General features: G+C 37.2%; 12 protein-coding genes across 16 annotated transcripts; 5 read left to right on the top strand and 7 right to left on the bottom strand.

The window, feature by feature from the left end:
- The first annotated feature begins 10616 nt into the window (after positions 1–10616).
- LOC135470584 (dehydrogenase/reductase SDR family member 7-like) lies at positions 10617–17513 on the top strand. The gene is made up of 9 exons (XM_064749610.1): positions 10617–10708; positions 11134–11272; positions 11747–11896; positions 13015–13121; positions 13768–13960; positions 14315–14361; positions 14941–15060; positions 15429–15595; positions 16313–17513. Exons 1-9 carry the CDS (start codon positions 10706–10708, stop codon positions 16365–16367), a joined length of 981 nt encoding a protein of 326 aa, XP_064605680.1. The 5' UTR covers positions 10617–10705; the 3' UTR covers positions 16368–17513.
- Positions 17514–18993: 1480 nt separating this feature from the next.
- On the bottom strand, positions 18994–27097 carry LOC135471243 (dehydrogenase/reductase SDR family member 7-like). Of its 2 annotated transcripts, none has more exons than XM_064750375.1 (8): positions 26947–27097; positions 24663–24966; positions 23423–23572; positions 22839–22945; positions 21240–21479; positions 20838–20957; positions 19895–20061; positions 18994–19600 (listed from the first exon to the last, which is right to left on the bottom strand). In XM_064750375.1, the coding sequence occupies exons 2-8, from the start codon at positions 24793–24795 to the stop codon at positions 19546–19548; spliced, it is 972 nt and encodes a 323-aa protein (XP_064606445.1). In that variant the 5' UTR covers positions 24796–24966; positions 26947–27097; the 3' UTR covers positions 18994–19545. The 2 variants fall into 2 exon arrangements, with proteins under 2 accessions (XP_064606445.1, XP_064606446.1); XM_064750376.1 differs by lacking the exon at positions 26947–27097 and adding an exon at positions 26701–26923.
- Positions 27098–36247: 9150 nt separating this feature from the next.
- On the bottom strand, positions 36248–72607 carry LOC135471349 (dual specificity testis-specific protein kinase 2-like). Of its 2 annotated transcripts, none has more exons than XM_064750555.1 (11): positions 72499–72607; positions 70755–71338; positions 62541–62662; positions 50881–50929; positions 44869–45018; positions 44435–44520; positions 43867–43951; positions 43614–43697; positions 43066–43152; positions 41851–41968; positions 36248–41412 (listed from the first exon to the last, which is right to left on the bottom strand). In XM_064750555.1, the coding sequence occupies exons 2-11, from the start codon at positions 71298–71300 to the stop codon at positions 40478–40480; spliced, it is 2262 nt and encodes a 753-aa protein (XP_064606625.1). In that variant the 5' UTR covers positions 71301–71338; positions 72499–72607; the 3' UTR covers positions 36248–40477. The 2 variants fall into 2 exon arrangements, with proteins under 2 accessions (XP_064606625.1, XP_064606624.1); XM_064750554.1 differs by having other exon boundaries at positions 70755–71341; positions 72499–72602.
- A 494-nt stretch (positions 72608–73101) lies between these two features.
- LOC135471348 (uncharacterized) lies at positions 73102–91639 on the top strand. Of its 2 annotated transcripts, XM_064750552.1 has the most exons (19): positions 73102–73325; positions 74886–74952; positions 75216–75437; positions 77073–77323; positions 78012–78197; positions 79804–79933; positions 81191–81268; positions 81597–81736; positions 82436–82474; positions 82975–83808; positions 84183–84236; positions 84803–84898; positions 85479–85571; positions 86068–86163; positions 87593–87682; positions 88029–88139; positions 89073–89132; positions 90143–90232; positions 91452–91639. In XM_064750552.1, exons 1-19 carry the CDS (start codon positions 73116–73118, stop codon positions 91629–91631), a joined length of 3027 nt encoding a protein of 1008 aa, XP_064606622.1. In that variant the 5' UTR covers positions 73102–73115; the 3' UTR covers positions 91632–91639. The 2 variants fall into 2 exon arrangements, with proteins under 2 accessions (XP_064606622.1, XP_064606623.1); XM_064750553.1 differs by lacking the exon at positions 90143–90232.
- A 2700-nt stretch (positions 91640–94339) lies between these two features.
- LOC135471350 (uncharacterized) lies at positions 94340–106703 on the bottom strand. Its single transcript, XM_064750556.1, has 14 exons — positions 105386–106703; positions 104785–104936; positions 104175–104321; positions 103284–103417; positions 102792–102925; positions 101183–101289; positions 100651–100818; positions 99407–99481; positions 97534–97658; positions 97139–97240; positions 96776–96853; positions 96080–96137; positions 95424–95591; positions 94340–95002 (listed from the first exon to the last, which is right to left on the bottom strand). Exons 6-14 carry the CDS (start codon positions 101252–101254, stop codon positions 94340–94342), a joined length of 1509 nt encoding a protein of 502 aa, XP_064606626.1. The 5' UTR covers positions 101255–101289; positions 102792–102925; positions 103284–103417; positions 104175–104321; positions 104785–104936; positions 105386–106703.
- Positions 106704–109402: 2699 nt separating this feature from the next.
- LOC135469833 (VWFA and cache domain-containing protein 1-like) lies at positions 109403–144270 on the bottom strand. The gene is made up of 29 exons (XM_064748442.1): positions 143698–144270; positions 132656–132718; positions 131642–131790; positions 130414–130520; positions 130069–130210; positions 128240–128384; positions 127880–128015; positions 127308–127391; positions 126802–126939; positions 124933–125033; positions 124586–124718; positions 123339–123488; positions 122955–123078; positions 122371–122470; positions 122114–122192; positions 121682–121777; positions 121045–121187; positions 120772–120869; positions 120245–120328; positions 117759–117869; positions 117440–117562; positions 117088–117187; positions 116753–116851; positions 116251–116403; positions 115722–115837; positions 115243–115359; positions 114576–114721; positions 114105–114335; positions 109403–113919 (listed from the first exon to the last, which is right to left on the bottom strand). The coding sequence occupies exons 1-29, from the start codon at positions 144064–144066 to the stop codon at positions 113501–113503; spliced, it is 4056 nt and encodes a 1351-aa protein (XP_064604512.1). The 5' UTR covers positions 144067–144270; the 3' UTR covers positions 109403–113500.
- A 9136-nt stretch (positions 144271–153406) lies between these two features.
- Positions 153407–161346, top strand: LOC135471550 (dynein light chain Tctex-type 5-B-like). Its single transcript, XM_064750821.1, has 2 exons — positions 153407–153773; positions 159397–161346. Exon 2 carries the CDS (start codon positions 159475–159477, stop codon positions 160069–160071), a length of 597 nt encoding a protein of 198 aa, XP_064606891.1. The 5' UTR covers positions 153407–153773; positions 159397–159474; the 3' UTR covers positions 160072–161346.
- A 4697-nt stretch (positions 161347–166043) lies between these two features.
- Positions 166044–176945, bottom strand: LOC135469827 (thioredoxin domain-containing protein 12-like). Its single transcript, XM_064748437.1, has 7 exons — positions 176788–176945; positions 175143–175203; positions 174800–174852; positions 172835–172908; positions 172312–172381; positions 171928–172011; positions 166044–167700 (listed from the first exon to the last, which is right to left on the bottom strand). Exons 1-7 carry the CDS (start codon positions 176864–176866, stop codon positions 167630–167632), a joined length of 492 nt encoding a protein of 163 aa, XP_064604507.1. The 5' UTR covers positions 176867–176945; the 3' UTR covers positions 166044–167629.
- A 710-nt stretch (positions 176946–177655) lies between these two features.
- On the top strand, positions 177656–199069 carry LOC135469826 (exosome RNA helicase MTR4-like). The gene is given in 27 exon segments (XM_064748436.1): positions 177656–177801; positions 178926–179033; positions 179486–179552; positions 180233–180408; positions 181915–182089; positions 185426–185516; positions 186025–186149; positions 187036–187134; positions 187477–187582; positions 187888–188022; positions 188274–188353; positions 188852–188962; positions 189221–189322; positions 189953–190078; positions 190527–190677; positions 190957–191129; positions 191680–191751; positions 192038–192163; positions 192854–192964; positions 193628–193720; positions 194888–194983; positions 195823–195903; positions 195905–195987; positions 196278–196440; positions 196939–197101; positions 197932–198036; positions 198582–199069. Coding segments are annotated over 27 exon segments (3111 nt in total). The 5' UTR covers positions 177656–177661; the 3' UTR covers positions 198635–199069.
- Positions 199070–202921: 3852 nt separating this feature from the next.
- On the bottom strand, positions 202922–248212 carry LOC135469809 (multifunctional protein CAD-like). Of its 2 annotated transcripts, XM_064748415.1 has the most exons (45): positions 247912–248212; positions 244728–244997; positions 244320–244378; positions 243710–243793; positions 242428–242569; positions 240914–241085; positions 240338–240523; positions 239823–239924; positions 238955–239111; positions 238202–238333; positions 237610–237843; positions 236994–237215; positions 236362–236550; positions 235813–236046; positions 235176–235313; positions 234202–234369; positions 233571–233653; positions 232551–232797; positions 231962–232060; positions 231367–231468; positions 230919–231041; positions 230332–230514; positions 227837–228055; positions 227122–227289; positions 226735–226917; positions 225159–225263; positions 224433–224675; positions 223247–223328; positions 222772–222938; positions 222337–222501; positions 221608–221739; positions 219974–220175; positions 219217–219332; positions 218862–219077; positions 218141–218366; positions 217737–217787; positions 211590–211765; positions 210976–211053; positions 209912–210053; positions 209614–209684; positions 209179–209304; positions 208022–208177; positions 207326–207427; positions 206721–206815; positions 202922–204706 (listed from the first exon to the last, which is right to left on the bottom strand). In XM_064748415.1, the coding sequence occupies exons 1-45, from the start codon at positions 248003–248005 to the stop codon at positions 204604–204606; spliced, it is 6744 nt and encodes a 2247-aa protein (XP_064604485.1). In that variant the 5' UTR covers positions 248006–248212; the 3' UTR covers positions 202922–204603. The 2 variants fall into 2 exon arrangements, with proteins under 2 accessions (XP_064604485.1, XP_064604486.1); XM_064748416.1 differs by lacking the exon at positions 217737–217787.
- Positions 248213–248597: 385 nt separating this feature from the next.
- On the top strand, positions 248598–267025 carry LOC135471461 (uncharacterized). The gene is made up of 12 exons (XM_064750708.1): positions 248598–248636; positions 255457–255564; positions 255997–256083; positions 258830–259000; positions 259656–260426; positions 260663–260852; positions 261732–261835; positions 263250–263453; positions 264425–264577; positions 264887–264976; positions 265693–265768; positions 266743–267025. The coding sequence occupies exons 2-12, from the start codon at positions 255474–255476 to the stop codon at positions 266981–266983; spliced, it is 2178 nt and encodes a 725-aa protein (XP_064606778.1). The 5' UTR covers positions 248598–248636; positions 255457–255473; the 3' UTR covers positions 266984–267025.
- A 3798-nt stretch (positions 267026–270823) lies between these two features.
- LOC135470857 (putative defense protein 3) lies at positions 270824–277303 on the bottom strand. Its single transcript, XM_064749904.1, has 6 exons — positions 277188–277303; positions 275278–275490; positions 274807–274958; positions 272485–272576; positions 271150–271294; positions 270824–270838 (listed from the first exon to the last, which is right to left on the bottom strand). The coding sequence occupies exons 2-6, from the start codon at positions 275480–275482 to the stop codon at positions 270824–270826; spliced, it is 609 nt and encodes a 202-aa protein (XP_064605974.1). The 5' UTR covers positions 275483–275490; positions 277188–277303.
- Between the last annotated feature and the right edge of the window lie 11055 nt (positions 277304–288358).

The following is a 288358-nucleotide window of genomic DNA, read 5'->3' as shown; positions in this document are numbered from 1 at the left end:
GAGGCATAGTCCACCACGTCGTCCTTGCTGCTTGGTGTCTGTTGTGTGTAATGAGTGAACCTACCTCAGATGGCCTATATATTATAGGGTAGAGTACAATATATATATATATATATATATATATATATATATATATATATATATATATATATATATATATATAGTATAGTAGAGTAGAGTCTCCAGTGTGCATGTATGTTTGGGTGTGGTGTCGATCCAGCCATCCCTACCACAACCAACATGTAGCCAGACAGGAAAATCCCGCCGACAGGCTCTGCGGTTCATAACACCGACCCTCTGCCTGCAGCAGTGAGCCTTCCTGGGCGAACAGTGTTGCAAAGACACGCTGAGCGATCCTACCCGCCAGCCGGCCCGCAGTCAGGCCAACAATGTTGTCAGCTGTGCTTTGTTTTTACACGTGGTTTTTGTTTTGACACGTGGTTTTTGTTTTGATCGGCTGAGCCTTGTATACATTGTATACATTGTTGCCAGCCAGCCAGCTGGTGCGTCCATACATAATACATAGGAGCTATCGGGATAGATACCAACCCTAGCATGACACACTGACACACTGACCCAGTCCATATAAAAAAAGAAAACACAAAAACCGGGGTTGATTCCATAGTAAGGTAACAGTATTATTATTATTTAGAGCAATGTACAGGTATGTAACACGGAGCGTTGATAGACCTCTGTGTGGTTGGGAGGGAGTCGCACTTCGTACATTAACGTGGGACGAACAATCTCTACGTAATACGCTTGAATAGGTCGGGAATCCTCGACATGCTGACAGACGTCTTCAGTGTACGCTCGCAGCACCTGCAGTCGGCTCTCGTTCACCCTACCATCCGCAAACATACTACGAAAAAAAAACATATAGGTAAAAACAAAAGAAAACGAGAATGAAAAGGGAAAAGCAAAAAAAGCTGGGTAAGGGTGGTGCGGTTAAAAAAAACACACTCACTCGGTCATCGTCTGGGTAGCCTGGTTGGGCTGGTTGGCTTTTGGTTGTTAGGTCGGATTGTAGGCTGCTCGTCAGGTGCGGAGAGGCTGTTGGCTGCCATCAAATACTCCACGTACATCTGGGCGAATGCCGGGTTCGACTTGTTGATCGGCGTCTCATTTAAAAACTGCCGCAGTTGGTCTTTCACACTCTTCTCCACAGCCCACGGAAGGGAGGCTGCCTTACGGGCCTGGCGCATGAACTTGACCAACACAGTTCCCTCTTTCAGGTAACGCATACGGGCCTCGTCCACGATACTCAGGGCCACGAGATGGATCACTCGTGGTGTTGGTGGATTGTTGACCGTACACATCGCGCTGTAACTTGAGGAGGTGGGGTTGGAGAGCTACATCGTAAGCTAGCCACAGCAAGGTTGTTAGCGCCGTCTCAAGCTCAGGGTTTAACGGCTCAGCCTTTTCCACCTTTTCCACCTTTTCCACTGGGATGTCGGGGATGCTGCGGGTTGCAGTAGCAGCGGTAGTCGCATCATCAGCAGTCTCCTCATCAGCAGCCGTCACAGCAGCACTCACAGCAGCGGTTAAAGCAGCACTCATAGCAGCATTCACCTCACCTCCAGTCTCTCCAGTCTTCCCCTCCTCCGTCTCCATCATCTCCATCTCCATCCCCGGCTTTTGGGGGTCTTGGGGCTCTTGGATGTCGTCGTTATCACCAGCCTCGATCACCACCAGCACCAAGGCGTCGATGTCGGCGATGGCCTGGACTAGTTTTTGCCAGTAACTCCAGTACTTGAGCGTGATACCCTCTCTCGTCAGGTAGAGTCGACCGTTCGGCTGGTAGGCTCGCCATTTGTTCACATGAACATACAGGACACCCTCCGAGTTTGTCAGCGTGGACAGAAAGTACCCGTTGGATAGTGGCTCCCGCACAGGTAAACCCGCCTCAGGTAGATCAGCAGCCAGGGTCATGAGCCGAGTCCACCCCACCCCGTCAAGCTTGACGCGTTTGGGTGGAGCGTTCGGGTCTGTAGGTGATTGGCAAATCTCAATCGTCTCGTCTCTACACACCCCCACCCACAGCCAGGAGGCAAGCTGTAATTTGGCAAGAACCTCGCTGGGTAAGGGCAGGCACACCTTCCTCTTCTTCTCGGGAGGCTGTTGTTGTTGTTCGGCTAAGGTGGATAGACGGGCAGGTACAGACGCTGAGCGTTTCATCCTGATGGCAGCATGCAGGGGGTTCACGGTTGTGAAGCGTTTCATCTCGGCAGGTAGGTAGGCAGGTAGGTACAGGTACAGGTAGGTAGTGTAGCAGTCTCTTCTCTTCTCTTCTCTTCTCTCGGCAGGTCAGTAGGTCGGGTCGTCAGCAGGCTGGCAGGCAGGCAGGCAGGCCGGCAGAGCGTCAGGTGAGTCTGAGGCTGCTGGTCTTTTTTTTTTGTTTACTGGTTTTAGGGCCACTTTCCTGGCGGATATCGTGGCCCATCAAATCAGTGTTTTATTTATTTTTTTTTTTTAACACATGAATATTTTGGTTACATAACAGAGGTGCGTTGGTATACTATTTACATATGTACATGAGTCAATTAGTGGGATTAAGCTCTTTGTGGTAGCATGTTATAGCTTATTCTATAGGTTCAAATGCTGTCATGGTCATTTAACAGAAAGGGGATAAATAGTAAGCTATTTACAGAGATTAACGTTATCTTTACATTAGAAATACATAGATCTACATTAAAGAATTACAATAAGCTGCCTATACAGAAATTTACACAGAGAGAAAACAACAGTAGTGCCTTTATTTATTGGTTAACAGTTTTGTTCTCTTGCTTCCTCCTCTGTGGCGTGAAGTTAAGGAGCTCCCGCCACTTATACCGGACGCCGTCCAGGAAAAACCAGCGTACTGGAAACCTGTGCCTGTAACAGGTGCGACAAGTATAAATGAGGAGCAAGGATGTCAGGCCTCATCCACTTAGTTAAAGCAAGAGATAGATGGTCCCATGGGTCTTCTTATTGTTTTCCCTGTCTTCTTCTTTAATTGATTTCCTTCTCTATTTCCGGCTGCCGGTAGTCGTCTTCACCGGCTTTTATCCTATCCACGCCGGACTCAACCACACGCTGATTGGTTCGTTTTTTCTTACGTAACCCCCTTCTCGCACGCCGATTGGTCCGTTTTGCGGGCCATCCATTGGGCCGTTTTGGGGCAAATCGGGCTCACCCATTGGTCCGTTTTGGCGCCATTGAGCTCTTTTCGAGCTGTCCCACTCCACTTTACAAGCCGACGTTTTGCTTCTTTTTTCCCCCTATACCCCTATACTATACGGTTATACTGTTATACTGTACTCTAGTCTACTACACGCTAGTATACACACATACACCCCGCGGCGTGGAAAAAACCCACCAAGCTCGCCATGGAAGTGGTGACGTCACACCTGCAAGCCCTCCGGGCTGGCAGGTGTGACGTCACCACCAACCTGCCCAGCCTGGGCATCAACACCCTCCAGAAAAAACGGGAGCCTCAAACCTCCATAAAAAATGACGCCTCAGTGCGACACCAAACGTACATTCTCAACTACTCACCTCAAAAAACCTCCTACTCAAAACGACACCAAACGTACATTCTGAACTACTACCAAGAATGTTATATCTTTGTAGACATTTTTGTCTGACTGTATGTTAGGAAAGTTAATGATTTGGAAGAAATTTTGTAGACTGGTTAGCCTTGTGCGTTGGTGACCGGTTCTGAATCCGAAGCCAGGAATTCGTTAAATTGTTCACCACCAATACACTATTAATGATTTACTTTTTACTAGTACCAATCAGAGTATTATTCCTTTGCTAGAACTCATAATACAGTTTTCTACTTGGCAGAGGTATGCACTCTTAATTGACTTGTCTTCTATTTTTTATTTGATTTTTGTTTAACGTCATAACGAAATTTTATTACTAATACGATTACGATTAGTTTTATTCCTCGAGAACATGGGTATACCCGGAGTAAACCATAACCCTTAAACCATAAACCAAGTTACTTGTCAGCTTTCCCACAGGTTGGGTACAGATTTGTATATTTTAGTTAAACGTTCAAAAGTGGAATGTGGTTTGGTACATTGCATCATAATTTTCAGAAGAAAGCTTGGTTTGAATCTCTGTTGCTCTTTATACAAACTTTATATATTTACAGCATCTTTTTTTTCTTTTTTTCATGTATTTTTTGTCTTTTAGATCAAGTGCTGAATATAAAATGCATAAGACTCCCTCTAAAATATGCCAACAGACTTATCACCATGTCTCGGAGGGCCATGGAGGTCTTTCCAGCCTTGGAATCCAAACCCAAAGATGGAACGTGGAAATATGCTGTCTCTGTACCTTACATTGCCCCTGGCGCAAAGGAAAACGTAAGTAGAGCACTGGATAAAGGATTGATCTCCAGCGCAACATCCTCTGTTAAAGATATGGAAGCGGCTCTCAGGGACTTCTTCCAAGTACCCACGGCGAAAGCCTGCAACACTGGTTAACCTTCTGCTGTCATCGGCCTCGGACTTAGTAACCTCGGTCCCGGAGACGAGGTGCTCGCTCCTAGTCTTACAATGGTAGCTGTGGCCAATGCTGTCATCACTGTCGGAGCTACGCCTATTTTCGTGGACTGTGCACCTGAAAAACTGAACCCAGGAATCGAGGAATACGAGAAGAGAACTGAATTTACCAAATCCCTAGTTGTGACGTACGCATACGGCAAGACTATAGACGGTAAAGCTTTCCGCATTTACTGTGACACCAATGGACTTGCGATCATCGAGGACATTTCTGAGGCGTTCGGGACTATTTGTGGTGGTCAGCTTGTGGGGACATTCGGGGATTTTGGCTGTGGCAGTCTATATGCTAACAAGATAATAACTGCCAGGGATGGCCGATTCGTCATCCACCAAGAACTCCAAGCACAAATACAGACACAAGTTTGATTTTGTCAAACACCATCAATTTGTCCATTTTGGCCATTCTGGTAATTTCAAGATGTCTGGTCTAGCAGCAGCCCTGGTGACGCCTGCTATTCCTCGCACACCGGAAGTACTTAATCATAGGTCGTTCATTGCACAGCAGTGTTACAGGAAGTTCTTGGCCGATGTCACATTGCTCTTATGGAAAGGTCTGAATTCGGTTTAAAAATGGTGTGGAGTGCGCAAGTAAGGGCCTGAAATATAGCATTCGTGCCACCATAGCGCAGAAGTACAACATCGATTCGCGAGACTACTTTTCCCCCATCCATTTATAACCGTTTACCAATTCCAGGCAAAGAACCAGAATATTTACCGAACGCCGAAAGCCTGGGTTAATGTGGTTTTTACCTACCAACCCATTACTTTCTGACAGAAGACGACATGCTGTACATAGCTAACGCGGTCAAATGTGGCTTTAACGCATTCAAGTCGATGGAACTGTAAAACTGTCCCTTTAAGGCGTTTTTATGTGCATGTCATTACCGTAATTCTAATAACCAAAATATCAAAATACGTTGAGATCTGCGTTATCAAGCGAATTCAGGTGAAGATAAAAAAAATTCATTTTAGGACAATGCACATGATGCAAATGGGGCTAATTACACTCTATCTCAACCTTTGTCTCTATTTATACTTGGTACACATGCATGCATTCTCTGTGTCTAACGTTTGTACAACATTATTCTGACGGACACCTGAAATATTTTTATTGACGAATGCTGATTACAGGTCGGCTGGAGGACATTAGTAATGAGGCTAAGCCAAAAGAAGCCCACGTGCATCGCACGGGTTCCCAAGGTCGAGCGTTGATAGGACACAGACCACCATTACAACTTCCGTTTCAGTGTGTTTTAGGGTATAAAGTCTTTTCTTTTCTTTTCTTTTTTTTTTGCTGCCAGCCTGCCGTTTTTGGTGCACGAGTGCATGCATGTCTAGGCTTTGGGCAGATATGAGTTTCAGTGATGAAAGTTTGAAATTCTGGGCGAGAGGGCACAAGGAGACAGGTGGTGATGAGGCTGTGAGTGACGTTCCATTGGCGTTGCTGGGCACCCCTCCCAGCTGCCGGCATAGAAAGGTCCACATTTTGACGGTCAACCTATGTCAAGATTTTTATGGCTTCTTTCTCACAGGCTGAGCCAAGTATGCACCAAAGCCTACTGGCCACGCAATGTTTGGGGCTAAGCTGCAGCGCTAACGTTAACATTGTCGCTTATGGAAAATTAATGGGGGTCTGTGGCCGTCTAGTTGTGGTAGGGATGAAGAGCAAGCGTAGGGAGCAGCACATGCGCTGTAAGGAGCATGATCTAGTATTACATAGTTGTCTATATAGGATATAGTTCTAAAAATAATGTCTATAAATATATTTAATATAGATATATCTTACTCCGTCTAACTTTTGAAAGACCAGTAATATATGTTATTTAACTAGTATTTTACACTAGAATGTGTGTGCATCAAATGTTTTGTTTTATCTGGTCTTACTGGCCTGTATTGGTAACCGTATGTGGTGCTCTACTTGTATGTAAATATTTTAGTTTAGGCATAGGCCTATACATACCTGTATCTAAATATCGCCGTAACCGTTGAAATGGTGAAATGTTATATTCTAATTTATATTGAATATTTTGAATAAGAATATGTGATTTCCATCTAGATCATTCATATATAGCACTGGTTATTCACAAATAAACAGAATTAGGCCAAAAGCCGTAGTTAAGACAAATACAATCTAAGCCTAAGGAAGATGTATGTAGGCCTATCAGTGGGCCCAATCAGCGTCATTAGTAAGGCTTTTGTTACAACTTCTTCAGTAGGCCTGGTTTGTGATTATCTTGTTTTTTAGGCAAGACTCAGTTCCGTAAAAATCAAGCTATTCTATTAATTTTTCATGTTCATCGTGCCTTTCTCAAATAAACCTGTACCCTTAAACATTATTTATCTTTTCTTTCAGTTTGTATGATATTAAATAAAGTTATGTTTCACATGTATAGCCTGTATATCTGTGCCCACTTCACAAAATTTCGTAACTCACCTTTTAATAGCTTTCATTTCCATATGATGGCATAACCAAGACATTTACGAAAAAATTTCAAAATGTGTGACTTCGCAAGTTTTGTGAAAGCGGCGCTTGTAGTAGGATGTAAGCGTTAGTCTGCGCACAAAAAGAACGCTTGCTCGCGATAAAAATGAGCGCGATAAAGCAAGCACGTGAAATGAAAGCGCTTGCTTGTCGTTGAGGTGGACATATGGACAGATTGCAAATCGCGCTTGCGACTGGTAGAATTTTGTCATTTGGCACCATGGCGGATTCAAGTGAAGACGAACTATTGTTGCTAGACAGTGTTTTGCCGAAAATTATCCTAGGAAAACGCAAAAGAATGGGCGTTCATGAGATAGGTAAAAGGAGGGGAATGGAAGATGAATATCATCACTTGTTTCCTCTGCTTAAAAGGAGCCCTTCTCGTGTCCAGTCATACTTGAGAATGAGCCAAGAGACATTCAAGTATATCTTAGAAAAAAATGAACCAAAAATAACAAAGAACTGGTGCAACTGGCACCAACAACCATTTCTGCCAGAGGAGCGTCTAGTTATTACGCTCAGGTGAGTCACCCCTAGTTGAAACGTATGTGTATATACAGTTATATATATAAGTATGAAGTAATAACTGTAAATATATATTCATGCACACACAATGAACTAAGACTGTGTAAACGTGTATCATAAAGTTTATTGATCTCCATTATGAACTACAACAGGTAAATCTCTTGTTTGTTTTAAACTTATGGTGAGGACATTTTAGGAGAGAAGAGTAGGATTAAAAAGGTTGTTACTCACAAAAGACAATAAACAAACAGAAAAAACAGCCAACAAACTCAGAAACCATCTTAGTTATGATTATATAAAATCAACAACATAGATGTTTAAAAAAGATCACTGTTCGTAAAGAATAAGAATGATTTTCCACTTGCGAGAGAAAAAAAAATCCTTTACGCCTAACTGGCATATTAAGTATCTTGTGTAAAATACAATTTGAGTACAACAAAATTAAGGATCATTTGATGACTCTTTGTCTTCAGCACTCTAAATGAATGTAGGTTACCTGGTGTAGAAATGATAACACCTGAAAAAATAAACCAACATAAAGATTACAACATATTAACAAAAACGCTGCTTAATATCTTTTGTTCAGGCGTTGACAGATGTCTTAACGATCATAATGAAAACAATTAGTACTGGAAATGATGAGAGTCTGGCTGAGTGGTGTAGGAATCAATGCTATTAGGTGTTGAACCTGTGCTATAGCTTTGGTAAGACAATGCGGGCGATGTGCTATCTCGCAATTGTACATCCAGATCTTGAGGTTGGCTTGTGTACGGTTGTGAACGTTGTTGTACTGTTGGTGGGTATACAAACTCTTGCAGAACTGACTATTCGATTGCGAACGCAGAGTTTCAGGTGCTCAGGGACCATTTTCATGTATGTGTATAATGATTTGAGGAATTGGAAGTCAGCATCATTTGTTTGCTCGGCATTTTCTCTTTTTTGACTTCAGTTCCCTGTAACTGTCCGAGCTGTCTCGACTGCGTTTTTTTGTCGGGTCCTGCTCTTGTGTGTACGTTTACTCGACGGAGGCCCCGGAGAAAACTCCTGGAACGGCCCAGGCTCTGGTGCTTCAAAGGCTGTAGGATTGTCAAATGTGTCCGGTCCTTGACTTTCCACATTGCTTCCCTGGGTGTCTACTTCTGTTGCAGACTCATCCGCAATCCCCAGGCTTGGTTGATTACCTTCAAAGTTATCCAGATCTAGGGAATCGAATGAAGTTCTCGGCGCAACAATATCTTTCAAAAAGAGAAGCTGATTGAAAAACTGCCACTTTGATTGTGGGCGATTGCTTGCAGCGTCTCCTGACCTTGGCACAGACCTTTTATTGTATTCTATCGCAAAGTAGTCTCGCAGGGACTTCCATTTGTTCTTCAGTGCAGTTTCTGAAAACAAAAAAATTAACAGCCCATTATTATTTATGATATAGTGCTTGCATACAATATTATTGTCAATGATGAAAGTTCTTGCAACCGGTTCATCTTTTCAGACCCTTGCCCTCAACTTCCGGGTGGGTGCCTCCACTGTAGCACACGCTGTGTCTGAAACTGTTACTGCTATATGGGATGAGCTGAAACCAGTGCATATGCCCTCTCCAACCAGGGAAACATTGCTATCGGCTTCTGATGACTTTTACAATCTTTGGAATTTCCCAAACTACTTAGGAGCGATAGACGGAAAGCATGTTCGAATCCGTTGTCCCAGCAAATCAGGATCCATGTTTTATGACTACAAAAGATATTTCTCAATAGTGTTGCAGGCTGTTGTTGATGCTCATTACAAATTTCTGACAATCAACGTTTGCGGACATGGGAAACAAAACGATGGAGGTACTTTTCAAGCCTCGGGCCTTTATCGTGCTCTTGTACAAGAAAAACTGCATATACCAGAGGCTACAGCCCTGCCAAACTCCAATGTCGTGGCCCCATTTGTGTTCATTGCTGACGAGGCATACCCACTAATGACTCATGTTCTGAAACCCTACAGTGGAACAAATCTCCCTCTTGATGAAGACTGCTTCAACAAGAGATTGTCAAGATGTAGAAAAACCGTGGAATGTGCGTTTGGAATTTTGGTAGCAAAATGGCGTTTGCTAAACAAAGAAATTGAGACAGACGTCTGCTTGCCGATCGCATTGTAAAATGTGTTTGTGTCCTGCATAACACTATAATAGACAAAGAAGGCATGGTGCAAAACCTCACCGAAGTTTCGGTTGAAAACCAAGGCATAGTTTGGGACCGTGTTGGGAGGCCATGTAATGATTCAAAAACTGTTAGGGATTTTTTAAAGCATATTTCAGTAGATATCCTCTGCAATATATTCAATAGCCTATCAACAAGAAAATGTAACCTTCAAAGAACAATCTGGGCCAAAGTCCATTAAAAGCTTTTGTAAACTGACCAGACGCTGCTCTTGTAAATATAAAAGTAGATCTGTCTTCGATTTTCTTTTATTAGTAAATTACAATAAGCTTATAGTAGAAAAAAGGGAGAGGAGAGAGAGAGAGGGAGATAGAGAGAGGGGGGGACTTGTACTACAGAATAGAAGGCAATGGAGCACAAATAAATGAAAGCAGCCATGAATAAATACATACAATAAAGTTATTCTTACCATCATGTTTCAGCTCTTCGATAATTTTTTTCCAAGCACGATTCACAACGTTTCGGTTTGCGTGGTCTTTCCTTCTTTTGTCCCAAATTGCAGGTTTTCAAAACACGGCTGATATCAAAGACTCCACATCCATTTTGGTCGGACTGTCAGAGGAGAAAACACACACTGCACTTGCCAGATCGTGACTAGACAACACACATGGGGGGCACCAAAAACACGCTTGCTCGCGATAAAGCATTAACTTTTGATTCTTTACGCATTCCAAGCGTCGCTTGACATCGCAGGCGCGATAAAGCGAGCGTGCTTTTTGTGCGGCACAAGCAAATTCTGAACAACATTACAAGTGCTTGCTTTACCGCGCTCGCTTTTATCGCGAGCAAGCGTTCTTTTTGTGCGCAGACTTACACGTGTACCCTTTTGGATAAAGGGGGATAACTCTCTCCTTCCAACTTTGGAAAGTTTTTGTGGTCACATTTGAAGTGAGGGCCGGATTAACTCGGTGAACGTCCCACACCTGGCCAATTTTTGGCATCATATCAAAATGGTAGGACTTTCATTTTAGCTGTGGACAAAGAAAATGGGCTCACTACCTCTCAAATATTATAATACTGACTTCATCATTCATGTCAACCGCATTGTCACGCAACAACAACAACGCAGCGTCAGTTGCATTGCGGAGAACTTCACTACAGTAGTATTACTTTGTACCCGTACGTACTGTTTACAAGCTTCACTCCAGTAGACAAAGCACGCTCTCTGACCTACATGTAGTTTAGCCAACTGTATTACATTTTTACTGTATCGGTGTTGGTTAAATGTATAAAAACTGCATAAAAACACGAGTTGTACGATCACAGACTAGGGGCATGTCATAACGGTTTGTCATTATCCAAGTAAACAGGGACGAAATAACAAGATTGTAACAAATATGAGCCTGTTAGTATTATTTTATTGCTTCTTTCCTTGCAGGAAAACCTTGATAGCTCATGTGTCCTATGCACATTGCTAGTCATTGTTATTTTGTACATCAGTGTACAAATATTTAGACTACTAGTTGCAGATTGTGACCTTAGTCTTCAGTGGGCTACAAGACTTGGACGGGGAATTGGTGAGCATATTATTGTTTGTGTATATATATATTTCATAATCAGGATAATGTGATATCCTGATTATGAAATTTCAAAGCTAATTTAATTACACAGTGTTTGCAGATAATTTTAGGCAGATCATAGTAATTCACTTCAAATCGCCTCATCTATTACAGTTGAATCTTACTGTTTACTGTATTCAATGGGGACAGAACTTGTACATGTATACATACTTATTTTGAAATTGCTTAAACTACATGAAGTGAATTATGTCCAATTATGACGTAATGAGTCCTGAAGATGGCATATGTACTATATATCTGTCTTTTACAATGTTTAATTGTGAAAGTATTACCAGAAATAAAATTCTATTCACATATGCCATAATAAGTTTTGAATAATCTTTTACATGCATGTATATATGTATATATATACAAATAGATGGATAGATAGATAGATAAAAGATAGTAAACATGTTCATATGTACTGTACAGGTCGCCTGCGTGGTAAGGTTGTGTGGATCACAGGAGCCTCCAGTGGAATTGGAGAGCATCTGTCTTATGAATTGGCTGCAGCTGGATGCAGGCTTGTACTCTCTGCTAGGCGCAAAGATGAACTGGAGAGAGTGAAAAAACAGTGCCAAGGTATAAAAGGCCTATCATTCAGGTCCACAAAACTTTGTTGTAACTTTCCTCATAAATTAATAATGTCTAGCAATGCCATTTATAAAAAAGATACACGAAATCTGAGATTTGGGGATTGTGTTTTTAATATACAAGTATTATTAATATATATGTACAAGTAGATTATCACCAAACAATATGAATTTCCTTGTAACTATAAAGAGTTTAAAAATAGACATGTATGTTTTTTAACCTAAATAAACCATGACAGATATTGTGTTGAGAGAGGGTTTCAGTACTGGTGTTCAGGTATGAAAGGTTACTTTTTTTTTCCCACAGTGTGCCTAACGTTGCTTTTTAGGTGCACATGTAACATTTTTAGGCACACCAGAAATTTTTGGTGCGCAATCCAGTGTGTTTTATGGGGTTATATTACTGTTATTAGATGACCATGCAGTCAGCTCAGATTAGCAAGCAGATGACCATGAACCAGATCACATTAGCACATAGATGACCTTGCAGCCAGCTCAGATTAGAGTACAGATGACCATACAGTCAGCTCAGATCAGCACACAAATGATCATGCACTCAGCTCAGATTAACACCCAGATGAGCATGCAGCCTGCTCAGTTTAGCATACAGATCACCTTGGAGTCGGCTCAGATTAGCAGACAGATGACCATGCACTCAGCTCACATTAACACACAGATGACCCTGCAGCCAGCTCACATTAGCACATAGAATATATAGCAGCCAGAAAAATAGCATTACATTTTTAAGAATATTTTCTCCATCTGGCAGGCACTTGTAATATCTATTTTAATTAATTTGATATTTTAGTTAACACATTTACAGTTACATAGTATACATATTTATCTTGACACATTTAGTAAAATTTATGGTTCTGTATGTATATTTAATTAGAGAAATTATGGTTTTAATTTTCTTCTGATCAGTACATGTAGTTTTTATTATGTACAATATAAATCTTCACATATATTCCTATTTCAGTTTTTGCTCACTACCTCTCAAATATTATAATACTGCTACAGGTAAAGCTCATCTTACACAGCCTGTCTTTCTGAACACATCTGTGAAATATGTCTTGAGTGTAGGACATCAAAATTTTCTATTTACAGTCAGTGGTCCATTGAAACCAGAAGATATTCTTGTTTTGCCTTTGGATGTTCTGAAGTACAACACTCATAGCGATGCAACTGAAACGGTGTTAAAATACTTTGGTCAGGTGTGTCATGTTTGTTGTGATTGTATATCAAATGTGATGACAATACAGCATTTTGTGTAGATTTGTAATTCTAGAACAGTGACATTTACTGTATTGTAAGTAATATCACTGCATTATTTCTTTTTTTTTTTTGTTTTGCCTAATTCTGCTTAAGAAATGGTTTTCCTACTATTTAATCATCTACATGAACAGTTAGAATAAAGCCCTAACTAAGGTAAGCTGGCAAGAGGCTTTATTTCACCAGTTTTGTGTGACCCAATTGCCAGTTATCACACTGTCATTGCTGGTCTGGTTTTACTCTATGTCCTATAAGTCCTCTATAGCATTAAAGCCTTACTGGAAACTTTATTCTTCTAGTTTGTACCAGAAACATCTGTTGTCAATGAAATTAATGTTACAGGAATATTATGTATTCTCTTTGTTTAGCCACATATAGGTGCGTATGGAATAATATGTAGATAATGGAACATTTTCAATATTTTTAGTAAGCATGAGAAGGCTGAATTCAAATTCAGTGCTGTATATGTACAGTTGCATCATTCACACATTGGATATGTCGTGGTATTTAAGAATAGTTTCGTTTGATAATACATGTAAAATCACATTGTTTTTAAATTGCTAAATACGACATGTCCTGTTTATACAGATTGATGTCCTTGTGAACAATGCTGGCAGAACGCAGCGAGCAGTTTGGGAAGAAACAGATTTGGAGGTTGATCGGGATATGTTAGATCTGAATGTTCTTGGGGTTCTTTCTCTTACTAAGGCTGTCCTCCCTCACATGATTAATACCAGTGGAGGCCATGTGGTGGTCATGAGTAGTGTGGCAGGAAAAGTGGGTGTGTATATGTGAAACACATATAATAACAATAATAGTACTGTATTCCGATTTGCAGTAAGAGTGCAGAAGTCTGCATAAAGTTTTTATCACAAATAGTAATTTTTTTCCATATGTTTGGCTGAATGGCAATTTTAAAATATTATGCTATGATTCCCAACGTTGTATTTCTTAAAGAACTATATTATTACATTATTGACATGAAAAGGAACCCTGTCTTAGGCAGTGATAAATTATTTCAGATATCACATCAGATCGAAATCTTTCATGTCAAATCATATTTAACACTTGAATAGTTTTAAGATAAATGTAGATGTAATACACACACCAAAGTGAATGAATTTTTCTTTGACAGGTGTGCCTATGTCTGGATCATACTGTGGTGCAAAGTTTGCTCTTCATGTGAGATTGTTTTTGTCACAAATTCTGCTCAAACATATCTCTGATAGCTGTCTGTATTATCCATTAAAAATATGTATGTGATAGACATAAATATTTGTTTATGCGATTCCTTGCCCAATCATTTAATTACTAATCAAGGATTACTTTATGGTCTTTTTAGTTATATTTCTTTTAAAGTTGTACAAGGTGATTACTTGAATGTTCTGTATCTTACTTATATATATAAAACTGATTGGTACTGTTGCTTAAAACCAGGGTATCCTTATTTCATTGAGCTTGAGATATCCCATACAGTTTGTATACATTTTCATCTTGTCTTTCATATAATACTCCACCAGTAAAATGTGCAATGGTGGCCATTTTTTTCTGGGTTATATGATTATAATACATGTATTATATTTCGGTGTTGAAGGTAACAAACTAACTAAGAAATTAAAATGTTTGGATTATTTACATGTACCTCTACTTGACATGCTTTATTTTGTATAGCTAATTAAGTGCACAGTCAGATACAGTACTTCAAATTCTCTTAATATTATGCAATTAAGTGAGTATAATTACTGCCCACAATTTGCACAGGGCTGGTTTGACTCATTGCGGAGTGAAGGCTATGAAAAGAACATCAAAGTGACGCTTTTGTGTCCGGGACCCGTATTTTCGGGAATCCTCAAGGCTGCTATGACTAGTAAACATGGTGAGGTTAGTAATTAAAGGCACGTGGCATTTGTTTTTCATGTGTGTGTGTGTTTATATTTTATTTTATATATAGGTTTTTAACCAACGTCAATGGTCTTAAATGCGAAGAAAACACTAGTATGAAATAGAGGTGAGACTAAGCGTAAACAACCCTGGGTGTTGCGCGTTGTCCAAATGTCAAAGTAAATACCAGACATTGATATAAATATGCCCTGTATGGTGTTCTATGGACAGTGTCCGGTAGTCTTTCATCAGACATATTTAATTTAAATGTTTTCTTTGTGATCATAAACGTGTTCATGATTTGCCCCTTTTTTAAACCAGAAGTGATATCAATAGCATATTTCAGTTATACTGAATTTTTCTTTCAGAACTATGGGATAGACATGAAGTCAGATGAGAAGAGAATGTCAACACGACGTTGTGCATATCTGTCAGCGGTAGCAATTGCTAATGAGCTGGATGAAGTTTGGATTGCACTCCATCCCGTGCTTGGATTGACTTACTTGCACCAGTACATGCCAGCAATTTCTAAATGGTACAGTCTACCTTTGTGGAAATCTCGCCTAAAATTACAACCTGATGTGGCCATATATACGTAATCGTTATAATAAGGTCAATGTCACATTTTTGGATTCTTGGATTTCAAATTTGGAACCCTAATAAATGCCAGGCCAAGACAACTCTGTCACCCTGGGAACTTTTTTGGCCGTAAACTCTGAAGCGTATTTGATTTTAAAATGTTGACCCAATATTAATACATTTTGAACAGCGAGACTCTCAAGTCGAATGAGGCATTATTCCCACTGACTGGCCCTTTGATCAGTATCATCACACCCTTGGATCAAGCGTCGGCTGACTACATTGTTAAACATTATGAAATAAATAAATACTTGGCATCAAAGTTGCCGCAGTTCAAACGTAGAGCTTGAACATGAATGAAATGTCACCGCAACACTTTCGCAAGTTCTGAGCGGAAGTCTGTGAAACTTGTTAGTTGTCATGGGGACAATATGTCAATGTGCATTTTTTTCATGGTTTAATAGGCTTATATAAAATTGCCCTAGCCCCAGAGAGCTTTTGATTTAAGGAGAGGGACTGAATGGATATGTGAACTTCAAAATTATAATGTTGGTGTGTATGGTTCATGATAATTTGTTATTTAAGGTCAGAGGTATAGCGTGAGGTCATAAAAGTACCGTCTTACACAAGGTTAACATCTACCTCAAACTTGAAATTTATCCTTTTTTTTCAGGCTGATGAAGGGATTTGGCATGAAAAAAATTAAAGAACTGAGAGAGGGCCGATGATTTGCTCAAGCCAAGTGGCCTGTCGTCAAATAAAGCCTTGTATCATCGAAGTTTTATTTCTACCATATTATCAGTTAGCAAGTATTAAATGGAGAAGTCATTTATTTAACTACGTGTTAGGGCCAGGGTTTTACTAATCAAAAACTAATAAAAAATTGAGTGTTTGTATAGACAATATTTTACAGACCTACTTTCTCAGGTTAAACTTTATACATTCCATGCATACTTATATTCCCATAACAATTCATCCAGAGTCAAAAAAGATGGATTCATGAACAGATACGAGATAGGCTATGCAGTGGTTGGACTGATGGCACATCCCCTAGGCCAAATAATACTTTGGTCAGCATGACTGACCATTACCGATGTATCTAGTGTCATAAGCTCTTGTGAACAAAATGCCTTCATGACCGAGGGGTTAAATTTCGATGAGAAAGCCTGCTTCAGTTCTCTCACCAATGCCATTGCTTCATGCTAGTCGAATGTGGAAGGGCCTGACAGCAAACTGCAGATAGTCGTGGGTTTCGCACGAACATCATAATGTTGGCCGCCGTCGTATATGGGAAATATTCTTGAGTACGGCGTAAAACACCAGTCAAATATGTAATTGCTATTTTTTTCTGTTGTCCAATTCTAAGTAAAGATTTTTAATAACTTTAAGTTTATAATATGTATGTCAGTATTGTTGAAGTATTATACATGTTCATTGCTTATGTGTGTCTTTTACATGATGATATGATAACGTTCTTGTGTAAGGTACACTAAATGCAATCGGTGGCTGCAACAAATCTCTTGAACGATGTATGAATAAAAGTATATTCTAAAAATGTACATTCAAGGGTCATTAATAAAGGATATTACATTGTAACTGTTTTCATAGTTTATGTGGATATGGCATATGTGTGTTATTATTTCCAAATTGATACAGATGGTTATATCGCCTTATATTGCATAAGTTCATTTTTATCGTATGGCAATGGTAAATGTGTTCAGCGGATATGTACCGTTTAATGTCCCATGAAATCGTGTTAAATGTATTTGTTACAAAGGTAGATAAATATTTAAGTACATAATCACAATTTACTTTACTAATAAATGTTGATATGGAAATTTGAGACAAAAAATTAAAATTAAGCCACCTGCTTCCATAACAGTTCCATGTGTTGTGGTTTTATCTGTTTAGCAATGTGAACGAACGGTAGGCCAAGATCGCATGGCCGTGATAATGGATAGAGATGCCTGTCTTTTAATTGTTGGTTCGATCCCTTCTCGAACAGGAATTTTCCAGATTCCTCTTCCTCCTCTGTTTTTGGAACATACCGGTTGACGCGGCTCATATGGTGATTTTGGATGAAGGTCTTTGGAGATCACTTCCCTTCTACCAATATAGCGAACAACGACAGCTCGGGACACGGGTGAAAATCGGTGCGTCATAAGGCGGAACGTTGCTCCATCCACGAAATTGACTGCCGTCATATACAACTTCCCAAAGTATTCTTTAGTAACGGCGTTAACCAACAATGAGCTTAATCAATTTAATTCCCAAAAAAGCGAAGGTCACCTTTTACATACAGTTTATACACAGAACAGAAAAGCGGATCTCAAGAAAACAAGTCCATCATTAGTGACAGTTGTGACCAGTATGCATAGCTTCCGGCTCTGACATTGGTAGTCATACTGGTGACATTTTCACGCCTCTTTGGAGGACAGACCCTACATTATGTTACCATCACTTAACACTAAATTCCTGCATAAACAGCTCTCAAGTGTGAGCTTGCAAGTTCTTTCTCGTCAGTGTTAAGATCTTATTTCAAAGTGTAGGTATAGATTGAGTTTATTATACTTTCATGTAGTCCATGGAGGTAGAATACATTCATTCTACCTCGATGCATAATCAATGTTCGTAATGTTGGCTATATCATAAATCGGTGATAATGAATGGTTACACTGTTTATCTTAATAGCTCAAGTTGTTTGTATAATTTGTCCGTTTATATACATAAGAGGTTAAATAAAACTGACACGTTTTGTATTTCCTCGATCGGCGCTCAACATCTGGGGATAGGCTATGTAGTTATTGGCTTGATGGATTAGAAGGTGGTCTTAAATGCAAGATAACGTAAATCACGGAACCACGCCGCTAGGGCATAGCATGCTATATACGTCCATTTTATATCCACTTAGTTGCTAATAATTTACTTCAAATTTTACAAGCACCTTCCTAAATAAATAGTCGGATACGACCCGCGAAGCTAGTGATTCGGGTTCTCATTTGTTTGGCTGTTATGACAGTAGGATTACAACCGTTGCTTAAGTGCAATATTCTTGAGCATGCCTTTCATACGGCTCATGAGATCTCTATCAAAATACTTAATCAACTAACAGACATAGGTCTCTTTAGTGGCAAAATAAAACAATCTTTAACATTCATCAAAATGCCGTCATATCGGCCAAAACATCGTTTGGAGTAAACCACCAATAAGGTTCATCCCAGGTGTGTATTTTGTTTCAAAGGGCTACTTTTAATTAGCGATAAACATTTATGCCTATTTATCATCGAAATCACAAACTCTCATTGCATATGTATTGATAATAACCCACACATACATATTTTCATTTTTCTTCTACCAAATTTTTAATTTGGCTACTTTTAGAGGTACATATGTACATCAACGTTTGTCTCTGATAGTTCCGTTCATCACACTGTGTGTAATTTGTTCATATCACAAATTAAGCTAATTTGTAATATGAATTAGCTTATTACTATATAGTTGAACTGCCTTAGACTCTATGTGCCATGTACATGTTCAAATAAAATAAAGAAAGAACTATTATGTCAATAGACCACTTTCTCTTTGTTGGCATGCAGGCCTTAGCAACGGGGAATCATTCACCTTTAACTGTTCTAAGTGTTCCAGTCAGACAATTAAGATATCACACCTCAGGAAAAAATCATATCAGCCCTTCCGTCTTGTAATTACACTACATCCGGGATGAGCATGCGCTATAGAGTCATAAAAGAAAGCAATGGCGTGCAAGCCGCTTTTTTCTGACTATGTAAGTAAGAGTTAAGTGCGTACATCTGTAAACATGGAGGGGTCACATGCAACTGCCATGGGAACCGGTCTGTCCAGGTATATGGTATGGCAGAGTTCAACAAGTCATTCTACTCAGTTTTGTCATTTTCCATGACGAATGTCTTCTATTACCCTCATCCCAATGCGGACAGCTAATCTGGAAAAAAATATACATATTTTCTCATGCTTTATACATGTAAATGTCAAAACATCAAAAGATAGCAGAAAAGACAAACAAGAATACGACCAAATTTATGCTGATGCATAAGCATTTTAGTTTCTGTTAAACTATTAGCTATACACAGGACTTAATTTAAATAAGGATTTAAATCCAAATATTTAAGGAATACTTATAAAAAAATGTTCTTTAATACAGTGAGATTATTGAAAGAGAGTCACGCAAGGTTACAAATACTGTCGTCTACGGTGTGAATAGTTACAGTGTATCTACCTCCGAGCCAGGGTGGGCATATATTGAGCCATGTAGGTGAAAAGTAACACAGGATGGATTGATATCCACACTTCGTCCAGCTGATTGGCAATCGCCACAGCCATCAGCAGTGCACAGCGAGACGTTGACATGCGCCTTTCATTGGGCTTCATCTTTACACCATATTCCTGCAATGAAGTACCATAAATATGTATGTAAATATGCTCTGCTATACAATACAATACCAAATAATTCCACTTTTCTCATCTTTACATTTTTTTAATAGAAATCTGTATATAGTTATTGCTGCAGTTTACTGTTAATACTATACACTATTCCAAAAATTAGACTCAGGACGCAGCATATATGTTGGATATGAAAACAGAACAGACACTACTGCTTTTGCCGAGATTACCCTTCATTTTGTTTTCGGCCATTTTGTTTTGGTCATCTTTTATTGATTTCCCAAACATACGTCAGCAGTTTCTGTGGAGAATTACGACATGTGCTTTTTAATCTCGTATTTGAATTGCATAATTCTGAAGTCTAATCATCAAGTCAAATCATAAAAAAAATCGACGACCTATTATTTTTTCTATCGTTCATTTCAGTCGCTCTACAGCACGCTAAAATGAAATCTGCTACAAGTTTTACAATATGGGTCAAAAAGAAATCCAAATGCATATGCATGTTTTTATGGACTGATTCTCACACAATAAAACGAGTGTTCAAGATGGGAACTAGTCCCACAAAACCACGATTGCAAAAATGTAACCAAAATATACACATGAACATAGATTAGTTCTCTGTCTCAGGCTTAAGCCTACCTCTGTTCTCCCGTGCCCACGTGCTGAAACCTATTAATCAATCAAATAACGTACGTCATCTGTATGCTGTACCAGATTCACAGTCCGAGGAATGGGCAGCATTTCTCCAGTGATTTTCTGGTTTATTTATACATTACCTCTCCCGGCTTCTCAGTCATAGCTTTTTGCCGTATGGAAGAAAACACGTGACCAGGGCAAACCATTGTGATTTTTATGTTCATTGCATGTCCTTCAATCCGTAGAGTTTCAAAGAGGCCCTAAACAGAAAAGAAGTGCTGGAACAAAGACATTGTGATGAAGCATAGCCCATACGCCCGGGCCTGAATAACCTATACTTATTACTTTCATGAATGACCGATTAATTACCTCGCAACATCAAATATACATCTCATACTGTATTGTGCTAACTTTATTTGTACACAATTTCCAGTATTTGTGATATAGCGCACATAATGTAATCACATACATATTCATTTTGACCCAACAACCATCTTTTATCTCTCAAAATTATTGAGACTTATGCACCTAAGCAGACTCACGTGAAGGGCATGTTTTGATCCACTGTAAGAACCGGACAACGGCGTTCCCAATTTTCCGGCCATACTGCTAACGACCACAATCTGTCCTCCTTTCGACGTTATCATATGGGGAAGAACGGCCCGGGTTAGAGAGAGAACGCCTAACACATTCACCTCCAGCATCTCCCTGTCAACTAACAGTGAGATGTCTTGCCAGTGTGCACGCTGAGATCTTCCTGCGTTATTCACTAAAATATTAATCTGGAAAGAAAGGCCTTCAATTATTGATCTGAAACACATCGACAATATCTGATCTCACTTACACTGTGAACTGCATACTCAATTTATCACCATGACGTAACTGCAGGTGTTAGATCAGGAGATACATGTAACTCTTAATTCTCTTTGTCCAACGTACAATGGCAGTTCTTGAAAAATGGACTTGTATCACTCCACTGCCTGATATGCACAAGGACATTTAAACGCAATTAAATGTTGCAGAATAAATTCAAGGCGTGAATGTCTAAGATATAAAAAAAAAAATATTTAAAATATGTTCCGAGACGCCCAAATGCTTACAAAAATACATATCTTCTTGGCATTTGCTCACGGATTAAATAAGACTTGCAAAGAAACTTTTATCCAACCCCAAAGTCGGCAGTTTTATGTCAATTTCATAGAGCGTCCCTCTAAATTATCCGGCTCATAGTTATAGGTAGAACTCTTGCTTGAAATAGATATAATGCATATATAGACACATCTAAAACAGGGTGCTATATGACCGAAACACTATTTCCGACAGACTGGAGGGCACTGATGGAGCAAACATAAAGGTGTTCCGATGGAACGGAGGGCAATGACTGAGCCGACATAAAGGTGTTCCGAAGGTGGAGCAGACTTGAGCGTGTTCTGAGGGAACGGAGGGCACTAATGGAAAATTATGGCTGTGATGGAGCAGATATAAAGGTGTTCCGAGGAAAGTAGGGCTCTGATGCAGCAGATACAAAGGCGTTCCGAGGAAAACGCAAGGCTCTGATGGAACAGATATAAAGGTGTTCCGAGGGAAAGAAGGACTGTGATGGAGCAGATATAAAGGTGTTTGGAGGAAAACGCAATGTTATGATGGAGCAGATATAAAGGTGTTCGGAGAAAAACGCAAGGCTCTGATAGAGCAGATATAGAGGTGTTCGGAGGAAAACGCAAGGCTCTGATGGAGCAGATATAAAGGTGTTCCGAGGAAATCGTAAGGCTCTGATGGAGCAGATATAAAGGTGTTCCGAGGAAAACGTAAGGTTCTGATGGAGCAGATATAAAGGTGTTCCGAGGGAAAGAAGGGCTCTGAAGCACGAGATATAAAGGTGTTCCGAGGAAAACGCAAGGCTCTGAAGGAGCAGATATAAAGGTGTTAGGAGGAAATCGTAAGGCTCTGATGGAGCAGATATAAAGGTGTTCCGAGGGAAACATAGGACTCTGATGGAGCAGATATAAAGGTGTTCCGACAGAATGCAGGACTCCGATGGAACACATGCATGAATTAATGGCTGAACCGACAAACAAGATCCCTGAATTGATATGCTAAGGTTTAAAAGGCAAATGGGCCATAATGTTATTTAGGGCTACCTGTTTAAAATGATCAATCACAGTGCGCACGTGCTCTTTATGTGTGTCAAATTTCACAACATCAAGAGGTAAAACCAGAATGTCAGCGTCGGCAACTCGTCCACTCACTAAAAGAAGAAGTGTAGCACATTTTATAACAATAACTAATGTATTATTAACCCATTATTGTTACACATTTCCAAAACAAATCATTATCTCATTGTACAGAGGAACAAAACATGATGGAGGGATTTGTAGAATTGTCCCTTGAAATTCTTTAGCTCAAGAATGTTGATCAGTTAGTCCAAGAGTGTATCTTATTTATTCTCGATCGTTTACATGTATCATCTTACAAATTCGTACACAACCACAGTTTCATTCTTTTCAGTTTCTGTTTACTTATAAAATCGGTGTCAGTTATTTATATTATAGACTATTTGTTTCATATTCTCAGGATTACACAGCTTTTAAAACATAACTATAGATGAGAAATCACTGAATACAGGCAATGTTAACATGGATACAGCAGAGAGATATGACTATATAGTTAAATTGTAAATCTTTACTATTGTTCACGAAGATGTCTTAAATCATTATACACCTACATTGACACTGTTTTTTCACTCTCTCCAGTTCATCTTTGCGCCTGGCAGAGAGTACAAGCCTGCATCCAGCCGCAGCCAATTCATAAGACAGATGCTCTCCGATCCCACTGGAGGCTCCTGTGATCCACACAACCTTTCCACGCAGATGACCTAATAGAGTCAAAGTTATTGAAAACAGAGTATTTTAACAACCATTTATATTGTTCTAACTAGTGTTTACTTCAGATTTACAGTGTACATCAACTGAATCAAGGGTTACAGTCGGAATAGTGTATTTAATAACAATCTTCGATTCTCAGTTACGAAGGTCCACGCTTTATGCCCTAAGGCTGAAGCCGAAACTCTCTGTCGCGTGAGAGTCCAGTAAAGAACTGGGACACGTCATGACGTTACTGTACAGGTATAACTGGGCCTATCTGCGGATCAATACTATAACAGCTACAGAAAGCCATTAAAGTCCATGCAGAAATAACGTTCAGAGCACAAGCCTATCAATGAAAGTTTGATGGAAGCAATATAACATTTTTGAAATTCGTATCAACGGATTATTCATTATTAATAAGTTCATACACTGAATGGATTAAGTTGTAGAGGCTATTATAGCAGCATCCTTGCAAGTTTTCACAGATGAAGTCAAATACATGCAACACACACCAAAGTGCCCACATAAAAGTAAGTGTTATGTATTTTTCTACTGACTGGCTACATTTGATTTTGCACCGCATGGTAACGTTCGTTACCACTCAAACTGAAAGGTAATTGTGGATTCATGACGCAGACAGAGCACAAACTTTAACTCTGCTAACAACAAAATAGGTCCTAGTTCAAGGAGGCTGTAAATAAAGAGGTGGTCTACGTGAGCTGCAATCAATGTAGAACGCTATCCAAAGTCCATCTGTATAATACTGTACCTCAAAGTTTAATAGATACTAAATGGGCCATGGGACAACTATATATGAGCTAAGTACAACATATAAGATTTATCAGACTTTCATACATAGTTATCCAGCCCTGCGTTGATTTATTTATCTATTTATTTGACTGACGTTTAACGCTGTGCTCAAGAATATTTCAACTATACGCCAGTATTATAGTAGGAGGAAACTGGGCAGAGCTCGGGGGTAACCAACGACCATCCGCAGGTTGCTGGCAGACCTTCCCACGTACGGGCAAGTGCGTTGAAGAGTAGTGCCTCTTTATCGCTCAACCAAGAAAACTGACATCAAATAACACCACTTACTGGTTGGAACCCCGAAATGATGAGCCCACTGCAATGTTAAGTCACTGTCGGCGAAATATAGGCGGGTCAATTGACATATCACGAAAACAAAAAAAGCTAGCAGAAGGACGTGAAGCACCGAGAGCCAATCCATCGTTAGGTCTTAGATGGTATGTTCCACGCAGAGATAATGCTGCCCAGGCCAGACTTACAATCCTCGGCTCTCACCCTCTGCTTCTTGGATTAAATCAGTGCACTGACATCGCTCGTGTCAAGGCCATTTCTGTCATTCACAAACTCAGGCCATCGATCGCCAGCAGAGCCCCTGAAATCATACATATGCACCGCACAAGTATAAACAGGAGTGTCGCTGCGCTTGATCTTCTTGCGGTGAACAGACATAACTTTTGGTTTAATTTACATGCAGCTGGCGCTTGCTAAATTTACTTTTATAGATGCTTTTCTACAGACTTGTGGGCATGCAGTACAAGGGATCTCATTAACATCAAAAAACATAAATACACTATATAAGCTTATAAAGATTCAAATATCACACAAATATTAATTCAAAATATACTAGTTTTGTGAATCAGTGAAAAGAATTACACTCACAGTTATCCACACTGGGTGGTTTATATATAATAGCTTAATCCCAGCATCAATGAGCATGGCAATATCTGAGTTTGTCACAGCGTATGATACCAACTTAGTATATGAGCGCAATCGAATCTTGCTATAAACACTGCATTTATCCTTTACCTTGTGGATCTCATTTATTTCAAACAGCTGCTCTATGACCGGGGAATACGCACTATAGCAATCATAATCCTCAATAGACAGATCACTGAAAGAACCAACTTCACCATTTCCCAAAAGTTCAATTATAGATGAAGGGTGGACAAGCTTCACATCTATAGTTAGCCATGTCGGTAAACATATGATGCAGCTACCAGATTTGACATTAGTGAATCTCAGATAAAACGTCGTTGGTTTGCTTTGACTTCCCTTTAAGATTGTATTAAGCCATGCCGTTTCTCAGTTTCTTATTCTGAAACTGCATGAATGTTCTTCTAAAAACACGATTTGGAAAATCTGGCATCGCCACCGATGTTCGAGTTGTAGGATAGCAAAATTTCCCGACAATACGATAGTTTTTCCAATGAAAGGATATAACTTCATATAACATAACTTAATATAACAAATGGGATTAAAATAATACATTGTACGAGGTTGTCAAAGAGGCTTATCTACGTGTTAACACTGTTATACAATTTCATGCAATGCATATAATTTTATCCTAGGGCCCAGTCATCAGGATGAACTAAGGATGGCCACGGAGGTTCGTGGGCCGTTCCTGGGCCGTTCAAAACATTAATCATATTTTACGAGGAACACAGTATACCAGTTCAGTTTTACTGATCAAGTAAGGGATATGGCTACAGAAGTCCTGAATCGACCGTAGTAGGTCAGTAGCATATCAAGGAAACATGCCGGAATCAGGATATGTGTCAACAATGTCCTCGCGGTATTGAACACGGTGGTCAGGTGTGGACAAGGTTTGTGCTGGACGACACTGGTGATGAACCTAGGACCGTCCGGGGACATCCCTGATCATCCGTAGTGCTACAGTACAATCACCGCGACAACACTGTTGTCATCCTCTTTCAAAAACATCCCCGGTGCCCTGACCCGTAGTGCCACTCGTTACAATACGGATTCTCTACGTATACGGCACTAAATAGTTCCAAGGATCATCAAAGAATTGCAGACGTTTGAACAGCTCATACCTTTCAAGCGACATAAGGACAATCCCGGTTCACTGTAGTTTGTCAAGGCCTTGGATCGGTTTCATGAAGCTTGCTTAGTGTTAAGTTGCCCTTAACTAAGTGCACTTTATATCTCTATGATATACGTTGCCGTGGTAGTTAAGGGATTTTTCTTCACAACGATGAGAAGGCTTCCCCGATAAGCAGTTGAAGTTGTTATATAATAGGTTTAAAATATGAAACAGGCCAGGCTAAAACAAATTATTACTTAGTAATAAAGCCGTAAATGTTACCTCTGGATCAACAGGCAAACGGTACAAAACGATGAACTATCATGGTGAATGTAGCCTACAACTGCCTTGGTAAAAAAAATTTTCTTCACTTTTTAAGTGATTGCGGTAACAAACATAATAGTTTGTAGTGGTTTAGGACATTCTAAATCCAGAGCAAACATGCACAAATAATTTTGTTTCATGTAAGAATATGTTAATTAGAATGGGAAATCCCCCAGGAGGACTTAAAATTTTCTTTTCACTCACTTTTGTCCTCCAACCACTCCAGTTGCACACCTCATTACTGCACCACCGTGGGATGATTTCAAATATAGCTGCGATTGGTTCCTACATCTTTAAATGAGCTATATTTAAATAGCTCATTTAGAGAGTACTGAACGATTCAGAACTGTGCGGTTCCTATATACTGTGTACACCTGTTGTATTGTGTGGTATGAGAACCGAAGAGTCAATAGCTGCGCAGCACATGTCAGTCAATAATCTTGTGGTACAATCTTAGTGCTATTGAGCCATATACCGTAGGCCCCAGGTGCAGCTGTCGTACAGTCTCCACGCAGTACCGTGTAGCTGATGTGTTTTCCATTGCCATAAATCAGTAACGTATTTACGATACATTTTTCGATAATCATGGGGGAAGTATTTTGTAGTTACACGAATTATATTCAAATTGCTCGAAACTATATAAGGTACCGTTAATAACGTAATCGTGATACAATTTCTCGTAATTATTTGTAATGTATCTCATAATCACGAGAAACTATATAGTAATTACGTGGATTATTTTTGCACAATGTTTTATGACATTAACTGGCTTCCTTAGGTTGCGCTATCATAAAAGTAGGTTCCGTTACACTTGACAGTGCTAGTCAGTCAAAGGGAGATAACCACCCACGGCATCCATATTACTATCTTCTGCGGTAGGCTTATATGTTATCCCTCATTTTGTGCTGAAATGTAAGTAACTTGAAATCAGTGAAGAGCATTGCTGAATCTCTGTTATATTATTAAACCATGTTAATCTCAATCTTACTCAGTACCGGTAAAAGAACTACAAGGTTGCCGCAAGCGTTGTAGGCTACAGTTTTACACTCTTAGCACTTACCGCTTTTACGTGCCTGACGGTCCAAGGGACGTAACCACGAAAACGAAATTACGAAGTTTGAAATGATTTATGGTCAAAGGGAAACAACCACGACATCACATATTAGCTCAAGCGGATAATCACTAGTATTTTCAGTTCATCTGCAATATTTGCTACATCCTTTTTCGTCAATATATTCTTGAGCAGAAAGCTAAAAATCAAGGTTAAAGCCTTACAGATAAATGGTAGTCAATACTTCACGGACTTACTTTAAGTATATATTTATGAGCATTCTTCACGTTTCAACTTGGTTAATGTTGGTTTCCTTATGTCTGCGGAGAAAGTTATTTCGTTTTTGTGTGGATTTAAAGCACTCTCGAGTGGACAAAATGTCATCATACTTAGAAAGAGTTTGAGTCTAAGTTTGTGTATCTTTATATATTATCGGTACTTAGGACATTTTGAATTATATCTATATCTTAAACAGTTAAAAATTAAGACACCAGTAAGTTATTTCTATGCACGGCTATATTAGGAGATGACCTGGCTCTATATGCTTTTTGATTTACAAAGAAGCACTGTCATATTACAGCATAAACCAATAGCAGACTTGATAAAGATGTTTTATGTTGTGAATAAATATAAAAGAATACACAGATGATGGAGAGTAAAACGAGAACAGCGACTACAATATGTTAGTTAACAATCGTCACACGTAGCCGCTGAAACTCGGCCTCTTGTCAACTAACCTCATTCAAGGTTTAGTCCCCGTTCATATAAATCCTTAATATATAGTATCAAGTTACTAATGTCATGTATGGCTTAAGCAAAAAAAATAAATGTTAATTGCAATTTATTAGACACCACTGGTCTAGAATTATTGAAAATCACATCACACCAAAACATAGCTCATAACTGAGAATGGTTATTGCGGCATCTCAGTAATAATATTTGATCTGATCATTTTCTGCCAAGGTTCCGGAAGCAACGGGATCCTATTTGTACAGCCGTATAAACGCGTTTTGGGATGATGGCAAGTTCATTGCAAATTCTTCCATCTCGCTAACCCTGCCATATGGTAATTTAATTATTTTAAGTAAATTAAAATAAGGCATTTGAGATCACGTGGATGGGGTCAGGGTCATTACACTTTTGCGAAACTTCGTAAATTATATATTTTCGTAGCTTTCCCCGTTTCTAATTCCAAGTACAAAATTCACAATGGACAAACAGCCTTTTCTTGAGGGACTCTGCTCATTTTGGAACTCCCGTTTTCGGTGGGTTTAAGAGAATGTGTCAGTTCGGCGACAGTGCTATATTACAGGAGGTGTGTAAGCTGATACTTTTTATAGCTTTTATACATGAACAGTTATAATAAAATCGGATGTAAACTGATGAGAGGTTTATTTTATGTGCTGTTACAAGTGACTATTTGCTAACTAACTTTACTGTCCATGTTAGTGTTTTATATTGGAACACCCCAGTCGTTTTGGACCGATCTGAGAGAATGTCGCATATCGGCGACGGCTTTGGACTTGTTTTGGGCGGATTTGAGAGAATGTCGCACATGGGCGACGGCTTTGGGCTCCGTTTTGGGCGGATTTGAGAGAATGCCGCATATCGGCGACGGCTTTGGGCTCGTTTTGGGCGGATTTGAGAGAATGTCGCATATCGGCAACGGCTTCGGGCTCCGTTTTGGGCGGATTTGGGAGAATGTCGCATATCGGCGACGGCTTTGGGGTCCGTTTAGGGTGGGTTTGAGAGAATGCTGCATATCGGCGACGGCTTAGAACTCCCGTTTTGGGTGGGTTTCAGAGAATGTCTCATATCCGAGACAGATTCTCAGAATTCAGACTGATTTCTTCCCACATACAGATTACAGAATCCATGGTTAAGCTTTGGAAGACAGCTGTAAATGTCCCTAATATTTTCCACAGCACGCCATGTTAGCTTGCTTTGTTGAGTGTCCAAGTATAATGAAAACGTCCTGAGGTGCATTGCTTGGTGTGATGTGATTTGCTTGTTGATACAAGGTGAACCCGCTGTTAAAACTCCGCATAGACATACAAGTTTGCTACCAGTTCGAGAAGATATCAATCAAGATATTTGGTGATGTATAAGGTTTAGCACCCTTTGTTAAATCCGCATGAACACGCAGGTATGCAACCTCCACGATGGTCGAACCAATCTATTGATAAATCAATCAATAAATTCTTCTGTATTTGGTGACCACATGCTTTCACAGAGTTGATAATCGATACAACTAATTCATTAATAAATTGGCCAACGCATTTCAATCAATGAGTAATCAAACACGACATTCAATTAATTACTGACTATATATTCTTTGTCACAAGCTTCAGTCCTTTTACCAGTCTGTATCTAGTATTTAGACAGTCAACACATGTACATGCAGGAGAGATCTCCCGCTCATTAACTCTCTTCAGTTGTCGAGTGATCGGGGTGGGAATTAATAGCACCTGTATCGATTTGGAGGATTTAGACATGCCTGTTCTTATACGAACCAAGCTATGACTCTAATAATGGTTTCGCCCACATCGGAAGGTGTCATAAAATGTGGCTACATCATAGAGAGTAAAACCACAGCAGCGTTTACAGTGTGATAGCTAACAAGTGGTCACACCTAAGCGGTAAAATCCGACCACATGTCAGTTTGCCTCCATTCTATGACTGTTCATATAAATACTTAGACAGAAGCAACTCACACGCCTCTTGGCACCATCACTTAAGCAGAATTACATAAAACAATAGAGTGCCATGATGTTAATTCCTAATTATCAGTCGTCAGTGGTCTGGAAATACTAAAAATGTTGCCATCACATTAAATGATTACCATCTACAAACGATGCATATTATTCCTCTAGTAAAATTTTGTCGTATGCTTCACAGTCAAATGCCGCTACTGATCATGCTCTAAAAATGGCGTCGACAGCTGGTTGACAAAGGGCGACAAGTAAATATTCACGAGCAATCTTGCAGAATTACTTGCCTTCACGGTTCAACATCAGACATTGTTAATACCGGAACTGCACGGTTAGAGCACAAGCTAGATGAATAACCCCATACTAAAACTTACTAGTCCTCCACAACTAATTGGATCGAGTTCCTATCTATACGCGTTTAGCTGTATATTCATGCCCTGCATTAGCTGTACAAGGTTTACCAAGATCTCTCACGACGTCTTTAAGACAAAGAGGATATTTTTTTCTTTGAAGTTGTTAATAAACCGCATTTGGACAGGAATATAAACATATCACGCTTTCTAGTATGTGTTAAATTCGGTGAAAAATAATGAAGATTTCATCATCATGAGTTACTGATTCAAAATTAGTGTCAAAGATACTACTTCACAAATTTTCAAGTTTTTACAATTCTAGATACTCCTAATTGTTGGTAATTATGGACAGAGCGTTCAGGATCTCTGTCGATATGTGTCATAGCTGCATATATCTATAATTCCGCTTAACCCAAGGCTAGGAGCGGAAGACGCACCCATGGGTATTCCATATGCATGATGCTTTTATGAACAGTGGGAAACAAAGTGCAGCTGAGATACATTTAATTTTATTGGACCAGGAAATTATTCACTGACTAAGAGTTCGCATGGTATTTTATTTGGATTTTGGATCATGTTTAGAATACAGACGTTACCCAAGTACCACCTCGGTGTTGGGCTATCCCACTCTATCCAATTACCTCTGTGCCATTGATCTGACACACTACATGACAATTAATGGTCATTTTCAGAATTAAGCTCCTGGTTAAAACCCGCCACATGTGTTCAATATGTGGAGCAAGAGATATACAGGGGCGGAAAACAAGGTGATAGTGTAATCACAAGATCGAGTGCAACCCAACCTCTTTTTGCCGACCAGATTCAGCAATTTGGTCCGAAAAGTAAGAACGAACAGTGACTTAAAGCTCTTGTAAACACTGTTTGTAAAGCTATATTAAGGGCTCTCAAATTGCGCTTTGGAATAATTTTTCCTGGATTCACAAGGCAGTTAAATCTGTTGCTTCTCTTTGTGGAAAAAGTTATTGCAAGAATGGATGTATGAGCTTATGAATGGCTGTAATTAATACAATCCCAAGAATTAAAACTCAACATGCAAAACAACTCAAGTTGTAGCTCGGACACGAGGTCATACCAGTTTATGTAGCATTGGTTCTAAAATCCGGTAGTGATCCTTGGTGAAAATATCAATCTGGTTACCATGACAACCGTACAAATGTAAAACACGACACATCGTCGAATTCATATCCAGATGCAGGTGACACTGACTGTATGGTTACCATAGCAACCGCAAAAATTAACAATTATGACTTGCAATAAATCGTTTCCTATGTGTCTGTTTGGACCTCAATCATATATTGCACATACGGCCATAAGTGGGAAGGTCTTTCAGCAACCTGCGGATGGTCGTGGGCTTCCCCCGGGCCCGGTTTCCTTCAACCATAATGCTAGCCCCCATCGTATAAATGAAATATTCTTGAGTACGGCGTCAAAAAACAATCAAATAAATAAAGAAGTAAATATACAGCACACACTGAGGAAATTGAAATTTGGCTACAATTACAATCGCGGAAGTGTCACGAGTCGTGGTCTCATAGGTATCTATGTATCAATCAAAAATGAATACAGTACATGCAAAACAATTAAAGTAGTAGCTCTGACAAAGAATCTGATTACCATGACAACCGTGGAAAGAGAAAAATGAGCAGCGCGACACATCGTCAGCGTTATACATCCATATACATAGGACAATTAAAACTTCACATGTAAAACAATTGGCAGTTGTAACGGTGACACACAACCATACCTAATCACAGAGTGATTACAGTAAAGTGTCTACCTGGTTGCCACACAGCTACCACCCAAGCAAGTAATAACATGCGCTGTCTCTCAAACTGACACACACCCACAGAAATGAGAGCATAGCAGGTGAAGTCCAGAATACACAGCCTGACAACTGAGAGGCGAACAAAAAACCTACACCTGCAAAAGTACATGTGAACAAGAAGAATGAGTAATGGGCTTTGTTGAAACCACTATTGAGGAAAATAATTTCAGTCAAGTGCAGTTCTTTGTATTTCTTCTCAACAAGTCTTCGCCCTGTCTACTCATAAATTCCATTCTTAGTTTGCATTATGCCTCAATGTATATCATATCTTATCATAGTAATTCTAAAATTGTGTTCATGGAAAGCCATCTTTTGTAATAATACAATGTCATAATGTAATAATAAAAACCACACGCCATCAATAGACTGATCAATCTTACATACAAGCATACACTCGTGGTCTTGAACAGGATGAAAGAGAGCTGTTCGACGTCAACAGAGATTGCCCATATCTGAATATACTCGCATGCATGGGTAAATGTTACCAATACTAATTAAGGAGATGCCGGCCTGGTCATCCGTGTAACGCCCATAACTTCACTCTAGAAGACGTACTGTTTCCTAGACTGCGTACCATGTAGCGACTGATACAGCGTCAAACTTTTGACTTCTTCCTCCACACTACCTCTGTGCTCTTGAGTATTTTATTCCTCAAGAATTACTAGTGCCCTTGACACAATCAATTTCTTAATTATGTCGGTTCCACAAAGAGACCCTGGTTGTCATACAAACTTTGTTCTGATGGTTTTATACCTGACACTTCCTCTTACCTTACATTTCCTCTTAACAGTGTCCTGTCCGTCACGCTAAATTTTGTCAATACCAGAATGCAAGTATAGTTATAGCATGATGGCGGTATGGCATGCTAATATAGCATTTTCGTTGTCATCACAAGTTATCAAGTTTATTCTCGACTAAAAACCACGATTTATGTACGCAAATTCAAGCGATAACTCTTGTTGGAATACTCATTACCTCATTTTGGTGTCCAAACACATACTACCATGTTAAGACTAATAACACCGTTTAATCGTAGTGTAAAATCTGAAATGTGTAACACAATTTGCTACCTTTAATCAAAGTAACCGTCCAGTAAGCTGAAAATCCGTTTCCGACATGGACACATATTCCTGCAGGAAACAACATAACGCCAGTTTTTCTTGATGTCAGTGAGCACGTCTATATTCCCGGCGCAAAAGGCGAACCAAGCTACTATCCACGTCACATATAAGGTGAGAAATGTCACTCAGTCACACCTAATTTACAGCTGATGATGTTATGTATGCATGCATGCATGTAGTGTTGCTTGGTTTAACGTCGCATAGGCTTACTTATCAATATTTCAGGCGCCAGACGTGATGCCTCACCCAGTCACAATATACTGACACTGGACCAACCCGTCCTGTTTCCTTATGCGGCAGCAACAAACGCCATCTTTTAGCCTTCGGTATGACGCGTGGACAGAGTTTTATCCCAGATCTCCCGGCTTCAAGGCGGACGCCCCCTCCACTGGGCCACCGATGCGGATTAAGCAACTATTGTTGTTTATAGGGATAAAACGTGGATGCTTATACGATCCTCACATGATGCGGAAACAATGTGCTATTGTTATTGACAGATTGTTATAATTTCCATGTGAATGGTGTATATATTTATCCAGTTGTTGCAAAATATACAAATCGACTACTACACAGAGGTCAATCGAATTACTATTCTAGAAGATGGCGAAGATGACGCTTTGTTGTGCCCTTGCGAAGATATCTTTTCATTTTGTAATCCACCTGTCCGTATTTTTATTTTTGTCTGTGAATAGAAAGACTAGTTAGGAATCGGTTAGAATCTACAACTGACACACAAATATATTCTTGTCAACTAATTAATGCCTGAAATACGGTCTGTCTGGCGTTAAACCTTGACCTTTCATTCATAATAAAACTTCATCTCAAACGAACATAAATCATTAGTCATTTCAATGTACGCTTTATTAGTTTTAGGAATAACCAGGGCCCACCACGCGTCCCTCCGGGCGCGCATACATGTGTAAAACAACGACAAAATGGTAGTCACGAGACATCTGGCGCCGAGAAGGTAAAACCACAGATAAAACCTCGAAAGGAAACCCAGGAACTTTGTTTCCGTAGCCTAGCTACCCAACATCTCCAGCCTGGATGGCAGAATTCATCTAATATTTCAGAATAAAATCTGACACAAAGGTTTTCCAGACCTTAACCATAGTATCGGCCATCAGTGAGCAAACCTTGCATCCGCCAATGCTGAAAAGAAAAGAAGAAAACATCCGTATACCCCCGAAAAAACACAAAACCCCGAAAAAACATAAGACCCCAAAATGACCGTGCACGCCAAGAGTTTGGCCACTGATTGTCAATGACCATACACACCAGTGTGTCCTTATATAGCCAAAGCATTAACATATAAATTCTCCCTCACAGTGCTCCAAACCACACGCAAGATGGACATTCAAACAGTCACTTCATATAAATAATAGTAACCGCTTCAGTACCGATAACCTTTGCCAAACCACAAAGTTCAATTCAACTGACCACATCATTTGAATGTCCGTAAACGCTCCCATCCCAGTAACAAATATATGTGTGTTGCTTGCGTTGGTAATTAAATATGTGTAATGTATAATACACCGCACGTATGAGATTGAGTATTAGACTTAACCCAACTGACACGAGCCGTCAATCATCAACTGATCAGCAAATCGTAAATTACGTGTCATCACAGAAGCAGGTGTTTAAAAGCGTATGCATTGTTGCCATGTGTATATTGGGGATCGTCATAAAAACAATTAATTTATCTGATATGTTTTAAATTATTCATCTATTTCATAAGGAACATGGACTACCTGGAATCGAACTCAAGACCTCCCTGTCCAAATAAAACCACAATATGTAGATCAAGGAAGCATTTATGTTTTCAACATCATTGTGTTAAACAGTTCTTGTAAAACAAAACACAAAGTTGTTGTTTTAACCATAAAGGAATTAAAGATATAAAACAGAATCAAAACTGTTGATTTTTTTTTTCATATACAAAATGAGACGGAGACTTCCTAGAATGCTCTACAGTAAAGTCATTTTAACCAAAGTATGTCCCATTTAGGTTTTCGAAATATTATGTTGTATATTTTTTAAAACTAAGCAAGTAACTTATGGTAGCTGATTATGGAATTTAAACCTTTCTGCGATTTGAGAGGAAAACCAATGTGAAACATTGTTTTAATGTTATATTAAATGTGATGACAACACAGTATTTTTAGTAATTCTAGACCAGTGACATAATAATTTAATTGCAATTAACATCACTGCCATTTTTTATCTAATTCTGCCTAAACCAGGGTGTTAGGGAGCACATAATTTCACATTACCAGTTAGAATAAAATTAGAAATAAACTGACAAGACAAGGTTACGGGTGAACATTTGCCAGCTCTCACACTGTCGTTGCTGCTCCGGTTTTACTTTCTGTGCACTTCAACGTTAATCATAATATAATATTATCACCCAGAATCTTGAATCTGCAACAACTTTTTTATTTTGCTTATTTCTTTCCAGGTAAACAAACTCAAATTCAAACAAATAAGGAGATTTAACGAAAGCAATGCCTTATCAACTGCAATAAACACATGATGAACCAAAAAAATGATACATGGATGTTCAAACTCTCAATACAGGGAAATATCACAAAATCAACCATGATCATACAAGCAATAGTTGAAGGAACAAAGTCTAATGTGAATACAACTGTAATGATAGCAATAACTTATGATAAATAAAAAACGAATTGAATAAAATGAAAACACAATTTAACATTTCCATTACAAACATGGAATTCTAGAGGTTTGGGGATGTGCAGTTAAGTAGATTGACAAAAAAAAAAAGAAGCTAACAATAAGTGATTCACTCGAGGCCATTGTCTTATCCAAAAGCCTGGTCCTCTGAAGCACAGTGCTCTTCTACCTATACATGTAGGTATATAGGTGACTTTAATTTCCCAATTTACATCTGCTATGTATAAGACATAATTATATACACTTCAACACACATCTCACCTGAACAATGACTAAAATAAAATTCACAATAAATAATGCCACAAAAACAAACTGATGTTCTTCATATCTAACATTGGACAGGCCATTATTGCATAGAGAAGCTACCAAAGGTAATGGCTCAACACAAGCAGAAAAGTGTTGAGTTTACTATAGAAGCAGTAAAGACAGTTTCACACTATAACATTATAACTGATCGATAGTTTAAATTTGTTCTGCCAAACTAAAATCAAGCACATATATGTTAAACAAGTAAAATAAAAATAATTTAATTCCCCCAAAAAAAGATGATTTATTTTAGCTATTACATACAGTAGTCAAGATATGCTTGTTACTCATAATATTTCATGACAAAGTATATCACTCATTTTGTTCATATACATGTTTTCCTTCATTCAGTCAAATTTTAACTGATAAAAACGAGAAAGAAAAAATAAATGATAAAATACTGCGTAAACTGCTCCTCTAAGATCAGATACATGTTCTTTACCGTAAAAATCTCAGAACCAAAAACATGAAGTGTTTCATTTCAATGGTCATCCCAGACCCTTTTCAGCATGGCATTAATTACTATTACTGCTACATGACATTCACCGCTTGGTTCATTAAAAAAATGGTGTAACAAATCTAGAAGATTGTGAAATGTGAATATGTTATTAATGAAGCATATTCAGATAAAAAATCATTTTACCTTTCAACCTCGAATTACCTTAACAACACAGGGAGTCCTTTTATAAGGATAGAAAGCTTGAATTATAATACCAAATTAATGCCTGAACACCCCGAATTAAGTAATACTAGTGCTCAATATTACTGACAATATTATTAGACTTAATCATACATGGAAATTGTTTACAGGTTGCTGTCGTCACTATAACTTTAGAAAAGCAAAATGAAAATAATAACTTATACACACAGACTTAAAATAGTCTAATGCTATAGGTACATGTCTTTTAAGAACAATCCATCTAATTTACATATAGTTAAAGCAACAGACAACGAAGCCAACTTAAATGCATTCACTACGTGTCATATTAACTTCGATATCTTTGGTGTGCCTTACACTTCTTCATACACACATCACTATGGGGCAATGTCCTTACTACATGTCATTCACAGATGAATCCCTGTTTGACACTGCCTGACTCAAAATACAACATATTTATCCTCAACAATTTTTGTGCTATGGATTTGATTTGCATATTCATTCCACTCGGAAAGGAGATAAGGGAAGACAATACTTTCAACATACATGTATTTAAGAAATGCATGTCTCAATTTCTGCATATCTTTATCAAATTGGCAATACTACAACTAGAGTTTGGCACCATTTGGCCAAAGAACAGTGAACACTAACATTATAAATAGTTCTTACTGCCAAGTTTAAGCTTTTCTGCCAAAAAATCACTTAAAGTCAGTTATATGGATGCTATGCAACACCCAGTACATGTAGATGTATATGGCACACAAAAAACAACACTGAATTAATAATTTTGATCAAGGAACAAGGTTTTGCCGTTTTGCTTCTCACTTGTGAACACTTTGTGGCATAAATTAACATGAACAAAACAATGGGGATCTCCTGTTTTCATGTTTCTCAAATACCAAAAATCTTTGGGCACAAGATTGTAAGTTTTTATAAACTTGACTATGGATAATCCATTATCCCACCTTCCAAATTTTATTCAGACATTTAATTTCATGTGCCCATTCTCTGATTAACACTGAAACATACCACAGATTTTACACAATACACATTACCTTACACTTAATAAATCCTGATGTATTCTTTAGTTAAAGCACAAAAGAACTAAAGACTGGAACAGTTTTATAAAATATATCATTTGTATTAACCCAGCAGTAGCTGAATTTGCTACGCAAAATAGGTTTGATCAAAAATTGTGTAATAACTATTTTTTCACAATTTGAGCACACAACTGAAATATACATGTACACTCAGTGAACGCAAATTTTGAGCAGAGTAATAAAACATTCCATTTTAACAAACATTTGCATACAACAAAGTTTACTAATACTTGACTTGCTCGATGTGATATCAACTTGCTATCAATTAATAGGTAAAAAATATTTCTGCCTTGCACACTTAAATTAACATTTCTAACATATCTTCCACCCGTTTTGGAACTACAAATACATGTTTTTACGTCTTTTTATACCTGTTACTTGACTTTTTGTTTTTCATTGTCTTGTCCCTACAAAAATTTGCTTAAGATACATCCAAGGTAAATTACTGTCTGTTTCACACAAGTAACTGTGCACCTCCTCAAATTTATTTATTTATTTGATTGGTGTTTTACGCCGTACTCAAGAATATTTCACTTATACGACATCTGCCAGTATTATGGTGGGAGGAAACCGGGCAGAGCCCGGGGGAAACCCACGACCATCCGCAGGTTGCTGGAAGACCTTCCCACGTACGGCCGGTGAGGAAGCCAGCATGAGCTGCACCTCCTCAAAGACCCTTGATGTAAATATACAAACTTCCATTTATAACTAAGCTGGCACACATATCTTCAGATTTTCAGTTTAACAGGGAACAGGCCCATACAGACTACACCGATCTGACGGACACAAATCACTTTAGTCCCTAACCCTATACATCAATAAGATAGATAGGTACAAGCTAAAAGTTACTGAAGTAATTCTCACCAGAGAAAACTCACTACAAATATTTTAGTGTTACGGTTAAAGTAATATTTAACTTACACTTCTTATATATTACTGAGGTAACTCATCAAATTAAGAAAAACAATTCTGGAAAACAATTAAGTAGCAAGAGTATTAACTGCATGTGCTGAGGACTTGCATCATGAAATAATATCTACCATACTGTTTTGGACTCATTCTAGGTTGTTATACAAAGTTTTGCACACCAATAAACATGAATAAAGGACACTATACTTAAACAATGAACAAAACTGTGTGGCTTGCTCTGTGTGGTAGATATGGGTCCTACATATAAGATATGTAATAGAGGGAAAATCACACTTAAACCACTTGGGGAATGCTAGACATAACAAGAGGATTTCATCACTTACAACAATTCAAAACAAATACAATTCTTGAAGCAAATTAACACAACTATTTTATGTATACCATCCACTAGAACCCAAGTCATAGAGCTGTGCCTGTGAATTGTTCAGCTCTTTTTTTTCTGGTCGCTTCCAAACAGAGTAATTTTCATTTTCATAAAATAAAATGGACACAACAAATAAACATAAGGCATGTAAACTTAATTCTTTCAATTAAAACGAAAGCAAAACAATTATCTTTTCCATAAATAATTTTTTTTTCCTCGTTATATTTTTAAACATGCATTATTTTTCCTTCAAACTCAAAAACACCCTATGTAATAACCATGTGTAACATATTGCACTTGTGACAAATAATTTTACAATGAAAGACATATAGTTTATAATGTTGCAACTATGTCAACAAACCTTGGAGACCACTCTTCTAACGCTGATATCACACTAGAGGGCACTGCACAATGCCCATCTATAAAAGGATCTTGCATATAACAGCCCTTAACATCTGATTAATGAAGAAAACTACACAGGTATTTGTAATACCCAAACCCTAGCTGCTCATTAACGAAGTGCACTTGTCAGGTAATGCGTATCAACTCTAACACTGAACACCATGCAATAACATTCATGCAAATCACATTCATTCCAAATCTAAATCTTATCATCCGTCCTTCCATGCAAGTCCTTCTCTGCTCCATACCAGATTTCAATATTCTCCACATCACTGCAGCTGGAGAAAGAACTGGCTGGTTCATCCACTGACATGAAAGACTCAATAGAGGAGCTATGAGAAGTATTTCCCATGGATGACTCAGAGGTACAAACTGTGCTGATCTGTGACAACTCCTCTGTGATCACAGTCACCTGCTCTTTGTCTGCGTTGTTGTTGTCCCAGTATGAACAGGGCTCTGTGTTGTACATTGGCGCGCAGTCCACAGTGTACTGTTTCTTCTGGAAGGCCGCCCGGCGTCTAGCTGCTGAGGGTTGTGAGGGCTTGGGTTCTGCCTCCACTAAATCCTCCTCCTGTTGCTTTTGAGGAGGGAAGGAGAAAACTGTTGATTCGGTTAAGGAGTTACCAAATTCCAGTTTCTGGCAGAGTCGTTCTCCAATGATGTCACTCTTAGACTTAAGGATACTAGGGCTGTAGACAGGCTTACCAGTGAATGACACAGAGGGTCTAGGGTTGCGGCCATGCAGCGATTCCTGGTGGAGCTTTTCAGCAGCTTTCCTCAGCAAGATGGGCGACGCAGGCAATGAGTGACAGTTTCGTTTGTGCGGTGAATGGCTACCATCAGCCAAGGGGGTGGATGGCGGAGTGCTCGGAGAATCAGGTGACATATTCAGGTCCAGGTAGTATATAGACTCTGGATCACGAGAGGTGCCCAGAATCTTTCGGCCACTCTTGTAGCGGTGTGAGGATGCAAATGGATTCACCTTTGTTGGGGAGTAGAATGGATCTGTCTGGCTCATCTCATGGCCGACCTCCAGCGGTGTAACTGGACTGTCACCCTCTGGAGGTTCCAGGTAAGTCTCATTAGCCTGCAGGATGTTGTCCTCTGATCTTGAGCGCTTCTTTGGCATTTTACCTGAGGAGGAAAGATGTTCAGAATACACAATTCAGAGAAGGTGAATGTACACTTAATAGTGGACACAAGCATGGTTTTCATACTAAAACATAACTAGGAAAACATAAAAAGGAATTACAAACAAATCATGAAAAAAAAGCACCCAGTTATTAACAACTCAATAATCATTTTACATCTGTAATTACTTAACGTTTATCTGATCATAGATGCAAACAAAAACTTAAATTATTTGATCATTTGACTGGGGCAATGAAATATAAACACAGCTGTAAAAAGAAATTATTATATCTATGTTTTTTTCTTTTTAAAGGTTTAAATAAGACATTAAATGTATAATAACATGTCAAAGTTAAAAAAGATCACTACAACTTCATCATAGCTACACTGTGAACAGTGTTGCAACTGACATACTTCAAGTCACATTTTATTTTCGCTCACCATTCTCACTGTTTGCCTCTCCTGGTTCTGGAGATGAAACATCTTCATTCAAATTGTGTTCAATTGTCTCCAGATTTTCTCGAATCTCTGTAAATGATGGACGCTTGTTGTAATCAATCTGTATGGAGAAAAGAAAATGAAAAGTTTCTTTTAAAATTGATCTATTAGACAGTTAGTGAACAAAACATTTCTCACCAAAGCCAGTTCTATGTGTGGAATACCCAGAATTAACAGCTGAACTTTGGAGAGTTACCAGCAAATTCTCCAGTAAAGTGTTGTAAGCATAGAAATATTTTTGCTCTTTTGGGCGAAGGGGGAAGGACATATCTACCACATTCTGTGACCATGAATGGGATTAAGTCCATTTCTCTGGTAACAATCAAACAACTAGTGCTTTCACCACTCGATCATATCCCGATCCAATGTAAAACCAGTTAATGACAAACAAGGTAACATATTAATGTACTATTCTTGAAATTTAAGCAGACACAAAGCAAAACTTAAACTTGGCGCACCAAACAGCTTGTCTGTAGGAGACACATGAATGCAGAACTTGAATAGCTTAATGAATTTACCATAACATGGATACTAACGCGCAAGAAAGAGATGCAAAAGTCATGAATGCCATAATTTATGGCAATTAACACACATGCAGAGCATCAACAATGGAACATCCCCTTCATCCTGTTGTGCTTTACATGCACGCCAAACCTAGACACATGAAGTATTTTTGGTGATAGCAACACATAAAATTTATCTTAACAGTTATTTCTAATACAGATGACTGAAAATCCTCAGCTCAATACATCTAGTACTTTCTGGGATATTACCCTTAACGTTTACCTTAACACTGATTCTCGTACACAACAACCCTGGGCTCAATATGTGTGCTACCATTGATAACATTTGCTTTCACATTGCTTTGTCCAATACTAGACACACGCTAACACTGGGGATATGACTTTAGCTACACCCATACTTCATACAGGTACAAAAAAAAAAAAAACAAACAAACACTGCTTATGAAGACGAACTCTTTAACACATGGTATGTGTAGGGACTTTCATGAATTATCTCCCCTTTACTCCTGCAGTGCAGCTTTTACCAAACCTGATAACAAAACTACAAGCTAAAGAATAACACAGTTTAGGCCACACACTAAGAGATTAATCAATGAGCCAGTTCTTCAGGGCAATGTATATATTTGTATCATACCTGACAGCATCGGAAGGCGGTCTGTAAAAACTCTAAGGGACAGTACCCCACCATCTCGCTGAATGCCACATAGTCCACCCCAAAGTTCTGAAAAAGTCAACATCAAGAAAATGTTCTCTTAACCAAAAACATTACGTTTACTTCTCACAGTCTACACTCACTCAATAAACCAGTTATTAAAAAGTCTGAAATGACAATACTCGGTCATGGAAAGAAATCATCAAATGACCAGATAACATTATTTAACTATTACACCACCCTGTTCTAATACACCAACCATTTTTATGATCAGTAACTATCTCTAGAACTACGAGATAAATATGCTGTAGCACCATTTCTTATTACTTCATATCTGTAATGCAGATCAAACTAGACTACACACAAATAATATGAACGTAACAATTTTGTGTTTACCTAATTCATTGGCATTATTTGTTTTACAACCAGCACTAATTAACCCAAATTTCATTAGAAATAAGTCCCCAAATTCGCACATCATTGTAGATTTATGAAGTTCATGTACATGAATTCCAAACAAAGGCACTTACTGCAGTTCTGGGCAACACATCTGGGTCTGCCTCTATCCTAGCTGTTATCTCACACATAATTATTCCATTTGCAAACACATCAGCCTGGAAAACAATTAAAAAGACATACATTTTGATCTACATGTTAATTCTGAAATTAACTACATTGATCAACTAGCTCTGTATGTGGATGGCTTAAGATATTTTATGACAGTGTTAAACTGAGCAATCAGTCCAAAACAAGCATTGCAACATTCAGAGTTATCCCCCTTACCTTCTCATTATACCACTCTCCTTTTAACACTTCTGGGGCCATCCAGTATGGCGAGCCAACAATGGACAATTGTCTCTCCTTGTCTCTAAAATGTCAACATAATGAAGATGATGATAGCATGTGAAAAAGCTTTCCAGTTCTCCAGAGCCATTAGTTCTCCAGAGCCATTAGTGTTTCATTCATTGATTTGTTTACAAGGCTGCGAAGAGACAAGGGTATGCCAGATTGCTTGGTCTTTTAGTGTGTAGTCCTGTTTGCATATAAAGACATATCTGCATACTTAGAAATTTAAAACAGTTAAAAATAAAAAATGAAAGGGGAGTGTCCTGTAACAGCTAGTTATAATAAAATTAGAAACTATTTCACACACCTCATAAGTTTATACAGAAATCCAGAACATCTTTCTTGAAAATTATTTTGATAAAGGAGGAATTCCACCAAAAAGAGGAAAAATATAATGCCTGAACAGTTAACAATACACCATATGCAGATAAAAAAAATTCAGATCCGTATGACGAGAAAATTTTACAAGAGGTAATTATATATATCACACATGTTCATGACTTACAAGGGATCAGGAATCTTAGCTGCCAGTCCAAAGTCTGCAACTACAGCAGTATAGCTTTCATCTTCATTAATCCGGATTAAAACATTCTGAAATATAGGGTCAAGGACATTTATTGCAGCAAGTATATCAGAACATAAAAACAAAGTTGTGACACAATGAAAGCAGAAGATTCATGTCTCCATGGCTTGGCAGGAAGGACTTTTGCCAAGATCAACAACAAAGATACACAGAATATGTGACCAACCATTATTTCACTCACACCTAAGAGTGCAGATACTTGTAATTCAATATTCAATTATGATTGGAAATATTATAGATACTATATACATAAAATCCTGTATACGTATGCATGTAGTAGCTGCAAGACAGATTTAACCAACTAAATGCCCAGAAGAGCTAGGGCTCATCAACTTGAATAAAGACATAAGATATACCTTTGAGGTAAGGTCTCTGTGGAACACACCCTTAGAATGGAGGTATTCCATACCCTTGGCCAGTCCTAGAGCCAGGTGGATTCTTGTTGTCCATGGCAACTCAACAGTTTTGTTTATCAACAGCTGCTCCAGACTCCCACCATTCATATACTGTAGATAAAATAGTAATGAGGTCATTATTATTATAATTGCACGCAAAATAATGAATAATTATTGAAAGGTTAGTCAACAAAAATTTAAAATTCAATCTCATAAACAAAGACAATTTCATTGCCTTCTTCCAATTTCAGACATGAACATAAACTTTGGAGATAAATCAGCATGAGGATCAGTACAACTGGAGCCTTAACAATCAATCATAAAGTTTTCCAGTTTCTGAACTGTGAATATAAAGAGATGTTTCTTGGTGCCCTTGCATTTTTGACAGATTGGCAGGGCTCACTGATTTGCACGAACATCACAGTTTAGGCAGTTCATACAGGAGAACACTGCTGGTTGCATTTCTATATGCACTTTATCCATGCGCATGTAACATCCAGCCCACTTGAGAACAATTTAGGAGACCGCTGTACTTGTTTATGGACTGTTTCCAGTATTACATAAAATGGGTCATATTAAGCTGTGCACAATAGTCGTAAAGATACAAAATCACATCCACAGGGAAGTCAATGTCATCAGAACTCCTTTCAGTCCTCATACTGACATGCCATACAGAACTGTAAAAGAGTTTCAGCCAGTCTCCATCCCATGATCCAAAAGACATACATGTACATATATCTTTCTACAAACATATGTGGGTGTAAAGTCATATAATAGGGGTAGGCAAATATCTGTTTAGTGTGGGTGCTGGAGAACGAAAGTCGACACTTATGGATATTCCAGTTAAATGCATCTGTAAGTGTTAGAAATAAACAGATCTTGCCAACGTTTTTATCAAAATGACTACACTTCTTCAGAACAGAGTAAACATACAAGTACACTGTACATGCATAAGAGTATTGTACAGGTTTGTGTAGTTAGAGTCAGCTCAGAAACATGGGTTGAAACATAACATATTCTTAGTACAGTTACAAAGTCAACTTGCCTCTGTAGGTTCAGAAAATAACATCTTTCTTGAGGCTGGCAATAGGCCCAGTGCATCTCAAGGTCAGGCAATAGGTAACCGAATACTAATAACACTACAGTGTTTAAACCTCCCTTCCTTTTCTGTGTTACTATATGGAGATCATAGATTTGATTTTGGACACATGCAAGAGTTTCTTCTTAAATATCAAATAATAACATTTATTAAATGTAGTAAGCAGCACTTGCACAAAAACAATTCTGCCAGAAATTCCACAAAAAATTTAATTTATCAGCAAATTCCTTATTTATGAGGCACACTTTTTAATATATCTGAGCAGAATAATCTCTTTTTTTTAAATGTACTTCACAAGGCACGAAATCCACTTAACTTAAATACCAACCATAAATTTTGCAAACACAAAATGTAAATGGATAAAAAAACAAAGAAAAATTATATTATTTTTAAAGATTTTATTTTTACTCTTCAGCTGCTGCTGCTGGAGACATTAGCTTATATTCCTTAACAAGGAAGATACAAAAACATAACAATAATTTCCTCTAATTGATTAGCAAAAACATCATTCATGTGCTTTAAATATCATGTGACAATTGTCCTTGTTACATTTGTTACACAAGGAAGAGTTCCCTACAATCTAACTCTCTACCTGTATGTCTTTTGATCTTACCTTGTGTTCTGTTCAGATCTACATTTGATCAGTGTGGATGCATCAGTTGTCAAACAGCTATATGATTTATATGTAACTGTACATGTAGGTTAGAATGCCCTCCTGCTAGGTGAATGTACATGTTACTGCACTTTGTCAAGAATTAATCTCCTTCCTTCAGTCTGATTTATGTATTTATTTTATGTGATCAGTGAAACTACAATTTACATCAGGTGCCGGGTGAAGAAAGGTCATGGTTCAAAAAGGCAAATGTGTCATAAATTTTCCTTGCACTGTGAAAATGTATGTCACATCAAATATTAAAATAGATTTTGAAAAACTGGCTTCATTTCCTAATTCAAGACACACGTTATTAACACATAAGACATCAAATAAATTTGATGGACATAAATAATAAACACAGCTGTGCATATAAATGTACATGTGGGTATGCTTACACATGATCTATTTAGATAGAATTTAGATCAATTCCATGTGAATACTATCATGATGTGAATGCACAATATCATAAATATTTAACTACTGAACTTTTAACATAGTATAGTCTCATTGCCAAGCATATATGAATGTGGGGAAGCATTTCCAGAATATATTGTCACAATTTACAGCAATAAATGAAAAGAAGAAGATTGCACTCCATGTTAGCAGTCTTCCATTCCAAAAGCATAAATATTTAAATGCTTGTTTTATGTCTTGATAGGTTAGACTTTGAAGATTTTAGATTTCAGTTAAACCTTTCATCAACCAACTACATATATTTTAAGCCTTTAGTTGTATAACAGGCAAGGTTTGAGACAAGCAGCCTATTTCTCCCCTTGAAGTTTTGGCACAACAACTAGAAAACTTGACAAAATGCCAAGCAGATCTCAGTAGCTTGAAAAGGGGGGATCTCAAATAAACAGCTTGTTGCCAAGTCTGTTATATACAGGAGTTTTGGTAAATATTAAAATGCTAGATTAAGAATCAGTTCCTAAAATTATAATTTTTCTATCAAGTTGTCTAGTAGCAGGCCATAAAAGCACTCATGCACATGTATTACTGAAGTTCCACTTAAACTCATACAACCAACACCCTGTACGCCTTTATAAATCAATAAAAAATAATATATATACCATTGCAAGTCTTCTTGCAAGGAGATATGGTGTGATACGTAGCTTTATTTGTTCACGAAATGATTTTAAGGAAACGTGGTGCATGCAAATACAATTTGTCTCTTCTGCAGCAGTGACCATCTTCATAACAACATGTCTAAATGTATATGGAAAAATTTTCCTTTTTAACCGACACCAATTTCTGAAGGGCCAAATCAGAATGTGTTCATTCACAGGGAAAATCAATACTAAATGGTATGACAACTGCTCTTTGTTACTTGAAGATGGTCCCCTAGCTCAGAGCCTGTTTAGCAGAGCCTAGCTGTAATACTGTAGCAAACTAAGATGGCATCCCCAGCAGTTATAAGGATCAGCTGTTTACTGTTTACACTGAGGTCATCCCCATAAACCAGGCCCCTCTGCTCTCATGTCATACCAACCCCACAACAAACATGACCTGGGGTGGGGCAAATGAGACGAAGGCCTTAAGAAAAATTACTATGAGCTGTCCACAGGCACAACAATAACCATATGTTAACCCTATGGTATTGGATAAACCTGAGCAGAATTTCTTATGCTTTTACACTTCATAGATACTATTGAGGTAAAAATAATGTAGAAGTCACCCCAGCTTTAAAAACATTTCAATCCTACATTTACTTTCCACACTAGAATTCTTAAAATAATTTCTCACATTTGACACGAAGATCTTTTAATCAAATTTAAATAGTATGAATTTTTTTTGAAGGGCTGCTTGTGTAGCGTTAGGAATCATTAGCAAATGATATCTGTCAATTCCAGAACAACAGACATTCTGAGCCGGCTAATGATGTTGATTAATTTCATCTAGATATCATTTCATATACGATAATGTTAGCTAGAGCCGGTGTAATATTTTGAGAACACATAAACAGCATCTGCAGGTAAATTATTTTTTCTCCTTAATGCTTGAGGGTGAAGATGGTTATACATGCTCAAATTTTATATTAAACAAAATAGTCCAATGCTGCCTTTAGAGTGTCTATACTGAATTTACTTTTTTTATACACAAAGGTACTGAAATAAATAAAATCCTGAAGGTGGCAAAGTGTAACAGCTGTTGTCAACTTTGCTGATTGGAAAGAGATAGCTAGGTCCCTGTTGATGTTAGGCCCCCTAATGGAGCCTGCCAAATACCAAGAAAACATTATTGATTTTGGCAAGTGCATTTATCACATCTGTCCTCGTAACTCAATATAAAAGACAACCTAATAACTTGTCCCTACAAATTTCATATGAGGGTAGGGTAGTTCTGGAAAATATTGGGTACATATCACTGATCCAGCACTCCAGCATCAAAATGAGCATCAAACATTGGCAGGGCTATGGTCACATGTCCCTAAAACCATTTAGTCATGTCAACATTCTTTAGCAAGCTTTTGCACAATGTAAACACTAACAATGTGTACAGAAACATTCTCCAATATACATCACATCATGGTCAGTGTCATAACCTTCATCGGTGCATTATAGATATCACAGGAGTGGATCTGGCCCAGCAGTTAACTGCACTTGTCTGTCATTCGCAAGGACAAATGTAGGAGTTCAATCCCAGCCCTGGACCGTGTATTTCCCAGACGTTCGATGGCCAATGGCACGTGCATGACCATTCGCAGTCTTCTAATATTATGGTCTGCATGTCTGTACATGAACAAGTTTATCAGTAACTTTTCAAACAGCTTATACCAGGTAACCTGATATCCACTACCCATAAAACGAACTGCCATTCTATAAGTGAAAAATCTCAAAAGTGGCATTAAACAACAATCAAATAAATAAAAAAAAATATACACTTTATGCAAAATCTCAGCCACTTTATGTTCAGAACTTTTGCTGCAAAAACCAGGCAAAGGTATACAAAAATGCACGTTTGGTCGCTTGGGTTTGATCCCTGGTCTCCTCTAGATATTTATTTTGGATTTACTTCTCTGCTTTAACTTGACTTCAGTTTATGCTTATTTAAGATTGTTTCATTCAAGAGAAGACTAGTCAGGTTTATGAGTGAACCAAAGCAGACAATCCAATTACTAAGGCAAACTTTCCCTTAAGAACTGTCAAACATATTAGTCATTCAACTATCTGACACATGTCAATACAATGATAGATCAAACTCTTTTTGGCAATGAAAAGGCAAAATGAATAGATCCTATCAAAAGGAATTTCAAACAAAATGATTTCATGGTTAACCTTCATATGATTTATCAAAATTATTTGCAACATTGTGAATAGGCCTTAGTTTTATGGGTTACAGTGCAACATGGGAAATAATTCAACTGTCATTGGAACACAATATTTTGACAGGGCTACACCTCTAACCCTGTCTCCATCTGACAGCTAGCAGTCAGGATTCCCATTAAAGTCAGATGGAATCAAAGGGAAAAATCAATGTTGGACATTGTTCCAAATGAAAACTGTGCTCCAAGGTGACTAGTCTTCTCCAACAGATTAACCCCATCCTAAGCACAGAGATTTATGCAGATAACTAGGCACCACACCCCAGGATATTGTCCATGAATACTGAAAATCTGATTTATCCTAATTGGAAATCTTCTCTGATGCGACAGAGATGTTGAGAAATACATCAGCAGGTTTACATATCTATGTACAAGTACATGTGCACCCTGGATTCAAACTGAAGTCCATACATACATTTATTCAGTGCTGCTGCCACTGAAGTATCATGGCGAAGACACCAGACATGACACCACACCAAGTCACATTATACTGACACCAGGCCAACCAGCCAAGTGAGGCAGCAAACAAGTCTTTGGTATGATCCAACATGGGTTTGAGGGTTTGATCCCTGGTCTCCCTTCTTCGAGGTAGAGAGTCTACCCATTAGGCCATCAAAGCCATACATGTGTATTTGAAGTTACCTTATTAATTATATACAACTCTTCGAGAACACTAGAATACTTTATCTAATAGAAATACTTTTATACTATATTTTTATTTTGAAATATAGAGAAAGGGAATGTACAGATTTTTATCCATAGAAATGCAGTTTTACAGCCAGGCATAAAAGCTACACTACACAGAATCAATCTTTCAATGCAATGATAATCTAAAATCTACAGTACACATATAATTAGTAGTGAAATTTAATCAGCAAAATGGAATTGGTGACTTACCTCAGTAAGAGCATGGAGTTGTCCTTTATGAACACACACGCCCATAAACCTGCAACAGGGGAATCAGATTCAAATATTCTTATGTGGGAAAATAAAATATCAATGTAAATATAAATATATGCTAAACTATAATTTACATGCAGATTTGTTGAATCATTGGCAACATTTATTTAATTCATAGTCACTTAATGCCATATACCAGTACTCCAGGACTATTCACTAATACTTGTGGCACTTGAGCACCCACAATAAACCTCATTATTGATGAAATTCCCATCTGTAAAAGTGGTACTTAACGAAAGTAACCATGGCCTCACAAACAGTGAGAGTGGAGGAATTTACAAAATCACTGTCCAAGGTGTAGCTTGAGCCTGTGACAGAAAAAGTGACAGTCTGTACAAGTATACACATAAAAAAACAATGCTTAAATTTGTCCTGATAAACAAAATAATTATACTGCCCGAATATAAATAATAAAAAGTATCGTGTATATCTACAACTCTTTAGCATTCTTGAATTTACAGCATGACCATTTGTGGAAAGTTTTTCAGCACTAGCCAGAGAATTTTAAGAATAAATAAACTTAGATCAAAGGGAGATTTGCACATGTACTATGTTTCAATTTGAGAAATTTACAAAATCATTGTTCAAGATGGATTTTCCACCCGTAGGCCTACCTCATAGGTCATAGTGATTGAAAAAATCTAATAACCTTACTTGTGGCTGCTTCTAGTACATCTAGTTCATGAAAAAAAACTGGATAATGCTCACAATAAAATAATCTCCCATATTAAGGTGACAAGCTAGAGGTGTTATTCAGAACTGTGGCTAAAGCCATGATTGTTGATAGGTGCAGATCATGACTGGTCTCATCCTATCAGGCAAAACCTACAGCTGGTTTTATTTTAAGTGGCTAATCGAAGGATTTATGTTAGATTCAGTCATGTAAACATCCCACAGAATGCCACTGAAATTGATTGAGTGTTCACTCATTAGTGAGGATAGTGCCAGTTTCCCATTTTCTCCATCAGACTTGTCATGTATTAAAGACTGGTTATCAATGCAGCTTCCTGGCTTGTTCTATACACTGTTATGTAAGGTTAACAGATTGCTGCTGCAGAAGAGATCTGGGAACTGTTATTGCACATTCTGTGTTTCTAGCACGTCGTAACCAGATAAATGTGTGGGCATATGTCTGCAAGGAATGCTTAAGCAGTAAAGGGGCCAGCAGAGATCACCCTGAAAATAGAATATCTAAGCCCACTCAAATCTTTCCAGGCGATCAAATGAAAACAGTCGGATAGGACAAACCTCTAGCTGGGGGAAAAAAACCCAGTTCATCCTGGAAAAGTTCATGATGGATGGAGTACCATCTTCCCATTTAAAAGTGACAAAAAAATTCCTTTATGTATCAGTAATAATAATAAGTAAATAACTTCAAGCTGTTCAATACACATATATTGAACATACACAATTGTGCATCAATGCATTATGTGGTATATATTTAAAACATCTATTTCCTTCATTTTTCCATGACTATTGCACTATATTACAGGTACAAATTCTGATTTCACTAATCACTGTACAGATCCAATAGAAGATAAACAAAATTTGTACAACTTCACATTAAGACAATCAGCATATTACAAACTTCAGGTAATTAATACATGTACATTATTTTGTTCAATCTTCACTCTAAACAGTCCAAACTACTGGGACAAACCTACAGCATGGGAAAAATCACATTCACCATGGGAGAGGTTTAGTATCATACCTCAAGGGACAATTAGACAGAACAAAAATCAAAATTAAGATGAAATGTAGTGTACATGAAAGTATGTATTAATAATTATATTTCGTCTTTTAAGCTCTTCTTTACCAAAACTTAATGTGTGTACTTCAAATGTGATAAGTGCCACAATTGAAATGACACTCAAAATGCATCCTGCAATGATATCATATAACATAAATTGGTTTCCACCATTTTCCTCACATGTCCATGGTCAACTGTGCATGTATAAAATTTACTGAATTCTTTGACCAGCAAGTATAGGAAATAAATGTCTTGCTCTAATATATGCTGACATAGAGAATAAAAGAAGAACTCTATACTTATACACAGTACATGTACCTGATGCTGTACAACCAGATTCAGAAGTCAAGTGTTAAATAATACCATCACTGAACAATCTACCTGTGCTTGGCTGAACTTGGAAGCGAATTCAGGTTGTATCTGTTAACAGGCAGAAGTGGGAGGCAGTGGACATAGAGGAGCGAAAGAGAGCTGCATGTACATGTAGAAGAGAGGAATTAGACAAAAGATATTTTTCTCTGCAGTATGCCCTAACAGACAGTAGGAATCCTAACAAAAAAACTAGACCACAAACAAGGACCCCAGACATGCTGTAAACAACGGCAAAGTGCCACGCCAAACAAAATCTGCCAGACTTTAAACAATTTAAAGTAAAGAAGCAAATGCACTGCTTACATTTCATACTTTCAGATCAGGAAGCTTTTGAAGAGGTTATCCATAGCAGGGTTTCATAGAAGTTGCCTAGACGAACCGATTTGGTCCGTTGATTGAATAAAAAACTCAACAACTCTGAACTGGTTATATTTATTCAATTTGAGGTTGGTTTTGGAAAGAAATACTCAGAATTTTGCATAAACTCAATTTGAACGTATGCAAAGTTCCACGAAGCAACCTGTTCGCGTTCCGAGTTATCTCCCGTGTGTGGAAATCTTCAAAATCCTCTGTGTTGATTAGAATTAAGAAGGTAATTTTTGGAAGCGAAGAGGCATATGAAATCAAACATTACAAACAGTAGGCTTTTATAGTGTCTGCCAAATGGGCCCTCGTGACTTATTTGACCTACTTCGGCTTCCGATCCTTCTGTTTTTAACATTGGCATAGCACAGATGAATGCATGTGAGCACGCATGGTCTGACTGTTTTCCTCCCCATGACAACAGGTGGCGCCAATATCTTCAGCTGCTTTCAAGGTTAGCACATAGTTTTGCTTCCAGGTTATCATTTACAGGAGCCTGAATTTTGATAAATGGCTTATAGCAGCGAAATTAAAAACCATTACCAGCGACATTGATTCTCTATAAAAACATGATTTTTGTACATAGTCTGCACATGGAAATTATTCATATTTCAAATGAATAATGCACAGAATATTTAAATAGATGCACTATTCAGATTAGTTTCTAGTATACATGAAAGGTGTTGCATGATTGCATGATAATGTGCATGCATGTAGCCACTGCCCGAAATTCTGTATGGTTAGGTCAATCTCTCTGTTCAGGGTTAGAATTTCGCGCATAGGTGTCCATTGCCCAGTTTTTGGGGGGGAATCCAGTCAAAATTCATCTTTTGTAAAACTAACAAAGAAGAGTAAAAAGAACAAAGAACGAAAGATTTTTTTTTTTTTTTTTTTTTTTGATTGGTGTTTTACGCCGTACTCAAGAATATTTCACTTATACGACGGCGGCCAGCATTATGGTGGGTGGAAACCGGGCAGAGCCCGGCGGAAACCCACGACCATCCGCAGGTTGCTGGCAGACCTTCCCACGTACGGCCGGAGAGGAAGCCAGCATGAGCTGGTCTTGAACTCACAGCGACCGCATTGGTGAGAGGCTTTTGGGTCACTACGCTGCGCTAGCGCGCTAACCGACTGAGCCACGGAGGTCCCAAGAACGAAAGAAGCTGCAGTTATCTGTTTTATGTGTTGATATAGATAGCGTTCCTAAACCGATGATTTATTGAGGTACGCCAACATAAAGCATATGCAGGAGTGATTGATCTGTGGCAGAGATCATTTGCGCGCTGTCTTCGGAGTTTACAAATACGATCCTGAAGCGCTAACTTGTCCAAGTTTCTGATTGGTTAATTATCTTCACATTCTGAAAGCGAGCAACTGATAGCTCGAGACTGTACAATCCTATCTCGCAATATAAATATGTTCACCTGTGCTTCGCTGAACTGTTTACACAGACATCTCAGAATGAGCGCATATGTACAACAACAACGTCACAATTAAAGCGGACTTCAGGCTTGAAATACCATTTATTTTGTCAGTTTTTACGCGAATCCACCCAGATTTCTACAAATTCTGTTTTGCAGGAATCTTGCGAAATTCTAACCCTGCTGTTAATTCTATCAATGTGGTACGAAATCTAGCACAGTTAGCATGTACAGAAGCTATAACATTATGCACAATCTTTCCCCTATGGTGACACATTTAGACTATGTGTTATTGTACCTGCATCGTTATGGTCATCAATGAGCCACAATGTATATTAGAAATTCCTTCACATTTTTCCTTTTGTACATTGGTGTGATGCTGTAGCTGCAAAAAAACATTTAGAAAATATCGTCTTTTGCATTTAATGTTTGCATTACATTTAACTCCCATCCCCTACAGCCATCTTTGATGAATTTAAAATTTAAAAATGTTTCAGCACAATTTACAGAACAGTGTTTATCAGTTATGTTAGTTAATTACATGTATAAAATTTTCCTCTAAGCTACTGTACACCTTGGTGTTTCAGACCTGTGCTAAAAATAACATTTTTCTTTGCATGAACTTGGGTGGTATTAGCAAGGAGAAACAACTGCATGTGAAGGTGAGTTCAATTAGCACTCTTAACAAGGCACAGATCTCTGTGGTAGGAAGATTAACAACCTTTCATTACATAAATGGCCAGGTCACAGTGTTTGGCAGGAACGTCAAAAATACATTTTTGGGAGTCCCCTTTTTATCTGAAGACTGACAGTTTGTGTTCATCCGTCAAAATAATCAATACTGAATCACACCACAAGCTTTGGTTTCTATGATGAAATATCTCCCTTATCATGAACTTGTCACTCCTGTAAAAAAGCACCTTAATAACTGCACATAGTCCTTTTCTGACCACACACTGACATCCTAGGTCAACAAGCACACAACATAATCTTGGAGATACAATCCACATAGTAAATGCTTTCAAAGTAACTGTAAGTCAATTTAAAATCTTTTGAAATTAGTCCTACAATCCTTCACCATATGCTACATTTTAAACTAGTACAAAAACAAAATTCAGAATTCTAATATTTGAAATTTCGCATCCTAATTAAGTTTGAATTTCATGGCTCAGAGCTTTTGGAATTTAAGGTCGTAAGACACAAACAGAAAAAAACAAGAAAAAACTCAGGTTATATGAATACCACTCAATTACTTGGGCATCATGCCAAGAAATGTGAAGAGAAAGTCAAAAAGGTTCCTAGTGAAATTTTCATCTGGGAATTATACAGAATAGACGATAAAATTAGACCATAATTTACAATTGCATAATTGTGAGAGGATAGACAGGAATACATGAATAAGATATGGAATAATGGTATCATCAGGGAATCCATAGTAATGTGCTGGTCAAATCACTGCCTGAGTACAGAGGAACTAGAATGGTGAAGTAACTTTTAGTGCCTCACTTCTAGGAGGAATTGGTAGATAATAACATATTTTATTATTCATATAAGGATGATATATTAGGACTTCCTTCACTGAAAAAATGAATTTTCACAAAGTTAGATACCACTCTCACTAATACATTTTAGTATTCTACACTGACGCCATGACAGAAAAAAAAATGAACATCTTGTTTCATATCTGAGCTTCCTACGATGATGTCATAATAATGTATAGTAAACATTCCTGCGCCATGCAACATGAAGTCATGTTATTTGCAAGTGACAGTCTGCATAGACACACAGATAAAAACATTCCTTAAACATGTCCTGATAATTATATTGCCCAAATATAAATAATAAAAAGTATCGTGTATATCTTCAACTCTTTAGCATGCATACTAGTCAAAATCAGAAGATTTCGTACAAAGACGAAATTCTTGAATTTACAGCATGACCATCATCTTTGACAAAACTATAGGAAGAAGTGCCATGGATCTGCATTGCTCCAACAGATCAAACCTTTGTCATTTAATATCTCAACATGTACACATTAGTCCCTGGGCAAACACATCTGACCTAGGCCCAACAAGTAGGTTAGGGTTTGGAGACTGTTCAATTCAAAGGGTACCCTAGTGGCCCTAGGTCATCAGGGCACAAGGTATAGCCTCTTGAATGTGAATTACTACTACCGAGATAAGTAAATTTGTCTACTTTGCACATGTTGTGAAATACCCTGAAATACATTTCTCCACTTAACACCAGTATACCTGTATGCCAGGTGAGGCGAGATCAGAACACTCATTCAAAAACAACATATAGGCTTACATACTGTTTGCAAGGGTATATGAACATATGAATGTAACTTATGAGAGAGAGACATACTAGTATTATGTTTTACAATTGTAAAGTTTCAACAGTTTGCCATTAAAACAAGCACTCTAGAAGTACTTGTAATGCAAAAGCAACAGTTATCCCCTGCCTGCCTAAGTTATCAGGCTTCAGATAGATTCTTATAACCAAAAAGAGAGGTATAATTTTGCAATTTGCAGAAATTACATGTACATAAAAGACTGAAATGATGAAACATCCTCTTCATGTTACTATTCTTTACCTGTAAGCCAAATCTCAGCTCAATTATGAGATACCACCCTTAGCATTTACCTTAGTATTGATTCTCACAAACAAAAGACATGAATTTTGATTAATTTATTTCATTGGTGTTTTATGCCGTACTCAAGAATATTTCACTTATATGACGGCAGCCAGTATTATGGCGAGTGGAAACCCGCCAGAGCCCGGGTCAGAAAAGAAGAAAATTATATGATAGAAACTGATTTATTCTTTAAGATTTACATGTCCACCAGCTGACTTTCACGTAACATCATGTTCATTTGTTCCTAACTTTGCACAGCATCTTCCATCTTTTAATTTGATTATTTGATTTTACCCTGTACTCTAGAATACTTCATTTATAAGCCAGCGACAAGCCTTAGGGCGGGAAGAAACCAAGCTGAACCTGGAGGGAACCCACCACCATCTGCACGCTACCAGCACACTTTCCAACATATAACCAGAGAGAAATCCAGCATGAACTGGACTTCAGCTCACAGCAATCATATTGGTGAGAGCCACACATTCTGCCACACTGGGGAGCTACCCACTCATCCACAAAGGCCCCCAATTTACCATGGTGCATACCCTTTATGTTATTGTGTTTTACATGTATGCAAAATGCAAGCTCAATACATGCAGTACTTTTTGAGACGCAACTGGTAAAATTCACCTTAACATTCATTCCAATACATGCAGTACTTTGCTCAGAGCATGACATAAAAATGGATGAAACTGCCCAGTTTGAAGTTCCATATTTCAATGGAAATCTCCTATAAAGGCTATAATGATGCTGTACAAGAAGCTATACATGTATGGTCAAGCCTTCACGAGCATGTCCTCAAGAAAACAGAATGCCTCAGGGATCACTGTTGACATAAAATCAGCTTAAAATTTTTCTGTGTCTATCACTGCAAAGTCAATGTTGACACTCAAGCCAAAAAAAAAAGAATGTGTACTCTGACCCACTGAGGATACATTCTCAATGTGTGTATGCTGGGAGCACAAAATACATTCTTGTGTTCACAGGTATCAGTGACCCCAAGAGCTGGGTAATATTGTACAGATATAGATGAATGGATTTAGGACAGGAGAGGTCAGTCTGGATGTACTTGTCCCAGTCATCGAAATTTGAAATAACAGTATTATAATCCATGTTACATGGGCAGGCATACAAAGGCTAAAGCATTAACAATATCCTTTTATTAACACCAAATGCTAAACTTGGTTCACAAAGGGACTGTTAATTGAAAGTTTGCACACTTAAAGCTGGACAGAAGAAATCCAGAATTTAAACCCAACATTGAAAAAAAAAAAAGAAAGAAAAGAAATAGGTTAAGGCAATGTTAATCTATAATATGTTTTATTGTTGTTGTTTCCAGAAAGACAAAGTCAACCAAATGGAGTCTTGTGTGAAAAGGTGATGCAATACAAAAACTAGATAAGTTAGAATACATCAAACTCTGCATGATATTTATAACACTGACATGTACATGAATTGTAGAAGGCCCATCATTACTACTTATATGCCCATTTATCAGGGATTCATACATGATGTATTTATGAAACGATATTCAGTTTGTAAAATTGAGTTTAAAATTTTGTAGTTGGAAACCATTTTCAGTAAAATTTCACCCACAAAAATATAATTATACTTAAGTTTGGTACCAAAACGGAATCATGAAAGAGCATGGCGACTATTTTCTCTCTTTGCCTTTGACAAACTCAATATATTTCAAAACGCAGATCATGAATCGTAGCTGTTAAACTTCAAGTTGTTGTATTGAAAATAGGAAATAATGCATTCGCAAATATTCTTGCACATTCAGATATCTGGATATTCCTTACCTGTTGCATTCTATGGAAGATATACAGGTGTAAACTAAATTGTATTACTGCTAATCTAAAATCTTAGCACATAAGACTGTAGCCCTAAACCATATGTTTATGTTGAGGTATATGTTGGATCTGACACCTCCATGGTTAACAAATCTATTCTTTATTCATAATTTCTTCACACAATGATAAAACATATAAAATGAAAATTAACAAAATACCATGTGAGTTTATCCCTCAACCAAAAGCACAATAGCAAAAGGGAGTTTGATTAGAAGAAAATGGAGGCAGAGACACAGACTTGAAAAATTGGTCAATGTCAATGCAATATAATAGCATATTTCTGTAGATGTATATGTGGCACAAGCTTCAAAACAAGCTTCAGTTTGAACAGTTCAAAAGATATCTCGTTTTATACAAGACTGTCACAAAATATAGCTCAAATAACCAGGATAATGAAATTAAAGTAGGTTCAACTTCTTCCCAATCTGTACACATCATAAAAGCCTGGTTAATGAGTAAAGTCTGTCACCGATCTCTATGGCAACAGCTCATTTTAGACATTGGTTAAAGAAAAAAAATAAGGACCAGAAGAATGGTACCTGCACGTTTTATCTATGAATATGACAATCTGAGAAGTTATAAATAAGAAAATATAAGTTAGAGTATAAATCGAAGAAGGAGTTTAGAGTTACACATGTATATATGAAAAACACATGAACATTACATATATGTACACAATGTGATGCTTTTCATTTAATAAGAGCCTCTAGAAACCTGGAACTAGTAACTAGTCAATAAAACAGAACCTTTAATAGTATTAATGAGAACTTAGTGCCCCAATCATTAACAATCTGCTCGATCCACTCTTCTTTGGTTATGTCCTAAACTCTTCCAATGATCACATGACAGAGAATACTAAATTCTGAAAGAGGGGATGATATCTATTTTTAGATCTACTATATGATGTTTATTGATTGTTACCATAGAAACAAAACACACTATGATTAATATCTTTGGAAGAAAGTTCACTTCTCCCTATATGCAGCAGTTAAAAACACCTGTGTTTATTTGATCTGCTTTATCTAAAAGCATTAATACCTGTGCTACATTCATGTAAGACTTGTCATTATAAGCCTAGAAAATATTTCATAAATACCAAGACTATACATTGAAATAACACCTAATAAGAACTCAAACTGAGTACATGTACATACACGACCAGGAATGTCAGCTTCTTGATACAAGGCCTCAATAGAATTTATTGGTACAGCTGCAATACTGTTACAGTAGCATCAAGTCACAATCACTTTTTTATTCAATTAACATGATTTAAATTATCTACTCATTAATCCAACCCTAAGTAATGATGGCAAATCTATACACATGTACTGTATTATGTTCCTGTACAAATTTCAGGTTAACATCTTTAGTAAAAGATACTAGCTTTGCAAATTCACGGGCCTGTAATTGTTCTTTAACCAAGAAGACAGCTGTTCTATAAACTACAGAATAGTTGACATGTACTTATATATTGACAAGCTAAGTCAGAATTATGGCAAGACAAACAGTAGGCAGAACTAGTAGGACTGAGTGGGGAACCACAACACCTGAAAAACCTGCTTACCATATAACACAAAACAGTTGCAAAACCAACAGAAGCCAGATCTGAACATGCTACCTCATCTAGCCAAGGCCTTAGGTCTGCAATGACTTGATAGTGTCAACACAACTAAAGACCTTTTCACAGAAGAATCATACTAGATTACTTAGTGATGATGTTCATTAAAGGTTTTGCACAAACAATGATGAAATCAATACCGCTGAAGTCATTTTGTTAATTGTCTATGTACAAGCATTTCTGTGTCTGCACTGACATACATGTGCCACAGATGTCACAGAAAAATAACGTCTCAAACATAACTGGACCAAAGGTGTACATGTATATTTAATGTACCTCTTATTTGTCACCACCTGAAGTATTTCCCTTATTTCATGCACAATGCCCTTATAAAAGACTTAGGCTGCTAAGCTGGAGGTAAGCACCAAGCCCGTGGCTATCAGGCACCACAAACACGAAGGAAAAATACCTGCAGATGTACTTTTGGTAAACAACCCTGGCTAGACACCTTTACAGAAAACAAACCGTTAGCAGGTGTATGTGTGTGGGTGTTTGGCTGCAGTGCAGATTCAAAATTGCCTGGGTATAGTACAGGGAGAGTTACAGTTGAACACAAATAATGTGCACGTAAAACAGTCTACAAAGATGCATGAACAGGGTACAAGCTGCATAACATAACTGGTCCAACTGGTACAATCATAGCTGTACAGATGCTTCCACACATGTATACATGTACTTGTCAAAGAAAAAAGAATGTAACCCTTGTATTCAAATTTGAAATAGTAGTATGCATATAGAGAGGGTCATTAACAGGTGGTTACTGCCCACCTGGAGCTTGCTACTTTTGTAAACTTAGATTTGGTAGCGAGGCTGTAAAAGAGACTGTCAGTAGGAGACACATATATATGAAACTAATCAACAATAACATGCATCAACAAAGAAACATACCCTTTATGCTATTGTGCTTTACATACATGTATATGCAACACCATGTAATACATGTAGTATTATTTGAGATATCGCATATTGCCAAAACAAATTCAGAATTTTTCAGTTCAAAACTCTTATTTACTTCATTTAATTCTCTGTTGTCTTCTACCCAAGAAGATAATGAACGCCCTGCATGATGTATAAACTGGTAGTAACACTGACCAGATGTTTGTAGAAATTTCATATTATGTTGTTGAAAGCTTTCCCGTAGACAATAAAGTACATGTAGGGTGGATCTATGGCATATTTTGCACAGGACTTTACACTTGACCATTCACTATTTCACTGATCTCCACACCAAAGTACAAGTATATTATATGTACAGTTTTGTAATAAAATATGGTCATAATTCATCAGCAATGACTCTTCTATTCTCAGTTGGATACACCTTTTACTCATATCTAATTTCTGAAATAAAAATTTAGACACGTCTACAACTTCAAGCACTATAGACTATCATTGTGACACTTTCAACATGCAAATAACACTGTTGATTGTGCTACTGATTGGGGTATTTTAGCTAAGGATCCACTAATTGGATTCACAAAAGGAAGTCCCAGTCAACATTTGCTGTATGACCAGAGAAAACTCTAGAATGCATGTAAGCGATTGTAAAAGGAAAACAAGCAAAGAAAAAGGTTCGACTTACTTGAGAATATTTGGGTGTGACATTCTGTTCATTAGTTGCACTTCTCGCAACATGTTGGGCCTGTTGCTGAAGGACGTATTCATCTTTAATACCATAACCTGATCTGTTGTGCGATGTGTAACCTGAAGAAAAAAAAACAGAACAATGAAAACCAAGAAAGTCCATGCCCATTCATGTCACTGCAATTCAACCGTCTCCACAGGTATCTAACACTGTCTCCCAAGAGCAGGTTTCTTCTGCATCCATCAAGTCCTCTGACGAGTAAAATTTACCTGAGATGGTTCCAAACACCTCAGCAGCAGCCAGCTCATATTGTCCTCCATGGTATGTAAAGTGCCACACAACGTAGCACAAGTACCCATGTTACCAGTTCAATCCGAAACTTCTTCTGTCACAGATCTATCAAGGCCTGCTTCTAATCTGATTCCTTAAACCCTTTTCCTGCCTGCATGACCCAGCAACATTACATGTAGGAGCCCCCCCCCCCACCAACATCCGCCCCCCTCAAAGATATAGAAGGATTTCTCAAGAGACAGAGGTTAATTGTGTTGCGTTCAACAGCCAAATTTCAACAAAAAATTGTATTCAGACTGTCCTGAGCTATCTAGTGGCATTGTGTTAAATATCAATGCAAGCATGAATTACGACAGGTTTTATTCCACTATAGCTTAATGTAATTAAAGCTGCTCATCCCAAGATGCACAAAAATTGATCGACCATTATGATTCTCCTCAAATCATGGATTTATTGACGAAACATCACTTATAATTTCAAAACTAACTATTCAATTACTGCAACACAACTCAGAGGTTCTATTCCTTATAACTAAGTTAAAATCAATGTACAGAAAAAAAAGATGTTGAATACTTCTTAACAAGTTGTAGGCCAAAAAGAAATGTGGCCAAATTCCAACATATTGGACTGGGAAAGTTGGGAAAGTCAACTTTTGGCACTAAAAGATGGCTTAATCAAACAGCTAAGAAGAAATTCTAGAAGTTTAATTAATGAATCATTTTATTGAATTTAGACAGTGAAATTAAAGCACAGCTACCTTTTTTTGGAAAAACTTTAAACCTGCCACCCTTTGGTTATATTTTTTATAACCTATAGGAGGTGTCAAGGCTAAACATTCATAGCATAAGTATGTATAAATTTTGACAGGGTTTTCAACATGAAGTGAGTTATTTCAGCAACAGACTTGTAAACTTCTTAATGATCTTATGCTTGATAGCCTATTGTGGATGATAATACTATAGGGATGTATACACAAGAAAAGATTACACAGTAAGAAATTTATTTGAACAGCACACTTGTGTGATACAAACTACAAAAGGTAGCTTCTTTCATGGCTTTTATACATAGTTCTCTGTATCAGGTTACCTCGCTGCAAAAATTCTACTTCAAGGTTCAGATGCCATACAATAAAATGAAAAATTTAAACTGTACGTCAGTTTAAACTTTTACTTCACTAAAGTTGTAAGTTCGCATCTATAATTTATAGGCTATTGGAGTGAAAGAGTAGATTTATTCTGCACTTTTGGCACTTTCCCAGCTTGCTCCAAAAGAATCTATTGTAAATCGTACAAAAAGTACGCAAATGATTTATGGTAAAATTGATTCCTGTGTTAGTATCTAACAGATTATAAAGCAAAAAAGTTTTCCCTAATATCAAAATACTGTTCTAATTAAATCACCCCACACATAAATCAATAACTCCAAAATTTCCCACAAGCTGTGTTTTTCCATAACAAAATGTACAAATACTGTACACATAAATGTATTTTCTAACTTCATATACATGTACATCAAGACAAACCTACAATGTACCACAATAAATTAAATCTTATCAGTCATTATGTAAGATACAAATAATTTATAGAAATAATTTCTCGCAATACAAATAATTATTAAAGTATTATAACCAATCTGTTTTCATTTAACATATTTACCACCCTCACCCCCATAAAAAAACATGGAAATTCAAAATCCACTGACCTGTGCATGCAGAATACAAATACAACTACTACTTCTACAAAGATACTTCAGAATTTGTTAAAACAAAGGCAATATACAGATAATTAAGACTTTTGTAACTTTCATTTTTATCATCTAATGAATTAAAAAAATCAGGAAAAAATACCAATTATGCCAGTGGTAATAGCGGCATTTGTTACAAATATTAGTTTGTGCTGCAACATTATGATCCATCATTATGATTGTCATTGAATGTTGTGAGCAGAGAGAATGATATCCCATAATTTGATCATTTTAGGAGGACCTTTGTCTAAGAATTTATTTGTTTATTTGATTGATGTTTTATGCCACACTTAAGAATATTTCACTTATACCACAACGGGCAACATTATGGTGGGAAGAAACCGGGCAGAGCCTGCGATAAACTCATGATGATCCGCGGGTTGCTGACAGACAATCCCGTAGTCAGCTGGAGAGGAAGCCAGCATGAGTTGGACTTGAACTCACAGCGACCGCATTGGTGGGAGGCTCATCGGTCATTACGCTGCGCTATCGTGCTAACCAACTGAGCCAACTGTAGAACAAATATTATAATTTCCATTTGCAGTGATTGGTGCATTAGTGATAAGCTTTTGCTTTATGAGGCACACAGCAGAAATATCACTGTACTCAATTACAGAACACAAGACACTGGGATAACCATTCAGCCATGTTAATCAACAGCTTTAAGAGCAAAGTTAAGGACAGACAGAGTGAATAAGACTATACATATATACCACGTATTATCTCTTTTTATTAGACCAGAAACAATAAACTGAATATTTACACAATAACTCATGTAGCCTTATATACGATCGACATTGGCATCAAACATGTGTACTATAAAACCATCTAATTCTGTCACTTTTACTACATAACCTGTTTACTCCTCCATAAAAGTGTTGAATTTTTATAACAACTGTTAAGTGTTAGCAAACAAGAATTTGAATGTTTTTTTTTAATACTCAACACATTAAATGGTAAAATAAAATGCCTAATGTATTGGCAAATAGAATATACTTTAGACTTAAAAATAAACAATATAATCATGATATTTAGGTTTTAAATTTTTATTCATGAGATGTTGTTTTGGAACATTCTCAAATTTAAAAAAATCACAAAAAGATTAAGCCTAGAAGAAGTTGCACCTCTGTTATCTTAATAAAATGTTTGTGAAGCAGTTGTACATATCATCAGAAGAACAAAAAATCTTTGCGAGCAGATATTATCTTTAGTCTGACTATCCAGGGTTAACAATAAAAACGCCCATATCTGTTACAGGACTCTTAACCGTTGCCTGTGCCTTATACATGTATAATTAATGCTAGAACATCAGAAGTATTAATAAAAGAAGTCATCTGATATAGCATACTACATGTTTATATTTACATCAGGTCAAAGCCATATGACATGTGACATGGAAATACTTTATTGAACTACTTGAACTTTATCAGTATTTACTAAGGTGTATGTATTTTATCACAGTGCAAACAGGGTCTTGTGTAGAAGTCACGTCCATTACATTTTACTGTATTCTGGCTGACAAACATTTTAACAACCGTACATGTAGTTTGGAATGGCCATGAATCCATGCGAGTCTGACACCTCCGAATACAGGCACATGTTTAAATGTGTACTGTATGCTATAAATTTTTCAAAGCCTTTATCACACAAGACATTCCCCTGGGAAATGAACTTATCAATTTGTGCCACAGAAAAGGCCGCTTTTAGAAATCATCTTAATAGACTTGACATTACTCCCCAATCGTGATAAATGAACGTCGTGCATTAAATTTTAATTCTGTTGTGAATTATTTAACCAGTAACACTCTGAAATTAATGTAGACATTGCATTGATTAAATTTCTCTATCAATCATTATACAACTTTAATGACTTTTTAAAATCACTAATGTCTTATACAACAGACTTTTTGATCGTGTGATTTCTTCACACAACATCCACACGTGAACAAGTGGTGATTTGGCAAAATTTTTAGGGAAGCTGAACATGTACTGTACAGGCTGTTTTGCTTCTCAAATTTTATTCACCATGACAGAATTAATCATGTGTGATCCATTTAAATGTGGCAGAGAAAGTAGGGCACTATTCTTTGTTTTTCAGACTCTCAAACCATTTAACATCAACAAATCTGTTTAATGAACAGCTCAGCAACAGCCTTGATCTATTTGTGTGCCCTGTTCATGCATGGACATACATCCATATATTCCAGGTCATAAATGCAAATGAAACTACAAATATGTAAACTGTGTATGTCCATTATGCAAACATGAATTTGTTTTGCAATGCACACAACTGCTTGATCAATTCTTGAGACTTCCTTTCCTACTTAAATGTTTGCAACCGATGAGGTGCAGTCGTTTTTAGAATAATAAAGTGTAGTATCTAAGCATAAAAATGTGCAAATGCCTTTGATTAAAAAATATATCTACTGTATCACCTGTTATCATGATTACTGTATCACCTGTTATCATGCAGTAAACAATCACTTGACTCATTTATATTACTTGTATGTATTTCTGTGCCTATACAAATTAGAATGGTCAATTATCTGTACTAAGGAAAAGAAAAACAAAATTACTAGTACCTGTTGTAGTAAAAAAAAAACTGATCTTGATTGATCATGGTGCCTGTGTGTAAACATGTATGTCAACTGGTGTCTCATATCAATCTATACCTTATGTATTCCTGACTTCAGCAACTCTAAAATCTCAATGTATAACGCATAGAAATGAATGATGAACATGTATGCATTATGGTCACTAATTTAAATATGTGACCTTCATTTTTCATTGATCAAAGCTCTCTGCATTACATGACCATGTTATCTAAAATGCGTAATATTTTTCAATGTTTGTTCCCGGACTTAACTACTGGTGTAAGAACATGTCATCAGGCAACAGCGGAAAACATGTTGTTATTGAACCTGCATGTCACTCAGGGCCTAATCTAGCCCTTCTCAGTGTTCGATTACCGGACGCTGCCGTTCCCTCAAAGTGCCCTTTGCGTCAAAAAAGAAAAAGAAACAGCCTGAATTCATTATAAGATTATTTACTTAGTCCCCAAGCTTTGACTAGCCATTCACCACATTAGTTTTGGCGAATACAATTTCTGTGTGGTGAAAGCAAATTGGCATCCCTTCCCCACAGTGGCGAAAGCAATGGATGCCTTTCAACTTCAGTTTCTTAGGCTTAAAGTTCGTAAATTTACTCAAATTTGATGTTGGCTCCAGAATCAAGAAGGAATATTTGACTTCTTGGTTATGAAAACAACAAAGTTTTTAAAGAGCATTTAAATCATAAAGTTTTGCCCTGACTCAGGAGACGAAAATTGGACCCGCAATAATTCAATAGGGCATTCAGATTATGCGGGCCGGGAATTACTTTCAATTTACTTTCAAAAAAATGTCGACCGACCGACCCAACTTCAAAAAACAGGGTTTGTTACCTGTAACAGACAACTTTTTAATGATGGCCTGGGGTAGCTATGATACAATGTGATGCTCATTGCACGTCATCCTGGATGGCAGAGTTCTCCACGTATCAGTAAATACAAGCCATATCTTAGACTGAATTTTCGGGCTAGGTACGTACTGTGGTGTGCAGATGGGGTGGAGATCAACCGTAAGAACGTAAGCCCTTAAAAATGTGTGCAAATAAAAATATTCAACAATGAGGTGCCCTTCACTGGTGATTCCACCCCCTGCCCTTATGAGACCTGATTAGGCTCTGTACATGTACATTCTACAAAGCCATTATCATGTGCCTCACTATAGACATCTATACCAAGATCAAAATGTAACCTTACAGTGTGAAGTGTTCTTCTGAAATTGTTTACTCACTGCATGTAAGTTTATTACAGGCAAGAATGTCAACAACCTAGTGCATTTACAGTTATTACATATCAGCACTGTGAAATGCAACCCAGAATGACCTTGTCAGGAAAGGTAGGTACAAGTTAATATTCTCTTTTCACTAATATAAGGTAACATCAGGTTTTTACATGATGTTAAACCCTGTTGTGGAATCTATTACATTTAATGCCCAAAAGTTTGACACCAATAAACTGTCACATGAATAAATTATGCTACAAAGCTATTCAACTGTGTCCAATTACTTTGTTGGTGTAGTACAATAAATAACTGAAGTGTTACAGGTTCACATACAGTATATGCATCTATAATGATGTGGCTGTACATTTGCTACATGTATGTGATGTAACTATTGCACCACAAGAGTTCAGGGCAATTCTGTAATCACACGAATAATAAATACAATGTGTTTAACACAGGCTACTTGGCTCGTTTATTTGTTTGATTAGTATTCACAGCCACCCTGATTGAATAGAGCATAATACATATATCAACGCCTGTACACATCATGCAGGTATACTGGCATAGCAACACTGGATAATAAAACTAGCAGCAACATGACAGAACTTCACACAGCACTACATACAATCTTCTCAGCACATCCATATAGTACTAATTTATTGCTGATAGACTAGCACCAGTGGTTTTGTATACTTTCTTCGCCAACACATAAGTTTCACAGCTTTCCCACAATGCAATTCAGATGTGGACAACTGTGTTATGTGCATATGGTAATTCATGGATAGGGTAATCAAAAGGCTATATGCAATGTAATTATTTTCTCCCAGCTTTGCAAAAAAACCAATATGTTTCTAAGAGTTTACATTTCACTGATGTTCTGTGCCATATTCATAAATATTTCACTTCTATGACAGCAGTCAAGTTAATGGTTGGAGGAAAACACACCCTTGGGAAACCACTACCCTTCACCACCCTTGATGTTCCTCCTAATTTAAATTAGCTGGCAAACCAGGAGATGCCGGATTCAAATCTGCAACCTTAGCAGTCAAAGCCTAGTGGACAAACAGCATAAACCATAAGGCCAATCAGCCAGACTAATAAATAATAATTACTGATTGCTAAAAAAGATAAAACTCTCTAGAGAAAATTTTGCTTATGACAAAAGAAAAAAAAATTATTACATTCTTTCATGTCTAATCTATTTATTATTGTTTTTTTTAAGAAAAATAACTCCACAAAATATATATGCATTAATGAAAATTTCATATAAAGTTAATAAGTATATTATTTTAATTTTTTTTTTATTTTTTGATACCGCATAACTGAGACATTGAAGTTCAAAGTAAGTAAAATAGTGCACATTGGCAAAATCAAAAGCACCCCTATGCTGTCAATTTTAACCAAACAGGCACAACTTTCCGCGATTCGAAAACGCATGTGCTTCCACTCTTGTCACAAGACAGTGCTTTGCCTTCAAGCCATATGACTGTGGGTTTGGGTGACGGGATATCATGTTTCCAGTTTCTCTAACACTGAGTATCACATGGCCTAGTAAGAATTCCAGATTTAAGGTTGATACATAGAGTTAACAAACACATGTCTTTTTAGGTCCATTCCCATCCATCTTTCAAAATAACTAAGGCTTCATTATAGGCTGTTTTTTTCTTCCAATGTCATTTCAACATTATTTTTATTGGGTGTAACCTCAGTGACCATCCGAAAAAAGACCCTACTCTAGAGTTAATATTGGGATTATAATAGAAGTATATTTTTTTATGTTTTTGGTCAACGTTAATTTCTTTTAAATATGTATCTTTTGAATTCGCCATGAAAAAAGGAATTCCCGGCAGACCTACACTACCAGTACCCTATTTTTTCTGATGGTGCTGGGATATGCCCAACAATGAATTTTTTTAAGGGTTGCCTCACACAATGCAAAAGGACAGGATCTCCATGATGATTCACAGTGCTACCTGGCCAAAACAAGATGCTCAGGTTATCTGCATTGATGCCTTTAAGCCTGACTCTCATAGGTCCTGGCAGTCTCCCACTACCAGTCCCTGCTGCCTGTAGACGACCATGAACATCAGTAATAATTGACCTGTGAAGTTGAAATGTGTTCCCGGTCATTGCTGGTCTGCAACATCATGAGAACGCTTTAGTTGCTAATCCTGGCAGACTCAACCAGCAGTCACTAATGGTTATCCAGCTGATATATGAGAACCAGGCTTTACTGGTACACTGATAAAATTCATTCATTTGTTACATTTAATATTCCACTAATAAGCCATAAAGACAACCACACCTACATGCAACATCAAATGTACAAAATCTCATAAAAATATCTTACCTTATACACCTGCGAAAAAAAGCCAGCACCCAAACTTTCACACACAAAATCGTCCAATCGTGTTAAAGCTGAGACTGCATATTTCAGAGCTTGGCATGACCTTGAGGACCCATGAATCTGTCCTTCATCTTTGCTACTTGTGACCTCTTCCTTAGGTCCTTCCACTTCACGAGTTTCCCCATTGAGTTGAGGCTGTGCTGTGAAGGCTCTTGGCCTCCCAGGATTCAATACCAGCACAGGGCTTGGGGTAAGGTCCATGGAGCTCTCACCTCCTGACTGGGCCTTGGATGTTTTGTAAACCTTGCTAGTGTCATTCATGTGGTGTGTTTTTGACGAGCTCTTGGGTGGTTGTGCGGTCATCTGTCTCTGATCACGTTTAACGTGGTTACACAAATTCTGCGCTTTTGCTTTTTTTTGAATCGGTGTGCTTGCAGCAGCATTAGAAACAGACAGTAAGCTTAGCCCGTCGCTCCTGCTTCGAGTGACACCTAGGTTTTTGCGGTGTCTTGGAGGACAATTTTCACACGGCTGAGATCGCATTGTCATGTTCACATAAAGGTAACTGCAATCACTATATGCAGGCACTGCTGAAAAAAAAAAATGCCAGTGAAACCGTAAATTTATAGCATCAATACAGAAAAGAGAATGTATCTCTCAATCTATCAAAACAAGAAAGGTTTCAATTTACACAGGTTCGTTCATTTCACCGGACCCGTTTTCAAGTACAAACTGCACATCAGAGCCCAAACAAAACAAACTGCATCTCACCACCAGTCAGAGTCCAGTACCCTACATAATCTTCAAACTAAACTAACACAAATATGTTTTAAAAAGTGCTAACAGTCTTCTGGCAAACAATGAGAGCATAAAGTCAGACTTGAACAAGGCTTTCACTAGGCTAAATATATCTATGAAACTAACAATTATACACTGCAGATTATAACTACCACTTGTTAACTCTTATCACATTTGTAGACAATTATATCTCAATGAGAATACAACACAAACAACATGAAGCACTGTCTTTAATTCTCCTTTTGTCTGAATGTCAATTTGCATTTTCTTACTTTGTGTAAACACAAAGTGACTTTATGCATGCCATGTATGTTCCTTTGTTTTTATCTCATTACATGCACGCACAAATCTGCAGCACAAAGACCATTTACCTGACCACCTACTACAAACAGCTGCATGCATATTCCAGATAACAATGTCAACAGAATATTAGCTTGTGGTGATCCATGATTCAGCCTTACATATTCATTGAACTAGCTAATCCTATTTAAAAAAAAATATCATTTTTCAGAAAACTTTTATTAAGTGTAATAAGGAATCATTGGTTAACATTCTGATGCTGGAACATTTATACTACCGTTACCAATACAACTGAATATCGCAAACGTCACACTCTACATTCACCAGAACAAACCACTTTGTACGTGTGATTAATGACTGATCATGTTTAACGAGTGCATACTGGGGCTAAACAAATATGCACGGTGTATATGATAAATGTGCATATGTATAGCCTTAAAAGTATCTCTAACATTACTGGACGAGGTTAAACAATCAGCATGTTAAGCATGAGGTTAGGAAGTGCCGGGCCGAACCAAAAGCGATGGGGTTGCTCTAACGTATAAACATCTTCACTTGCCTGCGAAAACAGCGGAAAACTGGTAATACTGTGTCTAAAAAGTACACTTTTGTCTTAAGTAGCAGCCATTTTCTGTGGAGCTTTACTTACATGCACATGACTGGCGATACTCTAGCCTGCTTTAAACACAGCCGACGTCTTCCTGGAGCATCTTTCTTCTTCCGTGTTTAAATAAGAGCTAACTTCCTTCTCTGCGGTTTCACAGCCCCGGCTATGTACTGACATTTACAACTTACCTACTCGCTATTTACCTCTCTACTCTGCTTGTACACACAGCATCATGGGTACCTAATTCTTCAGCAAGTGCGCGAAACACTCTCCGCTATTGGAGACAATCAATGAATTGTGCACATCTACATTTTTCAGCTGCTAAGAGATCTTCATTCCCGAATCCTGGAGAGGAACTGGTATAAATGGGGACACCAGAGTTAGAAAATTAGGTCATTCCAGGCCAAGTTGTTTTAAACAAATCAAGTATTACAGATTGTTTATTCGGATTTTATGGATGAATGGCTTGCTTAATACATATTAGATGTGCCGGAGCGTGACAAGAGCATGCTAATTCCACGAGGTTAATCGTAGAAAGTTAACTTTATTCTCATGATGTATTGTACCACAAGGCCAACCACGTCGTGATCGCAGTGCATCCTGGGAGCTTTGATTCAAACTACAAAATGGCAGCCACCATGGACATTGGGCAACAACAGATGGACAGCGGAAAAACACAGAATTCACAAAGTTTTGTGTCAGTGGCAAGTAAAAACGACCACGATAGACAACATCATCTAAATGAAAAGACGATTTTATCTCCTGAGAGCGCCACCTCTGAACTAACAACACTGCTACAGCGTTCACGGAAAGAATTTTACAAAGACAGGAAAATCGTTGTGAGAAATGTCCCTCCTTGTTCTTATGAGGTAACTACTGTCAATCGAGTGGGGTGTCAGAATCAGCTCACATGGTGATTGAAAGATCATCAGATTCTCTTCGCTATGCTTTTTGTTCGACTTTATGCAGCTTGCGCTACAAGAAATCACCTTAACTAAGAAAGCAATCACCTTTTATCAAAGCAAAGGCAAACTATGGACTTTCATTCAGTGTCAGTGAGAGTGTATGTTATGGATTTTGCTACTGTGGGAATGTCAGAATAACCACTGATTCTCACTAGTTGTGGAGTGAGGTAATTTAACTCAATAAATGTACTCTCTTCATATTCTATATTTTTGATATTCATTCGGTCGGTAGACATATAACCGGTGACATGCTTTTCTGAATGCAAATCTTTTGGCTGATAAGCCAATAACCTGCGCAATCAACAGTCAGAAATAGTGCTAAATATCCACATTTGAGCACACTTTGGAGTTGTTTTCCAAGAAGACTTTCCCCCTTAAAGTGTAACATAAATTTTAAACTGTGAAACATACAAAAACAAACTTAATTGCTAGGGCATGCTGAAGGGAAGTCATTTTTTTTTTATTCTGTACACATCCTGTAACATCACGTCACAAGACATTATTGCTGTTGTCTTAGTTCGATATACATATGGTAGGAAAGTCCAAGGCATAATAGAATTAAGCAGTAATCTACTTTTTTTCCCACCATGCATCAGCCGTTTCTCAAACATTTGCTGCGCAGTAGGGAGACAAATAATACATTTATGCGCAGAAGCATCACATAATATGTTATAGACTAGCTAGAGGGAAGTTGCATACCTTAAGGTAATGGACTTCTGCTATTACACAAAAACTACCCTATGTCAATCCACAAAACATACAGATCCAAAAGGAGCGTAGAATAATGCATATTTCAGGTTGTCCAGAAATATATGACATGCTACAATTTAATTTACTTTCAGGTATATTTTTTGCATTAAGGAATGGTTCCCAAACCAAGAGAATGTTTTAATCAAATCTTGACATATGTATTTCTGGATAGCTTGAAATTAGCCTGAACGACTGGTCAATAGATTACTGTTTCTTTACTGATAACAATTGCTCATGTTGCAATCTGTAGCCAGGATGTTTTGTGTATTCTGAAAGTGACACCAACTACCCTAAGTGACCCAAAATTCCGCCCGCAAAAAGTACATTTTTTGAGGCAAATAAATGTGACAAAATATTTTTCTTGGTGTTGAAACTAAAGGAAAGAATTTTCCTGTACAATATCATCCCATGTTCCATGCAAAACCTCAAAACACCTTTCTTGGCTGACTTGGTTTTGTATAGGTGTATTACTACTATGAAGACTTCCAAGGTATACCTTCCCAGATCATTTCTGCCATCTTCCCTGGATACGCTCATAACATTTCAAAGATGAAACAGAACATGTGCAAAGCTGCTCTCAACTGGCTGTTCTGTGCATGTCCAAATAACTAGTGAAGACAGAAGATTTTTAACCGATTTTATGAATCGATAGTTCCAGCAAAACAGGAGTGATTCATGCAGTTTTCAATAAAATGTGTTTTTTTTATAATTCAGGAGGTGAAGGAATTTATGGGTGATCATCCAGTGAGCAACATCACCATTAGTAAGAAATCTAGGCATGGTAAGTATACCACATCTTAGGACCGTTGTTGTTCAAGTAATAGCATGTAATTTTGCATTAATTTTTAAAAGAATTATGTTTTTGAGTTGATGGTATACATGTTTAATTCAGATTTATTTCAACCACAAGAATTGCATTGAATGGTATGGTTGTACTAAAAACATTTACATGTATACATGTACCACGGCCCATTCAGAGATAATTTTCTCACATGACACGAGAGTCATTTTCCCTTGAACACAAATCAGTGTCTATTGTTTCAGCCATTGTCACGTTACAAGAGGGTGAAAAAGCCATAGAAATTGCCTCAGCATTGGATAAGAAGCATCTGCTCAACACAGAAGTGTCTGTATCTTTCTATCCAAGTGATCGACTTCTTTGTGTGGCTCACTTACCTAGTGATTTCACGGAGAGTAAATTTGAAGCTCTTGTATCCACATATGGCCCAGTTGAAAAGTCCTTCTTGATGAGAGATGAGTTTATAGGTAATGTCGGTACCAGTACCAGCTTGGCACTCATTGAAGTTGGCTTGTTGGAAGTTGTAGTTCTGTTGTTCCTTTGCACATTACTAATATGACTGTCACCTTTCTTGTTATGCCAGTGATCTAGTCCATGTAGTTAGATTTACAGTCTGAAAACTGGAAGCTTATTGTTTTTGTTTGAACTATTGCAATTTATTGTATTTATTTCTGTCTTCTTTATTCTGTCTCAGCTCAATTTTTCATATTAGACAAAAGCTGTTGGTGACATATGTAAGATGTTAGCTTTTATAAAAACTTATGCAAGACCTTATTTTGCCACCGTGTGCTGTGCCATCATGTTTCAGCATGCTTGTGCAGAACTACTGATCAGATTTAACTAAAACTTGATGTGCAGATATTGATAATAGAAAATAGTAGAATTATAGAAAATTTGAAAGTTCCATTTAATTGCAGATTCCAATTAGTCAAGTTGGATTCAGTTCTTCTTTTAATTAGATTAGCGCATTAACAGCTATTTTCATATCTTATAAATGACATTCTTAAGAGAATTCATTCTTTCAAACATTCTTTCTTCTAAAATCTAATTTTTTCAACTGGACAGCATTCCTAATAATTAAGTATTCTATTTAAATTGAGTCAAATACTGTAAATGCCTTTTTATTTGCGGTCATAAACTTTCGCAGATTTGGTAAGAAGACACTTGCAGGAATCAACTTTCACAGATCTTAACAGAATTTTTGGACAACTGATAAACGGAAATCACTTTTCAAGATAGAAATGTCAAGTAATAAAACGTCTCCAGCATTCAAGTAACATGTTATCATTTAAACTTGTTTGTACCTGTAAGATGTGACAAAAATTCCATACATTACAGTAACTTGATCAGACAAAGGAAGTTAATCCTCCTAAGCTTTTAATCTTTATAAGACGAAGCCCTTACCTGCTGTGTGAGCAAATATTCATGTCACTTACTCTGGGAGACGACAAAGGATTAGATGTTATGTAAATAAATCCCACTGTTTAATTCTCATGCAACAGCAGTGTGAGTGAAACTTTAAGTGAACTGTGACAGATTTGAGTAAATTTCTTAGAAATCGTCATTATGAAAAGGAAGTTTGAAGTGCGGAAACCCCAAAGCGATGTATCGGACACATTGGAAAGGTGATCCAACTGGAAATCAATTACGGTCGATAAAAAACACCCTCTCTCATCATATGTATATCGTATCACGTACACACGCCCAATACAAATTATCGATTTGTATGTCTTTAACCGCATCAATAAATCAACAACAAACACGACGTCGTAATGTGGCAATACTTAGACAGAGCTAAGCTTCCTTAAAATATCAAGATTAACTGACAATCAATTAAGCTGGATTTGTGAAAGCCTGAATACATTCGAATTATGTATTTCTAATTAAAGTGTTTGAAAAAGTGTTATACTGTAGTGCTTGTTAATGAATTTATAACTGTGACACATGCTACATTATTAAATTACTTACATGGGTTTTATATTCAACGGCAGAAATTATATCCGCGAATGTTAGTACCACGCAAATAAAAAAGCATCTGCAGTATCCAAGTTGGTTTAAATATACTTAAAGAAGGTTATAATGACTAAATGGCAATGTTGTAGGTGAGAGCAAAGGCTATGGGTTTGTTGAATATTGTGTGAATCGAGAGAAGTCCATACCTGCCAGAGAGGAACTTGACTGGAAAACTGTTGACCAGTCCACAATTCAGTGTGATTTTATCTGCGGAAATCAAGCAAACTACAATCAGCTGAATTCACGTTGCCTGTTGGTAGAAAATCTTCCTGAGGATTTTCGAGATGATTGTCATCTGCGAGATATTTTTAGCTTGTTTGCCAATCCAGCGTACTGTCGAGTAAGTTCTCATCGCTTTTTCTAGTGACTTAGCATAAAAATACAATGTCATGGTCAATATCTCCCTCCTCAATGTAATAGGGTGAGTGAGTGAGTGCTTGGGGTTTAACGTCGTACTCAACAATTTTTCAGTCATATGACGACGAAGGAATCATTAGGGTGCATGCACGTGTAATGTGCCTCCTTGTTGCAGGACGGATTTCCACCGCTCTTTTATTTAGTGCTGCATCACTGAGACGACTTACCGAAGGCAAGTAAGCTGCCCCGCCCGAGCCATTATACTGATACGGGTCAACCAGTCGTTGCACTATCCCCTTCATGCTGAACGCCAAGCGAGGAAGTTACAACTTCCTCTTTTAAAGTCTTAGGTGTGACTCGACCAAGGATTGATCCTGGATCTACCGGTCCCGAAGCGGACGCTCTACAATGTAATAGGCTTTCAGTACACAGTTAAGATATGTTTCAGCAGGATTTCATTTTCTCTGTTGTATGCCATATCCAGGTTTATTTGTCACTGTGGGAAGGGTTAGGTTTATCAGTGACTAAGAAAATGGCTTGGCACACCGCCCAGCAAATCTTTGAAGCAGAACAAAGTGGCCTGGGTTCAAATAAATGACATCGATAGTACTTGTTGCTTTAGACAGTTCAACTGTTTAGTCAGAGACTTGTCTAATTCTTTATCTTCACAGATTCTTGTCAAAGACAATGAAACATCATTAGGAATAGCTATTGTTGAGTATACCGACCACGATGTGGCCTCACAAACTCGTCACCATCTTGATGGATCAAGAGTGAAGGGATCACCTATTTCCATATCCTATTGTCTTGTAGGAAAGACTGCCATTGATATTTATAATCGCTTCATTTCTCGAAAGGTTAGTATGTGTTTATAATTTTTTTAAGAATAATTTTTGTCTTAAAATAGTGAAGAATTATCGGAGTGGTTAAACGAGGAATATTTAACTGGTTTCTTCTGCAGAACTAAGGTTGATAATGAATCTTTAAACCCCTTATAATCTACTGCAGTTGGATAACACGGCAATAAGCTCAATTAGCATTTCAGGAGTCTAGCGAGCTCATGCAGATACAAGCAAGACAAAGTGTGGGCTGTCACAAACTAACACAGGTCAAAAGTGATTTCAAGGTTGTTCCTAAACTGAAAATTTATCTACCTGTCGGCTCAACACCATAAGCACCTAACATACCGTAACTCAACATCAAAGCCTTGCGCCTACTCATATGAGAACTTGAGAACTGTGTGATGGGCAGCACAGCTATACAGGTGATAGGTTGAGTTAGAGAGCTATGATCTGCTTAGTTTGTGTAAACACCTATCAGCCACTCCCATAGGCGGCGTTCTCAGAAAGTTAAATACCTGGGTGTTGGATCGGGGATGTTCGAGATCGCACGAAATTATAGAAAAAATACGGTAAAATCACGTCTCTTAGCCCCGGTAGTATGAGAGCCCCCACCTTGTCTTGCCTAAATCTGTATGAAATTTGGAGACTCCTGAAATGTTGATTGGGCTTATAGTGAACATTGTCACTCATCACTATTAACATCCAACAGTGGCAACATCTTGCAGGCCTTAGGAATATTCAGCTTTCAACCATTATAATGAGTTTCCCAGTTCATCAACATTTTTCGAACCACTAATATATCTAATTTCAGAGACATCTATATTGTTATATTCTATGCTTGAAATTCACGAGATGGCAGTGAAAACCAGCCTTGAACAGGAAGTTTATAGATTCCGCCACTCTCACCACTTGTGGGCCCTTGGGGACACTAAGCGATTGAATATGCTAGTGTGGCCATTCGTGCAATCAATTGTCTTCCACCAATGTAGTGTGCATGCATATATGCCACATGTGGATAAGTTCACTGTTGATTTTCTCCGGATATTCCTCCACAGTAGTAATCTGCCATGGTATAAGCGAAGAGTATAAGGTTGGCACTAAACAACAGTCAAAGAAATAAATGTGTTTGAAATTACTGTGGACATGGTGAGAAGTATGTGAATTTTCAGTTTGATTTCACTCTCTCCTTGCAAGATAGGAAATAGAAAACAATCCCAGTCTTCTGAAGTGTGTGTATTTAGGTAGAGCCATATATACTATATTTCTTCAACCTTTTCACATGTTTGCAAGGTGTTTATTCAAGCATATTCTGAACACATTAGTCTGTGTTGACTGATAAAATTTACCTTTTGTGAAGCCCTGAAACTGGCCAATCCAACCAATGTTGTTTTGTCTCCAAAATAAAGCTAAAAATGAGCATAAATTGAACTGAAAGTTGCTTATTCATATGCGAAAAGGTTGAGATTTAGGATACTCTACATTTTTAATTGAATTTCAGGCATTTAAACATATCCTCATGCCTGGAGTAAAATTTTAGTTTATTGATTTAGATGGTCCTTGCTCTGCTGAAAATGCAAAGGATTTATGATTAACTTTGAGGAATCATTTTTGTATCATTCAGGAGGCTTCCACAACAAAGGGAGTTACAGGCAGTACGCACAAGTCCGGTCTGCTACCAAACCCTGTTTTTCTGAATGAGACGCTTGTTAATTCCCCGTTGATGAAATCCCTCACATTCAGACAACCACGTTGTAAGTGTAAAGTTGAATTGCTCTTTTATAACAAAGATATTCTGTATACATATATACCTGTTTTAACAGAAATGCATCTATTTATGAAAGGTTCATAAGGGATAGATTTGTGATGGATTTTCTTGGTGCATGCACTTCATGTGCTGCAAATTTCACGTTGTACTAAAATCTTTTGAGAATTTGGGCTGGAAATGTGTCTTCATTGTATAGCATTATCTTACTTTATCTTGTAATTATACTCTTATCTGAACTTCATTGTTATCGTACCATTTCCCTTTACAAACTTTTGCGCTGTATATATCTTGTTTGATTCAAACAAGACTATTAAAGAGACTATACTGGAGACTTTTGGCATCAGTCAGCACAAATCTATTCCAATCAAGGGCTATTACTTTAGAATAGTAGGAACAATTACCCTGCACAAAATATCAGCCTCGTCTGTGCATTTGTTATTGTTCAAAAGTGGCAATAAAATTGCTAAAAGTGTATTGTTTTTAAACCTGAGAATCATACTATATGAGTCTGCTAAAAGGTAGTAATTTCGTCTATTGTTGTCAAATTTTATTTAATTAGCAGATGTGGATTTTCTCCATAAATACCCAGTTTATTCTCTGCAATGCAATTTAAAATCAGATCATATGCAAACTACTGAGCGTTTAAACAATGGCTTGCATTGATACTGATATATTCTGTTGTCCCACATGAGTGAAAGCTGGAAGAGTATTATCACTATTGTAATTCTTCAACCTTTTCACTTGTTTGCAAGGTGTTTATTCATAATCTGAAGGCGTTATACTGTGTAGACTGATAAAATTATACTTTTTGTGAAGTCCTGAAAGTGGACAATCCAGCCAATGAAGTTTTATTTCCAAAATCAAATTAAAAATGTGCATAAATTGCACTGAAAAATGCTCTTTCATATGTGAAAAGGTTGAGGAATTAAGGTACCTGCGAATCACTTTTAAGAGATCTTTTAAGAGAATTTTACTTGGTAGAAGTTGCATCACCTGGTTTGTTGCAGCCCATAATATGACATGGTGTTTGATAGGTAGAATTGAGTCGCTCTTATTAGAGCAGATTTATTGTCATGAAATTTAGAAATTGTTAGAACTTCATTGTTACCTTTTGTGTAGATGTAGATCAGATTTAAATTGAGTGAAACTTTAATATTTACTAAAAATTAACAATCAATTCAGAATTTTGATTAACTCTATTTCTGATGCCTTTGTCAATCAAATTCTTGTTTACTGTTTTCAGTGATGCCAAAGCTGCAGAGAGCTCTGAAGGAGCTTCAGACTGGCTACACTCACCAGATCCACGGGACAAACAGACAGGGTAAGTAAAAAAGCCAAACAGTCATGTAATAGCTCGTGAAAGTTAAAAAGAAAAATGCGCCCATGCTTAAAAAGTTAAAATCAATGTTGTTATTATTTTCTTCAAGAAAGAAAAAAGATGATTCTGTCCATGATGCTGCAGAACACCCATTGTAGACCCATGAATGTAAAGCTATCTTCGCAAACTGTAGCAGTCATATGCATTGTCCTCATTTCAAAATCTTCACATTCGTGTTAAAGTTCAGTACAAACTGTTACAGAGTTACTAGTTAATGGTATTGGCAGGTATTACACACCCAACTACAGATGGTTTTTGTGTGTGTGTACAGGTTTATTAGGCCCTGCCCCTTCTATGATGAATCCCCTGATGAACCCCAATCTGCAGCTGGGACTTGCTACTATGTTAGCTCTACAACTACACAGTCAAGCAGACTTGCCCATTCAGGCAAACCCCAGTACCTCAGATGCTGTAAGTACTATTTGCAAGATAATCTTTCCAACTTAATTTAGTCCTACTTTAGAATTTAGAACCATTATACTGTCTTAAGCCAGTGGTTTTTTATGTACATCAGAAACATAAATATGGCTAAGTACATGTTTTAATGACAAAGTCCTTAACATTTAAACGTAATGTCCAAGGTGTCTTATTTGATGGCTGATAAAAAAGAACTGCTTCCTGCAAAGTCTTGGGAAATCTGAAAGGGAAACTAATTTCAGTGGTGCTGTCTTTAAGGGTGATGTTCAATGGGAGACAATGATTTACCTCCCCTGAATGCACATAAACTAGAAAAGTATCTGAGCAGAGCATTCATAGTTTTACAATTCATCATCACACAATATGTACTTCAAACAGATGTTATTTCGCTGCATGTAAAGTGTAGGTGTTACAGTTTATATCTGATTGTTCTAAAAACTAGAAAGGTTTTGGAATGGGAAACATCTGAAAGTCAAGTTAAATTAGAAGTAGGCCTAAATATACAGGCTAATTTAGCTGCTGCTCCTCTCCTTGACTACAAATATACTGCCTTTAATTTCAAGATTGTTCCCAGGGGTATGTTAAAAAATGCCTTTAAAAAAAGTATGTGATATGACAGTCTTGAAGGAATTATTTTTTTATTAGGCATTTATCCATACTTTGTATTAATATGAATTTCTGTATTTATCACAGTTACATTTGCTGACTCTACTCCAGCCTTCCATGACACAGGTGGGTATCATTGTTAATGCATCAGCCTTGATATCCTGTACTGTCAAATTAAGCAGCGAAAAGACTGAACTGTTTAACTCATTAATGCTCCAAATTTTTGTAAATTTAAATGATAAGATCATTATAATATTGATTACTGTGATGTGGCACCCAAGTTCTTGCTTGAAACGTATTTGAATTTTAAGTACACACATTTTGCATATTGCGTAGCAAATTTCATATAACCGAATATAGTTTCTGACCTCTGAATTATAACAAAGATGGACTTGTTTTTTAGTGGCTTTTAATCATTTGGCTGACAAATGTTACCCAATTAAAATGGCGAAACTACTTAGTTTCTTGGTACGTTTATTATGTCTAGGGCTGTTAGCTTTTGAATTCAACAAGGTATTCGTCATATTTAGAACTGCAGTTGTTAGAAATTAAATACCGTCACTTTCCCAGAACTGTGCTTGACTTCTGAGCTTTTGCAGTGAGTAGTATTTTGTTTTCTGCTGTAGAAGGGCATGTCTGGAACAAAGCCATCTCTGCTTGGTGATCCATTCACAGCTCAGGCTAGAATTCTTGTTCAGAACCTCATGTCACAGCTAAATGGAAACACAGAAAGTCAAAGGTCAGCTGGTGGCAGCTGTGATGAGAATCAGTTGTCATCATCATGGGAACACCAGAGCAGTTTTACTGAAGGAAGCCTGAAGAATGTAAACATGAACTCCTTAGTAAATCTGGGGCAAATTGTGGCAGCAATTCAGCATAATCGCCCTTCAGCTCCACCATCAGTACCAGGTGCTTACAGTCAGGTAAAACCAAGGAACAGTCTGCTGGGTGATGCTTCAAACTATTTTGGCAGCAATGAAGCAAATAACGGAAATAGGTCTTGGGAGAAACAGATGCATCAAGTGTTAAAGTCACAATTAATCGGTGAAAGAACTAACACAACAGAAGACTGTAAAGAGAACTTCCTGCGTAATTTACAAACACTGGCTTCGCAGTATTCTGGAAGTAAGGGTTTTATGCCAGCGACCAATGCTAACAACAGCATGGCATATGCTAATAACAGTACTGTGTCCAACGGAAACAGTTTACTTGGAAATTACAGCAATTCCACACCACCATTTCATATTGGACAGAATAACAACAACACAAATGTGGATCATTGTCAGAATAATAACGTTCCTGCTTTCACTCAGAATGATCAGTGTGTAGACTTGATTGGCAGTGAACAGGGGAATGGCGTCCACAACTTTCATCATCAAAAGTCAGCCTTGTTACCTGAACCAGGACTTAGTAATCCTCCTGTATATAAGACCTGTCAAATCAACAACTACACTCAACAGGTAAGACTTTTTGAAATAGTTTATATAAATTGTTATGAAGTTTTCAGTTGTGATACAACATGTGATGGTGTAATTATGCATAGTTCAAGGGGGTTGAAAATGAGGTACCCAGGGCATCAACTTTGATCAGTCTGCTTATTGAGATGTGCTGAACGCTTAAGTTTATTTCACTATAGCCACATTTAATATGATATTTTGTATAATGAGGAAATGCAATCTTAAATCTTACAAGTTGAATCAGTGGATTAGTAGACTTCTGAATTTAGAACTGCAATACGTGTATGACCAGCCTCCATTCACCATAAGTGTCAAAATGTCCATTATATGAATACTTTGGGTGGAAAGTTAAGTGTTCTTCTTCTATTTGTTTTCAGACAGCAAGTGGCAAAGTCCACAAAGCCCATCCCTTGTTACCAGCACCCTTCCAGGTATCCAGTTTGCATAACATCAATTAACTACTCACAAAACATGTACATGAGTGCCAAAATCCCGGGATATGTTTTTTTGTGTATAATGCCCTGAAAAAAAAATTGGGCTCAGAACAAAGGCAATTGCATGAACAACCAAGTTTTCTATGGCGGTGCTCTTTAACCAGAGCTGTGCACCACCCACAACTTTTCTTATTTGCATTTTTAACTCCTTCGAAGAGGACTGTGAATAACAGCGCCACCTAGCAAATGTTTTTTGTTTTTTGTGATAACAACACAAAACAATTTTTCCTGCATGCATCAGAGAAAGAGTGTGTTTAGCCCCCTGCAGACTCAAGTACTATAACCTCATGTCTAGGATTCTACCAAACAGGTGGATTTCATAGTAATGGTGGACAGAGTATGAAAAGTAACCTCTTGTGTTAATATTGGGTTAGATTCTTTGTGATTGAGTGACGACCATGTGCATGCAGCTGAGTTGAGAAGGGTTGCATCAAGATTTGTGCAGAATTTGTCATGAGGTGTTCTGTTAATATCTGCATAGTTTCTTCTTTTCACTTTTGTAGACACCCAGCAGTACTGTACAGAAACCACCTCCATTGCTACCAGCACCATTCCAGATGTCAGGCTCACAAAACATCCACAGTCTTGTCACTAACAATGTAAATGTGTTTTCTGTGGCTCAAAATTTGTCTGCTTAGCACAGTTCAAGAATGTAAAATTAACAGTTCTTTCACGTAAATAATGTCCATTGGCTGGAGTATTACCAGTATGTGATACATGCGATGGGTACATAAAGTATTACAGTGGCAATGGGCAGCTTTATATCATCACAGTTAGTTTGACATGGTGTACATGTATATGAATGCATTGAAAAGATTTATATAGAATAGTTCATGTGTGGTGGACAGACATGTGAATTGTGTATAGCGTCACAGCAGACAAAGAGCAGTCAGCAAGTTTTGGGTAAATAAAGTGTTATACAGATGTGGATGCTGTGAGTGCAAGTCTAGCCAGCAACCTGTGGAAGGTTGTGGGTTTCGCCAGGTTCTGTACACTTTCCTCCCACCATAATGCTTGCTGCCGTCATATAAGTGAAATGCTTTGCTGTGTAAAACAGCAATCAAATAAATAAATAAGTAAATGGAATCATACTTGCATTTGATTCATTAACAAAAGGTTTTATTTAAAGGTTGCCAAGATAATCAGATTTTATGTCATGTTGTTTTCTTATTTTCATAGACATCCAGCAGCACTGTCCAGAAACCACCTCCATTATTGCCTTCACCATTCCAGATGTTAAGGTCACAAAACTGCGAACAAGTCAATAAAAATGTAAGCATATGGTTGCATAATGAAATAATCTTAGGAAATAGTTACCTCTCAGACTACCTTAATGAAAAAGTTGTAGTTGGCATTGTCTGCCTGTGCATTACTGTTTTGGCATTAACATTATATCTACAGATCAGCTTCACTTAAGGCTTTCAAGGTTATTTATCTTTTAGTGGCCAAGAAGCTTCAAGCAGAACTGAAAATGGATTCTACTTTCCTTTTTGTTATCCTAGTGTATGGGTTTTTCATGGTTCCAACACCCTATATACAGAACGGCTTCACATAGAGATTTTAAACTTGAGGTGCTGTTATACCTAGGCTTACATGCCTGTTGAAACTGTATCCTGACCAGTGCATTTTGATGTTCAGAAATCTTGTTTGCTTGTAAAGTTGTAGGATTTTTAAATAAACAAAATGTTTGAGTGATGTACATGATTGTGTTCTTAGCTGGGCCTACCTAAAGTTAAGTATGGCTTTACTTTGTTTACTTTATATATAGGCACTGGTCACCTGTATCCAAAAGCGTCCTCCATTGTTACCCACAATCTTTCAAGGATCTGGTTCACAAAATGTCAGCAGTTTAGTCAGTAACACAGTAAGTACTAGTATCATACTATACCGCTCCCTTTATTTGATGAAAAGCACAGCAAAAGATTTACTGCATGAAGTTCCCTTTATGATGTCAAGAAGATTGCACATCCTAAGCTGTGACGTAGCATTCACTCCATGAAGTGATATAAGATAACACAGGACTACTGCATAAGACATCATTTTGAGATCGTTTGCAATGATTTAGTTAGGTAAAGCGGAGGGGCGAATTCACACAGTGTTGTGGCATCATTTATGTATCATTCATGGTCCACCACAGACATCAAATTAGTTGATTTACAAGCCGTGTAATGTTCAACGACAGTATCACAAATTATGTCAGACAGCAGCATACTGTCTTGGCCCAAACCGCATTCTTTTCCTCAGTAGACACTAGACCTACTAAGACACGATGTTCAAATTATACAAATACATTTTTTGTTGGTCATTTTACCGTTTATTCATCAGTTTCTAAATAACAAATGTCAAGGTCACTGAAAAATTCATTAGGGATGCTGAAGGTTGAAGGGAATTAGAAGACAGCATCTCACCAGACAATGCGTAAAATTAATTAAATTTTATGATATCATTTCTTGAGTATATGAGAATTGAGGAATTGAAATTTTTCGCCTGTCTTTCTTGCATAGATGGGATGATTTTTTTCTGTTTCTGATATAAAATACAGTAAAATTATCGAAACGCTGTGTTCAAACCAGAGTGCTTTCTCTGATGTCCGCGATATCTAGGTCAGCACCGCTTTCATCTTAGAAGCCACTCTCACACAACTGAAGCATAAAACTCAGTGACAGTTGAATGCCTAGATCAGCCTCAGTGGCGCTTAGATTTATTTATATTTGTTTCAAAATTGAGCATGAGTCTAGTTGTACAACAATCCTATTGTAATTTTGTAAATATTTAATAGGGGTCAAACTCACCAGCACAACCACTCCGGAGGCTACAACTTGAACCAGGAATACCCTGAGGCCGTGCATGTGCAGGCTACTTAAAATTAAGTGTAAATCATATAGCAGGCTTACTGTATCAACAGTTCAAGCAGTAGAAGAAATATCTTGCCAGTATGTCCTTTTTCTGAGAAAGCTATTTATCACTTGGACCTTCATCGCCCAAGTCCACAACTTTTATTTGCTATAAGCTGCGGCTTTGACTATAATACGGAAAATATCCTAGGCGCTAGAGAGCTAGAGTAAAGGTGACGTCACCTGGCTGTCAGTAAGGGAGACGTGCTGAAACTGTATCAAGACGAAGTTTCACTAGACTTTTACAGGGTTGAAAAAAAAATCTAAAAAAATATTTAATGCCAGTTTAAGATACCTTGAATAGTAGTCTTTAAGTTGACATAAACATTATTCAGGTATTGTCTTCCACTTTAAACATTACTATATAGTGCATAAATGTGTGTATTTATCTTGTTACAGACGAACTCCAATAACTTCTCAAAACAACAGCCCTTGTTACCTGATCCATACAGTAATCTCTTTGAACAACTGGGTCACCATGGTAACAAGGTAAATATTTATAAAGATACATGAAGATGCATGCTTAATGTCAAGTGTAGATAGTATGATGTCTACTGTATCTAAATGTATTTTTTTATGTAAATCTAAACATTTCTTTTATCTTGATTAAAGATTTTGAAATATTTTGAGAAAGAAATTAATGCAAAACACTACATGTATGTGTATGTCCAGAAGTGTGTCCTAATATCAGTAGCAATATTAAAGAAACAGTTTGAAATAAAACATTGTCTTTTTTAATGCAAATTTGAACAATCTTCTATTGCCATTCAATGTACTTCTAATTTGAACTTTGTGCCTGTAAAACCTAAACTGTTGTGGTTATATTGATTTTTAGACAAATGTAGTTGATAACGTCACCAAACCACAGCCATTGCTCCCAAACCCAATGTCCCATTCGAATTCCTACAACAGCTCCTCACTGGGCATAGGTTCTCATAGTTTTCAGGTAAAGTAGCCAGAGTTTACGTTATTCCTCTTTAATTTGTTGCATTTTTAAAGAGCAAGTTTCAACAATTATGTTAAATCACCCAAAATTTTTCTCAAAAAACAGCATTTTGTATTGGGAAATGCAGTACAAATAATACTTTTGGTTCTGAAATTTACATTTTCTCAGTTGAATATCAGTTTACCTGCCAAGCTAACCTCAAAACACCTTCCTAAGATAAACAGAACTCTTAGATTCTGGAAAGATTCTGGCTAAATGGGTGAAATTTTAGGTTGCTCGCCATTCAAACGTATAAAAGTATAGGTTTACACTGTGTATATAGATAGTTTCAGTATAATTTGCTTGTGGTGAAATGACACTAAAAACATTTGAGAGTATAGTGTTATATGAAGCTAAATGTCGACTGGGGGTTATACCCAAAACTTGCAAATCATGCTGTAATATTAGAGTCTCAAATTTATTCTTTTATATATTTGAATGTAGGAAAAGTCCAACTGTATCATGTGACCTGTCAAAAATGCTAGGCACATTCACTATAACATGGGCCTCTGAAAAAAAGTGTCATAAGAAGTAATTGAGAGCAGATGAGTGATAAAGAAGATAGAGAATCTGAATGTTGTGAACTTTGGAAGTTCCTAAGGGACAGAGATGTCATTTCTGTCTCTCGAAAAGGGAGAGACAGATAAAGTAGTAAAGTAAAGTAATGGCAAAATGGTTGCCTAACATTTTCAACATTCCCATGACACAGTAGATTGAGGGAACCAATTAAGGACTGTCACAATCCTTATCATTTAACCGCTTCTCTTTCAACACAAAGGCTTTGGAGGTGAGGTAGCTTTTAAATTCAGTTATTGAACACATGATACTTATTGAAATCTTATTTTGGTAGCAATCATATTTTTAGCTAATTCAGAATGCTTCATTATTTTTCAGTCCAGCAAGATGGAGAACTCCATGAAGCAGCAAGCATTACTTCCAGACCCTGTCCCACATGTTAGTAAGCTTTATTATTTATACGTCAGGATATCCTTTGCTGATGAAGTGTTACTTCACATTATAGATATCATTTTGTTATTACATTTTAATGTGCCATAACTTTGAAAAGAAATATTTTGTTTTATGATGTTCAATCAGAACTCAGCATACTTTATAGTACAAGTAAAGTAAACTTTATATGGATCAGGGTGCAGCTGTTCAAAAATGTAATACAAGTTAAGCTTAAGTATTAACTTTAGTGCAGACTAGTCCAATTGGTTTTGTATTAGAACAAGACCAGTATTAAGATTTAAGCCTAGCTTAACGTTTTGTACACTTTTAAGCAACTGGCCTCAGAATTTTATACAGATTATACAAGTCATCATGTATGACAACAAACTATATTTACAAGACTGTGATGGCCTACAGCTAAAAACAATGCTTAACTTAACCAAGATAGTCAAAATATGAATTATAAGTAGAATATTGCACAGTGAAGCCTAAATACCATAAATAATGTTATGAAAGGTTAATAAAGGTTAACGATGTCTTTTAATCACATATATGTAAGATCATGGCAGCTACATATATGACAGAGACAGCATTATCTGTGTGTGGAAGCCAAACTGCTTCGGATAGTTTTTTCTAATTTGATATACATGCTAACCTTTTGCTAAACAATATCCCTGCTGAAAATGGGATCACTGACAGCAGAGTATCTAGAGACATGAGCAAAATTTAAAACTGTTTCAGATGCTTTAAATTGGTAGTTAGTCAGTACCTATGCTGAATAAGAACTCTGTTGAAGACATGGTTGTTTCAAGTTTATCTTTGATCAATCAAATATTTACTTATGGAAAAAAGAAGTTGAGTAAAATTTGGATAATCCTTCATGTAGTATTATAACACTGCACATTGTGTAGTAATAGCAAATTTGTAGCCCCGCTGTACAGGTATTTCTGCTGCACTTAGTACATCATACTAATGCTGCCAATGGTGCTAAATGTGTCACAATCACTTCTTCGCAGAGTCTACAGGGTGAACTATTTTCTCCGCATAAGGGTCCTACTAGTCGCCAAGCCATAGGCACTGTGGGCTCCAAAACTTCTGGCCTTTTGGTATGCAATTTAGTTTTTAGATATTGATCTAGATAAGTTCAGTAATTCAGCATTTCTGCCGTTAACAATTGTTTTGGATGTGTAAGGTTCATACATGTCGCTGGCAATTTAAAATGAGGGAAATGAGTCCTGTTTCAAAATCTTCTGTGTTGTCTAAACCACTCCTAGAACAATGCTATGTCTCCCTCCAAAGTGAATAGGTGATCATCATCGCCCAAAAGCTATTTTATTGCTTCTGTCTGTTTCTATATATGGTTTCATACCTCTTAGACAACAACTGTATGAAATAAAAAAAATTTTAACATGGCAAAGCAAATTGTTATCCTAAATGTGTGGAGTTAAGATTGATTTCTGGTAATTAAGTTAGATTAACTGGTTAATTGTTATTGTCTTCTAGATAATGTGACAAGCCTTTTTAGCTTGCCGTACCCAAGGGTCGTTCAATAACAAAGAAAGCAATGTTAAACAAAATGTTAAGGGAGGTATATTAAAAAGTACTGCCAGTATTGAGATCAGGGTTTGCACATATGTAGAGTTCAATAATATGAGGGGGATAATCCGTTGTTGATTCAGTGTGTACATATTAAATATTATAAATTACTGAATTCCTGACATAGTGCATTGTGCAGACCAAAAATTATATGGTCTGCAAAATAATCAGGTTTAGCTGATATACAATTGTACAAAGAGCAATATTTCTTTTGTCCCTCATTTATAAACTAAATATTGATATGTGACTGCTGTATATGTATACATTTATACACTATAAAATTAGATAAATTTCACCCTTTTTGTTATTTCCACATCTTTAATAGTAAGGAGTTGAGTAAAACTTCCTACATGTCCTTCCATGCTGTTAAGACAAGATTCTCAAAGAGTATGACCAAAACTCCATCCTCAACAAATTTCACCACTAAAGTTTAAACTTACATTGCAATTTGAAAAGATGATGTATGTCATTTAAAGACTAGAACATATTGTTTATCTATGTGCACATTTGAACTTAACAAAAACTATAAAATAAAATGCCCAGAATTTGGGATGCTCAGAGTTCATACATGTATGTGGTTCATTAGCTCTTGTTAACAGTGTTTCCAAAGTGGCATGGTTAGGACGTTACATGTACAAATGTGTCCCTTGTAACTTAGAGAGCTGGGGGAGGTGTGTGTCTGGGGTTTCATGGTTAGCCAAGCTTCATGTTGAAATTTCACTCTTACAGGCTACACCCATTGGAAAAAAGCGTACATACAGCAGTTTGTTGCCAGCACCTGAGGTCAGCCCAGATGGAAACTACATAGGGCAGCACTCTCAGGGCATTGGAGGCCATTATGCAGACTCTTATTCAGCCAAACGACGAAGGAATAACTCATGGCAGCCACACTCTCTTTTCAAATCATGACCGTAAACTGTGATTTTTCATTATTCTCTGGCAAAAGCATATATCATTTTTCAGGTTATGCGGTGGTAAAACATCTTTTTGTGGTACACATACATTGTATATAAACATGACACATATTGTGTATGCAATTGTACGTATCCTGCAACTAGTCCTTTGTTTTCCATTTTGAAATATGTTGCATTTATGTGGAATTTCAACATATTGTTTCGCAGGGAGAGATGAATTATTGCTAAAGTTGAACTCTGGCATTATTATGTAAAAGGTTCTTATTCATTTTTCCTGTTGTCTCAAGATTAACACATTTTATCTTCCAACCAATAGAAAGGAATTATTAGGAGTAATTCAGTATGAGTGGTCACATTCTTGACATAGCAGTAAGCTGTGAAACCACTGTTATGGCTGTGGGAAATGGAGGTGATCTATCAAGTATGTGTAGTAAGGTGTTCTTATAGGTCAGGTTACTTAAAAGGGAGACCAGAATTACAAGTGAAAGGCTTTGATTTGAGGTAGTGTTATAGAAAAAGGCTATCTTGACATAATAGTAGAACTTACAAGTATGGATAAAATTGAAATATACCTTGTGCACAAGTATCTGTAGCATTAGAGTCCACTTTACCATGTCACACCATTCACTTTAGTATCAGGTTACATGCTCGCGCTACACCATGGACTTGTTTTGGTGACATGCTGTTGCTACACCATTGACTAATTGCTATACCATTGACTTATGCTGATGGCATGCTATTACTACACCATTGACTTATTCTGGTCACAAGGTGTTGCTTCACCGTTGACTTATTCTGGTGACCTCCTCTTGCTGCAACACTGACTTATTGTGGTGACAGACCTACCAGTTCATAGTTTTCTCAAATGCTACATGGTTTATGCATATTGATAATTATGCATATGGAAATTTCTAAATTTTGTTGTGATCTTCATAAATTTAGAAGAATATATGAGTAAGGTGCCAGGGGGAAGAATTGAGATTGATTAATTGAAATTGGCTTGTACCATGTTAAGAGTATTAAAGAATTACATTGTTGAGGAAGTATTTTTTGCATTCTGTGTTACATATATAATCTTGAATGGTTTCTTAGTATACTAGGAGAAGCATTGATCCTTCAAATGGCTTTTCTGAGTATGGCTTATCATGTTTTGTTGTCATTATGAGAATGAAAAAAAAAAATTTTGCTGTGTACTTTGCTCATTGCATGAGATTTATGAACAGAAAGGGTCTGTAAGTGTTAAAAAAGTTGTATCTTGAGGCATGAAAGTCTAATTTATTTTACATTAGTGCTGAGGTAAGTTTAACAAAATTGTTACCACTTTTCATATTGTTTTGCCCTCAAGGCTATGCATCTAGTCTGTTCAGTGTCAACAAGCAAAAAACATACTTTATCGTCTTCACAACCCAATTATTATTGCTATATTTGACCTATAATTATAAAAAAGTTTCATGATTCTGAGAGTTTTCTTTAACTTAAGGGTGTTCTTAAGGGTCCTTTGGAAGGACAATGATTTCCTCCTTGAAAAAAGTAGTATTTTTATTAAATTTATTTGCCGCTGTACATGCACTTTTGGGTGAATTCTTTCCACTGGAGAGTCATACAAAAGAAGCCTTAACCAAAATATTTTGTTACAAAAGTAGTAACAATGGTATCTTGATATTGCAGAATGAATCAGGACTGCGCTTGAACAATAAGCCAGTGCTTGCTTAAACCAAAATTAGCTCAACACTATCTTGATATTTTCAAGAATGAGAATGTGCACAGGCACTTTTCATTAAATGTGTTGATTGCCAGCTGTGATGTGATATCAACTGCTGATAGACCATATAAGGAAAAATTTAAATCACAGTCTTTAAAAGACTGCCTAACAGTGCAGTGGTTAACAAAGCAACCTTTTTAAACTACATTTAAAAAAGGCATGGTAACAGATATCGCAAGGGAATTTTTCCGTCATACCTGTTATTTTGTTCTTGCAACATCTTTTGTTTACACTTTTTTATTTTTTTCACCTAATTTTGGAATGGGTCTTAATGCTGACAATTGTTCCGTTAGTGTTTTTTTCCTTTCATGTGGGTAGCATTTTATCTTCTCACTTTTAATAGCCTGTATCTACATGTATTTAAAGTAATTTAGTTTATGAAAATGATTGTGGATCATTAATATTTTGTTGTGCAGAATATTGTAAAGTTAACTGTTTTCAGGTCAGATATACCCTGGCACCGTTAGTTGATTCATATGATGAATTATGCATTTTGACCATGTACTCCTGTAAATTATGTACATGTTCTTTTTGCTATTTCAGCTCAAGATTATGAAAAAGGATACTCATGACTTTTATTCTTAATCAATGCTTGTTCTACAGTTTTCGGTATATTTGCGATTGACAGTAAAATTATGAAAAGTCTAATAAACCTAATTCTTCAAAGCAACATTTTACCAGTGACTGGTGACATTATTGGAGATGAATGTCAAGTGTAATGTTTGTATTAATATTATTGGACTGGATTCAGATTTGTTCACAATGTGTGTGTGTCCAGTATGGTTACATTGATCTTAAATTTGATGGATAGTAATAAACCGATAACTCTTATGAAAACCTTTCTCTTCTTTGTATTATTATCTTATATTGATGACTTTTCTTGGAGAAATGAAAAATTTAGCAGACATATCATCTGCATTACTATATAATGTAGTCCTTTGTCAGAACAATGAAGTATTGGAACTGTCATCAAATAAATTTTCTGGTGGGTCTGGTGTTCCCTCTCTTCCCCCTTTTCTTGAGTTTATTTGTTGATCACTAGGTACTGGCACATGACTACTTGTGAAAGGCTCCTTGCTATCCACATCTAATACCAATAACAATTCATCTTGTGACTTTACATGTTTCTGTTCATTGTCCTCCTCAGTTACTACACTGGTCTCTGGTGCCTTAGTTTCTCCTGCGCGTTTCTTCTGGTGTTCCAATGTTTTCTCAAAAGCCTTCACTTCTCCAACAGCTTGCCTGCGTTTCTCTGCATCTTTCTCTGGATCATTTGCATTCCATGGTCTCTTGTGTAATTTCTCCTGTGACTTTTCTACCGTATTGTCATGTCCCTTCAGCCCGAGTGCTATTTTATCAACAGACTTGTTTTCTCGTTCTCTTGTGGCATACAGCTTTCTAGCTTGTCCATTTTTGTGTGTAAGCCCTTTACTCCTTGATGCTGAGGCATCTGGATGGTTCCCTGACCCTACCGGCTGCACCCTTGTGCCCAACAGCCTCACTTCATCTATCCTTCGTCTTGCTGCATCTTTACTTTGAGAGTTATCCTCTTCTACCAGAAATAGAGATCTCTTTTCAACAAGTGGCACCTCAAAGTCTTCAAACTGGAATCATATGAAAATCTGTATTACATTCATTCGAAACATGAGAACATGAATGCAGGGCGAAGAACAGAAAAAACAGCTGGCACAATAGCGTACTTTGGAGGCCTCCTGAATCCAGCTTCTACAACTATTGGTTAGCATGCTCTCCTCTGGTCTTGTTTTGTCTTGAGACCTGTAAGCCCAACAAGTGTCATACGAGTGAAATGCTCTTTGGGTATTGTTCGAATGCTAAGTCCAAAAAGCGAAATAGTGCACAATAACTTAGAAAAGCCCAGTACACATACATAAGACTTCAAGTATTGCCATTCAGAATGAATTTTTTACTAAGCAAATGTGTGAATCTTGTACTCAATTGTGCAGAATCAACCTTATCCACTTTGCTCTCTAGATTGGTGTACCTTTCTGAGTGTGAGATTCTTACCACTGCCAAGTTCTTTTCATACTCCACTGCCAGAATTATAGTTAACCAGCACACCAGAGCGACAGCCAGAGATATAACAAATGCTGCGTCTAAGGCTGGAACTGTGATGCCATAAGCTATCAACAACCCTTGTGTCTCAAGCAAAATAAGGCTGAAGTTTGACAACACCTTCAACAAAAAGAACATTTTTGAATTGGTTCATGCAAGTCCTGTACATGCACCCAAATTTGGTTCAGACTATTACAGTTACTCATATTTCCTGATTCTTTAAGTTTCATTAATCTTAGAAATGTGTTATGAGGTTTGTCAGGGGAAAAAAGGATGATACCTTACTGAAAAAAATTTAAGTTTCCAAACCAAAAGCAATATTTCTAGCAATTATTTGCCCATTTAAAAATAGATTTACAGTGCACATTTTGAGAGCAAATACAGAACTTCACAGATAAGGTCGCACAGTGTCTTGCATCACATTTGTACATATAATTTACTGAAATTACCTTCAAGGATCAATAGCTACTGTACCTTGTTTTGTTGGATCAGTGAATTTTACCATAGTTGTAGTAAGACAAGCTCACAAAACATTGTATTGCTTATTTGCCTGACAAAATGTCGAGTATATTCACTAATGAACTGGTTGTCAGTCAGACTTTTTTTACCTCAAATATTATGGAAGGAGACAACATTCTCAACATTTGTCGATTCCAGGTGAATTTCCTGAGGAATAAATAAAATACATATTGTTTAATTAAAAAAGTGTTTCATATTAGATTCAAATATTTAGTTAAGCAAACATATTTCACATATTTCTATTCATATATTTGATCCTGTATACAGGCGTGTGTTTTTTTGTTCTTTCTTGATGTGCTACAGTTGGTGTGTAATTGTTACAAGTATCTATCCATCAGTTGACGATAAAAATTGCTATACCAAATTCCTGGACCTGGCTCCCAGTCACTGTTCTAACATGTGAGAGCCAATGCTGTTCATCTGCGCTGCTCTACTGTTACTGCTGTTTCAGTGGCTTAGACATTCCCATTTGATTTCCTAAATCACATTTTATGAACTGCTGAGAGACAAATTGCTAAAGAATTCTCCATACGGAAGAAATGCATACACTAGAAGAGTTTGCATTGGTTTTGCAGATAGAGTATCTTTTGCCTTGTGTTTCTTTTTGCCTTCTGTTTACTGTTGGCTAACCATATCTATATCTGTATATTATTGCTATTTCTAAAGCTACACTTGTATAGATGTAGTAAATGTATCGAAAGGTCATCAGATTACAACGTAAAGCATCTGGCCTAAGTGCTAAGCACATTAATGAACTTATATTTTAACAGATGAGTGGTATTTACCTGAATGGTCTGAAGATTACTGTAGCCAGTAAGAAAGTTCCAGTGACACACAAATGACCGATGGCTTGGTATACGGGACTTGGGTAATTCAACAAACAAATCAAACAGAAGTGTATTAATGAAATGCAAAATGAGACCAAATTCATGCAATCAAATATTTGGTACTACAAAAGCTAGACAGGCTTGAAATTCAGCAAGCTGAAGGCACAGGAAGGCACAGAAATATATTTTCATAGCTATAAAAACAGGCTTCTTGATTTTTTAATGTTCCATCCATTACTGATGAATAAGTATTGCACTAGGACACCCTGAATCTTCTTTGAATTCAAACAAGAAACACAAATGGTACCTTTGTTGCCTTACCTTATTGGATAGGTGTTGGTCAGAAGTATATAGACAATTTTTCTCAGCATGACCAACGTCTCCCAGAAACACCATCTCTCCTTGTACGTCTCGTACACAGGTCTGTCAGTGTTAAAACCCACATATCATGCACCTTGTATTTAGGTGAAATATGCTTTTGTTGTCACTGATGTTACCTCAAAAAGCCATTTTATTTATGCTGTAGTATCAATATATGAATACACTATGTGCGAAAACAATTTTTTTCCTATCTGTCAGTTTCTTCATGTATGACCTGATGTGTACATATTAACATGAGTATTAAATGGGCAGGCTACATGTGTTTAACTTGGTGTCTATTTGAACTGATCAGTCCGTACCACACATCATATACATGTACTACATTTTCACCTCACCCATACTGAATCATTTTGCACTGTAGAAATCCCCACTTCTTCTGCCTGAGAGTGAAGAAAAGCACCAGTAGAGGTAACAAACATGTGTGGGCCACCATAATCAAAGTGATTAATGAATTCATAGCCTGAAAAGAGAAAGGGCAAATAGCTGTAATTAAAACTAATAGTTTTCTTATATAATCCTTCTGCAATGTCATATTTCACTTATGTCACATCAGCCAGAGTTCAGTTTATGGTTAGAAGAAACCAGATATGGAGCCGGGGAGGCCACAATCTCAGTCCCTGACACAAAAGAAGAGCAAAAACAGTGGAATCTGGATTTGAACCTGTGGCCTCACTGGTTAAAAGTTAGTAGAGTTCCAGAAGAATCAATTAAATCATTAAGCTAATAATGGCCCCTCACCATCTCCCATTTCAGGCAATGTAAATGCCACGTATCTCCATGACTTATTCCATTCATCTCTGAAATGGCACACATAAATATGTTCACCAATATTAATGTATACTATAAAAGTTACCCTAATTCTTCCAATGGAAAACATTAATATGCTTTATACAAGAAATTCACTTACATGTGCAACAGCATTAAAAAGTACAGAACTTAACTGACAACACGGTCGCATGGTTGTGATTTGTTCCATGTATACTAAGCAAACATGCTGCTAGTTCAGTCAGTGGTATTGCAGATATTACAGAAATCTCAAGTTCTGGACCTGGTTTCACCAAGCACTCTTAGCGTTACGTCCATTTAACTAATACAGCAACCAGTACTGTAGGTATTACGTCGTCGTGGTAGTTGTGAGCTCGTAACGTGAGCTTCGTGAAACTGGGCCCTGGTCATGAAGACCTGTGGGTCCCATTTTAAACATCTTGTGCTGAATGCATAAAAGTGGAATGAGAGAGGCATCACTAATTCCTGATAAAACTTAGCGATGGGGACCTGTCAAATGCCGACAGCTGGGCCCTGACGTCATTTTATTGACTTCAAATGTTGCTTTTCCAGCTCATTATGATGACGCCACATTAAAGACGGTATGACATAAGGGATGCATTTTAACTGTGTAGACGTTATGCCACAATCCATTCTTGACATAACAATGGCTCAAGGTCCTGCTTCACACTAGCACCATCTCATGGGATTAAAAAATATGCCACCTCCCCATTAATATACTTCAGGTACGCATACAGGTGGTGTAAGTAAAAATGTGGTATAACACTCCTGAAATAGGCAGTGGTATGTATGACGATGGAATAGCTTATTCTGTTGTGCAGATATGCCATATTTCCTGGTGCTGATCCCACTGGGGTCAGTCCCTCGAACGTGCAGTGAGAAAAGAGACTCTACAAATTCCCTTCCATGCCAAGATTGAACCTGCATCTCATTTGTCTTATTTATTGAAACACATAAATTTTAACCACTCAGCCATTACCAGCTCTTCACATCAATTACCAAACTCAGGTGTCATTTAGATCAAATGGGTGTGTCAAAGACATCTAACCAGAGATTTCTTACCCACCTGCACTCCAATACCATAGAATAATGCTACACCATAGATTACTGAAGCTATACTCTCCCTACAGTTATGCACTTATGCACTTAAGTTATATGATATACCAATTTTTCCTACACCATCATAACATTAATTATAAATTCCCAGAATAGTCTAAATCATAGCATAGTTTTTCCACTTTTTGACCCCTCTGGCTTGGTCTAAATTCTTGTGAAGTGGAAAATTTTTAGCATATTTACTTGCTCTGGTAACTTTATTACACGAACACAGAGGGTTTCAAAAAGTTTCATGAACTTTTCTTCAGACCTGCAAAATGGACCATGAAATATGAATGTTAAAGTGCCACAACATGGTATACTCACAGAAAATCCCACTTCATCACAGTTAATCCTCATGTCATATAGGAACAGCCCTTGTCCACGGTGCAATGTCAAACTCTGTCAAAACATAACGAAACACTCGGGTATGTTAACTCTTAAATGCTAGGAAGATAAGATTTTAGTCCATTCAAGGTACATGTACATGAGACTTTCTATACTGTGACTTGTATATATCATATAGTAGCTTTGAATGCTACAGAGTTAAATATAAGTATATGAAGATAACTTAGGTTAGAAAACTCTCCGTTTCCCTGCACTTTCTGTAAAATGCACGGATAAGTGATGACAATGAGGCTCATAAATTTTCCACCTTGAGGTTCACTGCTTTCTGAACTGTCACTGAAGAACATGCACATGACCAAGGACATTAGTATTATTTCTGTGACGACATGATGTTACATTAAGAGACTTGAGGATCAGCTACACAAAGCAGTCAAACTGCAATAAAACACATCATTTTTGTCTGTGACGTTGCCATGCTTGTGTACTAACTAGGTGTTTTATGACCACATATGCAGCAATAACTGTGACGTAATCAATGAAACGACAAAAAAAAAAATAGCTTTGGACCACTTTGTTACAGATGGGAAGAGAGTTTACAAGTCTCCACTGTAGTGTGAAACACAAGCATCCACTTTGCAGAGAGGCCTCCCACTTGGGGTTAAGCATTGTGTTTTTTCCTACAAACAGTAACTTTGAAGTTCAAGTCACAGTGAAAGCGATTAAAAAATTAATTACTGTGTAAAATCAGTAAATTGCAAGATACCAAACATAACATTTCTGAAAGGTCATAGGTTGGCTATTGAAGAATACATACAGTCCAGTTTGAACTGTTTAAACAAAAACATATACAATTTTTCTCTGGTATAGTCTCTATGAGGTTATTAATAAACACTTTACATGTGAGAGTATATTTTCAAACCATAAAGGAATCATAATGCATAGCTTAAATTATCCATTTGTGAATCAACCTCATAATATCTGATGAATTTCACATTAAAAATAAATTAGCTTCATTTAACCGCATCGATTCTTCACAATCAACTTATTATACCCAATAATCTCAAAGTATACAAAGAAAAAAAAGACAGCTGGAAAATTTAAGAATAACAAAAGGCTATCACATCATTATAAACTGACACAAACTGCTGAAACAAATTTTCGAAAGCAATCTACCCAATGCTCTATATATATTGTATTTAACCTATATTTATCAATTTTCATACTTCAGGGTAGAGGCCAGCAGTGCAGCTGAAAGACTGTATCGCTGAAGTTGTAACAGGCACATAAAATATCATAAGAATCAGATATGCAAATCTTCGATAAACAGCTCGTTTTCTCCACAACTTCTTCTGAACTAATACTTGTATTCCACCTTTTTTCAGTCGAGATTCCTGCAATTTAAAAAAAAAAATTTACACTTATGCTTGTATTGTTGTGTACATTTTTTTTTCTTTTGCATTGCAAAAAAACAATGCTCTACTACTTATAATCTCACCAAATTTGATTGATGTAGATGGTTATTTTTCTTTACAAGCCTAGATTAACATTTTGATCTGTGTTTGATTTGAGTTTTTCAAACTATCCTCACCTACTTTTGAGTCAGTATGATTTTACTTACTATTCCAAACCAACAACTTAATTACCGTTATACTTATAGCAGGCAAGAAAATCAGAAGCAGGCTGTATGCATTCCATTTCAAGTTACATAAAGGAATGGAAACCTTTCAACACTAATTATTAAGATTGTGACTTTACCTTTCTGAGATCTAGAACCCACATGAGTATGAGAGAGATGGCAACGATAGCGACAGTGACTCCCCACTCCATAAAGTATAACAGCGGTGACTGAGAAACCAAGCAAGCTGAAACAATACACATGGCAATCCTCAAAGTCAGCTGTTGTCACCTGATACCGGCCCGTTAAAAACACAAACATTCATATTATTGTATACATGCAACCATTAAAGACAGGCAATGAATTGTTGCTTTCTGAATTACAATTTGCTGATAAGCCCAGACTCTTTACACGTAAAACACAATTAACACCGAGTATTTAATCAGTTAATTTTCTGTAACAAATCTATATCCTTGCAGTTCACCTAAAACCATATATATACATATATCACCAGCGTCAAGGACAAGAAAACATACAAATAATGCCGAAATCACAAGTAAGAGTGTCAAAACTTAATAGCAGATATGATCTTTTGGGGGTTTTTTTTGGATTTTTTTATTTCAAGAGAAAAGGGTATTTGAAAATATTTTTGTATGGTGCGTAATTGGGACCAAGTTTTGATATTTATCGCTGTTGCATAATAATGTTCTAAATAAGGATGTGATGCTTGTTTAATAAATTTATTTGAATGTAAATTTGTTGTTTATATCGAAACATATGCATTTAATTTAAATTATGATAATATTTATGATAATATTAAATATATTAATATGATCCAAATTGAGGTTTAATACATTTGTTAGCTGAAAAGGACAAATTCTAGTGCAAAAATATTTATTAAACCTGTGTTACATCCTCATTTGTAACATTATTAAACGAAGACTATAAATACCAAAAGGTGGTCCCAAATACCCACCATACAAAAATTATTTTCCAGTGTCTTTTTCTCCTTAAGAAAAAATCAGAACAAATATTGAAGACTTCATTTGGGAATAACTTCGCACTCATGATGACATGATGACATGACCCCAGAAAAGTGAATGAAGATGTTTATGTCCTGTAATTGTAATAAAATCATTTTAAAAGACTACAATAAATCAGATTGTATCATAACTTATCACACCCTTGAGGCATGTTGATCGATGAAATGGCTAGAAAAAATGAGAATATTTTCTACACAACTGCATTCCAGGGTCGCAATTAACATATTCAACGATTATTAATGGGGACTTGGCCCTATTTACTTTGTATGCATTTCCATGATTGTGCTTGCACCTTGAAACATGTGAATTCAGTATTTGTTATGACAGATCTCGCAAGCCAGATACATTGTATGTGCTGCCAACGCTTCTCATAATGATGTTTATATTCGTTCCATTCCAGGTAAGAGCAAATGTGATGTCAGAGAGATTGACAGTTCAGGAAAGTGCATAGTGTGCCAGAAAGACACATATTCTAAAAGAGCAAGTAATAAAACCAGCATGTTGAGTGACAAATAAGTTGTAGCATACCACATGATCATTAAGGGGTAGAGCCTTCTCATATAACCAGTGATGACCATGTGACATGCTAAGACTATTACACAGTGTAGCGCAAGGGTAACATTTCCATGCCATTAATTATTTCGTGAGGAAAGACCTGTTGTTCTTTTTTTACAGTGTGATCATTCCATTTCGCTGTCTGACTTACATGGTGTTGCTGCAGAGGTGCTGAAGTAGGAGAATGTAAACACCAAAGCAGTTCGAGTGATAGTGTTCGACCAAGCCACCTTGATAGAAAAAACACAAGATTACATACTGGAAGAAATCAAGGCCTTGCTTTATCTGGAATAAGAAAGAAAGACAAAAATTATGCAAAGATACAAAACAAACAATTGTTGTAGATGTGTTTATTATCATAGTAGACAAGAGCTGGGACTATTATATACAAATGTAGAGGAATCATTTAAAGATAAAGAATGGTTCATATTTTATTTTAGAGATTAAATCATCAGGCTATATAGCATTCCTTACTTCAAGAGTTTATGAAATACTAACTGGTCTAATTTTATTTTCTATTTGCAAGAGAAAATTATGAATAAAGGGTGATTGGGACTATTTTGACAATGACAAAAGGAACTAATATTGCCCATTCTCACTAAGTTGCATCTTTAATTATATGTAATTATATCATCCTGCATACCTTTGTTGCCAAGGAAGGAGTCAGACTATTGTAAGCCACAACCCAGAGCCAAATGATGGTAAAAATTGCAAGAACTACTAAAGCCCACGGAAAAGCCAGACAAGGAACACAGGTATTCCCAACTCTGTAGTAACCTAAAATTACACATGGAGTTAAAAATGTAACAATGTGAATTAAACAACATCATTGGTTAAAGCCTTAGATTATTGTGGTTGATACCAAAAAGCTAGAAAACAAGGCTATAAAATAAGACAGACGCACACATCAGGGACAAAATATCAATGATGCCAATAACCCAAAATTAGATGAGATTAAAACTTTCAAAATGTGTTTAATATGATTAACTTGAAAATATGTCATTTAATATTACCAGGTACTTATAAATTTTCTTATAGATAACTGCATACTTGGCCAGATGTTTCATCAATTTCTTAATTTTATCCTAAATTGTGTCAAAACAAAAGGGTATCCATATTAAGGGGCAGTATTTGTCCCTGTATATTTGATGAAAATGTCTGATTTACATTTAGGTCTTCAATGAGAAGGGTTTACAAATGCCTGCAAATATAAATGAAACAGCATACACTCTATATATGACATATGTACAGCAAATATACTAAGTAATACTCTTACTCATCATCCTTTTCAAAAACTTATTAACACACATCATGCACCTGCATTGTATTTATATATTTATATATAACATTATAGTCAAGATTATATTGCAAGAAAATGCAATCTTGTCCCTGAAGCACTACTATGCCTAAATATTCAATCCGTTTATATAATCAAACAGTTCATCTAATGACTTCAGCAACAGAACAACACCAGCTCAAATAATAGTGCAAAAGGTAGTACATGTATACAAAAGCTAAATGTAGTAAACATCACCTTGAGCCTTGTGGCCAGTGTGAAGTAAATCACTGAAATGCACACATCTTTCACACAATTCACCCTCTGAACCAGTCAAGCAAACATTGGTGTCCAAGCAGTTTTGTTGAAAAAAGCAAGAGGCACATGTCTCCACATAACCAGATCCTGAAAAAAATCATGTGCAAAAATTGCATTGAAAATTTGGCTACGAAACTCTGTCAAGCTGTCTGAATTTAATGTAATAAGTGATGTTGACAAGAATCAAGAACCACCAAATGTTTCTGATGTACATACTGTAATGTTGCGTGGGAAGTCCAAAGATCTAGAGAAAGGGCCATATCTAGAGAAAAAACGTTATAATCCCAAATTTTAAAGTAAAACTTTGACTGCAAGGAATTTTTTAAAATGCAACTCAAGATTATGCCCTCCAAGAGCTTTTAAGTAGTTATGAAGAAATTTGTGTGAAAACTACGTAAACAGTACATTTAACCACATTTTTGTTCAATCTTCTTGTCAGTTTTAATACAGCTTGATTCGTTTGGGCACTCAACAGTTTAGAAGCCTGAACATTTTCCTGAACTAAAATGGCTCTAGATTTGGCTTTGGTATAGGTACATGGAGTGCTTACCTGTAGGATCTGGGATATCGACACAGTGTTTGCCTGGTTCAACATTCGACCTTGCACCACTGGTGTTTCCACAGAAACATACCATAAGAAAAAGGTTCAACCATACTATGTTCAGAAAGCACATCTTCACACACTCCCACACAAATGCAGTTCTGCAATGCATAAAAATGTAATGTAATTAAGATATTGTGTGGCTTGTTAATTTGTGATTTCATTATGTTTCGGGTTATACTGTATATGTGCTGGCTGTGTAATTATTGTTTTCACGAATCCAAAATGATACACTGATTTGGGAAAAAAAACCTGTTTCCGGAAAGTCAGTAAAGGTACCTGTTTTTCTTTCCTTTCTTAATAATCAATCAATAACTTTCTCTCTTTCCAAACAGGTGTCTATCCCACAAAGTTTTGACATCTAATATTTAAAACTATGATGCCTAATACTCCTGATTTTAACACAAAATTTTATTTTCATTCAAAAATAAACTGTTAAAATCAAATTTTCTAATTCTGCCTTTTTTTTTAAAACTGGCTTTGTGAAATCTGCCCCCGAGGTGCACATGTAAACACACAAATTCACAGTCTGGTCATTTTCACAACTTACCTGGTAGCAATCTGTCTCTTGTTAGAACTTAGCTGTAAGTGCTGTGTAAGTTGATCTCTTTTGACATAACATATTAATTTATTATTTATCCTACAGATGGTCATGAGATGGTGCAGCTGAGTTTCCTCTACAAACCCTGACTGCCTTTGCACAAGTGAATTATTCTTGCCTGACAGGCCTACCAGCTGAGTATTTGAACCAGTGACCTCTGGGTTGGGAGTCCACACTTCCACCACTGGCCACTACTACTCATAGGTAGTTAACGCTTATACATACAAATCACCCTGTCACATTCACCTTTCCTTGTTGAAGGCATCACAGCCTGCTATATAAGCCACTACCTGTACCCATGTTTGTAGCGCCAAATGTGACCGGGCTTACAAGCTGGGGATTTGAACCAGCGATCTCTGGGTTTGGAGTCCATAATTTTCCCCACTAGACTATAGGGAGAGTCGCCCAAGCAAGAGGTAGATAGCTCTTATATACTTGTATCATCCTGTTACACTTGTGTATGATGTAAAACACCAATCAAATAAATATTGCAATTATAATTTCTCATTCCACACACCAAAAACAGGGTTCCATTTGCCGTTTGAACTGATAGAATTTGACAATGAACAAAGCATAAGACAGATGCTATTTCATAAGCCGTGATGACATGAAGCAATATGTTGAATCCTACAAATTGTGTGAAATAATGCTGATCCTGTTTTCATTCGACTAATCTAATTTGACTTGTGTATGTTGAAAATGTTGCCAGTGAATTTCATGATCATTGTGAGCGGAAGTTACTCTGGATAAGTAGCCAACCATAAGCTTGCAAAATTAAATGAAGTAAATACTGTTGGAGCCTTAGTCAAAACAGATTACTGCCTGCTCTGTTTTTCACAAAAGTAACAGGCTGCAGGTAGATCTATGCATGTTAGCAACTTAGTATCGAACTCCTGGTGCAATGTGCAGGTGGTACGGGTGTAACAACTGATATATTAAAATGGTGAATGATCAACTATCAACCAATCATTTGAAATCTGATGATAAATAAGAGCAGAGCTTCATCCTTAGATATCGCTTTGTACTGCTGCCTGGCGCCCCCACATTATGAAAATTGTAGAAATGATTCTTCGTTGAAAGTACTGTTGGAGCTCTGGAACGTTCTGCTTCCGTCCATCACTGCATATTACAATAAAGAGAGCTGCAGAGTGCAGTAGTGAAACTAAAACATTTTAGTAAAAGGATGAAAGAATAACAAACGTGTTCCAAAATGTTATTAAAACTCAAAACTACTTTTACCGGTAGGCCTACTACCCCAAGGTTGGCGTTTGCAGATGATTTTAAATCTTATTTACGCGCCACAACAACTTACAATAATAACGGAGAATTATGCAACCTGGGTTGAGAACGGAAAATACATTTTAATCCGTGTTCCCAGTTGTGCGGATTTATAATGTTGAATCAAAAATAAGTATCATACAGTAAGATCACAAAGGTTATTTTGGGACACATTCTCTGTCTTTTTTTTTTTTTTTGTAATACATAATAAGGTATTGTCACCACTACAGCAACGCTACGCTACAGTAGGCATACTCCCTACAGTGCATGCGTCGCTCTCTACCTTTCGCTTTATATCACTGCCACCAATACCGTAATAGACAAGCTTGACCTTTAAAGCATGTGAAATGGACATGAGCTTGTTTAGGATAAAGAGGATGCATGCGTATAAAATATTATTAGATACAAAGGTTGAGACGGATTGTTTGTGTTTTCTGACATCACTTCCTGACCACTTTCGCTTTCTCCACTCTCCATACTACAAACGGATTTAACAGATAGAAAAACATCACTAATTGTTTCGGTGTTTAATAAAACTCGCCGCTATATAACGTCAGGGGAAACAAAGCATTCTTCAGTCCCACTACATACAATTAAGTGTTACCATTCATGAGATGTTTCCATGTTCACTGAGTGGCTTGATTTTCTCAACAGTAACATCTATGTGAAATTCGGTGAAACCATATATCAAGTGTGTAGGTATTTCGATGGGTACAAATTGTGCCCGCCTTTTGGCGGACCTATACCTGTTCTCAAATGAATACGACTATATGCAGAAACTAATAAGGAGTAATCCTCACCATGTCTGATCTTTCTTATTCACTAAAAGGTGTATTGATGATCTGCTGGCTTCAAATAATCCATATATGGCCATAAATCCATATATATATATATATATATATATATATATATATATACAGAGGAAATCACAGACTCTCCAGATGGTACATCTTCTATAGGCCTATAGGGGACGCCTACCTGTTTTTTCACAAAACGGTTTCCTCTTCTGCAGACTTTAGAGGGGTAGTTTCAATTTTGACATTGTAAATTATCCTTACATGGACATAAATATACCGAAGGGTCCTGCACATAACGTGTACATATCTCGCCTCGTAGCATTTGTTAGATCATGCGTGTTGTGTGACGATTTCAATCAACGTCACAAATTATTACCGGCATTGCAAAAACTGGTGTGTCAAAGTTATTCCACCAAACGCCTTCACTCCAAGTTTCTTAGTGTTTACAATGACAATTAATAATTCTCTCATCAGTAAATATGTACAGATCGTCCAGAATCTCTGGCGCTCTGCTTCTTGATTGTGTCTAATTCCGCTTAACCGGGGGCTAGGGCCTGTATGTTCATCGCGTTGAATTATATTGCCACGTTGGATATACGAACAGTTGAAATCAACTAAAGCACAACTGAAATACATATTTTGATATTGACAACCGATATTCCAGCATAGTACACGATTTGAATACTGATTTGACTCGCCTAGAACATGTACCTTGCGTCTTTCCAACATAATTGAAAACTGTTGACTGGTTCTCTTTGCATGATTCTGTCCAATTTTCGCACTTGATATACTTTCTTAGTTCTTTGGTGGTTTATGTTATACCTCGTGTTGTGGAATTGGTCTTGCGATTATTAACCTGGAACGTACTTATACTTACATCGTACCATTGACCTTGAGGTTGCTCAAGATTTCTGTACAAACTTTGCTATCGGTGGCAGTGACGCATCCGCTTCAGGGTGTGGGCGCTTTGTATATGAGGCCTACATTCTAAATTTTAGTTTGTCAAATTTAGGCACACACGATTATCTTACACCCCTCACAATCAATCACATTCAATTTCTTTGTGAAATATGACACATGGTATGTCAGTTGACATTCTACGTAAATTTTCGCCAGTCGAGGCTACAACTATCTCTGGTGGAATTTCATCTGTGAAAGGTAAGACTGACGAAGCAGTGTTGCTTTACACCATAAAGAATTTTTTCTCACAAAAGATAAGAATATGCCTTGCGATTGCCTTGACATGGCACGTTCTTATTGGTTGCACAGCTGGAATACAAATGTCTGTTTTGACCCATAGGTTTAACTATGAGCGATGTGCCTAATAATATGCTCTTAAACAGGATTCAATACAAGAAGTCAACAGTGTGTGAATGTCATAAATCTGGTGTCTCAATCACTGACCGAATGACTCCAATTTTTTTATAAAACATATCCAATGATGCCTATAATGCGGTTCCTTGCCAGACTTCAGAGGCCAGTAATTAATATAGCCGTGTTATAATTTTTAGTTCAATGAAATGTTGATTTGTAGCGATACTTGAGGATCAGGCAACGTCAATGTTAAATTTAAATGAACTTTATCGGCCTAATCTTTAGTCTGGATTACATATCTTGCCTTGTATCAAAATCACACTTGTATTAAAAAGGAAACCCTGGTAATAACAATACACTTTTGAATAACCGTCCTCTGCAGAACATAGAAAATACTAAGAACCCTTGCCCTTTCACTTCACAGGCTTGAAGACTTTTTCAGTTGCATGGTAGTCATGTTAATTCTAATCATTATTCAGTATGTTGAGCACCACAGCTGTAGGACTACTCCACCACATTCTTGTTATTAAGCATTGTCTACAACAAAAAAGTGAAAAAATAATGCAGACAAGATGAATTTAATGTTTGATATTTTTTTTTATTAAAAACTAACCACAGGGTTAGACCTTTGTACATACAAGATATAAAACAGCACGGCTATTCCATCATACAAAACAACAAAATTTTGTCACATTTCAAAACGAACAATGAATTTTTTGGCTTTGTTGTAACTTTTCATCATCTACATATTTATAATCATTTTATCAATCATTTAAACCTAAACACTCAAAGACTCTGTTATACAGAACAATGCATCATGCCCACTTTCATTTAACATTTCATTCCACATTCAATACTTCCGCCACTTTCTACTATCAGCCAATGAAAATTTATCTATTGATTACATTTACATATTACCCTTGACGGCCTGCAGCCAATAATAAATGCTGTGGCACAGGTTATGGGTATACATACACTGACGGGACACTGGAGTGATATGTTATCTCTGGACATAAAGGTGCAACAAAATTCTGGAGTATGATCATCATATTTGTTGACATTTTTAGCGGACAAGTAAACCATGTATACGTTCCAAGCACCCAAGTTATGTAAAATTCTTTCTCTCAACTAAATATACGGATTGAGCCTGCTATAAACTTTAATTTTGAAATTTGTTGATTCTAGCACAAAAGATGATGACATAAATTTGTAGTAAGAGTGACCAAAATTGAAGGGTGACATTTTGTCTTTGTTTGTTCTTTAAATAAATGAAATAAACCATCATATGTGTAAGTCAGTCACATAATGTAAGGAGTACAGATTTATTAATATTTCTTTTAAACTGATCTATGACTGAACTATGTACTTGTATTTACAGTCATTCTGCCTTAGTGAACTGGAGGTAAACAACAAGCACTAACGCAGGTCCAAGTAATTTTCATACAAAAGTGGGTAAAAATGATTCTATGTTATCATTAAACAACTGGTTGATTAAAAAAATTTGAAAGCAAACTTAAAGACAGAGACCATGAGCCAATCTACTACAGTATAGGTAGTGGTTATTTCTAATGTCTATGGACAAATTAGAATGACTTTCATTAAAGCCCACAGCAGCAGCACCAGACATGACTAAATCATAAAATTCCCTGAGATTCTGTTGTTCCTAAGAAATGGATCTGAAAGTACTACAACTGTGACACTTTAAATCAAGTATACATATGAATTCAAAACACTGCTTGGTGAAGCAAATTGTAAACATAACCGCTCATCAGCAGCGGCTAATTGTGTATCAACCAGAACGATTTACATTTCATGAGCAGATCATAACAGGAGATTCCATTTCACTGGAAAATTTTCATTTTATCCTTAGCCAGGTAATAGAAACTTTCAAAGAAAATTTTGAATTGCCCTGTTTAAATCTAATGCAACATGTATGAAAAACAAAGAATATTTAAAACAACACCCTCTGCTGAGTAAAACTGGTTGTCAAAAGACACATAAAACATTCTGAAATTGAAAAGACTAACTCTTACCAGCTGATTGAACCATATTACTGTTATAACAAGAGATAATATTTAAGTCAAAGTTAAAAAATAGCTATCAGTAAAATCTTGGATCAACCAATGGCAAAATGGCCCTTTTTTTAAATACCAACCTTGCAGTCTCTTATTAGAGACATTACATGTACTACCAAATGTCATTTCTTTCTGCAAGGTAATAAAATATTACAAAGCAAGACTTGAGTTGTCTGTCAAATACCTGAATACAGCTCCTAACGGGGTTGACCAAACTGCTATAAATGGCTGGACGCAATGGCTAGAAACTGGACGCAACATTTAGACATTTGCAATAATAATGAACCCTGTTTTTGGTTTTAAGGTTACTCTTGGACGTCTTCACAGATTTTTGTTATATCTTCCTATTTACCCATAAGGTCTATGGCAATCTACACAAACCTTTGTTACTATCTTTACTATTTATGGTACAAGCAAAACACTTCAGCAAACAGACATGGACACAGGTAGTTGAACAATGTTATCCTCTGACGTTTACGTATATTTACAAGGTACAGAGAGAAATCTATGCCAGTCAACACTACAGCTAGCACAAAACACTATGGAAAGACACATTTTCTTCATCCTTAAAAGTGAACTGAAAAGGCTTTTAACATTCCTGTTAAAAAAAATTTAAAAAAGGGTGATAGTTTACACTAACTTCTATTATTTTGCATTTCTTATTTGATGAAAACCTTAACCACAAAACTTTAAGATGCCACAGCAGTCCTGTGTAATTCACTCTGTTGTTAACCACAACAACAAAATATACTGAACAGAATGCAAGATTTATTGTACAAATGGAGTTTAAAGTTAATTATCATAGTGGCTTTAGATTAAAATGGATAAAACAGCTTTGTCTAAAAACAGAAGCTATCCCCAGGTAATAATTTCAGAATTACAATAGAAACCTTTGAAGTTCACATTTAAGAGGAATTGAAAAAATAAGTGTGCAACATATATTGCATGTTTTTCACATGGCAAATGTTGCAAAGACACATTTTCAAAGACTGATTTTCATGTCTTCGCCATATTAACAAGTATTAAAGATAACCTTTCTTGTCACATGATCTCCATTTGCACATTCATACGTACATATGTTAATAACTGGCAGGACAGATCAAAGCCTTTTTAAATTTCACGACTAGATACAGTAGAAGGTATTTATTTATTTGATTAGTGTTTTACATCATACTCAAGAATATTTCACTTATACGATGGCGGCCAGCATGATGGTGGGAGGAAACCAGGCAGAGCCCCAGGGAAATCCACGACCATCTGCAGGTTGCTGGAAGACCTTCCCACGTACTAACATTAAAGAAGACCAATAAAAACAGATTACATGTAAAAGCACTCCATGGAAATTCTGATGTTCACAGGTCTGAGCAACTGTGCCATTACACAGTAAATTTGAAGCAAGTCAAAGCCATATTTAAACTATATATTATTTTTTAAAAATTTTTTCAAATTAGGCCTTTTCACAGGGTTTGGTATCCAAAAGTAAATGGTCATATAACAGTCTATAGAAAAAAATTAAAGACATGCCAGAAGCTGGATATTTGCAAAAAAATTTCACACTATGTAGGCCAGTGGACAAGAGCCACTAGGAAACACAACCCTTCACAGTATGACACTGGGTACCAGTATGGAGTATACTTGACAAAAATCTGAATATTGCAGAACAAATCTCTTATTCTTGTACTAACACACATTCTCAGATGACAGTTTTTTTGAATGAAACATGAAAACTACATGTAACATTTGCACATTAAATTCTTTTCTCCCTTTTCCTACAGATGTACAAAATTGAACTATCTGTATGTGATTACCCTGTATGCTTGTGCAGCCAGGATGTGACCAACAGGTATGCAATCAGAGCTCAAAATAACGATTAACCACACAACATATACATGTATACACAAATGAGGTAACAGAGGGCTACATGACAACAGCCATGTTCAACACTGGCTCTTGCAGAATATGACATACAAAGGAAAGTGATAAGCACCTTCGATACAAAGCATGATCCAACTGCATTGGCGACAACCACGGTATTCCGCTGTGGCCAATTTCAACAGGAGGTCCAGAAGTCCAATGCCAAAAGTGGTTTTGGAGCACCCTTTTTTAACACAACTTGTTTAACATATATTTACACCTTTTTGTTTGTTTGGGTCTTTTTTTTCCACACTTTCTCTAAACACCACTTTCAGACACAAATCACTCCCTGCATGCCATAGCTAAAATCAACATCGCTTTCTTCATGCCACTTCTGACACTGTCACTTTCTTTTTGTCATTTGTGGTATCAATATCACTTTCCACTGGCCATTTCAATCACTCATGTAACTTTCTCCTTACCACTAGACACCAGAACAATTACAGGTTTTTGAGAATTTTGAGAAAAGCTCAAATGTGGTGTCCACATATCTCTGTTCTCTCTTACTGTATCTTACTGAAGGAAAATGTTGTCCATCATCTCACTTGCAGTCTGAATTTTACAAACCCGTAAAATGGTTTTGGAAGACCCCGCAGTGACATCTGCTTTTAACTTTAATCAGTCTATTTCCACCATAAAGCTCTCCATTAATATACAAAAAAATGGCTGCCAAGTGAGTTGTGTCCCTAATGAGTGTCCACCATGTGCACTTGGACATTAGCTAAAATGCTGTTAGAAGCCTCAGGAATTGTGTTTGGCAGAACTGTTTGAGGAGGTAGGCTGGTTTGTTCAGGGATGGTTGAGTAACCACCGATGCGGGTCTGGGGCGGAGTGGGGCTTCGACTTCGCCTGCTTGTGGAGGACGGTGGGGGTGGTATTGTTGGAGTCTTTGTGCTCGGGTATGGGGCTGGCTTGTAACGATCTTTTCCAATGATAAGCGGCTCAAGGCATGGAAGACTGGCATGTTCACTGTCCTCGTGAGGGGTCATAGTGCTGTACCCATGGTCACTATCTCCTCCTGCTGGCCTTCTGTATGAGGTGTTCACACGGTATGGAGATATGCTTGCTGGATTCTCAAATGAAGCTAGTACTATGTTTGTATGGCCTGTAAAAAACAAAAAGAAAAATAATATAAATTTAATTAATTCTGAAAATGTTGTATCTGTATCTCTCACATATAGTAGATGTTTTAGTTCACAAACGTACATCTTGTTACGCCATGTTGAGATCAATAACTATTTCAAGTTTTACCTAATCAATAGCTATAAAGATTATATTAGCAGTACCCACCTGTACCTGGTTCTTCATGGATCTCAAAATCCTCTGGTTCATTGTAGTAGTGCGACATGCGATTTGGGTTCTCCTGGATTGTGGTGATGTACTGTCTGTTGTTCCGATGGACATGATGTCTGTAACAGTAAACTCCCAGGGCTAGGACAAGGAAGCAGCCCATGATACCCCCAGCCACCGGCCCCACTGGGGTGGTCTTCACCACAATGCTCTCCTCTTCCTCAAGGGCAACTGTAAGGGTGTAAAGTCAGAGTGTGACCAAATCAGAAATAAGCAAAGAACCCACACTCACTGATAAAATGATCTAATTACAGCCATATATATATCTCCACATCTTTTAAAGCTCTTTCCTGTTCCTGATATTTACAAAAAACCTGTCACACCATGCTGAAATACCATGTGTGAAAACATTGGAGAAATACATCAGGCACAAATTGGATGTTAAATCTGTTACAAAGTGCGTACACTTACATCGCACTTGGTCCCCATAAGGAGTGATGGCACCAACCACACCTCCAAAGCAAACTCTCTGACTGGCGCAATATGGAGTGGTTAGAGGGGTCTTGCCATCTGGCTGACTCTGGCACCACTCACAGTCAACCACACCCAGACAGTCTCTGCATGAACGAAAACATTATAACCTGGAGTTATTTAAAAATTTGGAGGAGTGAAAATATGTGAGAAATTTTAGATCTTTAAGTGATAATTGATAATCACCAAACAACCTCTTCTTCAACCTTTTTGCATGTTTGCAAGGTGTTTATTTAAGCAAAGTCTGAGGGCATTATTCTGTGTAGGCCGATACAATTATACTTTTTGTGATGCCATGAAACTGGCCAATCCAACCAATGTAGTTTTGTCTCCAAAATCAAATTAAAAGCATTCATAAATTGCACTTAAAGTTGCTCTTTCATATGCGATCAGGTTGAGGAATTAGAGTAGGCTGATTCCCTAATATTCTATAATTTACATTTTCACTGAGAAGAGTAAATTCAATACTGTAGATTTACACTTTATGGACACAAAGAGAATAAGATCAGAGTTCGTCATCAAATCAAAGTGTTCCATCTCTGGACATTTTTATCACTATAATATGTGTTATAAGAATTTCAAATCTTAAATAATTGAAAGTACTCACAGCTTTGATGTTCTCTCCTCACAGTTCACCTTGAAGCACTGTTCCAGGTTGGCTGTAACTGTTGAGTCTACCAGAGCAAGATAGGTTGCTTCTGGTACTGGGTGACAGCTGGGATTCCTGTTTAAAACATGGAAATAATGTCATGCCCTCCTTGCTATTGATACAGTACCTTGTAGCCCACAGTAAGAAGTACTTTCCAGTGACAAACCTAACTTAACATGCAAGTGTTATTTCATGTTTACCACAATGGGATATTAATGTAATTTACACAGGTCTACATATCTGTTGAAATTTCAATGCTAGGAGTAATTAACAGTTCTTCTAGAACAAAATGTAGACTACTGGTATTTCCGTTAGCATCTGTTAAAGACAATATAAGTATTTACTTATTTATTGGATTAGTGGATTTCTCTGGCAGCCTTGTCAGTACAGTGAATATTACTAAAAAACAGATGAAGGATGAATTATTCAATACTCACAAATCTTCATCATCTAGTAGTTTGCCTGTGCAGAAGTTCATTTCCAACTGGCACTCACAAGGACACTCACATTCATTCTGTTCCATTCGATGACAATTCAGACAGAGCCTATCCACCTGTTCAAGAAGAAAATTAGTTGATCACCAATGTCTCTTCAGGTCTTAATATAGGGCATAACCAAAATGGCTTTTAGCCAAAGATGTACAAACTGAGTCTCTGATGCATGTAAATTAAACTACAAAAGTACTGTACCATACACAAATTTACCAGCCCATACCAAACTGACACAGTTGAATACTACACAGAAGACCTCAGGTGCAGACTTTTTGTTTAATCTCTTGACCTTAGAGAATGTTGTGTCTTTGAAATAAGTTTAAAATTAGATTATTATTACATGTATATCATTATGTGGTGACATTAATTAGTAGAAATTTATAATGACAACATTCAGAATAAATATTATGTCTTCCCTACAATCTTTCTCATGAAAGTACACCTTTAAAAACATTTCAAGCATAGGTCTACTAACCATGCTACATGGGCAAAATGCTGTTGCCATGTCACAGGTTTGATTGACAATGCCGATGAAGGTGTTTGTTCCAGGTACAGCTGCTATCTGATAGCGAGAACAGTGCTCCCCATGTACAAGATTTGTCAATGTGACGTCCAGACTTGTGCTAAACTGAAAAAAAGAAAGGCACATTGTGCATGTAGATAAGATACTGATTTTTTGGTGTAAAACTATTACAAAAAGATACTGATGTGTGTGTACGCAACTACTACCTTAGTAGGCAACATAGCACACTCAGTGCACTAACTAAATGACTACATTCATCTCAAAAAGTCTTACTTCCTGACAGACTTAAGACTGTAAATATAATTTGTTATTCAATTGATTGTTGATTAGATCCAAACTGAAGAATTTTACCCAATTGTAGGTTTCTTATTGAATATCCTAAAGAAATCATGACCGTAGTTAAGGAAAATGCTTAACTTATTTACACATATACAGAAACACTTAATATACTCACATTGTAGAATCTCTGGATTGTTCTATCACTGTATCTGTTACAAAGTCTCTTTGTAACAAATCCTTTGTGGTTAAGAATATCATTGGCCACTAAAGGTTCCTGACAAAAAAATAAAAAAGAGAAAAATCATGCAAATGTATGTTCAGGCATTATACATTAAAGCTAACATGAGGAAGAGTTTGCGTAACACAGATGTCACTACTTGTACTGAAAGGTTTTCATCTATTAACATTAGTAATGTATCATATTCACTGGATACCCTTGGATTAAGCTCAAAAATATATTTCTCTGACTTGGAAATTAAAAAAAAAACAACACGAATTAAAACAGCTCACCTTATGTGTGATGTGTTGCTGTTCCAAAGGTCCCTTTCCATAGGCTTCAATCAGACCTGGGTGAGCTATAAGATATCCCTGGTTATCCATCATAAAACATCTGCAAGACATCATAGTAAATTTTCAACTGCTACAATTTCAACTGCTATGCCATTTAATTGACAGATCTAGTGAAATCTAATCTCTAGTGAAAATTGTTGAAACCTGGAACTTTCAAAACATATATACATGTATATGTGATGAAAGAGCTGAAATAAATTTTGTGTTGCAGTTATCAGCCTAATATCGTGAGTGCTTTTACCTTGTGCATGTGGTCAGCACTGACTACAAATCATACCATGTGTTGGACTACCTTATGTTAGGCTGCTCACAAGCTGGTATGTTCTCTGCCATCAACTTGTAAAAGTAGCCCATGGTGACATCCATCCCCATCACAGCCATGACCTGATCCCAGTCACTATGTAAAGGGGGTTGTCTACAACAAAATGTTACAAATGTATTTAATCCTTATAGATGCATAGTCAAAACATTATTTAGGTTCGAAGATCAGCTTTACTAACAAAATAAGTCATTTCTTTTGTCTTAAGGTTTATATCACAAACATGCGTAATTAGGAAAGTTGAAAGCAGACACCACAATTAGGAGAATTTGTTAGGATGAGGGACACTGACCTTCCTTCAAAGATGGTATGGGCAATAGTAACAATATAACCACCCCCACCACTGTCTAGATAGGGAGCTGTCATTGTCACATAAGCTGGAAACTCCAGAGCCCTTTGGAACCTGAAACAACAATTGTTACAAATCAAAATTAACATGTAGTCTTATTTCATGAAATGGCATAACATCCATAACATTTCATTTTTCATTTATTATTTTATTGCGGAAACATTTTAAATATTTCAAAAACACATTCATTCGATTTTGTTCCTTGTCATTTTCACGGTTGCTGTCAGATACTAAATCTAGCACTGCAAATGTGCTTGTACATTAATGGTACAAAGCAAATCTTGCAATAACAATCAATACCTATTCATAATTATGAATATGGTATGATAGCTTATATGTCAAAGGAGAGCTATATAAAATGGTTGTGACAATAATAAAGCAAATGCATGTGCATTTGCTCCATTTCCTACTTTTGGCGTGTGACCCATGTGTTACCGTAAATGCCTTTTTATTTGTAGGCATAAACTTTTGCAGATTTGGTAAGAACACACATTCGCAAGAATCAACTTTCACGGATCTTACTGAATTTTTGGACAACTGATAAACGGAAATCACTTTTCAAGATAGAAATGTCAAGTAATAAAATGTCTCCAGCATTCAAGTAACAGTGTTATCATTTAAACTTGTTTGTACCTGTAAGATGTGACAAAAATTCCATACAATACAGTAACTTGATCAGACAAAGGAAGGTTATCCTAAGCTTTTAATCTTTATAAGACAAAGCCCTTATCTGCTGTGTGATCAAATATTCGAGTGAAGGATACGACGAAGGATTAAATGTGATATAAATAAATCCCACTGTTTAATTCTCATGTATCAGCATTGTGAGTGAAACTATGGGTGAACTGTGACAGATCTGAGTAAATTTCTCAGAAATTATCATAATGAAAAGGAAGTTTGAAGTGCGGAAACCCCCGAGCGATGTATCAGGCGCCTTGGAAAGGCAATCTGACTGGTAGGCAAAGGACAGTCAATAAAAAAAACAGCCTTTCTCATTGTGTACATATTGTATCACGTACACAGTACAAATTATCGATTTGTATGTCTCTAACCATGCCAATAAATCATCAACAACAACGTCGCACTGTGGCGATACTTAGACAGAGCTAAGCCTCCTTAAAAGAAAGCATGATTAACTGACGATCAGTTAAGCTGGATTTGTGAAAGCCGGAATACATTCTAATTAGGTATTTCTAATTAATGTGATTGACAAAGTCGTAGAACTGTAGTGCTTGTTAGCGAACTTATAACTGCAACGCATGCTACATTAATAAATTAGTTACATGGGCTTTATATTTGATGGCACTTATATTTGCGAAAATGTGTTTGCCGCGAAATCTGCGAATGTTAGTACCACGCGAAAAAAAAGGCATTTACAGTATTTGATACTCTAGGCTTGAGCAAGTAAAAAAAAAGAGTAAAAAAAAAAAAGTAAAAAGAAATGGATTTTTCTATGAATAATGGAAGAGGTTTTCTTTGCTTGCAAGTTTGATTCCAAAGGCGCGTGATGTTGTTGTAGCATTACTTCCACGCGTGCGTGTGACTTCACCAGCAATGCAGAACATATTTTGCTCAGTGTGACGGGCATACCTCATAAAGGGATTAATATCTGTACCCTTTCAGTAAATGCTGATAATCAGATTATTGAATGGCTATAAAGCAATGTCTGGAACTGCAGGGAATGAGGTTTGACTTACCTGCACGCTAAGATGTGAGAGTTGAGATGAACTCACTCAATCGTTTGAGAACAGCTTCTTAATTTTTTTTTTCCTCTTTCCTTCATTTAATACACTGACTTCGCATGATATACATTAAAATGGTGAACATTATTATTATTTTTTTTTTGTTTTGTTCAGTAGCTATAACGCGGTCACGTGATTGGGTTGACAATCATCTGCAGTCCGCCACTTTAATCTGACGCATCTAAGTTCCAGGAGTTATTTCTAATATGAGCAGACATACACAAATTGAATACCAAATGCGTTGCAGGTTTTTTCTTATTCAAAAATGAAGTGGATGAAGCTACATTACTTGAAAACAGCTTAATTGTGTAAATGCTTAACATGCATCAAGTTCTATAATCAGCTAGCTTCACAGGATATTACTCATAGGACGGTGCTGAAATGCTTGAATCCTTAGGTAACAAAAAATCTCATGGGTTTATAGTAGACTAACAATAAGAAAGCATTGAAAAAACACATTTTGTATTGATAAAACTTTGTTCATTATTAAAATCATGACCTGTAAGATAGACTGTAGCTCTATATACTATAGCTTTATAAACTGGATCGCAAAATCATTTCATTATAGGGCGAGGTAGCCTATAACGTGTGCAATAACCTGTCCTTAAAGCGGCGCACTATAGCAAGGCTACACTGTATTTCTACTTTTTTCAAAGGGCTGTGGTAGAAGATATTCCCAGTACTCACCACATTCTCTTTGTGGGGTCATATGCTCTGTCCAATAGTGTGCCCGGGTACATAGACATTACTCCACTTGGGGTAGCAATATACCTACAACAAATAATTACACAAGTTAAAAAGACTTGATTAAATTTTTATAAAATCTGTGGTTTATAATTCTAAATACAAGTTTGACCTGACTGACAGACAATTACTCCCATTACATTATTCTGCAAGATTTCCTAATATAAGGCATATAGAACCCCTTTTATATTAAAAACTTCATATACAAACATCAAACCAAGGTGAAAGTTTTGATATCAGTTATTCAGTTGAATATCACTATCATTCAGCTGTCCACATGAAGACTGATTGATTAGTGTTAACTCTGTACTCAAGAATTTGTCATGTGTATGTTTAGGAATGAAGTAAACTGGTGTGACCCATAAAGAGGAAGCTGAATTCATAACATCAACCCAAATATAGTACCAAAGATCCAGTAAGAAATGTTTTCTTCAGCCCTTGTTTCAAGGTCTACTTAGCATATATCTCACCTCCTGAGGATGAAGTCATCTAATGTTCCAGCCTTCACACGGCGTAACCAGTTAGAATTTATCTTCGATATCACTGCCACATCGTCACGGATTTTATCCTGGAAACAGTAAGGAAGCAATATTGATTAATACATTCTTTAGAAAGATTTTTTCACGACAGGACAAAAATGATGCAAGATTTTTTTAAATAGCTTATTCTACAATCTGCTTGAGCAGAAAACTTCAGCAAAAAGAACTTATTAACACTATTATTGTTGTACCTATGTGACATACCTTTAATCCTGGGTTGGCTATTAATCTGGTATTGTCCTTGAGGTAAGCCAGATAACCCTTGACCATACGTTTAGTCTCCTGCTGACTCAAGTGTTCATAAGGCTCCTTAAAGCTGCTGGCTGAGAGAAACAAGGAGCTCATACCTGACAAAAACAAATGTGTGGTCAGGTGAGCTGTTTAGACTGAAACATCAGTAGGTTGATATTTTTTTTTCATTATTTCACAAAATAATTCACAAAATTAGTTTACATCATAAAACATTAGTAATCAAAAACAAAGAAGAAAATAAAACTTTGTTTTTGTTGAATTTTACCTTCAACATACATCATTAACTTCACTGATGCTTTACACATGTATTAAGTGAGTCATTATACCTTATTTAAAGTGTTCACGGAACAATACAAGAACTTTTCATTGCTGAAAGAGAAGATGACTTATCTGACATGGAATTCGTCTGACGTGGAATTCCTCCGTCAAGAAAAAATTCCCAAAGCAATGTCTCACTTGGAGTACACTACTTTCAAGCATTCCACACATGTACAAAGATACCTCATACTCAAAGAATGTCATTTTTATCCAGAGCTGTTACATTTACCATAGAAGATAAGCAAGTACATGTATCTCATAGTTATCTCACCTAGTGTGGCAACTTGTTTCATATGCATACACATATGTATGTTGTCAGTTGTGAGGAGATCCAGTCTGTGGTACATCAGATCAGCTGAGCTAGTCACTGAAATACAAACACATTCATTACAAACCCATAAGAGCAAAGCTATCTCTTCTTCTACAAAGACAACCAGCAACAATTATATATAATATACATAATAATATATATAATAACTAATTATATTACAATTACTACCACTAGCATTAGAAGCAATAGCAGATAATGTTTTATTCATCTATTTTTTTGTTGTTACTTTTTGTTGTTGATTGATCTGTGTCCTGTCAAGCTTTAACAATGAAACAAACACAGAAATTCTTTAATTCTTCAAATCTCTGTGATAAACACATTTAAAACTCGCCAGTTTTTCATATTATTGGAAAGTAGGGAGGTTGTACTTACAATGTGCATCTTTGAGTTCAATAATGACTGGGTTGTTGCTGAACACCTTAATCACCACAATGTATGGACTGTTTTCAAGCTGTGATGAAACAAATGCACACAAAAAGATATGTGATATGGCAGACAAATATAATGATAAGACCAAATAAACCTGTATGTCCAAATCCACATACGAGTTCGAGTAAAAGAAGATTAGATTCAACAACCAAGTTCATTTATCTACATACAGGATCATTTATAAAAATGAATCCACCCACCTTTTTCCATATATATTTTGCAAATTTTTTATCTTCAGGCTCAGATTCTGTTGCATTTCCTTGCCTCTTCGCTTTTAAAATTTGCTCGCCTTCTGGATCCCTGGAGTAAAAAAATTGTATGTATGTCCCCAGAGACGAACAGAAAAAAATAAAATAAGACTTGAAAAAAAAAAAACATGTTGCAGTTACTTGGTTGGAAAGACCTGTGAGATCTCATTTTCAAGAAATTATCTTTTGTAACACTACCAATATAAAGTTTAACTGATAATCTACAAAATGATAAAAGCTGTTTTCAATGTTACTGAGAAATGATGATTAATGGAAGCAACAAACACCTTAGAAAGTGCATATGCCTGGGAAAGAACAGATTACTTTCTTCATTACTATTAATTATGTGCCAAATAATTGATACTGAAATTAAAGTTCTGTACTTAAATGATATACATAAAAGTTTAGAAGTTAATGATTTACAAGTGAAAGACAAACCCAAATCATATCTGATATTTTTTGTTCTGATGTGTTCAAAGCCTGGTGAGTAATCATAATGTTAACGATTTCAAGTGAAAGACGAACCTAAACCTTACCTGATCATTTTTGTTCTGATGCGTTCAAAGCCTGGTGAGTACTCATAATGCCTTATGTCTGTATGCATGGGCTGGAAACTTGTTTTCAGAGGACGTGTCACAGAGGGATGCATTATAGTGTAGCCTGACAGAGTACAAAGTAAATATGCACTGATTAACACATTTGTGTAAGGAAACCACAACCTGATAATATGAAACAGTATGTTTTTCATTTAAATATGTAGAAAGACAAATCATGAAACACAATGACCAGTCAATGGATTGAATGATAATGAATTTTTTTCCTGTATTTCAAATACAACAGCGGCAACACATCATCCAAAATTCAAACAAGGAACTTAACATTAAATTTATGAATACAACATCTTGGTTAAATTCCTCTACCTGCAGTGTCTATGATGAAAGCATAGGAGCCATCCCCTTGATTGTAGTAGGTGATGTCCTGGGCAATATCCTCCATGTGAAGGTCTACTCCAACCACTCCGACCACACTGCCCTCATAGAAACAGGGCTGGCTAAGACTCAGGGTTAGCGCTGTAACACACAAAGGATCTCCAATCGGTGACTTTGAGAACTCAAACTTGTGTAACTACATTAGAAATTCTCATTTAATATTGTGAGAAGAATATTGATACAACAATAAGAATTGATACACAACTCAGGCTTTCTCTGATATTTCAGGGTCATCACTTAAAACTGATTTATCCCATAAATGCTGTGAACTTAATTCTCCTTAAGGCTAATGAGCTTTGACCTAAATGATATCATGGCTTCCTTTCCGGCCGTACGTGGGATGGTCTGCAGCAACCTGCGTATGGTCATGGGTTTTTCCCAGGCTCTGCCCGGTTTCCTCCCACCATAATGCTGGCTGCCGTCGTATAACTGAAATATTCTTGAGTACGGCGTAAAACACCAATCAAATAAATAACTAAATACACTCTCCATCAAACAGACTAACTTTCTTTTCAGTTATGTCCTTCATTTCACAAATGATCCTTGATGAGAAGGTACAGGTTTAACATTCATAGCTACCTTATTCATTCAAGATATCTTTTTTAACAAGCATAAGCTGAATCAAAATCCACATATACATGGTTGATTCAAGATGTTAAAGATGAAGTGTAAAGCTATATAGTCAACAGACTTTTGTTTCTGATTGTGAAAGTTTTCTTAAACAAAAAATTCAATAAGTATTTTCAACGCACACATTCTAAAATCCAAGGGGAATAAGCCATGGCATTTTGAGCAAATTAAAAGATGTCAAGATTTGTGCTCTTTATTTAAGGCCATCCATAAGCAAAAAACTGCAGGCAAGTACACGAAGTAATAGAAAAATACGCTATCATCACTATTTATTACTCTGATAACTTTTTCAATTTTAGATGAAATACCCTTGTCGTTCACCTTTATGTTCTACCTCTCTGAATTGGAACAAGTGTCTTAAAAAATATTATAAACAATTTACAAATTCTACAGCTTCATTCTACACAGTTACACAAACACGAGTCATACCTGGGTCAAGGCTTCACTCTTATAACAGTATTTGGCAAACTATCACCTTGGTGAAGCTTAACCTCTATCAATCTGAAAGTTTTTAACACTAAGGTAATTTTAACACTAAGGTAATTTACCCTGATCTGCCAGATCTGACACAGGTAACAGGAAAACTGGCTCTGTAGGTGTTGTGTTGTTAAAAGACAGGTAAAATCGTCCAACAGTAGATCCCAGGTCTCTTGTTGTATTGATGGCCATCATGGTTCCCTTCTGCATAACATGTAGACAATTTTTTGTGTCAGTCATCAGTGAAGCACTGGCCAAATGATTAATGCTACTATTCATATTACTGTATCAGTAATCAGTAAAGCTTATTATCTAATAAATCCTTGCAGGTTTACTATACACATTTGTTGTTATCTTCTGTTTACCATGTAACCACAAATCAATTTGAAAAATTACATGACTGGTGGGTAAGACATACCGGTGGAGGTTTGTCATGATTGTATTGGACATCATAGTTAGGGAAGTTCTGACTGGCAATGTCCTGCATGAAACTCTTCTCATACATGATAGGTTTACCATCTGTAAAACAAAACTCAACAAACTCAACGGTCAATATGTAAACAAATGTCAAATCCATAAAATTATAGAACTGAACCGTTGACGAATTCAAGTGTACTTGAAGTGAAAGACAGCACCTGCCTAATGTTTATGTCCACTGAAAGACTACCATTCAAAGTATCTTAAACCAAAGTGTCTTGACACAGCTTCATCACGTCTCCATTATCGAGAGCAGTGTGACATCACCTTTACTCTAGCTCTCTAACGTCAAAGGTATTTCCCATATAATAGCCTAAGCAGTAACCTAGGGCATTAAATTTGTGGACTTTGGCAATGAAAGACCTAGTGATAAATGGCTTTCTCGAAAATTGGACATACTGGAAAGATATTTCTTCCACTGTGTGAAGTGTTGATACAGTAAGCCTATATAATTTATACAGTTTACGAGAAGCCAGCAAATGCAAGGCAGCCTGCAGAGGGGTTCTACTAGAGCCCGTAATTCTGACTCCTGTTAAATGTTTGCAAAATTACAACAGGATTCATGGTCAATTCTGACTCAAATGGATATAAAGCTAAGTGCCACTGAGGCTGATCTAGGCATTTGACTGTCGCCGGATTTTATGCTTTAATTTTATAATGGTGGCTTCTAAGATGAGAGCAGTGCTGACCTTGTTTTTGTGGATGTCAGAGAAAGCACCTTGGCTTAAACATGGCAATTCAGTAATTTTAGTGTATTTTATAAAAGAAAACAGAAAAAAACACCCCTCGTATGCAAGAAAGACAAAGGGCAAAATTTAAATTCTTCAGTTCAAATAAATTCAGACAAAAATAAGATTTAATTAATTTGAAGCGTTGTCCGATGAGACGCCGTCTTCTCATTCCCATAAACCTGATCGGCAACCCTAATGAATATTTCACTGAATCTGATATTTGTTACTTAGCAACTGCATGCTGACCCTAATGTGAACAACAAAAAATGTATATGTATAATTTGCACAGCCTGTCTAAGAAGGTCTAAGGTCTACTGGGGAGATGAATGCGGTCTGAGACATGCTGCTGTATGACATAATTTGTGATATCGTCGTTGAATATCACACAGCTTGTAAATCAACTGATTTTACATCTGTGGTGGTCGATAAATGATACAGACCTGTCCCACAATAGTGTGAACTGGCACTTCGGCTATATGTAAATGAATCGTTGTCAACAAATATCAAAATTTTGTCTTATGCAGTAGTTCTTTGTTATCATATGTCACTTCATGGAATGAATGGGTAACGGCTACGTCACAGCTTAGGCCATGCAATCTAATAGCAACACATTTGACTGAATAAAATTCAAGCTGGCTACCTCAATTCACACCAGCCATTTGTGCAGTATTATCATTTTGTTCTACATGTTATTCTGTGAAGTCTCATTAAAATAATAAGGAATCCTACTTTTAGAAAGCCTAACTATCCTGCTTTCGACTGAAATATGTTTTAGCCAGGTGCTGTCTTGTCCTTTAATTTTTTACAAACATGAAATATGCATACATGCATATATGAAAATGCATTTCTCCACTGCTTGACCAAAGTAAATCTGCTTCTTACAAACAGGACATTTTTATGACGAGAGAATGTAATTTTCTTGAGCAGCATAAAAAAAATATTGAGCCACTACTACAAAATTCACTACTGCAAAGCAATTCTGAAAAATCTACATTGGTCTAGCTGGCATGAAGGTAATAGTATCTGTAGCTAGCCTTCCTCTGTTAACTGTACATCTGGTTTATTGAATGATCCCTCACCATCTATTACAGCATAAGTATTGATGATAACTTTGTGCTGTGTCCGAGAGTTGTGTGTGGCAATCATCTCCATGACTTCCCGGGCCTCCGTCAGGGACGACAATAATCCACGGCTGATGTATATAATCATTGTGTTCTCTGTAATGTTAAAATTAACACATGTGATAAGAAAAACTGTTCCGTTTACTTACCTATTCTTTTCACCTGTACTTAAGAACTGGCAAAATATGTTTACAACTTTGGCAATAATAATTCTTCATCCCTTTTAATTTTTACACCAAAGCCACTTCTGTTTTCCAGCAATTTCTGGTCATAAGCCAATATACACAGCATGTCATAAATGTGGGTTATTTTAACTCAAACCCTAAGCAATCAATTTCTCTTTAACAACTTATTTAACTATTTAATAATTTAATAATTTAATTAATTTAATTTTCCAGAGTACCAATTGACACAAATCATGTGTCAAATAAGAGTGTTTCATAACAAACCCAAAGGACTCGTACCCAGAATAGCTGTACCCTCTGTTTTCAAACTATTCTCAATGATTTCAAAAGCCTCCTGAAATCCCAGGGAATGATTTGTTGCAGCTGAAAATAACAATACATAGTTTAATATAACAGTGTGTCTTGGACAGTTCACAGTGCCTGTTATATTAATTTCATGAATGAATGAGATTCTTGCACAGGTTACACGTACATGCACTTGGTAAAAAGGATGGAACAGATGTGCACTTCAACAAGTGCCCATCCCAATTCATTTTAGAGTAGTAAAAATTTTAGCAATATAAAACGAATTGCCGTTGGTTCTCAAACCAGACCTGCAAATTTGAAATGCTACTTGGCTGTAACCTGTCCTCTATGATTGTCAAAATGTTCAAAAGTCCAAAAAAAAAGCTAAAAATGAAACAATACTAAAAATTATTATTAAGATCAACTATCACAATATAACAGTAATCAACCCTTAGTGAGACCCCTTAGTGAGATTTTTAAGATCGAGTGTCACACAATATAATAGTAATCAACCCTTAGTGAGACTCGCATCTCTTTACGTGAATCTACACAAGGTAACAACTTACTGTCTTGCTTTTCTAAGTTATCAATGAACTTGGAGAAGAGCAACCTGGCCTCTAGGGAGAAGGGTGCAAGGGTATGGGGAAGACATCGATCCTCCCTGGGGTATGAAACCTTAGACGCCAAGCCCAGCACCGACACCTGTGACAAAAGTTCACACACTTTCAGGTCCTGTTACACGGTAAAGCTTGTGGCACACAAAGTAAGTTTTACTATTAAAAATCAAATTATATGCTACATACTGGCATTGCTCAAACTGTAAAAGCCATTCAAACACAGATCAGTTATAGTAGTGTTGAATTGCATGGCAAAAAATCACATTACATAGTACATCAAGCCTGCTGTTCTTTCTAAAAGCAACTTACCATGTCTCCGTCGGCTATGATGTTAAAGAGATGTTTAGCTATGGCTTTGGCCAGTACCAGCTGGTTAGCACTAAGAGAGTTGCCATGGTCCATAATTATCACCAAGTGTTTGGGCCAGGGCTGGACAGTTGAGAGGAACACTTCACTGAAACATAGAACCACAGCATCAGTAGTATCGATGAAGTTACTCACTTTGACAGATTCTGAGAGTCCTATAAATATTAGAAAGGTGTTTTAAATATTTGTTATTTACTTATTTATTCGACTGATGTTTCACTCTGTACTCAAGAAGATTTAATTTATATGATGGTTGCCAGCAACTCGCACCGACTGCAAATGCAATGGTGACAATGGTGACAGAGAGTTGTTTGTGACACTTCAACTTATGATTCACTGACTGCTCTGCACCGACTGTTCTCTAGTTCAGGTTGACTGGCGCTGTTCATTCCATCATAGTTGTGGACCCTGCGAAAAAGTGTTAGGAGTAGCATTTTTGCAGATCTAATTTTGCTGTTGCTATGATAACAGAAGCGTGTTCTTCAACGCTGAAGGTATGTTTGGTCTTGGAATTGAAAGACTAAATACAACAGATTCATTGACACTAAATGACATCCTAACAGTGTTGATTGTTCCGGCCGAAAATGACCAAGTCTTGCGACAACACTTTGATTATGGGAAAATCAAGTAAAAATACAGACTTCACAAACATAGACATGCATGGATATTGACTTAAACACGATTGTAAACTAATTTGGCCTATTTGTTGCTGCCCCAGGTGAATTTTTTGTGACCTGTTGCTGACAGATACATAGGCATTATTTCAACCCTGGGCTATGAAAAGGGGTGCATGAAAACGCTTTTGTAAAAATGTTTTGGTGACTATTAGTAATAATGAAGAAACTCTGGAAGCAGCGGAAATCAGGATTACTTTAAAATAAAAGTGCTTGTAAATTGGATCACATTTATGGAACTAAAGGGAAGATATTATTGTGACATAATACTACATGCTAGGTCACATCAATGTAGCAAATTCACAAAATGCCAGCATCTTTATCAGTTACAAGTGATTTCCGTCTTCAGACCAAAGCTTTGGTCTATGGATGACTTCTATTTACTACCAGTAAGGATCGTCGGTTCCCCAAACACCTCGACTTACCCAACACTAACAGTTCACAGCTAATTTGCTGGCTACAATTCTCTAGTACCTGAACTTTTTAATGAACTTTTTTTTATGTCATTAGTAAAAAGTCACATGTACATGTAATTCGCGGAAAATAGATAAAAATACACTATACAGAGGGCCTGTCATACAACCTACAATTTTAAATCTTATTCACGTGGTGCTTTTTTCTATTTCGGGGAAGGGACTGTTGATCCCCATGTATGGCCACGTGGCTCTGATGGCCTCTTGATTTTCAGGGATTTTGGAGCCCAGTCCAACTTTGGGTGTAGCTAAATGGATTAATTTTCTCTGAATACTGTTGCTGTTTTTATCATTTAATTTTATATGTGAATGTATCAAGGATTCATATAAATGTGTAAAAATGTCAAGGGTGATAGGCTTGATTTGCACAAGACCATGAAATTAACAAAAATATCTTTCTTTCCTCAAAAATGTTGATGATAATTTTTTTGATCAATAAATTCACTGTGAGGGTATCAGAGACAATCTAGAAACTAAGAGCTTCCAGGAACCTAAGCAGACCCTGGACCCCGGCCTGTATGCTCCCTAGAAATTTTCTTGCACTCCCAGTTTAGCAATTCCTGGCTAACACTATGTACACAACAAATGATGTGAGCAAAATACAAAAAAAAAACAATATATGTACCTGTGTTGAAGGTCGTGGATATTCTGACAATCAGTGTCCACATGATGATAGTTTGTGGAGGGATACTCGTTGTGCACTCCATCCACGGATATAAAATACTGCCATTTTAAACTGGGGAAGTATTGCATGTTGCCTCGCCACACTAAACAACAGGAAGGAGATACATGTTGACAATAGAAAGTGATACACAATGAATTACGATATGCCATGCCAACAATTACATGTAAGAATTAAACTTAATCAATCATCATATTCGCACAAAATCTTCTACTTTGCAATTTGATACCAACATCTTACACACATGTACATATGGTACTTTTTGCTTTTTCTGCTTCATGTACTAACCTTCAGTGAGATTTCGACCTGGATTGAATGCCCCAAACGGAACATTCGGCGGTAACAAATCACAGCTTGTACGCCTGGAGATTCTGCACCCATACTGGTTGTCTGATCTGTTAATAACATTTCAAGATTGACATATATACCACTGAAATTATATTAAAGTATCCACAAGTCAAGACAGATTTTCAGAATAAATGTGAAATAAAACATAAGGTAAAAATGCCCTAACATTGTTTAATAAGTTCAAGTCTTATCTTCAACCATTTACAAGTATTAACAGTATCGCCCAAGCCCAACAGCAAATCGGGTGCACTATGGTCTGGCCGCGCTTTGTCAGTACCCCGTTCATGCTCAGGCTGTCTGTAGTCTGTCGCTGCTCTGTGCGCGCTCTGGCCACTTCCCGACAGACCTAATCACCGTGACATGGCTGTGACGCATCACCGCCACAACTATATCCATATGCGTCCACGATTGAAGGGTTGCTACATGTCCATAATCTGTTAAATAGTTCTGTGAACAGTTGTGTTAGTGGTGATATTACTGATGTTGTATACATATTATTTTGGTTGGAAAAACATGCGTGAATGCATCGTTCCAGTTATATATGGCTGTAAAATACATGAACAATTATGGCTTGTTATGAGTTTCTTGTTTCTGAGTTTCAGCATGCATAAGTCAAACAAACTATACAAGTCAATTTAAATAGTATTATACTGGTAGGTCATTTGTATAAATATGTTGGAGTACTGTTCTTTGTCGTTTTGTCCTACAAGTAATCCACACCGGCATCCAACTGGAGTCTCAATGATTGAGGGTAGTACCGTACATTAAACAAGATGAATCGTCAATGGTCTGATTCCAAATTTACACACACAAGCACAGTTTTCATTTAGAATTAGAGAAGGAGGTCAGAGCTCAAAAGTAGGCGGCTGAATTGAAAGTAATTATGTCACAATTACTATTGATTTAAATAGCAAGAATGTTCAAAGTAGGCAGCTAAGGGGACGGCAGTAAAAAGCTGTCTGCAGCCTGCTACTTGCCCTTTCTGAACACCCTGCACAAGTATGATTAAACTACAAGTAAATGTATTTACACTATTCAACTAGGTATCAATCTGCTGAATACTTCAAATGGGTATGTAAAAAGCAACCATTTTGGAAACAATGCATTTCACTGATGGACACTTTTCACAAGAGACATTATCGAATGAAAACGTGACTTGTTCACCTACTTGAGGTCTCGTAAAGGAAGACTACAGCAATCAAGGGAGAGGGTAATGGGATGTTTGGCGTGGAACCTGTACAAATTCTCCACAGTCACTTTGTTAGTGTTCAGCACTTGCAGGTAGTTGTGGAAGCGGTCATGTAACCTTTTGACAATCTAAAATGCAACAAAAACATATTCAACTTGATGGACGCAATAAACACGTGGTTCACAACCCCAGAGAACTGTGCGATACACATAGGCATATCTTACAATAACCTTACACACAGTTCTATCGAGACTTTCTTACCTTACCATACACATATAGGTGTTCAAGGCCAGCATTGGTGAATGAAATGAGTACATGTGTTAACCACTCGGGAACAAACCGCTCTGACCTACATTTAACGATAACTTAAATTGACTGTGATCATACATGTATGTCCAGGAAACCCCAAACCCATCACTGCTTTCTTATTTATTTCATAAAGCTATTTTACTAGCCCTTATATATTATATTTGACAAATACATGTGTGTTTTAAAACTCCCTGAAAACTTACCTCAAGCCAAATACTTTGAGGGATTAGTTTCAATGGTGTCATTTCAATGCCCACAATTGCCATCATATGATTAATGACTGATTAAATAAGCTTACTGATAGAAAGATAAGGACTGACAGATAAATCACAGCTGTGACTTCATCTACACAAAACTTTACAAATTGGTATTAAACCTTTCAAACAAGACCACAGGCATTTATGCAATTTAACTGCTATCCTCTACAAGTACAGTATGGATTAAAATAACAGACCTGCACTTGTAATAGCATGTGGCACCTTTATGCTAATTTCAGGGCAAAACTGATTACCTCCTCAGACTTACCATCACAACTTTAATACTGCCTTGTCACTAACAAAATTACCAGTACACGTATGAAACAGCCATAGGGAATGGCTACATATGTGTACTTGGTATGGAGAGGTACACAGAGGCAATGTTGCTTAACAGACACATTTCAGGTATTAGATGAAAACAACCCACCTGAAGTAGTTTGGCTTTCTCATCCACTTCTTCCTTCTCATTTTTCTCAGCGTCATAGATACCCTGTCAAGAAGAAAAAAAAGAAGTTTTTAGAGTTTTTCCAAAAACCAGGGCCATATATATATATATATATATATATATATATATATATACATGTACATGATCTGCGTGTACCTCAAGGTTACGGCAGTTTGAATGCTGCTTATGCCACACTGCAATGTTTCATGTAGTTATGGTTGATAAGATGCTGAATTGGATTATATGGGGATACAGACTTGCTCAATTTATTTAAAGCCTTGATCACTTAGAGTGAGAATAAAATTACTGAATTGGATCACATGAGGTTACAGCCTCGCTCTATCTTAAACATGTGAAGCCTCGATCACTTAGAATAACCATAAAGTTACTGAAATGGATCATATGAGCATACAGACTTGTTCTATTTATGAAATCATGACCACATACAGTAACAATAAAGTTAACCAATAAAGATAAACAAAAAAGAGCTTGAAAAAAAAGTCATCAATAATTCCTTAAATTACCCTTATTAATATGTCCATATAACACAAAGCCATGCAAAATGTATTTTGTAAAACCAACACAGAAATCACTGAAATAATGATGCTAAGAGATGTCTGCACATCTCAATATCACACATTTCAATAAAAAACGTTGGGAACCATAGTGAAAACTTAAATGGTTTAATTTAATTAAAGTTATGACTAAACTCATGTACGCATATAAATAACAATATATCGCTGTCGTAAAGTAAACTGAACATTTTTTAATATCTTGTGCATAACATGTCAATATAAATCATATATATCACTAAGAAAAGAATCAAAATTAAAAAACCACTTCACAACCACTGTTAATGCTGCATACTCTGACATGAAAAATATCCTACCTAGAGTTATAATTCATTTTCTCCACTTTCCATAAATTCATCAACCAAGAAAATGAATGTTAATGTTTCATTGCTTAAACTTACACTGTCACATGAGAAAAAGTTGAGACATTTGTTAGCTTACTTGAAAGTGTATGAAAGTTCAACTGAGCAGTGATAAAATTTGAATACTTCTGGCACATACATGTAAGGTGAATGAGGAGTGGTAGAAGTAGGGCAGTAATTTCCACAGACAATGTGGAGATTTCATAAAGACAGGGAGGTGTAGGCTGCTGAGTGATAAAGACCTCTTGGGAGGAGGGCCTCACACAAAGACACCAGCAAGCAGTGCTCACACACATCCCCACATAAATGCCTGAGGCCATGGGGCACCAACAGCCGGGCCTATTAAACTTTATGGCTGGCTGGGCAGGCAGGCACAGGAGGCTCACAATCTTTAGTTGAGCTGGTTGTAAATTTAAGCCTGATGCTGCCCCAACAAAAGAACAGGGAAAATCTTTGGAAGATTGCCTGGTGAATTTGCATGACATACACAGGCAGCCATCACAAATCTGTCAGCCTCGGAGACAAAGCTATCTACCACAAACAATAAATTCATGGCAAGAAATAAAGCCTTTATGCACTGTGCTATAAAACTTCAAACATGAACAGCATTGGGTACACCAATGGACTGATCCTCCTAGAAGTAAAAATTTATGTACTTGATCTGATAAGACCAGACAGACAGTATCAGCTGATTCATTAGACATCAAACAGTTATAAAATACCAGCTCTGTGAAGTACATGTGCAGATCTAGAAAGTGCATGCACAGATTTTAGAGACCATCAACATTTTCAGACATACACTTTATACATTTAATACATGGGTACGCACATACACACATGTATATAAGAACTTGTGATATTCAAGTCCCAGATGATTTGAAGTGAAAAAAGAAACCAACAAATATGACTGTCTGAGCAATGTATAGCATGTGCATAATCACTGGAACAAGCATCCTTGTAAAGCGGCAGACACATGTAAGGAGGTAGCATTTACATTTACATATATATATAAATACAGTGTCAGTGTGTAGTATATGTGTACACAAAATACATTTTAACTACATGTATTATGTAAAAATATATAACATATATATCTGTACATGCATATTAAAATTAACTACTTATAACTAGGTAAAAATATAAAATCTGTAACATTTATTACACATTATTATTAGTGGAACAGGCTACGATGAAATCTTTCTTTTGTTGTTGTTCATACCAATCCATGTACATGATAAATTAACTGTCTTAGGATAGACCCAATTTCACATGTCTGGATATACAATCTGACAAATGACAATACATAAAGTGAGAGTTACATGTACATACATATTTACACAAGTAACTAATTTATGTATATATCATGATTCTACCAAAATAGATGTACAATGAAAATGTACATGTAAAGTTAAGCACTATTTTAGTCCACTCCAAAATTTCAAGTTTACACTTAAAGAGTGCAAAAGTTGCACTCTGGAGCTGTACTGCCAAATGCACACGATACATACACTGTACACTGAATGTACATTGGTGGTTGTGAGTGGCTGTGTTGGACAGGCAAGATTGACAAGCATAAGCCCCTCTACAGAAGTGTGATCAGGTTTCCATCTGCCTGGCCCTATCCCTTGTGTATTACCCACTTCAGACTTGGGATAACAGGGACAGTTGCAAAGTGAACTGTTTGCCCAGTCAATACTCCACTGCTCAAAGTCCACACTGTCAACCTAGGAGAGGGCATACTTCTCTACCTGTCTACACCAGCTTTAACATTGATGGCAAAACAAACATCAACAGAGGACCAGCCCAAAATTCCACTTTACCAAAAACTTTCCAATAATTTTACAACACCAACAAAACAATTATTACCCATAACATTGACAAGCTTGATCTAATATCTTTCAATAGTCAGCCTGGACACACATACCTGGTTTCATAGGTGTATGCAACTGCAAATGCATTTAGAGCCTAGCTGTTCAACCTGTTTTATTTTTCTCTGCTTTTTATCACACCTATATTAAGATATATGCTTGGTTCTATGTTTTTTTGATGTCCTTGTTGTTCTATACATATTTCAATCTTTCTACTTGCAAAAGAAATTGATGTCATAACAATGTTATCCAAGTCAAAGCAATATGTAGAAATGCAACTGACTGCACACTAACCTCCAAGTTTGTGTTGCATTTCATTCAAAATAAAAGAGAATCAAAAATAATTTGTTCACACAGTGACACAGACCACTGCTTCAGTGAAGTTTGAAGGACATTTAAATGTGGATGAGAGCTGATGAACACATCTGTAGTTCTGTATATTTTTTAGAGAGAGAGAAAGAGAGTAAACAATGTCAAACCTATGTTGAGTGACTTAAGCTGAATATAGCAGAAGGGATTGCAAATAAAAACACTGCATAAAAATGTTGGTTCATTTCAAACCCTTACAGAACTCCAGCACTGTCAGAAAGTCCCATTTAAATGTTATATTATGAATTCTGTTCTGTTTTTAAGCCAGCTTTAATCGATCTGGTTTTAGAAAAACACAGGTAGCTATTTCACTTTGCTGTTCATAACGCTGCTCACAAATAGTCAATAAAGTATGAGAATGGTGGATAATTTAATCAGACACTAATAAAATGTACAGTTTGCCAGGTGCATTCCAAGCCCATGTTTGGCCTTTAAAAGTTTAGAACAGGCAAAGCAGAACAAAAGGAGTAAATTTCAGAGTAAAGCTTATGGGCAGACCCTACTTCAAACACTGAGCCTTCTGCAAAACACACATCTAAGGAAATAAAGGTAGTCCTTTCCATAGAAAAAAGTGTTGAGCAGTGTTGTGTGTTTGGTGTAAATGCTGTTTTGCTGATATCAAGCCCCACCACCTCCCAAACTGTAATTCTCTCCTTTCCAGACCACTGAGGATCCAGATCATTGCAATGCTCAGCTTGTGTGTCTTGCAGGCAAATTCTCATTAAATATATGTATCTAACATCCTAGGAATTTGCTCTAAAGTCTAATCAGCGTGCCATCCCTTGGTCAAGACAACACTCAACATGGTAAATTATATGTTGACCAATAATAAAGAAAAAGAGGAATTGTCAGGAAATCCAGTCTTGAGGCTTGAAAGTCTAACTGGAGCCCCATCATCCAAAGACAGTTTGACCACTGTTGTGAGATCTGAAAACTGTGGGAGAGAGAGTTATTCCTTATTTATATGCCAGAAGGCCATCTTAATCCAAAACAACCCAATGGCATTAAAACAAGGACAGACTTCGTGAAAGTTTGTTGATTCATTTGTTTTTGTTGTTTTTTATTGTTTTGCTCAGTCAGCAGGAGATAAAGCATCGATACTGTTTTACATTAATTTATCTTTGGACCTCCTGCGATCCACAGTGTAGCCCACAAAATACAGTACAAGAATAGACCAGATATGATATAAGAAATCAATGATTATGGAGATCTGGACACTAACTTCTTAAAAGAGTGGTGGTGCAAAGACTTAAAAATGCCCCATCATTTGATTCATATGTTGCAATCATGTACAAATTTACATACCCTAAATGACCATAAATTTCGTTCATCAATAACTTGACCATTTTTCCTGATTCTGAGAGTTCTAATGAGTTAAGAAAGATGATTGAAGTTTGCTTGGAACCTAGGATGATATTCTATTGGGAAATTGCAAGTTTCAGCACCAAAAATAAGATTTTGTGACATTTATTTGCCTCTAAAAATGCCCTTTTGCGGACAAAATTTGAGGTGATTTAGGCTACTTATTTTGAACAGGTCTCTGTGAATTTAAGTACATGTGCAATCAGCATTTCAGGAGTCTTTCGAGTTCACACTGGAGGCGGTGAGATAACCTGGGGGCTCCTGCAAACTACCACACGGATAAAAGACATGACTTCACGGTAGCTGCAAACAACCTTTGAGCCAAAAGACTCAATTACGGAAAATGCATATATTCAACCTATCAACAACTGTAAAACTATGTCTTTTACCTGCATTAGTTTGAGAGAGCCCTCTTTGTCTTGCATAAACCTTCATGAACTCACAAGATTCCTGGTTAAGCTTATTATAAATATATAATTAAATACTAGTATATATACATATTCAAATGTCTCAAGGTGAAATCACATGGTGAAAAGACTAAAATTAAAATTTCAATCTGAACATGTACATGTAGCCAACTTCAAGCATTTATCACTTCTTTGCGCAACTGTATGGCTCTTGGTTACAGTCATCTAAAAGCCTTATCCTTATGAATTGATGAAATAAACTGGTAACTGGTAACAAGGGTGAATCCGAATTAGACAGAATGACACACTACCCCGGCATACACAATCTCTGGATGTACTTGAGCGAATCTCAAAGTGCTAATAGTCACATACAGAATTGGACAATACCTTCAACACATTCGGTTGTTTTCACACTTCAGTAATGCTCATCAAATCTATTACAAAGTATAAATGGCTACTTTCACCTTTTGAATATTTATCAAGTAACTTTTTCAATTTTAACTAGAATGGTTCACTCAAACAATATTTTTTTTGAGAGATGCATGGCACCATACATGTTATGTACGCATCGAAAACGCGTCCCCGTATGAACACCCATGTGAATGCTTAATAAGCCCAATCGGCGTTTCAATGGTCTTGCGCGTTCATGCAGATATCGGCAAGACAGGTGGAAGCTCTTGCAAACTAATGTAGGTAAAAGACGTTATCTTATGGTAGTTGCTAGATTGAATACACATCTGTTTTGCCGACTCGAGACCAATGAAATCATGTCTTTTAGCTGCAAGAGCTTCCACCTGTCTTCTCGATATCTGCATGAACTTGCGAGACCCCTGAAATGCTGACTCGGCGAATATTTGCTTCAGACAGCCTTCCTTGCAAACGCTGTATGTGACTATTAGCACTTCGAGATTCGATCAAGTTCATCCAGAGATTGTGTATAGACTGTGTTTATTTAAACAATTCATAAAGATTAGGCTTTAGTAGAAGATCAACAATATTATAATCCATGTGTACCCACGTACATGAAGAAATAACTAATACTACTGGTGTAAGGCAAGTAAGGTTCTAATGCCAATGTGGAATATAATTATTTATTTGACTGCTGCTTAACTCCAAACTCTATAATTTATTCTTCATACGATAGTTGTCAGTATTTTGGGTAGCGGAAACTGGCTGTTTGCTGGGCATAAACCAACTGACCAACCAGAATAATGGCCATTCTGTAAGTTTTTATTTCTGATTTTCATAGAAGTTTTGCTTCTATTCATTTGTTTTCTTTAAAATCCCTATCTTTTTTATTTGGCTGAATAAAATAAAAAGGGTATTAACTACTGAACAACCTTAATTTTGCTGATGCAGTCCTGGCCACCAAAAAATTTTCAGGATGGACTAAACCACCAACCTTTATTAGCCTCATGAACTCTTCCCTGTGTGAAGTACAGATACATCTGCACAACAAAGATGTGAAAAATGTAAAAACAGTACGACTGTTGTCAACTGCATACTGTCAACAAGGCTCCATGATCAGTGAAAACTAGGGAATTCCCTGTCCAATGCCAGCTTCGAACCTGTGTCTCATGTGTGTCCAGCATGGATTGTATAAAGTGTCTATTTCTTTCTTTGCTGTTTAACACCAAACTCAAGAATTTTCAGCTCACACAACTGTAAACAGTCAATAAACAGTTAATTATCACCAAGACTCAACAAACAGTGAGAGAGGGGGAATTAACCAATTTTCTGATCAAGGTCTAAAACTGAAAGACGGCCTACCTGACGGCCTAGTGATGGACTGTCAATTTAGGGTATAAGGATCGGCAAATCGATATAAAACCGCTTCCTGCATGTGTAGATTGACTTAGCAAGTCTATACAACGGTCATATGTTAAAACTGGACCATTATTTGTCAAGAAATCGCCAAATTTCTAAAGACAGCCACTATCGCTGGCTTGCAGGCAGCGGTTAATATAAAAAAACAGGGTCAGATCGTTCACGAAGAAGGAAACCAACGGCCTATATATTAAGCAGTAACAATGTGGCATGTACATATCTGATTTCAGGTATAGTATTAAATATTAGGCACATATAGCATGCAATGCCCCTCAATTAGTAGATTATGGTTATTAAATAAATTTATTACGACTGTTTTTTTATTTTCACAAAATATGCATTTGACGTATGTGTTCTGGTTATTAAAAAGATGTTCTACAAAATGTTACATTCAGGCTGATACATACATGTATGTATACATCAGCTTGTATATTGTAGAGACTGGACTTTTTCTACTAAATGTCAGCCTACATACAGGCTGATCTATCAGCCTGTATATACTCAGACATTTTGTAGAATAGTGGTCTTTGTGTTTCCCTTTCGTTTGTTTCACATATGTTTCATCTTTATAATTATGGCAGACAACTGTATACTCAGGGCTAGAAATGCACACTATGAATGTACATGTAATACACAGATTCACGAATGACAGTGAACAGTGTAATTTTTATGTGCATGCCATGGTAAAATTCATACAATGCACAGAAAATGCAATGGAAAATATATAACAATTAATACATTTACTGCGCTTCTGAAATAAAATCATCCGGAAATTACCATTTCCATGCTCACATGTTAATTTTATAAACAAATACGATTACTACACCTAAACCAAAACAAGTAAAAACATATAGTAAAAAACATTAAGTTCTGAACATCAAATATATTTACCAGACCGCAAAGATTCTGCCATATATACATATCAAAGTTTTATATTAAAAAAAAAAGACTTAAGTAAATAGTACATGAAAAAGAAATTTAGAGGCTTGACAGAATCCCAACAATGCCTGTCTTAAGTTCTTAATTCACATGATTTTTGCTCATATTGAATCCGCTCAAGGCTGAAATTTGCCATTTTTAAATACATATTGTGCATATTTTGATTCTCTTTCCTCTCAGTTAAAGATGAAAAACAAATTCGAAATATAACTACCGCATTTCTCTTAATGATTATGGCTACTTTCATATATGGAAGTGATTTTTGTGAAGATTGATTAATGTTTTATCAGAAAAACTTAAGTGTTTGCATCAAATGTTTTACTTAAACGTCTGTATGTGCTTCTAATGGTGCATTTTTACATACCAAATTGAAAATGAGAGAAACACAATACCTTAAATTTAACAAAATATACAACTTGTGAACAAAGTGAGTCATATTTTCTTAGTTCTCGCAGATTAGGGGGATGAAATCACTGAGGGGGATTAGCTGATGTAAGTACACACACCTCTGCTCAATGCTTATTGCCCCCTGCTAACATTTGTATGTGAACTGTAAGCCACAAGTAACCCTCAGGGTGGTATCAGGGGATGAGTCTTTAAAAGCATTCCAGCAGATTTTGCAGACCTTTCTGTGTCAAACATCAATTAACACTTTTATGGAGCATCATAAAAGCATCAGTCGTATTGTATATAAGTGACAAGAAGCAAGTTTTGCTCAGTTCAATAAACTATCATAATTTTTTTAATTTTATACATAAGCAGGTTGATCTGTCCATTATTTGACTGGATGGGGGCATTGAATACTTGACTTAATTAATTAAAATTTAATTTACAAACTAATTAATGACGAAGTTGGTCATGCTTGAGGCTCCTCCAGAATGTTTGCTCTTGTACTCCTTTCTGTTTGTGAGAAAGTTGTCATGGTTGGTGAAATGCTTTCATTTCTCACTTATTTGTCAACAATGCTGCGAAATTTTACACACATGTAGTTGAATAATTCAACTTTCCTGGAATTATATTTTGTAAGCCAGAATCCAGTTGGTCAAATTTTTACCCAAATAAACCGCAAATTAATCAGAATTATGATAATATTTATGACTGTATAAGAACATTAATACGATCAAAATCCAGGTAGAACCCATTTGTTAGCTGAAAAGATCAAACTCTAGTGTAAATATAATTAAACATGTCTTATATTCTCACTGGTAACATTATTATACGAAGACAATATTTACCAAAAGATGGTCCCAAATGCCAAGCATTCAGGTACAAGTTAAAATTTTTTATGGCATGCACCTCACAAGGAAATGCATACTCGTTTCAATAGCATTTGTTTGATATTTACATTTTCTTCCTCTTTAATTCTACACTGCATGCACCTAGGAACACACATCACACCCCTCCCACACTATCAGATGTATGAATTCAATGTGCTTTTCTTTCTCCAAGCATGCACAGTGTAGTTAAATATATGCTAATGTAAACAAACTGTGTTTGTGTGTAATACCCTGTATCATAGGAAACATACTACAATATGTCTATGGAAAAATAAAATAGAAAGTACCAAACCTGAATTCCAGATTATTGTTTTGATGAAAGACAAGCAATTGTTCGATTTCTATATCATATATAGATGTACATCTACACATAATTTATAAGCTTTGTTTGATAAAGGCATCGATCTTCTATATATAGGGGCAATTCCGTGGCTAAGTTGGTTAGCGCGCCAGTGAGGCCCAATGACCCAGGAGCCTCTCACCAATTTGGTCGTTGTGAGTTCGTCTAGCTCATACTGGCTTTGTCTTTTGCTGTACCTGGCAACATCTGCCACTAACTTGCGGGTTTCCCCCAGGCTCTGCCCGGTTTCCTCCCACCATAATGCTGGCGGCCGCTGTCCAAGTAAAATATTCTTGAGTACAACGTAAAACACCAATCAAAAATAATAACATTCTGTATATAGAAAGATATGCTTATTTTCATAAATCTGTCAAAAATTGAAACTACAGACATATACTTAGAAATAAACTATTGCTTTTGAAAAAATATAATTTGTTCACATACAAAATAAATTCTGCAAAATATCCTTTTAGATTTCAGAAAACTTTGCAAGAGGATTCAATAGGAAGGTATGAATAAGTTGTTTCTTTTCAATTATATATATTTAAAAAATGGCCAGAGAAAATAGAAGATAATCACACGCAGTAGAATGATGTATCTGGAGTACCCGTATTGACACATATATATCTGAAAGTTTGTTGAGCAGAGGATTCATATAAGGGATCAGGTCAGAACGCCCTCTTGCAAGAATCCCTCTACTTAAACACCCTCTACCTAAACATCAGGGATCCAACTTGTGCAGTTGATGTTCTACAACAACAACAGTGATCGGTCAGCGAGTCCCTAACTATGTAATCTTTGTCAGAAATATCAAGTCCACAACCGATTGCCGTGTTCATTTCTCTATACAACAACAATCATATTTACATGCAATCAGTTTACAAACTTTTAAGTCCAGAAATAATTTAAAAATGTGTATTTTACAATAGCAACATTTATAGGTTTTATTTCTACAGAACACATATAGAATCCATACATTATGATCAAAGGCATATATCGAAGCCCATGCTAGAGGGCATTCTGAGTAATTCTCATATACATCTGCATTGATAAATACATGTACAAAACCAAAGTTTACTTGTACTATGCTTAATATATACAAAGACCATAGCATCTCCACGGCCCACATCTTTTAAGATTAATTTATGCACATATATATATTTTACCTGAAAAGAGGAACTTGGACTTCCTATTTTTATATTAATCCAGCCGATACCAGCCGATTTTAGAAATTTGGTGATTTCTATGCAATCTATGCACCCAGGAAGCAGTTTTATATCCATTTGCCCCCGTCCTTAAACCCTAAATTTACAGACAGTCATTAGGCCGTCTTTTAGGCCATCCCCCTGACCAAGGCTGAGTTGAAACCAATACGACCATGTGATTTTATAGTAACAGCTAAGTGCACCATTGAGCTGAAAGATCTGATTATGCTATATATATATATATACATCACGCAACCCCATTACTCATTAGTAAATGTTGTACAACTGCAGCTGTGTAGTGATGTATAGTAGGCAAAAAGTGGTTGGAATTAAATGATTCAGTAATGATGCAAATCATGTATGCAATGATTTCCTATGAGGATGCTGATTTATTGACTGATACATTGACTGAGCAAGTGTCAATTATTTGCTAACTCATTCAAGGTTAGTTCTCATTTCTCAGCTGTTTCATTTTGACCAATTCTTCAATACAAACCTGCATTTCTAAGACACCAATCTCTTCATTGCTCAGGTATCTTAGCCTCGTAGCAACCCTCCTTGCTTCCTCTGACATAATAATTCCACCGAATGCCTGTGGATTCACTTTGTCTTGGCGTCCATCTGTAAGATAAAATCCGTCTGCTATCTGAGTAAAGACACCGTACGGACTGTCGTTTTGTTTACCAGGCTTCTTTGCGCCTGGTTCTAATGAGTATCTACTGGCATCTTTGGTATCATCTTTTGACTCTCCCAAGGACATCTCCAAACAAAACATAAGAATTGTGAGGCCCACGAGCCAAGTTCGACAACAGCCACATGTGCTTGACACTTTAGCAGTGCCCTGGATAAGACGGCACACCGCCATCTTGAAAATGGAACGAACAAAAATTCGCGTAAGTTTTCGGCGAAGTTCACAAATCACCCTTTGCCCCTGGGCACCACATTCCTAGGTCAACGGGCACTTCTCTCTCTTGAGTTACATCGCGCACGGTAGTCACAAAATTCCTGGACTGTGGGATTTTAAGAACGGAAGCATTTCTGAGACAATCCTCTCTTTCTTCTTGTCACTCCTGACCTTTCATCCAGGGGGCGCTGTATCGGAGCCATCAAAATAAATAATGCTCTCCGCGCAGCTGGTGAAACAACACTTTGTTAGACGCTGCATGGAGAGTGCACGCACTGAATACCCACAGCCCATTTATCAATGAGTCCGACAATTCCACAATGCTTTACACCAGTTTATCAGTTTATTGCTGTGTTATTCGTTGTGTCTTTCTATTCTGATATGCTTGTTGAGTAATTAATGACGAATAGAGTTACAAGTAACCCTCTGATAACAATTATGCATGTATGGCTTCATTATATGCCTAAGCCTGCATGTAAATATTGATACATTAGAACAAGGATATGGCATAGAAAAATAAATCCACAAAAATTCTCAGGTGAATACTGTATGTAGGCCCTGGACGCAAAGTGTCGATGGAGTGTGTGTTTTAACCTCATGATTCTGTAACAACAACGATAGGCATACAATATATGTAGGCCTATCTACAAGTATATATAAGCATTGCCCTCAAATGTGTTGACTAATTTTTGGTGGTTGGATATCTGTAGGCCTTGTTGATGATACTGCAATTGACATATGGTGTTGGTCTATCGTTGGTATTTGTATCTTCCATGGCAGCCTTAAATTGATAATAAATATATACTTCTAGACCATGTAGACGTCTTGAAGCATAACGTGTGACGTTCTTGCAAGTATGTGTATTGGCCTATAGGTGAACATGCGCTCACCCATCCAATCCCTGACATATATTATTCGTGAAGCTTTAATAATCTGTATGTGATTTCATGAAATTGAAGCCACGTACGATGCTTTATTTGATGAGACGTTTTATTTATTTATTTATTGATTGGTGTTTTACGCCTTACTCAAGAATATTTCACTTATACGACGGCGGTCAGCATTATGGTGGGTGGAAACCGGGCACAGCCCGGGGGAAACCCACGACCATCCGCAGGTTGCTGACAGACCTTCCCACTTACGGCCGGAGAGGAAGCCAGAATGAGCTGGACTTGAACTCACAGCGACCGCATTGGTGAGAGGCTCCTGGGCCATTACGCTGCGCTAGCGCGTTAACCGACTGAGCCACGGAGGCCCCTGAGACGTTTTAGGCGTTGACAATGATAGTGCATCTGATATTTATAACTTCAAAGATTCACGTATCCTCCATCATTTCATTATCCTGAATAAAACACAAATTATACAACAAAGACGTACATGGCTTCATTTCCTTCGTATAGGTTTAGTGAACATGATAGGAGTAACATCGTCAAAAAAAAACCCCAAAACAGATATTGAACAAGTTTTCTGTTAAACATCAAAACATAATCCGGTTATCTAATAGGTTCGCGAAACCAATGCACCTATAGCCACTTTATCAAAATCAGATGAAGAGAAATCAATCAGCACGACTGTAAGCTATAGGCCTAAGTAATTAGAGAAATTTGAATGAACAGTTGGTCATTGCCGGGCCATATGAATATTGATCAGTTCGAAGGGTACATGGAGGTGGGAAGGAGGAGTCACAATTCAAAGAATAACAGCGAATGTTTTTTCAAGAAGCCGTCAAATTAGCGACCTAATCAATATTGAATAGTTTACAGATAAAGAACAACATTTATTGAAGACTACTATATTAAGTTGTAATTTTCTCCATAAAATTCCATAATTTTGATTCCAAAATATTGCCATACCAGTGGACAAGGGTTTTCTTTGTTTATTTCCGACACGTCGTTTGAATACCTGTGACAGGGCATGTAATAGCTCCATAGAAAAGACAGCGTAAAACTACCAGTACAAGGAAGGTAACGATTTCGGGGTTTGGAGCACATTGGTTGTTGAGAGTTATTTCCCTTGAAAATCTAAAATTTATGTTACAAGTTTTCTTTTAAAGGAGAACCCTAAAGTCTTTATTTTGACATCAAATGTTCCATAGAAACAATATTTATGCTATGTTAATGGCTAAACTGCATTTTAAAAATATTATTTCAATTAGCTCCATTGAAAAAAGCTACGTTTCTCGTAACTTTTTTTTTGTAAAAGATGTTGTCTAGATTATGGTGCGTCACCGCGAAAGGGACATATACTTTTGTTTTGCAACAGCCAAAAGAATTTATTAGCTAAAGTTTTTCACGGGGGAAAGTAAGCTTAATACTTTCCCCCGTATTAAGAGAATTACCAAACTATGTCCCGTCCGCGGTTTCGTATCACAGTATATAAGGCGACGTCATTTACAATAAAAATTACGAAAAACTAATTTGCGAAGTTTTGTGAAAGTGCGGGTGACGCCATGCAGCCAAAAATAATTGCTTTTGGCATCCATTAACAATCAAAATAACTAACTAACTAAATAAATAAATGTGTGATAGTGTATGCAACGTCCGTGTAAAAGATTTTCTCCTCATGAAATATACATGTATTCCAGAAACTGTTTTACTGTCACAGATCTGATGGATGCAACATTTGTATACAAGTCCCAAGGCACTCCCCGTGGCAATGATATATGGCGTCATCATTGCCTATTTTGCTTACGCAATTTTTCGATAGTGCACTGCCTTGGATCCACGACAACACACCAAACAAGTATGTAGTCAATCCGTATGGATACTTGTGGAGAAAACCAAAGGACAGACATATATACATAATCAGAAAGACACACACATTTCCTTAAGTAAACATGAAGTATGCACATATATACACATAGAAAAAAATGATATAGGACATCACAGAAAAATATGTAAAAAATTCTGTAAATTTTTGAATGACGAGAAGGTGAAGTTCAACATTGAGCATATGGCACTGACGGACAATTTACTCCGAGTAGCCGTGTTGTAGAAACCCTTATGAACTTGGCCAATCTCAAGCGGTGAAAGCGTCACGTGATAATTGGCTGTAAGGTCAACAAACCTATTATCTCTCGATTGTTGAAGTGGTTTCTTATATTGGATAGACAGATACTGATACAATAAATTGGATTTTGTGGCTAGTTTAAGTGTTAAGCTGATACGTTTTGAACAACACATTTATGAACAGGAAACTGAGAAGGGCTACCCGTGTCACAATGCATACACGTTGCGCAGGATTCTGCAGCAACTTTGGGTGAGTTAGCAAGAAAACCGCACTTCAATAGCGGCAGCACTGACGACTCGCCCTGCCACAAGAAGACACAGTATACGTACACATACCTAACGACACCGCGTCGTCATAGGACTGAAACATTGTTAATATAATTAAAGACGTATAGTGCAGAGAGTAAAACCAGGGAAATGCCGTGAGCTGGCAAATGGTCACACGTTATCGTTGAAATAGGGCCTCTTGTCAATTTACCTCATGTGTCATCACATTTAACACACAATCACATTAGATAAATGCAAAGGAACCAGGCCTTTGGGGTATTTAGTTCACCAGCAGAATCCAGGTTTATGTAGGAATGCAATATAATTAAAGACGTACAGCAGAGAAAGTAACCAGACCAGCGACGACAATATGATAGCTGGCAAATGGTCACATGTAACCGGTGAGATACGGCCTCTTGTCGACTTACCTCAGTTAGGTTTTTATTGTGCATATAAATGCATAAATAATAGCAATTTAGACACCCTTAGCACCATGGCTTAAGCAGAAAGGTGAAGAAGAAAAAAACATGCAGTGATGTTAATTGCATTTTATTAGACGTCAGTGGTCTAGCTGGAATTGCTCAAAATGCTTGTCGTCACATTTAACAAACAATCATATTAAAACTATACTAAGGGACCGGGGACCCATTCCACAAAGACATCTCTGACTTAATTCAAAATTTAAAATACGATCTTAAAGCTTATTTTTTGGTTTTATAACGTAAAATTTTGTGCACCTCATCCGCGTTGTCTTAAGCCACATGTATCCAAATTTCATCTTTTAGCACCAAAAACTGAGCGTTGTGGAAAGATTTAATATTTTGTAGAATCGGCCCCAGGCATCGGGGACGCTTAAGTACGGCTTCAAAACCCTAAGCATACATACAAACATAGCATATCGAAAGTAGTGCGTGTTGAAAACGTTAAAACGTTGCAATTCCTTTTGTAAACTGGAATAATGTGTATAAAACCATTAAAATCGTTTAAAACATTTACTATCAAATTAGTACAAATTGCACCAGTTAGCTTAACTGTCCACGACAAGTCGTCCAACAAAATTGATCAAATCGTCCAACATATATAATCATATCGTATATGCAGTAGAGTTTTCCTGGGTGATCTGTGTTTATTAGGAAGTCCGTGGTTAGTAAAGCTCGATGCACAAGTCCGCCTTGCTTGCGTGGGTTTCTTGACATATTTAGACCTACTTCCCCTAATCTGGGTTAGTAAAATCTTGAGACGGTGATCTGTAGCTAGGCCTATTGTGATATGGAATGGTAGGGATACATTTACGGTTGGATAGACAACCGAAAAAAATGTTCGGCGTTCAGTGAAACGAACAATCCTGTAGAGGAAAGTCATCCACAAATCGTTGCCAAATGCCCGCCTCAAAATCAGACAACATGAGTGATTTTGATACGTTGCTGGTACTATTCGGAAAATGCTGAGAACACTTTTTGAAAATCTGATGAATCCTTATTTTTATTACGTTGTTGTTCCCGCTCCTGATAATATTATATTTTGATAACCGGGAAGGATTAAAATCCAATTTTTGATACTGGTCCTAATTATAAAGAAACGTAATAATTACTTAAAAGACAATAGATTTACCGCTGTATAGCCGACTCGCAGCAGGCTCAGCGGGTGACGTCATAGCTGGCCAACGCAGTGAGGGCTGGGCAATACAACCTGGGAATTTTCGACATGGATTCTAGCAACATAGAGAAGCAAGTATACTGACATATCAGTTTGAGCGCATAGTGGACAACGTTGAAGTTCCGATTTATGACACTGACATCTCTGGCCATGCTGACTTCAGAGTCCGAATTTTCAGAGGTTGAATTTGACCTTTGTCTAGGCATTTCCAGCTGCACCGGCAATGGCATAAGGTACAACTACCCCGCGTTGCACTGTACATTTCGTAAGTTTATCTTAAACTTTAATATTTATTTACTATTCCACCCGTCTGTTCACCTCACAATAAATATTATTCCCGGAGTAGTCTAAATTCATTCATATATGTGATGACGACTGTTGGCATTCCGAATATGGCTTAATTATGCCCATATGTAGTCGTGTATAATATCGATATGAACGTACACAGATTTGCTATCAGTTTTCAGTTCAGTTGGTGTTTAGTCGACTATGACCTCAATATTAGCCAAATCTTTCCAGTTTAGCTGTATTGCTCTCGTAGTTTTCAGTTGTAAAATGCCTAAAGCATGGCGTTTTTTTTGGTTTTTTTTAGGGGGGGGGGGGTAACAAATCCTTCCGTCTTGTACTGTAAATCCACGTCTTCCTGACGGTCAGATGGAAACTTGAAAAAGTTGACTCTTTTTCTTTTGGTTGTTCGACGACCTGTTTTACATACATATGCAGGACAGCAAACCATTTCGTGAAGAACTTCGATATTCTGGTGGTCACTGTTGCAGCTTGTTTTTCATAAAGCCCCGTCCAGACTGTCCAACATCACTCAACTTTTATTGACTCAACAATAGTCAACTCGAAGTTAAGTTAACAAGTTAACAAAATACCCTATATAGTTCCTGCAGACAATTAAAGCTCTTAATAATATTATATTTGCCTGCGAGAATAATATTGCTAGCAGGTTCGTGTATAGAGGTTTAATACCACTACAACTACCACAGCATCAACGTATCCTTTAAGCACCTATACTCTGGAGGAACCATTAAAAAAAAAACATCTGTCCTTTCTCAAACAGAAGAATGTATTCGTACCTTTCCGTCAAACCGATATAGCACAACTTCACTGTGTTCCAAAACTGCATAAATCCCAATACAAAGTTCAGTTAGATCGCCAAGTTGAATATATATGAACCTACTTTCGTGCTTTATACACTTTCTTAATTCTATGGTGGTATGTTTTAAACGTTCAGGGAACTGGTATTGTGATTATTGAACAGGAACGTCCATTTTGGTCTCAGTTGGTTAGCGCGCTAGCACAGCGTAATGACCCTGGAGTCTCTCACAAATGCGGTCGCTGTGAGTTCAAGTCCAGCTCATGCTGGCTTCCTCTCCGGCCGTAAGTGGGAAGGTCTGCCAGCAACCTGCGGATGGTCGTGGGTTTCCCCCGGGCTGCCCGGTTTTCACCCACCATAATGCTGACCGCCGTCGTATAAGTGAAATATTCTTGAGTACGGCGTAAAACACCAATTAAATAAATAAATAAATAAATCCATTTTGGTTTACGGCTGGTATACGGATGTCTGTTCCGATTCATAGATTTGTGACCTAGTTCAGTGTATATATGCTGATTAAGTTTTTCCAACAGAAAATCTTGCCAGCTATATCTTTGAAAACGTAATACAAGTTTCAACACACTACTTGTTAAAAGGGGCAGATCACATTTTCAGTAAGCAATACGTACATTTTAAATACACATCACCTGAAAGGCCATGTCATGCAGATATGTCAGGTGTATATATTGCTTAATAGGTATTTCCTAAGACGAATATTTCACACAAAATTAACTCAGTCTGCATTCTTACACGTTCAGTCTTTTGTTGGGTATGACGACGCACACAATGCTTTCGAAGACGTGTTACTGGAACTCTTAGCGTGACATGCATGGTACACTGCCAAAATGCTCAGAAAAGGTAATATGTCTCTTAAGTGAAAATGCCTAACTTCATAGATGATTTAACTGCATAGAAAACAGACTGGCAGCGGACAGTGGCCTCCGTCAAATAATCCATGTACCCACATACGCACATATATGCACGGCGATGCAGGTGTTAATCTCAGTATCTCTCGAATATTTCAGAATTTTATAACGAAGGAGTCGTTTTACACAGATGTATATGATTGTGAGTGCAGGTGTTAGGTCGGCTCGGGGACATACTTCAAGATCTTCTGAGCATGTTTGGTACTTCAAGGGCTCGTGAACTGTGTGTTTGAGTTTAATAATATAAAAATTTACAGTTTAAGGCAGTCAATTTCTCATTTTATTGGTAGTATATTTACCTATATCGTGCAATTACAGTGCACATATTTTCAGTTACAGAGCACGTTTTTCGAAAGTGACAAATATACACAGACATATACAGCAATGTTGAAACACGGTTGATACATAGGAAAATTTCTATATTATAAATGTATATAAAGAGAAAGAAACTGTTAAAAAGAAGAGGGCTTCTTTTGGAAGCTACTGTTTTATCTAGTTACATGGATCACTTTATTCAGTCAGAAAGAGGGAGTTGGGCTAACACAAGTTATATGGGCTTGCTAGTTCTCAGGCAATCGGAAGTTGCTTTTAATGGTTATTGGCAAGACAGATGGGACGATGGTGCAAAGCAATGGAACAACACTGCAAAGTGATGGAACGAAGAGATATAACAATACTGCGAAGTGACGGAACGATTCCATGGCTTCGCGCTATCGCACCTTCGCTTTGTTCCTTCGTTTGTCAGAAACGATAGCACGATTGTACGGGGCTGGCATCCATGCATTTAGCTGGCTTTTCACCTGGGTGAACATTTCTCAACATTTCTCAAGAGTTCAAAGATGGCAAAAATATCAGTTGATCAGGTAAGTCTTGTGTCTTATGTTTCACTTGATCAGAGCTTTTTCCTCAGTGGATGTATTGTACGCCACTGTATCATGCGGTAGCTGGTACAATCAAGATTTTGTAATGCACTTCTAAAGAGGGGATACGTCTGACGCCATGTGACATAGCGCTGACTGATTCACTGAGAAACAGTAGTCTGAAATGTTGCCGTTCAATCTCATCGCCTAGAATATAGTCTTATGTTAAATGGTGTTGCGAGTGAGTGCTGAAAATGAGTTCTAAGAAGAAAAAACGTGTTCCAGCAGGATCTTGAGATATGGCTCAGCTCTCTTTCAAACAGCCCTGTTCTGGAAAAACGTCATTTTTTGTACACACTATGTGAGGTTAAAATTTACAGATTAGGTATATAAACTTATAGTAGCAATCAGTAAGTAAAATTCATAACAAAGGCTGTAAGCCTGCACGCAAAACATTGTATTGCATATAGTTTATCTGACAATGGCTTCATTGGGAGACCAGATCATATTTTTTGACCATTGATTAGTTTTTAAATGTTTTTGTTCCACGTGTGTGGGGATAAAAAGAGACAGATATTCTTTTTACAACAGAACTGCAGATCCCGGGCATTTCACATCTCAGCGCCATATACACCTATTTAAAACATCAGTACCATTCCCCTGACAATCCATTCCCACCCCAACACCCACCCCCACCCTCTGCAGACTAACGGAGAAGCACAAGCGAATTAATCTTTCAACAACATGAAAAAACACGTTAGGCAAACCAATTAACACAGTCTGAAGGGGACGCTGTTCCCGTACTCATAATCCAAAAAGGAAAAAGAGCCATTTTGTGCATGAAATACATTGTGGTGATGTAAACTGTCAAGAAATGTAGATCCAGCAGAAGTAGACCCAGCAGCCTTTACAGCTACGCGTACAGCATACAAGACTGGACAATATAACAGAAATTATTTTCATTATGTTTTCACTCCTCTGTTAGAGTTTGCACGGGGCTTCTTTAATACATGGCTTTAATGGCATAAGTATGGATGTGTTGTAAAATATACTGTTATACTAACCTATACGTTTATGGAACATTCAAAAGTAAATAATATATACTTGTGAATGTCTAGACATGTTTTCGTTGACGTGTCGTGACGACCTATATAGGCCTAGTGAAACAAATCAAATCTAATTTAATGTGACATCAATTATTCAAGTTGGTTCATGCAGCTATCCATTGCTTGGTTTATATATATACTACGGTGTGTATATGCATACATATGCGTGGTACACATGCATTGTTGTCTCCAAATTTGCATAGGTATTTTGGCGGCGTGTCGACGCTGTCAACTTACTCCGCTACTTGAGTATAGTGGTACACACGGTGTGTGTAGTTACACAGTCGATCGGTGCGTGACCAACTCGTTCATGGTTCCTTTATATGCGGAGTTTCCCTTTGAAGGGGAGGTGCCTTGTGTCATTTTAATGATTGGCCACCAGTCGAACAACGGTGCAGTTTAATGTGTTCTGTCCCTTGTATTGCTTGACGACGATCGTGAAGGGACAACCTTATAGAAGACCCGTCCAGTCAAACATATCTGGATATCATCAACTCGAGGCGCTTAAGGCCTGCATGTAGACACATGGTTTGTTTGGAAAATTACATATAAGACTGATCCTTTTCGGCTCTTGTGGCTTCAGAAGTGCTTATTGGATTGTTTGTAGGATCTGTATGCGTAGGGCTTTATACTTCTGAGTGGAAGTAACTAAATTGTACCCGAGGAAACAAGTGGAAGAGTTATAGACCGGCTCACTGGGGAACAAGCTTTAGAAACCTAAAGATCTAAAACCGAATTTCCAGGTTTGTATATTTGAATTCCAAGAGAATCTTAGTCAACAGGTTGGAATTCATATTACAATCTATACATTTTTATTAGTCTTTACATAATTTAGTGTCAGTAAATTATATGTAGTTCGTAATTCCTCTTTCTGTCCTGTATGTCCAATGCCAATACTTCGTACCGGAATATCTTTGTTAATCTGTCTCAAGTGAAACGTTACGCAAATGTACACATAGGTTGTTTTAAATACAGTTATATAGTTTAGGTCAGCCCTACCAAATGTTTGGGCTCCAGAGTAAGTACCATTGTTTATTGGATGTGTTCACTGAATCAGTCTGAATCTGTAGGGATACATGAATTCGGTCTTTGTTTAATGTATAAAATACATAGAATTTGTCTTTGAGGCATTTGTGAGATACGGCGCTATATACAAAACTGAGTGATCATTCAACAGAGATAATTCATGATTATCCACCCAAGCAGCCGAGGTCCGCCTATAAGAAAAAATAGATGTAGTTACTTCAATGCTGTACCCTTCCTAACATAAGATGTAATAGCTGTCACTGTATATGTCTTAACGATACAGCGTAACGCAATCGTGTCATTAGTGATATTTGCATTTAAATGTTTCTTAAGTACAAAAAGGTTCAAGAAGATTCAGACGGGGAATTATCCATGGTGAAAATAAATTATTCCTAGCTTTCTGTCCGACCAGGGCGATTTAAACCTGCGTGAAATAATTAGACAAATTTGTACTTAAACGGCACATGTATCTTCACCATTTAATTTTATTGCAGCAGTACTTATTACAACGTTTACAATTGGTATCCTCTCCATTTGCCATCTGGCGGTAAGAGTATTATGTTAAATCGCTGAAAACCACAATAACTGTCTTCAACTAACGTCGGAAGTTCATAAGATACTGGCCACAGGGGTAATGGTTTACCCCAGGAACAAAACTGAGAGCTGTCGTTTGAGTGCAATCGTTCTTTAGTGTACGACCGGAGACACTATTCAAACAAATGAATCAACATGTTGGGATTAAAAAATTGCATAGAGACGCTATAAATAGTATATATACTTTTTCCATGGTCAGTCAAGTCGTGATATACCAACAACATGCATGTAGAGTGTAATAAATAAATTTGTGTAAAGGTGCGATATAATGAACTGTTCTCACATAGGGCTGACATATTGTTACTGTATGCCGCAGATGGTGTGCATTCGTTTAATTGCAGAGGTCTTTACCCACTACATATCCGCGTAGCCTTTGACAGCATGTTATAGGACGAGGTATCTCCAGATATGATTTATTTCTAGCTTACACGATCTGACACCCGAACCAAAGTCTTTCAGACTGTTTTGTTAGGCCTAACTGTAGAGGTAATATCAGACGAACCTTGTGAACTGTATAAACACACAGATATATCCACCGTCTAGAGTCAAAGCAGATTTAACCTGTTTCTCAGGCTATGTATGTTCGCTCAGGCAATAAAACTTATAGAGGGTACAATAAAATCCACACCTCCCGTGCCATCTCATCGCCATATAGACCTATTTATAGCTCCTATATATGTACGTTGTCTGTGAATTTATACATAATTATTCATTTATATTTTCCGTACATCTCGGATTCTTCCTGACTCATTTTACGTAAGCAGTTCGTTGCCTCAGTTATTCGAGAGGAAGAGGAAGAGGAATGATGCTTCCGCCATGCACGTAATTCAGTTCTGAAATAGGTCGTGCTCTGAAGCAAGCTAACACATAGGTTACTGGCTTGTATAAGAGCAATCATGCATCGCGACTAAAACCGATTCGTGATTTACACACAGTGACTGATTCAATATATTAGTTTATATCCACTTTACAACGATATCTATATGTCAACATTAAAGTTATAACACCAACGGTTCAAGGAAAACGTGTCCTTTACACAGTCAGAACCGTATTAATCGATTATATGATTATACCTGAATGAAGGTTTCTTTTAATAAACCTATACTTGGATACTTGCGAATTTTTTCCCATGATACTCAAGCTATGGACGTCCATGTGACAATATTTCACTGTATATACATGCCTACTGACGAATGTATAAATCGATAAGTATATGATCATTGTCCATAACAACGCGTATTATGCGACCTGTTTGTCGAAATATCTCCTCTCAACATACATCGTTTGCCATGGTGTTTTCCGCTTTACACTCGTATGCATATCTACTGTTGACTACTAGCCGAGATCCGAAAGTAAACATTAAGCCATTTCGAGAAATCTAAGACGACGTTTGTGGTTAGGCCCGGTCGGATAAGCGTTCAATCAACGCTATACACACAAAGGTTATTAACGGCGCAACACACAATGCCATGATAAGGCGGTATCGTAGGTATATATGAATAAATATGTACGTTGCAAGAAAGGCACTCGATGTGGTGTGTGCACGGGCATCGCAAATTGGTGATCCCAAAATCGTCCACTTCGTGTAACCCGGTGTCAGTATTTAATACATACTTCTATAGTATGTAATAAAATTTGACTGAAATTTCAAATACTGAATAGGGCCTGTACATAAAGTAACACAGCAAATACAACAAGCTAACATGCAAAGTAATAACACCATGCTGATAACATGCAATAAAGTCTAAAAAATATGCCACAAAAAGTTTGAATACATTGGAAATGAAAAGTAAAAGTAATTAACATGTGGTCAACTTGAAATTGTGAAACTTAATACTCCATTTTTTGTCCATGTACAAAGGGTGAAATAGTACTTTTCTCGATCATATTTTCAAAAAGGTAAAAGCTATTGAAGTAAGCAATGAGATATTTTCATACATCAATAGTCACGCAAAACTGCTCATGCGCTCGCACAATAATTCTTGAATAGTCTTTAGATCGTCCTAATTGGTTGTATATTGAATAGCATAATCAGTGATAGTTATCTTTCATGTAAGCCAGTTAGAGGAAGCGTCAAAAAACGTGAATCCACACAGGCCTATACCTTGGGATGTGGAGCGTTACAACGTCTAAACGGAGACACCTTGCAACGCTATAAGTAAATTTGCAGTATATAAATTCACATATATGTTAACAGTGGGTTTCTGTGCATTGTATGCACGACACATTGAACTGCCTTGTATGCCTTTGTTGTATATACTCAACAACTATCATCCCCAGGTATAAAATACGCTTTATACAGCGATCAGCATTTCCGTCTGTCTGTCGGTCTCTCTGTAATCATTTTTTCGCAACGTATCTCCTACAGATTTAATTTATCGGATCTCAGCGAAACATAGTGGGCATGATGGAATGATGTACAGTTATGCATCTACTGTTGGGTTACGTTGCATAAATTATCATGCACCATTTCAAGGTATATAGGCTGGATTTAAGGACATGCAGGGAGTGCTTGTGAGCACAACTCCACCTACAGTTTTCAGCCCAAGCATACAGTTTTTATGAAACTTGCTTATATGCTTATATATGTGCTTGAGATTTTGTGGTTGTATGACGTGGATTAATTTGCAAGTTATGGCCGTTTGAAGATAAAATATGAGGAACACCTTGTTAACCGTGCAACTCCTCTTTCATGAAAGTTACTTGGTAGATGCATGTATTGGGGACGACATATACGTCAGCTCCAGATGTTTGGTACCATTCCCAGGGTAAACTATTTACCGAATTATCGCCGTTTTTTAATAGATAAGCTCTTGATTTGTGGTCGGGTGGATTCACCAGCCTCTGGTGTTTCTTTTTTTCAGTTTGCCATCCTCAGACTTCTGACCATCTCCTGTGTGCACTGACCGAAATAAATAGTCGTCTCTATACTTTGTCTCCTTACAACTGATTGCTTTTAATAGATTACCATTTTTGTTCTCGTCCCGTCTTGTGTGCGGTGCATTGAAATTTGTCATTTTGTTGGCTTGGCAATAGGCACATCATTGTTGGTGCATCGATTATGTTGGTGCATCGATTATATGGATTGTTTTATCGATGTATTCAAAGACACTCGTGCAAGAACAAAGAACCAATATTGGCTGCTCTGCATTGCCTTAAATGTCACGATGTCCCTCAGTCTACATGTATATTACAAAGAAAATGCTATAATAACAACAAACCACTGAGTGATTGCATTTTGGCTATAGTATATCTTCATTCATTCAGCCGACTGTATCTAACTTTATATGCGCATTTGTCGCTTGTACATTTCAAGGAAAATCAAGAATATAGCATATGCCTCGTATCTGTTCATGTACATGTCAAATGTGGCTTGTTACATAAGTATTCTTATTCGCTTTATATAGTGAGACTCATCCTGGGACAGTATATATGCAAGCGTCAATTACTGTATGGTGGTTTGGAAAGTTACCATACTTATATATAAACCGAAACCATGGACAGAAGATATAACAAAGACCTTTGTGCATGAGTAAACTCTTTGTACACTGATTTCCAATTGGTTAAATTGGTTCTGGCTCTCCAATGACCGCTCGTTAACTCGGTACACAAACAGGCCGGTCATTGTCACCAGCATGTTCACATTGCTCCCAGGAACACATACGCGCGTTAAGAAATCAATGCTAGATGCGCAGCTTGGTGGTCACATGTCATGAAACCCATGTACGGGATTTAAAGCGCTGCTGTTGGCTTTTGTCAGTCTTGTTATTAGCCTGGGTTGACTGGAACGACATCAGTGGGTAACTAGCCGTCGTCAAAATAGACCGAACCCACGTTAACGTAGTATGCGTTATATAATAACTGTATGTGTGCATAGTGTATTCTTCCTCTAGCAACGCGTGGCAACGCCGTGTTCACCTTATCTTGCTGAAACCATCTTGTACAGGGCTGGGTTACAGGTAGGCTGTATTGAATTCGTGTGTGACGGCATCGGATTTGGATAAAAATTGTTTATTTTTTCTTACTAGAAATGCAGATCTTACACATAAATGACCCACTGTATATATGTACCCATAAGGGACAAACTACTGGACACTGGAACCAGCTAGTGACGAGCTGTGGAATAAAGATATAAGTTAATTCCAGTGTATCAATATGCCGTGCACCAATTCCAGCGTTTGCGTCACCGATATATTTACATTTTGTTATATAATTTGGCAACAACTTTGACATTCATTAAAGTGTTTAAAGCTAATTTTATCTAATTTTGATATCTTGGATATTTTCCGACAGTACCAACTTAATGGACCGTTTAGCAACTAGAGGGATATGATTTGCCTTGAAATGTGAATTTCAGAAACACCCCTTGATATACCGCTGAACGTGAAAGTGACGCCAATGGCCAAAGTGTCACTGATTGTATGAAACAAGAAATCAGATCATCAGCGTGTAGAACTACCCCTTTCATTTTCATGGCCTTACACAGACAGATAACCTATGACGTTATATACATGTCCTTGCAAATGTCAAGGCACGTTTAGCCTACAATGCGCTTTGAAATGCGAAAGAACGGAAATCAAGTTTTCATGTGCCATGTGCATATAGTTCCATGTGCATATAGCCACGAAGCCAGTAATATATATTTTTATGTCATGCAGTTAATTTCCATGCGTTTGAACCAAACATTCGTATATGTAGCCGACAAATATGCAATAAGCTTTCACGAAAAATTCTTTTGTCTTGCAGAGTCAGTGGGGATTTTGTCCAGATCCAGGTTTGATTCTTCTGGTCATCTTATTTACCAAATAAGTATAAGAATTCATCATGGATGGGCAGGATGGACAGGAGAAAGCAGTGCCAGCGAGAAAGAAATCCACGGGTTACGGACCACATGTTCACGACGGACCGCCCAATGTGACTGGACCGAGCATGCGCCGAATGTCACGGGTTGAACCTAGGGCCAGTATTCAGTATGGGCCAAGTGGACGACGCATGTCCACGATTTCGAGAACGAGCATATCTGGGTTGTCCTGGGGACAAAAGGGTATACAGATTCCTACGCGTTACCAAAACACGTATAAACTGGAACCAGAATCAGACGACAAATTTAATGCATCACGTGTTCAGAAAGTAGTCCAGTCTGTATTAAACAACTACCTGGATGGTGAAAATTACGAGCCCAAGAAATGTGTCCACATGGTCCAGAATCTGTCTGACGTCATCAAGGGAAGAGTGAAGGAATTCGGCTACGCCAGGTATAAGATCATTTGCAACGTCATGATTGGGCAAAATGCAAACCAAGGACTTCGTGTGGCCAGTCGCTCGCTCTGGAATGCTGAGCACGACACATCAGCAACTGCCTCCTACCAAAAAGGCGATTTATTTGCTGTGGCTACTGTATACGGTGTTTATCTGGACTGATGACGATGGCTTTCGGTTTGTACATCAATCCATTTGGCGAAAATGGAATACAACTTATACTTTCTTCGTTTGCATGTATTGTATGGCCTATAATTACAATGCAGACAGGTTTTATTCCCTTAGGCCACGCGTATTCATCAAAAGGTGGATGGGAACCATATCCATTCACCTGGTGTCTTTGACATATTGGTATGGTGTTTTGTATTGGTAGCTGCCGCTCCTGCAGTACAGTCGGTGCATAAACCACGTGCAACTACTTATATAATTGTAGTGTCTCTCACGACGCTATCTGTCGCTCAGATGGCTCGACTAGTGGGCTATGCAACTCTCAGGTTTCTGTTATTACTGTATCGTACTTATCCGCACAGGTCGTAGGCAGGTATGGCAGCAGTCTGCTGATGGTCGTGTTTTTTCCCCTAGTTCTGTCCGGTTTCCTCCCACCATAATGCTGACCACCGTCGTATAAGTGAAATATTCTTCAGTACGGCGTAAAACACAAGTGAAGTAAATAAATACGTAAAATTATCTGCACAGGTGTCTTTAAGGATAACGACTCTTATTATATTCTAAGTATAGAATCTTAGAAATGTGGATACAATTACTGAATACCATACTACATGTAGTTGAATGCGTCAAACGTTTTGTAAGTTCACTTTGCACGTGCATGAGATATACACTTACCTGGTTATAGCGCAGGCTTTATTAAATTATAATGAACTATTAATATATACACGCGAAATATTTGCGAAATTTATTGTCACTAGAACAATATGCAAAGCTATTACATCGAACAGAGCCGCATGCACTCTCATGTGGCTTTCTTTGGACTATACATGCTATATACATGTTCTAGTAGGTGAATTTTCAGATAAAAACTACAAGTAACTGACTGAATAAGGTAGGCCCTATAATTATCTATACCATGATGTCCAGAGAAAAGGAATGAATTTGCAAATCTTATCCATACTGTAGTCCTATATATCGTAGGCCATGTATTGTATTTGCATGTTTGATGTGCAGTGTTTTGATACATCCAACTAATGCACACTACGTGTTGTCTGTGTATATCTGAATATGCGTTTATGCAAGACACAGTGGGACACTGTGAATATACTAGAAAGTACATTTTATGTTTTATTTATGTGTAATCTAATCTATTTTCTGTTAGAATTTGTACCGCAAGCCAAGTATATATTTGAACTATATAACTTTTGACATCCACATGCACATTCACGTCGTCAGAAACTATTATATTGTTTACAATATGCATTTCATTCCAACAGCAATAAAAGATTGTAAACATAGAACAATGATTGTTAGAGAATGCTTGTGTTGTTTTCGTTTCTTTGTTTGTAGGCCTAAGTGTTAGTTTGAAAATATATTTATAGATACATGGTGTACATACATGTATTAGACTATAACTGGTAGACGTACATGCGAATATCAACATACCGTTATGCATAAGATACATAACTGAATTCAATTCCATCGGTATACATATCTCGGCATGCCTAATACACTTTCCTTTTTCTTGAAATTTTATTTTTATCCTAAAAACTAATGAATGTGATTTATTATCATTATATTAGCGAGCTGTAGTCTACAGCGTTTAGATGCGCCTGCCTTTACATCGGCGTAAGATAAACAGTGTGAGAGTTCAAACCCGGCCTTGGAATACGTAGATTCTCTCACTGCATGCTTAATGGGCCTTCGTGACAATAAGCTGTCGACCACACACGTGTGGCAGTAACGGTCTTTGAAGACCACTAGTCTTTCTCCAAACTGGTGCGCATATATCTGTACGTCATTTGTGGGAAAATTAGTCAGTAACTTGCCAATTAAAAGGTGCATGGGTTGTTTACGCCTGGCACTTCGTGTCCTCCACCCAATAATCTGGCCTCCAGCGTATATACATGAAAAAAATCCTGCTTATGGCGTTCAATAAGTGGATAAACCAAATAAATATTATTCATTATAAATAATTACGACGTTTTGCGAGCTACTAGTATGCAAATTAGTCTATATAAACACACCCATAAATTTTCTTCCTTGTACAATTATCTTTAATGGCTTTGATGGTCCAATAGTCGCTTATATACGATCACAGTTATTGAAATGCAATTAAGTCTATATAAAGGAAAATGTTTATATAATGTGTTGTGTGATGGGGCATATTTTTGTTTTTCTTTTAAGTTAGTTGTACAATGTGCACTATATAAATAAGTTACGGTACTTGCTTAGAACCCAACTGGACAAAACAATATAAGGCTATAATGTGCACTGTGTTTGATCTGGTGTTGTCAACGGTGCCAGAATCACACCACCCGATGGCATTTTCACTGAAATTGTTATGACGGCATACAGCACGTTGACGACCATTAAGGACAACCAATAATAAAAGATGGACTTTTCGAAAAAAACAAATGTAAGAATATGAATTATCTGTGTTTGTAGTCTTGTACATGTACTGTATATAGAAAGATTAAAATAGTGGAAAATATGTTACCGTTTTACACAGTGCACATTATCCGTTTACGGATCATGTGAGGGATTATTTTATGTACGGCCCAAGTCAGTCTGAATTTATGGCAAGGCAGACAAAATCACTCCTTTACAGTGCGCATGCATTTCACTCCAGGGAAAACTAGATGTTGACTATAGATGTTCATTCATTTGTTATTTACCAAGAGAAGGATGAAAATAACAGGAAACACACATCAAGTAAGTTCAGGCGAACTGAATATATAGGCCTGAAAAAATATATAACTTTGTTTGAAAACGTATATGGGAAATTCCATTGAGTATAACTCTTGAGGGAAAGAACTTCAGTGCCTCTGTCCATTTCCACCAAAAATCTGAAGTGCCTACGGAAAACAGTCTGGATACCAGAGCAACCGCGAAATTAAACAAATGTGAGGCTCAGTACATTGTAACCTCTGTATCTACACCAAAATTAAGACTGCACATCCACTGCAATTGGAGTCGTAAGCGGGACATAAAGTCGTGCACCATGCAGTCTGCATAGTGGACATGTAACAGGAAACTAGCAATCTGGTATACCACAAAAGTAATAACAATTCATTAAAGTACCAAAGTACGCACAAAGGAAGACAAACTCTCATAAACAAATTTAGATACTGAGTATACGCAACCTCCTGAACTGTGTGAGACTATATTAGGGGGCGAAACTGCGATCTAGTTAACCCGCAAAGTGCACATGCATCGTAAAATTGTTCATACATAACAATACACCCAGTCTGGGTTCACCCGAGACTGCCTCGTTTGTCCAAGAGTATTTGTTTGAGAGATAAAACCACAAATCTTGTGGGTTTGTTTGTAATAATTCGTTAGATGTTGAATATCACCGCAGATTCCACGATCAGGTTTTGCGTTTTCAATAATTTCACCGAAAGTAGGCAACAGTGAAGTCCAATGAAAGTTTGCCTCCATGCATTAGCTTTTTCAATTATGGGATTGTTTGCTTTTGACAATTCCTTAGTTATACTAACACCCACCATGGCATGTTTGAAGAAAATCCACTCATCCCTTAATTAATTTATACAACCTGTTGGTATCAGGAAGCCCCAGTTTTCATTACCTATTCATAAAGGTATGATTGAAGTTTGAAATACTAATAGGGCAACACAGATTTTCCAAGTGAACAGATCATTACCTGCTCTTCCTAGTATAGCGTGTCTGCATAATCGCCCAAACACGCCAGTACCACGCATGCGTTTTGCATTTATGCATGCACTTGACTGGTTCGGGTACATTTGTAAATTTGCATTGAAACGTCTCACTATTATACTTACACCTTACACTTGACTATTTATTTATTTGGTTTGTGTTTTACGCTGTAGTCAAGAATATTTTACTGATACGATTGGTGGGAGGGAACCGCTCACAGAAGCCTGAGGAAATCCACGACCATCCGCAGGTTGCTCCAACCTTCCCATGTATGTACGACCGGATAGGACTTGACTGTTTAATTCACGAGAAAAATCTTGTTTTCTCTATCAAAATGTGGATGGTTCTTTCGGAGGTTATACTGTTTAGTCATCGTGGCAGGAATAAGCCCTTAGGGGAAAGGGGTATGATAAAAGCCGTCCAAGGTTGTTTGGAGGAGTTCTTGACGAAACGGCTTAGGGGACGTGTAATTTGCTAATAAATAAGCATTTAGATGAACAGTTAGTATAAACCACTGACCGAGGTATAAAGAGTTAACAACCCGAGTAAACTGGAGAGGATCAGCACATGTAGTTAAATATAAGCTATCTTTGATTGCAAATAGTTCATAAAAAAGACACATATAAAAGATAATGAGATACCGATATATTTGTATTCGACCTGGAAATTATTACCTGACTACGAGTTTGAACCTTTACCTGCATGGGCGTTATGCCTATATAGAACATCGACTGTTTCTGAAAACTGATGACTGCTTTACCATAGCAGGTTACTAGCTTTTTTTTTACTATTTACATAATTATTTCTTACATATTCCTTTGGGAACTGGTGTTATAGGTTCTTTTAGAAATGGGTCTAGTGACCATTAATTTGGAGCACCCATGCGCGGTTCACTAGTGGAATTCTACAGACAGAGTTGACGCTAGATTTATCTTGACTTCCCTCTGCTTCTCAGCACTGATAAAAGTTTGTCAGATGTGGTCATTTTAAAATAAAATAAATTCATTAAATTATTAAAAAGTTTATAAATGGTGCATGCTTTTATCGCACAATAACCTATTTTACCTAATTATTAGAATACCTATTATGCTCTTTTTTTTCACTCAGTTAGTCAATCCAAGTAACAACATAGTCATATCTATACTTTTCCAAACAATTCGGAGAGAAATGTAAATCTTTACTTTCAACACTACTAATACCTATCCTAAAAATAAGAGGAATTAGGGAAGGTTTAGGCCTCACTATATGACAAAAGCGGAAATGGAATGTCTGCGATGTGACACATCGTCACATTTGTATCATGCTTTCACCAAAAACAAAAATTACAAGTGCATATACAAAACTCTGCCAATCTGATTACCGTGACAACTGCGGAAATAGACAAATTATTTAGAACATCTGCAGATTCATTCGGTTTGTGGACTTTGCCTAAATCTAGAGGGTCTCGATTGGTGCAGAAAAATTAACAGATGGCAACTTTGTACCTATGTATCCACCAGTATTAAAACTGCAAAATTGGCTATCTGCTTGCCATGGCAACTACCCAGGACGTTTCGCAACGTCGGAGGACACACGAAGGGAGATCCATAGAATGTATGAGGCTATGGAGTGAGTGAGTGAGTGAGTGAGTGAGTGCGTGCTTAGAGTTTAACGTCGAACCCAACAATTTTTCAGTCATATGACGACAAGGAGTCCTTAGAGTGCATTTACGTATAATGTGCCTTCTTTTTGCAGGACGGATTTCCACCGCTCTTTTGTCTGGTGCTGTTTCACTGAGGCGTCTAAACCAAAGGCAAGTAAGCGCTCCAGTCGAACTATTTTACTGATACGGTCCAACCAGTCGTTGTAGTATCCCCTTAATGCTGATCGCCAAGCGATGAAGCTACAACTTCCTCTTTTAAGGTTTTAGGTGTGACCTGACCCAGGATTGACTCTGGATCTATCACCCCGGATGAGGTTATGAACGGATGGACGGACGAACGGTATGGTTTTCGCATATATGATCATACTGTAAGGTGACATGAGTTTCATCGGTGATATTATAGTACAGTATTGTATACGCATTGTTAAAGATCAAACTGCAATTTTGTGAAATCCTATTTCATGCAATATTATGTGTGAATTAATAAAGCTAAAAAAATCCATTTATGTAATATTATATAACTAAACATATATATGTATCATATACAGATTAAGAGATTGGGATGGAAAATCTGATCCAAACAGGAATATTATTCAGTGAGACCCAATACCAGAGAACAATTCAAAACACATAGTTAGAACATACAGCAGCACATATACATGTAGTTTATTGCCAAAAAAATGTCTGGTCTAAATAAACATACTAACAAAAACACAAATAACTTATGCTTGCAATCATGAATGCTCATTAATGGCAGAATTTCGACAGCATATACAGGCCAATTATCCAGTTCAGATTGGTCAATAACTGCACCGTAATGCTTCGGTGCGATCGGGTCTCTATTTGGCGAAACATTGTCCGGCTGGCCATGTTGGCCTAACAACGATGATGCCTTCGGTTATTGCGAAAGCTTTGGGACGTTATTTCTTCACTCGGTTCAGTGAAAAGGTACAAACGATATTCCATCTGAATATCTCAGGAATCACTGTATCTATTGGTCACTTTATTGCCAATGTATAATCTTATTGTGTAGGCTGATAATATACTATACGCGTGTCTTCATTGGCCAAAGATATGGCTGTTGGTCTACACTCACGTTTTACATCACTTAGATCGTATCAGCAAATCTTTGATCGAGCACGGTGGAATCGGGGACCAACTGATACTATACACGCATATTTATTTACCTGATATGGTGTACTAAACAATATTTCACTTACACCATGACTAATTATAAATCTTGAAACAACCACCTGGCATTTACATTAAATCATCGAGCAAGTGTTTCAAAACTTAAGCTGTGCAAATATATATTTATTAATAGCTGTTCATCCGTGAAAATCGCGTGAGACATTCAACAGCCACGATTGGCCAATTTGTAAGTAAACTAAGCTTGCTACACTGTACAATGTAGGACAAAAGGAATAGCTGAACAAAAAAACGTTGAGAGCTCTTACAGTCTTACAGAAAAAAAAATTCTAGGGCACACATAAGCACATTACACATAGGTATGGATAATAAACATATAATGCAAAAAAGTAAACGAACAGTCCTTGCTAACAACCATTTTCCACGACCACAATGAGTAACAAATCCTCATGGAGAAATTATAACTGAAAATACAGGTAACACATGTATTTACATGCAATAGTTACAACCTATCAAATGGAATAAATTTTTTTTCTTCATTTCTCCACCATGAATTGAGAATTTCCTTCAAGAACCTCAAAAGTCAGAAAGTAAATGTATGTGGATTATTGTATTACACATTTACCTTTACTTTCGAATAATACAGATACCCGAGTAAAGATAATTCATTCACTATCTGTCCTGGTTGTATAAAGGTAACAATTAATTTAGCCAAAAGAATGAAAATTAGTAACCACTGATCAGTTTAACATTCGTCATAAGTAAACTGCTAGCAATTTCCAGTAAAATTCTACCTCAAGCATTTTTTTTTTTGAGCTTTGGAACGAAAATAAAGCTGATGGTTACTAAGTTTTTAATAATTCTGACTTTTTAAATTCAATGACTGATTTGGTATGTGTGATTACTACTTGAATAAACCCAAATATCATTCCAAATGACTGCAAACAGAAATAGGATGCATCATTTTCTCAATCCAATTATAATCAGTATGTATATTGTTTGGCTAAGGTTAGGGATATAACCACGTACATACGACCTGACTTTAATCAGATTGATCATCTTCTATATATCCTGCCTGGTTTATAATTCTCCCCCACGTTTATCAGAGGTTTCTGTTGTACCCTGAAGAACTCGCCTCATCGAATCAGCAACTGAAATACACAAATAGTATATTGGTTAGATAGATGTTCTGCCACTTACACTGGTCCCCAAGAAACATCATCTTATAATTCATGGAATTAATCTTATAATTCATGAACAATGATAAACATTAAATTTCACACTAGATATATTAATTTGATTCTTTTTTATCTAATTCTGTTAATTTTTTTACTAACATATGCAACATACACCACCATCATGATTCTGAATAAATATATACATTTTGAAGGCATTAATTTCATCCACCTATAAACTGATAAACTTATATTCAGCCAATATAGTTTCATATGTAAATGTAGATGAACAAAGTGTGAATGAGTAAGTTTCTAGATCAGCCTTCTACATATAAAATATAGATCAACGATTACCTGACATGGGCTGATAACTAATTCTGTAATATACACATACATCTCACGGTCAAATTCTGTTTTCAAGTAGAGGTTCACTCTATCATGGAAACTGAAAACAAGGGGACACCCGCGACTGAACCCAGGACCATTCGATCAGCAGTCCAATGCTCTACCACTGAGCTATACCTTCACCCAGTGCTCGTTTGCAGCATCTTACTTCATATGAAGAGCAACACAACTAGATCTTTGGGAAAAAATTTCATTTCCAAGCTAGTAAAGCATAAACATTTTTTCACGCTAGACAAGGGAAATTATGAGATATATCAACAGCATGCTTGTGTTACAATACAACTTGCAAATGTCGTTTCGCTTTTTCAGAGATGCCACGTCAACCAATAGTTCACAACTCAATGATCAATGTAAGGGCACACAACGAATACACGGTGAAGGGAGACTACTCCTCAAGGTTGATCACACGCTCTTGTATACCTCCAGTGAAAACAGTGGTGTACAACCTTAAGTGTATACATTATGAACATTACGAACGGTAATGGGGTACCATCTGGGGAGTGTAGTTTCCTTAAAATTCATCCATATGGGTTGTTTACGCTATCAGATCATCAATATACTGTTTACCGAATGAGAAAGGTTACTTTTTAATAATTTCTGCATATAGTTCTGCATTCATACGAGAAGTATAAGTCAGCCTAAAGGGGGACACAGTTAATACCCTTTGGAATACATCCATACTACTGAAATATGGTTTCCTCGCATTTCACATAGATGTTAGTATTAAGAAATTCGAGTAACTCAACGAACAACGAAACAAGACTGGTAACCCTTGTATGCAATGGAACATGAAGACGGCTTTGTTGCCTTTGACGTTAATGTACATGCAGCGGTATTCAGTTCACTAAACACCGCAATAATTAGCGATGAAATTTGTCAGGAACAGTAATAAAGAGACTGGAGAAATCCCAAGTGGAGATGTACCTATACGGCACATGTATTTGAGCGTTAAGGTTTTTAGCGAGACATTTAGAGTTTTTAACAATCCACAAACATGTTGTAGACGCACGAAATTAAGGCTGTTTGTGCACTGTTAAAAGGTTGGCTCTTCCGAATTGAAACACAGTGGGCCTATACATGCATGGTTTCACCACGCTTTGGGCAGTTCCTTCCATTTCGGCAATGAAATGGCCGTTTTTGTCCTGCTTGATCATGACGCAGATAAACACTGAAATACTGAGTAATCAGGTTGAAAATTGCCATACCTAAAGGTACCGAGTCAGTGGATCTACACGCGTATAAAAACTACTGATGACCCAGACCAAAGAGACAGATCTATTGACCCTTCAGTTTCCACCAGTACAGGCCAGAATCAATAATAAATATGTATACACTGTATATGCCGTGGATAGCAGGTGTTACTACTATAAAAAGATCAATACGATTTCAGTTAGTGCGTCTTGTGCACACCTTCCACAATGGCTGAATGTCGTTTATAACCATAATACACCAACATCTGATGCCTTATAATTTGTTTCTGAAATATACTGACACCAGCAGCGAGATCACTAAAATGTCTAGTACCCTCTCTTCCTGAAATGATATACTGTACATGCATAAAATATTAACTTTTGAATCTTTTGCTATAATTTATGGGTATTTTATTGCTATCACACATTTCTGTTGTTTCAAAATCAATAACTCGAATATAATTGTAAAACGTATCTTTCTTTATATTAGGGTTTGTTTAAGTGGTTTTGGCCATAAATATGGAAACAGCGCTAATTGACAACCACTCTGCTAGCACCAACCTTCGATAGACCTGTTATATTATCACGCGTAGAAATAGGTTGGGTTGCGATCTTATCAAAGACTAAACATCATGCATGGCGCTATATAAAAAATTGCTTTTTCATGTAGTTCAAACTTATAAGGTAAGCAAAGATATTGACAGATATAGTTTTCTTCATGTGTCAATCGATCTTTGAAGAATGGAAAATGTAACATTCTTGTATACAGACAATTTTCACAAACCAAAGTCCGAATGAACCTGATGTACACTGGGGTTGTGAAGATTGTTACAAATTGGTAATACTGTGTGATGTGCACTCTTCATGTTGTACCCTTAAATTGCCATTCCTGTACTTCTGCATCTAAAGAATGAATACATGACTCTCAGCTCGTGGTCATCACACATAAAAGGAATAATGTACATATAAGGCTAAGTTGATAGTATGGGCTAAGTTGATTGTAACTACCATGACATGTTAACACCATGCTGCTGTGGTAGTTACAGTAAACTTAGGCTACGGTCGTTTTATACTCGAAGCCCAGGTACAACAAACAATTAATGTTCTTGTTGGACGTGGATAGGATTAACTCACTCGATGCAAACTCAGCCATGTATACATCAAGATATATTTGAGTATTGTCACTTTAATCAATGAAACCACTGGAAAAATAGGGGTTGACTAATGTTATCAGAAGTTTTCGACAAAAAAGCATGAAAACTTCACATAATCTAAAAGCTAAAAAAAGACACCAATGCATACACACATGTAGAGGAAAATATTGGCCGCAGACATGGAAATAATTCCGTGCAATTCCATCACTCTTACACTCAAGTTACCAAAAGTAATTATCAAGGTTAAGACAGTCATCCAGGAAATGTAATCGTTGTTTTTCGACTTGGAGACACGGCAGTAGTTTACATATATACTACACATGAATTCAAGCCGACCTGTACGCATACTAAAGCCCCGTCCTGACTATCTAACATCACTCAACTTTTGTTAACTCAACAGCAAGTTGAATCATGTTGAGGTAAGATGAGTGACCCGTCCACACTACAAATCAGATGGGTCGACTTTGTCCAGCACTGTTGACGCGAGTTGAACAATGTTGAGCTGTGTTTTTTTTTTCTCGACAAATTGGAGGGAAATCTCCACATTTTCTCTCAGTGTATGAGACATAATGGCCGGCAGCCTGAAGAATCGTGCTGTGGGTTTATCAGCTGCGCTTATTGCCATGGCTGTTCGGCGTAGAAGACTGATAATGAGACCAGTTTCTCTCTTTAGTCGTCATTTTACCCAGGTCATGTGCTTTACGATGGTGACGTTATTTCTTCCTTCATGATCTACGATACAGCATGTTAAAATCACAATACTTTTGTATAGGACATCAACGACTTCTTCCAAAAAACAAACTATAGAGTGTAGAATTGAAGACCAACAGTTTACCTACACTGATTTGCAAGTGATATGACGACAATTTTGGAGAATACTGTATGGCAACTGTGTTTTGTTCCTTTCCTTTCCCTCACACAAGATCATTTTTGCCTCTTGCCCATTCACTAAATTACTTACATTTTTGTGTAAATTGCAAATTTAAGATCTTTTATGACCAAAGACCACAATCAAATTCAAATGCTATCCAAAGTATTGCCTGTGACTGAAAAATTTCCAATGCCTATTTCCAAAGAGCCATTTTCCTGATCTAATTACATGTAATTATTTGTAGTTTATTTAATCTTCTGGATTATGGCTCTGACTCTTAGCACTTTATCCCAGGTTTGGAAAGACAAGTGCAAGCACATTATACTTTCATTCAGGCAAGCCAGCTAACGACATTCCATTCAGCAAACTTGTACCAGGAGTTGCTTTCCTTTGTTCCTATCTTGCACTTCAAGTACCAAAACATATTGCTTTGTTTATAAGACTGTTCTTCAATATAGTCTGCAGCATTATTTTGGTCATTATATCATGTCTTACAAGCACATGGTATATCAATAGCCTCATAGCTTTTACTTTGGAGAAACATTAGCAATATCTGAAGAGTTGGAGTATTACTTATACTTACTGTCTTTGGGGTCTGGGTAATAATATTTATACTTCTGACTACCTCGAGCATTAATTACATCTGTTAGTACTTCTCCCTCGGGATCTGAAATAACAAACAGAAACCAATTTTTCACCTGTGGCTTTGTTCAACATAACAGCTACAGACAAGAAAACACTTAGACCTTTTACAACACTCACACATCTCTACCCACCATCAGTTAAGTTGTCATAGCAACATCATGCTTACAGCTTTGCAAATCATGTAAATGCATTTAGAGAACAGGGCATGTTGAAAATTCTTTCTTTGTCAAACAGGCCCATCAATCATATTATTTCTAAATATGGAGTTAATTTTAGATGTCATGTCTGACATGTCTTTGGGTACATAGTAAGTGCCACTTACTCAAGAAAAATATCCGTGGTATGTACTGTCCATCTTGAGCAAATTTACTATCTGAAGGCTCTTCATCATCCTTGGTGATACAAAATAAAAAAAATACTTTCTGTAATTTATTAATCCTGATATGTCAATTAATAATTCTAATGACAGACAAAATTTTAAATGGAAAACAGATGGACAAAATTATCATGCAAGATTTTTTGCTGATACATGTAGTATGGTAAACAGATTTAAAAAATTAGCATTAGATTAAACAAATTCTGAACTGTCTGTCACCGCACTGGATACCCCAACAATAATCTTCCTGTACACAAATGTGTTACTGGAATCAGGGATTTTGTTCTCTTTTCCGGGTTGAAATTCATTACATCGTCTCATTATATATATGTGCAGACATCATTTTTATTTCTCCTAAACACATGCTGCTGTTTGAGCTGTAGAACAAACAACAAACTGGTAAATGCATTCTTCTTCTGGTAAATCTGTCGTTCTTCTTGGAAAGTAAAATTCATCTATGAAGACTTACCTGTGTATTAACCATTACAAGCTTTTTGCTGAGTTCCTGGATATCAACTGACTCTGCAAACTTTGGCTTCAGCGCTGGAAATTAATGACAATGTATCACATAACAATATACATGCTTGTGCATATCAAACAAATCAAAAAGCATCATTCAGTAAGTGTTACGAACCCCATCTTTAAACACTGTATTATATTTTTAATTTTTTAAAAAAAATTTTCAGTGTGTGATCTACATTTTCCACTCTGTATATGTTACAGCATGCACTGTGATTCAGTCTAGCATTCTCGAGGCTTCAGTGTTAGTGAGTTTAGTGTCATTGTAAATAGAGTATACAATCTGGAAATATGTATTGGTGTTGTAAATATGTTTACAATCAAACCATCCAGAATTTACTCTACTTTAGTCTATAAATATGAGTGACGAAGTTGTGAAGCTCGCAGTCATTCATTCAAGTCCATTTGTAAGCGATGATTTACTCAAGTCCATTTGAGAGCAGTCACATTTACTGTCATTCACTGTGAAGGATCTTGCTGGGTTTGGTGATATTTTGGCTTTCACCCATTCTACATTTGTCATTTGTACTCCATTTTCTGTGCAGAGCACTTTGTGAGCTTGTGTTTCGCCACTTGCTATTTTTTGAACGCGTTAATTTGGAGCTTATACCCCGCATTATCTGTTTGTGCGATTACGTACATATTTCTGAGGAGTTAATCATACATCGACAACTCGGCATCACGGAAGCTACTGTCAACCCGACCGCCCTGAGAAGTTACACATTCACAGGCAGTTTGGGAATCAATCAGACTGTCATCTGCAGACTGAGGAATTCATCCTAAAGGAGAAGAAAACATAAACATGATGCCAAAATCAGAAGAAAGAGCGTCAAAACTTATTTGTAAATATGATCTTTAGTATTTTTTTAGACTTTTTTCTTTCAAGAGAAAAGGGTATTTGAAAATATTTTTGTACGGTGGGTATTTGGGACCAAGTTTTGGTATTTATCACTGTTGCATAATAATGTTCTAAATAATGATGTGATGCTTGTTTAATAAATTTATTTGAATGTAAATTTGTTATCTATATCAAAACATACGCATTTGACCTAAATTATGATAATATTTATTAACATGTTAAAAATATAAATATGATCCAAATTGAGGTTTAATACATTTGTTAGGTGAAAAGAACAAATTCTAGTGCAATAATATTTATTAAACCTGTGTTACATCCTCATTTATGACATTATTAAACAAAGACTATAAATACCAAAAGGTGGTCCCAAATACCCACCCTACAAAAATTATTTTCAAATGTCTTTCTCTCCTCAAGGAACAATCGGAAAAAATATTGAAGACAACATCGAGGAATAACTTTTCGCACTCTTTCATCTGAACTTTATGTCATGTTTATGTTTTCTCCACCTTTAACTGTTGATTCTATATTTACATGGACTGACTGTCCTTTGGAATCCGGAATATTCCATCTGGATTTGAATGCTGTAAAAGACTATATACATATATTTGTAATTATTTGTATTGTTTTGTATATTATTGTCAGTTGTATTATTTGCCTATTTTGTTAAAATATATGTATTGAACTTATTCAAGTGTCTTCGTGTTTCTTTGTTTGATATTGTGTAAGGCTTATCTGCCAGTTAAACAAGACAGTTGTTTCTCATCTTTACTCTCCGATAGTGATACCCTTACAGTAACACAATTACATGTAATACTGCACTGTTCTCTTTTTTTTCTCTTTCAAACATCCTATACAACATCTTAAATTTTAACATGTTGCGTCACTGTTGCTTCCTTAACCAGTTGAGTATGTATAGAATAGTAGTTTAAAAAACCTATCCAACCCACAACATAGGCAGCTGTTGCAAAAACGGAACATATAGGTCAAATTACCTGGAAATACTACAGCCACTTATCAGTATTTTCAACAAGAAATGACAAAGTAATGTTTTACCTTTACAAGCTCCACACCAAGACTTATGAATTATCACCATAAGAGGCTTATTTCTGAAAAGAGAGTACAAAATTTTAACCTTAATTTCAAGTTTAATCAAATGAAAAATTAGATGACATCATAGAAAACACAGCTTGAATTTTCCCTACAAGCCTTTCACAAAACTGAATACTTTAGAACAAAATTTATTCCAATGATCACCAATTCTGTGAATCAAGGAGACTTCATCTGACAGGTGTTATAAAACTGCGTTTGGAGATATATGGTAACCTAGACAAACAATTACTAATAATCGATGGGATGTACAATCCATCTAGACCTATAGGCATAAAATTCAACTTACTCTTCCTTGGCAATTTTAAGTCCCTCTTCAAGAGAGACCCAATCAACTTTGTCACCCCAGCCTGGAAATATGAACACACGTATGGTCAATGCCATTATATAGAGTTTACTTCATCTGGGTAAGTTGAAATGAACATAAGAACTAAAGTTACATTCAGTGCTGTTACTCTTGAAGGGATGGAAAACAAAAAATATATTAAGTACAAATCATCAACAAGAGTAGAGGTAGCAATATCAAAACCAGACCAAAAATAGACGCGGAGGGAAACATCAAACTGAGGTTGTGATTTTATCATCAGGTTTCTTTCTAACAAGGTAGGCCAACGACTAAACATGCCAGTTAAAAAGTCTGACATTCTTCGTAACACTGTGTCCACTGTGCCTTTCCAAAAAATTGATGCACTGTTCCGAACTTCAATTTGATGGAACCGATCAGTCTCAATGAAGTCCGTGCTGACGGTACCCAAATTTACCTGCACTTAAAATACAAGTACTTTTTTATGCCTTTCGGGGTTGACTTAAGAAGACTGAAGTTGTTGTTGCACCCTGTGATGAAAATATATATCAGTTTTCTCGAGGATTTAAATGCCAACACTCCGTTGCATTTCATAACCTACTTCTGGTCATGTGACACTTTATAATGGATGTCACCTAATGCGAGGCACCTAATGCCGAGGAAGTTTTAGGAAGTTTTAACAGTCAATGTGACTACCAATGTGACTACCAAGCAGCATTAATTAGTTTTTTAAGAGTATTAGAAACTTCACCGGAAAATTACATGTAAATGAGCAGAGTGGGAAGGACGAGAGATGGGATGAATGTCTAGATGGACCAGGTTAGACTACTAAGGTTAGCCATAGATATGGGCTAGGTCCTTGCATGTATGACGGCCGGACCGCGGGTGTATGGCCTGGCCATGATACCAACAGCAGGGCTGAGGTGGGTATTAGGAAACTGTGGACCCAAAGGCAAGGTTCATCCCTAGTTTGATCCCTGATTATACCTTACTTCGCCATTCTCAGGCGCCTTGCATCGTTATCCGGTTCTGCACTTCAAACCAATCAGTGGAACGACTGGTTGACCCGTATCAGTATAATGGCTCGGGCGGGGGCGGCTTACTTGCCTTCGGTAAGTAGTCTCAGTAAAGCAGCACTAAATAAAAGAGCGGTGGAAATCCGTCCTGCAACAAGGAGGCACATTACACGTACATGCACCCTAATGATTCCTTCATCGTCATATGACTGAAAAATTGTTGAGTACAACGTTAAACCCCAAGCACTCACTCACTCACTCAAACCAATCAAATAATTGAACTCATGACAGTCTTTCAATTGTCCAACGGAATTATATAGGCCTGTATAACACTCAACTAGAGGCTTGGGAAAAAATCCATGTCCGATGCTGGGATCGAACCTGCAACTCGATCGTGTGTCCGAAAAGTCAAAAAAGAAGCACTGCGAACTGCGAGGTCATGAACCTTCAATCACTTTGATTCTTTTACAGTGCTGTCACCGAAAATTTGACACTTGTACGTCGCGATTTCACAACCAATTATATGCTGATATATATTAATTAATCGGTTTTGTATCCTCAAACCCTTCCATACTGAACACCTCTCTAAATTAGGAGTTAGTTAAAATGCTTACCTCGGGCGAGATCATTGGCAAGCGAGAGAGACACACACAACGTCACTGACAAACACGCCAACACGTTGCTTCCCGCCATCTTCCTCGCTCAGAACTAGCAACGTGACAACAATCGGAAACGAGCATCCAGCTTTGTCAACGAAAACTGTCCCGGTCAACATATGCCACCATGTTAAATTTTGCCGAAAAATTGCAGAGAAATCTCCTGCAATCGGAAGAGTACCTCACGCTACTATGCATGAGGGTAGATCTGTGGATAATATGGAACATGTGTGGACTTTCAAGTCAGGTTTTTACCAAGCCAAACAAAATAAATAAATAAATAAAGAATAAAAAAACAAGCGAAAAAGTGTCATATCAGTATTACAGCGCCAAATAAATTGCTGGCTTTTTCATACAACGCAATGTATATAATCCTATTAAATATTTTACTACAGTATTTGAAAAATGTTTATTCCTTTGAATGTTATGGCAACATAGTAAACTCCGTCGATATTCATTCCAGTTGCATGTATGATTTCCTCAGCAGAGGCTGCACCATCCCGCAGGGTTAACATCCTAGTGATTTTTGTCTGTAACCCCCATGCAGCAGACATTATTACTGAAAGGGGCAAAACCTGATATTGTGGTCATTATAAACATACACACATACATACATACATACAGATACATTCATCATGAAACGAAACTAAATAAATATTAGGGACGGGGACGGGGGCGTGGAGAAAGGGGAAAGGGCGAGGGTTGAATTTAAATGCAAAGCGGCGGCTTAGAATAGGAAAGTTGGTGCGAACCCAAGTACTGGACTGGACCCAAACGGTAGTGGGCCCAAAATTAATTCATAAGATGGGCTGGTGGCCTCGTTAGAGCCAACATGGACACATTTGGCGGAGAAGATTTATTTTCTGTATTTGGCGAAAATGAAGAAAAAACAAATGAGAAATCCCAGAGTTCTGGAAAGAAGAAACGGCCGGTATCCCAAGAGACAACTGGTAAAAGATCTGACCAAGAAAGGTAGGTACACTCGTATGACTGTTTTTTTGTGTGATCACACTGTTGTTGTTGCAATGCAGTGCCATCCTCCGGCAACGTGCTTTCACTTTGTGACATGTGAAGCTCCTGTTGCTGCCATTGCCCACACTCTCCCCCACCTTCCATGCCAAAGGATGGCTATGTAGTGAGTATCACTTGTTAATTATTCTGCTGATAAGCATTGTAGAACTTTAAAACATTTTTAGAACTCCTCTGGAAAACTTCCTTGGGAGAGAGTTCAAATTTAGTGGCTGACTTCACATATTCCCATTATAAGTCGAGTACCGCGAGTTCACACGGATATGAACAAGAGATGGTGGGGGCTTTCGCAAACTAATGCAGTTAAAAGGAGAGATTTTACGTTACTTGCTGGACAGAATAGACATCTCACCTAGTGGGATCTGTCGGCCCGACAGGACATTCACGCCTTTTAGTAGCGTTAATTTGCGATAGCCCCACCCAGTATTGTCTCAACCAGCGTGAACTTGCGAGATTGCTAAAATGCAAGCTCATTAAAGCCGAAAGCCGAAAGGTCTGCTGGCAACTTTTGGATGGGCAGTGTTTACTCGGAGCTCTGCCCTTTTTCCTCCCACCATAATGCTGTCCGCCATCATATAAGTAAAGTATTCTTGACTATGGCGTAAAATACCAATTGAATAAATAAACAGAAACTATATTTGTCCCATATGCTGGTGTTTTTAAGTATTTAAACATCAGCTCAACCTTCTAAAAACCTGTCTACATCCCCTGTTAATGCACATGACCAGAGGTGCCCATCCAAATTGTGTGCAGCAACTGCTTGACAGAAAAATGTCTAATCAGTTTGCATTAATTATAATACTTGATATTTATCTTTATTTGTTTATCTTCAAGAGAAACTTGATAATAGCATTTGTTGAAATAATAAAAAAAGAATTGCAACATACAAATTCAGTTGCTTAGCAAGAAATTATGAATTATTATATTGGGGTGGGGGTGGGGGGTAATTTATATATAATATATAAACACATCTGTCTTACCACACAACTGTTTTAATTATTGTGAAATGGTTGTGTTGATTTTGAAGTTTTTCTGTGTTTAAAACAAGCTTTTTATGATTGTTACAGGGCTGAAGATCTTCTCCGTAGTATCACTGATAAACGACCACAGAGTGAACAAAATGTGCAAGAGAAGACAGCCAAAAAGTTCAAAGCAGATATCAAGGAAGAGATCAGGTCTGTGGAATGTGTCCTCAAATGTTTCAACCATACCTACACATTATAGTACATCTGTTGGTTTTCGATAGCTATTTAGACTGTTAGTTTTAATGGTATTGTGATTTTTTGATCTTTTAGTTGTTTTTTCTGTGCTTGTGTGGCAACTAATTTTTTTGTTTTACTTTTCGTTTAATGCACAGATACAGAAGTGAGAATGTTTCATATATATATGTATATATATATATATATATATATATATATATATATATATATATATGCATTTTGTGGTTGCCATGGTAACCATATCACCATTTACTTTATGTCCACTGTAAATGTATATATGTTTAGGCGTATATCAAGTTGACCTGAACTGTTTTTATGACCAAGGTGTAACTTAGTTATCTCTTTATATGTAGCCAATATCATTCACGCAAGGATGTGCCCTTAATGTTGAAACTATTTTTCTCCAGTCTGACAGAGGTTATGCCACGTATCCAGATTCATAGAGTTGATACAGTGGAGGCCTGTTTACATGAGGTAATGACAGCTTTAACCTTTGACCTGGCTTGTTTTTCTTATTGGATAATTACGTCAGTACATCTAACCCTGGTACTTCAAAGATTACTGTTGGAATACTAAAGAATTGGAAAATGTTAGCTTTGACTTTTTGCTCAACATTTGGAGGAAATTACAAATATTTATATACTTGATTTCAGTATACCCTAATTCTTCAACCTTTTCAACCACCTCTGCAACCAATATTTTGAATCATTCTGAGAGAACTATTGGGTGTAGAGATATAATTTCCCCAGTTTTATGAAGCTTTCATTTTTAATGAGTAAAAACAAATTATTTTTGGCATCATTTTCAAAATAATTCTGTGTTTAAATTCAATTGAAAAAAGTACTTTAGTAGTCAAAAAGGTTGAAGATTTGCAGTATGTATGTGTTGTGGAATAGGAGGGGTTCAGGTTTGACGTCCTCAGCCTGATAACACTTAAACTGTCCTACTACTTCATGGAAATGTTGGAAGGTCTGGAGATGGTTGTGGGTTCCCCTGGCCCTGCCCAAGTTCTCCAACCATAATCTTGGCCTACATCATGTGAGTGAAATATTCTTGAGTATGGTGAAAAACACTACTCAGATAAATAAATAAATACATGTACTTCACGGAAATAAAATAAGGATATGACTTAGATATTGTATCCATTGTTATAGGTTGCTATCCCACCAGATGCAGAGTTTGTTCCCCTTAAACCTTCAGTAGAAAAGCCAGCAAAGGAGTACCCATTCATTCTTGATCCGTTTCAAAAGGAAGCTGTGTTGTGTCTAGAGAACAGCCAGTCTGTGTTGGTGTCTGCCCATACGTCAGCTGGAAAAACTGTTGTGGCTGAGTATGTTGTTTTTTTCTTTTTTGGAATATGTTCCGTTTACAGCTAGTAATGGGCCTTGGCCGAACAGTTATGGTGCCTGTGTTTCAGTTGCTGGTTCACTGTCACACAAGCCATCGGCTCAATCCCATTCCTGGACTGAAACTTTTCAGGATTTTTGGCTTGACATTATTTTCAAGGCCTAGGTGGCAATAAGCAATTTTCTTGTCTTGCATGAAGTTCACCAAAGAAAACTTGCCTTTCGCTTTTATGACAAGTCGTACATGGGCGAGTACACCTGTTACTCAACAAGGGCGCTTTTTAGGGATTAAAGATCTCACAATAACTTCACATGGATATTCGGAGCGGTGATTAGAAAATTGGTCGATTTAGTAAAAAGAGCATGAAGTTCATTAGTTTATAAGGTCTGTACTCTGTGACTGTTGCTTTGAATACAGTAGTGTATGGCTTGATGTGCTACTGTGGGATGCATTCAACTCACTTAATTACCTTGTTGACACTGTGTGGATATATCTTTGGAGAATTTATAGCACATTTAAGTGTGGACATGTAAAGCATAATGGGGACATTAATTAAATAATATGAGGGGATATCCCACTGTTGATGCCTAGGGTGCTTCGCTGCGTTGTTTTCTCTACATTACAAAATTGATGACTGTTTTGTGTTTTGGAATCACCGTTAAGGTAAATGTTAAGATGATACATCAAAAAGTATTGCACATATTAAGCTCAGGTTTTGCGTACAGGTAAAGCACAGTAAAGTGAGGGAGATGTTCCATCAATTTATGGTCTGCTTGTCTGCTATTAGCAGAAGTATAAATTACAAAATTGTTGGTGTGAATTGCTAATTTGTGTAATTCCATATTTAAGAAGATAAGTGTTAAGGATGGTTTTGTCAAAAAGTATGGTGCATTAAAGTTTTGACTTCGTGTGTATCTGTTACCAGGAAATGTACTTTGTCATCTTTGATTGTAACATTATGGTCATAAGAACTCTAGAACATATTGGCCAATAGCATTCAGAGGTGTCTAGTGGAACTGGTATCACATCAGTGAGGGCACAGTTGGATTGGTTTTTAGAAATGTGCAAATAACTAATTGTCTACCTGCAGTTGTCTTCCAGACATTTGACATTGTCAGCATCAAAGTGCATTTTGCCGATAACTTAAGTCTGCCTTCATATTGAATGATGTCTGTGTAGTACCAGTGCACGCGTATATGGGAACAGCCTATAGTCAGACTGGGGACATGAATCTCAACTGTCTACGACAAATCTAAAATCAAAAAACAGAAATCTAAAGATTTAAATAATAAAAATTTTCTACATTTTAATTGGTTAATTTTGATGTCCTTTACCAGTCAAGATTATAACAGTATAATCATCTGTGTGTTGAGAAAGGTATATGGGGATTTAAGCTTTGATTGTATAATTTCAACCGGATACCCATGGCTCAAGGTTAAAAATAACTTACATGTAATTCCCTAATTAAGACACCTTGCACATGTTTCAGGTATGCTATAGCTATGTCACTAAGGAGCAAACAAAGGGTGATCTACACAACACCAATCAAAGCCCTCAGCAACCAGAAGTATAGGGAAATGATGGAGGAGTTCCAGGATGTAGGCTTGATGACTGGGGACGTCACCATCAACCCAAATGCCAGCTGTCTCATTATGACCACAGAGGTACAGACTGGCAGCTTCAAGTAAAGGGTCTTGGAATTTTTTTTATTTTTTTTATTCTGATTCTTGAAATTTCTTCATTTGCAATTAAAAATGGAATTATTATATTCATCTGTGTGTAATGAGGCTTCCAAGCCTAATTTGTGTTTAATTAGGCTTTCAAGCTTCGTTTGGAAGACTCTTGTTCTTGCTCAGACAATTTTTGAAATTTTACTCATCTGTGACCCACTTTTTGGCCATATTGGAGCAGTATGGAAATCCAAAAAAACACTTCTTCTCCAGAACCGCTGATCCAATTGCATTTAAAATTGATATGCATGTACAAGACTACTGGGGGTATCAGGATTGAAAATTTTGTGCAAATCGGTCGAGAAGTGTGGAAGCTACTGGTCGTTTTGATCATGTGATGACCTGTGGATGAATTTTGAAAAAACAAAATAGCAATTAGCTGTAGTTTGGCCTCTGTGGTTTTAGTTTTTCTTTAAATTGCAATTATAGCTCATTTCAGTGTCATTTTTCAAATGTCAGGTGATCGGACACCGCATTAGCTATGAAGCTGAAAATTTGTCAGTGGATAGATCAACCACAGATCTTCATTTTTAAGACCGCACAGCTATGACTGATAGTTTTGGCATTAAACTGCGTTAAAAACTTGTTATTTTTATTCATAGTCGGCTCGTAAAACTGCAATATCTCCAGAACTGGTAAAGGTAGAAAAAAACAAACTTGGCATTTTTAATAGCCAACATATGAAGCATATTTTGACATTTTGTGCTGTTTCGCAAGGCACGTGATTTAGCAGCCATTTTGAATTTTAATGATAAGCTTAAATCATCTTTTTCTGTAAATTGGCTAATGATCTTGGGATGGCTTAAACCATCTTTTTCTGTAAATCGGCTAATGATCTTTGGATGACATTTTACTTGCAAGTTTTAGGTGTATGGCTGTGCCTATATTGTACAAAAACTTTTTGTTTGTTATGCAAGTTGCGCTGTAACTGACCAATGAAATTAGCTTAAAAGTAGGTCAAGTCTAAAAACTGCTCATAATGATTAAATAAACACACTGTTTAGTACTGCTTGACGTCTGGATTATAAATCTGTAAGAGTTACTTTTGTATTTGATATAGTTTTTAGGTTATGACCTAAAAAACATCAAAAATATAGCTGCTAATGCTGCTATGCCAGGGTTCAAGCCTGTATTGCTGGCTTATGTGGTGTCACTTCGGGTTACCATAATGGTGTCCATGTATAGATACCTAACCAACTTAATCAGAAAACCTACATTCTTCGTAGTCGTTAGTGCATTACCAATTCTAAAGTAATCTGGGATCGAACTCTGACATGATTGCCTGGTGTGAGCAATGCAAACCTGGCACGATCTGCCTAATGTCAATTTCCCGACATCAGTCATCTTCGCCGTTCAACTACACAAAACACATCTGTGGCATACCACACAGCCAGGAGACAGTTAGCGTTTAAATCCTTGTGTAATTAGGTCAAGTTTATCACTGAGGCAATTAGCCGGTCATTTGCATTCCCGCAAATTGATCAACGAGCTTGATGATGCTGCGCTTTGCCCAGTGAGAAACTGTGATCCCTTCTCAGTCTTAGCATGCCTATTTGTAAGAAATAATGCAAAGAACATCACCCGTGTAACAGCAAGTTTATACTTCCACGTATGAATCCATGACCTGCCATGCACCAACTGACTGCTTTACTAATAGCTCAGCCGTTGTCAGAAAGGACCAGGGCATATGTAGATATCTGTCAATCACTGGGGCCGGGCTAGTGTGTAGTAAAGAAGACAAGGTTCACACAAAAATAAAGCTGACTTTTAGAAATACATGCCCAATATTGGGTGCAATGGCACTGGGTGACCCAATTGCAACTGCAGTGCAAACCAGATAATTAAGAGAACATATACATGATACATATTCTTCGTAACCATCCATACATTACACTATTGTATTGTATTGTATTATGTATGACACTATATAGCATGTTTAAGTGAATGTGCCAAATGTGGTAAATCTGCCTTTGGACATTATTCAAAAGCATGCGTGTCCTGTGTTTTTTGACACAGGTCAATGATTTTTACCATACATATAGTTCATGTATAGCCCTTTATATAAAGCAATTTTCAGGTTTAGAGCTGTCTTCTGTCACCTGACCTGCAAAACTGGGGGAAATTGCACTTGTTCGTAGTTTGATTTGCAACAAAAATATACATCACAGGAAAAAAATAAGACCGGACTTGTGATCAGGACATCAAACTACTTACAATATTTCTACATTCACCCTGGCCCCAAAAGAGTGTGTATGTTTTATATAACGTACACTTGTAAATGTTCCAAAATATAGTAAATTGGCCTTTTGTCAAATTTTGAAGCGCTGTGTATCTTGTATTTATTAAGACAGCGCACAGACTTTCAGCATACATGCAGTACATATAGTCACTTCCACTCAGGAATTTTGAACTTTACAGCTGTATTAGTTTTCTGTCACGTGACCTACAAGTATGGGGTAAAATTTGCAAATTTTCAATTTTTGACGGCAGTTGCGATTTAAGTACATCTTGCAGGGAAAAAATAGACCAGATTCATGATGAGGACGTCAAGTTACATGCAATTCCCTTGTTCGGAAAGTTTACTGTGTAATATGGATTATGTGTATTTTTTGCTCGTATTAGTCAAAGCTGGGGTCTTTTCGGAAGAGCATAGAACTAATAGATTTGAACGATCTGTGGTGCAGAAAGTGGAAAGTTAAAGAGAGTGGACGCTAAAAGCTGTGTGTACAGATTGCTTGGAAGGTCTATAACTGCATGCAGCTCTAGTTATTATTTTTTTGGACGTTAGTGCTGATTATGTTTTATTTCTTTTGAAACAGTTGTGGTAAAAAAAATATGTATGATTTTTCTTACATGTGTCTTTTTCCAGTTTAACTTAAGTTGGGCTAACTGAACATTTGGTTTTATCAGTTTGCATTAGTGTGTCCTAAGTTTGAGTGTTGTATTTGTTTATCTTGATCAACCCTGATTACCACTGTTCACATGTTATTGTCACAGTTAAAATGTAGCTGTGGCACTGACATGATGGGATACATTCTTCATTCTTAATGAGTAATCATGTTGTTACATGTGTTCCACTTATATAGTCTTAACACAAACTGTAAGTTTTTTTTGTTTTGTTTTGATCACCTCTACATGGAGTGACATTAGCAGTATGAGTTTGGTTTGTTGCTTAGATGTCTTTTTGCATTTATTGAAGGCGGTAATGTACAAGCTGTACTTTGTTTTTCTCTCAAACTAATGGACTCCTCTTGATGGAATCGTTTTCAGATTTTGCGTAGTATGTTGTACCGTGGATCAGAGGTGATGAGAGAAGTGGCTTGGGTCGTGTTTGACGAGATACATTATATGCGGGACAAAGGTGTGTTACTTAGAAAACAACATGTATTAAGGCCCAATAGCATATTTGGCTGCTTAGCATATTGAAACTTTGGGAAAGTCTACCAGAAATGTACGCATGGTCCCCATAATGCTGACCACCAGGGTACAATGGAATATTTGGCGAATATGAATACACCGTAAAACACCAGTCGAATAAATAAATACATACATGTTGAAACTTTGACTGTATTTAATAATATCCTAACAAATTTCAAAAGTACTAAGCAATGCTGTTTTGTTTGGCAAAAAATTTTAACAGTGAAATTTCCAATTTATGCTAGAGTTTAAAAGTTGGCAACTCCAATATTTATGTGCAGTGAATTTTGCTTCAATTTTTTTGATAATCTTGTAATAATGGTTGTTTTGCAAATAATGTGTAACATAAATCTGCTGATAACAAATTTCATAAAGATCTTTTTGGGTAGTAAAGTATCATTTTTGTGATACCAGACATTTTGTTACTATGTTTGATGATCCTATGTTTTCAGAGAGGGGTGTTGTTTGGGAGGAGACTATCATATTACTACCAGACAACGTACATTATGTTTTCTTGTCTGCCACAATTCCGAATGCAAGGCAGTTTGCAGAGTGGATCTGCTATCTGCACAAACAGGTATGTCAACATACACTTGTTTCAGGGATCACAGTTAAGCATCCTCAATATTTAGTGGGAAAAATGGGAGAGTAAGACAATGCAATTCAGCCAAGAAAGAAATAAAACATTTCTAGTCGGTAACACAGTTTGATATAAATAAGCAGTTCTAGCACAAAATGGTATGCAGACTATTTCAGGGAAAGCTGTTTGGTCCATTGCCCTGGACATGTACACAGATGTGTAGAATGGGAGACCTCACATACTTTTGTCGTGTAGTTCAGAAATAGAGAATTTACAGACAAAGAGAGCATACAGGCAGGTCAAACTTCATCCTATCAGGGTGCCTCTGTGGCCAAGGTGATTAGAACGGCAGCGCAGAGCAATGACCCAGGAGCTTCTCACCAATGGGGTCGCTGTGAATTTGTCCAGCTCATGCTGGCTTTCTGTCCAGCCGTATGCGTGAAGACCTGCCAGCAACCTGTGGATAGGCCTGCGTTTCCTCCCACCATATTGCTGGCTGTTCTCATATAGGTGTAATATTCTCTAGTACAGCGTAAAAGTCATGTAAATAGATAGATCATCGTATCACTAATTTTTACTGTAATGGTAAAAATCCCAGTAGTGTTCAAACTATGTTTTCTTATTTTAACAAAAAATAAAATTGTCAACTGCATTCAAGCTTCACTTTTTGATGATTTACATGTATGTGATTAGCAAGATCAACAGGAAATCTTGGGTACAAGTCTGAATTTGTTTCCTCTATTTTGCAATTAAAAAGATGTTAAAACTGTCCCTTTTAACTTTTCTTGTTACCTCAAGAACTCCAAAAGATGTTTTCATTTTTTATTCGTGTATGTATTCCCCCCAAGTATTGCACTTTATGCTGTTTATGGTTTTTCTTTAGCCTTGCCATGTTGTGTATACTGAATACCGTCCAACACCATTACAACATTACATCTTCCCAGCTGGAGGGGATGGCATTCATCTAGTAGTGGATGAAAACGTAAGATGTTTAACTTCTTATTTTGTGCTGCGAAATGAAAAGGACTTTGGAGAGGTCAAAATCTCGCAAACATTAGGCTGTATGTAAATGTAGCTTGTGTTATGAAATTAATTATGAAGTCATGTGGCATTTAAATCAGTCCTCTGGATGAAATTTTCCCATATATTAAAGCTTCAGGCCAGGTTTAAACCATTAGTAATACATCAGTCATATTGCTGCAAAACTATCATAAGGTGTCTGACAAGCTGATGTGGGAATTAAACTACTTAAAAGATAGCTATATTCTTTCACATTTCACAAGAATTTGTTTCTCTTATTGTTCATTGTCCTGTGCTATTTCAGGGTGAATTTCGTGAAGAGAATTTCAACGCGGCCATGAATGTGTTAAAAGATGCTGGGGATGCTGCTAAAGGTGACCGTCGAGGCAGGAGAGGGGGAGTCAAAGGAGGTATTTGGTTTAATAGTGTTTTAATATAATACTTTTATCTCAAAATGTCACTCAGTTAAATGAGACGAGATGAATCTGTTGCATCAAAATTGGAAAGAATATTCCAATCGAATTGTTGAAGTGGTCCCAGAAACAGAAGTTTAGCCTTCCAGATAAAATATATTTCTTGCATTTACTGCTATCTTTGGGATACCTCTTTTGGTATGTTTTAAAAATAAAAGCTTTATATTTCAGTGCAAGTGTCAGGTTACAATGATGTTTTCTAAATTTCACATATGCAGTTTTGTTTATTATTTTGTTTTCAGGTAATGAGTCAAACTGTTTCAAAATTGTGAAAATGATCATGGAGCGAAGTTTTGCCCCTGTCATCGTGTTCAGCTTTAGCAGGAAAGAATGTGAAGCTTATGCACTACAGATGTCAAAACTTGACTTTAACACAGGTTAGTATTCCTGTACTCTTAAAATATCGTGCTCAAATATAGCGCCTTTTGACAAAGCTTCTAGGTCAAGCTTAGGCTGTGACGTTTGTATTTTGGTCTGTTTATTAACTAAGAACATTTTTTTTTTTTTGTACAACAAAAATTGTTCAGTGGATTGTTTCTTTAAGATGTTGAATTGCATGGACCATTTTTTTTATTTAATGCCAAAAAAGATAAATAAATAGATAAAATAAAGTATATTTTGTTTTCAGAGGAAGAAAAAGGCATGATAGAAGAAGTTTTTAACAATGCCATTGATGCATTGTCAGATGAGGATAAAAAGCTGCCTCAGGTAAGACTTATAAAATGTTTCAGTGAAAAACAACATTCTGACATTTAAGGAAGTAAACATTTTAATGAGTTTCAGGAAGTCAAAATATAGCAGGAAATCTCTTTAGAATTTGCCATCATCGTCGGATATGGTTATCATTTCACACTCTGAAACAATGGTCTGTGAAAATGCCCACTTAAGGAAGTCTCAGAACTTGATCTTAGTAAGTGTTTTACTCATACACAGCTAAACTATTATGGATGAGGAGAATACTTAGTTATATGATGTTGTCAAAGTGCCAACGGTTAATGTTTTTAAACAAACAGATAACAATTTTGTGTGACTGTAAAATTGTGTGCAGCTAGACTTGTGTATAAACAAACGCATAATTCCCATGAGTTGTTGAGGTCCAGAATTTGAGAAGATATTTGGTTGTTGTGGAATTCCATTGAAATTGCATAAAAACTTGCTCTGTGGTATGTGGATGCAAACTGAGTGTGTGAATCTGTAATGTTCCAGGTAGAGCATGTTCTTCCATTGTTAAAGAAAGGTGTTGGGATTCATCACTCCGGACTCCTGCCCATCCTAAAAGAAACCATTGAGATTCTTTTTGCGGAAGGACTCATTAAGGTGGGTAAAGTTAACAAATATCGTTCTATTGTAATGGGATTGTAGCGCATTTTTTGCTTTGCTGTAAGTTTGGACAAGTTTTGTTATCAAGGAATAAGAAATTTACTACATGTATGTAATTTCTTCTGGGCAGAGTAAGGTACTTCTCCGACAGATATGTCTGACACCACCCTGGAAGTGAAGTATTCTTGAGCATAGGTGAATATCAGTTAAATACATGTGGATACATCCATCAAATGGTTGTTTCCTGTTTTACAGGCCCTGTTTGCCACAGAGACATTTGCTATGGGGCTTAACATGCCTGCCAGAACTGTGCTTTTCACCAGCTGCAGGAAATTTGATGGTAAAGATTTCAGATGGGTGAGACACTTCAAATATCTATAGGCTCAGTATGATTGTGTGTCTATATGTACATTACTGTAAATCATCAAATTTTTCGACCACTAAAGCACATTTTTCAGTTGAATTTATGCATACAATTATTATAAAACTGATGCTACAGATGATTTCTATGTGTCATTAAAGATGTAAGGTTCATAAAACTGTGCAGATTATTTCTCTACACCACTTAGTTCTCTCAGAGTATTTCAAAATGTTGGTTGCAGAGGTGGTTGAAAAGGTTGAAGAATTAGGGTAGTTATTGGTTGGAATTATTGGCCGATCACCCCTCCCCTCACCTTGTAATTGCCAACGAAGCTTTGATGTATCTTTGAGATGCTATGAATATAGTCAAAACCATTGTTTTAAATTTTAATAGTTCAGACACAAACAGGTTTCAAATATTTGTATTTAGGATATTGTTAGCATCACCTCATAAGTTAATATTTCATTAGGTGTAATGTACCTGGAAGTCCTTTCCAAACATTTTAGTAGCCAGAGCATTTATGCAATTAAAATTTAAAATAAAATTACTTGGGTACAAAGATGAAATGTAAGCACAAGATTTATTTGAGAAGATGTGTAGTATTAAAATTGTTGACATTGTTGTAGTTAACCTCTGGAGAATACATCCAGATGAGTGGGCGTGCAGGAAGGCGTGGCCTTGATGACCGAGGCATTGTGATACTCATGGTTGATGAAAAGATGAGTCCTTCTGCCGGTAAACTAATTGTCAAGGTAACAGAAATATAATGGCAAATATTACTTATATGTAGCCAGTAAGTAAGACCTCAGTTGGCTTTGTAGCAGATGCTTTCACCGAAATTGTTTATTTTGGTACATGAAAGCTAGGATTGTCTTTGATCAAAGATAAATAAACAAAAACACAAGTGCTAACAAAAGGTCTTGAATGGCTGATTTGAACCTTTTCAAAACAAAGAGGTATTTAAGTTATGGCATTGCAAGGAAAGAGAAACATTGTCATATTTGCATTGAAACATTTGAAGTTATAAATTAACATAGAATCTTTGATTGCAGTTCTTTCATACCATATTAAAAGAACTCTACTGTTCTTCAAAATTGGAAGTTTTCCGTCACATAGATATTAGTATTCTGTCCTCATGTTGCAACTCCAATGTATTAGATTGAATGCTTTCATTGTATGAGCCTGCATTTGTATTCATAGGGTAAAGCAGATGCACTGAACAGTGCATTCCATCTGACCTACAATATGGTGTTAAACCTGCTTCGTGTGGAGGAGATCAACCCAGAGTACATGCTGGAGAGGTCCTTTTTCCAGTTCCAGAATTATGCAGCCATACCAGAACTCTATGAAAGTAAGCGGGATGTTTGTATGCGAAATAATGATTGTGAAACAGAGTTGTCATAAACTGTACTAAAAGTTTGCGAGGGAAGAACTGACTGTACATTTGGAGAGACTGTGTGGTATTCTGGTAAAAGGAAAGACCTGCATCATAAAGGCCTTCTGGCTTTGCGTAAACAGCCAGTACTGTGATAATTACATGTATGTTTTACACCTGGTCTTTTATAATTTTAATTATATTCCCCATTCTGCCTTGTTGAAAAATCTGAATTTGTTTTAATTTATATTCTAGAATTGAAGGAGCTAGAAGAAAAGTACAATAGTCTTTCCATTCCCAATGAAGATAATGTGTCCTCATACTACAAGATCCGTCAACAGCTTGATAACTTGGGGAAGACCTTGATATCCTACATACAGAAACCTCAGTATATATTACCTTTTCTCCAACCAGGCAGATTGATACAGGTGAGAGGCTGTGTTCCTTCAGCATTTAGTTCAAGTGAATTTCAATCTAAAAAAATCATCTTAATCTAAATGTTTATGTATTATATCACAATGTTGTCTTATTTTTGCCACGAGGTGCAGGTTCAGTCCCGGCACTGGACGAGCAATCCCTGCATGTTCCTCTGCTCTCACTGTTCGTAGGGCCTTGGTGACAATACGTAGTGGCTGACGCGCATGTTGTCATTTGCACAATCTAACATTTATTGGAGGCCACATGTCTTGCAGCAGTATGGTGTGCATATCTGTTCATGTACACTTTCATTGGGAAAGTTTGTCAGTATCTTATCTCGTATGGCATCATCAGCTTCACTGAGAGCTCACTGAGCAAATTTCTTAACTTCTCGTCTCTACCTCCAGAAGTCTGAAGTGTATTAAATGCCATTATGATATTTTGTTTTTTTTTATATTTATACTGTAACTACTTCACATAAGAGTTTGAAATAGGCTGAACGTGTGCATTTTATCTTCAAGTTTTGACTTTTCTATCTATCGACAAATATTTCTTTCACAGGTAAAAAATGGTGAGGAAGACTTTGGCTGGGGTATGGTTGTCAACTTTCAGAAGAAGGCAAATCAATCAGATGTGAGTTGCCACCTGACCTGTGAAATAGATTAATTAGTGAAATATTGAAATTTTTAGACGACATAATTATTTATTACTTAAGACAGTATTGATAGGTCAAATTCTTTGTTCAGTAATGAGGAGAGTGCCCGAATGTTTTCGGTTGGACTTTCTCCTCCAAAAACATGACATCCATAACATACATGTAAGTGAAAAGTCCCAGTGGAAAGCAAAAGGTTTCCTGAAATCATGAAGCTTTTCAAAACTGTGTATGTATATGTGTTTGTCTTGTTTTCTTGCCTGTCAGGCCCCAGTTGTGGGTGAGCCCAGTTACGTGGTAGAAGTCCTGTTACACCTGACCAAGGATAGTGCCCGAAGCAATCGCACATCTGCGGTCAAACCATGTCCTCCAGGAGAAAGGGGAGAGATGCAGGTGAGGGAGAGGCGTAGCGTGGAGATTTTTGTCGGTCCAGCTTATTTCACAGATTATATGTTACAGCATAGAATAACAAGTCATACCCACTAGCCAGTGAATGAATTGCTTCTTGCATGTTTAGTCCATTCTAAAGGTGGACTTAAATGTACCTGTAGTTCATTACTGTTTATGAAGTATTGATCCACATGTTATATTTACATGACGTGAAAAGAACAAATTAAAATGGTTCTGAGATGTTCGTGGTGCATTAGTGGATGTTAAATCGGCTGGGGAACCATTTCTGGCGGAAAATTTCCAGCTAAAACAAATTTACCGAATGGCTGTGAAAAAAAAAAAATTCTGATTTTGCCAAGAACTCCCTTTACACGCGGGGAAGTGCCTGAAAAACCCAGTAGGTGAACATTGATGAGACATTAGCCTTTATGCATAGAGCATCAGGAAACTCTCACCACTAAGGTTGGTGTGAGTTCAAGTCCAGATCATGCTGACTTCCTCTCTGGTCATACGTGAGAAGGCAAATCAGCAACTTACGATTAGTTGGGAGTTTCCTCTAGGCTCTGATATAATATTGGCTGCCTTCACATAGGTGAAGTATTCTTTAGTTTTCAGTCAAATATATAAAAAATATGAGCATGTCAGCATTTAGACATGAACCTTCAGTTGATAAATGACTAAATCATTTTGTAGGTCGTTCCTGTTTTGTTGTCTTTGGTAAAGGCTATCAGTTCAATCCGAGTCTATTTTCCATCAGACCTTCGACCAGTAGACAACAGACAGAGTGTACTCAAGTCCATTCAGGTGAGTGTTTACTATTCATATGTATTGTGTGCAGCACATTTCTTTTGAAGGGAGAATCAGATTTCAAGCAAAACATGTTATGCAGGCTTATTGAAAAAGAGTTTCAGTAGGTAGGACCACCTAAGTACTTTGTTAACAAGAAAACTTTGTAGTAGTTAATCATGTTAGTCAAAGAATACGTGGTACTGGTTAGTCAGGTTTGTACAAGAAAAGTTTATACCAGTTTAGTGTGGCTTGTATAAATAAACTTTGTACTGGTTTGTCAGGCTCTTGACCTTGTCTAAATAGTCCAACACAAATGAAGTTGCACAAGTTTGTCAGGTTCATTAATGAAAATTTGCTCTGCTTTTTGCAGGCTTATGCAGGAAAATTTTGTATTTAATCTGGTTCGTTATAGAAAACTTGTTAATCTGTTTCTGCCAGAAAATCTTAACCAGGTTCATGAAAAGAACTGTGTTGGTATCAAACATACATTAAAAACTATGCTATTCAACACAGAGCAAGCAAATTACTTATGCATGATAGGAAAACATTATTAAAATTAATTATTAAATGCTGGCCGCCATCATATAAGTGAAATATTCATGAGTACAGCGTGAAACACCAATCAGATTAAATAAATAAATAACTAAATAAATAAATAAACAACTTTTTATATGGTAGGAAGTTCAGAAGAGGTTACCTGATGGCCTGCCTTTACTGGATCCCGTAGAAGACATGGGAATAAAGGAGAAGGGCCTAGGAGATGTGGTCAGGGTAAGTTATCTAAGTGGACGAAGTACATAAAAATGTATGTTTCCTTTAAACTGGCATTTTGTATATGGCACAATGTTCATGGGACATGTGGAAGTGACGTATCATGTCAGTGAAAATCTAGGAGTCAGTACCATACCATAAGGCACTTTCACAATATCGCTTATGGTTAAAGACCTTAAGTTTTGCATGTGAGTTACTGTTGTTTACATTCGCATGATCTGAGTCGGATGCAAGGTGACAAAAGAGAGTGAATAGCCTCCCGCCCATTTAATTAACCTGCATGGCACTTAGTAGCTCTGGTTGCTAGTCCTCGCCACGTGGGGTCAAGCCACTGATAGTGGAGTTCTCCCAACTACACGTAATCAAGGCGTGGTTTACGTGTAGCCAGCAACAGATAAGATTATTATTTTGCCTTTCACCAGAGTCCTTTGATTTTAGTCACTTATGCCCATACATAGATAACCAATCTGTGTGAGGGGGACTCATTTCAGTATTAAGTTAATTAAGTATTCATGTTTACCAAATATGGGCGTATGTATTTGTAAGAGCTTTGTATTCAGAGAGCTGTGCAGTTTGAAAACATATATTTGACATCGCACTCCATATGAGCACTCCATAAGGTACTGGGTAGTCACTCTTAATCTCCACAGTTTTCTCCCAAAATCCCATTTCTCACAAAATAACGATATTAAAACAATCCAGCCTTTGCGAAATGCATGTACTAAAATCATTATCCTAAAAACATGAACTGTTGGTGGTGCGAGCATAGACTAACTGCTTAATGAAGCCTGAGCTTGTTTTAACATTCCTGAACTGTCCAGTATAATCCCCTGACCACCCCTCATGCTCTCCCATGACGCTCCGTTAGTAGCAACCACAGTGAATGGGAAACACTTTCCAAGTCACAGAAGCAAAACTTCAGGTCATTTACCATAAATAATATCTAGTAGAGCATTTGCTCCATGCATGTTTTTACTACTTCTTTTTACTTGCACCAGTGTGTTAGCCAGGATTCTAAATGTACCAGTTCAAAAGACATTTGAGAATTCTGCCCATCCATGCCTTTGTGTATCCTTTCTAGGTCAACATCTCAAAATTTAGCCTGTCCAAATGAAATCACGCAGATATACTTCAGCTATGTGAGTTACTATATTTTATGTTTTGCAGAAAATCGAAGCCTTTGAGCAACGTCTTTATTCTCATCCACTACACAAAGATGCCAAGCTACCAGAGCTTTATGATCAATATTCAAAGAAAGCACAGGTAAGTACATTACATACATATTGTGTAACAGGGTCACATGTATCTCATCTCATGATATCCCATAACAGAGAAAGCAATGTTCAAAATGTTCGGGATTGGTATCTTAAAAAGTACTTCATGTGTTCAGCCTAGGGTTTGCACACATGTAGAACAGAAAAGCAAGTGGGGGTTATTCCTTCGTTTGATTACATGTGTACATATTAAGTACCGTAAATTACTGAATTCCTTACTTAGTGTATAGTGTATAAGAATCAGTGTTGAACAGCGTGTTAAGGAAAGGTATCTCAGGAAGTACCACATGTATTTAGCTCAGATTTGCACACGTGTAGAAGCAGAATAGCACAAGGGGAATATTACATCATCAATTTGGTATACATGTACATATCCAGTACCGTAAATTACTAAATTCCTGACTTAGTGTTTTATGTATTTGAATCACTGTAAATGAAATTTTAGGGTTGATATCTTAAAAAGTATTGTATGCATTGACCTGAAGTTTTTACATGCATATGATGCAAGGGGGATGATATCGTCGCTGATGCTCTGTGAGCATATTAATTACTGTAAGTTATCAAATATACGATTTCAGTTCTTTATGCATTTAGCTGAAGTTTTGCATTCATGTGTCTCATATAGGCAAGCCTTGCTACTAATTCTATGTACACTGACTAGAACTGAATGTCATCATTTAACAGACACGAAAACATCAAGAACATCATGCTAGAAAATGTTGTTAAAGATATCTTGAAATTTTTTTAAAATGATTATGATCTCATTGGATATAAATTCAACAGAATGTGGACAATTTTGCAATGTGTAATTTCCAATTTTTTTAACAGGTTGGTTCTGAAATTAAATCCCTGAAGTCTGAACTGAAAAAAAAGAAGTCATTGCTGCAGATGGATGAATTGAAATGTCTGGAAGCGTGTGTTGAGGAGAATGGGTTATGCCACAGCCTCTGATGTGATAGAAATGAAGGGAAGAGTGGCATGTGAAATTAGCACGTAAGATACACTTCATCTCTGAAAAACTTTTTCTTGTACTCCAACAATGTTTGAGATATAACCTGTTGTACCAGGTTTGGAACATAAAGCGAGGAATTAATTATACATGCAAGTAACAATACACAAACTGTGATATTCCTTGTCAGAGATGATTGTCCGTAAGTCTATCTGTTCTAAATTGCTTTCAAAAATGTGATATTTGTGTTCTTAATGCAGTATTACATTCCCCTTTTCAAATAAATGTTGACCCAAAATAATACCATTATTTTTTGAACACCATGCATTTTCAGAGCTGATGAATTACTACTCACAGAACTGCTGTTCAATGGTGTTTTCAATGAGCTCAATGTTCAGCAATGCTGTGCCCTTCTTAGCTGTTTTGTTTTCCAAGAGAAGGCCAATGAAATGCCCAAGCTGACCGAGGCTCTTTCTGGTCCCCTAAGGATAATGCAGGTGAATAATTGTTGATCATAAAAGGGAGACTTTTGGCCTTAAGATGAATCATCCTTTAATATGGTATCGTATGCCCTTGGGACTTGTTTAACTTAATTTTACCAATTTGTTATAATGTACCATATTACTTCAAATTTTAGTGCTTTTGTATAATGATAATAATGGTAGATAATTATTTGTTGCACTTCTCCACAGTCCTCTATGTTTTGTGAATAACATAAATGATACCCCATGTGCTATTAAACATTCAAGAAACTGACCATCGACAATATTGATCTTACAAGCTCTCCAGCAGCAATCTATCATACTGATTTTATCTTGTGCTTAGAGAGGCGTGTTACAGCTCCCAGTCTTGGTTGAGCCATCTTTGTCACCCTTCTGTATAGGTTAATGATAATTTGGAGGTGACTCCATCGATAAATCCATTGAATTGCAAACCTTTGTTGGCTTTCATTAGTACACACATGCACATGTAAAACAAATGAATTTTGAATGCAGGACACAGCCAGGAGGATAGCACGGGTGAGTGCTGAGGCCAAGATTGAGTTGGACGAAGAGACATACGTGGAATCATTCAAGCCTCAAATGATGGATGTGGTCAATGCCTGGGCTTCAGGGGTAACATTTGGTCAAATCTGTAAAATGACAGATGTATTTGAAGGTGAGTATCTCGGGTATTGTACACCAACATGGACCTCTCCTAGCTGAGAGGAAGGACTTGAAATGTCATTTCTGTATCTAAAATGTATTGAGTTTATTACCTCTGCCAAAGGAGGTTATGTTTTAGCTAGCATTTATTTGTCTGTCTTCTGTCTGTTAGTGACATTAATGAAAAAAGGTATGAACAGATTTGGATGAAATTTTGTGCACAGGATGGGCTTGGGCTAATGGCCAGTCCATTGAATGTTGATGGTGATCTGGATCCAGGAATTTTTAAATTATCAGCACCACTAATGATGTACATGTAGGACAGAAATGCACAGGTCTTTCACTTGCTCTGCACTGATCAAGGAAATATTGTGTAAGACAGATCAGAAGCTAGAGACCAGGTGATTTCCATTGTAACAAATGGCGTGGGTGAAGAAAATGGTCCTCCTAACGTTACGACATAGGAAAATGACTATTTTTGAATCACTGCTAGCGATCTTGTGTCCGTTTGATGTGCATAATTTTCAGCTTACCAGATAGTCTGAGTATTTCTGCAGAGCTTTCATGATGTTATTTTGTACAACTAGGTCTTAATGGTCGTTAGGTATGTGGCAAAATGTGACCTTTTCCCTAATGCTTTAACGTTGGGCGGCCATTTTGTTTTCGACATGAAAGGGTGGTCATGTGACTTCCAACTTCCGACCCGTCTTACAGAATGCATACTTTGCCGTGTTTGCACTTGCAAAGTGCCTTATAATTTAGGTTCAATTTGTAAAAAAGGTGGATGAATATCTGATTGTTGGAACTTTTACCCGTATGCCTGTACCACTTTCCTTATTTCAGGCAGTATTATAAGGTGTATGAGGCGGTTGGAGGAGACTCTGAGACAAATGGTGCAGGCAGCAAAAGCCATTGGGAACACAGAGTTGGAAAATAAATTCTCAGAAGGTGAGTCAGGTCAAATTATCATGTTCTTACAAGTCCTGCAAAATTCACCCGACAGAAAGTTACTCCAGTCTATATTTAGACCAGTATTTTAGGAAAAACTTATCTTAAATGTGGGAAAAAAAAAACAAAATAAGTTGTAAGAAGTGTGTGTTGAAGCCAGATAAAATAATAAATGTGCAAAATTTCCATTTGCCTGAAGGCGTGTGAAATGACATTATGTGACATTGTCTTTGAAAATGATTAAATCATGTTTGCTGTCATGAAGTTTAGTCACATATATGTAGGTGCTTTTAAAGTCTTCGCAAGACCTAGAAAATGAATACTTAATGTGTGTCAACATTAAAGAAATGATTGTGTTGCATAAGACATTCTGACGTGAAGAAACTCACAAAATACACATCCTTTCCCTTGCTTTTGTGTAAGGATTGTCAATCCTCATAGATTATCTTGCCATTGTGTAAACCCATAAGTCCATATATGTGATTATTATAGTGAAAAATTAATTCTTTCAGTGATGTATAAATCATACTTAAATATGTTTCCAGGGATACGAAAAATCAAGAGGGACATTGTCTTTGCTGCCAGTTTGTACTTGTGATAATTGCATCACCTGAAGATCCTGTTGGGAGATCCTTTTGACTGTAATTGTCGATCAAGTACTACATAATCATGGACGTCATGACAATTATTTAATCATGATCTGACAGGACGTACCAGCATACTGCATTGTAAAATTATCAGAAACCATTTTATGGAGAGTTCCTGGTCAAAGAGTTTTATCAGGAATGAAACCTCAGTGCATCAGCTTGTGTCCAGTGCCTATATTTTGATTGGACAGGATACAAAAACCCATTTATAAATATTTGTGTTCTGTTCATTGGGAACTTACAGACATGTGCCCAATTTTGCCATAAGAAAAGAAAACTCATTTATAGCACAACCCCAAAAGGATTTGATGTACCAGTAGGTACGGTTTTATAAAAAGGTTTGAAAAATATCGTGGGAGAGATTCTATTAGTTACATGGTTACTCAATGATATGGTGTCAGTAATCCCTATATTGGCCCAATATGGATACTGCAGCATGTATTTCTGTATCCTATCACTGAGTAACCATGTAATGAATTTATCGGGGAAAGACCCATCAGTTCAGTGCAGAAGACCGATGTACAAGTGAATCGCATCAGTGATGTGACCATTGTATTCACAACCCAATGAAGTTAGATAACCTACACGGCAGACACATTTGACATCATCTGCAAGCTTCTAGAATCTATCCTGGTATTTTGTTTGGTACGGGATAATGTGGGTTACCTGCTTTATGTGGAGACATCTTATTCTCTGATTTAACCATGCAACCAGGGAATTAAGAGCCTCACAAAGAAAGAAGTGACAAAAAACCTTGAGTGCTTCAAGTTTTTGAAAGCTTGAGTTTTAATATGATCAGATAGGTAAATGGTACAAATTGTACTATAACCTTGACCTGCACTGGCTAAAAGGCCAAAAGAGTTGCATCACTGCACTCTCCTCTCCACAATTAGGACGGCGGCCTGACTTCTGTTTGTGGCTTGTTATGATTATTAGGCCCTTGACCAATGAAGTTTATGTTCAAATCCAGCTCTCGCTGTTTTGGCAATGGCTTGAATGACGAGGTTTGTGAGATACTTCACAGAGGTTAATGGCTTTCTCTGGACATTCTGTTTTTCTCCATCTATAAACCACAGCCAGAAAAGTGAAAACTTATTGAGCACAGCATTAAATACCATTTTTCTTATTTTATTTACTCAGGGGAAGGTGGCTTTGTCTGCTTGTGTTCTCATGTGTCCTGAATGTAGGACACGTTTCCTCCACCTTGTGTGCCTGCAGTGTGAATGAAATAGGTTGGATTAACACATAATGAACTAGTCATAGGTACTATACAGCTTCCTTGACATTTCCACTGAAATTTAGTTAAAGGATACATGAAATTTCTTAACATGTATTGTAGAGGGTGACCTAATATACACAGGTATGAAAAATGGCTCAGCTTTTTTTCTGCTGGGTAAAAATCAGGATGTTGGCATTCATATTTCATTTTACAAGACATGATACTCTACAGTCATAATGTCAACAACATGGGTTTTTTGCATAACAACTCTCCTTGTAACCTTTCATCCATATACTGAGTTCATACCGCAGGCATGCACATAGTAATGACTTCGTATGTTGGGTCTGCATAAGACATGAAGAAGACCTATTAAGTAGCAGTCATGAAGAAAAACCTGTCATTTTCGAATTACTTTTCATCTGTCCTTTACCACTATGTCCAAAACCAAAGTATGTTCTATGGTCATTTCAGGTTCTCTCCCCTTATTAACTATGTCCTACTTACTTGACAGTGACAGCCTTTTTTCATATGACAACCTGCTTCAGTCAAAAGTAACGACATGCAGTTGTGTAAATCATACACAAACATTGCTTTGAAATTTTGTTTCCTTTATAAGATTGCTGGGATTTGATATTAAGTCCAAGTATTCACAAAATCAAAGAGGCATAAGTTTTTTTAGCATATTGTAGCTTGTCTTCAGTACATTCTACATGTAAATAAACTACCGTATCAAACATTGTATGGTCCAAGTTTGTTTTCTTTTTATCTACATGTACATGGTTTTCATGCACTTGAAAGTTTTAAGTTTTTCTGAGTCTTATTAGTCTGGGCATAAAAAAGTACCATTTTATTTATTTGATTGATGTGTTACGCTGTACTCAAGAATATTTCACTTATGCGATGGCGGCCCAGCATTATGGTGGGAGGAAAGTGGGCAGAGCCCAGGGGAAACCCACAACCATTCGCAGGTGGCTGGCAAACTGTCCCACTTATGGCTGGAGATGAAGCCAGCACGAGCTGAAAGTCGCAGAAACCGCATTGGTGAGAGGCCTCTGGGTCATTACGCTGTACTAGTGCGCTAACCAACTGAGCTGCAAAGGCCCCTAAATACCATTTTAAGGCCTTCACATACTTCCGAATGGCACTTTACAGGCCAAACTGAAATAAGTGAGTTCAGTAGTGCCTTTATTTAGGACTACTGTATTTGTCTTTAAGTCTGTGAATTGTCACAAATCATAAATTTTCATTAAACCCAGCATTAAGATCTGTACATATATGGACTAATGTTAGTTTGTGCTTTGACACATTCATTGCATATATAAAACCATTTTTTGTGAATTTTTATTTTTTATTAGTGGAGTGCTACATGTTCATGCTGATGGCTGATTTGTATCCCTGCAAATGATCACCCAAGGTAAACACTTAGACTTGGTAGCAAAGAGCTCGCTTGCGGTAGACAAATGCATGCAAAACTTCAGCCGATTACATTTAAGTTCAACATTTACTGTAACATAGATTCTAAAAAAAATATGGTCATGAATTTTGCACGAACATGCAGTATTTTTTGATATACCAAACTAACATTTACCTTAACACTGATTCTAATATACAAATCACTAAGTCAGGAATTTTGTAATTTATGGCTATAAATATGCACATCAACGATGGAACATCCCTCGTGTGATTGTGCTCTGCGTGTATGGCACTTTACAGTATTACTCAACTTTAATTTACACTCGACTCCAGCCAAAATTTTGTAATTGTGGAATAGGAATTGCCTCAATGTTTTATTTATTCAATATTTTATACCGCACTCAGTAATATTTCGACAGACCTTCCCACAGGAAGCCAGCATGAGCTGGACTTGAACTCATAGCAACCCCACTGGTGAGAGGCTCGTGGGTCATTGTGCCGTGCTGGCGTGCTAATCCTCTCAGCCTCATTTTAGAAAAATTACATGATTGTTATTATTCACATTGCATAAAGTAATGCAAAGACCACACATTTGAACATATAAAACAAAAATTTTTATTTATCTGGCAACAAAATGCTTACCACAGTAATAGAAAGCAAAAATAGAATTTGTCCAAGAATGTTTTAACTTTGATCTTTTGTAGTACGATGCACCTCGTTCACAAATCAAGTCATGATATGTTTACAACAGTCCATGTGACCACAAACTCAAATGCAATTATCTTGAACTTACAATGCCAGTATTAGGCAATTTCTTGCAGCAAAAAATTACAAATACATGTACAATGTAAGTACCTGCATGATCATGTTGATTTCACGTAACACGATGTGTACTGGATTCATGTAATTGTATCTTTTTGTGACACAAACATAATATTTATATCCAAAACAATATTTAACACAAGGCATACACAAATCTGAATGTAAACCTACTGATCTGTAAATCTTACGCCTGTTCATGGACCCTCCTTCAAATTAAATGCAGAAAAAAATAAATGCACACATAATGTACTGATGAAAGCTGGGTATTAGCTTTTCATGAGAGCTTGTTTACACATTAATACATTTTCAAATGCAACTGTGAAATAGTCTTTTTATTTTACATATAAGGCAGAGGGCAAAACACAACCGAGTTGAGTCTTAAAGCACATTTTTCTCTTTGTGAAATGCATCACGAATTGCCAGTGAAAATTAACAAACCAGTTTCAAGGAGAAATATAAAAACAAAAATTTAAAATAAAATATCCGAAAACACTGACACTTACACTTGATATACAATGTAAACTAAAAGTCTGGCAAATTGCCATAATACCATCAAGCAGAAATGCAAAAACAAGTAAAAATGAGACATCAGATCACACTAACAAAAGCAAAGATGGCAAGAACAACATACAAAATAAAGCTACTTAAAAAGTATGCCAAAAATTTATCTATAACAAAACACAACAATCAGCCAACCATGACAGACAGTCATCTTCAGCAATCTGCCAGCTATAATAGCAATCTGGCAAACAGGTCTGACAATTATGTGTACACAAGAACCTATGCTGCGGGGGCTACCCATTCCCAATTTGCAGCTGGGGACTTTTTCGAAAACCTACACTTTTCAGATATCCTAACCTGTCCTTTACTGTTTGAACACTGAGGGTAATATGAGTGAAGGGTGTCTGTTTGATATTGGTTAACTTAAAAAAATACTGACAATTATTTGTTCCCAGTGTACGACCTGGGCGAAACACCAGTTAACTGTGAAGTACACAGTACCCTAAATATCACAGCTCCCTGTTACACCTTTTCAGTTTCGCATTAATATTTTCCCAATGGCTCAAGGGACAAGCTAAACAGAAAGTCTAAATGACAGTATAAGGCATCATTTTTTTTCTGTGACGTTGCAGTGCATGTATACTTCATTTATGTTTTATGAGCACACATACACTGATAAATGTGAAGTAATAAAGGGAAGAATTAATAAGTTCACAGCTTTGGGCCGTCTTGATACAGGTGTGAAACAGTTCCACTTTGTGAGCCCACATGCCTTTTCCCATAACGTGTGCAATTATGCCCTGCATAATAAAGGATAGCAATAAATGATTGCCTGGCAATAAGCAGTAGTGGAACGCAAGTCTCTTAACATGTACAGTACAATAATTTGTAGGGAAAATATAGTAATTTGTAATACTCCACCAATCTCAGCATTCCAACAAAGGGAAAATTGTCATGTCACGTGTGTATGTACAATGTTCCGATGTGAACAACAATCTATGTGCTCATGCCACACAATTAACCTGGAGTTAGAGCCTGACAAAACATGGTTACCATTCTGAGCAGACACCCTCATGATTCATTCTCACAGTGCTTTTTTTTTTGATGTTTTTTTTCTTCTTGATGATGGGAAGGTATAGAAATATATATTTTACAAAAATTACCTCAAATAAGCAAGCAGGCATGTCTGTTCTTGTACAAGAATAAATTGCCACAATGGGTGTAAAGGATTTCTTTTAACGAGACAAATCAACACTTGAGTTGGGAAGAACTTAAAAAAGACCTGTTCCGCCTCCAGTAATTTGCGACAACCCTCTGAATTCGTCTTGTTAGTTCCTGTCACCTTTACAGCATTACTGACTTCAATGTGGATGGCAATTTCATTTATGTGCTATGTAAATACTCCACTAAACATCTAAATTTGAAAATTAACCACCACAGGGTTTCAAACTGAACACTTAACCTTCCAATATCAGTATGTTTTTGCTTTTTTTTTTGCAAATTAAACAGCCTTTTCTTGCTGGTTAATAATAACATGTATTCTTCTGGTTTGATACTTAATTGCCATGGAGCTGACAAAGAAATCACTGTGTAGCATCACAACGGGGAATCGAACACTCATGGTAACTTTCTGTCCAAGACAAACTTAGATGTCGATGATCTTCCCAGCCAATAATGCAGGTTTGGGCATCTACTTTTGAGTTTACAATTCATAGCATAGCTCCTACTAAACCAGACCAGCATACACTTACACTGACATTTACGCTAACCATAAAATTTGCCAGGACGATGTATATTCATAACACAGTAAACACGAAACCTGGGAACAATGTTTCATGAAGATATGTTTATGAAAACAGTCACACCCAACACACCCTGGAAAACTGGCAATGTGTATAATGTCACACTGGGAATGTTCATAAGTCATATCAGCACCAACGCAAAGCTCTTCAAATCAGATCACTGTTAATATTTCCCAAGAACAAGGGCGAGTAATGCCATCCTCACGTACATGCCATTTTCGGCCTGTCTGAAATAGGCTGCACGTGGATCTGTGTCAAATTCCGTGCTGAAATAAAAATGATATTACTCTCAACATTTACTTAATAAACATATTTATTATAAGACAAGACAATTAATAAAAAAAAATTGTCACTATCCAAAAGATATTATTAATAAATTTAATTAATGTGGTTACATTTCAGCCAAACATCTCTTTTGCTTGCAATAATTTTTATGTTTCCTACATTGGTACAGTAACCACGATGCACACATCTAGTATGCAGCCTAAAAAATCGAAAAATCCAAACAAAGGTAAATCTATCGGTTCTCTTAAATCTGATCACGATATGTTGTGAGACCATAGTTCAGTTAAATTAAACATTGAGGTCTGTTTTCAACAATTTCTGATACTCAATTCATAATGTAGGCACTTTGCAGAACGATGTTGGCCGTTAAATTCACTCCAAAACAGCGAAACACGCCGATTTCTGGTGTGGACTGAGAAGAGATTGGTCTTTTTGATCACTCCTGTAAGTTTCAATCAATTTCAGACTAGTAATAAGGAGAAAACCTGTTAAAGTGTCGACTTTTTTCTTTTTAACAGTGCAGTGTGCAAGCACGATGCATTGGATGCATCCAAAATCCAGATTATATCTGAGGCCACAGGCAGAAAAACATGGATTATGAAGCAGATGTGCACATGATATCTGCAAGCCTTGACTGGAACTTTTAGAATCAACTGACTCAGCAAAGTGTTCTTTCCATTCTACATCCATGATGGCATTTAAGACTGTTTTTGTTGTCTTGCCTTATTAGGTTGATTTCCGTATCTTTTGTCATGCGGTTCTGAGATTAAAGTACACCTGACTTGCCATGACAGCACAAAGTTATTTTGATGAGGGAGAAGGAAACATTTCTGTGGATTTCAACAACATTTTGACTCAGGAATGGATTTATACTGGCAGGAGTGGTAATAAAGGTCCTATTCTCTTAAATGCATACCAGAAATTGGCACTTGCACCCTTTCCTAGTGGATTTAAATGACCACTTCGTTCTGCAAAGTACCTTGCGGAATGGACCTACCAGGCTTTTAACTTTACGGATTAAATGTTGAGGCAGGTAAATATTAGAAATTGTTGAAATTTAATTGAACTAGTATGACCAATACAGAAGAATAATCATTTTATATAATATATGTTATGCTTGTGCTTCATTGCGTCATCCATTCTGTCGAAGGCATTTTATTTGGTAATATTTGGCTCTGTCAAACATTGGCTGTGGGCAGGTAGGTCAAGGCTATTATCTGCCCTGATGGCAGGCCATATCCAGTGAGGCAGGCTGATTTGATTTGCAGGTTTCCCTGATGGCAGGCACCAAAAATAATTAAGTCAGACCACTGGTTTTATTTAAAAATGCTTACAGGATAGTAGTCAGGTGTATAGGTGGAGGATAATTGTGCTGGGATGAGTATAGTGGAATGATCTCTGACCTTTACCAGGCAACCAGGACGGTCTGGTCCCACAATCATGAACCTGTCTTGCACCCAAGTCAGACTTAGTCTTCATTTGTCACATTATTTCTGACCTTAGATTTGAGGATAATTTAATTTTTGCTGAAGACAATTCTTACTACTAATATGAAAAATTTTAGTGTAGTAAACTGTTTGAAAATAAGATTTAAGTATAAGACGCTTTTATGATTCCTTGGGCTGGATGTGATCTCATTATTGATTACATTAAATCCAACAGGAACTAGGTTCACACATGCAACATCATATGTGAATGGCTAATGACCTAAGTTACAGTAAACCTTCAACCTTTTCAATCACTTTAGCACTTTTTCAATGGAGGTTATGCATACAGTTATTATGAAACTAGTGCTGATTGATTTGTTTGTGTCATGAAAGATGCAAGCTTCATAAAACTGCAAATTATTTCTCTGCACCCTACAGTTCCCTCAGAATGTTTCAAAATATTGACGGCAGAGGTGGTTGAAACAATTAAGGCAGGTTTTCCATAAAGCCAAGTCGCTCATATAAATGCCCTTATTGGCTCAACTGGGGAAAATCATTAATTACTCACCTGATTTCAGAAACACGGGGTAAAGGATGCATGACGACCATCTTCTTCTTGGCCTTTGTCATCACTTGAGGTGTGACGACAATCTTGTTGGCCACCTGCAAAGGATTTATCTCAAGGGGTTATCTCATTTGTACTGGTAACAGATTTTGACACAAGTCTGGACAAAGCTTGATAGCAGCCAGTAAAATATTTTATATTCATTAACATTAGCTTCATAGGTAACTGTCAGCTGCCAAAACTCAGATTATCAAAGTTTACATGAGTAAACTCAGATTATCAAAGTTTACATGAGTAAACTCAGATTATCAAAGTTTACATGAGTAAACTCAGATTATCAAAGTTTACTCACGTATTTGAAGTTTGAAGCTTCTAATACTAAGATATACCACATGTGGCTTAACATTATTTTAGGACAAAAGAGTTTTGAAGTTTCAGAAAACATTGTTAGCATGAATGGCCATCAGAAAATATGCCATTATTTTCAGGAAATAAATGTTAATGTGAAAGGTTGCCAGAAAATAAGACTATTAATGCATATCATTGTCCAGAATCGAAAACGCTGTAAATCTCTTGCTGTGAAGCAGAAAAGGGGACTTTGTTATTACCCTGTTAAACTCTTCAGTGGAGTTAAATCTCTCCTTCTGTATGCGGGTCATGTAAAGTACATCTGTATCAGGAAGAGCCTCTTCAATTGTTGAAAAGTCCTCCTGTAGAGAAACACAGGATTACGTTCTAGTTGTCTCCCCTTGACCTACTTCAATGCAATATATACACAAGCAACACAGATTGCTTTGGGTTTCTTTGAAAGGCCCTTTTAAAGAAAACTACAACAGGGCATTTCTATATCGTGATTTGTGTATATCGTGACTTGTGTACATCTTGAATCAAACAAATAGATTTAAATGATGTATTCGAAGATGAATTACTTTAGAAAACCGCCTATTTCAGCCCTTTTCTGCAATATGCTCCAACTATTAAATATTAATTTATAGGGCAGACAGTTTTCTGAACTGTCACTCAAGAACATGCAGATCATGGCATATGTCCACTGGATGATTCACACATCAGTAACATATGTTCAACCTTTCTGTTTCTTCGCTGTGGATGAAATGAAATGCAGGAGTCTCTTTTGCAAGAACTCTGCCAAGCAGTCTAATACAAACACACTTTACTTTTAAAATAAATTTCAATAAACTGAAGAGTGGAATTGTGACAGGCGCATAGTGCTACCTCAGGAGTTCTTAAGCTGCATTTGGCACACTTATTAACAGTTACCTTGACTAGAAAGTCATTTGATCTACCTGAGGAATTCCCTTGGAATCAAGTAGTTTCCTGACATCTTCTGGCATTTTCAGGGAAGGTGGTGAGACGTAGCGGACCTTCACGCGGTATAGTGTTAACAGCTTGGCCAGTGAATGAACAGTACGTCCGTTTTTTAGATCCCCAACCATTGTGATCTGTGTCACCAGAACAAATACAACAAGCTTTGTAAATAAAAGAAAGCTAGTTGAAAACCTACATTGAGACGGATTTTAATTCTTGTAACTGACTTGAAAAGCCCAGAATAAACATTTTTAAGCCACTGTTACGAAACAAGCTATACAAACTGCATAGTTTCACGGCTCATGAACTAATCTAGCATTAAGTCACAGGTACTGTTGTGTGACAATGGAGGTCAGAGGAGGCCTATTTAAACACATAGCACATCAGTAAGTTGCACTTTCACTGCAACCAATCTGAAAGACTTGTTCTAATCGGGCAAAGCCCTACAAGACTTAGTGTAATTAATCTCAAAAATTTAGTTCAGGGATTAAATGAGTAATTATGCTTGATTTGTCCAGGTGTGAAGCTGTAATTCCGAGAATTACAGAGTATTTGTTCATGCTACTGTAAGTGACTTTCTGTACTTTTACATCTTTCTTTCTTTAGGCACATCACCGCTAACCATTTGCTCGGCTACCAGTTTGCTTGTCAGCCAGACTGCCAGGTAAAGCATGCACAATGACAAGGGTAACATAAAAAGACGGAATAAGCAGGTTCAGAAACCTTGATGAGCTGCATTTAAGCCATGTTAATTTGCATTTTGAGGGTTTCCAACTGAATCAGATACTCAAAACAGAGTTGAGTTTGTTTTCTTCCATGGATGTCATTGTACTTCTTTGGAGTACAATCTTATTTTCTACAACTTTGGCATAGAAAATACACGAAAATCGTAGAAGTAGGCAGTCTGATAGGGACTAACCATACTTCTGCCAGGTGCAAAATAAAAAAAAAAGAAGTGATCACTTCAATTTTACTGATGTTTACTTTCCCACCATGATCTGAATGTATACAGACTTTACAACATGCCGAATACGTTAATAAATGTCAGAAGATGATCTATAATTTATACATGCTTCTTTGCTTACTTGAGGCAGTTACTTAAGTGTAGATAGTATTTAAAAACACGGTGACTCACAATCAAACCATTAACTGTTCCAATCTCCTCTCGAATTGTAAAAACATCAAGTAAGGCCTGGGTAGGGTGCTCTCCTATTCCATCTCCAGCATTAATCACAGGTTTGCGACTGTAGCGAGCAGCCATCTGGGTTAAAACAAAGACAAGGTATGTTCAATCTTATTCTTGTTCACATCCATGTAGAGGTACCCATAACGTGAGCAAACACAGAGAGAGCACTTTGGTCCTCAATAACACTTCAATAAAAATTAATGAAAGAGTTGAGTTATATACCTTTCATTTTTATCAAAAACTTTTATGCACAGTTGATAGCCCACTTTCTTGTGGGGACAGATTGTCTAAAAAAAAAAAAAAACATGTCTGATTTGTCAATGTTGTTTGATCAACTCCTCTGAGTGCAAATTTCCCTAGCGAGTATAAACATTTTTTCTTTACCTGAACTGCACCTGGCTGCGGATGTCGAATCACAATTACATCTGTGTATCCAGCCATCATCATGACAGTGTCTGCAGGGAAATGTAGACACATAACTAATAGCCACCACAACCACATTATACATGCAAGTCATTTTAAATACATTCGGCTTGTATGCTCCGAATCAATTTCACCTGGACACAGTTCCAACCCAAAAACAAATTATGGATGCACTAAAGCATCTACATTTACAAAGTACAAATTTTCTTGAATGCACTGGCTAAGAGGTAGTTGCACCCACCCTTTTTAAAGTACTAACCAGTAAGACTCTCTCCCTTCTGTACGCTGGATGTGGCCTCGTTCAGGGTGATGACTGTGCCTCCCAGTCTTTGCATTGCCGCGGTGAAAGAACAGCATGTCCTCGTGCTCACCTCATAGAAACACGACGCCATGACCTTACCCTGAAACATGGAGGGAGGTTCAATCAACCACAGGGTAAGACTGTCATCCTAGTCAGGAAAAGTAAGACTGGTAGATATGATGGCAATTTATTGAAAATCCCTTTCATGTATGAAAAATCGTACATGAACAACTAGTACAAAGAAACTAAATGTTTACATACTGTATTTCACTTAAAGTTTAGCCTGTAATAATTCACTTTCAGCAGCACATTAAGATGTTAAAATGATATTTTTGGTGTTCACAAATAAGTTTTCCTGATAAGAAATTATTCAAATTTCACAAGAAACTCTTTAAGTTGTCCTATAAAGTGAATGAAGTGAGTGGCTACAGTACATACTGTATTTCAAGTAAAGTTTGTCATGTACATCTGTATTTTCTGCAGCAATTAAATACCTTGAAATGAGACTTTTGATACCAACACTCGTGTATTTTGTGATACTTCAATCATTCCTCAAATAACTGGCATTATAAAGGTGAACATATCAATCTGAATATAGTAAAATGTGTCACTTAGAAAATGCTAAAGGTAAATGTAAGACACTGTCTTTGAATGTAAGCTTCTGCCTTCAAATTTTTTAATATTTTTTATTTATTTATATATTTGATTGCTGTTTTACGCCATACTCAAGAATATTTTACTTATATGACGGCGACCAGCATTATGATGGGAGGAACCATGCTGAGCCTGGGGGAAACCCACGACCATCCTCAGGTTGCTGGCAGACATTCTCACTTATGGCCTGAGCGAAATTTTTAATACAAACTAGCCTTCCCCTAATACAATGCATAACAAACAGAGCTTTTGTCCTGTCCAAAGATAATACCAGTTTCAAAGGTTTACTATCACACTACTAGTCACAATATTAGTACAAATTTCCCAACTAACACATAAAAGATTCGACCATCCTTACTTGTACTAACCTTCAGAACATAATCCAAGGGTCGGTCTTTCTGCACTGCTGCTCGGAAACTATGTGCCAAGTTGAACAAACTGTGGAGCTGTAAAATACACGACAACAACACTGATAGACATAAACAAGAAAACAACCGAATACATGTGGAAGATAAATATATTCCATGATGCTAAGGGATTTCTACATTTTGTCATTTGATTACTGAAAGTTGCCTGGGAATTTGAATTGGTTAGAATGCGTACTGATTTCAACATAATTGCTGTTTGCACATTCTGTTTAAAAAGCACCATGTTGATATTTACATTTTTTTGTTCTTAAAGAATAGTAGTAACTCTACTTGAGGCATGTTCATTTATCTTCACATATTTCATTAAATTTAACAAAAAATAAGCTGAAATTTATTTGAAGATCTCCGTGATCAAGGGATAGCGTTTCCAGCAGAAAGCATTCATGTCCTTGTAAGAGTTGTAAAATGTTGTAAGAGACATTTCACATAAAGTTTTTGTAAATGATGTGATCTATATGTTACAGTATCACAAGGTGACAGGGTCTTTAAGGAAAAATGATACAAAAGAACTGACAAAGTTTTGTGAGATGCAAGCAGAGGACCGCGAACATTACCTGTTCCTTGGTGAGGCTGAGCACTTGTAATACATGCTGCCCAGTGAGACCTGGGGTATGATGAGGTAACCCAGGGGGATGCACTGTCAGCATGGACATGAAGGATGGGTGTGGTGGGGTCGAGTTCAATTCACGCCTGAAATCCCCGGCCCCCATGTGGAAATCTTTTGCAGCCTCTGAAAATCAAGAAACATGGAATTCCTAACCTTGCATGTGATAAAAAAGTATGATGAAATTTTAGGACTCCTTATTATCTGACTGGTGAAATATTTCACTTCAAAAGATATGAAGTGAGAAAATCATTTATTTCTTATTTATTTCATTGGAGCAGAGCCCAGAGGAAACAACATCCGCAGGTTGCTGACAGGCCGTCCCAAGTACAACAATGAAATTTATCAGTGATCTGATAAACATGTGAATGCCCAGCTACGTCATGCCTAGGCAACAGAAGTTGAATTTGAACACATAGCTTTCAATGAGCAACAGGTAATTGTATAATGTGTAGTATTCCATGATAATGGTGAGAATTCATATCATACATGTAGTATATTTGAAGACAAATTAAATATGTGATACAGATCCTTGCATTCCACTTCTGTTAATATCAACAAGAATATACAAGGAACTATTACTTGCAATGGTATTTAGATATAAGATAATTTCAAAGTTATCATTCTGACACTTCATACCAGTATACATACATGTAGTAACACAAGTGACAAGCATTATGCTGCTTGAACACTTGAAATGATGTAAAATGGTCACAGAATTAACTGTTCCTTGAGCCAAGAAGCAGCACCTCAACTGGGAATATTTGTTTGACATGTGTTTACTTACATGTACAGTACCAAACAAAACATTTAAGAACAACACTGACAACATAACAAATGTGCAGCTCATCAGTAACATATATGAAAGTAAATACACGACTGATAAACTTCAAACAATCTCAATATGACTGTCCAACTCCTAAAACAAATTATTATTCCAACATATCACCCACATCACACTTAGCAGATTCAAACAAAACAAGCAAATACATCTATACAGATTTGAAATCTGTCTCACCTTGTGAATGCTGAAGAGGTTGTGTTAGAAAAGAAAGGTAGTCTACTGGCAGAGTTGAGGTGCAGGAAATCAAGGGAAAATAACAGGTCGGTTGAAGAAAATGACAAAATTAATTGGTCAGTAAAACAACAAAAAATCCAAATGTTCATAACACTTTTTCAAAATCAGTCATTTTCGATGAATGTGTACCTAAATGTATACAGAAAATGATTTTAAAAATCATTGATTGGTCAGCAAAACAACAAAAAATTCAAATGTTCATAACACTTTTTCAAAATCTACTTAAATGCATTCAGAAAAAGATTTTAAAAATCATAAAAAACACCGATAAAAATGTTGTTTTTTTTTTGCAATACTGTAAAATTTTGAACACATACGAAGTGAAATCTATGAAATAAAGATAATATAAATGCATTCCAAATGACTGGTTTTGACCATTTAAAAACCAAATTAAGTTCAAAACAGGCAACCTAAAACAAGCAACACAACAAAGTTAAATCGCATCTGTAAATAAATCTTTACTTATTTTACAAAGCATGTTTTGTTTAAAAAGTTAAAATATATACTAACAATGACTATTATACACCTTCCACATTTGTCAATTTATTTTTTTTTAACAATCATGTCCCACATTTTTCATATTGGCAGTCAGCACTAGCAACGTTCATATTGCAAGTCAGCTTTAGCTTACATGACTTTACAGTTACACCCATGTATTTTCTCTCTTTGCAAATTCTTGCACAATTCCTAAAAAAACATTACTACGACTTCCACTTTCTTAAATTTTTGTGTAAAATGTTCATCTTTGACAACTAAATGTTGCTCTTTAGCCCAACTGATTGATGTTTTGTGTATAATAGGTCATTAAATGAATACAGCCTGATGCACTTGCCAGCTTATTCACACTTCGACGCCAGGCAAAAATAAAACAAGCTCACATCAGACTGTATTCATTCACAAAACTTAAAGAAACTTTTGGCAATGAAACAACATGAACATTTACAGAATCCCTCCTATATATAACATTAACACAATCTGCACCATTTATGTCATTTTGGTTTTATGATTTAACAAAACCACACAAGACATTCTCCTGGATTTTCAGCCAGGCGATCAAAATTCTGATCACCCCTACAGAGGTCAAGGGATCAATCGATCCCTTGAATTAATCACCTTAAGCTGACATAGTTAGTCTAATCTTGTATTGTGCATTCTTTCTGACGACTTTTCTGTATTTCGGGGGAACATAATCCTCTAGAAAGGTGTATGGGAACTCCAAGCCCACATATTAGCTTTACATTCTAATTACAGAAAAGGTAATGCCTGTATTTCATGGTACATATATCTATGTTGCTGTGTAAAGATAATAGGCCTCAATGTACAAGCTTTATGTTTTCTTCGTTTAAAGAATCAGGTTTGATCGTGTTTGAAAGACAACTTGTACAGAGAATTGTCATATATATGTATTCATTTAAATCATATTTTAATGTGGTCATGGTGTTAACTAAAATATTAATCATTAAATTACAGCCGATATTCTGGGTCCACAAAGTAAAATAAAATTAACTGTTTGCGACCTACTGAGAGCATACTGTACTTGCTAACATGTGAAATTATCATTCTCCTGGAGTTTACATGGTGATCCAGAATTCGCTACCCGGAATTTACGTTTAGGAGATTGACAGGAGATCGGCCGGTTCAATCGCATCTTATGTCTTGTTTGGAAGAGCTGCAATCATGGCAATGGAGATGCAACATATTTCTTATCCCAAAAGGTGAGACAAGTGTAAAGCAGGACCTTGGGCTATTGCCACATAAAAAATTAGCAAAGTATCAGTTTCTACTAATGTAACATTGCTGTGTCTTCCATGTGATGTCATAAGAAGCTGAACAATTGACGTCAATGAAAGGAGAACTGTTGCAACATGTTTGCAGTGTTGCTTTCACGAAGAGCTGAATTTGCTTACCCAAGGCCCAATAAGGCTTCTTTGCATATGTATATTCACCATGTACCTAATATTTCCATATGTTTAGTAAAGCTTATATATTATCATAAGACAAAACCACACAAAGCAAGGAAATGTTATAAAAGCAATCACGGCAATTTTAGAAGTTAATTGGAGGTTTATAATAAACTGAAGGCACGCTAGCAATCTTGACTTACCACGACCATAGTAATACGATGAACTAAATGGGGATAATGCTGAGAAATTCACAAAATTGACATAGTTAAAGTCTTTAAATGTGCATGCCTAAGATAGAACATTTCATGTCTTAAGAATGAGAGATGTGTGTGACTACCCTAACTCCTCAACCTTTTTGCATATGAAACTTTCGGTGCACTTATGCACATTTATATTTACATTTTGGAGACAAAACTACATTGGTTGGATTTGCCAATCTCAGGGCTTCACCAAAAGTATACTTTTGTCTTTCTGCACAGAATAAAGCCTTCAGAAATGCTTAATACCTTGCATAGATGCGAAAATGTTGAAGAATTACAGTAATGCTATTTAAAAACATAGTATAAACACTTCGTAATTGAACATGCAGAAATTAATGATCCAAACAGTAATCTAAAGCAATACTTTCCTGAAATAAAACACAAGATTTCTAATACAGGTATTTTGTTTACAAACAACAAGACTTTGCAATACATATATACCATCATCAACAATGTCCCTATAGTTTCAGACCTGTAGTGCTTTCAAATTAGATCACCCAACTATCAAGCTAAACCAGCATGCCCAATTCCATGCTAAATCACACCCTAACCATTTGAGAAGCAATATGCTGTCAATGTAATTATATGTATCAAAGTATCAACTGTTGTTAATTGATTAGATTGGATTTATGCCGCATCTCTATCACAAGTAAAAACTGAACATGCACATTCACTTTAACAAGCATTACTGTTTAATTAGGAGGCTTGTTTCATGGAAAGAGAATCATTTTGGACAAGTACATGATCAACTATTCATATGTTGACGACACACAAAACGGACCAAACACAGAAACTTCTTATCCCTTATTTGAGACAACGGAAATTGTGGCATTTCACTCGCATCAGGCAAAGGTGCAAGATAACATTGGAAGGTATAGCAAAATCAATAACCCTGGATGATATTCCAAAAACTATGGCTGTTAATAACCAGCAATTTATAGCATGTTAGATAACAGGACAATCAGCAGAGCAGCACTGTTTTGGGCAAAAAATCAAGGGTCTGAAACTCAAAACTAATCTGTTACTAGTCATGGCGAAGTGATGTACATAGTTTCAATTCAATACAATGAACCACTATGAAGATCTTTGCATAACTATGACATTAATGAGAAGACGAAACACTTTTAATACCTAGTGAGCCTTTTGGTAAATAATGACAATAAAACAGCTCTTAATGACAATGAATGAATCTTATAACATGGAATAATGAAAAAGTCTTAAACAAAAGTTTAGAGGGCCTTGAGAAGAATACTTAACCGAAGTTGTGTGATCTCAGAAGGGTCATAACCTCTAGAATATACTATCTACTTGATCAGTGTTTAGTACTGAATAATAAGTCTTCTGATAAAAATACAGTGCACTAAAAACCTCTCAGCCATAAGTGTGACAGCAATACATAAAACAGGCCACGGCAATCATGGCAAGTCAAAAACTGATGATTCTTCCCAATGCCTAAAGTGTACACGTGGTATGTTTTTGTCAACTGGACTGACTGACATACAGACAAACTGCTACATCAATACCTTAGACACAACACACACACAAACACACTGCCCCTTCCTGCATTTGTCGGTCATGTGGTAAAGAGAATGTGAAATGACAAAGAAAGTGATGATGTGAACAAAGGACCGTAAATGTTTGTTATTTCCTAAGGCCTATGTACAAATGTAATTATACCATGATTAAATTCTCAGTAGGGGCCTCCGTGGCTCAGTCGGTTAGTGCGCTAGCGCAGCGTAATGACCCAGGAGCCTCTCACCAATGCGGTCGCTGTGAGTTCAAGTCCAGCTCATGCTGCCTTCCTCTTCGGCCGTAAGTGGGAAGGTCTGCCAGCAACCTGCGGATGGTGGTGGGTTTCCCCCGGGCTGTGCCCGGTTTGCACCCACCATAATGCTGGCCGACGTCGTATAAGTGAAATATTCTTGGGTACGGCGTAAAACACCAATTAAATAAATAAATAAATAAATCTTGTCAGTAAGTTAGACCAAATAATTCTAGAGATTATGAAAGACAGATGTGGCCACTCACTTTCTCTAGTCGCGTCTTTCAGCACCTATTTTAATACTCACAAGCTTCACAAAGAGGGCATCGAAGTCAGAACTTAAAAATGCAATCTCGCATACTCTTTGACAAACTATGTACAAATAAATAAAATGTCTCACGGTTCTTACTAATCTCAACTTTCATCTTCTCCACCAACAGGTTTTATGTTGGGGCACGCAAGCTGAGAACTCTTAAAGCGAAATTAAACTTTTTATTCCTTTATAGAATTTTAGTTATTCTTGACTTCTGTATTCTCGAATTACGCTTATTATAAGATGCAGCTCCACAGCGCAATTGGCTGCATCTATCTTCCATAAAAATTATGCCAATGTTACAGTACCAGTATGGTATTAAAAATGTATGTGGAAATGAAAAATGATCTGACAGAAAAAGCCCAAAAGCTTTTTACAGTTCAAGTGAAAAAGTTTCATGCTAAATTTTGCTGAGGATCAACCCATTAGTTCTTGAGATATGTATACACCTAAGAGATTACTGATGTTAATCCTAACTATTTTAGAAAAGTACAGGTAGTTTAATAAGATCAAGGATAGTTAGAGAATTTTATGATATAGTAAAGTAGGATAATGAAAGTCTGATGAGTGTCACATATTTCAAATAGCTGAGTTACGGAAAAAGAATTCTGCCCACAAACCACTTCTCCACTTCAGAAATTCTATTCAGGAAAGATAAAAAATTCCTCCAACATGTCACCAAGCTCATGTACCCGTACACAACCATCAGATCCAGAATTGGTTGTCATGCAAAACCACAAGACAGACATCAAATGATGCATGCTCAATACTTCTGCTCACCTGGTTTGCCATCTTTTACATGATGATCATTTGATGTACGAATTGAGTCGGCTAGAAATGAGGCAATCAATAATATTAACTACGACATCATACATGTACAACCATATCATCAAATGAACAATTACTCAAAACTTTGATCCATCAGTTAAAATTCTTAATATCAGTTCTACAGTCAGCTCAGGAAAACAGGTCTGGGTCAAAAAAATATCACGTGTACCCATTCGAATTTAGCACTTTTTTGTTATCTCTTGTCCTTGTTTATGGTTAATGCAGTATTAAGAGTTCAATGATGGATCAAACTGAAAAACAAAATTATGAAAACATGCCACTGTCCGCATTATCTATATTTACTTAACTTATATTAATGAGTCCAACAAGGATTAAAGTTAATGAATAAGACTCACCAGCATTTCCATATCCATCCATTGATACATTCCGGCTTGTTTTAGGAGGCATGGGAAACCTTGTGTCCATGGAAGAGTATTTGCGAGGGCTGCTGGGCTCAGAAGAGGGTTGGGAGTACGACACACTAGGGATCTGAACCGTTAACTGATCTACAGACGATGACGTTCGGGTCAGCGTGGGTGATATTGTGTGATAGTCCATCCCATATCCCGGGTTAATGAGAATCTAATTAAAATAAAAGTAACAAAGACTAAGGAATGCTTCTGAAGGGAAATAGAATATCACTGAAATACTGGTTGATCACATCAATAAATATTCACAATATATTATTCAGTTGTTCACAATGATATTGTTCTGTTGTATCTAATTCTCCTCATCTTTACCCATTTGACAGATGAAAAAACAGCAGTTTCTAAATTCAGATTCACCTGCCTCAACTATCCATATTTTGAAACATTCTGAGAAAACTATCCTGTGTAGGGAATCTGCACAGATTATGAAGCTTGCATCTTAATGAAATGAATAAATTATTTTTAGCATTAATTTTTATAATCATTGTATGTAAAAATTCCACAGAAAAAAGTGCTTCAGAGGTTGAAAAGCTTGAAGGTTTACATTATTTTCTCAATCACTCACAGATCTATTTTTACTTTTTAAACAATCCATCATGACTTTTGGCACAGTTGGCACAGATGGTGATTAGGCTGAGGGCAGTCTTACCTCTCCGTCAATATAGGCTACCTCACCCCTCAACACCACACGCTTCACCTGACCGCACAAGTTATGGCCTGCAAATGGCGTCCATTTGGACTTGGTGAACTGCATGGCAGCTGGTACCGTCCATTCACTGTCAAGGTCCACCTCAACATAAGTGTCTGGCTGGTCAGGCAAATTGAAGATGTTCTTAGGGTTGGTGTGCAGCCGCATAATTATATCCTGCAGCAAGGAAAAAAACACAAAATTAGGAAGCAAATCAGCGCTCCTGAGTTCTGCATATTCCATGCAGCTTTAGACAACCATTTCCTGAAATCTTCATGAATTTCCTTTCCAAGAAATTATTTGTGACTAACTTTACCTCAAGAGTTAACTTTCCTTCATTGACAGCAGTGACCAGCAGAGGGAGCATTGTTTCAAGTCCAGGGAAGCCAGGAGGGCCATTCTGTGAATCTTTCTCTTCAACAGTGTGTGGTGCTGAAAAGCAGAAAATGTTTACAATCAGCTAAAGCATTAAAAATAATTTTATTCCTGTAACATGTAATTAAGTCGCAATCATTTTGCAAATAATCACATCTTTATCAGAGACCTGTAGGTATTCTTGCTTGTTTCTTGTTTTGAAAATGTGGTTTTAACAGATTTGATTTACATAGCCCTTTCAAGCACTATGTGACACTTATTGTTCAATTATTCATATGCCTTGTGTCCTTTTTTGTGCTTTCATATATTATTCTTATTACAAGCATAATGTCAAACATCCTGCAGTAGGACCTCGGCACCATTTTATTGACGTCAAACGTTTCTTTCCTAGATCATCATTATGAATTCACAATTAAAGACAGGACAACACTGCAGAAGAAACTAATACACTGTAACATTGCAGATGTTGCACTACAATCCATCTTTGACTTAACAATGGCTCAAGGTCTGGCTTTACATCAGCGCCCCCTCACAGAATCAAAAAAAATATTCCACCTTCCCATTATAACTGTTATTTTTGTATTCCTTTAACTGGTATTACACCCCATATTCTGAATACTTCATTTCATAAGCTTCTGCTTTAGCAAGTGTGCAAGTTTACATCTACCTTGGACGTAAAATTCATTGGATTACCATACCATGATCAGTGGCGAAACAGTCAATGATGTCTAAATTATCCCACAGTGCTTGCTGGTCCTCCTTACTGACCAGTGGCGGTTTGACCTTTGCCCTGCCAGGACTTATGACCTTGATGTCGTCAGATGTCAAGAAAAGGTGATGTGGGGCCACCTCACAAGTTACAGGGAGTCCCCTCTCTTTTGCAACACGGATAACCAGGATCTGAACCAAAAATTCAATTAACACGATATATAACACAGGTATGTTGCAAACAATTCAAAGAACAAATTGTTCTTAACTCATTCACTCCGACGCACGGCTCAGGCCGCATGCAGAGTGCTCTGTCTCAACCTGAGGAGCGGGTATATCCGTGCGGCTGAGAGGACCTCATTTCCCGAGGAGCGGCTAAACCCACATATGACACCACTTCTCATTTGGTGCATATTTTGCTTTCAAATGTTTTCTTTAAGTATAAATAAGTCAAAACACACCTGTCTTGATCTCTTAGGCTTACATTTACTAGTATTTTGGCGGTTCTTATTTGCTTGAATGCCTAACAACAACAAAAGGACCTTATTTTCGCGTCGTACACGCTTGAGTGTAAACATGTCTTTGTTGGCCGAATCCAGCGAAGAAGAGGATTGTTTAGGCTTCACAATCGATGAATCGACCGTCTGCTGACAGAGAATGTGACACTGAATCCGATATTAGTGTATCGGAAAGTGAATCTGAGGACGACAACATTATTTTGTTTTGTGTTTATTATTTATTCTGAAAGGAGTGTGTATGTCTGACCTGAATATCACTGACCAATGATCCTGTCCCACTGTGTCAGGTGATAGAATCTAGGGCAACTACTGACCAATGAACGACGAATGCATTTGGCGGCTAAATGTTTTGGAATTTTTGAGTAGCTGAAGTGAGAAAACGACTGACTACAGTACGGCTCTATTCAACACTTCAACAAACTCTCGATAAATAACTGGTTTCTCCGTATTTCCTCAAACTTTGATGACTTAGAAACACATACTTTTATTCAGAAAAGCGGGAGTTACGTACAGGAATTCGCCTATCACCACCTCAAAAATTACGACACCTTTCGCTGGTGTCGCATTTTCTGTGAATGTTCAGTTCGATAATCCAGTTTTATAGATGTCTTTATGAATGTACGTCCACAACTACACTAATATTTTACAAGATTACATAGAATAAACATAAATGACAAAATCCATCCAGCTTTAGAATGCTAAAATAAAAAAATACTCTGCAGCACTAGCTGTTACAGTGTAAGTTCAGACAGAGGAGAATATGGCCGTTGAGGCTGATCGCTGACGCCTGCTCAGGCTGCTGTACTGTAGGATAAAGCGGGCTGTCGGAGTCAATGAGTTAAAAGTACTCAGCAGTAACAAAAAGACATAAAAGCATTTGCTACAAGAATTGAAAGAATTACAAAACAAACTTCTCAATACAAACTTCACTGTGAAATAAAACTACTAGTTTGGATAAAAAATTACACCCTAACAACAGTTTAAGCCTCAATATTTGACAGAACATCTGTTTAATATTCTAGAATCCTGTAGACAGAAGAGTCTGAAAAATCCAGTTCAGAATTGTTTGTTAATGGAGAAACTGAGGTATTTAGCAATGTATTCACCTCCTCTTTTCTGGCCACATGACAAATATGGACAGGTCGTTGGTAAAGCTCAGCCAATAGAATCACAGCTGCAGTTGTCGTGCCTTCTGCATGTGCACAGATGGGGAGATTCTTAGGCCAGTTCTCAAAGTGCTAAAAAACAGTGATTATCACATTAATTATGTTGATGTGGAAAGTAAGGCATTCAGATAATTTCTACCATATGAACTCTCAAATTTACTTATTTCTTTGTTTATTTGGTGTTTTATCCCGTACTGAAAAATATTACACTTCTACGACCAGCACTGGTGGGAGGAAAGCCACGACCATCTGCAGGTTGCTGACAGACCTTCCCACATACGGCCAGAGAGGAGGCCAGTATAAGCTGGACTTGAACTCACAACGACCGCATGGTGAAAGGCTCCTGGGTCATTGCACCGTGCTCCCACTCCCAAATATACTAGAGATAGACGGAAAACTTGACACAGGCAGCATCCATGCTTACCTTTCTTCCATTTGACAACTTTGTTTCGAAGAAGGCGAGCTAAAAATCACCCACATTCAACATTATACTGACATACCACAGGTAGAACAATTAATTTGCATTTGATGTTGCCAGAGTCACCATCATAACTTTAATATCAAACCAACAATTTAGTACCTGTATACTGCATATCACAAAATGGTTAATAGTGTGTAAAAGAAGATGTGCTTCATGTTAAGTACTGTTGCAATAACATTCAAACATACCTTCATCCAAATTGATAAATCATCGAGCTTCAGGGTTGTGAATGTTTCATTCAAATACATCTTTAGGGCACAAGCTTTTCCCCCAATCATGGGCAGAGTTTGGTAGTTGTCACTGCTTGCTCCAACAAAGATTCCATAATCACAACGAGCACCTGCACTTGCCAACTGGAAACCAGACACATGTATTACCCTCTTTAATTTCATCAACAAAAGGTCCCCAAAACAGTATAGTTTTGCTCTACCTGACATTCATCAAATGGACAGAATATGCAATGGCAAATCATCTTCAGACATTATTGAACAAATGATTAAAGCTGAACATCGCATGGCATTTTTTAAAAACTGCTAACCCCACATAATGCCCCTAAAACACCATCTCAAAACCATATTTACATAATTTATACTTCTCCCCATCAGGTTAATGTACATGTGTACCTTTTTGGTCAGACTGAATGCTGCTTGATCTGTGGTGGGTGGATTGGTGTTGGGCATAGCAAGTATCATGGTTATCCCCCCTGCCAGAGCAGCTGCTGTGGCTGATGCCCAGTCTTCTTTGTGGGTGGCCCCTGGTTCTCTTACATGAACATGGACATCAATAAGACCTGCATCATCAAACACAAATATAGAAATACTTTTACAGAACTGTAGTTAATGACAAATGCCTGCAAAAATATCACACAAAAACATTTATCTAAACAAACCTTTTGCTGAAATAAAATCCACTTAATCACGTTAATTTTACTTATACAGATATGAATGGATGAAGCCAAGCAGCCACATCTTAAATGAAGCCACCAGCCTGAAAAGCACATGAAACTGAATTAGCTAGAACAAATTACTTTGCAAAGACCATTTCATGTATGCACCACTTGAACATGTCAAAAAGTTGTAGTGCAGAAGTCTATCTAACCTGGTAGCCTGACAACCCTCTGAGACATGACACAGTCAATGTGGGTCTTCACTGTTGGAGCTCCCTTCAGCTGCCGTAAAGCCTGAAACAAAAAGTAGGCTACATCAGTTTAAATACCCAAATGACAAGTCCCAATTCCGCAAGCATGTTTAGGAATCCCACTGAAAGTTTTCAGCACAGAATAATCATTTTAAAATAAGCTACCTGTGCATTCAGACAAAGTTGCTACATTATAGCTGTTATCCAACCACTTCTGGTAGCTTGATGTCTATAAAGTTCATGGTAGGGGTAAAAAACATGAAAAAAAATGTTAAAGAATGTACTGGATTTGAACCCTACAATGCCAAACATCATTTACAACTGGCCTTGTACTTTAGACTAGAATAGAGATCAGGTGGCTTTAATTTTCTGCTGAAACCCAAGAACAAGACAGAAAGAATACATTGTTGCAGAGCTGAAGCCTGTTCCCATGGTAAACTGCAGTCAACAGTTTCATGCAGTCTAGCACAAACCTCCCATGTTATTTACATAGGAAAATTTTGTCAAATTTTTGGTAATAACATGAAACAACACAAAGTACAAACACTATTCTTACAGATTTGCAATTGTGACATCAAGGGGAATGAGTGTGTTTGTCTAATAAGTTTAAGCAGTTTTAAAAATTTACCTACGTTTGAGCCAATTTCATTGGTCAGTTTTGGCCTTATTTGCATACCAAACTAAAAGTTTTTTTTACAATCTGGGTAGGGCGATCCACCAAAAACTGTAAGTGAAAAGTTCATCTCAATAGGTTTAGCCGTTTTGGAGAAGAACATTTTTTTAGCTTATCAATAAAATTCAAAATGGCTGCTAAATCACGTTACTGGAAAAAAGCACGAAACGTCAAAATTGCTTCTTATGTTCCTTATTAAGATTCCAAAGTTTGGTTTTTCTACCTTTTATAGTTTCGAGATATTGCAATTTTACGAGTTGACTAAGAATAATAACAATAATCCAAACAATTTCAAGAGGTGTCCCGCTAGGAACTAAAGTGGACACCTAATCAGCGCAAAGGCTTCAAATAGGGTCCAGTTCAGCTACCCTTAACTAACTCCAATATAGAATAATAGTACAAAGCTTAATAGAAGTTTTACATATTTTGCCGTAATACATCCCTAAACAAAACATCATGCATGTTGATATTCACCTCCACCAGCATTTTGGCGCACTTGATATCCGTAATAAGAGGCACAGAGTAGTCCACAGCCATTCTGCGGGTCTTGTAACCTTGGGTGATGAAGGTCGACGCCCTGTATGTTCCACCATTACGCAATGGCAAGTTAATCACAAGGTCAAACATGTTCTCTGCCAGGTAGTCAGCAATGGTCCTCTGTTCACCACCATATCGGTTTTCACCTGTGTCCTCAAACGGCCAATCAACTGGACTCACCTGCAAATGGGAGGTGAGAGGTATATATACTTACATTTCTTTGTCCTCAGGCTGGACAAGAAAAATTTATAGTACAGTAAAAACTCCAACATTTTCCACATCTACAGCACTTCATCCAATGAATATGCACATAATTATTACGAAAATGATGCTAAAAATGATTTATTTCTGTCTCTTAAGATGCAAGTACATAAAACTGTACAGATTATTTCTTTACACACCACAGTTCTCTCAGAATGTATCAAAATACTGGTCGCAGAGAAGGTTGAAAAAGTTGAAGAATTAAAGTAACTTTTTAGGTGCAGATTGAACACGGAAAATGATCAGTTTAATATTCAGTGGAAACATCGAGAGATCTTTAAAATGATGTTACGTCATTATTTCTTTTTTATTTAGAGTAACTTGCTTGATATCAATGAAGCTCTGGATCTACATGTGCCCCAAAGCTGCAATGTAGTTAAACTATGCCAAGTTGAATTTTACCTGTATTCCATGCTCTATGTAAAAGTCTGCAGTTCCCATGCTGGCGAACAAATTGTACCCCATTTCTTTAAGTGCTTTGATAGTGGACATTAACTCAAGTTTGTGCTGAAGATAAATAAAAGCACACATTTATTTATCATTAACTGTGAACTGATGTCCATGCAGGCAAGTCAAGCAAATATGATATGTACGTGTTCAAATATTTGAATGTATTAACAAAATTCACTTCCAAAATACTACGACTAGTAATTATTTATAAATATGGAAATCAAAATAAAATCTTTCCACAGTTACACACCATTAAGAAAATTAACATTCTGTTTTTTCCAAGACATACATACAATTTAGCTTTGCTACAAGGATGCTTCAACATAGCACACATTAAGATTATTTTCAATAAATGGTTGTGATGTTTTACGACATTGTATAGACTGTGACATGATTTACATTTTTATAGAACAGTGCAGAGAATGTTACAATTTATAACACATGATGTCTACAACTACACTGAGGCTTTATGAAAAGGTCATTGATGCAATCGAAAACCATACCCCAAAATCCATGGTATAAATTTAGAATGACAAAAGGTAGCCAGAACAGTGAACGAATGAAGATTTGAATTGAGCTGATACCTGTACTTGTGCATGACAGGGGTGGGAGGACGTTTCCACGCATGTACTCCATTCAAAAAGATACATGTATAAACATAATAATTACAGCACCTCACGTGATCATTACAGGTTACAAGCTTCAATCTACAATAGAGATTTTCTATCACTCCAATTTGTGTTTTAGTTTCACTAGAGAGCATCTTTTCCTTCAGTGCAGACGAAGGCCTGCATCTATAAATGTTGACACAAGAAGAGGTACTAGACACCAGAAGCTCGAGATTCATTAAAACCAAGATCTGCAGCACAGGCATAGAAAGGAACAGGGTACAGTTCCCTTTCATAATCAATGTATATGTTGACACCCCCATCCATAAGCAATGGAATGCAGTTGCATACATGAAGAAAGCACTTTGTTTTAACCATTTCATTGGTTAACCTGCCTATAAAGTCATTTGATAATGTGGATGAACCAACAGGTAAGAAGGTTTCATGTTTATAACAGACAACCACATAACATACCATATAGAGAAGCCCATGTTGTTTCATAATAGCGAGATATAGTCCATAAGACACCTGTCTGACCTGTGATTGGCATTTTATAGCAAAGCTACACTGTAGTTTACCGACCTAAAATTTTGCCTGAGTAAGTTGCATGTGTTGGATGATTCTGTGGGTTCTACTGATCTTAGAAAGGTGTCTGAAGGTTTTGTTTGGAAGGTATTAAAGATGATATCCTACTTTATAAATGTAAGTTCCAGCACCAAAACTACAGTACATGAAATATTTTGCAACATTTAGTTGCCTCTATAAATACACTCTTTAGCTGACATTTTAGGTCATTTACAATATTAGTAATGTTGGTCAACTCAAAGCAATTACGTATAAATATAAATCATCTCAAGACTACATTAACTACATCGTAAAATGCTTCTCATGTCAAAAACACACAGGGAGAATATGTCCACCTTATAGCTGCCAATGGAGATGAGAATGTTCTTCTTGGGAATGACGAACCCCGTGCTGATTTGGGCTTTGAGATAGGCTTCGTATCTGTTCTCTCCAAAGCTGGCCACCTCGCCCGTGCTTGCCATTTCCACACCAAGCAGAACATCTGCCCCACGCAGCCGTGAGAAGGAGAACACCGGCACCTGAGCAAGGATATAAAAATAATGTTAGTAATCCATGCACTTTACTGTTTGACTAAGATTTATTTATTTGATTGATGTTTTATCTTATACTCAAGAATAGTTTGACTAAGTCTGACCAAAATTAACATTTAATCATCAGTAGTTATAATTCTTCATAAAGCTGTGGTTTCTCTACAGACTTGAACAATCTTTTAGAACGCTTACCTTGACCCCCACCCTTCCACTTCCAGCCAGAACATCCACTGGCTCAATATGCTCATCAATGATGACACGAGTTGCTGCGGCAATGAAGTCATAATCCAGTGTTTTGGAGACAAAGGGAAATGAGCGAGACACACGAACATTGCATTCAATGACCTTGAGTTGATTGTCCTGCATTGAAAGAGGCAAAAGAATATCTTTAATTTGGGCGAGGAAAAAACATACATATTCCTTATCAAGAAGTGTGTGAATGTTTACCATGGCTAATGGTGAGCCACATCACAATTCAAGTTTTAAAATTTAACTTTGCGACTGTTCTTTCCAGTTTCAACAATGTCAACCCTGTCTGGCTAATTATTTCATCTTCAGTCACATTTCAGGTACATTTACAGTAAGCATAAATCAATCACACTTCATACATATTACATGTATTTTATATTTAGTTTTGAAATAACGATGTATTCATGCATCATCAAAACACTATTCGTTTTTATGGGTTAATGAAAACCTTGCCAAGAACATCCACCGCCTCAAAATAAAAATACATATCAGTCAGTGGAAATTCCAGGAAATCAACAGTGAACACACAGTATCATTGGTCAACTGCCATGGACATATAGACAAGCCTCACACCAACTGTTAATGAACTAACCAATTTTACTTCAAAGTTTGTCAGCTAAACAAAAGTATGCATACATGAGCCTTACGATGTAGCTACCTTAGCAATAAGCTGTATGTTGAATGGTCCAGTGACTTCCAAGGCCTGTCCTATTGCACAGGCTATTACTTTGATCTTTGCCAGGGTCTCTTCATTCAAATCTTGGGGTGGGGTGACAAGAGTTGCATCCCCTGAGTGAACACCAGCGTTTTCCACATGCTCTGACACTGCCATACATATTACCTCTCCTTCCTTAGCAACAGCATCCACATCTATTTCCTGTAAAGCAAGACAAACTTTATCAACTGAAATGACCATTTTACAGGCTGCTCTGAGGTTAATTCTTCATTTTTATCAGAGGATAAAGATCATAATACCAGGCTCCAAGCTTTCAACATTCTTTTAATCCATTCATGATGCACATTTATCGTAGTTCATACCAGTTTTGGACCATTGACTGATACAACTGGCAGCACGCATCCAATGAACAAGCCACATGCCTCCCACACGCGTCTCTCGCTCCCGGTGATCACCTATTAAAACAGCCTGCTGGGGATCAGGCAGTGTGGTGGGGTTGGGGGTGGGGTATAATGTATGTGGGGAGGGTGGTGTGGGCTGAATGCTTGAAAATTAGTACAGTATCACCATTTAGGCCTGTAAATAAATATGCTTGACTAGAAAGCACCGTTTCTGAGTAATTGTTGGCTCTGAAGAGCTGTTGATCATTCCCTCTACCTTTCCTGTATATAGTCTGTTACCGGAGAATTTATGTTCAGCCCTCATTTCTTGGTATCGGATCGTCTGTTCTTTGTCGAGGTGCAGTCAATAGTCCATCCCGATTTGATAAAAAAACAGGCAACACGGGAATACTCTTTTGGCATGTGGCTCATGATCGTCCAACCCTTTTACACCGCGATGGCATATGGGCCGTATGCATTACCAATATCTCAGAGAGTTTTCAGTCTTTCATTCTCTCATGGATTCCATATGGTCCGATAAACATGGTATCCACATACAGAAGAGGAATGGTTGAAAATGGGCATATTGTGGAAGTTTAGATTATGGTAATGTTTTTATGGCGCCTATATATGTATATGTATATATATATATATATATATATATATATATATATATATATATATATATATATATATATATATAGTTCACGGACTTCCAATTCACAGTTTGATATCAAGCCAACAGAAATTGGCTATTCTCCTCCAAATCTGTAACTTCCGCCTTGGCATCACGCTGATCAATAATTAATGCTTAATTAAGTAGGTTGCTCTTGCTCTATGTGCGTAGATGTAAATGGCTAATGCTTTAAGAAATTATACAAAACTGTTTATGGGCCTATATTTGCTCTGAATAAGAACGCCTTTGTGTGTTTTTCTTGCTGTACAAAAATATAACATTAAGAAATAAACTGTCAGAATAAAAGAGAGCTCAATCCTTCAAAGTTACTTACGGAGACAGTTTGTCAAAAGTTGTTGTTTTTTTAATACTGGTAGGCTACTGAGCCAAATTTCATTCTGAAGAATTGTTTTATTTTTTTCCATTGGTGTTTTACACCATATCAAGAATATTTCACATATACGACAGCATTATGATGGGATGAAACCTGGCACTTAAGTATTAACACATCAACAAATATACAGTTGCCTAAAATAAAAAGCGTATCCCTATGGCACCAGGTTTAATTCATTTTTAAAATTATTTCCGGGCTAAACCAGTAGTTGCAACAACCACAGTTTTGGAAGTCTGTATTCAGCAGAACTCTGAGAATTTATGGAAGATATTAAGAGCTGTAATTGCAAACGATAAAGTGTGCAGATCTATGAATAAGTGGCAAAATTGTACACATGTAATCATTCAGTTTGTTGCTCGTACCCACCGCCGATTTGCTCATGTCTGGATACAAGTGAATGCGTGAACTTTTTTCAGGTAAATTTTATGAGAGTGACATAAGTATAAATGAACAGCAGGCGACCTTTTCACGTACCATATGGAACTCTTTGATAAAAAGTAATTTCGCCCTGACATCACCTTCAGTGAGAATGTTGATTATCTCTGCATGTATTCCGATATGAAGCTCTATGTTCTGCATGTAGGCCCATGCATCTACTCGTAATTGTATGTAAAATTAAAGATGGGCCTATATTGGTGTTTTCTTCACTTTACTGATTTTAGGCTTATATTACAACACAGACAGGGATATATTTTTATATAGCTACACGCAAACGATTTGCCTTGGGTGTTTAACTGAATTGATCCCACTTCAGCAGTTTATGTCAATTACGCACTATTACTTGGAAATACTGACTTTAGCAAGACCTTACCTGGAGCCTACTTATTTATAAACAGAAAAATTAAGACAGTACAATATACATATATGTCCAAGTGAAATACTAACACCAGTTATTCATACGCACAAGCTGTGACTCAGCTCCCTGCTAGGTGGGGATCACGTGACCATAAAGTATTTGTTTCGAAAACTGTCATCGATTATGGTAGTCTCCTCTGCTGCAACAGGTGTAAATATTCTTGTTACTTACTTTGGCCTCCAAAATGAACTTTGAAATAACAACAGGATGTTCCTTAGAGACCGCACTGGCTTGAGTTAGGTAATTGGTCAGATCTGAGTGGGTGTGCGCCACATTCATAGCCGCACCGCTCAGCACGTAAGACGGACGGACCAGGCATGGATACCCCACTTCATCACAGAACTGAGTGGCACTCTGGAGAGGGAATCAAAATGCAGAATACACACCAAATCTATCCAAGACTTTGTCAGACAAACAACTTTTTTGTATAAATGAAGGAGGTGACTTGATATCCTGTAAATTTTGCCTAAGCACATCTAAGCACATTCCAATAAAAATTTGCACACTAGCCTTGGGCCCTAAACAAAGTTACTGATTGTCAGAATACCCTAAGCACAGCAAATTATCAGCGGAAATGTCCAAAGGAATATATCAAAGTATTTCACTTCAGAATATATATTCCAGCCTATGCATGTACATATATTTGTTTTCTCAACCAAAAAACACACCAATCACACTAATCTTTTTACAAACAAAAAGATAGGTATTAACTTTATTGACAGTCACAATGTCAAAACTGTATTGTGAAATTTAATTACCTCAATTGTTGTCAATTCTCTCCACTGTGGTTGCGACATCTTCATGTTGTCCAACATTCGAGAAAACTTGAACCTATTTTCAGCATTGTCAATAGATTCTGGGGAGGTTCCAAGTATCACAGCCTATTAAAGCAGAAAATATTTTCTTTCCATGATGACATGATTCAGTTTGTAATAAGCCAAATAAAAATAAACTATAAAGCAATAGAAGAGTGCAAACTAGCACCCCAATTCACCACATATAAAAGACAATATTCTGTATTTTTGTCCTACCCTTTGACACTCAGAAATTGCTATAACATTTCTGGATCCAGATTCATCAAAACATAATGCTAGCTGATACTTCACCCAAGGCTATCCCATGCTCATAATTTCATCCAAGTCTTTGCATAACTTTAATCCACGATCTTCTTACAGAGGTAACAAGACTTAAAAGCACAACCCTCACCCCTTGTCTGTGAAGTGGCATGGCAATATTGTTGGGCAGTTGTCCACCCACAGACAAGATGATGCCCTCTGGCTCCTCCCGACAGTATATATCCATGACAACCTGAAAACGAACACCGTTGATAGTTGGTTTAGTAATGGAAACATTAATTTGACAGCATGCATGCCTCCAACAAAATGATGTAAATAGTAACTTATAACTATTCATCCGCTAACATGATTTATCTTAAATGTAGCTACATTTGTATGGAATTGTATTCCTGATTATTTATATATTATTATAAAGTGATGACATGCTGGTTATTCTAGAAAAGCCGACATAAAAATTGCTGAAACCTACGGTGCTGTTCCAAGTACCTCATAAAGCTAAGTTATGAAACAGCAGAACTCTGGATTAAAGCATAAAGCCCATCTCTCACAAACATTCTATGAGGACATCACACATCAAAAGATACAGTTTAGTATACGTAAAATATGAATGAAAATGTCTTGCAAAGATGCTAAATGATTACACAAAAGACATGAGCTGCAAGGGCTGTCAGTTGTCTATACAGACAAATCTAAACTTAAAGGTAATATAAATAAGGGATATTTACCTCAAAAGAGATTTCATCGAAATACAGCCTGTCACACATGTCGTAGTCTGTACTAACTGTCTCAGGGTTGTAATTCACCATGATCGTCTTGTGCCCAAGCTGGGGATTGGAACAAACAGTGCTATAACTCTTCAACCTTTACGTGTGTTTTCATTCAACACAATAGACGATTATTGCATGCGCTGAATTTTCTGCATCTTCATTAATGAAAGTGACATTGCTCTGTAGGCACTTTGGAGAATAGACAAAATCCCTTGATCTCAACTTTCACCACAGCAATAAAACGTTCTCAATGACGTAGGCTATAAATATGCGCTATTAAATAAATGTGGTAATATTAAATAGGTATTTGTGAAATACAAAATTTTCATTGTGTATTTTCACTGAAATTTATGCTCTTTCACATCAAAAAAAAATGGTTTCCAGCTTTCTGCAACATTCAAAACGTCCTTGTTAGCTTGTGTCAACATTATATAGAGAAGATGTTTATGACAGAAAGGAGACTGCACATACTACTAGTGTGTACACAGAAAGAATGAACACTGATAGGTTGTTTTATTTATAATTTCCGACACAAGAGGGAATTTACCCGTCTCAGTTCTCGGATGCAGTTGACAGCACACCAGTCAAACTCTACACTGCTGCCAATTCTGTACACCCCCGAGCCGAGAACCATGATGAACCCGCCAGGAAACTCAACGTCATTGGTCGAGCCATTGTATGTCAAGTACAGGTAGTTTGTGCTAGCAGGCCACTCAGCTGCCACGGTGTCGATCTGTTTTACCCAAGGTAGGATTTCCAGATCATAGCGAGCCTTACGAATAACCAACTCAGAACTGGAAAAATTGAAAGGGTGGACATATTTGCTTCACTTGGATTGGGTTATTAGGTTATTCGACTAATAACTTGTATGACATCATGAGTTTTTCGGTGCTACTGTATAAAACTAACCCAAAAAATTTATGTCAGTGTACATCTAGGCTTCACTTATGCAGAATATCAGATTAAATGGATTTGCTCAATTATTTTTAGAGGATGAGTCATAATGATTTCAGGCATCAAACGTGTAAGTAAGCACGGAACATGTGCATAACTGATCAGTGGCCGTGCAACAAAGGATGCATCATTCATTGGGGTAACTCATGTATTTGATTGTCACAAAAAACAGAAATGTGTCTATTTTCTTTCAATACTGCTGAGAAAAATCCAACATAATTATGCTTTTAGCTTTGCATACCATTAGAGAAATGTTTAAACATTATGAAATGATCAGTCGATAATGAGAATAGTCGAGATAATAATTATGGGAATTTTAAAACCACTGAATTAATAAAACTTTAAAAAATGAAATAGGGTTACATTTTCCATTGACACATCAAACAAGATGCTCACAGAATCTCTTCCCAACAGACATGTTTCAGATACGTTAATTTGCACCATCTCATGTGCATTTGTTAAAATACAAAATCCAATAAAATTCAAGATAATCTTGGTTACCATGGAAACTGCCAATGTGGACAAAGCATGCTGGTCAGGTTTGTCTGATATGATGACTACAAAGTTATTGGGCAAATTTTCTGCAAATTACAGATTAATTTAATTATTTTACCTTTCAACAGCAATTGCTATTTGCTGATCAGAGAAGCCCAGCTGTTTGGCTGTTAACAAAATCTCCTTTGTCAGCACGCTCATCTGTCAAGTAAAAACTTAAACAAATAAAATTGAATGAAAATTGAATGAAAATTCCTTTTTTGTATGTTGTGATGTTAATTTTGGCTAAAATCCCTCCTTCTCACTCATTATTGAAATTAGGCTGCCTTTTTAAATAGTTCATTTAATGAAAGTTCAAAGAGAAAGATGTATCAATGATCATATTTTTAATTATAATAACAGCTGGAAGGCCATGTAAGGATTACAAATAGCCTAACTTATCAAGATTTTCTGTAAACAGTCGTGCTTATACACCAAAAAAAAAAAAAAAAAAAAAAATTGACATAACTACTGATTAACAGGCAGAAGGTAACAGCATTTTAAATAAATGACTCTTTAATTTAGCCAGTGAATGATACAAAGTATAAGACTGTTCCTGGTATCATTCCTACATGTAGGTAAGAGATAACCTTGTGGTAATCATACGATAAAGTCTGTATTAAACCATGTATTTTAGATAGGTAAGACTGCACAAGATACCCCCAGCAATCAGAATATGCCTAAATTGGTCATACAACCTGAAAACTTGCCTGTTTGGAGAACTGTTCCATGGTGTCGATATGTTTGATGATGTTGTGGAATTTGTGGAGAAACCAGCGATCAATCTTGGTCAGTTCATACAAGCGGTCAATGGAGTAGCCCTGTTTGAGAGCTGCAGCAAGCACAAAAATCCTCTTGTCAGTAGGGTCACTCAGTTCCTGAAAAAAATTTCACTACATTAATCAAACCAGTCAAAATTTTTCATTTATGCAGGTTAGTGCATGAGACAAATTAATCTTAACATCTATCTTTCAAACTTTATGGTGAAATGAAAAGCTCACAGCTTTAACAAATCTGATATGTACATGAAGACACTTCTACTGTAACAGTTTTAGAATTATTTAAGGTTGTGACTGCTTTTGTTGTGAACATGACTGTCCTGATTATTCATTTTTCTTCTAGGCTCACAAAAACTATGAATTTTTTTACACCCCATGCATGTTATTTACTAAGTGTTTTATGGCATACACAAGAATATTTCACTTATACGACGGCGGCCAGCTTTATGGTGCCCGCTGGAAACCCATGGCCATCTGCAGGTTGCTGGCAGTACGTGTACATGTACGTGTTACATAACAATAAATTTCCAAAGCAAATCGAAAATCTTTGAATTTCACCTTTTGGATTTCTCATACACATGGTCAACATACAGAAACATTGGCCACCTTATTATCCTCGGATTTAGTTTCCTTTCTTCCAACCAGTTTATGAGCCCAATGAGCTGGATGCAGAGATATACTGCTCACAATTTAAAAATCATACACATTCATGTGATAAAAACACAATATTGTAATTTTCCTCGAACATTTCATTATGACCAAAAAGAGATGTTTGTGTTATAACAATGTACATGTGCCTGATCTGCAACATAGCACAATGGCTGTGTTAACACTGAAAAAGAAAGGGTAAAAAATGCAAATCTCTACATCTATATGTAAGAAGCAAAAATCACTGTCAAACTCACACTTTCCGACGCCTTCTCCAGATAAGGGTCAAACCCTGTGACGGTCTCATCCATCATCCGCAGAGCCTTCTGAAATGCTTCCTCAAACTTTCTGCCAACAGCCATCACCTCACCCACGCTCTTCATTGAACTCCCGATCTGACAAAGATAAGATTACACTAGTATTTTGATGCATATAATTTTATTTCCTTCTTTCAAAAGAGTCCATGTTTTTCAGTCACACACAAGACAATGCGTCCTTTGACATCCGGAGTAATAACAGTGGCAAAATGATACATTATTGAAGGTAAGAGCAGAATTTCATTTACACCGCAATCAAGAGTATCGTATCGGCAGAGAGAATGCAAAACAAGTTTACAATACTTTCGATGGCTTAAGTCATTTCCAGTCAAGAGTTGTCTACCTTTGGATTTTATTGATTGGACAAGTTTTTGGCATTAAAGGACTGTTTTTTGTTTTAGCCCTCATAAATTGTGAACTACACATTGGTATTGTTTGCAAAAGACTCTCAAACACCAATCCTTACATAGAACAAACTGAAATTGATTTGCAAGATAATACAAAGTACATATACTGACCTCACTGGGTTAAAACAGATATAAGTAAATAAATGTGACACAAATCCTGTGATTACTACCTTTGTACAAACACGGGAGAATTTCCTGAGGTCCCAGCGTGGTATCTTCACAACACAGTAATCCAGGCTGGGCTCAAAACAGGCAGTGGTTGAATTGGTTACGGAGTTCTTTAGTTCAGGAAGAGAGATACCCAGAGCCAATTTGGCTGCCACATAAGCAAGGGGGTAACCGGTTGCTTTGCTGGCCAAAGCTGAGCTTCTTGACAACCGTGCATTTACTTCAATTATAAAATACTGAAACCAAGAGAAGTTACTGGGAAATGTGACAAAAATCTGGGGTTTAAAATACAAATATGTACTGAAAAAGATAACCAATACAAAACTTTGTATAAAACATTTTACAGGTTGTAAAAATCAAACACAAAAATGATATATTGGTATTTAGAAGCTTAAACAACAGGAAGATAACGTAATAAATGTAATAATAAATGATATCCCTCAAAAAACAAAATATTTCATCACTCCAGTTGACATTTTTACAGCAGTTGGACTTTTGATTAATGAAATTATTAACACTGACATTATTAATTCTTATAATCATTACAGTACCTGCTGTGAGTGTGGGTTGAGAGCGTACTGTATATTACACTCTCCGACCACCCCTAGGTGGCGGATGACCTTAATGGCTGTGGTTCTCAGGATGTTGTACTCAATGTTGGTGAGGGTTTGACTTGGGGCCACCACGATTGACTCCCCTGTGTGTATCCCCAGTGGGTCAACATTCTCCATGTTACATACCTGCAACAGCATCACATTCTCACCTGTACATGTAAAGACAGCAGTACTATACCTCTCTTACCTTAATTAATAACTCGCATAAAATTTGACATCTTAAACTGCCCCTTTTGCTCAGTAGTATATCATGTGTTTTTTCATATTGTACCCAAACTACAGAATCAAATACAAAAATAGGGACAGTTGTTTAAGTGAAAGGTACTGACCAACTCATGCAACAGAGCTCACACTGGGAATGTCCCCCAACAATACATTTGCTTGGTTTACTTCTTTCTTTGATAGCTCGTTCACACACAGAGTTTTTACATGCCATAAACTGAATCTACAGCTGACTTTCGGTAAGGCACATTTATTTATAATGTGATTTAATGTGGTTTTTTTTTTTGTTGTGACTTGTCTGTTCAGTTTGTATTTTTTTTCTTACAAGAAAGCAGTGGAACACTTACTGTTATGCAGTTATCCTTGGCATCCCTGACCACTTCATATTCTACTTCTTTCCAGCCTTTCAGAGACTTGTCAATCAGTAGTTGGCTTGTGTGAGCGAAGGCTGAAGTGGCCAATGTAACAAGCTGATCCTTATTGTCAGCAAATCCAGACCCCAACCCTCCAAGAGCGAATGCTGCCCGTATCAAGACTGGGTAACCAATCTTCTCTGCAGCCACAATTGCCTGAGGGAGACAGTAGCTTGATTGTCATTCATTTGTTTCTGCTAATATGAAACTTTTTAAAAACTTGCCTTCATAAACATGAAATGCTTCCAGAGTATCAAATGCATATTTTCTTCGAAAGACAAGTAAACGTTTTTATCTCATTTGGTTCAGATGGTAACTCCATCTATATCTGTGACATACCTAAAGAAAACACCTCAATAAAACCAACAAATAAATGCCATCTGTTAAACAACACAAGAACTACCCTAAAGGATTACATAAGAAATGAACACTACTGGCTTCCTTTTCACTAAAAAAAAAGGGCATGAGAAAATATTGCCTGACTGGCTTAATTATTTCTTTGCTTAGGTTGAAAACTATGAGGAAAAAACAAAATATTTCTAGTACTTACTTGTTCAATGGAGTACACAGCTTCACTGGGTGCTACATTTTCTCCTATTTCTGCCATCTTCTCTGAAAATATTTTCCGATCCTCTGTCCATTCAATTGATTTGACTTGAGTTCCTAACACCTTTATTTGGTATTTCTCTAGGATTCCCAACTTGGTCAACTCAACACCACAATTCAGTGCTGTCTGCCCTCCAAATGTCAGCAGTATTCCATTGGGACGCTCACTTTTAATAACCTGTTTGACACAAACAAAAATCTACTTTGGTTAGCATAACAGAAATGGTCAGGAATATCAGGAAGATATCAGGAATATTTTTGTTTCACTTTACCAAACAACAGATGAAATATTTACAGAAAATCAGGGGAAAAAATATCTCAAGACAAAGCCAATTTAACTGGTGGGGGAATATAAATTACTCCTTATACTTTATTGCCATCTTAAATTTTACAGACAGCATCATCACATGATGCTTTGGCCGTTTCCACTACCCGAAACAAGATCCATAAAATATTACAACAGTTCCTGTGATATGCTGATGATGCACAATGAAGGCTGTTTCGGTATTTATCTTCTTTTGACACCTCTGACCGACCTGAATGACATAGTCTGTAGTTATAGGCAGAAAGTAGACTTTATCTGCCATCCCTTTTGACGTCTGAACAGTCGCAATATTTGGATTGATCAGGACTGTCTGAATTCCTTCCTCCTTAAGTGCTTTCAATGCCTGAAATTCAGAAATTAAGATATGTATTTCATCCAAGTGCAAAGTGCAAGACTGATGATAACTTTACTCAAACAACAATATTACTGTAATATTTTAAGGTGTACATTCTACAGAAGTAAAAAAAAGTAATAAATGAAAAATGAAATGTACGCATTCCCATTGGGATATCATCTTAACCATGCATTAGTGTAAATAACACATAATTTTGCTGGGGTTTACATCAACCACATGTATTACCACGCTGTGCAAGATGAATGTGTTAGAGCCAATTAAGAGAAGTCTGTGAGCGCAATTTCTGGCCTGGCATACAAACACTCAGAGGAACAGCTTCTAGGACAGGAAGTCAAACCCCCAACTACAACAATTAAAACTTTCAGAGCCTTCAATAATCCAACCTGTTCAAGAACATGTACTCCTGTACCAAGAGTCTTGTGTTATACAGTCAGGATAGTTTATAGCTTGATGCTGTCCATATGGTGGAGGGTTAATATTCCATTCAGAACAAATTTCACTACTGCTGTTTCAGTAAACTCCTTACACTGGTTTACATGCTATGTGAACCAAAGCTAATTATGAATACTTTTTCACAAAACTTACTTAAAGCCGAACTACTGGTCTTACCTGTGATCCAGAATAGTCAAACTCTCCAGCTTGCCCAATGGACAGCCCTCCAGAGCCCAGTATCAGAACCTTCTTAGGCGTCACTCTTTCGGCAGGCACAGCGCTTGCGGCAGGTTTGTACTCTAGCTTTGCTCTCAGCCTCTCGCGAACTGTCACACTGAAAATAAGGCATCTCAGTAAATGCTGATCTCCTCTTGATAAAATAATGTATTAAATTACTTACATTCAACAATAGCACTGGAAACTAAAAAACATTGTATTATACCATATTCATATGTTATAATTAAATTAAGATAGAATATAGCACTAGGTCGAAATATATTGTATAAATGGTTTGCAAGTTGCATGTCTTCACTGGTGAAGTGATGCCCTTCTGGCTCTTTTACACTTTTATTGCAGTTTAATTAAATGAATTATTAGTTTTCGACAACTTTCAACCTGATACAAAACGTATTCATTTTCACTTTGCTTTAACACAAATCAAACATACAGAGAAAAATCCACACTGGTCCAAATTCATGTAAATTTATAATGTATTCAGAAAAAAAGTTTACCTATTCAGTATGTATTTATTTGATTGGTGTTTTACGCAGTACTCAAGAATATTTCAATTATACGACGGCGGCCAGCATTATGGTGTTAGGAATCCGGGCAGAGCCCGGGGCAATCCCACGACCATCCGCAGGTTGCTGCCAGACCTTCCCATGTAATTCAGTATGTACTATTTAAATTGAAAAAATATGCACATATACATATTCTGGGATATACAAATATGTTAAAATGTGGATTATAAATCAGAATAAAAACATTGATTACAAATCTGAAAAATAATCTGCTATTTTAAGAACAGGATCATTTTAGACAATACCTTTTGTTTCCCTTCTTGTGGTCTCGGACTTGATCAAGAAAGACATCAAACAAACACTCTAAGTCCTGTGGGCCTGCCATGTGTTCAGGATGAAACTGGGTGCTTGTAACAAATGAAATTGCATTTTATTACAAATTCAATGTTCACACATCCTTCCAACAACAACAGCAAATTATTGTGGATTATGGATGGAAGAAACTGGGCTGCCCAAGGTAAAGCGCTAGACTTGACCAAGTTACTGATGAATTTTTGTCACATGGTATGTCGCAGTGATGGATGAAAGATGGTATGCAGCAAACGCAAGTGTTCAAACATGGGTCGATTGACAACTTTATTGTCACCAAGAACCTACAAACACTATCCTATGAGAACACTATACTTTCAAATCTTAAAATACTTGTTTTTTTTTTTTCAAACCTCACAAGCATGGCAACTCAGTTAGCGAGTTTAGCTTAATTACATGATTTACAATATGAATGAATTAAAAGTAAGAGTAACAAAGTTCTGATCAACACCTGAATATGGGCTTAGTCTTGTTAACAATCCCCTCATTAGTGTTATCGTTCGCATTGGTGAAAAGAGGGATCCACTCAGAGGGCAGCGTCTCTGGGTCAACTGCAAAGCCATGATTCTGTGTTGTGATGTAACACCTCTCTGTATCATGGTGAATACATGGCTGGTTGTGACCACGGTTTCCATACCTGTAAAAAATGATGAGGAAATTATCCCACAAGCACCAAATGAATTATCTGTGTATCTGACTGATTTATCAATACCTATTAATTATTTGATAGACATGTGTGACAAATGGATAAAGGCTAGCCACTGATTATCATTTCCAATTCAATATTCAAAATGGTTTTATAGTTATTGTATGCTTAACAGACAGAACTAAATAAGAAGAAAGAAATCATATGATGATACATTTAAACTTTTATGTATGTACCAGTTGAAACGCCTGGTTTGATGCTAAATCAATGCTTGAAACGACTAAGTCATTGAAAAAATTCTCATCCACATTTTTCTACATACAAGGTTACAGTACTCCATGTACAATCTGACGACTTGCCCAGCCACTTGAAATGACTCACTTCATTTTAAATGTCTTGCCTCCAATGGCTAGTGAGAGAAGCTGATGTCCTAAACAAATCCCAAACACAGGCTTGCAATCATCATCACTCAAAACTCGACTGATGTTTGAAATTGTTTCTGGGCACATCTCAGGATCTCCAGGGCCATTGCTAAGAAATAACCCATCAAACTCTGAAAAACAAGAAGGCCAGCAAGAGACCTATGCCAAATTTACAAATCCATCAAAGATTAAAAAACATCAAGTGAAATCTACTCAAAGTGTCTTGGACTGGATTGTATCACAGAAAAAAGCCTACTTATTACCATGGATTGCACATCCAATGGCCTCGGTGGCCTAGCACAAGCTCCAATCAAATACTGCAAAGTAAATTGAACAATTTTCCAAGATATAATATGGCCGAAATTATTCAAGAACATCAATCAAGTATCATCATGGGCGGTTTTAAACCTCCTTCGTTTCTTACGATGTCACTAATCCTCGCCATCTGGATCAGAGATTAAAACAATGGGGATAGATTATCACCACGTAAGAAAATTACTTTCACCTATAGTGAGCAGTACTCAAACAGGTGTCACTTCTTTTCGAATCATTGATGAGGTAAAGTGAACTGTCACCTTTTGAGCAGTTCGATGCAAAACATATGAATTTACCACTATCTGCACCAGTCACTCATTCTTTATCAAGCAACACGATAAGTTTGGCATTGTTGTCAGTTTTAATCATCCTCTGTAGCAGGTCAGAAACCGCAAACATTGCCGTAGCTTTCAAACAGCCAGTGTGTTGTTGTACACACTTCACAGTTTGTTAGAAGCTCACTCAATGGACCAAAGTAGAGGCACAGCCAATGGGATAGCGTGTATCAGAGCGACATTCATTAGAAGCCAGCACGTGCTGGTACTTACATTTCTTTCACTTTACGGCCATATTGCAGACTGATCAAACTAAAGACGAATAAATTCCTACTTTGTTTTATACCCACCAGGCCTTAGCACTAGAGTTTATACATATTTAAACCACAATTCCCCTTCCCTGCTGTTAAAAAATTTAGATGGTCCTTCGGGCTTTCTTAGCACAACTCCCGTCAACCTGGCAAAGATTTCACATCATCATTACTACTACCTGGATATATTTTGGATATTTTTTTCACTGGAATTATTTTTCACAGTAAATTATTGACCGCAAATTGCACGAAAATTAGTTTCATGTGAAAATTAAGTACTTTAAATAACACAGTAAATAAATAATCTTGCAACATGATTCATGCAGAGTCCATACAAAGCACAGCCTGCCAAGAATGTTACCTTCCTGCACAGCCGTAACTATAGAAATCATGCTGTGGGTAGGAAAAGTGTTCTGTATGAAAAATGAGACAAAAAGGAATCTCCATTCCTTCAACCATCACTTATCTTAATCAATCTGAGCAAACACATTCAATACTGATGATAGGCATATAAGCCTACAACAAGTAAAACAAGAAATGTGGGTGAATAATAGAATTGTATATCACGTTACCTTTGGGGTTGAGAGTGTAATTCCAGGGAACAACCTTTACTGTGGCACCCTTTTCACAGAGTAGGCGAATCTGATTAACCTTAATCCCACAATCCACTGCAACAATTGTCACTTCCTGTCCGCTGTTGTAGGTAACTGGACTCTGCAATAGTTTTTGATATCCAATGAATGTAAAATGTGGTAAGAGCGCAAAATTTCACCAAAAAGTGCACTTCTGGAGGTGAATAAATGGCTTAAAATATATTTTTTCGTGCTGAAACGTATATTTTTCCAGAAGGGAATCATTCTACATTCCAAACAAATTCCAAAACACCTTGTAAGGTCACCATAGCTCTTAGGAGCAGGTAAATAGTGCAGCTTAATAATGGGCCAATATTTTAGTCCATTTACCTTTTCACAGTTCGCTCATGACAGAATTCAAGGTTGACAGGAAAAGTTAAACACATCATGAAGTTAGCACATGAAACACTCAACTCAATGTGGACAAGATGACTATAGTCAACAACAGTTACAGTAAACACCCTACATACACGCATATTAAATTCTTTCAACAATTCCTGCTTTTTGTCTGCACTGTTTTAAGTTTGGTTAAAATTCTTACAAGAACAACAGTCTTAACATTTTAATACTGAACACTATATTAACTAACCAATGTAGAGAGAAGAGAATAAAAACAGTCTTCAGAAATGAGGCTAATATCCAGTGAACAGCTGAGAGAGAGTACAGAACTTTAATAGGAATTTCCTGACTAAGGAAGACAATGAGACTTCATAAACTCATCAGAGGAAAATATCAGCAGACTCTGTTGTCTTCAGAGTGAATGCACATAATTAACAGAAATATAATCTCCATAGATCGGGGGGCAAAGACAGACATGTCTACAGCCATGTTAATTAGTGATACTGTAAATAATACAGGTATCACTTTACTGTCCAAAAACACCAAGGCATCAGTCTCTACTATTTCCTAGAGACATCAAATCAGCACTCGGTTTGAATTCTTTATATTTCTACATGACAACACTGACACTGTTTGAAACTGGTGATATAGTTTTTAGCGAGTGATAAAACGTCTCAGTCCTTGATACCACTTTTTTGGTGGACAACAAAATTATTTAGTGGGTGATACAACATCTCTATGTATGTCTACTTAAGATTTTACGTCCTTCTTAACAATGTTTAAGTTACATGACGACAATGAGTCATTAGGGGTGTGCACATATACTATGTCTTCTTGTGGCATAGTGCATCCCTGCCGCCCTGAAAACAATTTTTGTCTTTACCTCTGAGGACACTGAAGCAACAAGGTTTGTCTTGTTTGGGTCCTCGAGTGGCAGTGAGAAAGGGTCCACACCAGACATGACAACCTGGAAATGAAGTATGAACATATACCCTTGTGCGATACTGACATAACGTTATCCACGAGTGCCTGGTCTGTTGATACCCTACATAGCCTTGCACACACAGCATGCACTTTTCATAACATTCAGTAATGCACTTGGTTGGGCACTGAGCAATACAACCAACAAATGAAGTGTTAATCTGACTAATGGATGAGAAGAAACCAAGCAAAGAGAAATTTATTCCTTTATGTTTTGCGACTCACTTAATGTCACTCAAGTATTCACAAACATGCAAGAAAAATCCTGAATGGCCTCAACTACATTTCTTGTAGTGCTGAAATGATTCTAAAGTATTAAAAGTCTATAATGCAACCTGCTTTATAACTTTATTATAGATTTTGAATGGTAACCCATTAACAAACAAGGCTGATAATTTGTGAAATTTAATTATTTGAGCTATAGAATAACAGAAATAATTCTATTTCATTTGTACCTATCAATTTTTGTATAGGATCTAAAATTGACAATATAGTTTAAATATGGTAACAACCTTGCCCAGCATGGTGCCTTTCTCTCGGATTTTCTTGGTCAGTGCTCTTGTATCAATGTCTGTGGGGGGAAAAAATGTCCATAGTTTATGCCTAAGAGATATTTTTCGGAATATAACTGCGTATTAATAACGTAAATAACATATTTACTAGCTCTCTCAGCATTATTATTATTAACATTCACCTCCAAAAGTTGAACATTCAGAAGATGTACCTCTCCCAGCTAGAGTAAATTGCCTCCCCTGGTCTCTATTATGCCCTATTAAGAAACCTTGGGAAAAAAAAAAAAATAAACATAGTACACCCACTTCAGTTTTGGCAAACAAACTGAAATCAGTTAAAAAGTTCAACAAAGCCTTGTTCCTCTATTACAAAAGCTATAATAAAACATACCACACTATATTTCATACCATATATTGCTGGAATGTTGTTTTCTTTCAACCAACTGGATAATGACTTTACTGCACTCCAGTGACTGTACTTTTCAGCAATATCTCCAACAATTAAGGCTGCCACATGGATTTTCTTAGACTCAAACCAAGTTTCCAAGCCAAACTTGTCAACCTCAACAGCTGGAATGCCATAGTTCCCAATCAGTGGGTATGTCAAAACTAGAATCTGAGAACTGTAAGACGGATCTGTCAGGGATTCTGTGTAACCAACCATTCCGGTCTGAAAAACTGAAGAGAAAAACAGTGCACAAATAATACAATTAGTCTTATTTACCATAAATGACCTTAAATTTTTCCCACAAAAATGCATTTTTAGAGGCCGACGATGGTCACAAAATATCCTTTTTAGTGCTAACACTTACAATTTTCCACGTTCCATGTTCTAAACAAACCCCAAAACACCTATCTAAACTCAACAGAACTCTTACAATCAGGAAAAATGAACAAGTTAGTCATGGACGAAATTGACAGTCAGGGTACCATTATATATTTCACTTACATAAACAATAATAAAAACTTGAGTTGAAATTCGTTCGCTCCTCAGAATCAGAGTTGCAGGATTTGATTGAAGGATTGTTCTAATACCCAACACAATAATTTTACTTATACATGTAGTACTGATATTACGAAATGATGAAGTAATTTAGTCGATGCACCATTTATGGTATACTGCTGAAATACAAGTAATCTTCAAGAAATGCATGTGACGTTGCAAACTGCCACACGAGAGCTGCTGATCACTTGTTGTTACCAATTAAACCTCAAAACAAATGAAGGCGAATCTAGAATGATATATAGAGGATATACACTGAGTCACCCATTATATAAGTTTATTAAAGGAATGCTGTAATTTTCATTTGTTCCTCAACAAGGGCTCGGAACAAATGAAAATTACACCACAAGTTCATTAAATCTGATATCATGGGTCACGAATTGCATATCCTATTATCCCATAATTTATTTTGAATGGTTTTAGGTGCTTAATAGTGAAGACACTGTCTGTTTGTTTTGATAAGTATGTAAATGAAATGCGTACTGATATCGATGTATGTGAAATCCGAACCACACACTTTACTAAATATAATTCTTGAAAACATCGAGAAAATCTGGGATTTCTGTAAATTTTCTGTGAAAATATCACAGTCCATTAACTTACAACATAAGCTTTAATTTTTTTTTTGGAAAATATCAGCATTCATAACTGCTCACTTACAGAAACATTTGCCTCAAACATTGTGACCTTAATCTTGGTCATATGTCTATGACAGCTGATGTTACGCGAAGACTTGCATGGCGCGACAAGCGGTGATTTCAAAAATCATGCGGAACAAAATATTCAAATTTACGCTTTTAATGCAAATTGACCTCAAAACTTATTTGCTGGTCTTACCAACCATCATGGAACTTGGAGAATGCGACAAAACAGTGTCTATGATGTTTCAAAGTGCTTTATTTCACTTTTGTTGAGGACTTTCTATGTGATGGTAGATGTGATTCTAAAAGTCACAGTGGGACAATTATCGTGTTTAATGTGGCAAATACAATAGACTAGACCTAAAATAATCTTGAGATAAAATCAGTTGCAAACCAGTTCACACACACGAGACAGCGCTTTGGTGCTGTAGAAAGTAGTAAAGTAAGTTTGTAGCCATGTAGGTGTTTAATTTCGTGAAAATCTGATTCCAGAACGCTGCAGTCGTTGACGGTTAAACTCGTGTTCGTGAGTATCATACTTTTGGCGTTAAGTGATTTATTTTTTTTCATCAACCTCTGCCATTTTACAATTCATGAAGATATATTTTATTCCTATCCAGTGTCCAAAAAAGTGAACCGTTTGGTACCAAGAAATCGGTGGAAACTGGCGTCACGGTGTAGTCAGTGAATGCTAGCCTGGCTTTTACTTTTTTCATGGTTACAAACAATAAAAATAGTCTGTCATGCAGTTGTACTTTTGCATTAGATAAACCTGTCAATGAAAGTTCAGGTGACCAGTCAAAATTGCGCTTCATTTGTGTAGGCCTAACGCATGTAGTATTGAAAATTTACATCACTGTTGTTATATCACTAACAGGGGGCAAATTATGGGATAAATATGAATATACTGTACATGTATATGTATGCTATGTTATATCAGTAAAATTAGAACTGCGCAATGTACATGTATAACATCAGGCTACTTATATTTGACTATTATGTGCTTATATAAAGATGTCATTGATTCAATGGGGGATAGGGCCTGTTGATTACTATGAAATAATGTTCCCCACAAAAGTAACATAGAAGTATGTGTTCATGTTTTTGCATTAATGTTTGGTTACACCTGTTTTTACAGTTACATTTCTACAACATTTTATTATCTTGCTCTATATTATATATTAGACTTGATCCGTCACAAAAGAGGAAGTGTGAATGATCAAGCATTAACGACAACAACCAGTAGATTACAACGTTTGATCTCTGATATGGATCAAACATTATCAGAATATGGGTCAGCAAAAAAAATAGGAAAAAGCAAATAGAAATAGCGATAAGTTAGAAATAGGGAGAAGACTGAAATGGGGAGAAGTAAGAAATTGGAATACAATAAGAAAAACTTTACATCTGACTTATTCAAATACTGTTCTGAGATAAAAGAATGCAAGACTGTTTTTCTTAACACCAAGTAACTCCGTTTACAACTACTGCAATGTCTACAAAAGGTTTGCATGTGGATCTGTACAATGTTTTCATCTGGCGCGTTTTATGAACATATTAGAAATCTTAATCTTAACATTCAGATCTTCCCCTTTGGTTTAACTTATCATCGATGTTTTCTTTCAGATGATGGTATATTTGTCTTTTGAACTGGAGACATGAATAAATTAAACTTTCGTGTGATATATTTTGGCGGGCTTGGCTTTGCCTGTATGCAAAAATTCACTGCAGTGGCGACCACGTGGGTGTGTATGTAACACTGGATAATGTATATTCGCCTTCCGCCAATAAAATTCCCTACAACAATACGCATGCGCTGTCTCTCTTCGAAGGCGGCATGGCGGCATGGTAGATGATCGAGAGGCAGAAGGACCAGCAAAATCCACTCGCTTGGAAATACCGGCAAAACTCTTTCACAGTATTAGCATGTAATAAAGAATAAACGTACCCACTTCACCGGGGGCACTTATCTCCGCCCCAAATGACATCCCAGTGAACTCAGTGCCATCTTCTAGATGGAGAGTGGCGGGTTTCAGGGGCATGCTGATCGTTGTTGTTGTTAACACTTCCCCACGTGGCCCTCTTAAATCGATATCTCCGTCAGGTTTAAGGCGTGCAGATTGGCTTGCCTTTTGGGCAGGTACTTGCGAAGTTTTCCTTGTCCGTTACACTGCTTTTCGACACCTCACATGTTAAAGTTGTTACTTCGGAGTCGGAACAGCTGCGGAAACGTCCATTTACAATGGTGGTTCGGCCATCACTGAATTGTGCAAGTTGTGGGCTTACAGCTGATAACAGCGCCTCCTCTCGGACTGAACTCAGAGTGAGACAAGCTGATTGAGTGTCTTTGACAAAAATAAAGAAATAGATAATAAAACAAAATAAAAAATTCGAAAAAGAAAATTTAATGGGTGCGAAATTTAAAGACGTATTAAAATTGTTTGAGGCTATGACGTAGCCCGACGCTGACTGGAACCACTTTGTCACTATAAATATGCATATATAGCCTGCGCGGCTCTGATGACGCTGAAAGTTCAAATGAAATCAGAGCCTCTTCCTATTTCTGATGTTAAATGTAAAATCGCTGGGAGATGAAGAATTACAGTACTAGTATTACATACAACAGATGTACGCCTACACCAGATATACAAGCCTATCGCGGAGTAAGATACAGTAAGTAAACATCGAGAAAATTAAATGAGAACTGGAACTCAACATGCATAGACCGATCTGGCACAATTTAGGTAGGCATATTTTATACATGATCTGGAAAAAACATAGGCCTACGGCTTATTGGGTTATGTATTTATTTGATTGAAGTTTTATGCCATAACCGTACTCGAGAATATTTCACGGTGGCCAGCATGGTAATGAGAACCGGAAAGAGCTTGGTCAGAAATCCACGGCCATCCGTAAGATGCTGGTGGACCACGTACGACCGGAGAGGAAACCAGAATGAGCTGGACTTGAACTCACAGCGATAATTGGTGAGATGCTCCTGGGTCATTTTGCCGCGCTGACACGCTGTTACCGCGGAGGCCGTCGGGGCATATTGGGCACTTGAAGATCCGCTGACCAGTGGGATGTTCTAAGTACGCGTTCTTAATTGATGGCCGCTATGATACTCTCCGGAGGACCTAACATCTATATATATTAATTCACGTTTTACACAATTTGTGGATCTGGGAAAATTAAGGCCTTTGCCTAAAATGTTGACCTACCGTGCTGAATCTGTCGCCAATAGGCCAAATCCCTCTCAGACTATATGTGCTGTACCACCGATACTTCTGTACATCAAGTTATACCTGCACGCACTGAGCATATCTGCCAACCTTTACTCCATTCTCTTTGTCATATAAATATATTAATTCTGACACATGTTCGAAGAGTGTTTATCACAGCTTTCTCTGCATATATGTGCATGTGCGTGGAGACCTATATATGCATGGTATATCTCACATATCCAGTGAGATATATCAATCCCAGTGCAAAAAAACTATTCAGCGAAACTGACTATAGCTAGGACTGATAGCTACTGATAGCTTCATAGGGCCAATTTTTTCATTCTGTGTTACATGTAGGCCTACTCCTCAAGTGTGCGACTTAAAGCTTTAGACATGCACTGATGCGAGTCTAATTCGTGTTGGCGAGGTATAGGTCATAAAATAAACAAAGGGTAGCCAACTCTTGTCACACTGAAATATGTAAGACTGCAGAGTGGGGAAAGTTGAGTAGCACAAACGTGACTGAAATTCTTCAGCATTGCATTATAAGCTCCATAAACATTCAAATATATAAATATATAGTAAATGCAGCTTTCAGCCTTAATTTCACTTCATATATATACATATAGCATGACAAGTTAATGGTAAGCGACCATATGTGTTCTCAAGCACACGTGTATGATTTTAGTATAATTGCCATATCTAACGTATTATCTTAACAATTATACATTTTAACCCACGGCAACACTTATTTAATACAATTTGGCCTATATCTTTTTTTTTTCACACAAACGTATGTTTCTAAAGAAAAAAAACTAAAGGAACCCCCAGGATTCGAACTCTTCATCTTGATCTCCTAAGGTATTTCCTTAACTCATGAAGAACGCCTTTCAGGCATCATCAGAAATATAAAAATTAGATTTTACATATGAAGTGAGAACGAAACATAGACACGCAGAAATACATACCGGTATGTGGAAGTTTCAGTCAAGTATTTTAACGTCGATCTTTGTACAGTTATCTTAAAAACACAGTGCCCCATTTCAACCAAAAATTGGCGTTTTTGATTGAGAGTGCAGTTAAGATGGGTTATTAGTAAGGACTGATATGTTCTATGGCTATGTAAATTTATGCTTCTGATTTGGAAATTGGAGTTATAGTTGGATTTTGAAATTTGGACTTTCTTATCGTACCTCAATGGAGCCTATTCCTCGCCATAAGGTACTTTGTGATCTATAGGCTTGCCTAAACCTAACCTTACCTAAAGCGCACGTTTGTATTTATAAAGAACCCTAGCTCATTTAGTTTACACACTGAATCATCAATAAACACTAACATAATGGAATTTTACTCCATTAGAGATCATATAGGCCTACACTAAGAATTAAGGTTACGTTGTAAGACATGAAAAGTTTGCAATACAACTACCGGTAGCGTATATAGAGCTTATATGCAGCTTATATAGATGAATTAAGTACCACGATGTTAAAGACCATGCCGCCAGTATTTACGTTCCTTGCAAGATTTTCACGAGACAGTATCTGTGGGTATGTTTCCCTTCATTTCGGACCGTCGCTGGCTCAGATGACGCTGTTCTATCACACCATCAACAACGAGAGTAGGTTCGAAGCCATCTCGCTGGTTCAGCTGCATGTAGTTTTGAACTCCTCCAGGGAATTTGTGAAGGTCAGTTTGCCGTTACCTCCAGCCGTAAACCGCAGTGTCAACTTTTGTACGCCTTTGTTGCATGCCAATCAAATAAATGATAACGTTCTTTATTTAAATTGTTGTACAAATTTTAAACAAAATATATGTACTGTTATGAATGAATACTCATCAGTTCTGACGATGAATTAGTTTGAATAATAATGGATGGGAATGGATAGTAAAGATTAATCACGTACTTTCTACTAACCAGTATGCTGATTTTAACTAACTGATTAGGGGGCCTCCGTGGCTCAGTCGGCTAGCGCGCTAGCGCAGCGTAGTGACCCAGAAGCCTCTCACCAATGCGGTCGCTGTGAGTTCAAGACCAGCTCATGCTGCCTTCCTCTCCGGCCGTACGTGGGAAGGTCTGCCAGCAACCTGCGGATGGTCGTGGGTTTCCGCCGGGCTGTGCCCGGTTTCCACCCACCATAATGCTGGCCGCCGTCGTATAAGTGAAATATTCTTGAGAACGGCGTAAAACACCAATCAAAAAAAAAAAAAAAAAAAACTAACTGATTAGATACTTTGGGCTTTCATGTCTCATTGGCTCAATATTTTATGGTATTTATAAAACATTTTGCGAATTGTACAATATCCCTTTTTCTCTAAATCAGCTTTAAGATAATCCGGAAGACGAAAAGCCTCTGGCTGAGGGTTTGCGTCTTAGAATCCATCGCGCGTTGCATGAATATGCAAAGATACTATACAGGTGATACAATGACAGGGGTATACAAAATTTCTATTCAGTGTACCACCGTATACATGTAGTATACTTAGAAAAATCCTAATAAATCAATGTCTACGTAATTGTGTGTGCTGAGGCGATGTACAGAAATTCTGCTTCATTTAGTGTCTAAGGTACAATGTATGAAGTGTTTACAACTGATGCACATCTGGCCAAAGGAATTTTGGTCCGTGTCACAGCGCGTTTCTTAGCTACACGTGTCACTGTATTTATATGTATAAGGTGTATGCGTAAATAAATTTCTGTTACATAATCGAAAATACCACAACATTGAAGAAAGCGTGAATAAGTGAATATTTAAATTTATGCAGTTAAAAGAAGTCACGCAAAATTTGAATTATGCTACGGTGTATAAAATGGCCATGATCAAGCATAATGGTATGCTCATGCAAGGTTACAAAAAATACCTGCCTTCACCTTGAATTTAAAATGTAGCAGTATATACTAATTAAAAAGTGAAGAGAAATGTCACGTGGGTCAACCGACTTAACATTTTGAGTCTTCCAACTGGGATCTTTCAACTCAAGTCTGTGTTTACTGCCCAAATCGGCTCATTCATTAAATTTTCATCTCAACATCTTGAAAATATCTTGAGAACATCAGTTAATTAAACTGTTGAATCCCACATACCTCTTGTGAATCACCTACATATAAAGATGAGTTTTCAATGACTGAGCAGATCTGGGGCCACTTTCACAAAACTTCGTAAGTCATATTTCTCATGACTTCTTTTTCGTAAAAGACGTTGTCTAGGTTATAGTTCCATAAGGCGACGTCGTTTACGAGAAAAGTTACTGATTCACTAAGTTTTGTGAGGTTTTTTTTTCAACAGTCGCCACCATGCACATGGATATCGGTACAAGGAAGTTAACACGCTATAAAAATGGTAATAGGCCAACGTGTAAATGGAACCGATAGATTTTCACCCGTATAAATGCCTGGGACAGAGACGAAAGATCGCTTGTTGTCGGTGACTTTTGAAGTATTACAGTATTCATGCGCAATTGTGTGAATAAAAAGGACAGACACGAGGGCCTAGGTTTTTTTTTAGTATGAATGTACAGGCATTTATTCAGGAGCGCACACCCAACCCTACACTAAGTACGTAATGGCCGTCTATAGTGCATGAGTAAGAGCCTACTTCGTTATCATTGTCAATATATTTGCAAACTATACTTTCAGAGCCTCAAAATGCCCCTTTAGACGACGGATAACCCCAACACAATCAATATTTATAGTATAACCTCCAAAAACCTTGAATAATGATTAATAAAGTGAAATTTCAACCAAATAATACATTCATGCATATGCATGTAGGCCCTATAAACTTATCTGTCGGATAAGATTCCATCTTAGCTCAGCGGTCGTCGTATATGTATGTGAGTTAAGACCCTTGGTCCTAAGTCATATATAGCCCGCCTTAGTACGTCAATGTTTCTGTGTAAACCTAGTTATGTTCGACAAGCAGAGACGTAGCCTACATGTATGCCTAATAGTCTGGTTCCCTGACGTGTTCTGCGTAATTTGAATGTAACTGAAGCGATTAGCACTATCTAACGTCAGGGGCAGAGAATCACCCAAGTCGGCCTTCTCATGCACTGCAGCGTGGCAGCTGAGAATGACGTTTCTTTAAACAGATTGGAATTGACCTGCGTAGACGATCCGTCCATTGTAAACTCCATTGTTATTTATCTCATGGTTAGACCATAGTGAGAATATGTAGTTATTAGTGAGAAACGCTTGTTTGTTGGGACCCAACTTTTAAAGTCAATGATTAAAAATTATTTTCTCTATCTAAAAAGGTATTGAACCATGTCACTTTTTTTCTCTTCAGTTTTTTTTTACTATGTCTTTTTTACGTTTTTCTTTTTTCTCTAAAAATTTTAATTTCACCATGTGACTTTTACGGCTCCGTAAGTTTCAGAATACTAGTATTGTCCAAAGTTGTTCTGTCGCACCGAGGTCGACTAAAAACCACACCAACACTATTTTAATATGATCCATGTTCGGCATAGTGTAATATATATACATCGGATTATACATTTTGAAACAATATCTGGAAAATATACAATATAATTATGTAATTAATACGTAAATTCTCATGTAAGTGAAAACAAAATTTTCATTGGTTAACGTGCCAGGAAAACAAAGGCGTTAATACGCCGGAAAACAGTTTGTCTCCGTCTAATCAGGGGAGGTAACGCTAAACAAACAGTTATTCTTCTGGTGTATGGTTAAAATTATGGTTCTTGATGCTTCTCGCCACTACAGGTAGATGGGAGTGAAGATCGATTTAACTACAAAACTTTGATAGAAAGTAGGTGTTTGTTTAAGCGCATGAAGCTTACAGCCGCTATCAAACTGAGGTAACAACCCAAAAGTATTCAACCAACGCACAATTTTGTATACACCATCACTGCGCATCAGCCGACCCTGGGAAACCGGTATTACCAGCTCATCATAAAGTACGTCTAGCAGGCCCTATTTAAGTTTTAAGCAAATCGTAAAACAGTTACGGGTACTGTAGTTGACAACTGGCAGTGTATCGCACTTTGGCTCACCCACATGTACGCCTACATATATACATGCACAAGTGCCTCAGACTATACTTTGAGCTATGTAACTTAAATAAAATATAATCACTATCCCATATTGTTGAGCCAGGCCCCCTTATTTGTAGTTCATTAAATTATTACTATTTTATCTAGTCGCTAAACATAGGGCTCCGGTACCGTACATATGTGTATCTAGTAATCTGTCTTTATAAGGCAAATCTGTTACAGACGTATATATATATATATATATATATATATATATATATATATATATATATAATTCCCTAGGCAAACCAGGGAATTACTGCCAATTACAAGCTAGGACACAATCCTAGGGATTTTAATAATCTTGCACATTAGTCCTACTGGACATGTAGTAAAATATTGGTTTGCCTACCTCAATCTTGTTTAGGCAAATTTCTGACTTTTTCATCTAAGAAATCTCAAAGGTCACAGACCATCATTGTTCAATCAAATGCCAAAAGCCATTGTGACTCTGAACAACAAGTATTGCGATGAATGTCAGAATTTTAAGCTAGCACACTGACTGAGTCCATCTGGTTGAACTTGGGGACGACTGAAGATTTTACATTTGAAATCAAGCCAGGGAGTGATGAGTGGGTACAGTGAGTAAGCTGTGCGAGCCATTATTACCATTAGGCATACTATGTGCAGACTCAGTCCTGGTTTTAAACACAGAATTTCTAGATTCACCCATTATCATGCAGTGTTCACCGTGGTCTTGATTTAAGAAGAAGAACAAGTGGTTGACAGTACTTTTAGGGCCTTTTCATAAAGTACTACTTGAAGACTACTTATCTCCACCAATATGGCGTGAAAGTTTAAATGTCACATGGTGAAGAAATTCGTCAGTAACTTGTCAAAAGTACATGTGAATGTGATTTTACTCCAGGAACATGGTTTTCCTCCACCAATAAAACAGACTGCCATTGCATAAGTGAAATATTCTTGAGTATGATGTAAAACATCAATAAAATAAATAAGTAAGTGAAAAGTTATTGATTATGGGGATAACCAACAATCAGGTAATCGATCAACCTGTAATTTTTTGTTCTATGGTCCCTTTTAAAGCATTGGTACTTTTAAATCGCTTCCCTGTAGGATATTTATGCAAAAAAGCCGCTGGGCCCTGAAATTCATCCACTTTTGTATTCTTTTCAAAAGACCTTGATCTCGCTGCAAAAGTAGGAAGTGTTTAGGTTCATCAGCAACATGATTAATATCTCTGTTTTGTTCTACAGGTATATACAGCCGCACTATGAGTGACGACCAAGTGCAATCGTTGTTTGAGATCACTGCTTCCTGTGTGTCAGAACACCTAGGCCGTTTCTCTAAGCAGTCAATTGCAGGTAACTACAGACACAAGTACTAAACGTATGGTAATATTTCATCATTGAGTCTGCTTGGAAATTGCTTCAGTCTGTTTTCATCACACAATCATAATAAAAAACCACCATACATTAACAACCAAAAAAATTTGTATTTGGAAATATCATGAAAAGATGTACTGGTATAGATTTCTTGAGGCTTTGATTAAATATCCCTAAGTTCTGTAGCAAAGCTTCAAAATTATTTTTTATTTTGTTTAATTGTTGTTTCATATTACGGCGTAGTCAAGAATATTTCACTTATTGGACGGCCGCAATTGTTATGGTGGGAGGAAATGGAGCAGAGGCCACAACCATCCGCAGGTTGCTAACAAACCTTCCATGAACGACTGGAGAGGAAACCAGCATGAGCTGGTAATTAAAGGCTGATTATTATTTTTTTTCCTTTCATAGATATGCCTGTAACAGTGCTCTCCAACATAGTGAATTTTCTCTCAGCTCAACACCTGGATGAACATGAAGATATTTTTGAAAGAAATGGTTTGTTCTATCTGATGTTTCATGTTTCATGAAAACCAAGGAGGGATGTGAAAAGATGCATTAGTTGAAATGAGGTCATGTATATTTATCATCTTGAGTAATTAGATCAGCAAGAATGAACAGGTGTATCACAGCACATTCGGCAAAGATCTTGGGGCTGCCTAGGCACCCAAAGCTCCACGATTCTGGATTGTGTAGATGAGATATCACCTATTTTGTAGCTCAGATAGATACTGAGAAAGAAAGTTTTAAAAACTTACCCGGAACATAAGGTGAGAGTGCAAGGGCTGCTTATACCACAGAGATTCCACAACCTTGGATTGCAATACAAAAATGCTTGAGCAGACAAAGTTTGGGCATCAAGACATGAGGCATAAAGAGTACATAAAAAGTGACATGGTTAACCATTTAATAGAAGATTAAAAGTGGGATTGGTGTATGTGTGTGTTAGGAGTGAGGCGGGCAGCCTGTCCAAGCACACTAGGTGAGGGTTCAGCGAGCGTGGAAGCTTCTCTGCCATAGATTCTGGTATAGATGAGTTTTCAACCATTCCAAAAGAGTATAGCGCTGAAAACTGACAAAAAATTTAAAAGATTAAAGTCAAGTGTGCTGGGTGTCAGTGTTTTGGCTCCAAGTGTCACGTTAGAGTGCAGACTTTCATATGACAGCTGCAGATGAGCGACTTTGGTGAAATTTTTTTCACTATGCAAAAGGCTTGGTAAAACAGTTGGATTGACAGAAATAGCCAATTTCAAAAATCTAAATATAACTTTGAATACTTCTTACTTTAGGATATTTGTGAAAACCAGTGTCAATGATTGGGATAATAATTTGATTTATTCGTCTAGAACATACATTGAGTCCCTCCATCATCATTAAAACTGTGGATGGCTTCCTTTGCATGAATCCATCCTAATAGTCCCAAGATTTATACTCTTTGTGAATTATTTGGTGGTTTGTTTTAATGATTCTTTTAAAAATTACCCACTTAAATTTTTGTTGACGGCTTGTCTATGGATGTCTGTTTTGAGGATTCATGTAAAATGTATATGTTAAATGTGAGTTCAACCATTACAAGTAAATTTTAAAAGATTCAAGAATCAATGCCTTTTAAACTATATATTTAGATTCTGACATGTTCTAACATGTATGGGTATAAATAAGCTGTTTGGTATATTTATGGATATGTATTAGGAAGTAAAACTGGCTTGAAAGATCAGGTCTTACAAGGTCTCAGCAGTCAATCTAACAATCAATGAGCTAGGCCAGTCACAAGGATTGTGCACTCAAAATACCTACATGTATTAGGCAAAGAATATTGATGAGGTAGGGGAGAATAGGGAGGGGTACTAACTGTTGTTACGCATTACACTTGGCTTTCACCAGGATGTGTTAACCATGATTCACTTGTGATGTCATGTTTGTTTTTGTTGCTTAAAGCTGATTTTTTGCAGTCACCATCCATGAATATCCTCGTGTTTGCTGTATTTGTCTGTTTGTGTGTCTGTAGTCTGTATTTATCTGTTTGTCTTTCTCTAGTCTGTATTTGTCTGTTTGTCTGTCTCTAGTCTGTATTTGTCTATCTGTCTGTCTCTAGCTTGTATCTGTCTGTTTTTCTGTCCTAGCCTGTATCTGTCTGTTTTTCTATCTCAAGTCCGTATTTGTCTGTTTATCTGTCTCTAGTATATATTTGTCTGTTTTTCTTTCTCTTGTCTGTATTTGTCTGTTTTTCTGTCTCTAGCCTGTGTTTGTCTGTGTGTCTCTAGTATGTATTTGTCTTTTTGTCTCTATGTTTGTCTGTTTTTCTGTCTCTAGTATGTATTTGTCTATTTGTCTCTAGTATGTATTTATCTTTTTGTCTGTCTTTAATCTACATGTTTTTTTACTCTAGCCTGTATTTGTGTGCTTTTCTTTCTCTAGCCTGCATTTGTCTGTCTTTAGAATGTAATTGTCTGTTTGTCTTTAGAATGTATTTGTCAGTTTGTCTGTCTTTAGTCTGTATTTGTCTGTTTTTTTGTCTCTAGCCTTTTTTTGTCTGTCTCCAGTCAGTATCTGTTTTTCTGTCTCTAGTCTGTATGTCTGTGTTTGTCTGTCTCTAGTCTGTATTTACATGTATAAGCTGACCTTATTTCTTCAGCCTTTTCATGAGTTGTTATTTTAAGCATTTTAGTGGACATTTCTTTATCTAGATGGAAATATTATATTTTCTGTGAATCCCTGATAGGGTTAAACATTAAATTAATGCCATGCTCAAAAGATTGAAGTGAATAAACAGCCATCAAAATTGCCCCTGAGCATGTGAAAAGGTTTCAGGAGTAGGCTACTTCAATTCGTGGGTATATGTTGCTCTAAGACAGTTTCACCTTCATGTGTGAGTTCAAACCAAGAGATTCCCCAGCTCTGACTGCTAATCAGACCTTGGTGACAGCAAGCAGTTGACCATGTTCATTTAGCCCAGTGTAACATTCGTTGAAGACCACTTCTTTCCCATGGCTATATGTACATCACATGTGGGAAGGTTTGTCAGACTTGAGAAAGGACAATGGTTCCCTGGAGACTCAAGTCTCCTCCACCCATAAAAGTGACGGCCATTTTATAAGCAAAAAATTTTTTAGTGTAACATTAAACAACAATCAAAGAAATAAATTAAAGAAAATCTCAGACAGTTTTATGATACCTGATTATTTGTTAATGTGTTTTTGATCTCTATTACTCTTGCATTTTACCATGTTTACTTGGTCTGCAGGAATCGAAGTGTCCCGTGCCTGGCTTGCACACCTGATGAAGCGCTGGAGTTGTAGGTATCAGAACCGTGTGCCCATCTTCAGAATGCCACAACCCCCAGATTACAAACACAGCTACTTCCAGAAACACTTCCAGGATTGCTTACAAGCATACTTGAATGATTCTGCTTTTGGTAAGTTCACTTGAAGACAAAGACTAGAATGTTTCAAGCAAACTTATATGTATAAATTGAAGTGTAATGTTTTTGGTGTGTTTTGAAGATTTTTTACTTTAGTTCACTAGTGATCTTTTTAGGCCTACTACACTTGATTCATTGTTTCCCCATCAACAACTCCAAACATATTTCCTGCTGCATCAGAACTCATCATTTCATTTTTTGGCCAGTGACATCATTGTAATAGAAAAATAATGAAAGATGAAAATTCTTCCACTGCTGACACTAATTTGAAAATATTCATCTGAGAAACATGAAATCAAGGAATAAAATGTTATAATAGTGAGGGGGATTAGTCTGGTGTCAGTATGTCAGAGTAATTAATATGAGTAACAGCATTATAAAATTTCCACAGGTGGGATATTGTTCATTAAGTTGTCAGTGTTGCCCTGAGTATAGATGGACTTGAGTGATATGTCAGATTAATCGTAATATTATGTAGGGCCAGTAGCTACATGCAGGTGAGTATTTGCAAGATTGTTGGCCATAAAATGTAGTTGTTTTTCAGACTTGTTTATGTTGTTGATTTGGTTGTAATTTGGTAATTGTTGATGTTTCAAAACCAGTTTTAAATTCATGTTTTAAATTCAAAACCAGAACATTAAAATTTCAGATCCTTCAACACCTCTACGGCAACCTCTGCGAAATGAGCCCACCTTTTTGGCAAAACCAATGGTTATGTCTGTTTTGGAGAAGGACTTGAAGAAGTATGCTAGCTATGCAAATTGTCTCATCACACGCAGCACGTTGTGTCGTGGGATAACAACACAGTCAAACATTATGAAGACTTTGAGAGAATCCACAAAGGTGTTGGAAACATTTGTCCCCCATTTCTCATACAATCAAGTTGCTGTAGTAGGAGAGTTCATTAAGCTGTTCCAAGATTTAAGACTTAATGGTTGCCTAGAAGAACTACATATTCATGTTTCTAATTCAAAGTTCCATGAAACTTTCATTGAAATTGTTCGAGAGTGTGCAGGACAAAGTGTTTGTTCCCTGAGACCAAATATAAAAAATATAATCCCTTTTGTACTGGGCCCTCGGTCGCCTTCACAAACCAACTTTGTTCCAGAGGGTGATAATACTTCGACAGAAGATCTTTACGATGAAGCATTATCAACTTTACCCTCAAGGAAGAGTGAAAAAGAATTTCAGGAGCTTTTGGAGGCCACAGAAAGACAAAATGGGGATGGAAACAGTGCAATTTATTCAGCTGCGTGTCCTGACTGTCCAAAAGCTGAAGATGCTTCACAAGAGAGGCAGCTGAAGGGTTTTGCGTGTTATGATGTTCATTGTTGTGGTGAAACAGCCCGTGAGCTTGCATTCATATTGATGACCTGGAACAAGCTAGAAAGACTAGCCATTCATTACTTTGGAAGTGCTGGTAAGACCTTTTTCTGTGATGTTTCTTTGATCTTCGTGAAGATTCTGGTCCTAGCTAGAAATTGGACTGCAGTTCTCTTGGAAGAGTGAATTACTTTGAAGCAAGAAATGACTCAAAAGCTAGAAATACACAAGGTGTGGCACAAGGTTCTTCGAGTAATGGAACTTTTTTGGGACCCCTCATGCATTGAGGCAGACTGAATATTTTCTCATTGATTGATATCTCTGTTAATACAGGATCAGATATTCATGTTACTGAAGAGAATGACCCAGACTTTGCTCTCCTGTGCCAAGTCCTGCTACACAAAGTACGTCAGCATCAACTTACACAGTTAGTCCTGGTGGAACACGCTGTGCAGCATGGCCCACTCCTAGCCATTGTCAAGTTCTACACCAGCCTCATTGGTGTTCTCAACCAACATTATGCGTAAGTAATCGTAATATTTAAAGGCTCTTTATTGGCCCACCTGTCAAACCAGGGCAGAAAACTGTTGACCTATTTTCTTGAGAATAGCCTGTCAAAAAATTTATTTTCATGGCCCTTAAAAGACCAGTCACAGAGCATGGATATAATTATTAGCCCCGGATTATTCCAAGATGGCTGCCCTGAACAATGTGCATATATATTCCAGGCTGTGAGAAAACAGTTCAATTATACACTGATTGATGCTTCCTGGGACAGGATTTGTAACATGTTGGGGTACATGAATTGTTCTGAAGGGCAAAGAGAAGGAGTGGCACTAAATTTTGATCCAGCAACTAGAAAGCCTCATGTAAATGTACATCACTGTTGATGTTGTAAATCAGCTGAGATTTACAGAAACTTTAAACAAGGAACAGCCAGCATGTACAAACTTAAATTTATCTATGATTTATACAGCCAATATTTATGTGTTTTCACCTTGTTTTCTATCAAACTAAAAGTGAAAACAGTGTACACCGACCTTGCCCATAAGCATGTACCCCAGCTGTACCTCAGATACACCTCAGGCATCATATTTTTACACCTCCATTGAGGCATACTTGAGGTACTAATTTGCATAATTGGTAGCACCTCAGATACACCTTCAGTACACCTCACATACACCTCAAGTATACTTTAGACACACCTCAGTTGAAATATGCTACACCCCAATGGTATACCTGAGATGTTCCTCAAGTATACCTCCAGTATGCCTCATAAGGGTAAGGGCATCATCGAAAACAGTGTAATACATGTACATGTATATGAAGTACAGTACCATTATGTAGAAAATTGTGCAAAGATATTAAATGCTGTGGCTAATTTCAACTTTTCTGTGGTTAGAATATCGTCCTATCAGGAGAGGCCTATGCAGTATCTGCGGATTCCAGTTGTGTGTGCAATGGAAGACACCCAGCTGTTTGGAGGACATAAGATTAATCAACTAGGTGAAGATGTAAATACATTTGTTGATTTATAAAGCATTCCTATATTGCCTCTTGATGATGAATAATGCATCTCGAGCATGAAGTTAGTATCGGGTTAAGTTCCTAATATATATGTAATATTTATCAACAGAGACAGGGATTAACATTGGTCTTATTCAAATTATCTCAAGTTTACTATATCATGTCATCATAGCTCATGTGAATGAAATTTCGACATGATAAAGTAGAATTTTAAACGTGAAGTCCCCAGTATAAATGGGAGTCTTTTTCTGTATCATGATAGTGCTTGTAATTTGGGCAGGCTAGATTCCTTAGCTTTAACCGGCTAGTCTCACTTGTACCTGTGACTGGCTAGATTGCTTTGTCAGTTAGTTTTGCAAGTAACTGGTGCATGCTAGATTGCCTTTTTTCCAGCAGCTAGTCTCAAATGTAGCTGGGGCAGGCTAACTTTCCTAATTTCAGGCAGCTAGTCATGCTTGAAACTGGTGCAGGTTAGATAACCTAGTTTCAAGCAGTTGTATCTAGGCACTAGATTGCCCATTTTCAAACAGCAAGTGTCGCTTGTAAAGACAGGCTGGCAAGATTACCTAGTTCCAAGCAGCTCGTCTAGCTTGTAATTGGGACTTGCTAGATTACTTATTATCAAGCAGCTAGTCTTCGTTGTAATTGGGACAGGCTAGATTACCTATTTTCAAGCAGCTAGTCTTCCTTGTACTTGGGACAGGCTAGATTACCTATTTTCAAGCAGCTAGTCTTCCTGTAATTGGGGCTGGCTGGATTACCAGTTTCAAGCAGCTATAGTCTTCCTTGTAATTGGGGATGGCTAGATTGCCTAGTTTCAAGCAAGCAGTGTTCCTTGAAACTCGGACTGGCTAGAGACTGATTGTTGGAATCGTTGGAATATGACGACAAAGGAATCCTTAGGGTGCATGTATGTGTAATGTGCCTCCTTGTTTCAGGATGGATTTCCACCGCTCTTTTATTTACTGCTGCTTCACTGAGACGACTTTACCGAAGGCAAGTAAGCCGCCCCACCCGAGCCGTTATACTGATACGGGTCAACCAGTCGTTGCACTATCCCCTTCATGCTGAATGCCAAGCGAGGAAGTTACAACTTCCTCTTTTGAAGTCTTAGATGTGACTCGATCAAGGATTGATCCTGGATCTAATAGATTATTGAGTATAGTCTATAGTGTATGCCCTCTTCAAAGATTTGATATGTGACTGATATGATTTACAGTTGGAGGAAATTGGGCCAAAAAAAAACAATTGTTATACCTACCTTAAAATATTTATGATATTATGAGGGAATCAAGTATGCCAAGAGCTATTAACCCATGACTAAGAACCTGCATCCACAGTAATCTCTTAGTTTCTCTGCCCATTTATGGAGAGATCATTTTGTTGTTCACAGTGCGAGCTGTAGAGGATTTGAAAGTTGAAGTAGACCCAGCCTATCCACAAAATCGTGACATGGCAGCTCAGCACATGGCTGCTTTTATAACCAGTTTTATCCGGTTTGATCTCGCCTTGACTAGCCTGACAATTAAAGACTCGGCTGCATATGGTTTCAGAGCCACGGATGAAGATATTCTCACTATATGCTCAGCTGTTACAGGTTTGAGAAAGTTTGAGATTTTTTTTCATTATGTTGTACTGTATTTTGAATAAGTTTTTTTTTTTTTTAAAATAAGTTTTGGCTCACATCTTACATAAAATCACAATCTGGAATGAGCCATAGTAGGTGATAGTATGGATGTTGGGGCAGAGAGAATATTTCATCTTGGTAAGATTAAGCAGTGTTATTGTGTGCAGGAGAAGGCAAAGATATGGTGGTCCAGGTAATGTATCTCATCTTGTGCCTGGATGAGCCATTGTTACTTCAATCCATTTTCAGTACCAGGAATTACTTTTCTCAGTTAAATTGTAATTGTCTCCAGTCCTATCATTGGTTTCAGAAAGCACAGTGATTTTTGACTTTAGGTAATAAGTACTGTATGTGACCTAAAAATTCACCAGATATGTAAATTTTTAGACTTTTTTTTAGATCTTTTGTCCACTTTGAGAATTTGTATTATTTATCAGGAGATCAGAGGAATACCAATGCTGCTTTCATTCTTTCAATCCCTTACACAATGACAGTGTAGATGCCCCGTGCCTCACCTGGAAACATCAGCAGGATGTCAAATAAGAGAACCTGACAAAAGTATTCCTGAACTATTCATTTATTTATCTATTTGATTGGTGTTTTACACCGTACTCAAGAATATTTCATTTATACGACGACAGCCAGCATTATGGAGGGAAGAAACCAGGCAGAGCCCGGGAGAACCCCACGACCATCCGCAGGTTGCTGCCAGCCTGAACTATGACTACTATATCTGGCCTAAAACTTCATCCATGACTAAGTTACTCATTTGGCCTGTTTGTGAGATTCAGAAACCAGTCTTAAAAAAAGTTTTGGTGCCAAAAGTTTTATTCAGTATTTACTTTGAGTAGAAAATAAGCCATCTTTCATCAGTGAAGAGCAATTAAGATTGATCTTGTGCTCCACTTTGTGGTAATAATTTGATTATTTTTTTATTTCAGAAAATGAACAGATTACTGTTTTGGAACTGGATATCAACCTCACCAGCCAGATAGCTGTGAGGGCTGTGGTGGATATGCTTGGCAGCAATGAGAGCCTGACAAAAGTAAACTTGATGCGGATAAGTGTTGACTGGGAGGAAGAGGAGGTAAGAGGTGAGTGTGACTCATTGTTGAAGTCTTCTATGCATAAAGTTTAGCATCAGTGGTTTTTTATTCTGTTAATTCTTCTGGAATATTGTGTTTCAATATTTTACAGATGCTGAGTTTGTGGAATAAAAGTCTAATATGCTTGTATGTATGTATATATATGTACTATATATATATATATAGAACTCAGAGTTCAGATATAATCATTGTTTAAAAGCATAGAGATGAAATTAGAGGTCAGGGCCAGTTGTTTTTTGTAGTCATGACTCGTTCATCACACTGTTGTACTTTTTTGTTTTCATTATACTTTTTTAGATTTACAAGAAAGATTGATATCTGTTGTAAAAGATCATCAAAAGTTAAATTCTCTGACTTTAAAGGGAAGACTTGGACGAGCTTTGAAAGGTAAGATTACTATCAGTCAGTCTATCACAAGGGATTTTTTATTTGAAATTATGCTGAAATTTCCAGGTGAGGCACGGGGCATCTACACTATCATTGTGTAAGGGATTGAAAGGATGAAAGCAGCATTGGTATTCCTCTGATCTTCTGATATTTAATACAAATTCTCAAAGTGGACAAAAGACAAACATTTATATGTGTTGGGCAGAATAAATCTTTTCCCAATGCCAGAGGAGGGTTTAAGAATTAAAATAAAACCTAAAAATCATCTAATTTCCAGACAGTTCAAGCAATCTTTCCTGTTGTAGAAAATTTTACATGATCAGAAAGCTTTGGAAAGCAGACAAATCTGAAATAATGTCAATATCAGACAAATAAAAATGAATATTTTCGGTTTTATTTTTGTTTCATTTTTGTATTTTTTGTTGTGCACCAGTAAAACACAAAATAAAATTGGTGGTTGCCTTACTACACGTATGAATTGCTTACACATATAAGTCAGCAATTATGTGTTGTTCACATTTCCTGTATATGTCTGTGTAAAGCTGACTTCAGTCTTTTATTGCTAGCATTTGAATGTATTGATATTAGTTTTCATGCACATATATGGGCTGTCAAACGTAAAAAAATAATATTGCTGCAGCACATAAAACACTTGATCCAGTCAGGCTTGTAAAATCACTCCAATACAACAGATTAGTTTATTTTTCTTGTTTCAGGAACCTTCCTTGTAGGTTTTGTTGTGTCTTTGTTTCAAGGAAATAACCTGCCAAAACTGAAGTATTTGGATATCAGGTGTGTCATGAATTTTGTGTTAATTAGTTGTAACGGTAAAAAAAACTGTGGATCTCGATACAAGATGAAAATGATGCTGTCCTGTGTCTCTGTACCGGCCTGGTTAGCGTTTGAATCTTTCGTGATCATCTGCAGAAAGAGATCTGTCATTAGCTTGCATGTGGTAAGGGGTGACAATTTCCATCCACCCGTAAACCTAATCACTGGATTGTCATCAATAAGGTGTAAATCACCAAACAAATTAAGTACGCATAAATAAAGCAGGACTAAGATGTTTGGATTGACAAGACGAAAACCTTTTTTTCATGATAAAAAAATAAGGACATGGCATGGTCAGTTCTGTCACATGACAGAAGCACACAAGAATTTTTAGCATAGAACAAGGACATAGCATTTTAGTATTTTCCCACATTATGGGTTGTATTTCAACACATGGCATATTTTGTTCACTTATTATCTCCAGTGAAAGAGTAGAATCTGAGTCTGTTGAAAGAAAGAGTAAAAGTGCTTTAAAAGGAGTTATACCCCTTTTTCTAATATTTTGTTTTTTTATTACAATACTCTATTTGAAGAACTGCCTCACTTAAGAGTTTTGCAGCGTAATGACCCAGAAGCCTCTCACCAGTGCACTCGCTGTGAGTTCAAGACCAGCTCATGCTGGCTTCCTCTCTGGTGGTACGTGGGAAGGTCTGTCGGCAATTTGCGGATGGTGATGTGTTTCCCCTGGGCTCTACCCAGTTTCCTCCCACCATACTGCTGGCTGCTGTCAAATAAGTGAAATATTGTGGGGTACGGCATAAAACACCGATCAAATGAATAAAATAAATAAATCAAGAATTTTGAATATGACTATTATGTATACTTATGGTCATGAACACAAAGTTTGATGGCATTGCATGTTGATCATTCTCCCATTACAGAATGATTTTCCCAAGAGATGATTATTTTGTGCTGCTTTTTGTTTATCTCTTCAGTGAATCGGGCCTGACAGTAGATGATGTGTTTAGAATGGTAGCAGAGTTGAAGATGTCGCCTTGTGCTAAATACTACCCTGCGTTGGAACTCTTCTCCCTGAGAAACACTGTAAAATATCCAAATGTGTCACTGAACAAGCTGACTCTTGTCAAACGGGAACTGAAATCTATTGCACATAATGTGGAAATAACATTTGAAGAAATGTTTCAATTTCAAGCAGAGATGATGGCCCAGGTTTAGTATGACATGCTGTTCATTGTGCCATTGCTGCATGTCATTGGTTATATTAAAATTTTAGCTAGTATGTTTTACATGTATATGTTTTTAATGTTAAGGAACAATATATGTTCCTTGAATGTTCAAAAGATTAAAATATTTTTTTTGAAAAAATTTTGTCTTTCCTGAAAAGAGCATATTTCAAGTGAGTTCGCATTTATGACATATCAGCCACTTGGTCTTTAACGGTGTGCAGCCTGAAGGGCTACATGAAAATGTACTGTACACTGAAGCTTATGGTTTAAGGAAAGTGAAGAAAGACATCTATAGGCTACAAGAAAATTATACATGGGCCAAATAAAGATGTGCATTCAGGGCTTACACGATTGTGCAATACCTAAACCAAATAATAAAATTCAAACATGAAAAAAAAAATAAAACGAGTATGGAATGAATCCTTTCTTTGGTATGTGAAGACTGTAGGACATATATCTTTTTACCGACTGAAACAGGACACAAAAGCAAACATCAAGCTTCTACACGTAGGTAAACCAGAGACATGCAAGAATAGGGTCGAATAAAAGCTGTTTAGGAGTTTAAAGTATACATGCATAAAGGCCTACATTCATCTATATATATTGAGGTGTGTTACAATACCTTATTTTTAGCTTTCCCCGACTTTTAAATGATTCAGTAATACAAAGAGCTTTTTAAATTGTAAAAAAGCTGGGAATTATAATGCTTAGAGTGGTAAACTGTGAAGATCTACTTGCATAATGTTTCAGCCAATTTCGATACGGCGTGTGCAGTTTTCTGTTAGGAAGGCTAGGTGTTGATACTGATCTGCATATATGGGAAAGTCAATAAACATGGTAATGGTAGTAAGTCTAATAATCGGCGTAGGTGGCCGTTTTCGTCTCTATTCTTGTGAATTTCTGTTTGCTGTGTGATCCTGGATGATTCAGACCTAAACTTCGTCTAAAAATAATTTTTTTAAAATTGTTGCTTACCATAACACTTTTGATATGCTACAACCGGACATAAAAAACACTCAAGGAAACAGGAACAAGTTAACGTGTTCAAAAGTGGAAACTATACAAAAAGCTACATGACCTGAAAAATCTCCTATATGTACGTGGAATTGTTATTTTTGGTTATTTATTCGTTGCATAAAATTAACTAATTTGTACTTTTGCGGTCAGTGTTATACAGGTAGAGGAAACTGGGGTTTCTGGAGTATAAACCACCAACCATGGACCAGTTTCCGATGAACTTTCCCTGCACAGTTGCACTGCATATTGATGCAAGACAAATTGTCTTCCGGGAATAATAGACAAAATCACTGAATATTAAAAATATTTTTAAAAAAATATATGCGTGCCATTATACAAGTATATAAATTTATGTTTAATTAACGTGTTTTATAGTGATAGCTCCATGGAAAGATTTCTGTTTTCTCTTTGTTTGGATTCAATTTCGGCTGTCACGTTTCCCCAGATAAATCCGTTTGTTGGTTTTCAAATGGTCACACGTCACCGGTGAAATCTCGTTTTTTTTTTCAATTTATTTCCGCTACCTATAGTTGTTTAACCTATATATAGTCACTGTAAAACTGGATAAGTCTTCTCCATAGTTATATATGGCTGATGTCGCTGTCATTTTGTTTCCTCAACGAATTACGCTTGCCGGCACCAGTAATCCCTTGAAGTTATCTCAGAAAATTCATATTAAAAGGAAAAACGCTTGATTTTTGTTTCTTAATACGAAGTATACGGTGTGGTTTTCTTTTTATGGCGTAAAAATCTACAAACTACACTTTTCCTATAAACCCCTAAAGGTCAGTCAGGAAATTAAGTAGCCTGCTTTGTGACGTCGAAGGTAATAGCTGAGAGAGATCTCAAACTGGGGGCGCTGAGCTGGTCCCATTTGTTTTGTTCAATAATGACGTCATCTCCCGAAAATTCCCAACCACTAAACTAGAGGGCTTATTAAAAGAGTAAAGTATGCCGCAAAAATTATTTTTTCCCATATATCTATCTCCATTTTATTTTTATTTGTTATGTGTACATGTGTCAGCTTCTAAATTTAGCTTGCCACTGTTTATATATGCTAAGTTCAGGGCTGTTTGTCTGTTATTTTAGCTCTGCAACATTTTGAAGTTAATGTAACAGCTTCGAGACAACCTGTGATTGTAAATACTGATCACAATCCACTTGTGTTTCTAAGGAAAGAATCAGAGATTGTTACGGTGGAGTTTATTGTTGCAGGAATACAATCTTGAAATCAAACATGTAAATGGAAAAGATAATGTTATTGCAGATTGCTTGTCTCGTGTATAAGTTGTGTATAAAATGTTTAATTGCATGTGGTTTTACAATGTTGTACATATTATTGTCTAACATATATTGTAAGTTAAAAAAAAAAGTTAGGAAACCTTTTTTTTTCTTGAAGGGTGGGTGTGTTGTGCTAAATTTAGCTTGCCACTGTTTACATATGCTAAGTTCAGGGCCTGCTGTCTGCCTCTACCTAGGAATGTTCCAGAATACACTCGTCGTCATATACAAATTGTTGAGTAGGACGTTAAACACCAAGCACTTACTCACTCACTCCAGAATACACTCAGTTCGGTGCCTGTTTGTTTACATCAAATGTTCAGGAATTTCTTATTCTAGACAATTCCACCAGGCTATATAAGACCTATGAAAGCAGGTTAAAGGGAGAGAAAGGAGAGTTATTGAGAGTTTTGGGTGGATTTAGGAGATTTGCGAAAGTGAGCCTTGTTCTTCGCTTTGGTTTAAGATTGGGAAATCATAATAATAAAAGAAAGATGTGTGTGTCCTGTTTTATTCCACCTTAAAACAGTATACAGTAGTAGGTAAAGAATCAACACATCCTTGATATGATACATTGCTACAGTTTCGACAGATACTCTCTCTTTTGAATTTACTGTTATGTAATTTCTACATTTAGAATAAATCCAAAAGGAAATTTGTTATATTATCGAATACCATACATGGAGTAATCAAGCATCTATAGGGTGATAAAGTCGATATGGTGTTCCTCTATAATCATACATTTAACAAATCACTTGATACAGCCTTAAGAGTACCTTTGCAAATATGACCCCCTATAAGCATTTAATATAATCTAAGCCTCTTGTACATTCTCTTGCAGATGAAATATACAGGTGAAATACACATACGGTATCGGTCAAAAACTTTAATGGAGGCTTGTATCAGAAAATCGAGTGTGTCGGTAGATTATGATAGTAACTCGGTGTATATACACATCCATGAACATGGATTTACACGTCATCGTTTTCACGCTACTCAACCGCCTAATGTAAACGGATGTAAGGTATGTGATATACCGCAATACAAGTGGCCGTGAGAGAGAATATACCGATACTGGTGCTAGATATACGGTGCTGACCAATGGTAATAAGACTTGGTATACGTTACATGAACAATAATTGCTGAGTGAACTATGTAGGAAATTGTATGTGCTGTTTGAAGGAGACTATCAGGAGATAAATATACTATCGGATACTGTCACGTGGTAGAGTGACGGTGAAGAATATGGCTTTCACAATGAACACGAGAGAAACAACAAAGATTCTTTAAAACTCCATTAAACTGAGGTGGGGTAGAAGATCGATATTGTTTGGTTCTGATCATATAGTAGAGAACATAACATCATGCAGTTCCACTAAAAAGCTGCTTATGGACAATGAAATACTGAAAAATTTTGTCAACGACATCAGCGTAAAGTTTACGACCCCTAAAACCAACATGATAGAGAAACTCTCTTTAAGCGCAGTTTTATGAATTATTTGTCATTTGGCAGACCTTCCAACTGAGACCCTCATTCGGGGTCCAACTGTTCAAAAGTGTATTCATAGTTAATTGAGGATTAAATCTGAATACCGGTCTTATTTCAGTAGAAAACTATAGGGGTTTAGTCCGGTCCAAAATTAATACACACCCAGCTTAACTACTTAGAACCAATTTTTGGAACCAGTCCATCCTGTGACATTAATATTAAGAGTGAGAAAGAGAACAATGGTGACGTCAGAAAAGCAGGTGTTGGTCATCTATGTATTGTTCAGATGTTGAACATTATTACACCATTATCTGTAGAAGACGCGAAGTCGCTATTAATGCGATGAAGAATATTTCCTGGCTGCTTACGACAGTGGATCCACCACTGGTAGTGGTAGGGATTTGAGGAGTGCTGGATCCGTCATCGGTAGTCGTTGGGGTCTGACCAGCGCGGGATCCAACATCTGACATGATGCCTACCCAGAATGTTGCTATGTCCTTGACAAATGTTGCTCTTGAAAAAAAATGAATAATATTCAGAGAGCTAACAAATAAATGCTTAACTCAATGACAGAAAAAGGATGTCTGCTGGCATATGAATTTGTTCTTTAACGAATAACCGCGATTTTCAGTATTTCTCAAATAAAGATATTTAAAAAAGTATTTTTTTTACTTTAGACTGGGAAAACTACAAACTGTATTAAATAGGTAAAGATTTTTTGACCGGACGGGATTTGATATTTACAAAGCTACGATGTAAGTGGGAGGAGTGTGTGTGTGTGTGTGTGTGTGTGTGTGTGTGTGTGTGGTGGTGGTGGTGGGTGGGGGGGGTTGTTTTTCACTTGCTCCTACTTGTATAAAGATCGGACCTCGTTAAGGACACCATTTCCTGATCAGATGCAGCCCAAACACACATGGTAACCCAGGTGCTCTTGAAGTAGGTGATCATTTCCTGATGATTTGGGTCGAAGTTAGAATCCAACTCTCACAGTGGCTATAAGTCAGGACGTATGTCAGATACCCACCGAAAAGTCAGGCCTAACTGCAGGAATTCCCGATTATATTACCCATAGATCTGATAGCAATCATTTACGTGAATTTTTCAAACACAAATAAATATTAAATAAACATGGCCACCCCGCATGTTGATAGTCTGAAACATTATTTTTGTTCCAGGGTTCATATTTGCAATTCAACTTTATGCAATTCAAATGTAGAATCTCCCCTCAGTAGTTCAGACGTTATATTCAGTGTACAGGGACCGGTTGCTCAAAAGTGTATCAAAAGTTAAGCCAGCTTTAAACCATAATACTAGCCTTTGCTTTATACAAAACTAATGGACTCTAGTCCAAACTGAAGTTAATGCCGATTTTATTAGCTGATACACTTTTGAACAACTGGGCTCAGGTTTATAGCGTTATCTTTATTGTGGATGACGTTAGTAGTTGTGTACAAGTTTTTATAATGCCAACAAATCTTCGTATTTATGTATTATGTGTATTTTCTTTACAGTCAGTATGACAAAAGAATAATGTAAATCAATCTTCGAGCAAAAAACTAGATAAGTGCATCCCACAATAACAAGCCATGGTCCGTTCAGCAGGCTGAAATTCACATAGAATTTGGCCAAACTGACCGGATTATATCATGCTGAGTGAGATACATGTATATGCATGATGAATCATAATAATAACCAATGCTTACATGAACTGCACATCGCCAACATCCGTATCAGGGGCCTTCCAGATAACGGTTTTATTTAATTTGCCGATACTAGAATTGTGCGTGACGGCGCTCTGCAAGAAAGGAGATCTGGATAACAGATGTATGCATAACAGTGACAACGGATCGTTACCACACACCAGAATACCATACCATACGTGAAACAAACAGAGATACCTATCATTGCAAGGTAACTTTAAAAGCGAAATGCTCAGCCTTAAATGCTCAGCCTGACTCCGTCAGGCTTCTCCTTCGGTACGGTAGAGTAATTTACTTTTCGTTTCATGAACATTTCATGTTGTATAAGCTTGCAGCGCAGAGGGCTGACGGTCGAAACTTCTGAGAATACTTATGCCGATCCTGTGTTTTCGGAGTCGTACGTTGTTACTTTGTTCATTCCTTCAATGTAGACCACAATAATAACTTACATCATAAAATGCTCCCTACTTTTCTTGTAAATGGTGTATAGCATGTTGATATTTTGCTCTCTCACCATAACTGACGAACATTCAACAAACTCCACCTTAAATAACTTTGTCAACGACATCAGTGACATTGCCATTAAGTTTACAACTCGCAAATGTAACTGCCAGAGAAACATTTTCAGGGGGTATTCTTGTAAATAATTAACTAACGTCATATGGCAGACCTTCCAAATGAGATCCTTTTTCTGGGGGAAGTTGTTCAAAAGTGTATTCACAGTTAAGAGAAGATTAAGTCTGAATACCGGCCTAATCTAAACACAAATACTGAGGGGCTTTAGTCCGGACTAAAGTTAATACACACCCAGCTTAACTACTGCTACACTTCTGAAGAACTAGGTCTGAGGTTTTGCTTAAAACTTGTCCATCCTGTGAAATTAATATTAAGAGTCAAAAAGACAACAATAGTTCATCATTTCTCTCCTTGCATCTGGTGCGCTTTGAAAGTATGGCATTCAAATCCAGAACTTACAATGTACATATCACTGTATACAATGAAGTAAATGATAGTTTATACAACGCAATGGCAAAGTGGATGGCAGACTCTCAGATTACACAACAGAGTGGATGACAGATTCGCAGCTTTTACAACGGAGTAGATGACAGATGACAGATTCATAACTTACATGGAAGATTGGATGACAGATCCACAACTTACACACCAGAGTGGATGACAGATCCACAGCAGAGTGGATGACAGATTGACAACTTACACAACAAAGTGGATGACAGATTCGCAGCTTTCAGAATAGAGTGAATGACAGATTGACAACTTACACAACAAAGTGGATGACAGGTTCACAACTTACACAACAGAGTGGATGACAGATTCACAACTTACACACCAGAGTGGATGACAGATTCGCAGCTTTCAGAATAGAGTGAATGACAGATTGACAACTTACACAACAAAGTGGATGACAGGTTCACAACTTACACACCAGACTGGATGACAGATTCACAACTTACACAACACAGTGGACGACAGATTCACAACTTACACAACTTACACAACACAGTGGACGACAGATTCACAACTTACACAACTTACACAACACAGTGGATGACAGATTCACAACTTACACAACATAGTGGATGACAGATTCACAACTTACACATCACAATGCATGAGAAATTCACAACTTACACATGGCAGAGTGGATGACATATTCATAACTTGCCCAGCAGTGTGGATTACCCAGAAGAGCGGGTGAAAGATTCACTACATACATAACAAAGTGGATGACATATTCATAACTTGCCCAGCAGTATGGACTGCCCAGAAGAGCGGGTGAAAGATTCACTACATACTTAACAAGGTGGATGACATATTCATAACTTACCCAGCAGTGTGGATTACCCAGAAGAGCGGGTGAAAGATTCACTACATACTTAACAAGGTGGATGAGAAATTCATAACTTACTAAACAGAGTGAATGACTGATTCGTAACTTACACAGCAGAGTGCACGCAACCTATAACTGAGGACAGATTCACAGCTTACACAACAGAGTGGATGACATATTTACAACTTACACAGCAGAGTGGATGACAGATTTACAACTTACACAGCAGAGTGGATGACGGATTTCCAACTTACAGAGCTGAGTGGATGACAGATTCACAACTTAAACAGCAGAGTGGATGACGGATTTCCAACTTACAGAGCTGAGTGGATGACAGATTCACAACTTAAACAGCAGAGTGGATGACGGATTTACAACTTACAGAGCTGAGTGGATGACAGATTCACAACTTTTACAGCAGGGTAGGTGAGAGATTCACAACTTTATGCACAGAGGGTGTCAGATTTATAACTTACCCCTGCCACTCCATTACATTCGATGAGCTTTAACTGGCTTTCCTCATTATTCAACATGAATGTTCCTTGCGCGTTGGTATTTTGCCCATCTTTCAGACGGGCCTGAACAAAAACACCTGTGAAGTTTGTGTTGTCAGAACTGGATAACGTCACTATAATAATATACGAAAACAAGACACAAGTTAGCGGAGTTTCCTACGGAAAGTAATTATAGATATATCTGTCAAAACTATGGAAAACTTACACACGGTATAGTGCTGACAGAAATAAGATGTCCTCCGTGGTAATTTGTCGGTGCTCACAGATGTTAACTGATACAATAATACAATATTATAACCAAAACACCTTTACACATAACTCTGGCACATAACTCATGGAAACCTATGTATAGCCAATGAGAACGTGTCATTGCTGTAGTAATTTAAAATGAAAGTTATACATGTTATGCAGACTTTGAGTGAGTTGACGTACCTGTAATCATGCCACCCGGGGTGTAGGTAGAATTGCTGGTGGTAACAGTGTAATTAGAAGCTGATGTCTGCTTCCCCGCGCCATGACCCGTTGCATCAGGGGTCATTGTCATACATGCTTCTACAGGAGCTCCATTAGGATGCGTCTTCACAAGAGTGAAACATCCGACTATAGCCAGTAACGCAGTAATACGGTAAACAGCCATTTTGGGGTCTGTAAATACATATGTGTGTAGATAACTTATTTTTTGCCTAAAACCTGAATTTGTTATGACTGACAGACAACCTAATTAATGGCCAATGTATCAACATTCACGATTTGTCAATTTAATAATACATTGTTATTTTAATGCCTCATTCCGTGTTTACTTGGCAAAGTATTTGGTATATTCTTCAAAATTACTTGATTGAAAAACATTATGCTGCAATGTTTCTCTTGAGTGTGTTGAGTCCAGAAATAGCAGGTATCATTTTTTCACCGAGTCCCAGTATACCTTATAAAGACATTAGGAAAGTCATTGTCCGCTTAAATAGGCTGAACTCGAAGTGTCAGATAACAAGTAATGGTAGCTGACTTCAGCTGATTGACTCGACTTATGACTAAAGTCGTATTCGCTGCATTCGGTGTCAAATGTAATGTGCCATACATGAGTAAAACTAATAGTGAGAAGCGTCTAAAACGTTTTAAAGGGACGGAGTTCTAAGTGTTGTAAAATTTTCTTATTCACCACAGTATACTCCTCGCACACGTCACTTTGATCGAAGAAGTGAACCTTGTGTGTCTAGGATAATATTATCTTTAATAGGGGAAAGTATTCTGCTTCATTCTGTTCGTGTAAGCATTAAATAAAACATTCAGGTACTTTGCAACTTTTACGGCCTGTTTATGCATTCTAATGGTCAACATTACCTATGTGGTGTCTGGAACAAGGTTTTAAGACACTTTCGTGTACTAGCCTTAACAATATAACACAGCGTTTATACTGTATGAATTCCATCTTGTGAATTACTCTACCGCCCTTATGGGGCATAGAAAGGCCTGAATCACACTGCCTAATAATTAAATTCAAAAGTTGTTATAGTATTTTTCTTTGCTACACAATATAAGATAGCCAGGTAGTGCCTTGGTCTCTAATAACCACTAAATCAAGTTTAAAGTTGATTGAGAAACATTTGGTTGTTTAGTTTGGTTTTGATTTGGTAAGCCTTCATAGTCTAATAAGTCTACTCAGAAGATCCATACCTAAGCAAATGTACTCTACAGATTCATTATTTACATAGTTATTTTCCCAACCATCCAGGAGCTGGAAGTAAGCAGGCTTCCTATATTACAATGGGTCGTATGCAAACGTCATTTTATAAAAATCTATGAGCTATGGTTCACAGTTCAAATATTTAAAATACATGTTTCATTTATATGTAGCTTGGGTTGGGTCTTGAACGATTGTTTAAAACACTTGTCTTTAAACAGTTACAACACAAAAGGTGTTGAATAGACGCGACCCTCGATATCAGGTACATGTACAGTGACAACAAACGACCGAAGGCATTATTGATTGATCAATAGACGAGCAAAAATTTCGGTGGTGTAAGTGGTCTTCCATAAACTAAATTTAATATTGGTCGCCGTCGAATAATTTGAAAATGTGGTTCTTCAGCATGTCATAAAACCAAATAAATACAGTATAAAACGGAAACCGCACACTAGCAACCTAGCGCTGGTGAGTTGCCCTCTGGTTTCCTCCACTCTTAAACCTGACTGTCATCGTGCGGGAGTGAAAACTTCTTCAGTACCGGGACCGTGTTAAACACTTCAATTAAATAAATAAGTTGAATAAACTTGCCATTTCAAATGTAAGTCTTTCAGAGAAACCTTTTTCTGGCGAAAGCGGTACTTTATTGCTGACTTACCTGTTTAAATTGACGTCAGGACGAAGTTGATGAACTTGTAAATGTTTCTACACTCAGATCTCCAAAACGCAGCCGCGCACTCCCCAGTTTGAAATTGTATCTCAGAGGGCAGCTCTTACTGTGAAGTAACTTCCTTGTTCAGAGATTTTGAAATTGTACGCCTCGGCCCATTTCAGACGATGGCGTTTGCACGTGATACTTGAGTGTCGCGTATGGATGACTGCGTGGCCGACTTCTAAGTTGTCTTTTGTATTCGTGTGTTGTATTACATTATACGACGACTATTCAGGTGACATATGAGAACTGGCAATTTGAAAACTAAGACTCATGTAACAGCAGCAAGACTCATGTCGTCCTATAACAACTATATCGGCATATACCGTTGTGTGAATCATTGGCTTATTGTGTAAGTAGAAGAGAATTGGGTGCGTAACTATAACGAGAGGGGCACGAAGAGGAAGACGGGGTGCGAGTTCAACACAGACCTACTTTTAGTGGCACAGGCAATTAGTACAATGCAGATCCGTCTTACTGTTCGTGAGGCCTTGGTCTAGGGAGGCATAGCGTTTGTTTTCTTCCAGTAGTTCCTGTTTATCTTGTGAAATGTCAGTGGTTTACCCCGGGTATTCCGCTCTCTGGTCAAGTTAATGCTGCAAAACCTAGTGTGTCATGGTTATTCCATCAAACGCCTTCACTCTATGTTTCTTAAGTTTTCCAATGAGTATAATTCTCTTATAAGTAAATATGGACAGAGCGTCCAGAATCTCAAAGATTGTGTGTAATTCCCGTTAACCCGGTGCTATGAGCAGTATATTCATCGTGTGTAATTATATCGTCACTTTGGATATATGAACAGTTGCAATCAAAGCGCAACTAAGGTACATATTTCATCATCAACAACTGATCTTCTAGCATAGTACACAGTTTGAATACTTAGTCGCCTAGAACATACCTGGCGTCTTTTCAACATGACTAAGAACTGATGACTGCTTCTCTTTGTATGAAAAAAAGAGCAAGCCGACCTGGTATCAGGAGATAAAGAACGACTTTTGGATTCTTGGGTTTTCAGTAAAAACAATTCCACAAGTCTTACCTGGACAAAAAACAATTTTTAGGGAATGACAATATCTAGTGCACTTGTTAGGCCATTTGTCACACTGTCGTCGCGGCTCTGGTCTCTTGCTCATTTGAATATTGATTTCAAATTTGAAATGTGCTTATTTGAATACTGATTTTTCAGCCGCCTAGAACCGACCTCGCGCCTTTCCTACATCAGTGAAAATTGTTGACCGCTTCTCTTTACATGATTTCATCCTGTTTTCGTACTTTATATACTTACTCAGTTCTTTGGTAATTTCTGTTAAACATCGTTTTGGCAATTGGCCTTGCAGTTATTTACCTGGAACCTGTTCCCGCCTAAATACTGCTTTTTTGACCCCGAGGCAAGGTCAATACACACATATACCTCATATATTGGCTGACATTTTAGATAAAACTAACACTGTGAATTTCGGTGCTGATTTATATAGCGAGTCACTAAAAGGTACCACAGCTCTAAGGCCAGTATCCATCCTTGTTTCTGATTTATACCATAAGGCAAAACAAGGGATTCAAACAAACTGTGTAAAATCCAATTAGGCGACTGTTTAACACATAGTTCCAAATTTACTATTTCTAAGTGTGGACATGGAAATTGTCTAACGTGTCCACTGTTAAACTCCGCAAATAACTTCACTTCATCTCTGACTGGCAAATCATATTGTGTTCAGTCTTACGTTAATCTTAGATGTAAATCATCACATTGCATTTATTTGGTTTCATGCAAAAAGTGTGGTCAACAGTATGTTGGAAAGACGACCCAACAGAAATATCAAAGAGTAAATGGCTGCAGAAAATCAACCAGGACAAAACAACTGCTAATAGGCAATCACTTTTCTTCCTCCGATCATGGTTGAGACCACTTCAGCATTCAGACAATAGACATGATTTATCCTTCTTCAAAGGATCCAGTTCCCGACGTCGAATGGAAAATCCGTGATATGGAACTATTTTGGATGCTGGAGCTTGGTTTAGTTTTTTCTTATGGCTTAAATGACAATGCTATGGGGTTTGGAAACGTAACATCCAGTCAAACACAGTTTAACACAACGCAATTGTTCAAATGCCTTCAAAGAAGTCAAAGCAGCCATGACATGAGGAAGTTTAATAAGGTTAATAATGCTGAGTAAAGCGGTGACAGCAGTAACGTCCTCTTCTACACTCTTTCTGTACCACCCCATGTGATCAGCGTATGTCAAGACATATTCTATTTTTGACGTTATCACCTCCAGAACAGGTCATATTGTTAACAATAGACTCCTCCTAAAATTTAAGTACTTAGATAGGGGTCTTGATTTGACCAACATTCCGCGAATTTTAAATGATCCAGGGGTTAGCAATGCTGTGTGCCGAATACGAGAGCCCCCATGAAAACTTTGCCAATAAATGATGTAAATGGGAGAAGATAGAATCTTCAGTCCTTGACACTTGGTTTGATGTAGTAAAGAAAAAGGTTGTGTATGCAATCCACCACATTAATACACTAATGTTCATGCGACAGCGAAATAAGTGCTGAAAGATCCTGCCGTGCGAAAGTACTTGATGACCTTCAGAGAAAATACGTTATTGTTCCAAACGTTTATTGTTGCGGACAAAGCTCCTTATAATATAATATTTGTCTGAAAGAATTATTACTACCGAGTTCTTGTAGAAGAGATTAATATTACTAAAAAACTGCCGCAACATCAACGTATTCTAGAACGATCAATACTCTGGAGGAACTATTTAAAAAGCATCAGTCCTTTCTCAAACAGATGAGTGTATCCGTACCTTCCTATGACATCGATATATCACTAATTTCACTTGGTCTAAACATGCAGAAATCTCCATACAAAGCTCGCTTTTTTGTTAGATCAAGAAGCCGTAGCACCAAACTTGTACCTACTCTCTTAACGAAGGCACTACAAGAAGTACAGTCTTTAAGGAAAAAGTATTGTGCAATTGAAAAAAAATCAGACGTTTACTGTATGTGGATCCTTAAAAACTCAAAATGTCCCATGGAACAAGTAAACGCTCAAATACACGTGCAATACAGGGACTACTTGGGATTTCTCCACTCTCTATACTACAATTCCTCACGCAGATTTAATTGATAAAATTTCATCACTAATTGTATCGGTTTTTAATAAAACTGGTCACCGCTACATGAACGTCAAGGCAAAAAAGCCTTCTTCAGCTCATCTATATACAACGGTTACCATTCATTAGATGTTTCCTTGTTCACCGAGGTAAAGATATTTACCCACCTTCGCTGGATTTAAAGGAAACCACAGACTCTCTAGATGGTACATCTTAACCGGACCTATATTTTTGCGAAGAACAAAAGGGTCTGCTCTCTCTCAGATTTTATGACAAGACGGATAGTTTCAAATTTGACATTGTAAATTATCCTTACTTGGAGAGCAATATACCGAATTGTCCTGCATATGGCGTGTATAGATACCTTGTAGCATTTGTTAGATCCTTCGTGTTGTGTGACGATTTCAATCAACGTCATAAGTTATTACCGCAAAAACTAGTGTGTCAAGGTTATTCCATCAAACGCCTTCACTCCAAGTTTCTTAAGTTTTACAATGAGTACAGTTCTCTTGTAAGTAAATATGTACCGAGCGTTCAGAATCTCTAACTCTCTGCTTCATGATTCTTAGACAACACACTGACGTCGGGCCCCGGTCCAAATATCATCCTTACCCACGGTTTAACGTCACAAGCGCCTTATGGTCCCGTCACCGACATCCCGCCGATGTGAAACACCTGACTATTATAGGATATCCCATTTTCATTCCATCAATGACGTCCAACTAAGGACAACTGATTGACAAAAACTGGACGTCGTTTTAGTATCGTTGCCAAGACGTTCGGCCGACGACAAAACACTGACCACAAAAGGACGTCCATATACTGCCCTTGTCAAGACGTCCAGCCGACGACAAAACACTGACCACAAATGGAAGTTCATATACTGCCCTTGTCAAGACGTCCAGCCGACGACAAAACACTAACCACAAATGGACGTCCATATACTGCCCCTGTTAAGACGTCCAGCCGACCTCTGACCACAAATGGACGCCCATATACTGCCCTTGATAAGATGTCCAGTCGACAACAAAACACTGACCACAAATGCAAGTGCATATACTGCCCCGGTCAAGACGTCCAGGAGAACGACATATCACTGACCACAAATAGACGTCCGTATACTGACTGATCTATATCGTTAAGATCGAATGACCATATGCGACCTCTGCCAGTGTTATACAGCACGTTACAACGTTGGAGTGGAGTTAAAATGTCAGCCACACTCTGTGACATTGGCATACATACTGGAGATTTTCCGCCTGCGTAAGGACAAATGGCGATCATTTCTTTGCAGCGGTCATGTATATGAATTGGAAAATGTGACACGGGCTAATCATGAGCAGATTTTACATAGCCTGAAATTATTAATTGGAAGGTAAGTACTACTTTACTGTTTATCCTGGTATATCAGTTTTGTGTTTTGTATCCACAAAATGTGGAAAACTTAATACAGGATGAATACCGCGCATGATAATCAAAAACAATACAAGTGTAAACCATAATTCCATACTAAATTTATCACACTGACATGAGGCAAGAAAACATACTTTCTACACAGAAACGGCAAAGGAATGCACTCTAGCCAGTCAGATAAATGTTCTAAATATACACTGAAATTGCCTATTCTTCCCGAGTGTAAGGGAATAGTCCAAGTTAATAATATTTAATATTTGTTATTATACAAGCAAATTGAGTCAAATAACTTTAGTTTTAGAGTTGGCATGAGTAATATTTCTAAATTGTCCATTTTTCATGCAGGAATCTGGTATTTTGTGAAACATCATAAAACATGATTCCACTACATAGGATTCCGATATAATATAAACATACATGTATATGCAGTGAAATTAGTCAAAATGCAGCAAACATTATAGATGTCATGTTAATAGAACGGCGAGGTTATTAAGCCATGTTAGATAATGTTTCTTTGTATAAAGCATTTCACTTATAGACAAACATAGGCATATTTGTGAAGACCTGAAGATCAACGAATATTATATAAGAGATACATCATTCACATATCAGGATACAGTGAAAGAAAGAATGACACTTACGTATTCTTGCCTACTACATGCAGTTGTACTCCTTTAGAGCTTTTTTTATTATTAATTATATGACCATTATATAGTAAAATACAAGAAAATGTAAACAGAAATTTACCAGATAACTCAGTGGTTACACGTGAGAATAGTACAGTTAACATTTAGACTGGATGTGAATATACCTAATCAGGTAAATAAACTGGGTATAATAAAGGCATAGAATTCAAAACCTGTAGAGTGATTGGGTTTATGCAGATAAATAGGTTATACACATGTATACATATGTTCTGCCATCACGCATTCTGTGATAGATTAGTTTAGAGGATAATAAAAGTCAGTCCATGACATGATCTTTTCTGCATTGTTGGTATTGGGATAATTTGTAATTCCAGCTGTCTCCTCTAAGCTATTTCTTTTGTCTCCATGTTACAGGTCGCCTGACTTTCCAATATAGATGGATCAAGTGGACCAGATTCCACAGTGAGAATCCTTAGAAAAACTATATCTACAGGCTTGGCGAAGCAACTAAACTGGCTTGGTAAGAAGTTCTTCGCTCAGCTCGCAATCAGGACGGTGGTTTGTGGTACGTAGACCTAATATTATGTCAGATAGCAGATTGCTGTCTGTGGAATCAAACTTAAAAGTAATATCTCGGGCTATTGGCAAGGTGAAGTCGAGTAGAATTGCGTTTTTTAGACTGTAGACTAGACGTTGGGCCGATGTCAAGTTCCGGAGGTTGGCGATACCGCCAATATGTGATGCCGGCCCGATATCCGACATGGTATATCGGCCCAGTGAGCGCATTAGGTCGATATCACGTTACCGACGTTGGTGAGAGGGGATGTGGGCACGACATCGACCATAGTATATCGGCCCAACGTCGGCTGAAGGACGTCGGACCGATGAGCGAACTGACGTTGGGGCAATGACATACAACCGACCGCGGACCGGCGTCTTTATACCTGGATTGTGTCTAATTGCGCCTAACCAGGGGTTCAGAGGCCTTATCTTCATGGTGTTCAATTGGATCGCCACGTTGGATATATAAACAGTTACAATCAAAGCGCAGCTGAGATACATATTTTGTTATCGACAACTCATATTAAAGCATGGTACACGATGTGAATACTGATTTCACTCAGTCGCCTAGAACATACGTTGCGTTTTTCTTACATCATTGAAAACTGTTGACCGCTTATCTTTGTATGATTCCATTCTATTTTCGTACTTTACATACTTTCTTAGTTCTTTGGTAATTTGTGTTAAACGTCGTTTAGGGAACTGGTCTTACGATTATTGACCCGGAACGTCTTTTTTGGCTGACGGCTGGTATATGAATGTCTATTTCGACGCATAGATTAAGCTCTATGCTGTACGTCTTAATTACATTGTATTCCTGCATGAATCAGGATTCTGCTGATGGTCTAAGGATCCCCGAGGCCCGATTCCTTTGCATTGTTTCAATGTGCTTGTATCTTAAATGTGATGACAACACAGCATTTTGAGTAATTCTAGACCAGTCACTGCATATTTTTTTTACCTAATTCTGTGTCAGCCATGGCGCTATGGGGCGTGTGAATTGCTACTATTCATGCATTTACGTGAACAGTTAGAAAAAAACCCTGACTAAGGTAAACTGACAAGAGGCCGTATTTCACCGGTTACGTGACTATTTGCCAGCTATCTCACTGTCGTCGCTGCTCTGGTCTTACTCTCTATGCTGTACGTCTTAATTATATGGAGATGCTGAGTCTCCAGTTGTTAGAGATCCCACATAAACTGGGAAAGAAGGAGGGGCCGGGGGTTGCCTGCATGTGAAGCCTGCCGGCTCAGCATCGTCCTTTGCAACCGGCAAAACAGAATCATTTATACAATTTCTAATATGCATTATGTCTTAAAACATATTTGCTTAAAGACAAATTAGAACTAAGATTCGAACATTTGGATTTTGATTTATAGAGGTTCTCCACCGAGTGACCCTATTGTATCAGATTTATTAAACGAGAGGCCGGAGGCTCAAAACGCAATTTTTACACAAGCGCATGTAGAGGTGCGGAATAATAAAGATGTGACGGGAGCCATTCGTCCTCAGACCAAAGCACAACATTAACTACCTTTACTGACCAACAGTTGGTTGGATTTACCATATGTATAATTAAAACTAAGTAGCATATAATTGCTTCAAAACAAAAAAAAAGGCACACAGGCGTCACAAGGAAAATCAGAGACGACGACACGTGTGTGAGAACGCAGCATGCGTCTACATGTACCTGGCAAGACCATTCAAACCTTCAAAGGCGACATCACTATTACGTAACAAGAGATGAAACTAATAATGGAATTTCCGAAGTATTTATGGCTGTACAATTAACATATCTTCGCAAGATGGCACTCACGCATTGCAGACGACATTGCCACGTATACTAGCTCTAAACATTATTGACTTAAGAAGGTGTACGATATTTACCCCATTCATTTATCCCTTGTTCCTGGTCACACTTGTGCGATAAATTTATTTATTTATTTGATTTGTGTTTTACGCCGTACTCAAGAATATTTCCCTTATTCGAGGCCTTTATATTGCGAAGAAACAGGGCAGAGATCATGTCGTCAAGGAACGCAAAATGCAAGAATTAGTCGAGATTTAGATGAGTATATTCAAAATCGTAACATCGACATCGTAACATCGCCCATGCCGTGACATCACGCAGTTCCTACTTCAAGCTCCCATACATGCACGAGAGCTTTATATGTAACTTATCTCAACTCAACTGGTCGTAAAGAGTTGGCCCCAACCGTTGATGGCCACATCTTGTTTAATTTGCTACTATTTAAGCATTTAGCTCAACAGTTCGTCTAAAACCCTAACTGAAGAAAGTTGACAATAGGCCGTATTTCACCGGGAAGCGTGTGACCATTTGCCAGATATCACGCTTTCGCCTTTCGGTTTTACTTTATATGCTGTGCGTCTTTAATTGTATTTAACGTTGAACTGGTATATATATCTAACGACTGGAGTATCACCGTCTAAACTTCAGGACAAGATAATGTAATACAACATTAATCAATCGAATCTAGCTTCCTTAGCTCGTCATACGCAAGAGAGCTTAATTTAAGACGTAACTCAGCTTAACGTATGGAGTTGGTCTCAGTCGCTAATGGCGGTACGACTCAGTACGCCCGGTTAATTTTGATTCTCTTGTTATGTTGCATTGTACGCCGACTCTTACGACAGACGCAAACAATCGGCTTGAGTTAAATTGGGTTTTAAAAGCATAAGAAACCCATTTAAATAAAATATTTATTAGATGAAAGCCATTAAACACTGTTCAGGAAAATAGATTGATTTTTTTTGTTTGAATTTTTCTAACCGACTAAAAATGCATTTATAACATAGGATTCTATGGGGGTCTGTTGGGACTCAGATGGTATCTTGACGTCACAGGAATATTTTTGGCTTGAAAAGATCCATTTGTTGCATGCATTCATGGCTCCAAATGAGGACGCATTTTGAATGATGAAATATAGCAGTCTATGTTTGTCAAGTGGCAGGAAGCTGAAGTGAAGTCTCAATATGGTCAATATGGTCAGAAGAGTCCACAGTAGAATCCAAACTTTTAACTGCATTTGACAGATCCAAAAAATATTTTTTAAAAATTAAATCAAACTGTTTTTCCGCACACTATTTAATGGTCTTTCATCTGACATGCATGTATTTAATGCTAATGTGTTTTTTTGCCGTTAAGCTCACGTGTACACGCCGAGGTTTAGTATAGATCGCTGTGTGTGCTATGACACCTCTGGTATTTCAAATTCACAGTTATCTCGAATCGGCAGTAAACAATGCATCGGTAATCTATACATTTCCCCTTGCCGGTTGTTGGTCATTAAATGTGGTGCACTGGCACTACGGAAGTGTGTTTTATACTACAGCACACATTAAAATTAAGGAGGAGTGATTAGTCTCACTCCTTAATTAATTAAATGAATTAGATGTTCAGAGGCGTATACTTTATACAAGTATCAGCTTATGTCATGAATATGCATAAAACATACATGACATCAGCAAAACTGGTCAATCAGTTCTCCCAGAGAAAATATTCTTTTCCAATACGGACGTTGCAGGTCAATAACCGCAAAGCCAATTCCAAAAACGACGTTTAACGCGTTTTATTAGGCGACTGAGTGAAATCAGTATTCAGATCGTGGTGCCATGCTAGTGTAAAAGTTGTCAGTAATAAAATATGTATCTGAGTTGTGCTTTGGTTGCAACTGCTCATGTATTCAATATGGCTATCCAGTTTAACACGACGAATGCACCGCCCCTAGCCCCGGGTTAAGCTGGTTATACAGGATGATGAATCAGAGTCCAAGAGATTCTGAACGTCCGAGATTCTGAACCCCCTGTCCTTATTTACTTACAAGAGAATTGTAGGCCTACTTATTGTAAATCTTCAGAAATTTAGAGTGAAGGCGTGGAATAACCTTGACACATATGTTTTTACAGTAATAATTTGTGACGCTGATTGAAATCGTGGCATAACAAAAAAAATCTAACAAAATGCTACAAGCTATGTACACACCGTAAGCAGGGCCCTTCGGCATATTGCTGTACAAGTAAAACTGAAACTATTTCTTTTATCGTGAAGTCTGCTAGAGTGAAAACCGTTTTCGTCTTTGTGCAAATATAGGTCCAGATATGATGTACCATTTGGAAAGTCTGTGAGTTTTCTTAAATCCAGCGAAGGTGGATATAAATTTTTATATATACTTTATGGGGATTAATCCTTGACAGTTTCTGCACATAGTTATTTTCATACGAGAACAGGCATAGGTCAACCAAAATAGGGGAGGGTGGGGGGCAGAGGGCACAATTTGTACCCATCAGAATGTACCCAACTATACACTGTTGATATATGGTTTGCAATAACACGCCAGTGCTTTCCAAAATGAATGCACGTCTTGTAGTGCCTTCGTTAAGAGAGTAGATACAAATTTGGAAGTACAGCTTCTTGATTCCGCAATAGTGTGATCAGTGTACGCGGATTAATGCATTTTTAGAACCCAATAAAGTTGTGATATATCGGTGTATGGATGGTTAAGTAATATGTTGATGTTGCGGCAGTTGTTGTAGTGATATTAAGCTCTTCTACAAGAACCCGGTAGTAATAATTCTTGCAGACAAATATTATATTATTAGGAACTTTGTCCGCAGGAACAATAACGTATGTTCCCTGAAGGTCATCAAGTACTTTCGCACGGTAGGATCTTTCAGAACTTGTTTGGCTGTCGCATGAGCATTAGTATTAATATGGTGGATTGCATACACAACCTTTTTCTTTACCACCTCAAGCCAAGTGTCAAGGACTGAATGTTCTACCTCCTCCCGTTTACACCATTTTTTGGCAAAGTTTTCAAGCGCCGAAAGGACAATTTTCTTATTAGCTCTCATATTTATGTTCCATGGCTCTCTATTTCGGATCCATCACAAACAGACTGCGGACATGTAAATGCATTTATCATTACATCATCCATGATTCTCGATTGTCATTAGCTGCGGGTTAAAATGCTGACATACACTTGTCGGAGCTGCAGGTCATGCCCACACAGGCTATATGAGATTTAAATCGTGGGCAGCTGAATTACTGTGGAGGCCGACGTCATTTTTCTTTGTGACGCTTTATTCCTTGGCGTCACGCTGAGTGCCCGGCGGACAAAAGCCCCGCTGACAAAAAACCCGGCAGACAAAAACCCCGTCGTCTTCATTAACCCACAAAACATATCCGACAGGCTAACAAACATGCTGCTAAATATTTGTTGACGGGATTTCATAGAGTGTGACTTTGCTTTCAGTGTAAACATTCGTCATTAAACGTGTTCCAGTCAGTCACTCGGGTTCAACAGCTTTCCTCTCATAAGCCCTTAGGCACGTTTGCAAAACAATATCGCCAA

Source organism: Liolophura sinensis, chromosome 7 (assembly GCF_032854445.1).
Source record: "Liolophura sinensis isolate JHLJ2023 chromosome 7, CUHK_Ljap_v2, whole genome shotgun sequence".
In the NCBI taxonomy this organism is placed as follows: domain Eukaryota; kingdom Metazoa; phylum Mollusca; class Polyplacophora; order Chitonida; family Chitonidae; genus Liolophura; species Liolophura sinensis.
The sequence above is the reverse complement of the archived record's forward strand: the minus strand, read 5'-3'. Positions and strand labels throughout refer to the sequence as shown.

Coding starts and splice junctions, on each gene's coding strand:
- LOC135470584 (XM_064749610.1), top strand. Junction 11,273..11,746: donor AAGACTTGGACGGGGAATTG/GTGAGCATATTA, acceptor TGTACTGTACAG/GTCGCCTGCGTGGTAAGGTT. Junction 13,961..14,314: donor TAGTGTGGCAGGAAAAGTGG/GTGTGTATATGT, acceptor TTTCTTTGACAG/GTGTGCCTATGTCTGGATCA.
- LOC135471243 (XM_064750375.1), bottom strand. CDS start 24,795: ATGGATTGGCTCTCGGTGCTTCACGTCCTTCTGCTAGCTTTTTTTGTT. Junction 23,573..24,662: donor TCATTTCGGGGTTCCAACCA/GTAAGTGGTGTT, acceptor TGACTCTATTAG/GTCATCTGCGTGGAAAGGTT. Junction 22,946..23,422: donor AGTGAAAAAACAGTGTCAAT/GTAGGTGTATAA, acceptor TTCTTCTTTTAG/TGAGTGGACGAGTTGCCGAC.
- LOC135471349 (XM_064750555.1), bottom strand. CDS start 71,300: ATGACAATGCGATCTCAGCCGTGTGAAAATTGTCCTCCAAGACACCGC. Junction 43,698..43,866: donor GAGAGTGGTATAATGAGAAG/GTAAGGGGGATA, acceptor ATTGTTTTCCAG/GCTGATGTGTTTGCAAATGG. Junction 43,153..43,613: donor ATGTGTTGCCCAGAACTGCA/GTAAGTGCCTTT, acceptor TGACTTTTTCAG/AACTTTGGGGTGGACTATGT.
- LOC135471348 (XM_064750552.1), top strand. CDS start 73,116: ATGGACAGCGGAAAAACACAGAATTCACAAAGTTTTGTGTCAGTGGCA. Junction 84,899..85,478: donor ACAGTCTTGTCACTAACAAT/GTAAATGTGTTT, acceptor TTATTTTCATAG/ACATCCAGCAGCACTGTCCA. Junction 86,164..87,592: donor GCAGTTTAGTCAGTAACACA/GTAAGTACTAGT, acceptor ATCTTGTTACAG/ACGAACTCCAATAACTTCTC.
- LOC135471350 (XM_064750556.1), bottom strand. CDS start 101,254: ATGGAGTGGGGAGTCACTGTCGCTATCGTTGCCATCTCTCTCATACTC. Junction 99,482..100,650: donor CTGCTGGCCTCTACCCTGAA/GTATGAAAATTG, acceptor ATGTTTTGACAG/AGTTTGACATTGCACCGTGG. Junction 96,854..97,138: donor ACCAACACCTATCCAATAAG/GTAAGGCAACAA, acceptor GAATTACCCAAG/TCCCGTATACCAAGCCATCG.
- LOC135469833 (XM_064748442.1), bottom strand. CDS start 144,066: ATGGCGGTGTGCCGTCTTATCCAGGGCACTGCTAAAGTGTCAAGCACA. Junction 130,521..131,641: donor CTTCCTTTACGAGACCTCAA/GTAGGTGAACAA, acceptor TGTTATTAACAG/ATCAGACAACCAGTATGGGT. Junction 115,360..115,721: donor CTACTAGATGATGAAGATTT/GTGAGTATTGAA, acceptor TGTTTTAAACAG/GAATCCCAGCTGTCACCCAG.
- LOC135471550 (XM_064750821.1), top strand. CDS start 159,475: ATGGATGGGCAGGATGGACAGGAGAAAGCAGTGCCAGCGAGAAAGAAA.
- LOC135469827 (XM_064748437.1), bottom strand. CDS start 176,866: ATGGCGGGAAGCAACGTGTTGGCGTGTTTGTCAGTGACGTTGTGTGTG. Junction 172,012..172,311: donor ACCACGGATATTTTTCTTGA/GTAAGTGGCACT, acceptor TTGTTATTTCAG/ATCCCGAGGGAGAAGTACTA. Junction 167,701..171,927: donor TTACCCAGACCCCAAAGACA/GTAAGTATAAGT, acceptor TGTGTATTTCAG/TTGCTGATTCGATGAGGCGA.
- LOC135469809 (XM_064748415.1), bottom strand. CDS start 248,005: ATGCCCCTGAAACCCGCCACTCTCCATCTAGAAGATGGCACTGAGTTC. Junction 244,379..244,727: donor CAACATTCCAGCAATATATG/GTATGAAATATA, acceptor TTCCCCCCACAG/ACATTGATACAAGAGCACTG. Junction 224,676..225,158: donor ACATAGAGCATGGAATACAG/GTAAAATTCAAC, acceptor TCCCATTTGCAG/GTGAGTCCAGTTGATTGGCC.
- LOC135471461 (XM_064750708.1), top strand. CDS start 255,474: ATGAGTGACGACCAAGTGCAATCGTTGTTTGAGATCACTGCTTCCTGT. Junction 259,001..259,655: donor CTTGAATGATTCTGCTTTTG/GTAAGTTCACTT, acceptor TTAAAATTTCAG/ATCCTTCAACACCTCTACGG. Junction 260,853..261,731: donor GTTCTCAACCAACATTATGC/GTAAGTAATCGT, acceptor TTCTGTGGTTAG/AATATCGTCCTATCAGGAGA.
- LOC135470857 (XM_064749904.1), bottom strand. CDS start 275,482: ATGGCTGTTTACCGTATTACTGCGTTACTGGCTATAGTCGGATGTTTC. Junction 274,959..275,277: donor CCCGGGTGGCATGATTACAG/GTACGTCAACTC, acceptor ATATTATTATAG/TGACGTTATCCAGTTCTGAC. Junction 272,577..274,806: donor AATGTAATGGAGTGGCAGGG/GTAAGTTATAAA, acceptor CCTTTCTTGCAG/AGCGCCGTCACGCACAATTC.